Genomic DNA, 288358 nt, shown 5'->3' on the forward strand with positions numbered 1-288358 from the left:
GAAAGCACACAGAATATCAGGTATTATCAGTAGAGCAGGATGTGAAGAAATGAACAGCATTTAATCAGAGCTGAATTGGTTCACCAATTTCAAAACCTATCCACAAAGCATTTGCATGCATGTGTTTGGATCTCTCTGAATGGATGCATAAAACCAGGATAAACCTCACCTATAATTATCTACTGATTATGTATTGCAGTCAATGTTGTGGGCAACATTATCACACAGTGAAACACTACTATCTGTGACTTGTACAAAATACAGGACAAAGATTTCACTGAGACAGTACAGGAATGTTTCCAGTTCCTACCAAGCTCGTTTTATTCAAGTCTTTGGTATTGGCAGCGTTATATTACACATTATACAGTTATTAACTAACAAAGATTTTGATTTAACAGTAATGTTGTGGCATGGAATCAAGGCGAGTACAAATGCAGTGTGTATCAAGTTTGAATATTTGGGACTAAACATAAATGCTAACTCATAAAAAAAATAAAATAAGACAGAAACAGCACTGTGACTTAATTAACAAAGCATAAGTAAACATTTGAATTAAACTCTAGTCTATCACTGGTACAGTACGTATATCTATCAAATATGTATACTTTGTTAAATAAGACCCCAACTGTACAGGTGAATAGCTAGCTTCTGAGCAGCAAAGTTACAGAAAGGCATCATTGTACAATGCATTTAAAAATCTCAATAATGCTGGCAAAGGAGTGCTACTGCAGGTGATGTCACAGAAAACAGTGCTCTCAATCTCTGCAATTTCTAAATCAAATGAAGTTCAACTTCACTGCTATACACATATTTAAAATCACAATCAAAACATTTTAAAAGACCCATTTTGATCCAAAATATTTATTCCCCCAATTAAGCTGATCAATTCTTGATTTGTTTTGGTCATAGACACTACAATGATTTATTTATTATGACAATGAAGGAATGTCCTTCCTCCCCAGGACTCATTTTACAAAATTGAACATCATATTTCCCTCTTGAAACATGCTTCACAAAATACTTTCTTTTTAAAATCTACTTTTTATTTGAATCATAATTAATGTAAATGATAGTTTTGACAATGAACATCATTCTATGCTTTATTAAGTATTTTAAGGCAGTTGATTTTTTTCTCATTTCAAATGTGAATTCTATCATAATGACTATATAAAACTTGTAAAACAACAATTTACATACATTATTTCTGAGAATTAGAAATCCTTGCATTTTAGCAATTTATATTTGCAAGTAACACCTTGTATATCTGAAGGTTTACTGAGCAAAAAAAAAGTTTACTAATTGCAAAAGAGATGCTCATAAACTATAAGTTACACAAAATACCCTGGGGATTGATATATCTTGTAACATATTTGTATGTAACAGTATTAAATGTACCAGTCTAATGCATATTTTCATAATCAATTGGGGAAATAAGTCTGTTATTTAAAATGTAATATTCCATTTAATCCATACACTGGTTTTCATTCACACCTACAGCAAGGATTATCTTGTACAATCTATTTTAATCGGTTCTTTACTGAATGAAGTTACCTTCTCATATATTAGTCAAGAAATAATAGGCTAAATGGAACAAGACAATCAATTCTTAAAGTCTGCACAAGACGCTAAGAAAATGCAACTGTGAAAAATCTGTTCTTTGTGGGGATTAAATAAATTTTATATACAGCTAATATAAAATCCATGAGAGAAAAATGTTGACATTTTTGGTATGGGTGTACAGCTGGAAAATATTTCAACAATAAACCAAATGACAGTTTATTTTTGCAATAACGATCCCCCTTTTGATCCTTCACACAGCAAATTCCTGTCTACATTATAATTAATCCAGAATTTGAAAGGATAGATTTTTTTCAGTGTTGCTGTTCCTCAGCTTAGTAATTTTGCTAATAATTAAGAATTCTAAAATGTATAGACAGACAACACAGAATAAATAATGCAGTTACTATTTCTGTAAAACAAGTTACAAATACTACTACTGTATTTTTAAGTCAGCATGCATAGATATTTTAAGTCCCCCCCCATCTTGAAAGCAGATTACACAGACATATCGAAGAGCAAATTGTAAATAAGTGAGGTAAGTGATATTCAGAATTACACTGAACATAGTTTAAAAACAAGATTATACAAGTGAATAGGGACAAATATGATGCACTAGAGCACAGCTTTGTTCTATCACACTGGAAAATGGCGTTGAATAGCTAAGAAATGTAAGTTCCACTGCCATCTGTGAGCAATTAATTTAATACCATACTGAACAAATTTTATTGAGAAAATACTTTTCATATGTATGATTCATTATTAGATGGGCAGTTCTAAGGACATATTGAGTTAGTTACCATTTATTCCGGCCCAGGCCAAAGTCAATATTCTGAATTCATTATCAATTCAAGAATGGCATAACCTTTTGTGCATTTTTGATTTGTTACTGGTGTCAACAGATAGATGCATCCAGTGATGTGCTGATAATTACAGAAGAACATTCATCAAGAGCTCTTACATCTCTTAACAGAATGGGATTTTTTCATTAAAATGGAAATTGCTCACTTTAAAATTTAGTATCTGTCAGTCTCTTTTAATATGAATACACATCCAAAAGACTCAATAGAAGTGTGCACTCTTTGGTGTTGGTTTTGGGAGGCTAAGCATAAAGATGTACAGATTTAGAGCATTGTAATTTCATTTCCCATTTAACCTACTGAATAGCGTGTTTATCAGGCAACACCAGTAAAAGAAAGAACAATGCATATCAGCTTCTTTTAGTGATAACATAAACACACCCAAGCCTGGTCCCAAAGTAGCTCATGATTGACATGGGCTAATCTGAACTCTAGTGCAAACACTGACTGATACAATATGCCACCTGGATTTTCATCTTAAAAGTCACAATTTTAGCGAATAATGAAGATACACTTTTGCCAGAAAAGAAAGTCAAGAACTAATTTAGAAAATAAACTATATCTAATAACTATTAATTTTGAATTGTACATTATTAAGAAATACATTGGAAAGTGATTAAATGAACAAATGTCATTCTACCAAAACAGCCTGGACATCCTCCACATTATGCACAGTCTCTGACAGAGACTGATTTGTCTCTGTCACTTCACAAGCCTCTGAAGAGCCCTCCCCTTGCTCTGCAGGCTGGCCTTCCATCACAACAAACGTATCAGAGTTCTGGTTTTGGCAGGAATGCCGCACAGCTTCACTAGCTGTTGAGAAACTTTTGTCACAAAGACTGCACTTGTATGATTGGTTGGACTGATTTGTTGTTAGGTACACTGGATCCATTAGTGACTGGCTAGTTTCTTCCGATGAGCCTTCAGTGAGCATTGCTTGCTTATTATCTACCATCATAAAGGTATCAGAGTTCTGATTAAGGCACACATGCCTGGCAGCCTGGTTGGCCCTACAGAACGTTTTATCGCAGGTACTACATTTATATGGTTTGCCTGTGTGAATGTACATATGCTCTCTCCAGTGACTTTTCTGGATAAATTTACGTCCACAGATGGAGCACTCATACTTTCGCCTCTTAACCTCCCTATCTTGATCCCCTAACTCTAAGTTGTCAATGTCTGCAATGTCTGATGGGGGTGGTGTTTCTGCTTGCAGTTGGCTATCTGCCATTGGAGAATCATTCTTCTGTTGTAGTTCACCATCGCTAATTACTTCTGCTTCAGGTATTTCTTCAGCTTCTTTTGCTGGTTTCCCAGACTCTCCCAATTGCCCCAGCACATTCACTCCTGCTTGGCTGGTAACAGGAAGTGACATTCCTGTATGGAGCTGTAGGTGCTCTCGCAGACTGCTTCGCAAAGTAAACCTTCTGCCACAAAGGTGACAAACATAAAACTTTGGAAAACCACTATTCCTTTTCATAATACTGGGCTTAACATGAGCTACCGCATGTATTCCAGGCTGTCCATCTAATAGAGGAATATTCTCGTTTCGTTCTTCAGCTATTGTTGGACCGGCTGGGGAAATTAACCCTAAAGGTGTCCCAGATGACTGCCCGATATGTTGAGAAGGCTGGAGAACCTGTGCACTCTGGGGATGCTGTTGCCCAGCTTCCGCACCTCTTTCTTGTTCTAGCCGAGAAGGATGAGTATGTGACCTGGGCTCCCGACCACACTTTTCTCCAGTTGTTGATAACCTACTTTGTGATGTAGTTTGATTATCTGCAATCTGAATGCCATACAGTGAAGATGTCCAAGCAAAAACTTGATCAGGGCGAGGAATGGCTCCGTGGCTGGCTAAACTGGCTTCTTGAACTAGTGGATATGCATGCAAGAATTTAATTCCCTGCTCAAGGCGAACAGGGTCAATAATTTGGGGTGCCATCTTCCCTGTGTACATTAAATGCAGGAGGTAGCTAAAAATATCTGGCTGAATATCCGTTGGCTTCAATCGGACACAATCACTGTTAAAAAAAAAATCAAAAAATATATATAAATACTAAACTATCCACTGGTTTCTGCAGGTTTTCTTGTGAAGTGTAACATGCATCAGGATGTCAATACATAGCAAAACTCTTATTGTCTTTCAAAATGATAAACAGAGCTTGATGCATGGTCAAAAGCTTACACCAAAGCACAAGGCAATTGCAGCACGAAAGCAAGATTACTTGTTATGATGTGTGCAATTTAAAACACCGTTTACATAACTCCTTGAAACATTGAAAATCATGAGAATTTATCAAAATTATACCAGAGATGAGCATAACAAGTTAAGTGGCAAATTGAGATGCAGGCTATTTCCAACCAAAACAAGTAAAAGGAAATTAAAGTCTTACAAATTTCAAATAAAAGTACTAAACATTCAAATTACCTCTTCCACCCCCCCCCCCCCCACACCATTTCAGCAAGGAATATTAAGAATTTTTTTAGTGTATTTACAGGTCAGCAATTTAGGTTATTGAAATATGTAGCCACAGTATAGCAGAAAAAAAAGACAAAACATGCAAATGGGACAACCGAAAAATCATTTTAATACTACAGTAAATTACAAGAGAAAACAAAAGCAGCTTAGGTATAGCAGAACACATTTTATAAAACAAACTGCCACTGCTGGTCCCTCTCTCTCCAGGTGGCCCCGATTCTCCCCCCGCCCCACTGAGAGAGCAGGACAGTGAGACCAGTGTGGGGGCTGATGCTGGCTGTCGGGGTGTGGGGCGAGGGAGGAAGAGAGCGGGGGTTGGATCTGTGTGGGGGCTGGTGGCGGCCTGTTGCGGGGGAGGGAGAAGACGGGCAGTGGGATCAGTGTGGGGACCCACAGCGGGCCACCGAGAGTCTCCAGACAGTTCGCCACCAGCCCCACCACCCCCACACTGATCCCACTGCCTCGCTGACACCAGGCCTCAATGATTGATGCTAGTGAGCCAAGAAGCAACAATGATCACTGTCGGCATTACTTACTATTATCACCCTAATTTCAACTGCGCATACAAGACCCAGGGGATATTTTTGAGCCATTTTTTTGGGAATAAAAGTGGGTCTTATATGCCTTCAAATACAGTAATCTCTTTGTTCAGAGTGTAAGCAAATAATTTAATTTTCTGACATTAGAAATGTCTGAATTACAGAAGAATACATATTTTGAAGAAATTTAAAAAAAATACTTCAAGCAGAGGAGGGACAAGTGAAATGATTTCATAGCCTTAAGAACTAATGGGTATGGTCTTCAACACTTAGTTCCTCAGTTGAGCAGAAAATAAAGAAACATCAATTCATAACAAAGTAATTTTAAAGTAGAGTTAGAGTCTAAGGAGAATGCACCCTTCACACTGCAGTAATGAATGGATGTTATTTACTTGCTGACAATGTCAAAATATCAGAACATTGTATCTGTATCATTTACATGTTTGGAGCATTATTCTGCTAGAAAACCCCATTTGGATATAAAAGATAGGTTTGTGTAAATTATAACAAGCATAATATTCTTTATCTTCAATTTAACATCTTGATCTAAAGCATTACCTGGTTTGATGAATAAAAAGCATTTTGAAGTAATTAGAGAAAGAGGCAAGGACTGCTTTATGTGCCTTGAAATAAACATCACCTATAGCCACCGTGCAGTCACAAAGGAAGCCAAACTCTCGCTGGGCATTGAGTTGTTGTAACAGAATTAAACCATGGTTAGCTAGTTCCATGTTTAGACCCTAGGAGGAGGTAGAAGGAGACTACATTAGAGACCAAATAGAAGACAACTGAACATATAACCGAAACCTGAAAAAACCTTGTTCTAAATTAAAAAATTATTATTCAACTATTAATCATTTTAAACTAGAATGTGCAGCAATGAACAATTTTCACTTAAGAGAAAATATACATGTAGCTGAATGAGTTTTAAAAAAGGAGAAAAACTACCAACCCTGATCAAATGTTTCTAATTCTTTGAATTTACACACTCCTGCACAGACCATTTAAACCCAAGCAACTCTTAAAAATGTTCATTAGTTTTTCAGTTGATTGTCTAACTTTCTCACCAAATACCTTTAACAGAACATAAGCAAATAACTGAAGGACCACTTTAGTATTTGAGCAGAGAGAGAGAGAGAGAGAGAGAGAGAGAGAGAGAGAGAGAGAGAGAGAGAGAAAGAGAGAAAAAGAGAGAGAGAAAATGAGATTAAAATGCTGCAATTCCATTCAGTTGCTTTTTAAAAATGTGGTCATTGTGTAGTAACTAAAACATGTCAGCCAACAAATTATGTTGAAAAATCCCAAAAGTTGCAAAGCATATAATGACCAGATCATCAAGTAATATTTTGATTTTCAGGTGGCTTTTTGTAAGATACCACAAAAGACAACTGAGGATAGAAATTGAAATATCACTGAAAACAAAAAATGGGCAGTTTTGAGATATCTAAGCACTTGTTTGATTGGTAAAAAGATAAAACATAATATATTATTATTTTATCAGTAGTGAAGGACAAAAACTTTTGAAAATTTACTTAAATATTTTTGCTTTAATACCCAGGATGAATTAACCATATTTTAAAAAAATTTTTGTAGATATGTTTATTCTTCTTTAAAGATGATATTTTCATAATTATTTGTATGTTGTATGTTTACAAGATTTTTTTTGGTCCCTTTCTTATAAAATTAGATTTACAGTTCTTTCTCAAGCCTGGTCACCTTAATTCTGTCAGATCACAAGTGAAAGTCCTCAGAATTGGGTTTGAATTAGCCATGATTAGATTGGAGTTTAAATAATGGACCCTGTTGAGATCACACTTGAAATGGGGGTCTAATGAGTTCATTCATATTTGAATTTTAGTGCCAGTAAAGTATTTTGAATTTTAGTGCCAATAAAGTATTATGAATCTTACTCAATGCCATGACAAAAATATTTAGTGGTCTATTATAAAATTGGCATCTTTGACAGGCAGTCAAATGTACAGAATACATTAATTAAATGGAAACAAAATAAAATAGTGCTAAATTGGGAGGATGGAACTTTGAAGTAATGGATTCAATACAAAAATAGAGATCATGTATTTATGGGTACTTTCTCTGCTAGTGCCTGGTATTGGTTGAAGCAAATTCAAACTCATTGCATCAATAAATTCTAGCTCAACAGAATCCAATTATAAATGGTTTAAATAATGCAGCGCTAATAAATCATCAATCACATTGCTAAGGTACTTTGGGATGTCAAATTCTCTAATGTTTACTGCAGTTTGGTTGCAGCTTAGTCAAGCAGTATAACTGAACACTGAAAACAAAAAATGGGCAGTTTTGAGATATCTAAGCACTTGTTTGATTGGTAAAAAGATAAAACATAACATTATTATTTTATCAGTAGTGAAGGACAAAAACTTTTGAAAATTTACTTAAATATTTTTGCTTTAATACCCAGGATGAATTAACCATATTTAAAAAAAAAATTTGTAGATATGTTTATTCTTCTTTAAAGATGATATTTTCATAATTATTTGTATGTTTACAAGATTTTTTTGGTCCCTTTCTTATAAAATTAGATTTACAGTTCTTTCTCAAGCCTGGTCACCTTAATTCTGTCAGATCACAAGTGAAAGTCCTCAGAATTGGGTTTGAATTAGCCATGATTAGATTGGAGTTTAAATTTTACCAAAGCAGGTTTCTACTTCTTGCTGAATTAGAACCACAACTCTCACCAACATATTCTATTTTCTACAAACCAGCAGCTTTAACATTTTATTATTATCCACTTTAGCTGAAGCTCAGCTCCAGCTACAATTTCCAAAAGGATCATTCACAGTTATCCTGCCTCAAACTTGAACCAAAATTATCCCAAACACCACCATTATTGGAGTGGTTTGTTTTTATTGATTCAGAGTATAAAATGTGATAGAGATTTAATTTCAATTAAATAGACTGGAAATAAAAAGAAAATCAAAAAGGTGAACACAAAATTCACCTGGTTTGCTTATGCCCTTCAGTGGAGGGAATCTGCCACAATTGTCCTGCCTGAATTGGACATGGCTCAGGTGACCAGGATTAGTAAAGATTACAAATTTATTATTAGGAAAGGGAACAAAAACAATTCTTATAATCACATAAATAACTATATAAAAGATTAAAGCAGAGAGTAAATATCTAAAATGTTTTTCCTCAGATCCAATTAATGAACATGTAAGCAATTCCTGACTTTGTGCATAATGGTAGACCTTTAACAAGTCTGAAATGGTGCAGAAACCAATACATTTTTATCATAACCTCTACGTTAAAACAGAAAATTGATAAAGATGGACAGACAACCTTGAATTAAGATAGGCTCTGAATTCCAACATGGCAATTCCACTTGACACCCAAATTACCTTGGAAAAGTTCACTTCATTAACATTTTGGAATTTTGTCTAAATTGGCAGAGCAGTCCCTCAGATGAAGCAAGTTAAAGACCTGACAGAGGAATACACATTGAACCATACTTTACAGAAGTGAAAGCAGCTGTAGAGTGATAAAACTGTAGCAGCCATTCTCAACAGAGGGAGGGGGAGTACACTTGGAAAAAGGAATGCAAGTAGCAGCCACAGTCTGAGTGGGTGGCTTCAATGTCCATCACCAAGAACACCATGCTAGAACCATCAATAACTATGCAGGTCATGTCCTGAAGAAGATAGCTGTCAAAGCGAATCTGCAGCAAGTAGGCTGTGAACCAACACGAGTGCAAAATGTATCTGAACATATCCACACTCATCACAGATGCCCTGAGCCTTGAATGGAAAGGCTGACCACTACACTAATTATGGATTTATGAGCACAAGGACATCATATTATTTTGATTGATGTAACCATTCTTTTCAGTCAGTCTTTCCGGATAGAAGATGATTTGCTTCCTCTCAAGACCTGTGGGCTCTGACTATATGCAGACAGAAGGAGCATGCATCACCAGGTGATCCAACTTGCCAAAACGCAGTCTCAGGAAATAATGGTAGGTCTTTCTTATATTAGTGGTATAGCAGGATATGCCCTGGTGATGATTAGGCAGTGATTTCTTGAGACAGTCCTGATTAAAGTCACCATTTAAGATTTGGTGGGCCATCTCTAGTATACTGATTACATTATGCAGCTCCTGTTTGTAATCAGCATCATGAGGGATATAAACTCCAGTGAGAATCACTGATGAGAACTCTCAAGGAGGACAGAAGGGTCTACATTGAAATGATATTTGCTCTAAGGCAGTGAAGCAGGTTGACATAACCCCAACATCCATGCACCAACTGGCATCAACTAAAAAGCACACACCGTCTCCTCTCTTTGTTAGAATCCAAGTTCCAGTCTAGTCTGTGAATGAACCCTACCCATAATCCACCTATGACCTTTTATCTATTAGCCTGTGCTCCTCCCCTGCTCATAATTCCCTCCTCTCCTCATCCCCTCTCACTACCTCTTTATTCAGGCAACTGCCTGTTTTTTACTCAGATCTTGACAAAGGGGTTAGGTCCAAAATGTTGGTTGCCCATTACTATTTATCAATACTGCACTGGGGCACCCTCCAACCAGAAAACATTAATATGGACTTCTCTGGCTTTCGTTTAAACGCCCCCCCCCCCCCCCCACTTCTTCCCCTGTAGCAATCCCCCAGCTCAGTCTCTCCCTTCCCTGTCTCCTTTCGCACAGTCATTATAAACTCTCACCTCTCCCCTTATCATATCTAATGAACACCTTTTTTTTTGGGTCTGGATTCCTTTCCCAACCAACAAAGTCTGAATTCTGAGCTTTTCTGCTTATTCATAGAAGGGCTCAGGCTCAAAATATCGGCAATACATCTTTGCTTTTTTTGGACGCTGAAAGACCAGCTGAGTTCCTCCAGCATTTTGGTATGTTTTTACTCCAGACACATATTGGTGGATGCAGGTACGAAAATTCTCAACTACTCACTACTTTCTAATTTAATACAATACTCTAGAAATAAACACTAGTCCATTTTTTAAATAACTATCTTACTTTGCTGTATTGCAACTTGCAGTGATTTATGTATTATACTCCCAACCACTTCGCGCCTTAGAGAGGCTTCCAAACTTCATTAATTTCTGATATGTGGCCTTCATTGCCTATTCTAATTGTCTTTAATCAACCAGTGGTTGAGAAAGACCCATGAACTGCTACAATTAGGGTGGCCATTCCAAGAGGACATGGTCATAGATTACCATATATAGTGCCTCAAAAAGATTTTTAAAATTAAGATTTAAACTGTATTGCAAAGAACAATAATGCAAACACTGTATGTGTGTGTGTCTATATATTCATATATATATATATATGACCATGTCCTCTTTTTGGAATGGCCATCCTAGCTGCAATCATTCCAAAACACTTGCTCTTCTTAGCAAAATATTTTGCAAGCTTGGGAGCCATTGTTAGAAAGTTTAGGGAACAATTGCAGTGAATTTTGTAGAAGGCACAAAATGCAGCAATGCAGAATTGGCCAACACTAATTTCAAAGCTGGTGGAGACCCCCAGAAGGAAGGCAAGTCGCATCACCTGTGTCAGCACTACTGGTTTAACATGATTACAAACATTGCTGAGCACTTTCATCAGCTATTTTCCACCATAATTCACAACTAGACATGGCTGGACTTCAGATCTTTGAACTCACCTGTTGGTTATGGATGGGATTGCTTAGCTCTGTATATTGAATATTTGGCTTGCAGTTTATTATTCATTTGGCTCTATAATGCAGTTTTGCCAGGCTGGCACTTCACTTTTAGTATGCTTGGTGCTACTCATATGAACCCCTCTCATTGAATCATGCTAGACCTCCACTTGATTACAACAGTAACTAGATCTATATACAAGATCAGATTACAGATTGTGTTGGTGATGTCCAACAGTGTCTCAGTTTTGACCTGCAAGTTCTCTGTATAATCATTTAGCATTGTGGAAGTGTTTTGAAAGCCAAGATTTGAAGTCAGGGTTCATGCAATATGTCCTGTGCAATGATCTATTAATACTTTCTGAGTCGAATGTGAGACATTAATAAGGACAATGTCCAGTAGACTAATTTCTTATGCTCATTCACACCACCCACTGCAAAAAGTCTGGCAATTTTCTCCCCTAAATGCTGAAGTTTTATTGTTTATTAATAATTCAGTACACAATTACATGGGTATGTTCTATTTCCCCTTTTAATACAACTATGATATAAACTCAATCTGTTCAAACTGTCTTTTCTATAACAATTGCAGCTTTGGCTACCGGTTATGTCTTCCCCAAATTTTTAAAAAATCTGTCCAGACCAGCATTTTTCTCCTCATTGTTTTTATAAACAGCTGTTTAATATTGTTCCTCTTCAATATTTTAAATGAAGCTTTAATAAATTCTCAATTTCATATCTATCTGATATGTCCTTTTGTTAAATAGTGACACAAAAAGCTTTCAAATATATCCAATATTTTGCTAATTTCATGTGATTTTTGTCTCAGGAAAAGTTCATACAATTTTATTTTCCTAAAATGACGTTCATTAATTATACCAGAGGTAATAAGATTTTGTATTTCTTCCTTTATAATTTATTTTCCTCAAAAGTACCCTTTTTTCAGTTCTACCTTCTACTCCTTTTCATTCCCTTGCCCCACAGGTTAAAAATCTCTTGATTCTGTGGTTCAGGAACCCCTAAGCCCAGCATCTTTTATAGACCTGAACTATTTAATTAATTCTAACCAAGATCTAAAATTAACTAAGATCTGTACTATGCTATAGTTAATTAACTTACCAGTGCAACAATCTTAGCTGAGAGCGATCTTAACATTTAGAAACTAGAAAGATGCTGTCCTTGTAGCTAATACACAAAACTCAGCAGGTCCTGCAGCATTCATAACCAAAGTTTCATGCTCAAGCCCTTTGTCAAATAATGAGCAAAAAGCAGGCAGGCGCATGAATAAAATGGTGGGAAAGGATGGCTAAAGAGGCAGGGGAAGGAGCACAGGCCAACAACCAAAAGGCCATAGTGGAACATCAACAGAAAAGTAGGAGAGAAAAGCTGAGAATTGATTAAGGAAGAGGGTAATTTTGTGAATGCAGAGACAGAGGGACAGGGAAAAAGAGAGAGACATGGGGTGGGCAGCTGAAGGAAAGGAGACATTGGGGAAGAGAGAGATGAGAGGAGTGGAGTCTAACGGAAACTGATGAAGTGATGTTCATGCCATCTGGTTGGAAGGTGCCCAGACAGAATGAGGTGTTGTTCCTTCATTTTTCAGGTGGTCTCGATTTGGCAGTGCACGAGATCATAGATAGACACATCGGCATGTGAATGGGGCAGAAAATTTAAATGGGTGGCCACTGGGAGACAGCAGAGAGAAGGCACTCAACAAAACAATCTGCTTCTAGTCTCTCTGATGTAGAGGAGACCACAAAGGGAGCACCGCATACAGCAATGATCCCTGCAGATTTTTAAGTGGTGTTGCTTCACTTGAAAGGATTGCTTGGGGCCCTGAATGGTGGTGAACGAGGAGGTCTGGGAGCAAGTGTTAGGTTTGCACATCTCTTGGAACCCTTAATTAATATGGGGCAGGGGAGGGGGTGGGGTGGTGTCTAAAAGAACTGTTGAAAAACAGTTCTTTTGCTCAGAGTAAGACAATCAGGGGCAATTTCTGCAGTTCAGCACCAGTCAGGTTTGAAGGGAGCCATATTAGAGAGTTTCAAATTTAAAACTGCAAAATAATTTCCATTGTTCGGCCTTTCACAGATGAATTAAATTATCAGTGGAACTTTAAGAATTATACTACTATACATTAACCACCATCTCCTCCTCCACTATTTTCATTATTCCACAAGAACAACCCCATAATATTAAATTCAGAAAGATGATTTCTAATTTCTGGTGTCAATCAAGTAATGCTTCACTGTACCATTTTTGTGGTTCGTACACCTCCCATTTTAGATACCCAAAGCTGTACAAACCAATCTGTGGATATAAATTTTCTGAATAAATTTGATGTTTGCATTCACACTTCTTAAATGAGAAATATTGTTCTCATATCTGACATGTGCTCCATGTACTGAAGGCACAGTACACACAAATAATCCAAAACTTGGGCCACACTGTCTTTAGGCAGCAACGTAATATAACGTCATAAATGTTATCCTAACAAATACTTGCTGAAAGTCCAACGATCATCACACTTCATTTATATATCATTTTAAAAAAACAATAAAATTTGCTATGCTATTTACAAATTGATGCTAAACAGCCCAAGTTAATATGCATATTTCAACGTTCACTAATGACATCTACAATTATGGAAATTAGCTGCCTGTGTATGACCAGAAAATAAAAATATCGACCAGTGTTGAGTCATTTTCTTTACTGGCCTTATAACAAGCCAATAAAGAACCTGACTCCAATAACAGTCGATTTTTAAAATGTTCTTGGTGCTTGCAGGCTATATAAAATTTCAAGTTTAATGGTTTCAATTTTATACAAAATTTCCAACTCAATGCATCTAGTATGCTAACATTTATAATATGGAATGAGTTGATATTTATTTGGGTTTTGTGGCACAAAACAAAACAACCAGTTGGGGATACTGACAACTGAAAATAACTGACAATAACTACAATTTTCTTCACCTCTGATCAACTCAATAAGGAGAAAAGGAAGATCAGACACTTGCAGTGCATCTGTGGGAATTTTATATTATCTAACATTTCTGAGTGCCAAAGGAAAACAAAAATCAAATTCACCCATTACCTAAGCCAACAGGAAATATTCAAGTACTGTGTAAATTACGCAGTGCTTATATATTCCACAGTCGAGATGTGTATAATATTAAGATTTATTTACCTTTCTACCATTCATTCTCACCCCATAGAAAAAGGCAAAACATTGCCAACTGTACAGCCAACAATAATGGTGAAATATTAAATAATGGATGTTGCCTTTTGTAGCCCTTCATATTGGCAAACCGTTAAATTGGTGGTGAACAAATAGTTTTAAAATACCATTAGAGCCATTCACAATGGACCAACATTACATCAGTTCTCTGCTCCCTTTCACATTCACTACCCGGCACTGTAGAGTTAAGAGGTGCCTATCCTCCAGCAACGACGTCCTGCATACCCTGTCCCGTTCACACTGGGCGAATCAGTACACTGATTCAAAACAAATTGGTGATGACATTACCTCCATAGGCAGTTCATCCCCAGGGCGATTTGACTCCTACGTGCCAGTCGTGAGTGTTCACACTGTCATGTAAATTGGTAGATTGGCGGTTAATTACTGGGTTAAAGTGCCAGTGTGAAAGGGGCTTATGACGAAGGGAATTTTACAAGAAGTAAATTCATTGCAGAATAATTTCTTTAAAAATGTTCTGCAGCAATGGTCAAACATGATTTCTGAGCAACCAGAGCACATAATGAGATATCTGTCTACTGTGTTCAAATAACTACTGCATTTAAGATAAGGAGGGGAGGCTGCTCTCCTTGATGACACCGTGACAAGGGATTCTTCCGACTGCTTGCGGCTGGGAGACAGCGGCATGCAGTTTGAGAGGAAGAGTTGGGGAGAAACGTCAATAGGGGAAGGTAAGGAAAAAATGGAAAGAGAGAGGGGAGGGAGTTACCTGAAACAAGGACGACCGTCATTCTAATTTGAATAAATGAGGATTTCTGATTTGTTTCGGATAGCCTCATTTATCTGAAATATTTAAAAAATTTGGATAAATGAGGATTTCAGATAATCAGAGTTGTAATGTATATATAAATAAAACAAAATTATCTTTAAAAATTTCTCATCTTCATTTTGCAGGCTTGAATCAGTACTGCAATCAATTGGGTCTCATATATTGCAGTCAATTCTCTTCCCTTATCTTGACTAGACCCCGCCAATAGACTCCAGAGAATTTAGCAATAGAGTTCCAGAATTATACTACAATTTGTATGAAAATGTGTTTCCTGATTTCTCAAAGTGCAGATTCGTGTCTTTTTCTTCTTGATTCTCTGATTCAAGGAATTCATGGTAATGTGCCACATCAGCTCCATTACAGTCAGTACAGTATAAACATCTGTGATCTCATCAGGTCTCTTGTCCCTCACATTTCTTTTCCCTTTTTCAAAAAATGGGTGCTTCAGTGTGAATGCAGGGAAGCTTGCAGTACCTCATCTAAAAGACCACACAAAAGCCTTGAATAAGAAGCAGGATATCATTCAACCATTGAGGATATTACAATCTATCCTATTTAAACTTTTCTCACCTAGGACCACCTAAACGACTGCTAAGCTGGGCACTAGCAGCTATCAAATTAGAGATCCTAAATAATAACCATGCTTTAATTCCACAATAGATATTTTTGGCGCATAGAATCACTTATTAATCAGAATTTCACAGATGGTCTAAAGAAGAAAATCTACAGACACTTGACTCCAGGACAGTACATAAAAGTGCTGGAGAAACTCAGCAGGTCAAGCAGCACCAACAAGAAGTAAAAAGTAGTCAATGTTTCAGGCTGGAGTCCTTCGTCAAGAATGCTGAAAATCAGGCACACATCTGAAAAATAAGTTGGAGAAGGAGAGGAAGGAGCACAGGCACACAGCTAAGAGGTGGATGCAGGTGAGAGGGCAAAGGGCAAAGAAAGATAGCTCTTTGATAAGAGAGCTAAATGAAGGGGGTGGGGACCTAGAGGAAGGGAGATAGATGGATGAGTGAAGAGATAGATTGGGGGAACAGGTTAACAAAATTAAAGAAGTTGATGATGATGCCATTTAGTAGAAGACTGGAAAGATGAAATACAAGGTGCTATCCCTTCAATTTGTGGGTGATCTCAACTTGGCAGTACATTTAATAATGTTTTTTTCCCATTCTATAACTTAAACAATCCACAGAATAAGGTCATCCTTAAAATACAAGGTGTTTAATTTTCAGTGGACTGCTGCAATCTCAGTTTTCTCTTTAGTCTAGATCTCCAGTAAAACATTTAAGATAAATTTCTGGGTTCAGTAACTAAAGCAGTATCTAGTGACATTTCAAACAGAAGATGCATTCCACTTCTGTCTCAATGAGGACTGCACTCAAGAACATTAGAACAATTTGTCCCATTTCAGTCTTCTTTATATGTGGTTCATGCTAGATAGTGGAAGGTTTTTAAGAGTATAATAGGAGCAGGAGTCTGCCATCCGTCCTCTCAATCCTCCCTCATTTTTTATGACCAGTTTATCTGCGCCAACCTTCATCTCTTCTATACTAGTTCTCAATTCCCTGATTTTGTCAGTATTTGCTTCCATTCCTTTTAACACTTCTCAATGTTTTAATCTCCACTCTTTCAGGTAGAAAAATCTAGAGATTCACGACCTTTGAATTCATTAGGGATCATAGTAAGAGTTCAGAACAAAAGGCTCCTCAAAGCACCCAACTTTATACAAGTTAGACAAGAAAGTCTACAGATGCTTGAGTTATGTGCAATACGAATGTGCTGGAGAAACTCAGCAGGTCGTGGAAGTAAAGGGTAACTAATGTTTTGGGCTGGGCCCTTTGTCAGGTATATGCAAAAACAGGAAGCTCTCTGAATAAAAAGGTGGGGGGAGGAGTTAAGAAGAGGGAGGAAGGCGCAGGGGGCAGAGCACAGTCTAACAGGTGAGAGGTAATAGGCAGATGCATGTGGGAGATGCATGTAAAAGAGAAAAAAGCTGAAAAGGAATAAGAGGAGAGGGCCGAGGGTAATTCTCTGATTGGAGAAAGGGTGGAGATGGAGTATAGAGATAGGGAAAGAAAGAGGCACAGGGAAGGGGGGAATGTTCATGAAAATTGGAGAAGCTGATGTTAATGCTGGTCAGGTTGGAGAGTGCCAAGACAGAATATAAGGTAGTGTTCCTTATAAAAGACCCCCTCGACCAACACTCAGGAGACTTTTTGATTACAGAAACTTGTTGAGACTGTGTCAATAATTCAAACCTAGGTTCCACAACTAAAAGAGGGAAATCCAGCTGTAAGATCGAAACACGAATCTTCTAAGGACCATTCTTTCACCAAAAATTTATGATTGTAGAAATCCTTTACAGAAGCAGACTTGAGCTCTGAATTAAGTTTAACATTAATTTATCTTTTCATGAAAAAAAATCACACAGCTCTAACCTGCATGTCTGATTTCATCATGGTTTTTCCACATCTCAAATGCATTATTAAATAAGTTGAAGGAAGCTCAGTAAGTGCAATGTCAGGAACATATCCTACATGATAAAGACAAGGAGCTGCCCCCTGCTGGCTTGTTTAAAGTGGCAGCAGTCTCTGCATTTTCATACAAATTGTTTGCTTAATTATATTTCAACTTTATACGAGTTATTTTAATGACATCTGGTACTTGGTTTCATATTAATTATTTTATATTTTAATCATATATCATAACCTGCTATTTAAATTCATAACAGAATACAGTGAAAAGGCATATACTGAATCCGACCTGGGGCCGGGACCATCTGTCAGCTCCTCAAGTTAACTGGCGGACTGCTCTCGGGGTCACGTTGCAGATGAAAATCAGAGATCCTTAGCACAGTAGAGATAGGGTTCTCCTGGAAGAATGGTAGGACCTGCAGCATATATTACATGGATTAACAACAATGTACAATGGTTTTGTAACAAGTTCCAGTGTAGAATGATGGCCTTTATTTCAAAATGCATAGTATTAAAGTCAGTTGATTATCTTTACATGAACTATTCTAAGTGATACTAGTTTGTAATTTTATTTATACAAGTATTGTAGTCTCATCAGTCAAATCCAAGACCATGCTGAGAGTGCAAAATCTATGATTCTAGACAATGTGCATGTTTGCACAGGATCTGAATCAATTCAATTTCCATGAAAACAAAATGGTGCAGATACTGGAAATCAGAAAATATTTAATAGATCAAGTAGCATCGCATGAAAAAAAAATCAATTTTGCTTTAATCTTCTCATGAAAGATCAATTTTATACAATAAATACAGTTTCTTTCCAAAATTATTGTCCGATGTGCTAAGAAATTTTAGCATTTTCATTCAACATTTGAATTCTTGACAAGGTGAGGGAATTTTTCCTTCTTGTTGAGGACTGTATTTTGATTTCATTCTTTGATAAAACTGAAATCCAACGGACCCATAAACTCATGCCAGTATACAATGATTCTTTCTAATGTTGAATTTATAAACATTGTTCAACATTTGCTTTACATTTTGGTTGTACTTACTGGATGCATAATCTACAATTTACATTTTCCTCAAAATAAGCAATTGCGGCTAACTACTGAATGAGTTAAATATGGAAACACTCCCTGAATAGAGTTTGCCCTTGGGCGAAGAGAGATTTCATTTTGATCCATTTCTTGGGGGGGAAAAAAAAGGTACTCTGAAAACTGGGCATAGGAGGGAGGAGTTAAAGAATAAAGTCTGGAGACTTTAATACATAAAAGTGTTGAAGAAACTCAGTCAGTTTCTTTATGGCAAACTAACGATTCAATGGGAGAGGAAAATGCTGGCAGGCGCAGGAATAAAGCGGTGGGGGAGGGAGCAATGTTGGTCAAGGTATTTAGACAAGAGACGTTTTAGCAGATCACGGCACACTTGCATGAACGAAATAGGCCTTCATTTAAGATTTCGTGTGCAAATCGGGGGACTCACTCGCCCTGCCCAAACGGGGTAACATTGCAGGCTTCCATCGGCCGGGATGGAAAACCTGCTTTTATTTTGTTTTTTAAGCCGGGCTCGGGGCACCCAGTTTCGCGAAAGGGAAATCGGCAAAGCCCACTGTCCCAAGGACTCAGACACAAGAAGTGGAGTGAAATAGTGGATGGTGGAGGAGGAGCTGGCAGCGTCCGGAGGAGGGAAAGCTCCGGCCTGAGCCACTCTCACGCTGCAAGCAAAAATCAGGTGGGCGCCTCAGTCACAAGGGAGAGCCAACTCCCAAATGCAGACGTCAAAGACCAAGGCAGGGAAGCTGGCAGCCGAGTGCAAACGCGCACGCCAACGTGCCCATATTAAAAGAAGGAAGGAAGGAAGGAAGGAGGGAGGGAGGGAAGAGGAGGAGTGCGATGAGAGTGAGTCAGGAGGAGCGCCGCCCGCCCGCCCGCCCGGGGAGGTGTCCACTCACGAACAGGCGGCAAGGAGCGTGCGCGACGCCCCGTTTTGGCGGCGGCCTTTGCAGGTCAGAGCGGCCGAGGGGAGCGCCGGCCGCCCGCCTCACTCAGCCGGGGGTCCCGGAAGGCGCTGTCGCCCCCCTCCCGCCTGACCGAACCGGAGGAGTGCGGCGGCCCGCCCGACTTCCCTCGGCAGGCCGCACGTCCCGCAGCGTGGGTTAGATGATGATGGGGGGGGGGGACACACAAAGGGAGTCCCAACCCAACCTCCCCCCCCTCCCCAACCCACCCCCCGCGCGTGGCTCGGTCCCGAGTAAACGCCGCCGGTTCCGGCCCGAGAGCCTGGGCTGGGGCCTAGGCGGCCTGGGTCGGCCCCCGGCCGGCGTTCCTTGCCCTCTCACACATGCACACGCAGTCAAACACCCCGCGCTCTCCCCCCGTTACCGACCTCTTCCTGCTCCGTACCGTGACTGCTTTTATACCACCTTTCCCCCCCTCCCCCCCCCCAATTCGGTGCCCGCCGCCGCCGCCTCTTGTCCGCGGTGTGCGCCGTGCCGACCGGGACCGCTCCGCGCCGTCGCCGCCTTTCCTCGCCACCAAACTGCCAAACGGTTCCTGCACGTTCCGTTACGTTCGCCGTCACATGACCGGAGTGGGCTGAGAGCTCCCGGGGCGCTGAGGCGGCGCGAGGCGAGGCGGCGCCGGCTGGTGAGCAGCCAACCGAGTGCGGCCGCTGCGACCGACGGCTGGCCGCGTAGACCGGGGGAGTACCCCCTCCACCGCCGCCGCTGGAACCGGGGCATCTCCCGCACCCACTCGACAGAACGGCTGGGACAAATCCGGCGTTGACCGTCTCCTTGCATTGCATCCCCTCCCCTCCCCCCACGTTTTATTGTTCCATAGTTATGCAAACGCACCCTTTCCCAACCGGGTCACCCAACCCGGTGGTTTTTGTGTCCCATTCCTCTACCGGAGCCACATTCCTGCTGCAATGCACCGACCTGCTCTCCCCACCCTTTCCCTGCCGGTTCACCGAATGTCCCTTTTAATTTTTACCCAAACCTTTAACTTTTAAGCCAAACTTTTAAACGTGTTTTCTACAAGGGGGAAGGAAGGAAAAAAGTTAACTTCCTTCTGAGTTCTGCCTCTTTATACATGCAGCATTCTCTTTTGGAAAAGTAGAGCCCGCACTCCAGCCGGCAGCAGTAATCCAAGGTCATTCGGTAGTATGCTTCCCGAATATGGCAGCGAGGCGATCACATTTTAAGCATGGTAGGGGGAAAGGAGTAGAGTCAGGCACTTCAAATTGCTAAGTGTGTTGGGTGCATTGCATTCAGCACGAGTCGGTTACAGTTCACCCACCCCCTCCTTCTCTCTTTCAATTACGTTTAATTTATGGAGCGGAATTGATGTTGCAGAATTTTATGTTCTGGTCCTTTGAAATGGCTTCTTTTATTTTTCAGCGCAAGTAACACGTTGACAGGGAGTGAAGCACGAGTCTGCAGATGCTGTGATTGTGGCAAAAGCAAAAATGCTGGAGGAACTCAGCAGGCCTTGCAGCTTCGCAGGAGGTAAAGATGTATAACCAACATTTCTCACCTGAGCCCTTCGTTCTTCAAGGGCTGCAGGCAGGCACCTGAATAAAAAGGCTGGGGAGCAGGGAAGAAAGGACAGGCCAACAGACATAATTGGACATGGATAGGAGGAAAGGTGAGACTTGGTGGAAGGATGGGAGTGGCTCTGAATGAAGAGCTGGAGGAAAGGAGATAGGGGAAGGGGAGAAACTGGGAGGGGGGAATGAGGAAAGGGAGGGGTTGGCTCACAGAAACCTGGAGAAGTTGAAGTTAATGCCATCTGGTTGGAGGGTGCCCACACAGAATATATGGTCCCTCCAGTTTGTGGGTGGTCTCAGTCTGGAAGTGAATGGACAGACATCTCAGCATGGGATAAGGCTGGGAAATTGAAATGGGTTGCACTGAGAGATCCCTGCTATTGTGGTGGACAGAGGTAAGGTGCTGAATGAAGCGATCACCCAACTGCATCCATTCTTTCCAATGTAAGAGCACTGGATGCAGATAATGACCCCTGTCCCTGCAGATTCACAAGTGAAGTGATGCTTCAAGTGAAAGGACTGGGGCCCTGACTTGTTGTGAGGAAGGAGATGTGGGTACAAGTAGAGCATCTGCTATGGTCAAAGGGGAAGATGCCAAGGGGGCATTTTGGAAGGAAGGAGTGGGTGAGGGAGTCACAGAGAAGGCATTTTCTGCAGAAGGTGTAGAGGGGAAAGTCACTTTTTTAAGAAGGAGGTGATCGCAAATGATCTCACAGGGATGACCTTGGCCTGGGAGCAGATGCGATAGAGAAATTGCAAGAAAGGAATGGAATCCTTGCAGGGGGCAGGATGTGAAGAAATGTAATTGAGTATCTGGGAGTTGGTGGGTTTTTATAGAGAATGTCTAGAGAATTTGTCACCTGAGATGGAGACAGAGAATTTGAGGTTCGAATGGAAATTGACAGCAAAGTCGATAAAGTTGACAAGCTAATCATGGGTGCATGAGGCATCATCAAAGTAGATGTCAATAAAGTGGAGCAAGAGTTAAGGGGCCTTGCCTGTCCATGACCAATTATCACCTTTTTTATTGACCTGTCCCACTCTCCACATCAAACATACAACCCCCACCAGCTATTACATGATCCCACCAACGAACACACTACTTCTGTGACTCCCTCACCCACTCCTCTTCCCACCATCTGTCCCTTTGTTACATACCTGTTCCTGAGACCGCAAGAAGTGCTCCACTTATGCCTACACCTCCTCCCTCACCACCATTCGGACCCCAAATAGTCCTTTCCAGTGAAGCAACACTTCACTTGTGAATCAGCAGAGGTCATCTATGGCATCTAGTGCTCCTAGAAGCATAGGACATTACAGCACAGAAACAGGCTCCTTCGGCCCTTCTAGTCTGTGACAAACTATTTTATTTTTTTGCCTAGTTCCACTGACCTGCACCTAGTCCATAGCCCTCCATTCCTCTCCCATCATGTTCTTGTCCAAATTCTTCTAAATGTTAAAATTGAGCCATCATTCACCACTCTCACCATTCCACAATCCCTCCACTCACTGTGCAAAGAAGTTCTCCTCATGTTCCTCCTAATCTTTTCTCCTTTTGCCCTTAACCCATGTCCTCTGGTTTGTATCTCTTCTACCCTCCGTGGAAAAAGCCTCTCTACATTTACTCTGTCTATTCCTCTCATAATTTTAAATACCTCTATTAAATATCCCTTCATTCTTCTTCTGTAGTCTCCTCTGCATTGGATGCAGGCTGGCAGAACACTTCAGTCAGCACCTTTGCTCTGTCTGCCGCAATAGCAGGATCTCCCAGTGGTAACCCATTTCCATTTTAGTCCATGGTCTCGTGCACTGCCAAACTGAGACCACCTGCAAATTGAATGAGCAACACCCCGTATTCCGTCTGGCAAACTAACCAGTTATGATTAAGATTGACCTCTGGTTTCTGTTTAACACGCCCTCCCTCCCCCGTCTCTTCCCCTTCTATTATCCCTATTTCTCCTTTCCTCCAGATCTGTATTCACAAAGCAACCCCCTCCCCCAATCAATGCTTGCCTGCCTTTCCTGTCTTCCTATCCATGTCCAATTATTAACTTTTGTCTGCTGGCCTGTGTTCATCCTCATGCCTGATCTGCCCATCTCCCTCCCTGGCTGATCTGCCCATCTCACCCCCCCGGCTGATCTGCCCATCTCACCCCCCCGGCTGATCTGCCCATCTCACCCCCCCGGCTGATCTGCCCATCTCACCCCCCCGGCTGATCTGCCCATCTCACCCCCCCGGCTGATCTGCCCATCTCACCCCCCCGGCTGATCTGCCCATCTCACCCCCCCGGCTGATCTGCCCATCTCACCCCCCCGGCTGATCTGCCCATCTCACCCCCCCGGCTGATCTGCCCATCTCACCCCCCCGGCTGATCTGCCCATCTCACCCCCCCGGCTGATCTGCCCATCTCACCCCCCCGGCTGATCTGCCCATCTCACCCCCCCGGCTGATCTGCCCATCTCACCCCCCCGGCTGATCTGCCCATCTCACCCCCCCGGCTGATCTGCCCATCTCACCCCCCCGGCTGATCTGCCCATCTCACCCCCCCGGCTGATCTGCCCATCTCACCCCCCCGGCTGATCTGCCCATCTCACCCCCCCGGCTGATCTGCCCATCTCACCCCCCGGCTGATCTGCCCATCTCACCCCCCGGCTGATCTGCCCATCTCACCCCCCCGGCTGATCTGCCCATCTCACCCCCCGGCTGATCTGCCCATCTCACCCCCCCGGCTGATCTGCCCATCTCACCCCCCCGGCTGATCTGCCCATCTCACCCCCCCGGCTGATCTGCCCATCTCACCCCCCCGGCTGATCTGCCCATCTCACCCCCCCGGCTGATCTGCCCATCTCACCCCCCGGCTGATCTGCCCATCTCACCCCCCCGGCTGATCTGCCCATCTCACCCCCCCGGCTGATCTGCCCATCTCACCCCCCCGGCTGATCTGCCCATCTCACCCCCCCGGCTGATCTGCCCATCTCACCCCCCGGCTGATCTGCCCATCTCCCCCCTCCCCCCCCCCCCCCCCTCAGCCTTTTATTCTAGTGCCTGCCTGTGTTTTGCTCTTACCTTGGGTTCAGGTCTAAATGTTGGTCGTGTATCTTTATCTCCTATGGACATTACGAAAACTGTTGAGTTTGTGAAAATGCTGGAAGAACTTGGCGGGTCTTACAGTGTCCATATGAGGTAAAGATGTATAAAATTTTGGGGCTGAGCCCTTCTTCAAAGAGGTCTCTTCTTCAAAGAGATCAGCTTAGAAAACCTGCTTCCCTTTATGATGTGATCCAGCAATATTTAGTGTAAAGAGGTTGGCTGGTGGAGATCATCGTTGGAAAACGCAGATTCCCTTTGCTCGGCTTTGAGTGCTGTTCAAGGGGGTAGCAGGATGGAAACATTTTGTGATGTAGGTGTCGCAGAAATCTAATGTGCTGATCATAACACTCATCCCACTGCTCATGTCATTGAGGTCCATGCACAAAATATACATTTCATCAATGTGCCTTTGGCCAGTAGTTTGAAACCATATTAAAACACAGGCAGGCACTAGAGAGAAGTAGTGATATCACCTTGCTCCCTCTGGAGCTATTTCAGATAATTCACTGATGTAGGTATAATTTTTAAAGACAAGTGAATGTTGTGAGTTTCACTGTAAAATGCTGTATATTCTCCAACACAGTCAATACTTTCCTGCCCAGTGAGATTTAGGCAGTGGAGGGAAAATGGTGTTGGCCCCATTTGCAAATGTAATTAAAGTTCTTGTGGTTCTGCATTACTGACACAATAGTGTTCAACAGTGAGTGAGTAAATAATGACCTATGTGGGGCATGGCATGGAAGAGATGTTGACATGGGAAGAATTAACAGTGATGTTTTCTGTCACAAATTCTGTGCCTATGTTCATAATTAGAACTGCAACCTAAGCAAAGTTATACAAGCTGAATTGTCCATCACAAGTTTGACACAAGATCAGAACGATATTTGCCTCTCCACTGTTTCTTTACCCCAGTGTTTTATATTCCAAATAGGCTAAGGGCTATCCTAGGATTCATAAAGCAGGTGATAGACTTGCATATACACCAGTCTTAGTTGAGTTTTTATTGTACATGGGGAAAAAATGCCTTTTGAGACTAAGCTTTCAAATGAAAAAGCAAAAGCATTCCAGTGGAAGTTGCTTACCCCTATCGCTGTGGGAGTTGCACCCCATCACAGGAATTTACTCCCCTTTTTGCCTCTTTTATTTCCCTCCATCCTGTTCTGTCCCTGTAAAATGGAATATCCACATGAAAACCCACGTGTAATATTTTATTTATCATTTTAAATGTATTTAACAATCATACAAAACATCAAGAGAACCCCTTCCTTCACCCCTCCCCTCTATACGTCCTATTAAACAGAGAAAGAATGAAGAAAAATAAACAGTAAAACATGGAGACATGATAATACTACAGTTTAAAAATCTTTACAGATGTCTACTGGCGAGCCAGTAGTGATTGTAACCCTATATTGGCGCCAATGAAGTACCTATATGCTCGAAATAAGGCTGCCAGATTTTTAGGAAGAAGTTGTATCCATTCCTGAGATTGTATATGACCTTTTCATGTGGGATGCAGCTATCATCTCTAAAGACCACCTATCCATGATGGATAAAGGTCCCATTATTGTCAGGTAATATTTAGAATGTAACATACATGAAATTCAACTTTTGTCTACTGTAAGGCAGACAGAGAGTTGATGCTTTGCCCAGCGCCCCTCCAAATACTGACCAGTCATGAGCCTGCTTAGCTTCCAAGATCAGACAATCCCAGGCAACTTCAGGCTATTAGATACTGATGGGAGTCAGATTTCCATGTTACTGGTATGCATTTCCAGGCCACACATAAGGCAATTTCTATGAATTTAGTTTGAGAATTAGTCATCTACTGGCCACACATAAGGCAATTTCTGTGAATTTAGTTTGAAAATTAGTCATCTACCAACTATGATAAAGTTTCCCCAAGAGACAAAGCTTTGATCTACTGGGAAGGTGACTCCCATGATCTTGGTTAGGATGTCACAGAGGTCATACCAGATGGGCCTCACCTTTGTGCAAAGCCAGGTAGAATGTAAAAAGGAACCAACCTTTACACCACACATAAAATGTACCTGATAATTCAGGTTTATATTGGTGTAATTTCTGTGGGGTGAGGTAAAGTTGATGGCGAAAATTATAATGGACCAATCTATTCCTGGCATTGATAGTAGCCAACATACTTCCCTGATACAGATCTGACCAGAGTTGTTCGTCAATTGTTGTGTCTAGGTCTGACTCCCATCACACCCTAGACTTGCGCAAACCTATCTTTGGACTCTCACTCAATAAAAAGTACATTCTCGAAATAAACATGTATACATTTCCTTCATGGAGTACTTTCTTCTTTTCAGTGAGTCCCAGTAGAGTCATTTCAGGGTCCAAACTGGTCCTAAGGAAAGATTGCAACTGAAGGTAACAAAAAAAGATCTTATTGGACAAGTCATATTTCTTCCTTATCTGTTCAAATGAGATGAAAAGTCCTTTTTCATAACAATACCCCCAGCCCGAACCTGGCTGAGCGCGCTGGGGGGCACTGACGTCACCTGGGTGTCACATGGTCCCCCAGCGTGAGCTTCTGAGCCCTGTGCTAAGAAGGAAACCCCCGATGGTGCCATTTTGGCCGGCTGCCCCACCGCATGGATTAAAAGTGGGGCCGGTTTGCCTGCCTCGTTGTGTGCTGCCACAGTATCTCCTTATGATACCAGGTTTCCAAAATTTTATTGTTCAAAGTTATGGGTATGTTCATTTTGCCTTAAAGGTGTCTTCATTGACCATTCTCTTTTCAGTCCAGAGCCTCCACATGTCTTCCCCATATTTTAACCAAGTGTTTTTAAATGGGGTTGTCTGTTCTGCTGGCTAGAATTCTGGAAATTCCATTTATACATTAAATCATTCTATACCTCTTTTAGAGAGTGAAATACAATTTTTACCCTGGAGGGGTTATTGTCCCCCTCAAAAAAATGAAGAAATTAATCTCATTTGGGCTGCCAAATAATTCGTTTTGAAACTAGGCAACCGGATGCCTCCTAACCTAACTTTTCCTTGGATATTCTAGGTACCTTACCATCCCAAATAAATTTCCTAACATGCTTATTAAGGGTTTAACAAAAGGTTTGATGTAGTGGAATGGGCAAGGACTGGAAAAGGTACTCCAATCATGGCAATATATTAATCTTTACACAGTTGACCCTGCCAATTAGAATGATGGGCAAATTCATCCATCTACTCAAATCTTCAATTTTACTAAATAGCAGGAGGTAATTGAGTTTGTATAAATTCTGAAGATCATCTTTCACCATTATTGCAAGGTATGTGATGCCACCTGAGGGCCATTGAATGGATTTGTTCAGTGGTAGTGTGATCAAAATTTGTTAGTGGGAAGATTTAACTTTTTCCCCAGTTCACCTTGTATCCTGAAACTTCATAAGATTTTAATAGAATCTAATTTAGTGAGGAAATTGATCGGATCTGTTAAATATAGGATTATGTCGTCTGCCATAAGATTAATTTTGTGGCTTATCTGGCCCATCATAAAACCCTTTATCTCTGGGTCTTGACTAATTGCCTCTGCCAAGGGCTCAGTATCCAAGACAAAAAGTCCTAGAGATGAGGGGCAACCCTGTCGACTTGATCTGCTGAAAGGAAACTGCCGAGATCTCTCCATTAGTGGTGACCCTAGCTTTGGGTTTATAATAAAGAGTTTTAACTCAAATCTGAGCTTGGCCAAGACTCCAGATGAATACAGCTGTTCCAACCTGTCAAAGGCTTTCTCAGTATCCAGATCCACAGCAACACTCGGTTCAACCTTAGACTTTACATAGTGGATAATACTGAATAGCCTATGTAGGTTGTTGGCTGACCGATGTTTCAGAATAAAGCCGCGCTGGTCTAATTTATTTATTTTGGCAGGTATTGGCCAAGCCTGTTAGCCAGGGCCTTAGAAATCAATTTGTAATCTTGAGTTTAGTAATGAAATGGGTCCCTTTTTTTAAATAAATCAGTCATTATTGCAGTAGAAAATGATTCATGATGAGGGATTAAAAGTAGATCCTTAAATTCTCTATAAAATTCTGGCGGGAAACCAACTTCCCCTGGTGATTTCAATTTCTTTTGAAGAAAAGGGGAGGTCCAAAGTTGCTTGATCTTCTTGGTCAAGTTTGGGTTGTTCATCAATGGATAAAAAGTCATCAATTTTCGTCATGTCTTCTGGGGACTCTGATTTGTATTATAGAGTTCAAGAACAATAAATTCAATCCAGACTGAAATGGGCTGTTTCACATAACCCCTGTGTGATCTTGCTGCCACTTCGTGCACAGAATTTGTTCTGGATTCTTCCCTCTCTGCCACTGCATCGTATCCAATGCAACGTGTATGTAGAAAGACTGAAATAGAGTAGCTGTTTTCATCCTGGGAAGTATTATTAAAATATATCCTGGAATCCAAGAAACTCCCATTCATTGATTCCTCTTGCAAATCACTGCTATCAGTGGCATCAATCAGAACAATTTCTATTGACCAACCTCAGTATTGAAAAACAATGATACAGTAAAACCCCTGGTATCGGGCATCTTTGGAGATTGGTAGATGCCGATTTTCCGGTTGCTTGAGACTCACTATTACAATGCATTAAGAATAAACAGTTTAAAACTGCTGTACTTGAATAAACTTTACCTGCATGAATATATAAGCCTTCAAGCATTTGACTATATTTTCAGTCATGTTCCTTGGAAACATTTGGTCATTGCATGTGCAGGATCCTCCTCCTCCTCCATCATGGAGCTGCCTGAAAAACAAACAATAGCATTATAGATAATTAATGCCTCCCCCCCACCCCATCCTTTACAGATAAAGCCTCTGACCAGGGCAACTCTTATAAAACAGGGGTAAGGTGATACTTTTTAGAGAGTCACCCCAATGGCGAGCGGCATCAACCAGCTCTTCATCCTGGGTGACACCATTGCTGTTTCACACAACGTTATTAAACAGCTGCTACGAGCAAAGCACAACCAAGGCACTCTGCTGGCTGAATATTTATTTGCTCCCATCTTCATCAAAGGTTTATGTGCTACTTCAGAGAACATTTACAATTTTAAACACTTTTTAACCTATTAATTTCCTTTCATTTATCCTCAATTTTTTTGGGGTTGTTTGAGGCTGCAGGTTATTTGAATTGTGGATGCCAGGGGTTTCCTTAAAATGCAGGAAGAGTTAAATGGCGCATCAAATCTGTTCTGGCTCATGCACCAATCCCATTCCCTGTTCATTTTCCCTGTCACCTATTTTCTCCACATAACCATCAATTTTTGAATGAGTGCAGAGATTTACAAGGATGTCGTTAGGACCTGAACTGTTACAAGAAAGGTTAAACAGGTTAGATTTTATTCCCTGGAGTGTCAGAGAATGAGGGGAGATTTGGTAGAGGTGTACAAATTTATGAGGTATAGATGGCGTAAATATAAATGGGCTTTTCCCATTGAGGTAACAAAAACTAGAGGACCTGGGTTAAGGGTAAAAGGTGAGAATGTTTAGGGAGGACTTCTTCAAGCAAAGAATGTGAAATAAGCAGCCACTGAGGTGGTGAATGCAGGCTCAATTTTTCACATTTTAGAAAAATTTAGATGGGCGCATAGATGAGAGAGGCATGCAGGTCAATTGGACAAGATGGGCTGAAGGATCTCTGAGCTATAGTGTGTGGTTTCCCAGATTCTAGTATTCACCTCAACAATTTATGACAGCCAATTAACCTATCAACTCACATGACTATGGGGCATATGAGAGGAAACTGCTCTCAAGAAACTTCAAGACCTCAGCACCAGAGATCAGGAACTGAATCTGGGTCATTGGTAGTAGTTTCATCTGTGGCGCTACCCAACATGCTTCATGCTGCAAAAGAGCTAAGCATGTAAGCATGGGAAGGCCATCAATATAGAAAACTGGGAAGTTCATTGCTTCTGTGTGGTATTAGCAACATCAAGTTATTCAAGTATAGCAGGTTAATATTTGCTTCTACCCAAAATTTCAGTATTGCCTCTAGCATAAAATAATTTGACAAAAGTCATTAGTTATCCACACAATCTGCTTATTTTCCCTTTATTGCTTGGTTGTGTGGTTGAACCAGAGCAGATGGATTCTAACTAGTGCCAATATGTAAAAAGCTTATCACTGGAGTAAATTCTTCCATCTGTGATCTGATAACAAAATAAGTCTTGGTACACTTTCACTCCTGTGTGTTGAATTATCAAAGCTAGATCTGTCTCCTGGACTAGTATCAATTGCCTAGGGAAGATTATCCAAGACTTTGGCTAATTTGCCTAGTTTTTAAAATATTTTTGGCTTGCTCCAAAGGTCTTGTGGTTTTGAATGATTGTTTATATTATGAGGGTAGACAGAATTGACCAGAGCATCTTTTCCTGTTTAATGGTGTTATATTTGGGTACATTTTAAGACAAACCCATCTGATTTCTTTCTGTTGTCATGTGTCAATCATTTGTAAAATTCTGATCACAGACCATTTTCTTTCAATCCTCATATCCTGGTAGCTGACATCATAATTTGTATTGTAATCATTAGCTAAGTTTTTTGCGAAACACCTTCAATGTAGAATGAGGGGCTCTACCAGGAGCGGCCAGTTCACAGATCTAGGAACTATACTGACTACAAGTTATGCTGCCACTACTAATGGCTTAAACATACATTTGTGCTGATCAGTGGGGGTATCTATGACTTTAATGGATGGACATGTGGAGGAGAATGTAATACCCAACCCCCCACCCAGGACCAATATCCTTGTGGGCAGATTTGCTAGAGATGTTGCAGGAGGCAGGGGGATGGGAACCATAGTGTTGGGTCAAATATTGAAGCAGTTGGTGGAAAGGTAAATGTGTGCAATGACAAGGAAGGACAAGCAGTGGATTGAGCATAAATGCAGTAGGTTGGATAGATAGAAATGTGTGTACTTCAATGTGAGAAGTATTAAGAATAAAGGTGATGATCTTAGAGCATGGATCAGCATGGATATTGTGGTCATTACAGAAAATTGTTGCAAGGACAGGATTGGCTGATACAGTTACCAGAGTTCAGATGTTTCAAGAGGAATAGAGAGGGAGGCAAAAGGAAAAGGAAGGAGGTTGTGGCATTGCTAATCAGGGATAACATCACAGCTGCAGAAAGGGAGGATGTTGTGGAGGGATCGTCTACTGAATCATTGAGGGTAGAAGACGGAAAAAGGTTGATTGGCACCTACTTAGTGCAAAAAAAATTAGATGGACCAAAATTTGTCAGGTGTGACCAAGAAGAATTCCTGACACAACGTGTGGACAAGAAACTAGAGGAGAGGCCATACTGGATCTAGTACTGGTCAGTGAACCTGGTCAGGTGACAGACCTCTTGGTGGGTGAGTATTTTGGAGACAGTGTCCACAATTCCCTGAACTTTAGCATAGCTATGGAGAAGGATAAAAAGAGACTAAATGGGACAGTATTAAATTGGGGAAGGTCTAATTACAAAGGGACTTTGGAGTATAAATTGGGAACATGTTTTTAGGGGAAAAACAGAAGTAATTTGGAGGATGTTTAGGAACCACTTGCATGGTATCCTGGATAGATTTGTCCCACTGAGACAGCAAAAATATAGTTGGATAAAGGAACTGTGGTTTACCAGAGAGGTGGGACAACTAATAGTATACACAAGGCCATGGAAACAAAAGGCAGGAATGGCTCATCAGGATTATAATATAGACAAGAAGGAACCCAAGTCCTTATGAGAACTAGAAGGGGGCCAGGGATGGTTCTAAATGAATGTTTTAATGTTCACCAGGGAGAGGGACCTTGGTGAATATGATGTGCTGGAGCATGTCGAAGTTATGAAAGAGGAAGTGGTGAATCTTCTGAAAAACATTCAGATAGATAGATCCCCTGGACCATGTGGGATATACCCCAGAGTAGTGCCAGAAGTGGTGAGAGATTGCTGGGGGGATTTGCCAATGATCTTTGCACCCTCCTTGGCTGAGAGCTGAGCTTTGTCCACAACATTGGGAAGTTGTCTGATCTCCTCTTTCAAGTCATGGCAATGGATCTGTCCACCTTGAGATTGGTACTGGATGATGGTTTGACATGCTGCTTTGCCAAAAGCTGCTGATCCAGAGATGAATTTTCAACCAATCACTGCGCAACTGGACACTGAGTAGAACAATTAATGAGGTAAGAAGAGACATGCATGGAGCATCAACACCAGAAAAGAGTTGATGGCCTGAGTGGTCTCCAAATATTCTATAAATTATATAAATGCAACTCTTTAATCTCTTCCAAATCATCTCAATTACTGATTCTCTAATTAGTGGAAAAATCTGTTTGGATTAGTTCCAGCATCAAAAGACAAGTGATGCCATACATTTTGAACCAAACATTTTTTTTTGAAATTTCCCTCTAACATTTTTAATCGCATTAGTAAATTGCAGTGGGATTTCAGACAGTGGGTGCTCTTGTATCTGACTGTCATTTCAGGGCATTCACTAATGCAGTGGTTCTCAACCATTTTCTTTACACTCACATACCACTTTAAATAATCCCTATGCCATTGGTGCTCTGTGATTAGTAAGGGATTGCTTAAGGTGGTATGTGAGTGGGAAGGGAACGTTGAGAATCACTGCTCTAGACCCAATTGTTACTGAAATATTTTGCTTGAGAAAAATTGTCATTGGCCCATTTCCTTTGGAGTTACGAAACTGCACATACGTTTCCTTTCCACTCACATACCACCTTAAGCAACTAAGATATCAGTTGCACCTGGACCACTCTTGAGTTTGAAAACTTTCACTCCACAACTAGCTGTGTCCCTAAATTAATCATGTGTCCTGTAGCTAATTTAATGGTCAACATCAGGGGTTTCAAACTCAAATTCACGGAGGGCCAAAATTAAAAACTTGGACTAAGTCGAGGGCTGAACTAAATATTTATTGAAATTTTTCAACAACATCTGCATGTTTTCTCTTCTTTCAACATATGTAATGTTAAACTTTAGGATATAACTTTAGGAGGATAATGTTACAGGTCAGGAGTAGGTAGCTCAAGTTCACCCTTTGCTTGACCTGAGGGAAACCTATTTGGTCCCTGTGGAGATGTAGTCAGCATACACAGGCTGTGTCCATTTTGGCCTGCATCAGGACTCAGCATTTCCTGCTCACTCCTCAGGCTCTAGCCTCTATTCACCCTCGACCCACCATCCCTCTACCTGACCAGTCCTTTACCCAACCTCTACTCACCCCAAACTCCTCTCACTCTGCCTCTACCCACCCCATCCTATACACGCCCCTCTACTGCCTCTCCCCTCAACTTGTTCCTCCCTCTATCTGTCTCTCACCCTCTAATCACCCCTCCCCTACTCGCCCTGCCCCTCCCCTTTTACCTCTTCCTTATCCACCCCTCCTACTCATCCCTCCCTCTAACTGCCCCTCTCACCACCATAACTTCCCCTGCCCATTACTCCTCACCTACACCCTCTGCCCACCCTTGCTTACCCACCCACTCAGGCCCAGCGCGCTGCTGATCAGCCTTTGCAGACAGCCACCATCTCTCTCTTCACGTGCAGGGCCGAACCAGCCGTCCCTGGGGTCCGCGCGGGTGCAAGCGCTGAAGGCCGTGGCGACCGGGAGAAGTCCACTCGCACTGTGGAAGGGCCATCCGGTGCCAGTCGCGCGGAGCTCGCGCTGCCCGGGGGCCGTGCGCAGCCTGCCATGCCCATCGTGCCAACAGGAAACCACAGGTGCTCGCCAATCCGCCGCACCGCTCGACAGGTGGGAGAAGTGACTGGTTGTGCGGGGAGCCTTCCAACTGGCTTGCCGGCTGATGACATCGACAGACTTCTCGTGTTACAATTTCTCGTATTACAATGAGGAAGGATGTGCAATGAAGGGGGAGGATGGTGGGGGTGACATTACTCTCGCTGCAGAGTAGGCCACATCTGGGCCAGAGTTTGACATGTGTGGTCAACATCATTCTGGATGTGTAAAGAGCTTAAAAGCATAACTGCAGTTAATGTTTTTGACGATGTTCACTTGGGCTTCAAATTTACCATGCATATTAAGGAAAACAAGAAATAGGAGCAGGAGTCTACCATCTGACCAGTTGAGCTTGCTCCACCATTCAATTAGATCATGGATAATCTAGTCATGTACTCAGCTCCACTTATTTGTCTGTTCCCCATCACCCTTAATACCCCAATTTATCTGTCTTAAATAGGTTCAATGAGGTAGCCCCATCTGAGCGCACTGAGAATCTCTAGATTCTCTCCTCTCTGGGAGAAGCATTTCTTCCTCATCTCTGTCTTAAATCTACTCTCCTGGCTCTGTTCTCAAGTTTCGTTTCACCTGCCAGTGAGACAACCTCCCTACTTTATCTATTCCTTTCATAATTTCATGTTTCTATAAGATACCCTCATCCTTCTAAATTCCAATGAATTTAGTCCCAGGCTGCTCAATCTCTCATCATGGCCTAACACCTTCATCTCTGGAATCAACCTATTGATTCAACCAAAGTAAGGTGAATGCCCTGAAATGACAGTCAGATGCAAGAGCACCCACTGTCTGAAATCCCACTGCAATTTACTAATGGGATTAAAAATGTTAGAGGGAAATTTCAAAAAAAATGTTTGGTTCAAAATGTATGACATCACCGTCTCCAAAGCCAGAATGTTCCAAAGGAAGGAGACCAGAACTGCATGGAGATGTAGCCTCAACAGAACCCTGTACAGTAGCCAGAAAGGCCAGACTGTTCATTCTCCCACAGCAATAATTTTGAGGAGAACCAACATCTCACAGACTTTGGAAAAAAGCTCTCAACTTCAAAAAGGAAAAATGCTGCTTTGAAATGAGGGCTCCAAGAATATTTCCTAAATAGCTGGGTTTCCATGCTGCAAGCTGCTCATCTGAATCCCACTGGCCTTTCTTACCAGTTGAATTATTCTGTGGTGTACAGAATCAGTAATCATCTGCCAGGTTTCCTGGCCTCTTCCAAAAGATGGCCAATGCACCAGCGTAAGAAAATTTTCTTCAAAGTCCTGCTGCTGAATTGTGAACTCTGTAGGAATGAAATGTGGTGAAAATGGTTCAAATGTTACACTTCCAATGGAACTTCAGGTCCACAAATTGTACCCAGATTGTTATGACCTAATTCAAAGACATGAATGTTAATCAATTGTACATTTATTTTGGTACTAAACTAGAAATGTTGATCATATTAATCATGGGGTTGTTCTTTTTAACTTAGTGAGGGTTAAGAACATTTAAAAAAATGTTTTGCTTTGCGTGTTATCCAGTTAAGCCAACTCATACTTAAGTACAGCTGGCAGTACTGCTGAGGCTCCAATAGTTCAGTAGTTAGAGCACTGGTCTTGTAAACCAGGGGCTGTGAGTTAGTTCCTTGCTGGGGCCTCATTTCTGTGAGGGATGTTGGACAAAGTGGAGACTCTCTGTCTTCCTTATGGTAGACAAAGTTAAAGTATTTCATTAATGTTACATTCTAAATGTAGAATTACATGACAATAATGGAACCTTTACCAGTGCAATAAAAAAAATATAGAGTGTAGTGTTAGAGGAAGCAAGAGTGCAGGGTACATTGGTACAAAGATAAAAGTGCAGTTAAAACTGCATCTTTTACCAATGAGGTCCATTTACGAATCTGTTAACAGCAAAAAGAAACTGAACTTGAATCTAGAGGTTTGTGTTTTCAAGCTTGAGTATCTACCCAGTGGAAGTTGGGGTGGAGGGGGTATTGGATGAGGAAGAGAGCAACTTCCCCCCTCAAATTTGCCACACCATTCAATATGAGAATGGCAGATGTGCTCCCATTGTCTCTGTATCACCTCTCCATTGGACTTAATTCCCCAATATTTCAAAACCATATCCATCTCGATAAATACCTCCAATTGTCTAGCCCGTATGGCAGAGAATTCCAGAGATTCACCACCTGCTATAAGAAATTCTAGTTGTCTTCTTGTTTGAGATTCTCTCCAGTAGTGGAATCATCCCGAGATCTACCCTGTCAAGCCCCCTCAGGATCTTTATGTTCAAGTAAAATCACCCCTTACTCTTCTAAGCTGCATAGAATATAGATTAATTTCTTTAGCCATTCAAACATCTCAGGATCCTTGAGAATAATAGTGAATTAAGGTAATACTCCACATCTTATAAAAATTCACCCTTACATCTTTGACATTTTATCTGATTTTTTTTCTAAACATAGGAAGGACATGGCCTCCAGTAACCATTGAGTATGAGTACATGCACTACTGTCTTTCCATTTAATCAAAATTGCCCATCTAGCTATCAATGAGGTAAAATCTAAAATTTCCTTCTGAGATTAAGTCAATACTATTTCCTCTTGAAAAAAAACAATTTAACAAATTAGGGTGCTTGGATGTCCTGAACAGTGCTGTCTGGTCTCCGAGTGTCGTCCTTCATTTCCTATTTTTATTTGATGTGCAAGTTTGCCTTGTTTAGAGGGAGAGGTGTGATTATTAGGAGGGAGGGTGGGTTCTCTTTTTTTTGTTTTTTTTTCAATATTTTTGATATAGCATGTTTGATCTGAAAGGGTGCACACAATTTATATGATGTATAAACCAGGTTTTATTTGAAATGTTCAAATTTTTTGTCTTTTCTCATAATGTACTAGATCTATATGTGTGTATTTTTTTTAATAAACTAAGATATTAAAAAAGAATAATAGTGAATATTTATTATAAAATTTATTTATTGTCTCTTTTTAATGTCATTTTTATATATACTACAGTAGTATTTTTAAATTCCTGTTTGGCTGCAGCAAGTAATTTTGATTTATATTTACATTGTACTATGAATATGACAATAAACTCATTATTGTTTTTGATGTACAGGAGAACATAGAACATTTCAGCACAGTACATGCTCTATGGCCCACAATGTTGTGCTGACCTATACAAAACATACTCAACAATGTAACCCTTCTCTATCGCACACCCATAACCCTCTATTTTTCATGTAATCATGTTCCCAAGGGTCTTTTAAGTGCCCTTGTAGTACCAGCCTTTACCACCAACCTGGCAATGCATTCCAGATACCCACTATTCCTGTGTTTATCTAAAAAAAATTTGACATCACCCTTAAGCTTTTGTCCACTGTCCTTAAACTGATGTCCTCTGGTACTTGCTATTGTCACCCTGGGAAAATGGTGCTGGCTGTCCACCTGATCTATGCACCTTATCTATTAATGCATCTCTTATCCTTTGTCACTCCTAAGAGAAAAGCATCAGCTTGATTAACCTTGCTTCATGGATAATGTTCTCCAATCTAGGCAAGATCCTAGTAAATCTCCTCTGCACCTTGTCCAAAGCATCTTCATCTTTTGTGTAATGAGGTGACCAGAACTGAATATAGTGCTCAAAGTGTGGTACAACCAAATTTTCATAGAACTGCAACATTACCTGGAGGCTCTTGATCTCAATCTCCCAACTGCTGAATGTTCCATATGTCTTCTTAACCATCCTATCAACATAAATGGCATTTTTGAAGGATCTTGAGAAGGTTCAGTTGGTGAACAGTTCAGCTAGTCAATTCATACATAGTTCAGAAGTAAAAACAGTGCAGAGTTAGAGAGATTGGTTAGATTAAAGCAAAGTAACATTGTTTGTACCAAAGATAAAGGTACATTGCCAATGCTTCAAGCTTGAGCCCTTCATCAAGGTATGTACAAAATGTAGGCAGGTGGCTGAACAAAATGGAGGGGAGGACAGGGGGATGAGCATGGTCCCACAGGCAGGTTAATAGGTGGATTAGGGAGGAAAGGTACACCAGGAAACAAGGAAAAGTGGGATGATTGTGAATGGAGAGGGAAGGGGTGGATAGCTGGAAGAAAGACAGAAGGTTGGGGAAGAGATGGAGAACAGGGAGTAGGCTAGCAGAATCTGGAGCAGTCAATGCCATGAGTTTCCAGACTGCCCAAATGGAAAATTAGGTGTTACTCCTCCAATTTACAGGTGGTTTAGCTTTGAAAGTACATGAGGTCATGGACAGATATGTCAGCACGCAAGTAGGATGTAGAATTGAAATGGTTGGCCACTAGGAAATCCCTATCACTGATCTTGACAGAGCAAAGGTTCTCAGTGAAGCAATCTCCCAGTCTGTGTCCAGTCTCTCCAATGGAGAGAAGGTCACAATGGGAGCACCAAATGCAGTTGATGACTCCAGTGGATACACAAGTTAAGTGTTGCTTCACTTGGAAGGACAGTTTGGGGCCCTGAAATGTGGTGAAGGAGGAGGTGTGGGCACAAGTGTGACACTTCCTGTGGGCACAGGTGAAGGTGCCAAGGGGGCAATTAATTGGAAGGGAAGAATGGTCAGAGTGAGTCACAGAGGGAGCGGTCCCTAAGGAAAATGGGGAGTGAAAGATGTGTCTGGTGATGTAATCATGTAGGAGATGAAAATTATGGAGAATAATGTATTGGATGTGAAGGCTGATTAGATGGTAGGGAGGACGAGGGGAATCCTGTTTCGTGTCTGGGGGCAGATGAATGGGAAATGGAGGAGATGCTGATAAGCGCTGATGATGGTGGAGGGGAAGCCACGTTTTAGGAAGAAGGACATTTCAAATGTCCTTGACTGGTAGACTTCATCTTGGGAACAGAGGAATTGAGAGAAAGGAATAGAATCCTTGCAAGGGACTGGGTGAGAAGAAGTGTAGTCGAATTAGTTGTGGAAGTTAGTAGGTTTGTAAAATATGTCTTTGGAAAGCTTGTCTCCCAAGATGGAGGCAGAGAGATCAAGAAAAGGGAGAGTGTTGCTGGAGATGGAGCAGGTGAAATTCAGGATGAAAGTTGGCGAGCTCATCATAGGTGCATGAGGCAGCACCGATATGGTCAATGTAGCAGAGAAAAAATTGAGAGGCCTTGCCTGTGTAGGCTGGCAGCATGGATTGCTCCACAAAGGCCACAAACAGGCAGGTGTAGCTGGGAGCTATGCGGGTACCCATGGAAACTCCCGTGATTTGGTGAAAGTGGAATGATTGAAAGCAGGTTAGCGCAGGGTGCCATTGCTAGCATAACAGTTAGTGCAATTCTATTACAATGCCAATGACTGAGCGGGTGTCATGGTCAAGGGGCCTGTTTTTCTCTATGATTCTGACACAAAATTAACAGAAGTTGCCTGCTGGGATCGTTAAAACAAGCAGACCACAGAAATTGAACATTAAGTTCAAGTTCAAATTTATTGTCAAAGTACATGCATGACATCACATACAACCCTGAGATTCTTTTTTTCCTGTGGGACGGGCAGAATTTCTAAATACTGATAACTAAATTGTACTCAAGAAATTTTTTTTTTCAAAAGAAAGAAATGTAATCAAACCGACTACAAATTTAGAAAGAAAGTAAAAAATCAGTAATAAATAATGAGCAAAGTAAGAATCTTAAATGAGTCTCCAAATGAGTCTTCTTCAGGAGTCTGATGGCTGAGGGGGTTGCAGCTGTTCCTGAACCTAGAGGTACGAGTCTTGTGGCACCTATACCTCTTTGCTAATGGGAGCAGCAAGAACAGAGCATGTCCTTGTTGCTGTGAATCCTTGATGATAGCTGCTCCTCTCTGTAGATGTGACTAGGGGATCAGGGGGTATGGAGAGCTGGAACAGGGTACTGAGTGGATGATCAGCCATGATCAAAATGAATGGCGGTGTAGTAGGCTTGAAGGGCCAAATGGCCTACTTCTACACCTATTTTCTATGTTTCTATGTTCTCAATATTGGGGAGTGTCTTCCCTGTGATATACTGGGCTGTGACCATTACCTTATGCAAAGCCTTCCAATCAGAGGTATTGGTGCCCTCCTATGAGGCTGTGATGCAGCTGATCAGCACACTTTCCACAACACTAATGTGGAAGTTTTCGAGGTATCCAATGACATATCGAACTGTTGCAAACTCCTGAGGAACTAGAGACACTGAAATGTTTTCTTTAGGATGGCATCGATATGATGGGTCCAGGAAAGGTCCTCCGAGATGGTGACTCCCAGGAATTTAAATTTGCTCACCCTCTCCACCTCTGATCTCCCAATGATCACTAAATCATACACCTCTAGTTCTCCTTTCCTAAAGTTTAATTTTTTTAAAATGTAATTTTTAATTAAAAAAATTTAGACATGCAGCACTTAACAGGCCATTTTCTCCCATGAGCCTTTTGCCGACCAATTTCAGCCAATTAACTTGCAACCCATAATATGCTTCCAATGGTGGGAGGCAACTGGAACCCCCATGGAAAACCCACATAGAGATGGGAGAACGTACAAAACCCCAGTCCCGATCACTGCTGCTGTATCAGCGTGCTAACCACTACACTAACCATGCTGCCTGATCAGCTCCTTAATAACACTGAGTGTGAGGGTGTTGTTGGTGCACCATTCAGTCAATTTTCAATCTCCCTTCTGTATGCTGACTCATCACCCACTTTTTTATACAGTCCACTATGGTCATATCATTAGCATGGTGTTGTTGTTGTACCAAGCCTCATAGTCATAGGTATAAAGCAGGTTGAGCAGAGGGCTTAAGTATTGAACCCTGTGGTACTCCGGTGCTGATGGAGATTATGGAGGAGATGATCTTGTCAATCTGCACTGATTGGAATCTGGAGGTGAGGAAATCCAATTGCATAATGGGGCATTGAAGCACAGGTCTTGGAGTTTGCTGATTCATTTTGAGGGGATGGTGGTGTTGAATGCTGAACTGAAGTCAATAAAGAATATCCTGAGGTCTGCATCTTTGCTGTCCAGGTGTTCCAGGGTTTTGTGCAGTCAGTGAAATGGTATCGGCTGTGGGCTTGTTGCTGCAATAGGCAAATTAGGACAGATCCATGTTGCTGCTCAGGCAGGAACTAATATGCCTCAACACTAGCCTCTCAAATCACTTCATCACTGTGGATGGGAGTGCCACTGGTTAATAGACATTTAGGCAGATTACCACACTTCTTGAACCAGGACAATTGAAGCCTGTGTGAAACAGGTGGGTACCATCACCTATTGGAGGGGGATATTGAACTTATCCATGAATACATTGGCCAGTTGGTTGGCACAGATTTTCCATTCTTTGCCGGGTACTCCGTACAGATATGAATATGCTTTCCTTGGATTCACTCTCCTGAAGTGAGCCTGCGTGTCATCTTTGAATACTGATAGAAGAAGATCATAAGGGAATATATGGTGCGCAATGGCTCTTCATTGTTCTAGCAGTCAAATCGGACATAGAAGGCATTAAGCTCATCTGAGACTGAAGCTTTGCTGTCTCCTACTGCACCAGATTTGGTTTGGTAGCAGATTATGTCCTTTATGGTCTCTTGTTTCCATTCTCATCTGAAATCTCCACTTCACGTGGGAGATGGCTTTCCTTAGGTCGTACCTGCAGTATGTGTAGTGTTCTTGATCTGACTTAAATGTCTGCAGTCTGGCTTCAGCAGATACCATGACTGTTTCCGGTGATTATTCCCAGTACACTTCTTAATCTGGGTTTCTCCATTGGCTGTGGTTAAAGTATTATTCTGTAAAGGCTGTAATAAATATAAATGAAATCACATCAATATGTAAACCAGATTATCATATTGTTTTGGGGTTTGAGTGATTGTAATTTTTCTCACATGGAATATTGTTCTTTTAGAAAGCTAAAACAATTGTCACTCACTAGATCTGCATTCATTCTGCTCTCTGCCAATGTAACAGCTGGTAGATGTGGCTTTCCAAACATTACTACTAAATCCAGGCCCCTCTGCCCAGAACTGAGAGCTGAATGGGAACATCCAACAGAATGGTTTTTGCCATGTGATGTGCTGTGAGAGGAAATATGGCCATGGTATTGAATTATGAACCACAAAAAGGAGCAAGATTGAAATAAAGTCTCCTTGACCAGTGGATACTCTGCTCAATCCACATGGAAGAAATGCATCATAATTAGGGAACAATAGTGGCGTGACTTTGCGTTTATAGAGTCACGCAGCACAGAAAAGGCCCTTTGGCCTAACTCATCCTTGCCGACCAAATAGGCATTCAGGGCAGTCCCAATGTTTTCCATTTGCCCATATCCTTCTAAACCTTCCTATCCATAAATCTGCCCAAAAGCTTTTTGATTTTTTTTATTATACCCAGTTCTACACTTTCCTCTGGCAGCTCATTCTAGATACAGACCACCTCTGAATGAAAATGTTGCCCCTGAGGTCCCTCTTAAATCTCTTCCAGCTCAACTTAAACCCATGACCACTAGTTCTGGAATAATCTACTCTTGGAAAAAGACTTCCACTCACAATTCTGTAAACTTCTACAAGATCATCCCTCAGTCCTATTCCTTGGCTCTGGGGAATAAAAACCCAGCTGATTCATCCTCTTCTTAAAACTCAAACTCTTCAGTCCCAGCAATATCCTGTTGTATGTCCTCTGTACCCTTTCCAATATCTTTACATCCTTGCTATTGCTGGATGATCAGAACTGAACACACTACTCTCCCAGGTGTAGTCTCACCAATGCTTTGTACAGCTGAACCATGAGTTCCTAATCTTTGTACTCAATACCCCACCTAATGAAACCAAACATGTCTCCAACTATTTGATCAGCCGCCAATGCAGCCAGGTCCAGTCTGGCTACTTCTTCCCAGCTCTGGATCACTACACGCTGGAGGCAGAGCTTGTGCGCCTCGGCTCGGTGAGTGTGTTTGGGTGGGACAGAGCTTGTGTGTGGCCCATGGGGGGCATGCATGCTGAACACTGTCAGGCAAGGGTGGGATTGGGATCCACAGACCTCCCCCCCATTCCCCCTGAAGGACATCCCCCCTCTCCTCCTCCCCCTCCATTCTCCTCCCTCCCCTTCCCCTTTCTTGTCCACCTGAGTTGCCATTTTCAAGAAACTGTGAATCCCTGTACCCTCAGGTCTCTGTTCTACAATGCTCACCAGAGCCCTGGTTTATACTGTGTAAATTATAGTCTGGCTTGATTTGCTAAATTTCATTGGCAATAAGGGAAGTAGTTCTCTCTCACAGCAGTTCCTACATCTGATCACCAACCAGTCACCAGCAGTGAGGCTGGATGAGGATTTGGTGTTGAGGACACAGGATGGGGATTGGCATTGACCCCCAACCATTCCCATTCACTGACATGTCTAATCAGTAGTCACCAGCCAAAATCTGGAGGACAGGTGTCGAAAATATTCCAGCAAGGTGCCCTTAAATGATTCCTAGGCCCCACTTCAATTTTTCAAAAAAACATATGCCCCACCATTAGTGGAAAAAAGTTATATATTCAAAAGAAGTTTTAATTAAATCATTTACTACAAGTGTATTTCAATGCAATTAAGGTCGGGAATACACTGGAATGCTATTTCATATTCAACTACTACTTCAATATGTCAATCATCTCAAACACACATTCAATAATGGTCGTCACTTCAGTGGGAACCTTGCTCCTGATGCTGGCTTCCAATTTTTTTTTTGATTCAAGGGATTAATTTTCTTAGTTTCAACCTTAAATCTCCACGTTTTGTAATTTCCAGTCGGTTTCTCTTAGCTGTAGCAAATCACCAACAGCACTGCAGCCACATTCTACTAAATAAGATGATGGAAAATGTACCAATAGTCCCCTTGCTAAAGTAGTTGAGTTTGGGTATTTCTTTTCGATCTCGTTAGACAGCCACATCATGGTTCCTTTCACTTTGAACAGAGTTTTCACATATTCATCATGTTGCAACTCAGATAACTCCTCTTGGTATTGCACTGGAACTTCAGATAAGTCCACCAGCAATGGCTGAGTTAACCAAGAGAGAAAATTCATTGCCTTTAAATCATAAAATCTATAATTGAAGACAGTAACCAACATTTTCAAATGGTCAACAATGACATTTGTAGCAGCATTAGTTACCTCAGACTTATTCAACCAATAGAATTGACTGAAATTTCTTGCAGAAATATTCCTTCGGCATAATTTTAAAAGTGTCATGAATCCAAATATCTTTGTTTTTGCATCAACGAGTGTCATAATTGGTACTTGGAGTTGCTTGTTCAATTTACTTAGTTTCTCAAAAATGCCTGTCAAGTATAAGCTTAAGCTTCATTTCAGGTTTGTCCTTCAAAAACTCGTTGAGGAGATCAAACAGTTCCATCAACCTTTTGAAGCAGTTTCCCTTTGACAACTGCTTTACTTCTGTGTGCAGCAATAATCTCACATGTTTTGCATTTGTATCGACATAAAACTGCTTAAACAGACATTCACATTTGGCATTAGCTTTGATGGCATTGATGCACTTGATCACAGAATGCAGCATTTTGTATAGAATGGGAAAGATACAAAGTTTCCTTTTGGTATTTCATTTTCATTCAAATAATTTTTGAGCTTGCTCGAGATATCAATTGAAGTAGTGGTTGTTTCTGATCATTCACAAAACAACATTTCTTCTTGAAACTCTTCCTGATCAATACATCTCACATATACTAATAACAGAGCATCACTGTCCCATATGGTAGATTCTTCCAGTTGTATTGAGAACTTTCGTGATTTCAACTTCTCAATAGGCTGTTTTTCAACATCTTGACCCATGTCATCTACTCTGTTGCAGACAGTATTGTGATTCAGTGGCATTGCTTGGAAATCTTTCTCATCTTTTTGCAAAACTGTTTTGAGAAACAATGATATTGTGGGTTTAATCAGTTCCTCCCCAATCACATGATTCTTCCCGTTTTGCTATCAGGAGAGAAATTTCATAGCGAGCTTCAAGGGGACAATTCAGGGCTGTAGTTCGTGCAGTGAATAATGAAGTGATTTTTGATCTATTTTCAAACTTCTCTTTCAGTGATTTAAGATATTCCAATTTCAAATTGACATGGTTAGGATGTTTTAACCTCAAATGAGCTTCAAGAAGGCCTGCTTTCGTTGATTCATTTGTTAAAGTCTGTTGGCATAATAGGCAAAAAAGTGCATGTTCATTATGTACAGCAGGTAGAAACCCAAACTTCAAGAACTCCACTGAATATTGACAAACCTTTTCCTTGCTTGGTCTGCTCATTTTGAATATACAACAGTGTGAGCTCCATGAAACAGATTAATACAACAGTGCGAGCTCCCTGAAACAGATTAATCAATATTTTATTAAGTCTTAAAATTGAAAAATGTAATAAAAGTAATGATCGAATCAAAGGAAGAATACTGACCCTAAAAAAAAGATGAAAAATACTAGTGCAGTTTCTGACATTTTTTCTCACAGAGAGTCAGAGAGTGCATCAGAACTGCGTTAAGTCTTGTGCTTTACTTTCTGGGGTCCTTATTCCGATTTTGGCACCCACCTCAGGCTGGTGCCTGGGCCAGGAGGCCCCCCCACCCCACCACATCAATACGCTAGTGCACAGATACATACAGGTCTCACTCACTACTGAACTGAAAAAGTAAAGGAGTATAGACGGAGACATGATTGTTGAGATAGTTTGGAATGGATGATAATAAGACCGATCAGAAAAAATATGATTATAATGTTAACCAAGGATAACAACATTTAAAATGAAAGAAACAATGGAGAAAGATCAGAAGAGCAAAAATACATGTTATGAAAATAAAAAGAACAACGTGATTTTACTTGGAAGTTACCACAATTGTGTTGCCAAGTCACATCTTTCACACCAATTTAATGAGTTTATTTTTTTCAAACCAAATTTTTAATTATTTCCCAAAATATTCCTACGCCCCACTAAAATATTCTTAAGCCTCATGCCCCACCAAAATATTCCCACGTCCCACCTTGAGAATCTATGATTCAGGATTTACTTCCTAGTGATTTGACTAATGATCTGAATAGTATTCAATTTCTTGTCCCACCTCAGCAGAGTGTAGTAGCATTCCATACACAACCTTAAATTATGTAGACATCTTCCCTAAGGCATGGTCTAGAAGAATATATTAGCTACCCTGCTTTCAGAGCTATCACACATGCAGAAAATGCACTCCTTCCACTTACATTCCAAACATTTACTTCAGATTGAAATTTATTTAGCTTGGATTCAGCATGATTTTAAAGAAAAACAATAATTATAGCAGCTTTCCGCAATTTTCCCATTTTATATATATATATATGAATATTCTGCAATGAAATTACATCACATATACCACTAATTGAAAGTTAAAACCAATTATAAATGATGTACAGATGTGAGAATAAATATTACAGTTTGGATGAGAATTGAAGAGCACAAAATGCAGTCATTCCTCAACGATCTTGAGATGAGTACAGGAGCCCTTTGGATAAATTCTTCATGCCCCACTTGAAGTCACAGTCTCTGGCTACCGTTTTCCAAATTAGCTCCAATCAGTCTTAGAAAATAACACGTGCAAGTTCAAATAATACCTGGGAAAATTTAAAAAAAAACCAATTAGTTGCATTGATTAACTGAATAGCATTATATCTAATAAAATCATGTCACCTGTGCCATTCATTACATGAGGGATACTTTGGCCATCCTAACTTATTTATTTAGAAACATATCAGGGGCCTCCCATTATGGAGTTAATTTGTTTCTTCAATAATTCAAGTTCCAGTTTATTGCTACAAGATGCAGTGATAAATTGTTCTGAGAGCAGAGTAGTAGATATAATATAGAAATACAGAATTGTAGAGAGAGGTCAGTAGGTACAGAGCAAAGGTAACATAACTTTACTGCTGGATTGCTACAGTAATTTTTTGTTTGCTCAGTTAATTCAACAGTGGGAAAGAAACAGTCCTCAAGTCTGGGGGTACATGATCTCACACTCATGAATCTTCTTCCTGATGGGAGGAGTGTGAAAAGAGTGGCCAGCGTGGGATGAGTCTTTCAAGTATATTGGCTGCATTTCTAAGGCAGTGAGAGTTATCAGTGAAGTTGATGGTGGGTGTGTTGTAGTTTTGTTGCTGATACCCTACTTAGAAGCCCATTCCATGTGCTTCTTAACCACTGGATTAAGAATTCTTTAATTTCACTGTTTTGATTTTCAATAAATTTTGGATTCTGCGCTTATCATGGCTTAGTCTTTGTTTCTATATTCAAGGTTCCTCAATTATCATGTACTTACAAGCACGCAATCTTTTGTTTGCCAGTAAAGGGACCCAAAGAGGCATCATGAGTCCAGCTCCCCGACCAGGATGAGAAAGAAAAGAAAAACAGAATCCCTCCAGAGACACCAAGTGTCCAAGGATCTCACCATCTCCTCTGATGCCGCTGCCTCCTGCGCCCCTTATCCTCCATAGCCACACAGCCTCCTGTCTAGTCCAGTGGTGAACCCAAGCTCCAAGCATCCAAGTCACCTGCCCTTGGTTCCCATTCCCCGAGACCCTTTGGGAGCCCTACTTGCCATTGGACTCTCATGGATATCGGCCCCGATCCCTGGTTCCCACGAGCAGACTAATGAGAGTCCTTTGGCCGCCATGTTCTTGCTGGTCCACTTGATGCGTCCTATTCTGCAGAGTCTTCTCCTGGGCTTCTTCTTGGTAGTAGGAGGGGAAGTATTCCCTGTTCTGTTACTCCCCCTGACCCTGCAATCCTCGTGATCAAGCCAAGCATGGGTGCTGGAATCTTGGGCATGGACCCCTGTGCCTGTGGGTTCCCCAATGTAAAGGAAAATGCCATCAACCCCATTCTACAGGTAGTTTAAACCTCTATGGTTTAAATACCTTAAACAGCACCATTTTTCTTCCCCACTGTTTTCTCCCAAAGGCTGAGAAACTTAAGATTCTAAAGCACCTTTCATGTCTTCAGGATTTCCCCAGCACAATATATTAATGAGTGAAATCATTAAAAAGTGGCCAATGCTGTAGAACTTTCCACACAATTCATTACAGTGAAACTAGAGTGTGCCTTCAACTTGGAGAAGCTCAGTGGGTTGAGCAGAATGTGCTAAGGAATTGGGGTAATTTCAGGCTGAGACCCTGCATGAGGATCTTGAGCCGAAATAGACAATTCCTTCCCCCTCTTCCCCACCCACCCCAGCAATGCTGTTCCACCCAATGAGTTCCTCCAGCAGTTTAGAGACACACAAAGCTGCAGTTGTTGCAACCTGGAGCGAACACAGAGACATTAGAGAGACTTAGAAGGTTAGGCAGCATTCACGGAGAGAAATGGTCAGTCGACCACTTCTTGAGACTAAAGGGTCACGACCTGAAACACTGACTAAATCATTTCTCTCTGTGGATGGTACTGACCCGCTGAGTCTCTCCAGGTTCTCATTGTTTACTCCAGCGGTTTACTTTTTGCTCCAGATTTCAGCAACTGCAATCCCTTGTCTTCACATTGGCTTAAGTCTTTGCTTGACACAGGTTCTATATTTGAATGTCTTCCTTGTGCCCTGTTTATGCCTGCTGATGAAGAAAAGTGAAGAAAAATTAATGGAAATTTCAAAGAAGTCATTTTCTGATATAGAAAGGACTGTGATGCAGGTGTACATAGAATCCCTGATGGCACTCACAATGGTATATGATGCCCACAAAGGGTATTCCATCAAAGTGGGCCCAAATTTAAGAATTGGAACTTGTTCCACCTTTAGTTAAATGGGTCCAAACTTGGAAGGGATCTATCTGAAAGACTTGCCTTAGTTCTCTTTTCCACCTATGCTAATCCTTTCTGCTCTCCACTGCTTGAATTCCAACTCAACTGCCTACCAGAGACCCAACACTTAACTGCGTAACTCATCAATGAGATCCAAATTATTTCTGTAACCAACACTCAGACACCCAATTCTACCCCTTGAATTCCCATACTACTAAACCAATTCTCAGTTCTTCCAACCCTCTGACAGTATTGAACTAGCCCCTTCGACATCCTATCTCCCCTCTGACCCCACTCCTCCTACCCTCACCATACTCCAGGGCCCCCAAGTTAGCAGAAATTTTCTGGTAGCTCAGCAACAGACATGTCTCTGCTTAAGTTGCTTGGCTGGTTTTATTACATCTACTACACGGGAGTCTGAAGGAGGACTCCATGCAATGGCACTTTCATTCTTCACTTCAGGTACTGTAGAATTTCCAGATGAAAGAATTTCCATGCCTGACAAATTGATGGTGAAGATATTGCAAAGCTTCTTTTACATAAATTTCAAGTGTCATTTGCGAATTGGAATCCTCATAGCTTCAATTATTTTTGAATTGATGACTTCAATGTTTGTATTTATCTTCAACAACTCCAATGACCACATTACTTAACCATATAAATCTATATACTTTCCACCAAGGATACTAGAAACTGATACATTAACTTTGAATAGCTCATGGGAACAAAAATGATTTCCACTGACTTAGCAATAACTGAATGTACTCAAATCTTTCACAGGAATAAATTAATTTGAAAACAATATTATATTCAATAACTTGCTTATCAGTTTAGTCTATATTTATCACTATACCACTAAACTTTTAAATTGTATTGACAAACAATATTCAAGAGCATCAATTATATCCCACTCTATATTTATTCATGACCAGAAGTGAAATGCCCTCTTAAAGTCTTGCAAAATAAAGTGGGAAAGGGCCACAATGCTTGTCCCTGATTTTTGCTGACTGTGGCAATTTTATCCAATACCTACCAGATGATTGCAGTGATTTCCAACTATTAATTCCCAGTGGGAATGCCATATGTAAAGAGAGTACGGATATGACAATCCTGTTCTCTTCAATTGATTGACCACTGAGTAAATAAATCTTTGCTGGGATTTGAATCACTCTATTGCCTTCACTCTTCCACTGCAACATGCAAGAAAAGTTCAGCCCTGCATTAGTTTTGGAATTCCACATGACTAAGAAAATTAAAAAGATGCTTACATCAATTGAATTTAAATTGATGACATAGCCTGAAACATAAATTTTAGTTGCTGGAGAATCAATCAGTGCTTTGACTTCACATGTTCAAGTGAACTGCAATCCAGATGAGTCTTTGGCAGACCTATGCATCTTCTCTGGAACTAAATTATCTGTGGTTTGGTTCTGGATTTACCATTGCTTTTTTAAGGTTTTAGTGCCATTTTTCTGTTACCCACTAGGAAGCCTGCTATAAAGGTAGAAGTATTTAACATTTTCTTTTTGAAAATCACAGGTCAGAAGCAAAACCCATTATAAATGGAATTCAACGCGACATGTAAAAAGACCATTTGAAACAGCTTTGCACTTATTATTAGTCTGTATATTTGAGCAAATGACCGATTTGGAGGCACGACCTACTCTTGAAGATGGCGAGAGTTCTTTAAACAAATGCAAAAAATTAAACAACTTTCTATTGATGCTGTAAGCCACAGTGGTCAAATTTGACTGGAAAAGGGTGACATAAAATCTCATACAATTTCTGGATTTGCTTATAATTTGGCACTAATTCAAACTCCTGGAGAGGCCTGGAGAACAGCTGGACAGGAAACAGAACTCTCCCACTGCTGCAGTTGAGGGTGTGTCTTAAAATATGGTGCAAAGGTCCAGTAGAGATTTTCAGATTGAAGAGAACTCTGTTTGGCTTACGCTGCATCCTCAAAATGGGGATTGCCTGCTCAGGTCAAAAGTTTCCCATGGCTCAGTACTAAATGTCATCAGAGAAAGAGAAAAACAGCAAACTTAGCACTTTATTGCCAGTGGGGTTTAGATCTGGAATAAGTGAATCACTTTGGGCTGCTAAGCAATGAATATTTTATTCAGTGGAATAAAATGATTGACCCCAGTAGTTGTTTGACCTACTTCAATAGAAATGAGAGTCACAATCATCCACTCGAGGCGCAGTCCGTGCTTCTCACTCAGATGGTTTCGCATCAAGTCTGTCAGTTCTGTACAATGCTGTAGCTTTTCATTAATCACCTGCAGGATTCAGAACATTGTTATCTCAAAAATGATGGCAGATGCCTTGAAATCTAAAATAGATAGAAAATTAGGGAAAAAACAAATCAGGACGTCAGACAACACTGGGGGGAAGAGAAACAGTCATTGCTTCAGGTCAAAGGCCTTTCACCAGAGCAGTTCTCATTTCCCCTGATGTGCCCTAACCTCCAGAGTTTTCCCAACATGTTCTGTTTCTCTCTCAAAAATGTTGCATCTGAACAAAATCTTCAATTGTTCAAAATGCAATGCAGTTCCATTTCGGCACAATTGATACGCAAGTCTAATAGCAAGTTAGTCAGGCATTATTTCATTACATTGCACCAAATCTTAATTAAATGTAAACTGCCAACATTTACTTTTACAAATTATAATGAGTTATTTATCTTATACATTGCACAATATATATGTGCAGCAAAACTCATGCTGCAGCTGGACAGGTACTTCATTAAAAAAACAAGCGAAATAAGACACAGTTAATTAAATTGAGAGAATATAAACAAAACATAGATAATAGGTATTCTATTTTTTACTTCAGATCTTTGGTATAAATGTATTCAAACATGCTTGTCCCTAACTTACTGGAAGGTTCATAAGAGAGGGTCTAACAACATACTTCCCCACTGGACTCCAGCATTTGCACGAATCTACTGGAGGTACCAAATCTGTACTGGGTTAAGCAACTAGAAACTTTCACCAGGTAGTCTAACCTGGGACAGAATCCTCCAACATTTCTTTTCCAATAAAGTTTTAGTGTTGCATGTTTGGCCTAGAAATATGACTTAAACAATTAGCTGTAAGTTCATTAAAGTGACAATTTTTAAAAGATGTTTATTTGAATTTTAGGTGTTGAATAAAGCTTCTGTATATCAGGGATTCTGAATGTTGGTTTCTCAGGAGTTTTGGCAGTCTTGAGTGACTGTGATACTACACCTTGCACTACCTCCTGTACTTTTTTTCTAATTTTATTTTATTAGCACATGTAACAAAATTGCATACAGAACTAGAAAATCCTATATATCAAAATCAATACATGCTTTTTTATCATTTTCTCCCCCTCTCACATGGAAAAACCCCAAGAAGAAAGGAAAGAAAAAGGAAAAAAAGAAAAAGAGAAAGAATAGACTGATTTTTAAACAATACTGGATATTACCTTATGAATAAATTGTGACCTAATTATTCTAACACAACTACCATTATATCTTTTAAATATGAAGTATCTTCTTTGGCTTGGCTTCGCGGACGAAGATTTATGGAGGGGTATGTCCACGTCTGCTGCAGGCTCGTTGGTGACTGACAAGTCCGATGCGGGACAGGCAGGCACGGTTGCAGCAGTTGCAAGGGAAAATTGGTGGGTTGGGGTTGGGTGTTGGGTTTTTCCTCCTTTGTCTTTTGTCAGTGAGGTGGGCTCTGCGGTCTTCTTCAAAGGAGGTTGCTGCCCGCCGAACTGTGAGGTGCCAAGATGCACGGTTGGAGGCGAGATCAGCCCACTGGCAGTGGTTAATGTGGCAGGCACCAAGAGATTTCTTTAAGCAGTCCTTGTACCTCTTTGGTGCACCTCTGTCTCGGTAGCTAGTGGAGAGCTCGCCATAGAACACGATCTTGGGAAGGCGATGGTCCTCCATTCTGGAGACGTGACCCACCCAGCGCAGTTGGGTCTTCAGCAGCATGGATTCGATGCTTGCGGACTCTGCCAGCTCGAGTACTTCGATGTTGGTGATGAAGTCGCTCCAATGAATGTTGAGGATGGAGCGGAGACAGCACTGATGGAAGCATTCTAGGAGCCATAGGTGATGCCGGTAGACGACCCATGATTCGGAGCCGAACAGGAGCGTGGGTATGACAACGGCTCTGTATTTAGTACAATAAAACACTATTGTGCAATACATAACACAATCAAAATCTAAGTACATATATTAAACAAAACACACAAACGTCATCTAAAAGTGTAAAATTAAATAAAATTTTACCGGGGAGTGACGAAGTTCGTACCAAATTCTACCAATTGACGTATTATAATTACTTATAAAGCTATAAATACCAATCTTTTACCTCCTGTACTTAAGTACACAAAAAAAATGGCGCCAGCGATCAGCGGTGACTTTCTGCGACTCCAGAAACCTTTCCTTTTAAATACTTACCTTCTGACCTGCTTTCACTGCAATGGCCAGCATGCAGATCTTCTCAATAACCAGCTGCTAAACTGCATTAATGACTTTCAGATCTCCCAGACAATGGCTGAGTCAGGCTGGCTGGAATGTGGAAGCCTAGAAGGGCCAGGCCTCCACCAAGGTCAAGGGTAGAAATGTGGCAAGAGGGCAGGGATCCAAACTAGACTGAAGCACAGGGCTTTGAGTCCTCCCCTACCATCTATACTAGCGGCAAATGTTCAGCCATTAGAAAATAACATTGACAACCTCAAAGCAAGGCTGCTTTATCAGAGACAAGTGAGACAAATCTCTGTTATTTGCTGCACCAAGACTTAGCTCACAGAGAACACTCTGGACACCACAATCCAACCAGAGGATTTTATCATTTAAAGACTGAATTAGAACTTAGATTCTGGCAAAGAGAGAGCGGCCAGCATGTGCTTTTTAATTAATACTGACTGATGCACAGATTTTGGGTTTATGTTGGCCTCCTGCTCCACTGCCTTAGAGCAAATCTCGATTAAATGTAGACCCTTCTATCAACCTGAGATTTCTCATGTCATTCTCACCAGTTTACATCCCTACCGATGCAGTTAATGAACAAGAGATGTCCCTACCCGATGCACTACAAATAATAGCCAGTAACTTTAAACCCTGCCTGATTATCACCAACATATAAACTGCTGTACCACAGACCTAGCACATTTGATCATTGCTACACCAAGATAAGGAAGGCTCACCTTCTTCCCTGAAACTGAATTTTGTCAACTCAGATCACCTGGCTGTGCTCCTGCCTTATAGACAGAGCCTAAAAAAGAGAGGCTCCAGAGATCTGGACAGACAGAAGGTGGTCATAGGAGGTTGAAGAACAGTTTTCAGGACTGCCTTGAGTCAGTGGACTGGTTGGTGTTCAAGAACTCAGCTGAGAATCTGAATGATTACACCAGGGTTGTCACAGATTTTATCAAAACAGCTGTGGACGAGTGTGCCTCCACCAGAGTATTCATGGTTTTCCCCTGGATGAACAGTGAAATCCAGAACCTGCTGAGAGCCAGCTCACAGGCATTTAAGTTCAGGAAACCAGAACACTACACATGGAGCAAGTACGACCTACAGAAAGCCATTTCCCAGGCGAAGTGGAGATTTCAGACAAGAATGGAAACAACAAAGGATAACCGAAAGCTGTGGCAGGGTCTAAATGACATAACCACTAATATTAGGAAGGGTCATGGCTGTCACGTGATAGCACTGCCACTTACCTAGTCAGAGGACACACCAGCTGCCAATCAAGGTTTGGTTCCACCCCACCCATTAGTGCACACCTTGCTATTGGTTCCATGTAAATTACCTGGACTGGACCCTCAAGCCTGCCTGTACTTGGCTTTGGATTAACCCTCCTGGCACCGAGCCGTCAGTCTCTTCTAACAACCTGGGCTGGAACCTCCAGCACTATAAAGGTGCCATGTGTACTTTGTTCTTGCTCTTTTACAGCTTGGGACCACCCTGTTTCACTTCAGGTCTATAAATGTGGAAGGGTGCTGGAGAAACTGTTGGTAAGATGTGCACTGTTAAGATGGTTGGGAGTGTTTAATTAGTGTCCCTTGTAGCATAGAGCCGGGCCTGCACTGAGTCAAGGGGTGATGGGGCATCATAGTGATTTTTCTTTGTCTATTGTATGTACCAATTCATTTTGTGTGTGTGTGTATTTTGTTCCCACACTATTTTCTATTTTCCCCACATTCGTTATTGATTGTCTGCTATTTCTTTCCCACAGCTGTTGTAAACTCTGTGTGTGTGTGCATGCTGTATCAGTTACCATTTCCCACATTTGCCTTCTGTAAATAAAATCCTTCCCTACCAAAACTAAGTTCAGAGTCCTTGCCTTTGAGACCTACCAAACCTGTTTCCTCACTCACACCACCACTATAAAATTAAATCTGGTGCAGTAGGAGACAGCAAAGCTTCACTCCCAGATGAATTCAATGCCTTCTTTGCCCAATTTGACCACAAGAACAAAGAAGAACTACTGAACACTTCCATATCCCCTGATGATCCTCTACTGTCAGTATCCAAAGATGACATGCAGGCAGTCTTCAGGAGAGTGAATCCAAGGGAAGTATCTAGTCCGGACGGAGTACCTGGCTGAGTACTGAAAACCTGTGCTGATCAGCTGGCCAATATATTCACAGATAACTTCAATATCTCACTCCAGCAGGGCATGGTACCCATCTATTTCAAACAGGCCTCAATTGTACCAGTGCCCAAGAAGAGTGTGGTAACCTGCCTAAATGACTACTGACCAGTGGCACTCACATCCACAGTGATGGTGCTTTGAGAGGCTGGTGTTGAAGCATATCAGCTCCTGTCTGAGCGAAGACATGGATCTGTTCCAATTTGCCTACCATGGCAACAGATCCATGGCAGATCTCATCTCACTGACTCCACACAAAGCCCCGGAACACCAGGACAGCAAAAATGCATAAATCAGGATGCCCTTTATCAACTAGAGTTCGGGATTCAACACCATCACCATCCCCTCAAAGCTCCCTGACCTGGGCCTCAGTACACCACTCTGTAATTGAATCCTGGATTTCATCACCTCCAAACAACAATCAATCAGTCTGGATTGGTAAGAATATCGCCGTCAATTCTCTATCAGTACAGAGCATCACAGGCTGTGTTTTTAGCCCCCTGCTCTACTTGTTTACACCTATGACTGTGCAGCTTGGTATAACAACATCTACAAATTTGGTGACAATACCACACTAGTGGGTTGCATAAAAAGGGGCAGTGAGTCAGTATACAGGAGGGAGACTGAAAACTTGGCCAAATGGTTCACCAACAACAACCTTGCACTCAATATCACAAAATCCAAGAAGCTGATTGTTGACTTCAAAAGGGAAAATAGAAAATAGTGTGGGAACAAAATATACTCACACACACACACAAAATGAATTGGTACATACAATAGTCAAAGAAAGATCACTATGATGCCCCATCACCCCTTGACTCAGTGCAGGCACAGCTCTATGCTACAAGGGATACCATTAACCATCATCGTGGGGATCAGAGGTGGAAAGGGTGAGTAAATCTAAATTCCTAGGAGCACAATCTCAGAGGACCTTTCCTAAACTCAACTCACTAATGTCATTGTGAAGAAAGCATCAGCACCTCTACTATCTCAGGAGTTTGTGGAGGTTTGGTATGAAATCAAAAACCTTGACAAACTTCTACAGATGTGTAGTGGAATGTGTGCTGACTGGCTGCATTACGGCCTGGTGTAGGGGCACCAATATTTCTGATCGAAAAGCCCTACAAAGGTAGTGGACACAGTCCAGTACATCACAGGAAAAACATTTCCCCCTAGAATTGTCTATCTTGGGGAAAAGACCATGAGTATTCACTTTATCCATGCCCCTCATGATTTTATAACCCTCCATAAGGTCAGTCCTCAGACTTCTATGGAGCAGCAAGGAAAGGCAACATCCTAGTGAATCTGTAATCCAGAGGTCTGAATGCTAAAGGCTGATGTATATGCAACCATACTCAGCTAGAAATGCTGTGTGGAAGACTATTATCACAGAAGCCAGTCTTGACCAATTTAATTTACTCATGTGTAATCAAGTGATGGCTGAGAGCAATAGATTCAGAAAAGGCGTGTCCAGTCAGCAGCCCACTGTACCAGTCGCTCCACTGAACAATTCAGGAGGTTGTCCAACTATGCCCTATGAATGGCAGGAATAAATCACAAAACAACCAGTCTACTTTCAATCATCAGCTAATGGTAATTACTCTCCAAGAACCTGCTCACTGATGCCCAGTTTAAGTTTGGCCAAGACCACTCAGCTCCAGACCTCATCATGGCCTTGGCCCATACGTTCCTTTCTTTCTCTCCCACTGATGCTGCTCGACCGGCTGATCCTTCAGCAGTCTGCTTGGCTCCAGATTCCAGTATCTGTGATCTCCTGTGTGTAACCATGGTTCAATAAGCTGAATTGTGGAGGTCCACACATCAAGAGGGAAGCACACCAGTGGTTGGAGTCACATCTCACACGATGGTTTCTGGATGCCCAGTTCATTTGGCAGGAATTACTTAAAGTAGCGTCCTAGACCCAACCACCTTCAGCTTCTTCATGAATTATCTTCCTTCTATCAGCAAATGAAAGGAGATACCACTGGCAGAAATTGCCCTCCAAGTTACACACCCTTCTGACTCAAATACATCACAATTCCTTCATCGTCATTGGACTGGTTTGCACTGGTTCAAGGAGGTGGTTCAATGACGGATGAACTTTGTCAGCAATACCTGAATTCTGAAAAATGAACCTAGTAGTGATGTGGAGAAATTCCACCATTTCCCTTTATCATAAACCAAACAGACCCAATTAGGGCAGGTGCTATGCTTGTAAAATACCTGTAAGCTCAGATCACCAAACATTGTAGCCCTACATCTGATTTACCCTCTCTCTCTCAGTATAGCTTCTCATAGACACCATAGAGTTAAATATGTTCTTTCTACATAACTACTAAGAATGAGAGGAATTAACCTCTCATTTCTTGGGTCTGCACACACCTTGACACGCCGGTTGATGTTCAGAAACTGGCAGGTTTTGTCATAGAGTTGTTCTAGGTGCTCTCTGTCCCAGTAAAAGTCAGGCGTCATCAGGAGATCTGAACTCAAGTTGATACGATGTCTGCAAGGGGATAAATTTATGGTAATACCAGGCAGGTCAGAACTGAGAGTGCCAGTGCCATTAACTAATCCAGTAGTTAGCCACATCTATTAGTTAGATTAACTAATCCAGTAGTTAGCCAAAAGCAAATACAGTATGTTAAGGCAAATCTGAAATGAACAATGCTTCTCTTTCAAATAAAAAGTTCTTCATTTTTCTCAAGTCACACCTTTATATATTGTAGTTTGCTCCTATATGAAGGATATTTTTTGCACTGGGATTACTATGAATATTTATTATCTATCTACCTTAAGTATTTATTGTCTTTTTCTTTTTTTAATTTTTTTTATTTTTCACACTATGAACCATATTAATCAAAATACACACAAACATTTCCCTCTTGAATATACAGTGCCATTTTCTCCCCTTTTTTTCCCCCTACCTTCCCTCCCTCCTTCCCACCCCCTCCAAACCCATTAAATGTTCAACATATACAATACAATAAACCCATTAAACAATGTCATCACACAATTAAAACAAACAAGAAAATTGTGTCATCTATTTTTACACACTGGGTCAGTTCATTTTGTCTTCTCATTTCATTTTATAATTTTAGGGGGTGGAGGTCCGTGGTAGGCCCTCTCTGTTGTGTTCCATGTACGAAAACTGAGAAATGAAAATGGGGAAAAGGGGAAAGATGGTGGTGAGGAAGCAGAAATGAGATGTAAACAGAGTATGAGATGGCCATGTTGAACTATATGACTATAAATATTAACGGAATACATAACCAAATCAAATTTGTTCGGATACTGTGACTTTATTTTTTCCAATGGAATACATTTATTCATTTCCATGTACCATTGCTGTATTCTCAGGCTCCCTTCTGATTTCCAGGTTGACATTATACATTTTTTTGCTACTGCTAAGGCTATCATAATAAATCTTTTTTGTGCTTCATCCAGTTTAAGGCCTAATTCCTTACTTCTTACATTACTTAGAAAAAAGATCTCTGGATTTTTTGGTATGTTGCTTTTTGTGATTTTATTTAATATCTGATTTAGATCTTCCCAAACTTTTTTCACTTTCTCACGTGCTCAAATTGCATGTACTGATGTTCCTGTTTCCTTCTTACAGTGAAAACACCTATCTGATAATGTTGGATCCCATTTATTTAACTTTTGGGGCGTGATATATAGCCTGTGTAACCAATTATATTGTATCATGCGTAACCTCGTATTTATTATATTTCTTATAGTTCCAGAGCATAACTTTTCCCATATTTCATTTTTTATCTTTATGCTTAGATCTTTTTCCCACTTTTGTTTGGGTTTATACCTTATTTCATCATTTTCTTTCTCTTGCAGCTTGATGTACAATTCTCTTCTTTTTGTTGTATCTTCCCTTGTTGCAAATTCTTTATCTGTACTTACTATTTCCCTTTCCAACTGCTCTGTTTCCCGATTGTAGTCCTTTTTCATCTTAGTTACATAACTTATTATCTGCCCTCTGATGAAGGCTTTCATTGCATCCCATAATATAAATTTGTCTTTCACTGATTCCGTATTTATTTCAAAAAACATTTTAATTTGGCGCTCAATAAATTCTCTAAATTCCTGTCTTTTAAGTAGCATGGAGTTTTTTTTTTTTTTTTTAAATTTTTTATTTTTCACACCATAAATCACATTAGCCATGATATACACTTTTTCTTTTTCACACATTTACAGTGACTTTTTCTCCCCCCCCTCCTCCCAAGCCACCCCCCCACCCCCCCACTCTCATCCATTTTAGGTATACAATCTAGGTTGCATTAATTCAGTCAGACAATGTTGTCATTCAACAAAAATACACCAGAAATTCTACAGAGTCCATTCTTTTCTTTCCTTCTCCTTCCATCAACTTAGGTAATGTTTGTCCCCGGTAGGTTTTCGCTATTGTATTTAATGTAAGGCTCCCATACTTGTTCGAATATTTCAATATTATTTCTTAAACTATATGTTATTTTTTCTAATGGAATACATTTATTCATTTCTATATACCATTGTTGTATTTTCAAATTATCTTCCAATTTCCAGGTTGACATAATATATTTTTTTGCTACGGCTAGGGCTATCTTAACAAATCTTTTTTGTGCATCCTCCAAATCAATTCCAAATTCTTTGTTTTTTATGTTACTTAGGAGAAAGATCTCTGGATTCTTTGGTATATTGTTTTCTGTTATTTTATTTAATATCTGATTGAGATCATCCCAAAATTTTTCTACTCTCTCACATGTCCAGATTGCATGAATTGTTGTTCCCATTTCTTTTTTACATCGAAAACATCTATCAGATACTGTTGGGTCCCATTTATTTAACTTTTGCGGTGTAATGTATAGTCTGTGTAACCAATTATATTGTATCATACGTAGCCTCGTATTTATTGTATTTCTCATCGTTCCAGAACATAATTTCTCCCATGTTTCCTTTTTTATCTTTATATTTAAATCTTGTTCCCATTTTTGTTTAGTTTTACCATTTGTTTCCTCATCCTCCTTTTCTTGCAGTTTAATATACATATTTGTTATAAATCTTTTGATTAACATTGTATCTGTAATCACATATTCAAGGTTACTTCCCTCTGGTAAACTCAAATTGCTTCCTAATTTATCCTTCAAGTAGGATCTCAGTTGGTAATATGCCAGCGCTGTATCTCCAATTATATTGTACTTATCTCTCATTTGTTCAAAGGATAAGAATATACTTCCTGAAAAACAATTTTTTATTCTTTTAATCCCTTTTTTTTCCCATTCTCTAAAGGAAAGGTTGTCTATTGTAAAAGGGAGTAGCTTATTTTGCGTCAATATTAGTTTTGATAATTGATAATTTGTTTTATTTCTTTCTACATGGATCTTCTTCCAAATATTGAGGAGATGATGTAATACTGGAGAAGTTCTATGTTGTACCAATTTTTCGTCCCATTTATATAATATGTGTTCAGGTATCTTTTCCCCTATTTTATCTAATTCTAATCTCGTCCAGTCTGGTTTTTCCCTTGTTTGATAAAAATCTGATAGGTATCTTAATTGTGCGGCTCTATAATAATTTTTAAAGTTTGGCAATTGTAAGCCTCCTTGTTTATACCATTCTGTTAATTTATCTAGTGCTATCCTCGGTTTCCCCCTCTCCATAAAAATTTCCTTATTATTTTCTTTAACTCTTTGAAGAATTTTTCTGTCAGTTGTATTTTGCAATGCCTGAAATAAGTATAATATCCTTGGAAAAATGTTCATTTTAATACAGTTTATCCTTCCTATCAGTGTTAGTGGTAGATCTTTCCAATGCTCTAAATCGTCCTGTAATTTTTTCATTAGTGGATTATAATTGAGTTTATATAATTGGCCTAGATTTTTGTTTATTTGTATACCTAGGTATCTTATTGCCTGCATTTGCCATCTGAATGGAGATTCCTTCTTAAATTTTGAGAAATCCGCATGATTCATAGGCATTGCTTCACTTTTATTTACGTTTATCTTGTAACCCGACACTTCTCCATATTCCTTCAATTTCTTATATAATTCTTTTATTGATAGTTCTGGTTCTGTTAAGTACACTATAACATCATCCGCAGATAGACTGATTTTATATTCCCTGTCTTTTATTTTTATTCCTTTTATATTATTATCTATTCTTATCAATTCTGCTAGTGGTTCTATAGCTAGCGCAAACAATAAAGGTGATAGTGGGCATCCCTGCCGCATTGACCTGCTTAAGTTAAATTGCTTTGATACATGTCCATTTACTGTCACTTTCGCTAACGGTCCCTTATATAATGCTTTAATCCAATTAATATACTTCTCCGGTAAACTGAATTTTTGCAATACTTTGAACAAATAATTTCATTCTATTCTGTCGAAGGCCTTCTCTGCGTCTAAAGCAACTGCTACTGCAGGTGCTTTATTTTCTTCTACTGCATGAATTAAGTTAATAAATTTACAAATATTGTCTGTTGTGCGTCTTTTTTTGATAAATCCAGTTTGGTCTAAATTTACCATTTTCGGTACCTGTTCTGCTAATCTGTTTGCTAATAGTTTAGCTATTATCTTATAGTCTGTGTTTAGCAAAGATATTGGTCTATATGACGCTGGTAAGAGTGGATCTTTCCCTTGTTTTAGTATTACTGTAATTATTGTTGTTTTACATGAATCTGGTAAGCTTTGTGTTTCATCAATCTGGTTGATTACATCCAGGAGGGGCGGTATTAATAAGTCTTTAAATGTTTTGTAGAATTCTATTGGAAATCCATCCTCTCCTGGTGTCTTATTATTTGGTAATTTTTTTAATTATCTCTTGTATTTCTACTATTCCAAATGGTTCTGTTAATTTATTTTACTCCTCTATTTGTAGTTTTGGTAGTTCAATTTTAGTCAAAAATTCCTCTATTTTCCCTTCTTTCCCTTCGTTTTCAGTTCGGTATAATTGTTCATAGAATTCTCTAAAGTTTTCCTTAATTTCTTTTGGATTATATCTAATTTGTTTGTCTTTTTTCCTTGATGCCAATACCATTTTCTTAGCTTGTTCTGTCTTAAGCTGCCATGCTAGGATTTTGTGCGTTTTTTCCCCTAGTTCATAATATTTCTGTTTTGTCTTCATTATATTCTTCTCTACCTTATATGTTTGTAATGTTTCATATTTTATTTTTTTATCCGCCAATTCTCTTCTTTTAGTTGTATCTTCCTTCATTGCTAATTTTTTTTCTATGTTTACTATTTCCCTTTCCAACTGCTCTGTTTCCTGATTATAGTCCTTCTTCATCTTGGTTACATAGCTTATTATTTGCCCTCTAATGAATGCTTTCATTGCGTCCCATAGTATAAACTTATCTTCCACTGATTCCGTATTTACTTCAAAATACATTTTTAATTGTTTTTAAATAAATTCTCTAAAATCCTGTCTTTTAAATAGCATGGGGTTTAATCTCCATCTATACATTCTTGGAGGGATGTCCTCTAGCTTTACTGTCAATATTAAGGGTAAATGGTCCGATAGTATTCTCGCTTTATATTCTGTTTTTCTTACTCTATCCTGCATACTAGCTGATAACAAAAATAGGTCTATTCTTGAGTATGTTTTATGTCTAGCCGAGTAGTATGAGTATTCCTTTTCTTTTGGGTTTTGTTTCCTCCATATATCCAAAAGTTTCATTTCTTGCATTGATTTAATTATAAATTTGGTTACTTTGTTCTTCCTGTTAATTTTTTTCCCCGTTTTATCCATATTTGGATCCAAATTCAGGTTGAAATCCCCTCCTATTAGTATGTTCCCTTGCGTATTAGCTACCTTCAAAAAGATATCTTGCATAAACTTTTGATCTTCTTCGTTAGGTGAATATACATTAAGTAGATTCCAAAACTCCGAATATATCTGACATTTTATCATAACATATCTCCCTGCTGGATCTATTATTTCCTCTTCTATTTTAAATGGCACATTTTTACTAATTAATATAGCCACTCCTCTTGCTTTTGAATTATATGATGCTGCTGTTACATGTCCTACCCAATCTCTCTTTAATTTCTTGTGCTCCAATTCAGTTAAGTGTGTTTCTTGGACAAATGCTATATCAATTTTTTCCTTTTTCAGTAAATTTAGTAGTTTCTTCCTTTTAATTTGGTTATGTATTCCATTAATATTTAAAGTCACATAGTTCAGCGTAGCCATTTTATACTTTGTTTATCTTCTCCTTCCGTTTTTCCATCATTACCTTTCCTCCTTTTCCATTTCTGTTTTCTTATTTTCAACTCTTTATAAGACAACATTCCTACAACATCCAACATTTTTCTTATTCTCCTATTTATATCTTCTTTATCCCCAATCTCCCCTTCCCCTCCTGAGTTGTCCTTTATCCCTTGTCGGACAACCACATCTCCCCTCTCCATTTGGGTTTGCGAATTCACTCGCAAGCGTCAACTGATTTTGCAGTGACCGCTATTTCTCCCCACCCAGCCCTCCCCAGAAAAGATTTCACTTTTCATATGTAACAAAGGTCACTCTTTTAATTCCCTCCTTATTCTCTCTATTCCATTTCCTTCCCTTATTCATTCTTGTCTATACTATCTATATTTTCCTCTAAGTACAGATACCTTCACATATGCACATTTTATCTATTCACTCTTATACCTCTTTACCCACATACATATCAATCATGATCATTTTTACTCTCATTACCCGTCTTCATCACTCAGTCTATTTTTGTAATTGTTCTGCAAATTTTCGTGCTTCTCTGGGTCCGAGAATAGTCTGTTTTGTTGTCCTGGTATAAATATTTTCAATACCGCTGGATGCTTTAGTATAAATTTATACCCTTTCTTCCATAAAATCGCCTTTGCTGTATTGAACTCCTTTCTCTTCTTCAGGAGTTCAAAACTTATATCTGGATAAATGAAGATTTTTTGCCCTTTATACTCCAGTGGTTTGTTGCCCTCTCTTACTTTTTCCATTGTCTTCTCCAGTACCTTTTCTCTTGTAGTATATCTTAGGAATTTTACTACAATAGATCTTGGTTTTTGTTGTGGTTGTGGTTTAGGGGCCAATGCTCTATGTGCCCTTTCTATTTCCATTTCTTGCTGTAGTTCTGGACATCCTAGGGTCCTAGGGATCCAATCTTTTATAAACTCCCTCATATTCTTGCCTTCTTCATCTTCCTTAAGGCCCACTATCTTTATGTTATTTCTTCTGTTATAATTTTCCATTATATCTATTTTTTGAGCTAACAGTTCTTGTGTCTCTATCGCTTTTTTATTTGATTCCTCCAATTTCTTTTTTAAGTCTTCTACCTCCATTTCTGCTGCTACTGCCCGCTCTTCCATCTTGTCCATTTTCTTTCCCATTTCTGTTAAGGTCATATCTATTTTATTCATTTTCTCTTCTGTGTTGTTTATTCTTTTTCTTAAATCATTAAATTCCTGTGTTTGCCATTCTTTAAATGACTCCATGTATTCTTTAATAAGAGAAAGTACCTCCTTTATCTTGCCTTTCTCTTCTTCTTCTATTTCACTGTACTCTTCCTCTTCTTCTTCCTCTGGGTTGGCCATCTGTTGTTTCTTTGTTGCCCTTTTCTTCTCTTCTTTCTTGTTTCCATTGTCTTCTGTGGTCTCTTCTTGCTGCAGGTGTTCTGCAGCTGTCGTTGCTGGCTGTGGAGATCGACTCCCCAGCTGGTCCCCCCTCCCGTCGGTGTGTTTTTTTTCATGCGCATCGCGCATGCGCGAGGAGTTGCGCATGCACGGTTGCGCACTTTTTCTCGGCTCAGCAAGCCATTTTTGTAGTCCATTATCTACCGACCTGAGGGAGCGGGTTTCTCTCTCCACCGCAGGCCTCTTCGAACAGGTGAGGCCTTCACCTTCTTCCTCCGTTGTCTTCTCTTCCTCTCTTCTTACCGTTGCTTTCGATTTTTCTTTTTTTGTCGCCATCTTCTTTCCACCTTTATACTCACTTTTTTTTCACTTTTATTTCTGTGCCTTTGTGTTTTCCTTTGTTTTTCCCGACTTTTCTGGAGAGGGCTGGAGTTCACTGTCCGGCCACTACTCCATCACGTGACTCCTAAGTAGCATGGAGTTTAATCTCCATCTATATGTTCTTGGTGGGATATCCTCCAGTTCTATTGCTAATAACAGGGGTGAATGATCACATAACAATCTAGCTTTATATTCTGTTTTCCTAACTCTCCCTTGGAATGGGCTGACAACAGGAACAGGTCAATCCTTGAGTATTTTTTATGTCTACTCGAATAATATGAGTATTTCTTCTCCTTTGGGTGTTGTCTCCTCCATATATCCAAATGTTGCATTTCCTGCATTGATTTAACCATAAATGTGGCTACTTTGTTCTTTCTGCTAGTCTTTTGTCCAGTTTTATCCATCTTTGAATCCAAATTAAGGTTAAAGTCCCCTCCTATCAATATATTCCCCTGTGTATCTACAATCTTCAAAAAAATATCTTGCATAAACTTTTGATCCTTTTCATTAGGTGCATATATATTGACCAAATTCCAGAATTCTGAATATATCTGACTCTTTATCATTACATATCTCCCTGCTGGATCTATTATTTCCTCCTCTATTTTGATTGGTACATTTTTATTGATTAATGTAGCTACACCTCTGGCTTTTGAGTTATATGATGCTGCCGTTATGTGTCCTACCCAGTCTCTCCTTAATTTCTTGTGTTCCACTTCAGTTAGATCCCTTTCCTGCACGAATGCTACATCTATTTTTTCTTTTTTCAGTAAATTTAATAGCCTCTTCCTTTTGATTTGGTTATGTATTCCGTTAATATTTATAGTTATATAGTTCAACATGGCCATCTCATGCTCTGTTTACATCTCATGTCTGCTTCCTCACCACCATCTTTCCCCTTTTCCCCATTTTCATTTCTCAGTTTTCTTTTTTTGAACGCACTGTATGACAACACTTCTAAAACATAAAATACTTCAACCACTCCCACATCTAAAATTCCCTTAACCCCAAGTGTTCCCCCCCTCTCTGAGTCGCCCCTTGTCCCTTGCCGGGCAACCACAACTCCCCTCTCCATTCGGACTGCGAACCCGTTCGCAAGTGTCAACTGATTTCACAGTGATTGTTATTCTTTCCCACCAAACCCCCTCCAGAAAAGACTTTTATCTCACGTTACAACAAAGCTCCCCTCTTTTCTTCTCTTTTTCTTTTTTTAACCCCTCCTCTTTTCCCCCCTTCTCCCTTACTTCCCTCCTTTAGTTCTTACTTATACATTATTTTTACATCTTTATATATAATTTGTCATCGTTCTTTGTTCTTGTTACATCTCTTCAACTCTCTTTCTGTCTTGTAGACGTTCTGCAAATTCTCGTGCTTTCTCCGAATCCGAGAACAGTCTGTTTTGCTGCCCTGGGATAACTATTTTAAGCACCGCTGGATATCTTAACATAAATTTATAGCCTTTCTTCCATAGGATCAATTTTGTTGCGTTAAAGTCCTTTCTCTTTAGGAGCTCAAAACTTATGTCTGGGTAGAAATTTTTTTTTTGACCTTTGTACTCCAGTGGTTTTTTGTCTTCTCTAATTTTATTCATTGCCTTCTCCAATATATTTTCTCTTGTCGTGTATCTCAGAAATTTTACTAAAACAGATCTTGGTTTTTGTTGTGACTGTGGTTTCGGGGCTAATGTTCTGTGTGCCCTTTCTTTTTCCATTCCTTCCTGCATTTCTGGCATTCCCAGGACTTTTGGGCCCATTCTTTTATAAATTCTTTCATACCTTTGCCTTCTTCATCTTCCTTAAGGCCCACTATCTTTATATTGTTTCGCCTACTATAGTTTTCCTTTATATCCATCTTCTGAGCTAACAACTCTTGTGTTTCTTTAACTTTTTTGTCACTTTCTTCCAATTTTCTTTTTAAGTCATTCATTTCCATTTCTACCGCCATTACACGTTCTTCCACATTTTCTAATTCTGTCCCTATATCTGATATGACCAGCTCTATTCTACTCACTTTTTCTTCTATACTTTTCATTTTTATTTTCATTTCACTAAATTCTAGTGTCAACCATTCTCTTAATGCTTTCATTTGTTCTTGAAAATATTTTTAATCTATGTACTGTCCATTCATTTTACCTCCTATTCCTCTGTGCAGAACTTGTTGTTCTTCTTCTTCTGTCTCTGCTCTTGGGTTTGTGTCTTCTATTTCTCTTCCTTGTATCTGTGTCTCTTCTGACTTTGTTGTTGAGCTGCTTGTCTCAGTTTGTTGGTTTTTTTTAATGGTTCTTGATGTTGGCCCTCTTCTTCTGGGCTGGTTATCTGTTGTGTCTCATGCTTCCAGTTTTCTTTCTCACCCCTCCCTTTCCCGTTGCTTTCTTTACCTTTCACCTGGGAGTCCTGCTGTCGGGCACCTCAGGGTCTCCCTTCCCGTCGGTGTTCTCCTTGTCATGCGCAGTTGCGCACCCGTTTGGCTCAGTGAGCCATTTTTGCAGTTCCGCGGTCGGTGGGTTGCGACCCTGCGGGGTCTCCACTAACCTCGGGGAGCGGGCTCCTCTTTCCACAGTGGGTCCCTGCTTTTTCATGCAGGTAAGGCTTTCACCTTTCTCTTCTGGCGTCTTTCCTTCTTTTCTTCCCGTTATTTTTGGTTTTTCTTTCTTAGGTGCCATTTTCTCCACACCTTTATCTTTTATTTGTTGTGTTTTGTGTATCTGGGGCTTTGCTTTTTCTTCACTTCTTCCTTCTTTTCTGGAGAGGGCTGGTATTCTCCTACCGGCCACTACTCCATCACGTGACTCCTCCATTTATTGTCTTTTTCAATTCAATTCAGTTCACTATTTTAGTTTTTTTTACAACTACTTGTTTGACTGCAAAATGTATTTGACAATATACTCAATTCTATCAATTCTATTACTATGGTTCTCAAGTTTAGCTTAATGGCAGTTGTAATCAATAGTATGGAAGCCCACATTGTGATCCGTCCCAAAATCTGTGTTCCTCATGACATTTGGTTCAAAATCAAAACCAAAGGATTTGTCATTGTATTTGTTTAGGATGAAGAATAAGGCAGCACGGTTAGCGTGGAGATTAGCACAACCCAGTTACAGCTCCAGCAACTGGGGTTTAAATCCAGAGCTGTCTTTAAGGAGTTGGTACGTTTTCCCCTGCATGGGTTTCCTCCCATCCTTCAAAATATACTGAGTTGTAGGTCAATGTCAATTGGGTGACATGGCAAGCACAGATTCGAGGGTCGAAAAGGCCTGTTACCGTGCTGTATGTCTAAATTTAAAAATGTAAAAATAATGAGAATCTTGCTGCCCTGTGACAGTCAGCAGCCTGCTCTTCAGACTCATTGTTTTTTCCAAAGTGGTTCTGGGAGCAGTCTTCACTGGGATCCAGATACTCAGCTCATTGGTGTGGTATATATCAGGGGTTGGTCTTTCTCAGTGCAAGTCTCCAGATGCACTGGCAGATTTGATTGCACTACCACTGTGGTCATAGTCCCAGCCTCAACAATATTACTGACCGTTTGTGACAAACCTTAATAATTTATTAGACCAAGCTACATACAATACTATTTACAAACAGTCCAAAATAATTGATGAAATAAAAAGCTCTTCTGATCTTTCTCATGGCTCCAATCATTTCAAGAATCTACATCATTGGGCAGATTTCCAGGCCCAAGAGCTGGACACCTGAAGAAGTTCTTGGTGTCCCAATGGACTCCATGCAGAGTGGACTGTGACACGTCAGCAAAGCATAGTGCTGATTTAAGGCTGTGCCACGTCTGAACTTGGGCACCTCCTCAAGGAAACACTGGTAAATCCACTAGCACCAGGGCAAAAAATCTGCTGCAATATGAATATCGAGCGCAAGTGTGGAGACTCTCAATAAATTACTGAGTATCACATACAGGCAGGCATCCAGCTGTCAACTGCAGCTGTGCTAGTGGCATACCTCCCTGAATAAAAAGGTTGCAGATTTAAATCACAAAGAACTAGGCTGACTCTCCAGTGGAGTAAGTGAGAGAGGACATCAAAGATACAGTCTTTTTAACAAGAGGTAAACCTCTGTCAGCTCTCTCAAGTGAAAGTTAAAGATGCTACAGCACTCTTTCAAAGAAAGAATATCCTGGTCAGAATTTGTCTCTTGATTGTCTTTTTATTAAACAGATATCTGGCTATTATTATATTACCTTATTCATGGGAGCTTGCTGAATTCAAAATGTCTGATGCATTTGCAAAGTTACAACCACAGCTACCTTTCAAAGTATTTCAATAACTGTAATGCACAGGGTCCTCCAGAAACATTACATGAAATTATATTTTATATACTATTTCTATCTTTATAAACATACCATTGAAGTCATTCTGAATCTTGCAGTTAGAATTCTTATTTATCATATAACTACAGAATTCCTGCATTTAGAATAATTTGCAATGAACAGAAATACTAGGTTGAGGCACTCATGAAGATATTGCAGCAATCAATAATATCATTACGAATACAGTTAATTTTTCAATGAAAGAGTGCAAAGCTTCAATTCCTTCAAAAATGAACCCAGTTGTAGCTCAGTTTTTTCAGCTAGATGTAAGTTATATATGAAGGCAAAATCTTTAAGCGTTTGCTGTTGAGTTTCCACAAGACAGTTTCTATTTGAAAAGTATAAAAAAAGTTTGCAAAGAGCACTGGGAAATAAAAACAAAATTAAGAGTGTAATGGGAGTGATGGATAAGATGTCTTGGTGGCAGAGTGCATAAAAACTGTCCTCCAACAAGGGGCAATTTGGCTTTAGTCAATAGCCAAATAGTGTGTTAATGTTTATCGAATGGTGATCATAATACAATTGAATTCAACGTGACATCCTAAAGGAGAAAAATGAAGATGTTAATGGATTATAGGTTTAAAGAGAGGGCTGAGCACAACACAGCATGACAGCAACTGACCACAATAAATGGAGCAAATATTTGCTGCTCTTTGTATCCTTTTGCTGCAGCAGAAGGATCAGTCCAAAATGCTCCACAAGGGGACTTTGGGTGATAATGAATCAGTTCATACTGGAAGTATATTTTTCCAAAACAAATCTGCATTAGACTAAGGAAATAGAGAACCACAAAACTAAAGAGAAATTTTAAATAAATGCTAGCATCCACAAAAGATGCAAAGAACAGAAGGTGATAAAGCAAAGAATGAAAAGTTAAAAAAAAAACAAGGATACAAAGAAGGTAGACCAAAGTCATCACAAATCAATGATAACTTTATCAGAATGATGGCAATCAGGTTAAACGAGGACCCCTTCAAAAAATGAAAACTTTGATATTGCAAATAAATATGCTGATTTGTCATCTTGAGTTATTCAGACACAAAGAGGACAGCACATGTCATATATTCTCAGAACATTAAGCAGGATGGAGACTCAGTAAAAATTGAACATTTTTTAAAGAAATAAATAAATAACCACATGAAAGACAAATTCCTCCATACCAAAATTTTCCATTCTGGTGTGTTTAAGGAATGAGGAAAGAACACTACAAATAAAATCCTTCGAAATTCTGTCAGTTTCCAGGACACCCCGGTGAACTGCAAAAGAGGACAAGTGGTGAATCAGTTACCCCAAAATCTTTTGCTAGGAAGTTATGAGAACAATGAAGGATGGAGTGACTGAGTGAGCAGATGGCATCAGCAAGGCTCAAGTCACATTCGATGAACCAGATGAATTTCCTGGATAGGGCAATGCCAATTGCTGTCATTTATTTTGTCCTTTGAAAGACATGATAAAGTTCCCAATGAGAGACTATGACCTAATGTTGAAATTCGTAACATTGTAGATACATCTATTTGTGCAGTTAATTCCATATTTTTTGGAGCCTTCAATTATATACTGCCTAAAATAAACTAGATATTTTATTTTATGATTTTTACCTCAAGGCAAATAGTTCACCAATTTTCTGCATAACTTCTGATCGTGAAAGCTTCACGTGTTTTCCAGCTTTCAGCATCTAAAGAGTGGAATAAATGTAAAAATATCAAGACATCCTACAGCTCAGAAATTTTCTTAAAACTTTTCCACCTACGAGTATTATTATCCCAGGCAATAGCTCAACATTTAGCATTATGTTAATTTATGTTAATCTATGTTCTACTGCTTCCCAATCTTAAAAGAGAACTGATACATTACTCACCTCAGGAATAAACTGAATGGACTCAACAAAGTTATCCAATGATACTTCCCAAATGGCAAGCTTCACTACAAAAAATGAAGACATAACAAACTTTAAATAATGTAATTTTTTTCAGCAATTTACAAATAAATCCACTTTATCCTAAGGATTACCAATGGTGATCTGCATTTGTCATTGTTCTGTATCACCAGCAAAATGATACCATATTAAGCAGAATATATGCTTCTACTTGTAACACAGCAAAGTTTAAATATGCAAAACAGCAGGTGGTGAAAGCAAATTCATCAAATCTGTAAACTGTAGGTTAGCCCTAGAAAAAGGCCACAATGCTGCAAGAATTAAACAAGAAAATTCCAAGCACACTGTGACTGTGGTACATTTGTGAAAGTACTGGAGAAATTTAGCAGGTCCTGCAACATGCAGAGAAGGCAAAGAACCAACATTTTGGGCTTGAGCCCTTTGTCGAAGTATTTACTATGATGCTGCCTGAAGAAATCTCTTGGAGCCTGCCACATTGACCACCGCCAGTGGGCTGATATCGCCTCAAACCGTGCATCTTGGCGCCTCACAGTTTGGCGGGCAGCAACCTCCTTTGAAGAAGACCGCAGAGCCCACCTCACTGACAAAAGGCAAAGGAGGAAAAACCCAACACCCAACCCCAACCAACCAATTTTCCCCTGCAGCCGCTGCAACCGTGTCTGCCTGTCCCGCATCGGACTTGTCAGCCACAAACAAGCCTGCAGCTGACGTGGACTTTTACCCCCTCCATAAATCTTCGTCCGCGAAGCCAAGCCAAAGAAAAAGTCTACATAAAGGATCTCAGAATCAAAACAGCATGTGTCTCACCTGACAAGGAGAGTGCATTTGAAAATGCAAACTTTTCCAAAATCGATTCATCAGGGTCAAGATTGCTATTCAATAAAATCTCTCCTCGACGAAGTTTTGAATGCCCTCTATAGAAACAAATAAATAACTGTTGTGGGTAGTGTTAGGTCTGCTTTGTTCATGAATGAGTGAGACAAACACCAGGCTGAGTCGAAATCAGGGTTCTTTGTTCTTTATTACCGGATTGTAACACTTGCGACTAACCATGTTAGTCGGAGAATGCATTCTGCCGTTATCAGCAAAATGGTGATTTTTTATACCCTTGGATACATGCTTAGAACATCATCATATCATTACTTGTCCAATGACTAAAACTGTTGCTATCCTTTCCCTGCTAGCTTCCTGCCTCTCAATCCATCAATGTCTTTCTTATCTTGTAAGTACAAGGATGCATTCACATCTTGTTACAGCCCTGTACAGGGTAACTCCTTACACATTCCCATCTCATGATGTTTTACCTTACAGTAGTGATAATGTCGGACAGTTTCTTATTCCACATCTCTTGTCTACATTAGGTCATGCTCCACAAAAGCAGGCCCTTTGGCTGATCAAGTTCTTTTAGTTAAATTAACTATCAAGTAACTCTTCCTACTAATTCTATTTTATGGCACTTGATCAACAGCTTTCCCTGCTCGGTGATTCAAGTGCTCATCTAGATACAGTACTTATAATTGAATAGTGCTGCACAGTATGGGCCCTTTGGCTCATAATGTTGTATCAATCTATGTAAACCTACTCCACAACAGTCTAATCCTTCCCTACCCCACACCCAAAACACACTATTTTTTTACAGCTACGTGCCTGAGAGTCTCTTAAACATCCCTTTGTATCAGCCTCCACCACCACTCTGTGAAAAAAAATGATCTCTGACTTCTCCCCTCCATGCTTTTGCTTTATGTTATCAGAGTCTCTTCCTCCACCATCAACTCAGGCAGTGCATTCCAGATTCTATTCACTCTCTTGGTAAGAAAGTTATTCCTAAGATCCCCACTGAACGTTTTACTCATGATAAATATACACCCTTCAGTTTTAAACACTTGCTTAGTGGAAACGTTTTCCGCAGATCACCGAATTGATGGCCCTCGTAATTTTGCATTCTTCCATCAGGTCATCCTTCAGTCTTCAATACTCCAGGGATAATAAACCTGCCTATTCCATCTCTCCCAAAAGCTGAAACACTCTGGTGAATCTCATCTGCACTTTCTCTGTGCAATTTTGATCTTATGGTGTTAGGATCAAAATTGGGCACAGTAGTCCAGCTATAGCTGAACCAATATTTGATATACCATGCCCCAGCTAATACAGTGAATGTCCTGTATGCCTTCACCATCTACCTGTGCTGTCATCTTCAGGGATCCCTGGACTTGTACAGCTTAGCCCTTCTGATCCCCAGTACTCCCTAGGGCCCTATGTTATTTGTCCTTCCACATGCCACTGTCAATATTAAATTCTACGTGCTGTTTTTTGCCCATCTTATCAACTGATATACATCATCCTGTAACCCAAGACCATCCTTCTCAATATCAACATCCATCAATGTTCGCGTTATTTGCAATACATGCTAACATTTACAAATGTGCTTCTTTTTCCATGAGGTTTTGAAACTATTTTTCAACCAAAACAATCAGTTCTTTATATCTAGAGCAAAAAAAACCCCAAAGCCAATGCCACTTTTATAATGGAAGTAAGAACTATGAAGCAATGCAGAATGATAATGGTCTTCCTTTCAGTAAGATCATGCCAATCCTCTTTTTTCATAACATTCCAGCCCCGCCTGCATAATCTTTATACGATTCAAAATCTTATTGATAGCCTCAAATATGTTCAGATTCACAGCAGTCAAGGAGGGAATTTCCAAAGATTATTAATCCATTGAGTAAAAACATTTTTCATTTCAATGTGAAACAGCTGACCACTCATCCAGAGATCATTCTTACAGTCCTGGACTTCCCAGCCAGAGGAAACTGTCACTCAATATTTACCCTCTTAATCTCTCTCATAAAACTTTGTCTCAAGGAGAACACCTCTGATTTTTCTAAACTCTAGTGAGTGTAGACCAATCTCTCCTCATATGTCAACCTCTCATCCCTGATGCCAAGAATCAATCTATACGACACCACTTCCATTTCAAGTACAACCTTTCATAAATATGGAGACCAAAATAGCACACACATCCACAGTGTAGTCTCGCTAAGACCCTGCACATCAGAACTTTCTTACGCTTATACTCCAAAACCTTCTCAATAAAGGCCAAACATTACTTGTCTGCTTCATTGCTCACTTTATTTGTATGCAAGCTTCCAGCACCTTTAGAACCTGCACTCCCAGATCTCTTTGTACACCAACATTTATTAATTTCTCACTATTTAATAGATACTTTGGTACTTCTCCCATTAAGGTGAATATTCTTTATTTTCTTACACCATATTCTGTCTGCCATATTTCTGCCCACTTGTTCAACCTGGCTAGATTCCTTTGCAGATTTATCCTTCTCACTTTCCATCTGGCTCTGCACTATCAGCAAATTCAGATGGAAGGATAGACTGTAATATATCCACGTCATTAATACAGTTTGTAAACAGCTGAGGCCACCCTCTGATCCTTGTGGCATCCCCCAGAATCTTCCTGCCAAACTCCAATAAAGCCCATTTGTTCAACACTCGTTTCTGCCCTTTATCTAATACTCGAGAAAGTACTGATTTCTTAAACCCAACCCTGAGCTTTATTTTATAATGTGTTAACTGCATCTTTTAAACTATATATGCTGCAAGTACTACTTTTCTAGAGCTACTGAGTACATACATTCTCAAAAAACTTGTCAAAACCTTTTACAAACTACAGTGACTGCTTATCATATTATGATTCTAATGTAATACTTGCTACCTTCCAAATGGCAGAATACAGACAATTTTGTAAGATTGCTAATGCGAACATTATATCCATAGCCACCTTTATTTGAAGCTCTGAATCAGATACACTGGATTTATTTACAATATACTCCCTTGACTAATATTAATAAAGCTCCTCATTCTCGTTTGAACTTTAGCTGCCTGATACTTATGCTACTTTTATTGTGACCTTTACACTAGAGAAAATTAAGAAATGTTCGGTTATAGCGGTGGCCAACTTTTTAATTTTTAATTTAGAAATACAGCATGGTAACAGGCCATTTCAGCCCACAAGTATTGATGCACAATCAATTAACCAAAAGAGTGAAGTACAGGCTTTTATTAGCTAGAAATGGAGAGCATCCCTTGAGTTGCTGGTTCACACTAACCCGGACTCGAATTGGGAACAGGGTTGTGGCATGACAGACTCTATGGGGAATAAAGAGGAGGAGACATGAGCCGGCCAGTGAGAGCAGGGTTGAATATACACGGGTCAAGGTATTTACATATACAAGTGGTTTCACAACAAGTATCTACTGGGAGTGTAGGTTAATTGGGCAGCACAGATTCGTGGGTCAAAATGGCCTGTTACCATATTGTATGTTTAAATTAAAAATTAAAAGTTTGGCCACCTCTGAGTTAATGCCTTTCCCATTTCCATATTCTTAGGTTACATTTCTAGCCTCTGTCTTTAAGAGATCTCAGTTTACTTCTGCTACTTTCTTTCACTTTTACATAGTTGTAAAAGATCCTGTAATTTTTCTAGATTTTGAGACATTGTATTGGGAAGGGTCATGGCTATCATGTGAGAGCACTGTCCCCCTATCTAGTCAGAGGACACACCAGCTGCCAATCAAGGTTTGGTTCCACCCCACCCATTAGTGCACACCTTGCTGTTGGTTCCATGTAAATTACCTGGTCTGGACTCCCAGCCTGCCTGTACTTGGCCTTAGGCCATTGGCTGTTGCAATTGGATGAACCCTCCTGGCACTGAGCCATTGGTCTCTGCTAACAACCTGGGCTGGACCCTCCAGCACTTTTAAGGTGCCATGTGCTCTTTGTTCTCCCTCTTTTGCCATCTTCAAGGGACCACCCTGCTTCACTCCAGGCTGGGAATGTGGAACAGTGCTGGAGAAACTGTTGGTGAGCTGTACACTAAATAAGGTTGGGAGTGTTGATTATTGTCCCTCAATAGCATAAAGCCATGCCTGCACAGAGTCAAGGGGTAGTTGGTATTGTATTGATTTTTCTCTTGATTATTTGTGTGTAGATGCAGTTTGTACCTATGTTTGTTATTATTTGGTATTTGTGTTTAATCGCTTACTGACTTTCCCCACAATTGCTAATAAACTGTATGCATTGTTCAGTGTGTGTGTGTGCGTATGCGCACGCTGCATCTGCCACTATTTCCTACATTTGCCTTCTGTAAATATAATCCTTCACTACAAAAAAAAATGTGTCCAGAGTCCTTGACTTTGAGACCTACCAAACCTGTTTCCTCACTCACAACAGACTCTGCCTTTTCCTTTTCAACTTTTTTTTTTTAATTTTTTTATTTTTCACACCATAAATCACATTAACCATGGTACACACTTTTTCCTTTTCACACATATACAGTGCGATTTTCTCCCCCCCCCTCCCTCCTCCCATCCCACCCTCCCTACCTCCCCCCTCCCATCCATTTAAGGTATAAAATCTAGGATACATTAAACCAGCCAGACAATGTTGTCATTCAATAAAAATACACCAGAAATTCTACTGAGTCCATTCTTTTCATTTCCTTTTCCTTCCGTTAACTTAGGTAATGATTGTCCCCGGTAGGTTTTCGCTATTGTGTTTCATGTAAGGCTCCCATATTTGTTCAAATATTTCAATATTATTTCTTAAACTATATGTTATTTTTTCTAATGGAATACATTTATTCATTTCTATATACCATTGTTGTATTTTCAAATTATCTTCCAATTTCCAGGTTGACATAATACATTTTTTTGCTACGGCTAGAGCTATCTTAACAAATCTTTTTTGTGCATCCTCCAAATCAATTCCAAATTCTTTGTTTTTTATGTTACTTAGGAGGAAGATCTCTGGATTCTTTGGTATATTGTTTTCTGTTATTTTATTTAATATCTGATTTAGATCTTCCCAAAAATTTTCTACTTTATCACATGTCCAGATTGCATGAATTGTTGTTCCCATTTCTTTTTTACATCGAAAACATCTATCAGATACTGTTGGGTCCCATTTATTTAACTTTTGAGGTGTAATGTATAGCCTGTGTATCCAGTTATATTGTATCATACGTAACCTCGTATTTATTGTATTTCTCATCGTTCCGGAGCATAACTTCTCCCATGTTTCCTTTTTTATCTTTATATTTAAATCTTGTTCCCATTTTTGATTTTTTTTACATTTGTTTCCTCATTCTCCTTTTCTTGCAGTTTAATATACATATTTGTTATAAATCTTTTGATTATCATTGTATCTGTAATCACATATTCAAGGTTACTTCCCTCTGGCAAACTCAAACTGCTTCCTAATTTATCCTTCAAGTAGGATCTCAATTGGTAATATGCCAGCGCTGTATCTTGAGTTATATTGTACTTATCTTTCATTTGTTCAAAGGATAAGAATCTATTTCCTGAAAAACAATTTTCTATTCTTTTAATCCCTTTTTTTCCCATTCTCTAAAGGAAAGGTTATCTATTGTAAAAGGGAGTAACTTGTTTTGCGTCAATATTAGTTTTGGTAATTGATAATTTGTTTTATTTCTTTCTACATGAATCTTCTTCCAAATATTGAGGAGATGATGTAATACTGAAGAACTTCTATGTTTTACCAATTTTTCATCCCATTTATATAATATGTGTTCAGGTATCTTTTCCCCTATTTTATCTAATTCTAATCTCGTCCAATCTGGCTTTTCCCTTGTTTGATAAAAATCTGATAGGTATCTTAATTGTGCGGCTCTATAATAATTTTTAAATTTTGGCAGTTGTAAGCCTCCTTGTTTATACCATTCTGTTAATTTATCTAATGCTATCCTCGGTTTCCCCCCTCTCCATAAAAATTTCCTTATTATTTTCTTTAACTCCTTGAAGAATTTCTCTGTCAGTTGTCTTGGCAATGCCTGAAATAAGTATAATATCCTTGGAAAAATGTTCATTTTAATACAGTTTATCCTTCCTATTAGTGTTAGTGGTAAATCTTTCCAATACTCTAAATCGTCCTGTAATTTTTTCATTAGTGGATAATAATTGAGTTTGTATAGTTGGCTGAGATTTTTGTTTATTTGTACACCTAGGTATCTTATTGCTTGCATTTGCCATCTAAATGGTGATTCCTTCTTAAATTTTGAGAAATCCGCATTATTCATAGGCATTGCTTCACTTTTATTTACGTTTATCTTGTAACCCGACACTTCTCCATATTCCTTCAATTTCTTATATAATTCTTTTATTGATAGTTCTGGTTCTGTTAAGTACACTATAACATCATCCGCAAATAAACTGATTTTATATTCCTTGTCTTTTATTTTTATTCCTTTTATATTATTTTCTGTTCTTATCAATTCTGCTAGTGGTTCTATAGCTAACGCAAACAATAAAGGTGATAGTGGGCATCCCTGCCGTGTTGACCTGCTTAAGTTAAATTGCTTTGATACATGTCCATTTACTGTCACTTTCGCTAACGGTCCCTTATATAATGCTTTAATCCAATTAATTGTGTCTTGGTGTGAGCTTGCAGGCGCCTCAGATTGAAGAGACTGCCATCCGTGCGGTACCGGATGTAAACAGCGTCTTCATTGTTGGGGTCTTTCATGGCTTGGTTCAGCATCATGCTGAAGAAGATTGAAAAGAGGGTTGGTGCGAGAACACAGCCTTGCTTCACGCCATTGTTAATGGAGAAGGGTTCAGAGAGCTCATTGCTGTATCTGACCCGACCTTGTTGGTTTTCGTGCAGTTGGATAATCATGTTGAGGAACTTTGGGGGACATCCGATGCGCTCTAGTATTTGCCAAAGCCCTTTCCTGCTCACGGTGTCGAAGGCTTTGGTGAGGTCAACAAAGGTGATGTAGAGAAACTTGTCCGTGAACTACTCTTTGCAGATGATGCCGCTTTAGTTGCCCATTCAGAGCCAGCTCTTCAGCGCTTGACGTCCTGCTTTGCGGAAACTGCCAAAATGTTTGGCCTGGAAGTCAGCCTGAAAAAAACTGAGGTCCTCCATCAGCCAGCTCCCCACCATGACTACCAGCCCCCCCACATCTCCATCGGGCACACAAAACTCAAAACGGTCAACCAGTTTACCTATCTTGGCTGCACCATCTCATCAGATGCAAGGATCGACAATGAGATAGACAACAGACTCGCCAAGGCAAATAGCGCCTTTGGAAGACTACACAAAAGAGTCTGGAAAAACAACCAACTGAAATACCTCACAAAGATAAGCGTATACAGAGCCGTTGTCATACCCACACTCCTGTTCGGCTCCGAATCATGGGTCCTCTACCGGCACCACCTACGGCTCCTAGAACGCTTCCACCAGCGTTGTCTCCGCTCCATCCTCAACATCCATTGGAGCGCTCACACCCCTAACGTCGAGGTACTCGAGATGGCAGAGGTCGACAGCATCGAGTCCACGCTGCTGAAGATCCAGCTGCGCTGGATGGGTCACGTCTCCAGAATGGAGGACCATCGCCTTCCCAAGATCGTATTATATGGCGAGCTCTCCACTGGCCACCGTGACAGAGGTGCACCAAAGAAAAGGTACAAGGACTGCCTAAAGAAATCTCTTGGTGCCTGCCACATTGACCACCGCCAGTGGGCTGATAACGCCTCAAACCGTGCATCTTGGCGCCTCACAGTTTGGCGGGCAGCAGCCTCCTTTGAAGAAGACCGCAGAGCCCACCTCACTGACAAAATGCAAAGGAGGAAAAACCCAACACCCAACCCCAACCAACCAATTTTCCCTTGCAACCGCTGCAATCGTGTCTGCCTGTCCCGCATCGGACTGGTCAGCCACAAACGAGCCTGCAGCTGACGTGGACTTTTTTACCCCCTCCATAAATCTTCGTCCGCGAAGCCAAGCCAAAGAAAGAAAAAAAATCCAATTAATATACTTCTCCGGTAAACTGAATTTTTGCAATACTTTGAACAAATAATTCCATTCTACTCTGTCAAAGGCCTTCTCTGCGTCTAAAGCAACTGCTACTGTAGGTGCTTTATTCCCTTCTACTGCATGAATTAAGTTAATAAATTTACAAATATTGTCTGTTGTGCGTCTTTTTTTGATAAATCCAGTTTGGTCTAAATTTACCATTTTCGGTACATACTCTGCTAATCTGTTTGCTAATAGTTTAGCTATTATCTTATAATCTGTGTTAAGTAAAGATATTGGCCTATATGACGCTGGTGAGAGTGGATCTTTCCCTTGCTTTAGTATTACTGTAATTATTGATGTTTTATATGAATCTGGTAAACTTTGTGTTTTATCAATCTGGTTGATTACTTCCAGGAGGGGCGGAATTAATAAGTCTTTAAATGTTTCGTAGAATTCTATTGGGAATCCATCCTCTCCTGGTGTCTTATTATTTGGTAATTTTTTTATTATCTCTTGTATTTCTACTATTCCAAATGGCTCTGTTAATTTATTTTGTTCCTCTATTTGTAGTTTTGGTAGTTCAATTTTAGTCAGAAATTCGTCTATTTTCCCTTTTTTCCCTTCGTTTTCAGTTCGGTATAATTGTTCATAGAATTCTCTAAAGTTTTCCTTAATTTCTTTTGGATTATATGTAATTTGTTTGTCTTTTTTCCTTGATGCCAATACCATTTTCTTAGCTTGTTCTGTCTTAAGCTGCCATGCTAGGATTTTGTGCGTTTTTTCCCCTAGTTCATAATATTTCTGTTTTGTCTTCATTATATACTTCTCCACCTTATATGTTTGTAGTGTTTCATATTTTATTTTTTTATCTGCCAATTCTCTTCTTTTAGTTGTATCTTCCTTCATTGCTAATTCTTTTTCTATATTTACTATTTCCCTTTCCAACTGCTCTGTTTCCTGATTATAGTCCTTCTTCATCTTGGTTACATAACTTATTATTTGCCCTCTAATGAATGCTTTCATTGCATTCCATAGTATAAAATTATCTTCCACTGATTCCGTATTTATTTCAAAATACATTTTTATTTGTTTTTCAATATATTCTCTAAAATCCTGCCTTTTAAGTAACATGGGGTTTAATCTCCATCTCTACATTCTTGGAGGGATGTCCTCTAACTTTACTGTCAATATTAAGGGTGAATGGTCCAATAGTATTCTAGCTTTATATTCTGTTTTTCTTACTCTATCTTGCATACGAGCTGATAACAAAAATAGGTCTATTCTTGAGTATGTTTTATGTCTAGCCGAGTAATATGAAAATTCCTTTTCCTTTGGGTGTTGTTTCCTCCATATATCCAAAAGTTGCATTTCTTCCATCGATTTAATTATAAATTTGGTTACTTTGTTCTTTCTGTTAATTTTTTTCACCCAGTTTTGTCCATATTTGAATCCAAATTCAGGTTGAAATCCCCTCCTATTAATATGTTCCCTTGCGTATCTGCTACCTTCAAAAAGATATCTTGCATAAACTTTTGATCTTCTTCGTTAGGTGAATATACATTGAGTAGATTCCAAAACTCCGAATATATCTGACATTTTATCATTACATATCTCCCTGCTGGATCTATTATTTCCTCTTCTATTTTAAATGGCACTTTTTTACTAATTAATATAGCTACTCCTCTTGCTTTTGAATTATACGATGCTGCTGTTACGTATCCTACCCAATCTCTCTTTAATTTCTTGTGCTCCAATTCAGTTAAATGTGTTTCTTGCACAAATGCTATATCATTTTTTTCTTTTTTCAGTAAATTTAGCAGTTTCTTCCTTTTAATTTGGTTATGTATTCCATTAATATTTAAAGTCATATAGTTCAACGTAGCTATTTTATACTTTGTTTATCTTCCCTTTCCGTTCTCCATCATTACCTTTCCTCCTTATCCATTTCTGTTTTCTTGTTTTAAACCCTTTATAAGACAACATTCCTAAAACATCAAACATTTTCCTTATTTCCTTCTTTAGCCCCAATCTCCCCTTCCCCTCCTGAGTTGTCCTTTATCCCTTGTCGGACAACCACATCTCCCCTCTCCATTTGGATTTGCGAATTCACTCGCAAGCGTCAGCTGATTTTGCAGTGACCGCAACTCCTCCCCACCCAGCCCCCCCAGAAAAGATTTCACTTTTCATATGTAACAAAGGTCACTCTTTTAGTTCCCTCCTTATTCCCTCTATTCCATTTCCTTCCCTTATTAATTCTTGTCTATACTATCTATATTTTCCTCTAAATACGGATACATTCATGTATGCACATTATACATATACACACATATACCTCTTTACCCACATACATATAAATCGTGGTCATTTTTATTCTTATTACATATCTTCATCTCTCTGGTTGTTTTGCAGTTGTTCTGCAAATTTCCTTGCTTCCTCTGGATCTGAGAATAGTTTTTTTTCCATAAGATCTTTTTCGATGTATTGAACTCCTTTCTCTTCTTCAGGAGTTCAAAACTTATGTGTCTTTTTAGTTCGCAGTCTTTTGTACTCTCGTTACACGTCTTCATCCCTCAGTCTATTTTGTAATTATTCTGCAAATTTTCGTGCTTCCTCTGGATCCGAGAATAGTCTGTTTTGTTGTCCTGGAATAAATATTTTCAATACCGCTGGATGCTTTAGTATAAATTTATACCCTTTCTTCCATAAAATTGCCTTTGCTGTATTGAACTCCTTTCTCTTCTTCAGGAGTTCAAAACTTATATCTGGATAAATGAAGATTTTTTGCCCTTTGTACTCCAGTGGCTTGTTGCCCTCTCTTACTTTTTCCATTGTCTTCTCCAGTACCTTTTCTCTTGTAGTATTTTACTAAAATAGATCTTGGCTTTTGTTGTGGTTGTGGTTTAAAGGCCACTGCTCTATGTGCCCTTTCTATTTCCATTTCTTGCTGTAGTTCTGGACATCCTAGGATCCTGGGGATCCAATCTTTTATAAACTCTCTCATATTCTTGCCTTCTTCATCTTCCTTAAGGCCCACTATCTTTATGTTATTTCTTCTGTTATAATTTTCCATTATATCTATTTTCTGAGCTAACAGTTCTTGTGTCTCTATAACTTTTTTATTAGATTCCTCTAATTTCTTTTTTAAGTCCTCTACCTCCATTTCTACTGCTGCTTCCCGCTCTTCCATCTTGTCCATTCTCTTTCCCATTTCTGTTAAGGTCATATCTATTTTATTCATTTTCTCTTCTGTATTGTTTATTCTTCTTCTTAAATCATTAAATTCTTGCGCTTGCCATTCTTTAAATGACTCCATGTATTCTTTAATAAGAGAAAGTATATCCTTTATCTTGCCTTTCCCTTCTTCTTCTATTTCACTGTACTCTTCCTCTTCCTCTGGGTTGGCCATCTGTTGTTTCTTTGTTGCCCTTTTCTTCTCTTCTTTCTTGTTTTCGTTGTCTTCTATGTTCTTCTCTTGCTGCAGGTGTTCTGCAGCTGTCATTGCCGGCTGTGGAGATCGACTCCCCAGCTGGTCACCCCTCCCGTTGGTGTGTTTTTTTGCATGCGCATCGCACATGCGCGAGGAGTCGCGCATGCGCGGTTGCGCACTTTTACTCGGCTCAGCGAGCCATTTTTGTAGTCCACTTTCTACCGACCTGAGGGAGCGGGTTTCTCTCTCCACCGCGGGCCTCTTCGAACAGGTAAGGCCTTCTCCTTCTTCTTCCGTTGTCTTCTCTTCCTCTCTTCTTACCGTTGATTTCGATTTTTCTTTTTTCGTCGCCATATTCTTTCCACCTTTATACTCACTTTTCTTTAATTTTTATTTTTGTGCCTTTGTGTTTTCCTTTGTTTTTTCCGACTTTTCTGGAGAGGGCTGGAGTTCACCTTCCGGCCACTACTCCATCACGTGACTCCCCTCCTTTTCAACTTTTAGGATATTCTTTTCTGGTTTGTAAAACTACCAGGTCTTGGGCTTTCTATATTTTCTAACACAAGAAGCTTCTTTTAATCTATCACTGTTTAACCTTCTCATTTATTTCATTACCCTTCAATTCAATATATTGAAAAACGTGAAATCTTTTTATTTCAGAGTGTCTCACTCAAATTCAGGTTATTCATTACCCTTTTCTCATTGCACTTGACAAGATCCAAAAACAGTCATGATATAGTACTCCAGCAAACTGCTGCATCTGATTGGCAGATAATAAAGAGATGCATTTGTGTTTGTGCAAATGTAGGTCAGTGCTGTGGCTATAGAGACTGGATCAAGACTGGATCAACACTAAAAATGTTGTCAAGAGTGGGTAAATAGGCTATTTTTTCTGCATTAAATTCAAGGTATTGGTAAGTAAAAACAGATGAACTAATGGGTTAAATTGTGTATTCTTCATAATCAGTTGCTGAACAATCCTAAAGATGATTTTAACACCAGAAAATACAGTAGCTAAATGCTGAACGCAGCTTATAATGTTTGGTACATCAAACAGTAAGCATTTCAGGCAATGTTAGGGAAGTTTTGTCAGCAAGGATAGAGAACACTTGCATGCACTTTCCCAATTTCACAGAATCTGTGCTTTCGCTACCCCATAGTTTTGGCATTCTGTAGCAGAGGTATCAACAATCCCAAACAGCCTGTTCAACCTTAATCTTTTATTGTTCTTATGATATCCCATCTCAAAGAACATCTACGGCAATTTATTTAGCCAGAAGAAAACTGTTCTTTGATTTTAGGAAGAGGTAGTAAATTGGTTAAGGCATTGGCTTTGCAGGAGAAGCCAGAGAGTGGTTGCAGATAATTACCTCTCTGATTGGAGGCCTGTGACTAGTGTGCCTCAGGGATCAGGGCTGGGTCCATTGTTGTTTGTTATCTATATCAATGATCTGCATGATGATGTGGTAAATTGGATCATCAAATTTGTAGATGACACAAGGACTTGGGGGAGGAGGGGGTGCAGTGGCTTTCAAAGCTTAAAACGTGATTTGAACTAGCTGAAAAAATGGACTCCAAAATGGCAGATAGAATTTAATGCTGCACTTTGATTCAAGATTCAGTTTATTGTAGTAATAAAACAGTGTCATATTACGTGAAATTTATTTTTGCTTGCTGCAAGGCAGACCGATATGCCACCAGTTGGAACTGCCTAAGCGCCACTTGCAGTCAGACTTGCAGTCGGGGAGAGAGAAGCAAAAGAGAGCACCCCCCAGAGTCACCGGGTGTTCGTAGATTCGCCTCCAGCACTTCTGCAGCCCTCACAGCCACAAAGAGTTCAGTCCAAACCATTGGCAACCCGAGGTCCAGATCTGAACCCCCAACACAGTTAGGAACCCTTCAGCGCCCTCAGCACCTCCCCGTCTCCTGGTTTCGATACCTGGTACCCCTTCACCCAGTTTCTTTTTTTTAAATTTGTTTTTTAAATTTAAAACCACAAAACAATGCACTTATTTTACAATAATGTAAATCCATTACAAATACGTGTGGCATATGTAAGAAAAAATAAAAGAATGAGAAAGAACCCCCTATAGCCCCCCCCACCCTTCCCCCAGTACCCCTACAAAGCTAAGAAGAAAGTGGGACAAGAGATCCTCAACGGGAGCGCTCCTTACTATTCTTTCTTTGGCTTGGCTTCGCGGACGAAGATTTATGGAGGGGTAATGTCCACGTCAGCTGCAGGCTCGTTTGTGGCTGACAAGTCCGATGCGGGACAGGCAGACACGGTTGCAGCGGTTGCAAGGGAAAATTGGTTGGTTGGGGTTGGGTGTTGGGTTTTTCCTCCTTTGTCTTTTAACAGTGAGGTGGGCTCTGCAGTCTTCTTCAAAGGAGGTTGCTGCCTGCCGAACTGCACGGTTTGAGGCGATATCAGCCCACTGGCGATGGCCAATGAGGCAAGGCACCAAGAGCTTTTCCTTACTATAAGACTTACTACAAGACTTCATTTAATATACGGAGACCTTTTGGAGAAAGGGAATTCCTGAGATTCATTTAAATATTTATACTCACTGTTTGTAAATATGGGCACCATATTCTCCAAAACAAATATTTATCTCTTAAATGATGTAATTTTCTCAAGTGGTATACAATTCCGAACTCCGCATGTCATCTTTCCATTCCCAAGTCTGTATCAGATTTCCAAGTTATAGCAATACATTTTTTTAGCTATTCCTAAAGCAATTTTAACAAACTTCACTTGATACACCTTCAGCCAGTTTCAAGCCAGTCTTCCATCCATCCGCAGCCTGGTGTAAGTCTCCTGACAGTAGTCTCTTGCAGCCCACAGGTGCTTTGCCTCGATTCACCAGCAGTCCGCTGCATGCACTGGTCCCTCAGCCCCCTCACTGGTCCGCTGCCGTGGTCACCATCCCCACGGGTCATCTCCTCTGCTTCTCTTTCTCAGACAGTGCGTGATCTTCCTGTCCTCTGGTGCTGTGCTCCATTCCTCCACTTCCCTGGAGTTTGCAGCCCCTCATAGGTGCTGCCAATTAATAGATGTTGCCACCTTGGGTGCAGACCCGTGGTTGAGGGATTTCAACAAAAACCACCATTGGTTCCCTCAATGGGCTGTTCACAGCCTGTACGGAGCCAACACCAGCTGACCGGGCAGCTGCACCCCGCGGGAGCACTGCATCTCTGCTCCCTCGCTCCCCACGAGTCTGCACCAGACCTGGTAGGATTTGCACAGTAAATGGTAGGACGCTGCAGAGCGTGGTAAAACAAATACATAGTTCCCTGAAAGTAATGTCACAGATAGATAGGGCCATAAAGGGAGCTTTTGGCACATTGGCCTTCACCAATCAGGAGTTGGGATGTTATGGTGAAGTTATAGAAGACATTGGTATGACATTTGGATTATGATGTGTAATTTTGGTTACTAAACTACGGGAAACATATCAATATCATTGAAAGAGTGCTTAGAAAATTTACAAGGATGTTAACGGCACTTGAGCAGCTGAGTTATAGCAAAAGATTGAACAGGATTGGTCTGTACTACCTAGAGCAGGGGTCTCAAGCTTGCGGCCCGAGGGCCAACTGCGGCCCTCGGGACGATAGTTTGTGGCCCCGCCTTAATATGAAAGTTTAATGTTAGTGCGGCCCACGAGTTTGATATGATTGGCACTTTTCAGTGTTGTGTGCGGAGCTGAACGAACCTACCAATCACGGTGGGGTATATTGCTCTCGGGGGCGGGACATCGGCTGGGCTTATTGCGAATATAAGCATATTTGTGTGCATTTTCTATTTGGCATTATATGCATGCAGCACATGCGCAATTTCCGCGGCTGCTCCCGCTTCACACGCTTCGGCGCGTGAACTTCAATAAGTCCAAGTACAGGTCCAGACTTACTGACGAGCATCTTTAACTCCTACTGAGGGTCTCAACTGCCTCCTCCCTTAAGCCAAATGTGGCTCGGCTATGCGAGAGGAAGCGCTGCCAGATCTCTAGCAGTAAGAAGTAGGCAGAAGAAGACATGTTCATAACAGTTTACGTTCAATGTTCCATTCATGTTCAGAAAGTTAAAGGTTAAAGAACTGTTAATACAGACATTTGAATCTGAATAATAATAATTACATTTCTCCAGTCAGCAACTATGTGGTTTCTTTAGTCTTCTATATCTGCTGTATTATTATTATTTTCATTATTATTATTTTCATTTTATTTATTTATTACTGATTTATTTTATTTTTTTTCTTATGAATTGTTAATTAATTTATTTTTTCATCTTATTTTGTGTTTTAAAAAAAAATAAAATAAAAATAAAGACATTTGATAATATTGGAATGTTTTTGTAAGCGCTTTTCTTGTGGAAAACCTGATGCGGCCCAGCCTCACCCAGACTCTACCTCCAGCGGCCCCCGGGTAAATTGAGTTTGAGACCCCTGACCTAGAGCATTAGAGAATGAGGGAGATTTGATAGAGATATATAAAAAAAATTAGAGTAAATGTAAGCAAGATTTTTACACTGAGGTTGGATGAACCAAGAATTAAGAGGACAAAGGTTAAGGGTAAAAGGTGAAATGTTTAAGGGGAATTTTGACATTTAGAAGAATCCAGGACAGGTACACGAACAGTTCAGGTGCAGGACAATGGGACTAGGTGGAATTAATAGATCAGCATGGACAAGTTTCAGTGATTTAGTGCCTATGGGTCTACTAAATAATTTCAAACTGAGGACTATATCATTTGGAAATCATTCCTGCAAGAGCAAAGAATTGCTTGCTTGATATGGCCAGCATGTTCCTTCATCAATATAAACTGTCACACTCTCGAATCTCTAAAGACTTTGCATGATAATAGTGGAAAGATTAAAGGAAAGGAGCAATGCTAAGAGGATGAAGTGAGCTGTCATCAAGGTGAATAGTGTATTTGATGGGGGTGGGGGTGAGGAAGTGAACCACTTGCTCTGTAAAAATACCTATTTACAGTATTTGGGATTAGGATCTGTCAATGTGAAAAGAAGATAAAAATCCAGCAATTTCCCACCAACTTCAAACAGAGGCTTTTTTTGCAAAAGGAGCATATCTTGCCAACTGCTAGCAATCCAGAATTATAACTCTAATGGGACAACAATGAAAATGCCAAAAGCATCAAACTACAAAACCTATTTGTGAACAGAAACTATACCCTGCTGCTCTATTAAAACAGTCAGTAGCTTATCTGTAACCCAAAGGAATGAAGATTGCTCAAGTATGACTATACCATCTGTATCACTGACTTAATTTGTGTCACCCTGTGGTGCAAAAACATTGCCCAATGAATTCAGTAAAGGTACTGCATTTCTTTGAAGAGATGTAAACATTTGAATTATTTGTCCATTAGTGCAGAACTGTATTCCTAAATGTAAGATCAGTAAAGAATATCTTTCAGGCATGGTCATAACATTACTGATCTACGCAACAATTGTAAATGCTTGCAGCATTTGGCATGGTTTGAAAAATCCACCATGGCCTATTGATAGATCCAATTCTGTGGCCCATGGTGCAGGGTATCAAACAAAAATGCTCACAATATTTGGCTCGAAGAAATATGTCCCTCTTCGTCAACCTCAGGGGAGTTTCACACGCCTACATATTTAGAGAAAAAATTTGATTCCCACAATAATTTCCCATGCATTAGTTTTGTCCCACTGTGATGAAAACAGATTCACAATTTATACTACAGCAGTGAACAGCAATTGTGTATCACAAAGACTTGCTGTGTAGGTAGTGGTGAAGAAGGCAAAGTCATAGAGAATAATCTCACCAAGTTGACCAATGTCCTCAATTCTCTTACCCCTTCTCTTACACACTTCCTCTTTTGATTACCTGCCTATCAGGGACATCACGTCATGCCGTGAGGGACGACATGCAACCTCATGACTCCCATGAGGGTAGTTTAAAAAAAAAAGTACCTATTTAGAAAAGGTTTTTTTTTAAAAAAAGAAAAATATTTTAAAGTTAGTATAAAACATCAAACTAAAGTTTTAAGTTTAGAAGGAAAAAAAACTCCTAAAAAGTCAGAAGAGAGAAGAAAAAAGAAACTGGGCCTACCTTAGTGTCAAAGCAGGCCGCTAAGGTATTTTCTGGATCCGCTGGTGAAGACCCAGGAGAGGGACCTTCCTCCAGAGCCTTCTTCACGTCAAGTCATAAAGATGGTGCAAGAGGAAAACTTAAAACTGCATCGCGTATGTGTGAGAAGTTGGGCATGTGCAATGCAATAGAAAAGGTTGAGAAAAAAAAATTAAAGATCCCTTAAAGGGGCAATCCAGCAGGTCAACTTCAGAAGAGGAACAGACCAAAGGGATAAAAAAAAGACTTGGAAGAAAGAAATATGTAAGATTGAATCTAAAATTGATGAACTTCAAATTAAAATGAATTTGACTTTGGAAAATAACTTTAAATTGCTGTCAGAAGAATTGAAGCAAGTTAAAACAGATTTGACAGTTAAAGTGGATAAGGCATTGAAGGTGATGAATAACGTTTCACAGAGAATGGATAAGTTGGAAAATAAGGTTCAAGATGTTCGAGAGGACGGGCAGCATATTGTAACGATCTAATGTATCTGAAGATTCAATGATTAGTTTAATTTCGATGAATGAAAAATTGTTGGAGAAAGTCAATATTTTGGAAAATTATAGCAGAAGAAATGATGTTAAAATAGTGGGATTGTCCGAAGGTAAAGAAGGAAAAGACGTGATTCATTTTTTTCAAGAATGGATACCAAAGGTATTTGGAGAGGAACATTTTGAACATTTTGAAGACAAGATTTTAATTGAAAGAGACCAAAGCCAGGTCCAAGCAAGAGACCCCGATCTATCCTGGTTAGATTTTTGAATTACTAAGATAGAGAGAGGCTTCTAGGTTTAGCGACGAAAAGGGCTAAGGAGAGGAGTCATGTGATGGAGTAGTGGCCGGACGGTGAACTCCAGCCCTCTCCAGAAAAGTCGGAAAAAACAAAGGAAAACACAAAGGCACAAAAATAAAAATTAAAGAAAAGTGAGTATAAAGGTGGAAAGAAGATGGCGACGAAAAAAGAAAAATCGAAATCAACGGTAAGAAGAGAGGAAGAGAAGACAACGGAAGAAGGAGAAGGCCTTACCTGTTCGAAGAGGCCCGCGGTGGAGAGAGAAACCCGCTCCCTCAGGTCGGTAGAAAGTGGACTACAAAAATGGCTCGCTGAGCCGAGTAAAAGTGCGCAACCGCGCATGCGCGACTCCTCGTGCATGCGCGACGCGAGACTCCTCGTGCATGTGCGACGCGAGACTCCTCGTGCATGCGCGACGCGCGACTCCTCGTGCATGCGCATCGCGCATGCAAAAAAACACACCAACGGGAGGGGTGACCAGCTGGGGAGTCGATCTCCACAGCCGGCAATGACAGCTGCAGAACACCTGCAGCAAGAGGAGAACACAGAAGACAACGAAAACAAGAAAGAAGAGAAGAAAAGGGCAACAAAGAAACAACAGATGGCCAACCCAGAGGAAGAAGAAGAGGAAGAGGAAGAGTACAGTGAAATAGAAGAAGAAGGGAAAGGCAAGATAAAGGATATACTTTCTCTTATTAAAGAATACATGGAGTCATTTAAAGAATGGCAAGCGCAAGAATTTAATGATTTAAGAAGAAGAATAAACAATACAGAAGAGAAAATGAATAAAATAGATATGACCTTAACAGAAATGGGAAAGAGAATGGACAAGATGGAAGAGCGGGAAGCAGCAGTAGAAATGGAGGTAGAGGACTTAAAAAAGAAATTAGAGGAATCTAATAAAAAAGTTATAGAGACACAAGAACTGTTAGCTCAGAAAATAGATATAATGGAAAATTATAACAGAAGAAATAACATAAAGATAGTGGGCCTTAAGGAAGATGAAGAAGGCAAGAATATGAGAGAGTTTATAAAAGATTGGATCCCCAGGATCCTAGGATGTCCAGAACTACAGCAAGAAATGGAAATAGAAAGGGCACATAGAGCAGTGGCCTTTAAACCACAACCACAACAAAAGCCAAGATCTATTTTAGTAAAATTCCTAAGATATACTACAAGAGAAAAGGTACTGGAGAAGACAATGGAAAAAGTAAGAGAGGGCAACAAGCCACTGGAGTACAAAGGGCAAAAAATCTTCATTTATCCAGATATAAGTTTTGAACTCCTGAAGAAGAGAAAGGAGTTCAATACAGCAAAGGCGATTTTATGGAAGAAAGGGTATAAATTTATACTAAAGCATCCAGCGGTATTGAAAATATTTATTCCAGGACAACAAAACAGACTATTCTCGGATCCAGAGGAAGCACGAAAATTTGCAGAACAATTACAAAATAGACTGAGGGATGAAGACGTGTAACGAGAGTACAAAAGACTGAGAACTAAAAAGACATATAAGTTTTGAACTCCTGAAGAAGAGAAAGGAGTTCAATACATCGAAAACGATCTTATGGAAAAAAAACTATTCTCGGACCCAGAGGAAGCAAGGAAATTTGCAGAACAACTACAAAACAACCAGAGAGATGAAGACATAATAAGAGTAAAAATTACCAGGAATTATATGTATGTGGGTAAAGAGGTATATGTGTGTATATGTATAATGTGCATACATGAATGTATCCGTATTTAGAGGAAAATATAGATAATATAGACAAGAATTAATAAGGGAAGGAAATGGAATAGAGGGAATAAGGAGGGAACTAAAAGAGTGACCTTTGTTACATATGAAAAGTGAAACCTTTTCTGGGGGGGCTGGGTGGGGAGGAGTTACGGTCACTGCAAAATCAGCTGACGCTTGCGAGTGAATTCGCAAATCCAAATGGAGAGGGGAGATGTGGTTGTCCGACAAGGGATAAAGGACAACTCAGGAGGGGAAGGGGAGATTGGGGCTAAAGAAGTTTTAAATAGGAGAATAAGGAAAATGTTTGATGTTTTAGGAATGTTGTCTTATAAAGGGTTCAAAACAAGAAAACAGAAATGGATAAGAAGGAAAGGTAATGATGGAGAAATGGAAAGGGAAGATAAACAAAGTATAAAATGGCTACGTTGAACTATATGACTTTAAATATTAATGGAATACATAACCAAATTAAAAGGAAGAAACTGCTAAATTTACTGAAAAAAGAAAAAATTGATATAGCATTTGTGCAAGAAACACATTTAACTGAATTGGAGCACAAGAAATTAAAGAGAGATTGGGTAGGACACGTAACAGCAGCATCGTATAATTCAAAAGCAAGAGGAGTAGCTATATTAATTAGTAAAAATGTGCCATTTAAAATAGAAGAGGAAATAATAGATCCAGCAGGGAGATATGTAATGATAAAATGTCAGATATATTCGGAGTTTTGGAATCTACTCAATGTATATTCACCTAACGAAGAAGATCAAAAGTTTATGCAAGATATCTTTTTGAAGGTAGCAGATACGCAAGGGAACATATTAATAGGAGGGGATTTCAACCTGAATTTGGATTCAAATATGGACAAAACTGGGAGAAAAATTAACAGAAAGAACAAAGTAACCAAATTTATAATTAAATCGATGGAAGAAATGCAACTTTTGGATATATGGAGGAAATAACAACCAAAGGAAAAGGAATATTCATATTACTCGGCTAGACATAAAACATATTCAAGAATAGACCTATTTTTGTTATCAGCTCGTATGCAAGATAGAGTAAGAAAAACAGAATATAAGGCTAGAATACTATCGGACCATTCACCCTTAATATTGACAGTAAAGTTAGAGGACATCCCTCCAAGAATGTATAGATGGAGATTAAACCCCATGTTACTTAAAAGGCAGGATTTTAGAGAATATATTGAAAAACAAATAAAAATGTATTTTGAAATAAATACGGAATCAGTGGAAGATAAGTTTCTACTATGGGATGCAATGAAAGCATTCATTAGAGGGCAAATAATAAGTTATGTAACCAAAATGAAGAAGGACTATAATCAGGAAACAGAGCAGTTGGAAAGGGAAATAGTAAATATAGAAAAAGAATTAGCAATGAAGGAAGATACAACTAAAAGAAGAGAATTGGCGGATAAAAATATAAAATATGAAACAGTACAAACATATAAGGTGGAGAAGTATATAATGAAGACAAAACAGAAATATTATGAACTAGGGGAAAAAACGCACAAAATCCTAGCATGGCAGCTTAAGACAGAACAAGCTAAGAAAATGGTATTGGCATCAAGGAAAAAAGACAAATAAATTACATATAATCCAAAAAAAATTAAGGAAAACTTTAGAGAATTCTATGAACAATTATACCGAACTGAAAACGAAGGGAAAGAAGGGAAAATAGATGAATTTCTGACTAAAATTGAACTACCAAAACTACATATAGAGGAACAAAATAAATTAACAGAGCCATTTGGAATAGTAGAAATACAAGAGATAATAAAAAAATTACCAAATAATAAGACACCAGGAGAGGATGGATTCCCAATAGAATTCTACAAAACATTTAAAGATTTATTAATTCTGCCCCTCCTGGAAGTAATCAACCAGATTGATAAAACACAAAGTTTACCAGATTCATGTCTTTTTTGGCTTGGCTTCGCGGACGAAGATTTATGGAGGGGGTAAAAAGTCCACGTCAGCTGCAGGCTCGTTTGTGGCTGACAAGTCCGATGCGGGAAAGGCAGACACGATTGCAGCGGTTGCAAGGGAAAATTGGTTGGTTGGGGTTGGGTGTTGGGTTTTTCCTCCTTTGCCTTTTGTCAGTGAGGTGGGCTCTGCGGTCTTCTTCAAAGGAGGTTGCTGCCCGCCAAACTGTGAGGCGCCAAGATGCACGGTTTGAGGCATTATCTGCCCACTGGCGGTGGTCAATGTGGCAGGCACCAAGAGATTTCTTTAGGCAGTCCTTGTACCTTTTCTTTGGTGCACCTCTGTCACGGTGGCCAGTGGAGAGCTCGCCATATAACACGATCTTGGGAAGGCGATGGTCCTCCATTCTGGAGACGTGACCCATCCAGCGCAGCTGGATCTTCAGCAGCGTGGACTCGATGCTGTCGACCTCTGCCATCTCGAGTACTTCGACGTTAGGGGTGTAAGCGCTCCAATGGATGTTGAGGATGGAGCGGAGACAACGCTGGTGGAAGCGTTCTAGGAGCCGTAGGTGGTGCCGGTAGAGGACGCATGATTCGGAGCCGAACAGGAGTGTGGGTATGACAACGGCTCTGTATACGCTTATCTTTGTGAGGTTTTTCAGTTGGTTGTTTTTCCAGACTCTTTTGTGTAGTCTTCCAAAGGCGCTATTTGCCTTGGCGAGTCTGTTGTCTATCTCATTGTCGATCCTTGCATCTGATGAAATGGTGCAGCCGAGATAGGTAAACTGGTTGACCGTTTTGAGTTTTGTGTGCCCGATGGAGATGTGGGGGTGCTGGTAGTCATGGTGGGGAGCTGGCTGATGGAGGACCTCAGTTTTCTTCAGGCTGACTTCCAGGCCAAACATTTTGGCAGTTTCCGCAAAGCAGGACGTCAAGCGCTGAAGAGCTGGCTCTGAATGGGCAACTAAAGCGGCATCATCTGCAAAGAGTAGTTACCAGATTCATGTAAAACAGCAATAATTACAGTAATACTAAAGCAAGGGAAAGATCCACTCTCACCAGCGTCATATAGGCCAATATCTATACTTAACACTGATTATAAGATAATAGCTAAACTATTAGCAAACAGATTAGCAGAGTATGTACCGAAAATGGTAAATTTAGACCAAACTGGATTTATCAAAAAAAGACGCACAACAGACAATATTTGTAAATTTATTAACTTAATTCATGCAGTAGAAGAGAATAAAGCACCTACAGTAGCAGTTGCTTTAGACGCAGAGAAGGCCTTTGACAGAGTAGAATGGAATTATTTGTTCAAAGTATTGCAAAAATTCAGTTTACCGGAGAAGTATATTAATTGGATTAAAGCATTATATAAGGGACCGTTAGCGAAAGTGACAGTAAATGGACATGTATCAAAGCAATTTAACTTAAGCAGGTCAACACGGCAGGGATGCCCACTATCACCTTTATTGTTTGCGTTAGCTATAGAACCACTAGCAGAATTGATAAGAATAGATAATAATATAAAAGGAATAAAAATAAAAGACAAGGAATATAAAATCAGTTTATTTGCGGATGATGTTATAGTGTACTTAACAGAACCAGAACTATCAATAAAAGAATTATATAAGAAATTGAAGGAATATGGAGAAGTGTCGGGTTACAAGATAAACGTAAATAAAAGTGAAGCAATGCCTATGAATAATGCGGATTTCTCAAAATTTAAGAAGGAATCACCATTTAGATGGCAAATGCAAGCAATAAGATACCTAGGTGTACAAATAAACAAAAATCTCGGCCAACTATATAAACTCAATTATTATCCACTAATGAAAAAATTACAGGACGATTTAGAGTATTGGAAAGATTTACCACTAACACTAATAGGAAGGATAAACTGTATTAAAATGAACATTTTTCCAAGGATATTGTACTTATTTCAGGCATTGCCAATACAACTGACAGAGAAATTCTTCAAGGAGTTAAAGAAAATAATAAGGAAATTTTTATGGAGGGGGGAAACCGAGGATAGCACTAGATAAATTAACAGAATGGTATAAACAAGGAGGCTTATAACTGCCAAAATTTAAAAATTATTATAGAGCCGCACAATTAAGATACCTATCAGATTTTTATCAAACAAGGGAAAAGCCAGATTGGACGAGATTAGAATTGGATAAAATAGGGGAAAAGATACCTGAACACATATTATATAAATGGGATGAAAAATTGGTACAACATAGAAGTTCTCCAGTATTACATCATCTCCTCAATATTTGGAAGAAGATTCATGTAGAAAGAAATAAAACAAATTATCAATTACCAAAACTAATATTGACGCAAAACAAGTTACTCCCTTTTACAATAGATAACCTTTCCTTTAGAGAATGGGAAAAAAAAGGGATTAAAAGAATAGAAAATTGTTTTTCAGGAAATAGATTCTTATCCTTTGAACAAATGAAAGATAAGTACAATATAACTCAAGATCTTCTCTTTGGCTTGGCTTCGCGGACGAAGATTTATGGAGGGGGTAAAAGTCCATGTCAGCTGCAGGCTCGTTTGTGGCTGACAAGTCCGATGCGGGACAGGCAGACACGGTTGCAGCGGCTGCAGGGGAAAATTGGTTGGTTGGGGTTGGGTGTTGGGTTTTTCCTCCTTTGCCTTTTGTCAGTGAGGTGAGATACAGCGCTGGCATATTACCAATTGAGATCCTACTTGAAGGATAAATTAGGAAGCAGTTTGAGTTTGCCAGAGGGAAGTAACCTTGAATATGTGATTACAGATACAATGATAATCAAAAGATTTATAACAAATATGTATATTAAACTGCAAGAAAAGGAGAATGAGGAAACAAATGGTAAAACTAAACAAAAATGGGAACAAGATTTAAATATAAAGATAAAAAAGGAAACATGGGAGAAGTTATGCTCCGGAACGATGAGAAATACAATAAATACGAGGTTACGTATGATACAATATAACTGGATACACAGGCTATACATTACACCTCAAAAGTTAAATAAATGGGACCCAACAGTATCTGATAGATGTTTTCGATGTAAAAAAGAAATGGGAACAACAATTCATGCAATCTGGACATGTGAGAAAGTAAAAAAATTTTGGGAAGATCTAAATCAGATATTAAACAAAATAACAGAAAACAATATACCAAAGAATCCAGAGATCTTCCTCCTAAGTAACATAAAAAACAAAGAATTTGGAATTGATTTGGAGGATGCACAAAAAAGATTTGTTAAGATAGCTCTAGCCGTAGCAAAAAAATGTATTATGTCAACCTGGAAATTGGAAGATAATTTGAAAATACAACAATGGTATATAGAAATGAATAAATGTATTCCATTAGAAAAAATAACATATAGTTTAAGAAATAATATTGAAATATTCGAACAAATATGGGAGCCTTACATTAAATACAATAGCGAAAACCTATCGGGGACAATCATTACCTAAGTTAATGGAAGGAAAAGGAAATGAAAAGAATGGACTCAGTAGAATTTCTGGTGTATTTTTATTGAATGACAACATTGTCTGGCTGGTTTAATGTATCCTAGATTGTATACCTTAAATGGATGGGAGGGGGGAGGTAGGGAGGGTGGGTTGGGAGGAGGGTGGGGGGGGGGGGGAAGAAAATGGCACTGTATATGTGTGAAAAGGAAAAAGTGTGTACCATGGTTAATGTGATTTATGGTGTGAAAAAAAATGAAAAGGGCTAAGGAATAGACCTTTGAATTATGAAGGGGATAAAATTTTCTTTTATCCAGATTTGAATCAAACTTTGTTATAATCCAGTTAAAGTTTTGCGTGATGAAGGCTACAGATTTGTGTTGCATTATCCTGCCGACAGAATTTTTTTCCACAAATTTTGTTCATGCTGAAGAATATGCTCAAAATTTGTCTAAAGTTCAAGTAACTGAAGGCACTGACTTGTTGCAATTAATTTTTCTTTTTTGATCGATGAAGAATTGATATATTATCTGTTCTTATGTTTGATGGAATTTTTTTCACACGGGGGTCGGGGGATGTGTTAAGTTGGTTTCTGGCAGTTGCATGTGTTTTCGTGGCTTTGCCATGACCTGTAAAATGAAAGGAGATAGTGCTGGTTTTTATGGTACTTACTGGGTGGGGATTTTTGTTTTTTTTTTTCTTTTTATTTAATTTGAATTATTTTTTTGGATTGCAGATGATGATGATGCTCAGGACCAAATTATTTTATGGGAATTCTTCCTGGATGGGAGTGATGAAAAGGGATTTTAAAAATATGGAAAACGAATAAAGCAATTAAAATTATAAGTTTTAATATTAATTGGATTAATGGATATATAAAAAGAATTTTTTTGTCTTGTATTAAGAAATTAGGAGTGGATATTGCATTTTTACAAGAACCTCATTTAACTGACAAAGAACACCTAAAATTGAAAAGAGATTGGGTAGATCAAGTAGTTTTTTTCTTCACTTAATTTGACAGCCAGGGGAGTTTTTGACAAATATTTTCTGAGGAATGGATTTTATTAAATATATATGGACCAAATTTAGACAATGAAATATTTATACAATATACTTTTTTAAAATATGGCGGATGTTTATGAAAATATTTTAGGAGATTATTTTAATTTTTGTTTGGATCCTTTATTAACTAGATCTTCAAGAACAATAGTTAAATCTGAAGCAGGTTACCTGCCTGTCTCAATCTCCCTTGTGTCCTCTACTTTCTACTTGGCCAGCCAGACTTAACCCTGAAACCACTTGTTAAGGCACCAAGGAAAATGGTAAAAAAACACTAAAATGCTGGAGGAACTCAGTTGCTCTTTTCAGCATTCATAAAAAGCAAAAATATATTACTGATGTTTCGGGTCTGAGCCCTTCTTCAAGGAATAAACAGAATGAGCCAGAAGCAGGAAATCTCAAAGTCTCAGAATTCATACAAACCAGGCTGGGGGAGGAATCCAGAATATTCCTTGAAGAAGGGCTCAGGCCCAAAATGTCGGCAATATATCTTTCCTTTTAATGCATGCTGAAAAGACAGCATTTTGGTGTGTTTTTACTACAATCACAGTGTCTACACTTTCGTGTTTAACTGAGAGAAATGGGTTGTCTGGTGCTTTCTCCCATCTGCTGGTGCTCTAAAAAGCAGCCCTGTAGCTACCTGTAAATCCACAGAACCTATGTCTCTTGCTGATCCCCTAAAGCCAGTGCCCACCACACCCCTCCCATCTCCCACCCTGCCTGCCACAGGGCAGGTGTTGCCCATTCAGCCTCTGTTCCCCATGCTCCCTTTTGATCACAGTGTTAGTCTCTGCCTCCCAGCATAGTCTGATTATACTGCCTCTCTGGAGCCGACCAATGCCCTGTCACTAATCCAGTGTCACCATCATCAGGGCCAGAATGTGAAAGTGAGCATGTGGATTGGTCCGCAGTTGGGGGGCTGAGGTGAAAGGGGATGGAGAACAGACAGCCAGAGGAGAAAGGGAGAGGGGTTCCCACTACAGAGAAGGAGGGGGTCAAAAGGGTGAGGTGGGGACTGTGTGATTCAACAGAGCGATGGTGGGAGAAGCTTAGGTGTGGGTGGGACATCAAAGGATAACAAATTCAGAGACAATGATGACAAGTAATGATGGAGAGGAGAGAGGACTAAGCAATGGAGACTGATCTGCACCAACTACCCATGTGTTCATATAGACAGCTCAGGCTGGGAACATGAGACGGGTCTGCAACTTTTACTACTTAGTTCCATTATAAATATTTTCATATTCTTCTCCCTCGGAAACCTGAATCTTTTTTTTTACAAACTTTGCAGAAAGTCTTCCATCTTGTTCTTGGTCTTTTCAATCCTCAAAGTCGTGGGATAGACCATTGAGTATTTCAAGTTTTTGGCACGTAGTTGTCTTTTCACATCTTCACATTCTTTTCTTTGTTTAATCAAGGTCGGGCTAAAGTCTTGAAAAATAATAGTACCTTTTCATCATCAACCTCAGGTGGGCCAGTATCATATGCTGCTCCCAGAATTATCTCCCATTCTTGGTAGCTTAAAAGTCTCACCAAAACTGGTCTTGGTCTCTGGTTGCTGACTCTTCTGGGTCCAAGTGTTCGGTGAGCTCTCTGTTATGCAGTTTTTCTCTATAAATTTGTCTTCCCCCAACATCTGTGGGATCTATTTTTGAAAAATGTTCACCGGGTCTCTTCTCTCAATTCCTTCCTTTAGTCCAATAATTTGGACATTATTCTGTTGCCTAAAGTTCTCCATATGGTCAATTTTGTCAAGCAGTCCTTGTTTATCCGATTCCCATTCTTTGGCTTTTTTTTCTAAAGCCTCAAGTTTTTCATGCGTTTTCATCTATTCAATCTCTGCTCGATCCATTCTCTTCATCAGGTCTTCAACAATCTTTTATTTCAGTAATTTTCTCTGTCATCATCTCAACACTTATGAATCGGTTACTCAAATTCTCAATTTTTTCCAAGATGAAGGTCAAATCTTGACCTGACTCCACACCTTTACCTGGTTCTGCTGGTTCCGTCACCATTTTTGCATCACTGCCTTTTGGTCTTTCACATGATGTTCCTGGTAGAATAGGAGCTTCTTCAATCTATGTTCTCGGCTGCCTTGGCTTCTTCATGCTAATTTTCAAGTTTTGACCATCTATTTAGTGCTCTTCACAGAGAGCTCAACTAAAACACATACATGTCCTTCAAAGTTTTCTGATGCTGCACTGAAGGTCTTAGTGGAAAAGAAGATATGTTTCCATGAGAGGCCCAACAGTCACACAGATAACCAACTATTAAATTTAGCACCAGTACAACCCTCACATCTATGTCTCATAGCTTGTAGGTGTTGCTAGCTGTTCATCCAATGATAATTCATAGCATTCTTTGGCTGCTTGCTAGAGGGGGAACTACAAGTGGAGAACCAGATACACCAGGAGCTAACTAGAAGAAGGTGAGAGCACCTCCATGTCCTAATTCCCTTCAAAGGGATGATGTAATAATGTCGGCCATTATTGGAATGTCGGCCATTATTGGAATGTCGGCCATAATTGGAATGTCCAGTTTTAAGAGTTCTCTGTAGTGCCTACAAAGAGTGTTATACACAGGCTTCTCACATTCCACTTCTTTCCACAATTGCTTTTGACTCTTACGCTGAAGATACCATAAGGATGCACCTCTCACCCCCCCACCTCCAATTATTCTCTTGACCTCCCACCACAATCAACACCACTATATCCTTCCCTTACTAAGATCGTTGTAATACATGCCTGTGCCTTTCATCTTTCAGGTAAACCAGAAACTGCAAGCTGTTCAGACAATGGAGAGAGTGACGATGAAGACACATTGTCACTTGATTTCAAACACATTTCCCACCAGCTTTAACAATCACACTGTGCAGTTTAGAAGTGAAGTATGCACATGGCAAGACACCAGCCGAGGTAAGCTGGTCCAGGCAGATGCAAGGGTAGTGCAGGTGCCAGTTCACGGCAGGGCTATGGTTACACACAACTTGTGTGGCAGAAGAGTGAATGAAGACTCTGATGGAGCAGTTAGACATGGTGTACGGGGATGCCTGCTAGAAGGCCTATGTTGAATCTCATGGAAGAGTAAAGTATCAGCTTTGAGGATAGCAATGGGGAACAGGCCACCTGAAGACAAATGAACACTTGATGTATCCTTCCCAAACATCAGTACACAATCAGCATCTTGGGTGATTATAGATCGCACGTGAGAGCAGTTGAATCATTTCTGCATTTAATTAATGGATTGGGTCCTACTAACCAGAACTTGGGGATACAGCCTCAAAATTTGGGGGGAGCACATATGGGTCGGAGATAAGAAGGAAATGCATTTCCCGAGAGAACAGTGAATCTGTAGGATTCTCAGCCCAAGGAAGCAGTGGAGGCTGTCTCGTTATACTTAAGACAGAGTTGAACAGATTTTTGCATAGAAGGAGAATTAAGTGTTGTGGGTAAAAGGTGGGATCAGCCATGATCTTACTGGATGGTGGAGCAGGCTTGATGGACCTCTTCCTGCTCCTACTCCTAATGCTCTTAGAGCACTCTGAATTAGACACTTTAAAGAGTCGTCTTGTCTGGTTGAAGCAGCCTTTCCAAGGTCCTAATTGAAATAGCTGTAGACAAGAATGCAGGACATTGATTGAAAAGTTGATTTTTTTTTGTTTCAGAAGCATTTCCTTTCCAGGTATTGAAAACTGTCTAATTGATTAAAATGATAACCTGTCCTTACTCTGATATCCGGTAGTTAACTTCCTCATTTTCCCAATGAACTAAAGCAATTTCATATGGCTGGATCTCATGTGGCTCCAAGATTTGCATGATGCACTTCACCTACAGACAGAGAATTGGAGGCCATTTTAAATGAACGTCCTAGTAAAAATAATACATGTTCACTTTGATAAGAAGCCTTTGTGAAAATACTTCTGCATACAAAAACAACAGAAACGTAATAAAATATTATCTCTTAACAATTTTTATCTATAAAAGATGACTGGAATCAAGATTTTCCAACCAGTATAATTGTAATGCTTTCGGTAACCCACTACTGGTTCATTGTCCTCATTCAAGTTGAGTAATGAGATCATTTAAGTCTGTATACAGTCATTAAAGTCGGGAATACATCATTGTCACTTGTCACTCTTAAGAAATTACCAATGCCTGAAGAGGGCGCACAAAATCAGTGAACCGGTGCGGACTTGAAAGGCCAACATGGCCTGTTTCCCCTCCGTAAATGGTTATATGGTTAATCTCCACCTGATATCTTGACTGGGTGCACAGGTTCAGGGATTATTCAAATCAATTAAAAAAAAAAGTGTTTGGTTAACTTCCAGTGTTAGCTTTATTGATTTCCAATCCTTTTACTCCTGATGAAGCCACTTCTGGTGAAATTATGATTTGCATAATTGAAAAGCTTGTAAATGATTAAACCAAATGATGTAATAATGCATGTTTTAAATAAATAGTATTGAAAACTGCTGACAGTAAATACAATCGAGTTTATGTATTATAATAATTAACCGCATGATACCAAATGGGTGGCAGGTCCCCAGATTTTCCAAATTATGATTTAAAAAAAAAATGACAAATACACTCTATTGACTGGCAGAATCAGAGCTGACAGATTCAACAACAGATGGCATGTCTCAAAGATTTTATCCAACCGGTGGACAGTAGGTCTCATCAACTGAAAGGAAGATAAATATTTTCATACCAACTCATCTAAGAATGGGGGGCAAGGATAAACACTCAGATTAAAACAGACTAAAACTGAAGTTTGGATACATGCAGAAGGATTTCACTTACTGCTTTATCTTCCACATTCCAAAAGACAACAGAGCCCTCCCTGTATATGCAAGAAATAAAATTTGTTAGTGTTGCAGAAGATCCCAAGAGGAACATCTGTTACCTTTTAACAACCAGATAATAAACTAGATAAAATATACAGTTCGTGTGGTGATTCGCGCAACGCCTTTACAGCGCCAACAATTGGGACTGGGGTTTGAATCCCGCGCTGTCTTTAAGGAGTTTGTACATTTTCCCCATGTCTGCATGGGTTTTCCCCGGGGGGGGGCACTCTGGTTTCCTCCCACTGTTCAAAACGTGCTGGGGGTTGTTGGTCAATTGGGTGTACAGTGGGTGGCACGGACTTGTGGGCTGAAATGGCCTGTTATTATGCTCTATGTCTAAATTTAAATACATTTAAAATAATATCACAGCCTTAGGAACCCTTTGACTAAAACAATCTAAAAAAATGCAAAAAAGCAAATTAATTTTACGCATTATTAATATGTTAAGTATTGCAACTCATAGAATTCTTCATAAATTGCTTTTTTTTCCTTTTTTGAAACAAGAAACTGATTCCACATTTTAGAGAAGAGAAAAATCAAGCAGACCAGAGCTCAAATTGGGACATAGGATGACAGAAATGTTCTCGGGTAAGATAGGATGAATCTAAAATAGAAACTTGCAGAGGATTAGGGGTTTGAAGCTTTGGAGTCAGGGAGGAAATAGAGAACTAGTAGAGCTGGGGAACAAAGAATAATATGTATTGATTCACCAAGAGAGAAGCTTTAGATTAACTGAATTTTTAAAAGAAGAAGGAGACTTTTGTAATGAGTAGGGGATGTGAGAAAACAATTTGTAATAGAGCAGATTAGGATTTCTGCTGAAGTGGGGTATCTATGGATTTAGTCAGTCCATGGAATTTTAATTATTTTGGATCAATGCTGCTGCTTATAGTCAAACAAATGTATTCCGTCTTTTAAGATTTCTAAAAAGTCATACATGCACAAATTTGCTTAAGACTTATTAGCCTTTTCTAAAGTCTTAAAATCCAAAAGTTTGCAAATCCAAGGTTCTCTTCTCACTTTCTGTTGCGTGATCCACCCCACACTGCAATGAATCCTATCATCCTATCTGCTTTGCCTTGGCATCGAGATGCACACTTCCCTCCTCCACCTCCAACCCGCATTGAAATATTGCTTGAATCAGATGTACAATACAAATTGACTCAAAAATATCCCATTTCTGGTTCTTTCAGTTTCTATATCCCCAAATCAAAGCAGAGGACTGCTTTAAACTGTCTACCCCTTTGTAACCCAGCTTGATATAATTTTCTATTGAACTCTAAGGGGCAATAAATTGGAGGGTATGTATATCCAGTTGACCTAAAGAAACCCCAGAAATGATAAAATTAAAATAGGGATTTGTGGATCCTACTTATAAAGCTATTGAACTTGAAATTTAATTGTGCCTGGCACAGGAGAAATTCTGTTTTAACACAACTTTGTGCAAAGACGGTCCTTGGTGTCGTAAAGCTGACGTATCACATATTCAATGACCTAATAAGATCCCTGGCAGACTGAAATTAATTCTAATGGTCAAGTAATTGAAACATAAGCTTTTACTAAATCTCAGAACAGTTCACTGATTCACAACTGCCTCAAAATTTTCTTAAGGAAAACGAGAACTGAAATGCTGCGCACCTCTCGGAAGAGTGAATAGGCTGAGCTCTCTTCTACAGGGAAAAAAAAAGATCAAGTACAAAGTAATAGTTTTTAAATTGTTAAATAATTTGACAGGGTAAATGTAGAGAAGTTTTGAAGTGTGGGTATGACTAGAACCTGGATGTCAAAAATCAAAGATAATAGCTGGTAAGTCAAACAGAATTTAAAAAAAAAATCACTCATTGAGAGTGGCTGAATGTGGAAGAAAACATCCCCGGGGAATTAAGAAAAATAGTATAAAGGGAGGTTTGAGAAACATGCAATGGAGAAAGGAATACCAGGATACGACAGCGAGGTTAGTTGATGGGCGGAGGCAACTAACCTTCAGCATAAACGCTGGTGTGGATGTGATGGTCTGAGAACCCTGTTTCTCTTTTATAAATACTATGCAGGGGTAGCCAACCTTTTAATTTTTAGACATACAACATGGTAACAGGCCATTTCAGCCCATGAGTACATACCGGGGGGTGTAGGTTAATTGGCTGGCACGAACTCATGGGCCAAAATGACCTGTTACCATGCTATATGTCTAAATTTTAAAAATAAAAGGTTGGCCACCCCAGCTATAAAGGTAATTGTTGACTTGGGTTTAGCATTCTAGTTAGATCAAGAACAGGTTTCAGAGCTTAAAAAAAATGTATTTGATACTTAAATACATTTAAGATTAAAGAACCACTGTGAATTCTTGTATTGACTTGAATACTGAAAGCCTTTTTTAATTAAGGTTATTTGCTATATACTAAACACAATATACTTAACTAAAAGCTATCTGAAAGCACTTTTTTCATTTATTATTAGTTCAAAATTCACCTTATTCTCCCATTTTATAGTTGCAAATTATAGAATAGTGTAAATGACTGAAAAAATAGTCCTTTGAGAAATGGAACCTATTGAATGGTTACTAAAAAGCTGACGAGTTGTACTCTTGAGTTCTAGCCTGGGAACCATAAGATAGAAAAGGTGTGACCTATTATTAGAGTGGGCTCAACCATTATACCATCTTCAAATTACTTAAATCAGTACAGATAAAAACATACCTGAAAAAGAAAATTAGTCCATAATCATTTGGCTTGCCCAGCCTATCAATTCCAATTACTAAGACATTTGAGGCATCTAAGGAATAAACATAGGGGAAAAAAATATATAATTTGCAAAGAACTTCATGGCAACATGAAACAAAAAAAATCCATGTTTAAACATGATAATTTTACATTGAACAACTGAAAACACAGGCAGTTTCCTTAATAATGTGATCAAATTTCAGATGAGTGAATAGGAGTTGAACTATATAGATTATATGAATAATGGTTGATTTCCAGGATAAAAAAAAATCTTGATTACATTATCTTCATCTATGTGCATTTCACTCTCCATAGATACTGTGATACCTGCTGAATATCCTAAGCATTTTGGTTTTGTATTCAGATTTCAGACCTCATTTCCCATTTATCATTTCCAACCTGCCTGGAAAATAATCATTAGATGAGGAATGAAACTATTCAAAATATATTTTTTTGTATTTTCTTTGATAACAATCAAAACTGGGGAGATAACGATGCACGTTTTCTGAGTATGTTTAAAAATAAAATCAACAATTTCTGAGAAAGATTATACGAGATGCATATCAACACAAACTGTTCGACTTTGCTCAGCTACTTTGACAGCACCTCCTCCCACTTGATCTCCTGCAAGGACACTATCTCAGTTTCTCCATCTTGGCCTTCCATTTTTGGACCAGAAATATCCTTATTTTTAAGGGCCAATGTTCAAATTCAATGTCAAATTTTTTGGAACAGAACTCAAGAATATAAGAAACAAAGAGTTGCAAGCCATTTGACCCCTCATGCCTGTTCTATCCTGCAGTTACAAAGAATATAGAATCTACAACACAGTATGAGCCCTTTGGTCCACAGTGTTGTGCTGATATAATAACCAAGTATACCAGCTGCCTAGAATTTCCCTACTGGATAACCCTCCATTTTTATGCTCCTTGTACCTATGTAATAGTCTCTTAAAAGATTGCATTGTACCTGCCTCCACTAGCATTGTTGACAGCATATTCCATCATCCACCACTTTCTATGTGCAAAATGTATCTTTTACATTGCCTGTGTACTTATTACCAAGCACCTTAAAACTATGGCCCCTGGTGTTAGCCAGGTCATCCCTGGTTTTGAGGTGGGGGTGGGGTGGAGGTGAAACCTCTGGCCTTCCACACAATCAGTCCCTCTCATTGTACACCTCTATCAGGTCACCCTTATCCTCTTTTGGTCAAAGGAGAAAAGACCATTCATTCGCCTATCCTCAAAAGGCATGCTCTCAAATCCAAGAACATCCCTGTGAATAATCTCTGTCCCCTCTCTATAGCCTCCACATCTTTCCTGTAATGAGTTGACCAGAACTGAACATAATATTCCACGTGGGATCTATCAAAGGTCCTACATAGTGGCAACATTACCTCACGGCTTTTAACTTGATCCACGGTTAATGATGGCCAACACGCTATTATATGCTGCCTTAACAACACTATCAACCTGTACAGCAGCTTTGATTTATCCTATGGACATGGACCCTCGGATCTCTCAGTTTGTCCACACTGCTCAGATCCCATTAATATTGACTCTAATTTTTACTTCAATCACTGTTTGTAGAGTTTCATGTTTTACTTCCATTGATATTGACACTGATCTCTCCCTTCAGTATCACTTTCTATTCCTAAACCCATGATTCTCTCATTGAGCAAGTCAATTTATTTTCATCATGAACATATTGAGCAAATGAGTCTCTGCACTCCTCTTTGATAAACCATTTAAAAGATTTACGACCCTTTGGATGAAGAAATTTCTCATTTTAGATCAGAATGGCTGAACCTTATTTGGAACTGTGAACCTTGGTTGTAGATATCCAAGTCGATGTAACATCACATTTAAAAAAAAAGTATTTTTAAGCAAGATTGCTTCTTGTTATTCTTAACCCTCGTTCATGTAAATTTGGACCATGAAGCAACTCTGCTTGAGGGGATGGGAGGCCTACTGTTGCTCCTAGTTTCTTGTATAAAAATGGTGTGCAGCAGAAGTGATTTTTATAGGACCAGGATGCAACATCTGACATATTCTGTCTTTCAAGATTTTTATTAAACACATACTTTTTTCAATACCAATCACGTTCTTGAACCTCCCATTATTACCCTAATCATAAACTACTCTGATATCACAAAAAGATCAGTCTGCACTTACTGAAACACCACTAGTTTTTTTTACACTACTGTAATTGTAAATGTTCATTATCATTTATATTTCTTTCTATTAGACTTGTTTTTTTTTAACAAGGTACCTGTTTGGTTGCAGCAAATAAGAATTTCAGTACATATGTGCATTATATGTGTGGTATGACAACAAGCTCAGTATCATTTCCATCTAATGCACTGAAATACTTCAGCAATGGAACTTGGCCTTCATTATCCTGTCTATCTACTGGCGTCCTTGACTGTCCTAAGGGTGGACAAAAAGTGTCACCATTGCCAATAATGCCCATTCCATTACTCCTTGTGTGCACTTGGATTCCAGCAGTCATCTCTACTGCCTTTCTTGAACTCCCCATCACTACCCACTCAGTTGAATGCAATGTAATGCATTTTTTCCCAGTCATTTACAGTACATCTCCAATTATCCGAAATCGGATTCTCCGAAATCCTCAATTATCGGAAAGACTTTTAAAATTTTGAATAAATGAGGATATAACCATATAACCATCATTATTTTAATCCTTAAATTATTAATCCACCTATTGGTAATTTTTTTTGTCGGGGTGTGGCTACGGTTGTGGTCCTTTTTAATTCAAATATGGCTGCCATATTTTAACAAAGTTGTTATGTTGGTTTCTAAGACTGAAAACTGACGAGTTCTCTATACAATCAATTTATTTGAAATAGGCCCGGACGCGACCATTTTGGATAATCGGAGTTGTACTGTACCTTCACTCACTCACTTACTTATAGGTTTACTTGGATTCAATAGTTGCAGTTTGCTTAATCTCCCTCATATGATAAAACTGGAATTAATCATGTCATACCTCACTGCATCCCTGTACTCAGTATTAAGGAATGTCCTACCTCAAATAAGAAGACCAGGCTACATACAATATTATTGACCTAATCTCAGCTATACATAATTGAGCAAGATAATTTCACTCTTTTATTCAAATCCTCTTGGAATAAAGGGCCTTATATATTTTCTGTACTTGTAAGTTAGTTTTCAAGTTCAATAATGTAACTTTTCAACTCCAGCTACTTTCACTGACCATTTTAAAAGAAAAGGCCAATGTACATTTTTTATTGAAGTAGGTGAACAGGAGGAAGAAATTGGTTCTTACTCAGGAGACATGATCAGCTATATAAACACCATAACTAAAAGGCATGGTTGGTGATTTGGAACCAAGTGCCACACCACCTAACAAAGGCCTTTTCACCAGCTATGGGAGACAAAATCGGAGCATGATAGGACATTCTCCTCTTATCTAGATTAGTGCAACATTAACAACTTTTAAGAACTATCTCAAGGATAATTAGGAATGGGAGATAAATGATAATGAGTTTATTGTCATATAAATTGTACAATGTACATATCCAACAAAATTCTTACTGGGTGTAGCTGAACAGGTACCTGGTGAAAAAAAATTAACTTAGAAAGACAATAAATACAAAATAGATTATAGTGAGGTCACTATGGCTACATCTAGGTTATAGCCCTTGGTTATAGCCCTAAGGCTGTAGCTTGAATCCGCAGAAGAAAGGCACATACACCAGCAGAATGTATTCAACATTGAGCTTATTCAGTGGCAGCTCTGCCTTTTATAGTCAGCTCGGCCATGTCACCACCAGGGCGTAGCTTGAGTGGGTCAGCTGCTGATTGGTTACCTCAAATGGCCAGGCCCCAATTAGGTCCCCTACGATCCACCAGTGGTGATTGGGCAGTTTCGCCACTCTGCCGGCGGCCAATGGAAACAGGTATTTCAGCTGCACTTGTTTTGCTGGTCGCCACATTCGATGCCCATTTCCTGTGTGAGCCGCTACACGACCCCCCCTCTCAGAACCAGTGATCACGGCACTGTTTTAGGAGGCTGAACCCTGTGCTGTGGGGTCAGGTGAGTGATGGGCTGATGAAAGCCCAAGTAGGCCAATTTCAAACAATCAAGTGAAAGTCTCTTCCCTGCCGCCAATGTCCAAAACACAGATGGAGCCGTTGTGTCTGAGGACACGGTATGGCCCCTCATAAGGCCACTGTAGATGTGGCCGGTGAGCCCCAAGCCAAACAAACACGTATTTACAGTCAGTAAAGTTCTTTGGGACACAAGTGCAAGGTTGGCTGTGGGGTCTAGGTTTAGCGGGGGCCAGGGTGCCTAGGCGCTTGCATAGTCGGGACAATGTGGCCACTGGGGGCTCCCCTAAGCACTCAGGGGTTGTCATCAATTCGCCCAGTATAACTAGGGGTGTGCCATAGACTAACTCAGCAGAGGATACTTCAAGGTCCTCCTTGGATGTGGTGCGGATGCCTAACAGGACTCAAGGGTGTTCAGTGGCCCAGTTAGATCTGGTAAGCCGTGCCATTAAGGTTGCCTTAGTGTCTGTGGAACCTCTTCACCAACCCGTTGGCTTGTGGGCGATTCAACATGGTGTGGTGGAGTTGAGTCCACAGGGCGTGGGCTAAGAAAGTGAATTGGGCCCACCTGTCCGATGTAACGCGCTAGCCAAGTGTTGAGTAAAGCCCATGTGCATGCTTCTGTGGAAGCCTCTGATAGTGGCACTGCCTCTGGTCATCTGGTTGACCACTGTGAGAAGGTAATGTGCACCTCTGGATATGGGTAGGGGACCCTCAATGTCAATGTGCTTGTGGCTGAAGCGGTGACATGCTGGCTCGAATGTCTGTGGTGGAGCTTTGATAAGAGTCTGGAGTTTGGATGACTGGCACTAAGTACAAATTCTGGCCCATAGGGTGATCTCTTTGCGGAGGCCATGCTAGATCTACCTGTTTGTCACCATTTTGACCGTAGTCCTGATGGTTGGGTAAGCCAAGTTGTGGACAGAGTTGAAAACCTGCCTATTCCATGCAGCTAGAATGACAGGGCGAGGTTTATCCATCGTGGTGTCACAGAGCAGCGTGCAATTGCCAAGGGCAATCTGGATGTCCTCCAGTTGTAAGCCTGTGAGTACTGCCCGTTATGCCGGAATGTCAGGGTCTGTTTGCTGCACATCAACCAGGGCCGCGTAATCAATGCCAGGGGTAGGGTCCGTGCATCACCAAGATAGTTGGACGGGATAGAGCGTTGGCCACCACGTTGGATTTGCCGGCTATGTGTTCAATGTCTGTTGTAAATTCAGAAATGTAGGACAGGTACTGCTGTTGCCTGGCTGACCATGGATCTGACACCTTATTGAAGGCAAAGGTAAGGGGTCTGTGGTCCGTGTAAATTTTGAACTTCCTGCCCTCCTGGAAGTAACGAAAGTGCTGAATTACCAGGTACAAGGCTAACAATTCTCTATCAAAGGCACTGTACTTGAGCTCTGGTGGTCTGAGGGGTTGACTGAAAAAGGTCAGCAGTTGCCATTGACCATTCACCAGTTGCTCAAATACACCCACAACCGCCTTCTGGAGGCATCCATCATGAGGGTGGTCAGGGCGTCTGTCCGCAGGTGCATGAGGAGGGTGGCATTTGCTAGGACATTTTTGGTGGCCTAGAAGGCCTCGGTCGCCTCCTGGGTCCATTGTATGCTTTTACTGGGTCCTGCCATGTGGGGAAAGTGTGGGCTCATGATGTGGTCCACTGCAGGTATGAAGTGGCAATAAAAGTTGACCATACCTGCAAACTCTTGTAGTCCTTTCACCGTTAATGGCATAGGGAAAGAGCGAATAGCATCCACCTTAGTGGTAACGGTCTGGTTCTCGGCCAAAATGGCACTTTGCCGGGTTGATGGTTAGGCCGAAATCACTCAGCCTGGAGAATAATTGTTTTAAGTGGGTTGCGTGCTTGGCGCAGGTGTGGCTGGCGATTAAAATGTCATTGAGGAAGATGAAGGCAAAATGTAGATCCTAGCCCACTGCATCCATCAGCCTCTGGAAAGTGTGAGTTGTGTTTTTTTAACCCATAGGGCATGTGGAGAAATTCAAACAATCCAAAGGGGTTATGATGGTGGTTTTTGGGATGTCTTCGGGGTGTCTCGGGATCTGGTGATAGCTCCTGATGAGGTCCACCTTTGAGAATATCTGTGCCACTTGCAGGTTTGCGGTGAAGTCTTGGATATGGGGCACAGGATATCTGTCCGGTATGGTGGTCTCGTTGAGGGACCAGTAGTCTCTGCACAGCCTCCAACCACACATTGCCTTGGGGACCATGTGGAGAGGAGAGGCCCAAGGACTATTGGAGCCGCACAATGCCGAGTTCCTCCATCTTTTTGAACTCGTCCACAGTTAGGCTGAGTTTCTTGGGGTAGATGCTGCACCATGGCATGGAGGGGAGGGCCCTCTGTAACGATTTGATGCCTCACCCCATGTTTGGGTTCAGCCGAATGGAATTGAGGTGTGGTGATGGAGGGGAATTCTACTACGACCCGAGTGAATTCATTGTTGGCAATACTCACTGAGTGCAGGTGGGGGCTGGTAAGTTCAGTGCCCTTGAGCGAGAGTGACTGAAATGTCTGGGCGTGCACCAGCTGGCATCCATTGATATCCACCAGGAGTGAGTTGGCCCACAGGAAATCTGCACCCAGTAATGGTTGTTGCACGGTTGCCACTGTGAACTTCCAAGTGAATTGTCTGTCCCTGAAGCATAGGGAATGCTACGGGTGCCAAATGTCTGGATATTGGAGCCTTTGCCGCTCAGAGCTCACGGACCATTTTGCCGCAGTGGCCTCCAGCCTAGCTGGGGGTATTACGCTGTATTGTGCCCCAGTGTCCACTAAGAAATGTCAGCCTGACAGTGAGTCTTGAATGTGTAGCAGGTTATGCAGTTGGCTGGTCATTGCAGCCATTCATGATGGCCAGCCTGGGCGTTTCCGTGGAATGCCCAATGGGAGCGGCATCGCCGTGCCTCGGAACTCCACCATCGGTGATGGACACAATTCTGCTCACCGGTGAAGAGTTCAGCTGGTCGGACGGCCAGTCAGTCAGTGGTCTATCTATCTGTCCCCCAAAACCATCACTATGGAGCAGTCAGGCAGCATGCTCACGCTCTGAGAGCCCAGAGGTGCGGGTTAACAGCTCTTTGATGGCCACATACCTTCCTTGTTCCAGGAGTTACTGCAGGAAATCAATGATGCGGGCTGTGGTGTCCTGATTGAAGGCACTGTCCACTTGGTAGTAATGCGTGTCATCGATGGAGATCCATTGAATGGTGAACTGTGCTTCAGCTTGCTGGAACCACACCCATAGTTGTGATGTCCAGAGGCCGGGCATCTTTAATGCTACAGTGTTGATCGCAGATTGCTCTTCCATCTTCAGGTCCAAAGTGCAGTTTGGACCAGTCGGGGTCACCAAACTAAAGAAAACCATGTATAGGCAATCATTTCAAATCATAGTTTCTTCACAATTTTTAAAGAATCCATTGGAATTTGCAGAAAAGATTGCACTTTGCCTGAAAACTGACATCAGCTCAAGTAATGCATCAAGCCGATAAGATAGCAAATGGCTATAACCTATGGCTACAGCTAGGTTATAGATCTTGGTTACAGCCCTATAACTGTAGCTCAAATCCGCAAAAAGAAAGACACACACACCAGTAGAGTTTATTCGACACTGAGTTTATTCAGTGGCAGCTCTGCCTTTTATAGTCAGCTCGGCCACGTCACTACTGGGGCGAGGCTTGAACAGGCCGACTGCCGATTAGTTACCTCAGATGCCTGGGCCCCCTGCGATCCACTGGTGGTGATTGGCCAGTTTCACCACTCTGTTGGTGGCCTAAGGGAATGGGCGTTTCAGCCCGCATGAAGTTTTGCTGGTCGCCACATTTGACACCCATTTTCTGTTTCGGCTCGAGGTGCGGGCTGCTACACAATAATGAATTCACAGTCATTCTTGTGCACCAAAATGTGACAGCAATTGTGCCAACAGTCCTTTTGTGGTGTCAGTGCAGACCATGATTAGTGTAACAAGGGAAGTTTCAAGAGCCTAACAGCTGTTGAAAAGAAACTGCTGACCTCAAATTTTTAAGCAGGGTGGGAAAGTTGGTAGCACTATAGCGCTCAATTTATATAGCGTGGGAAAGTTTGTAGCGCTATCGCGTATATTTTAGAAAGTGTGGGAAGATGGTAGCACTATTGCGCATAATTTATAAATACCATGGGAAAAAATGATGGCGGACCTGCCCTCCCAGAATTCCATGTGGCAGAGAAAGGGCTGTATGCCTGGCTGGGAAGTCAGATCCACCATTGCTTTTTTCCCACGGTCTTTATAAATTGTGCACTATAGCGTTACCAATTTTCCCACTCTGTTTAAAAACTGTCTGCTATTGCTATTTATTTCCCCTCTCTCTCTCTCCCCCCCCACCCCCCCGCGACTTTTCCATTGCAAAGTTTATACCTTAATTTTAATCTTTTTCTGTACTCACGCAAAAACTTGGAATATTTCAATCCCTCAATGCAATTACCCGTTTCTCAATTGCCAGATTGCAAAGCTGACATCTGTAGACGCCGGGGATTGTACTAGGCGTTGAGGCTGTCAATCCCTGGAGTGAGATAACGTCATCTGATGCCGGTGTTGAGCTGATTTTGCTTTCACATTTGTCACTTTAAAGGCTGATTGGCGTTTGATTCCTGGGATCACTTGCAAGTGTGAAAGGGGCTTATGACTGGAGATGAATTTCCGGTGTAGATGTTCCAGAAGGAATCTGTAGATACCTGCCACCGCCTGACGTGACAACTTCTAATTGTAAACCCTGGGACTTGGGTAGCCTTTCTTCTGTTCACTTACACATGTCAATCCCTTCAAAACAGGTCACTGCTCCTGGGTATGTTAATAATTTTCCTTTTCTGACAAACTCATCCAATATGCCTTCTAATGCTGATATTGTAACTTTGCAAGCTGCAAAAATACAAGTACTGCCTGCTAAACACCTGTCAAAAGGAACTGAGATAACTGCTGTAAATAAAACTGTCCTTACTTTTGACTCAGGAATGACAGATTACAAGTTTAAAAACCCCCACCTTAACCTGAAATCATCCATATTCCTGTCCAAGGAACCTAGTGTTACACAAGCTAAATATGGAGCCAATTTAAATGTGACGTGAAGAGATCTCATTACTATCTCCAAAGGATATAACTCACAAGAAGATCTCATTCAGCTACAATTATATCACTGACTTCAGCAAACAACTACTTTGTTGGCACCAAAAGAACTCCATGAAACCCAGAAGTTCAAGATTCTTTTTATTATCACATAATAAAGTACATTAAAAGTGTAACATACATGATTAACGTTTGCCTGCCAAGGGCAGAGAAAGTGTTGTCATTTGCACTGCCTGGCACCCTTACACTTAAATATATTGCACTCTCACTGAAAATGTTGAAAACCTTAACCTCAACCCACTTACCCATAGGCCTAAGCATACCTTGATTAAGGCCTCAGGCGCAAAACATTGGTTACCCTTTGCTTCCTATATGCTACATGAACTGCTGAGATTCTCTAGCACTTTTGTGTATTGCACATAAAACAGAAGTAGAAGCATACAGGAGCGAGATAGATCAGCTAGTGGTGTCACAACAACAACCTTGCAGTCAACATTAGCAAAGCTAACGTACTGATGGTGGACTTCAGCAAGGGGAAACCATGAGAACACAACTTTGTCCTCATTGAGGGGTCAGCAGTGGAGAAGGTAAGGAACTTCAAATCCCTGATCTATCCTGGGGCCTTCATGTCGATGCAATCATGAAGAAAGCTCCTTTGTGAGGAGCTTGGAGATTTGGTACATCACCAAAGGCTTGCAAATTTCTACAGGTGCACCGTGGAGTCCATTCAGACTGGTTGCATCACTGTCTAGAATGAAGGTACCAATGCATAGGTCAGGAACAAGCAACAGAGGGCTGTGAATTCAGCCAGCGCCATCATGGGCATTAGTTTTCACTTCATTATGGACATCTTTAAGAGGTGGTATCTCAGGAAATCAGGCTCTGTCATCAAGGACCCTCACCATCCAGGCCATGGCCTTTTCTCACTATTACCATCAGGAAGGAGGAACAGAAACCTGAAGGCACACAGCCAATGTTACACAAACAGCTTCTTCCTCTCCACAATAAATTTCTGAATGGACAATGATTCTGTGGACATTATCTCACTTTTTCTCTTTCTCTTTTATTGAACCTTTTTTTAAATCTTGAATTTAGGCAATTGTAATTTACAGTCATTTTGCTTCTTGTTCTGCACAATACTGTTCCCACAAAACAACAAATTTCATGACATGTTCACGACAATAAACCTGATTCTGAATCTGACTGGTTTTGAAAATATTCTGCATCCTCCAGGCCAAGACCACAATTGAAATAAATGGGGAATTCAGGCTTTGGAAATCCCAGCAAGACTGGGAAGTGGCACTGAAAGTGCAGCCTCTATTTTTGGTAAACCCTGGGCTTGCAGCCATTTACTGGCGTATTCAATAAGATCAAACCTCGGTCATTACAATGTAATGAAATTGCAAAGCAGGAGATTTACAATTTGTGTATTTTAACAACAATTAAAATCTCTGATAAATGGTATTGTTCATTCTCACCTCTGGGTAAGTCTGTGATTTCATGGTAACCACTTGATATCAGATCACTGCAAAGATTCTCCAGATGATACTCATCAGCTGTGGCAAAGGCTGTACATTTCATTAGATCCTATACAATCAGACAGTGATACAGAGATAAAACAGTAGTATGCATAGTCTGACAAAATAATCAAATAAAACTTTCTCTGCTATAGTAAAGAAAATGTAGTTCTACTTTAAAGCAAATTAAGAATTCAATTTTATCCAACAGTTAACCACTAATAGAAAGAAATTAAAACCTGATTATATAGTCCTGCACATGCTAGGGCATGGGCCAATTAGGGAATTCTGGGAGAGTTCAGCAACTGAGGGTGAAATCAAGGGTCAGGACATTGTGGGTAGTGATTAGTGAGTAGGAGGAATTTGTGAGTGGTGTGTGGTTTTGTGGGGTAGGTAGAGAATTGAAGGGGTAAGAGATATCATTTTCTACAATATAAAACAAAAATGGAAAATGCAAACATTCAGCAAATCAGGCCACATCTGTGCAAAGAGAAGTAGTTAATAGAAGTACAGTTAATAGAACATGGAATAGGACAGCACAGGAACACGCCCTTCAACCCATGTGTCTGTGTTGAACACGTTGCCCAAAATTAAGCTAAAATTCTGCTACTTGCACCTGATATCCTTCATATTCATGTTTCTAACTAGAAGCCTCTTGAACCCTACTATTGTATCTTCTTTCAACCCGTACTCCCAGCAGCCGGTTCCAGGTACCCACTACTCTCTAAGTAAAATTTTTGCCCCATACATCCAGCTTAAACATGTGTGCTCCAGTTTGTGATGTTTTTACCTTGGGGGCAACGATTTTGACTATCCACCCTGTTAATGCCTCTTGTGAGTTAATATACCTCTCCTTATCCTCCTACACTCCAGAGAAAACAACCCAAGACTATCCTAATTCTCCCCACAACTCAAACCCTCTAAACCAGGCAACATCCTGGTAAACCTTTCTGTACAGTCTCTGGCCCAGGCCCCTTCAGGTCCACTCTTACGCTTTGCAATGAAGAACACATCACACCTTTTTTTCTATTCCCAAAGAACTAAGTATGATGTGTAATTTCCTCTACTCTGGATAAAAATTGTTGAATTATTTTAAATTCATTTATTCGATTCCTAAATCCATGGAAATATTCCAATTTTTCCTTTTCTACTTTAAAACGTTTAAACAAAATTGGTGCCTTTTACTTCCCACTTTGCAATGAGATCTCAACGATCTGCCTACTTATGCTGGGTGTTGCAGGTTTCCTATTGGTGATGCCTGAAAGAAAATTTGCAAGTGTAGAAATAATCCATGGCATGGGACCCATTTAATCCGAAGGGGAAGTCTCATCAAAGCCCTATTCCTTTGCAACTGACTGAATACTTGGGATTTAAAAATATTATTTTATCTCTTTATACTAAATTGGATTAAATAAAATTTTGTACTTTATTCTGTTGCTTGCGGTACTTTTTGCACCTCAGAGGAAATCTAATGGCTCCACAGGGCCAAGGGAATCCTGATCAAGCAATTTTCTGCTTACTTCAGGCATTACAGATGGGGTTAGACAACCAGGGAACACAGCAAATGACCATCTGTTCAATTGCTCGTCCAAAATATCAAATAAGAGCTACAACGTTAGCTGCAAATCCATTACAGGAAATTAAAGAAAGGCAAACATTTATTTTCTGGAAGAAATGGAGAATGATTTTTGGAAGGATGAAATAAAGAAAATGTATATGCATCTAAATCAACGACTAGAAACAAAGTCAAACTATCTATTATAATGAAGAGAAAAATTAATTGCCTATACAGATTGCAGTAAATCTATCTGATAATAGAATCACAAACAAGTAACGAAGAAGGTGTGGGGAGGATTGGCGACAGTGTTATCTGGTCCTCAGTGAAAAACACGCAGTCCCACAACCAGATATAACACAAATACAGATAAATAATAAATATACAGGACAAACATTCATATATTGCTTCATGAATATGAGTCTCAGATGGTTAGTGTGAGCAGTTCCTTTGGTTGTTCAGCATTCTCACTGTCCGTAGGAAGAAGCTATTCCTCAGTCTGGTGGTGTTGGCTCTTTTACTCCCATATCTCCTTCTCGAAGGGAGTAGCTGCAAGATGCTGTGTGCAAGGTGGAAGAGGTTCTCAAATGATGATGGGGGTAGGACACTCTAGTGATCCTCTCTGCCACTATTATGGTCCTGTGGATTAACCTCCGATCCATTTCTCTGCAGTAACCACCTCCTCAAGCTTGCTGATAACTGATGATAACCACCTGAATTAGCAACCACTGTCACTCACTACCATCACCAGTACTAATGAATTTCCAGTCCAATTTTTAAAATGTGTATGTATCTAATAAGTCATGAAAGTTTGCTTCACTGCTGCTGGAGATATTTAGAAAATAAATGAACTAAATAAAAGTAGTTTGGAAGACTGGACAATGACAGAGATACTGGAGTTATGTGACCCAAATAAAAAAGTTGCATGTCGGTATAAGCCCAAATCATTCACTTTATTTATTCGTTCAAAAAACAAATAAAATATGACATATACAGCAATTAAACATGAACATTTTTCTAATATATATATATATATATATATATATATATATAAAGAACACCCCCCCCCTTCAGCCAAATCTCCTAAGGAGAGCCATAAAAAAAAGAAAAAAGAAAGAATATTAAAAAAATTAAATATACATATTAAAATCTAATCAATATAAATTGAAATGTAAATATTCCAAGTATAACAGCTACTTATTAAGCCCAAATTGTTCACATCAGAGAAAAAGATTTAGATTCGACACCTAGGGATTGGTTGAAAGGATAGTGATTTAAAAAAAGAATGGTTTCAATAGTTATCTTTATACCAAGGCACTATATCATGTAAAAGTAAAGACACAATGCTAGAGAAATATGCATACATGAAAAAGGTCCATTACTTTCTGCCCCTATCATGACAAACAATAGGCTAAGAAAGTCAACTGAGCCATTTTACGAAAAAGAAACCAGAACATTTCTCTTTTAATCCCCAGATGCAAAACAAACAGGAGGTTGCCACAACATTGATAAAATCTGTTCAGAGATGCCTTTTTTCAGTACTTTTCAATTTATTACTGATGGTTATCACCAAATCTGTTTCTATTGCTCTTTTATTATCCTGGATCACCAGAATTCACTGCATTGGTACACCTCACCTCACCTTACGTGAACTTGAACTTGTTCCCTGGTTGCTAATGTTTCTGCCACTGGATTCAGATTCTCCATTTTAAACCTTTTTCAAGATTTTATATCTGCGTGACTCTCTTGTTTTGGTAACCTAACTACAGGAAAGATGAAAGAGTGCAGAGAAGAATATTCACATTCAAATTTATTAACATCTGACTTTATGGATACAACCAGACGAAACAGCATTTCTCAGGACCACAGAACAGTAAAATACCAATTATCCAGAATTAAAGCAATTGGCAGGCCTCAAGCAACTAGTAATAACATTGCAGAAAATAAATAGGAAAAAGTATGAAAGTCTAAAATTAATGCAGCGTGTTTGTGTGTGTCTGTTTTGCTTACAAGGTTCCATACTGTACCTTCTATTTTTCATGGCTCCAAAATGCATAAAAACCAGTGCCCGTGATAGCAGCAGCAAGAGGCAAAGGAGAAATATCGATTTGGAAGTGAAACAAAAGGCTATTAAACAACACAAAGGTGGAAAAATAGTGAATGCCCTTGCTTGTGACTTAGGCAGGTCTCAGTCAACAATCACAACAATCCTCAAAAGCAAAGAAAACGTTCTCCAAGCTGTTGAAGGATCGGCTCCACTGAAAGCTTCATGGGCCCTAATGAAAATCCGAGAGGGACCTACATCAGGTATCGAGAAATTGCTAAGGATGTAGATTGAGGAGCAAACGCAGAAGCGAGACCCTCTCAGCACATTGATGATCACTGATAAGGCATGAAGCTTGACCCAAATGCTTTTTAAAACATTTTTTAAAATTTTTCACACTATGAACCATACTAACCAAAATACACACAAACATTTCCCTCTTGAATATACACAGTGTCATTTCTCCCCTTTTCTCCCCTCCCTTCCCTCCCCCCTCCCTACCCACTAAACGTTTAACATATACAACACAATAAACCCATTAAACAATGTCATCACACAATGAAAATAAACAAGAAAATTGTGTCATCTACTTTTACACACTGCGTCAGTTCATTTCGTCTTCTTCTCATTCTGTCATTTTAGGGGGTGGAGGTCCGCGGTAGGCCCTCCCTGTTGTGTTCCATGTACGATTCCCAAATTTGTTCGAATACTGTGACGTTATTTCTTAAATGATATGTTATTTTTTCATATGGAATACATTTATTCATTTCTATGTACCATTGCTGTACTCTCAGGCTCTCTTCTGATTTCCAGGTTGACATTATACATTTTTTTGCTACAGCTAAAGCTATCATCATAAATCTTTTTTGTGCTTCATCCAAATCGAGGCCAAGTATTTTACTTCTTATATTACTTAGAAGAAAGATCTCTGGATTTTTTGGTATGTTGCTTTTTGTGATTTTATTTAATACCTGACTTAGATCTTCCCAAAACTTTTCTACTTTCTCACATGCATGGACTGTTGTTCCCGTTTCCTTCTTACAGTGAAAACATCTATCTGATACTGTTGGGTCCCATTTATTTAACTTTTGGGGCGTGGTGTATAGCCTGTGCAACCAATTATATTGTATCATGCGTAACCTCATGTTTATTATATTTCTCATAGTTCTGGAGCATAGCTTTTCCCATTTTTCATTTTTTTATATTTATGTTTAGATCTTGTTCCCACTTTTGTTTGGGTTTACAGCTTATTTCATCGTTCTCTTTTGCTTACAGCTTGATCTACATGTTTGTTATAAATCTTTTAATTATCATTGTGTCTGTAATCACATATTCAAAGCTGCTTCCTTCTGGTAACCTCAGACTGTTTCCCAATTTGTCCTTCAAGTAGGTTTTCAGTTGGTGGTATGCAAACATTGTACCGTGAGTTATACCATATTTGTACTTTATTTGTTCAAAAGATAATAAATTATTTCCCAAAAAACAATTTTCTATTCTTTTGATCCCTTTTCTCTCCCATTCTCTAAAGGAAAGGTTAACTATTGTGAAAGGGATTAGTTGATTTTGCGTCAATAATAATTTTGGTAGTTGGTAATTTGCTTTTTTTTCTTTCTACGTGAATCTTCTTCCGAATTTTGAACAGATGGTGCAGTACTGGTGAATTTCTATGTTGCACCAGCTTTTCATCCCACTTATAAAGTATATGTTCTGGTACCTTTTCCCCTATTTTATCTAGCTCTAATCTGGTCCATTCTTGTTTTTCCCTTGTTTGATAAAAATTCTGATAGATATCTTAATTGTGCTGCTCTATAATAATTCTTAAAGTTTGGTAGCTGTAAGCCCTCTTATTTGTACCATTCTGTTAATTTATCTAGCGCTATCCTCGTTTCCCCCCTTTCCATAATAATTTCCTTATTATTCTCTTTAGTTCAGTGAAGAATTTCTCTGTTAAGGGAAATGGTAACGATTGAAATAGGTATTGTATTCTTGGGAAGATATTAATTTTAATGCAATTTACCTTTCCTATCAGTGTTAGTGGCAAATCTTTCCAATGTTCTAAGTTATCTTGTAATTTCTTCATTAATGGCTGATAATTTAATTTGTATAGATGGCCCAGATTATTATCTAGTCGAATACCTAGATATCGGATTGCTTGTGTTTGTCATTTAAATGCTGATTCTTTATTAAACTTTGTGAAATCCGCATTATTCATTGGCATCACTTCACTTTTATTTGCGTTGATCTTGTACCCCGATACTTCTCCATATTCCTTCAATTTCTTATGTAATTCTTTTATTGATAATTCTGGTTCTGTTAAGTATACTATGACATCATCTGCAAACAGACTGATTTTATATTCCTTCTCTTTTATTTTTATCCCTTTTATTTTATTTTCTGTTCTTATCAATTCTGTCAAGGATTCTATAGCTAACGATAACAGTGAGGGAGATAGTGGACATCCCTGCCTAGTTGAGCTGCTTAATTTAAATTGGTTCGATATATATCCATTTACTGTCACCTTCGCCAATGGTCCCTTATATAATGCTTTAATCCAATTAATATATTTCTCTGGTACGTTGAACCTCTGTACTACTTGGAATAAATAATTCCATTCTACCCTGTCAAAGGCTTTCTCTGCGTCTAAAGCAACCACCACTGTTGGCGTCTTATTTCCTTGTACTGCATGGATTAAGTTGATGAACTTACAGACATTGTCCGTTGTTCGTCTTTTCTTAATAAATCCAGTTTGATCTAGTTTTATTATTTTTAGTACACAGTCGTCCAATCTGTTTGCTAATAGTTTTGCTATTATCTTATAATCTGAGTTAAGTAGAGATATTAGTCTATACGATGCTGGTGTTAGTGGATCTTTCCCCGTCTTTGGTATTACTGTAATGATTGCTGTTTTACATGAATCTGGCATGTTTTGTGTTTCTTCAATCTGGTTCATTTCTTCCAGGAGAGGAGGAATTAATAAGTCTTTAAATGTTTTATAGAATTCTATTGGGAGGCCGTCCTCTCCAGGCGTTTATTGTTACGTAGCTTTTTTAATATATCTTGTATTTCCTCTATTTCAAATGGTTTTATCAATTTGTTTTGCTCCTCTTCTTGCAATTTCAGTAGTTCAATTTTAGCTAGAAACTCATCTATTTTGCCTTCTTTCCTTTTGTTCTCAGTTCGATATAATTGCTCGTAAAATTCCTTGAAGTTTTCATTGATCTCTGTTGGGTTATATGTAATTTGTTTGTCCTTTTTCCTTGATGCCAATACCGTTCTTTTAGCTTGTTCTGTTTTAAGCTGCCAAGCTAGTACTTTGTGCATTTTTTCTCTTAGCTCATAATACTTCTGCTTTGTCTTCATTATGTTCTTCTCCACCTTGTACATTTGTAGTGTTTCGTATTTTATTTTTTTGTCTGCCAATCTCTTCTTTTTGTTATATCTTCCCTTGTTGCTAGTTCTTTTTCTGTACTTACTATTTCCCTTTTCAGCTGTTCTATTTCCTGATTGTAGTCCTTCTTCATCTTAGTTACATATCTGCCCTCTGATGAAAGCTTTCATTGCATCCCATAATATAAATTTATCTTTCACTGATTCCGTATTTATTTCAAAGCTTGTACCGGATGCTTAAAGAAAAAGCAGGACCAGACTATGATATCGAGTTCAGTGCTATCATCTTAGTTACATATCTGCCCTCTGATGAAAGCTTTCATTGCATCCCATAATATAAATTTATCTTTCACTGATTCCGTATTTATTTCAAAGCTTGTACCGGATGCTTAAAGAAAAAGCAGGACCAGACTATGATATCGAGTTCAGTGCTATCTCTGGGTGGTTCAGGCGCTTCAATGCTTTTCACTGCATAATGTGAAAGTGAGTGGTGAGCCTGCGAGTGCTGAAGAGAAGGCAGCTGAAGAATTTGTTGAAACCTTAGAGAAACTAATTGTAGAGGGAGGCTATTTGCCCCAGCAAATTTTTAATATGGATGAAACCTCCTTATTCTGGAAGCGAATGCCTGAAAGGACCTTCAACCATAAGGAGACCAAGTAAATGCCAGGCTTTAAAAGACAGAGTGACAGTGTTGTTTGGAGGCAATGTTGCTGACTACAAGTTAAAGCCATTTCTTATTTGGCATAGTGTAAACCCCAGGGCTTTCAGAAACACTAACAAACACACTGTACCGGTTTATTCATGGCTTTTCTTCGCAAATGATTTAGGAAGGATCATAGACATGGGCATGTCCTTTGGGCCTGCAGTGGAGTGCAGTGTGCACAATACTAGCCCTACTCTTTACACCTGTGGTTTATCTGCCACAGACTACCATGTCGTAAGATCCTCAGGTCGTAAGTGTTATATTGGACAGTCCTGATGGATGGCCTGATGAGGCAAATGAGCCCCACCTGCCCAGGTTTAAAATCAGTTTTCCTTCTCTTAGGCTGGCTGTCAACCAAGGCTAACAAGCCCAGCCCACCCATCCAGTTACACTGCCAGACACTTGGTCACACCATGATGTAGAAAACTCAGTGAAAATGGGGGAGAACAATGAGAAGGTGTTGCTATGGATGAAGTAATGTAGGAGAGGCCATTTGCAGTGATCTCCTGTCTGGCAAGCCAGACAGTGGTCATGTGGCAGTCACTACACTGAGAGAGGCGAGGTATTATGTGCTCACTTTCCCTGGGTGAGCAGGACATCAGGCCTAGACCTCACCCGCGCCCCCCCCCCCACTGCAGGAGCAGTCCTGGATGACGCAATTGCTGTTCCCAATACCCTTCTCGATTGCTATGCCAGTGAAATGGAGAAGTACTGCTTCAAAGAAGGCATATCTTTCAAGATTTGCTAATTGTAGACAATGCTCCAGGACATCCCCCTTTCATTGGTGACCTCCACCCCAGCACCAAAGTGGTGTTCCTCCCACCAAACACCACCTCTTTAATCCAGCCAATGGACCAAGGGGTCCAGCAGTCAAGGCCTACTGAAGAGATGGACCCAAATACTGAACACTTTTCCCTGATAGAGAGGAATGAATGCTCATGCAGTGTTTGCTGCATATAAATAATTTTATGAAGAAAAATAAAAGTGAACTAGGCAAACACCACTGGACATATTCCTGAAGAAGCCAACACCTCCGTTTTATACAGCCCACTACATTGGAGTCATTAGCAAACTTGTAAATCGTGTTGTTGTAGTCACAGATGTAACGTAGGGATCTCAGTACACAGCCCTGTGGTGCCCATTGGTGGTGGAGATTGTAGAGGAGATGTTCTTGCCATTTCTCACTGATTGTGGAATGGAGGTGAGGAAATCCAGGATCCAGGGTATTGAGGCCCAGGAGCTTGTTGAATGCTGAACTGTAGTCAATAAAGACCATTCTGAAGTCTGCATCTTTGGGTCTCAGTGTTCCGGGGTTTTGTGAGGAGCTAGTGAGATAACATCTGCCATCGACCTGTTACTGTGGAAGGTAAATTAAAGCTGATATGCTTTAACACGTCATGGCTGTGGATGTGAGGGCCACTGGTCGGTCGTCATTTATGCAGATTACCACACTCTTCTTGGGCAATGGTACAATTAAGGCTTGTTTGAAACAGGTGCGTACCACACCCTGTTGGAGCAAGATCAAGGCCTATATTTCTTCCAAAGGCTATGGAAAGTTGCCATGTCCGCACTGAATGCTACGATCTGCAGATTTTATTACTTTTCTTCTTAAGGTGGTGAAAAAGGTGAGAACCACTAGTCTAAGGAAGAGAACAGCAGGATCAGGCTTGTTACCTGGAACAAAATGGTCCTCCACTAACTTCCCTACTGCTGGTCGTGTTAGTATCTGGTCTTTCCTAGTTAATATTGTGGGAACACTGTCACAATATGTAGCTGTGTAATGTGGCACACAATTACCTTCCAGGCCTAGAACCTCCCTCAGGCTTTATCAAAAACAAAATCACTAAATGAGATTGGAGACATGAGAGACTGCAGACAGTGCAATTTGGAGCAAAAAAACAATCTGCTGGGGGAATTATCAGGTTGGGTAGCATCAATGGGAGAAAAAGAAAGGTCAATAAATCTAGATGAAGGGGTCTGACCCAAAGTGTTGACCATTCTTTTTTTCCCGTTGACTGCTCGACCCATTGAGTTCTTCCAGCATATTTTTTTTGCATTAAATGAGATTGGCTGTTTTGTGCCAATTCAGGACACCTATCTGACAGCATATATTGTATGACTAACATCAGAACAAAAAAATTCCACTGTATATACATGGCTCACCAGCAGTGCAGGCCACACAATTAAATGCATCTTAAATGGAAGATTAAATCTGCTTTGTTGTTTATTAAAGAGCATATCTTGTTTGGGCCACCGATGAACATTTCTAGATGTAAATCACCCTAGAGACCACCCTTTAAAGTGCATCCTTAGTGAATGCCCATAGTGCAACCTTTGTCATTACCCAGACCTCAATCCCAATCTTGAGTTCAGCATTCTCCCCACCAATCTCCTTGGCATAAATGCCCATGATTCATTTCCATGGAAGTGCTCCAACCAAATCAATCTTACTGATATGGCCCTCAACAATCCCCTCCAACACAATCTTACCCTCCAATCTTCTCTCCAACAGCCATTCCCTATTAATCATTCTTCCCCTTGTCATCCCTTACCCCAACACCCAAAATCTTCCTGTATTCCTTGGCTTAGGTGTAGAATCTATATTTAAACATACAGTATAGGACCAATTCAAGATCAACTGCAATCAATGCCTTGGGCTTCATGCATTGTGGAATAAGAGGTTCAGGACTTTGCCTAAAAGTGGCAAATACTATCTGCACTACATCTCTTCAACAATATTTATAAGCAAATAAATCTAGTATTGTTCAAACATCCAGTGAATACATAAAAATCAAAATTGTATAATGTTTGGAATTTATGCAAATGCAAAAGCTAAGCTGTTTGAACAATAGAAAATAGCTCTGACCTGATCTCAGTGCATGCATGACAGGAATCAATGAGCAACAACTCCAACATATGGAAATTCTACTTGAAAATCAAACCTGAGAGAAGTTCAAGGATTTTTTTTTTCTTAAGGACATAATTAAAAGTAATTTAATCTACAAATTTACAAATGCTTTTAAAGATTTAAATAGGTTTATTATTGTTCATGAGTAATTTGTGTTGTTTAATTTGATAAATCTTATAGTTTAGTATTAATTACAATTACAAACATGAAGATGTCAAATGATATTAAGATTTGCATGTTAGTTTTTAACCATAATAATAATTTTCAAATGTTTTCTACCAGTGTAGGGAATTCCCCTTTTTAAAAAAAATCTAAATGAGCCTGATAAATTTATAAAACCGTTGTTACAGTTCAGTTGATCTTATCCAGATGTTCATGAATTTGTAGAATTACAATGCTTATTTGTTTCATTATTTGCATTCTGTGCAAACTGATATGCACAATGGTCACGAAAAAGATTTGTCAGGTATGGGGATTGACTTCCGATTTATTCTACAGCTGATTTAACTGTAGTTTTTTTTCTTCCTTTATTTGACCAATTCTAAATTAGGAAAACAACAAAGAAGCAAGATAAAACATTCCTTGTTTGCATAATTTGCATTCCAGCACACAGTATTTTTGATCCATTACTATCAAGAAGGATATACAGGAGCATCAAAATCAGGACTGTCAGTCTGGGAAATAGCTTCTTCCCACAGGCTGTCAGATTGATGAAAGGTATCCCGTAACCGAGTAAATAATTCAAAAATATTTATATATTTATTTTAAAATTATATTTTTATCTCTATATGTGATTATCATCTGCTGTGTATTTGTAAGCCTGTGTGTGTGCACTGTGGTCCAGAGAAAGCCTGTTTCGTCTGGTCGTATATGTACAATCAGATGATAATGAACTTGAATTTGATTCCAGTGCTGTATCACAATTTCATTGGATGTTCCACCCCACAATTGACCAAGCAGCTGCTTGGTTTTCAGCTGGGTATCCAGATTTTCCCAAAGAATAATCACATTGGATGCATCAGGCCATACTGCTGCCCTTGACCTTAATACAAGTGGCACTCAAAAGATCTTTCTTTTTTTAAATATTTTTTATTTAATATGTCACAATATAACTAATCTCTAAAATTTACACAAACTTTGTATGTATAAATAGTGAATTTTTTCATTTCCTCCCCAACCCCCTCCCTTCCACCCCCCTCCCCCCAATAACTATAGAAAGAGAAAACAGAACCGAAAGAAAAGAGAAAATAAAAAAACAAGAAGAGGGAGCAGGTCATTTAAATATTCTGTGATCCACTTTTTCCCTTACGTATACTATTTCTGTTAAGAGTTAAGAGCTGGAGGCCCGAGGTTGCAGTTATTATTAAATTTTATATATGGGTCCCAAATTTGTTCATATTGTGCATAATTGTCTCTTGAACTATAAGTGATTTTCTCTAATGGAATACATTTGTTCATTTCTGTGAGCCACCATTGTATTTTCAGGGGTGTTTCCATTTTCCAAGTTATCATTATGCATTTTTTAGCTGGTGCTAATGCAATCTTGATAAATTGTTTTTGGAATCTGTTTAAATTTAATTTTAACTCTGTTTTTTATATTGCTTAACAGAAAACTTTTTGGGTCTTTTGGTATCTTGTTTTTTGTAATTTGTTCTAGTATTGAAATTTGAATAACTTTCAACATCTCTGTTTTGGTGTTAATGCAGAGGTGTTGACCAATAAGATATTCATTACTGAGACAGGGAATTCTTTTTTTTTGTTGCACTCTTTGCCAAATAGCTTTGGTTTTGGTAGTGGGATTAGATTATTTTTTAAAAATATAAAATATTACTATATTTTGTTTAAGAATACAGGGTACCATGGATGAAACAGTATGATCTGAGTGTAGTGCACTCTGTACTTTCCTATTTTTTAATATGTATGCTTATGTACTCTGTATTTTTTTGATGTGGAATTCCAATTTCAATAAAAATATTGAAAAAGAAAAAAAAACTTATACAGGTAAACAAATAATGAAATGTGAACAAACTATCTGCAATACTGAGTTTTGTTGCTGAGGGGTCTGATAGTGCGATAGTGATGGGGTAGCAGCTATTCCTGAACCTAGTGGTGTGATCCTTGTGGCACCTCTACCTCTTTGCTGATGGTAGTAGTGAGAACAGAGCGTGTGCTGGGTACTGTGGATCTTTGATGATTGTTGCTTCACTCCAACAGCAGCGTTCCCTGAAGATGTTTTTAATTGTGGGGATGGTTTTGCTTGTGATGTCCTGGGCTGCGTCCTCCAACACTTGCAGGGCTTTACACTCTGGGGTATTGGTATCCCCATGCCAGACCATGATGCAGCCGGTCAGCACATTTTCCACCACACCTCTATAGAAATTTGCCAGGGTTTCCGATGTCACACCAAACCTCCACAAACTCCTGAGGAAGCAGAGACATTGATATGCTATCTCAACGATGCCATTAGTGTATTAAGTCCAGGAAAGATCCTCCAAGATAGCGATTCCCAAAAAATTAAATTTGCTTATCCTCTCCACCTCTGATACCCCAAAGATCATTGGATTGTACACCTCTGGTTTTCCTTCCTGAAGTCAACAATCAGCTCCTTGGTTTTGGTGAAATTGAGTGTAAGGTTATTGTTGGTGCACCGTTCAGCCAAGTTTTCAATCTCCCTCCTGTATGCAGACGCATCACTCTTTTTTAAACAACCCACTACGGTGGTATCGTCAGTGAATTTGTAAATGGTGTTGTTGTCGTACTGAGCCACACAGTAATGGGTGTAAAGTGAGTAGAGCAAGTGGCTAAGAATGCAGCCCTGTACTGATGGAGATTGTGGAGGAGAAGTTCTTATCAAATCTCATTGATTATGGTCTGTAGGTGAGGAAATCCAGGATCCAATTATGCAGTGGGGTGTTAACTCCCAAGTCTTGGAGTTTGCTGATCAATTTTGAGGGGATGATGGTAATGAATGCTGAACTCTAGTTGATAAAGAGTATCTTTGCTATCCAGGTGTTCAAGGTATCTGTGTAGATCCATTGAGATTGCATCCGCCGTAGACCTTTTGCTACAGTAGGCATATTGGAAGGGATCCATGTCATCATTCAGACAGGAGCTGATACGTTTTAACAACAGCCTTTCAAAAAAAAATTTCATCACTGTTGATGTGAGTCCCAGTGGTTGACGGTCTTCTTGGACACTCGTACGATTGACTCCTGCTTGATCCTGCCAGAGTGAGATGTTGAAGATATCCCTGAATATATTGACATGTTGGTCAGCACAGGTTTTTAATACTTGGCTGGGTACTCTGTCCAGTCCAGATACTTTCCTGAAGGAAGCCTGCATGTCATCCTCAGTTGGGGTCAAGAGTGGATTATCTTGTTCTTGTGGTAGAAGACATTGAGTTCATCTGGGAGTGAAGCTTTGCCATCTCCTACTGCACAGGATTTGGTTATGTCATTTTGGCCGCCATAGCTGTCAATCAGCTTGCTATATCAATCTTTAATTTCATAATATAATTTGACACAAAACTCCTGCTTTTGAAATACTCTGACAAAAATAACCTTTTCCCACGAAAAAAGAAAATGATTTAAAGAAATATTTGTGGCATAATAAATGCTGGAGGATTTATTTATCTACAGTTAACTATGAATTTGTCTTGTGTGTTATTGCATACCTCACGGTAAAGGTTATATTAAGCCTAAATCCATCTCAAAACTTGAAGCTTGCATAGATATTCAGGCCTATCATACTCTGAAAGATATATCCAAATTAAGGTTAAAATCCCCCCCCATGAATATATTTTCTTGTGTATCTACAATCTTCAAAAAAAATCCTGCATAAACTTTTGATCCTCCTCATTAGGTGCATATATATTGATCAAATTCCAGAATTCTGAATATATCTGACACTTTATCATTACATACCTCCCTGCTGGATCTATTATTTCCTCCTCTATTTTGATTGGTACATTTTTATTAATTTAGCTACACCTCTAGCTTTTGAATTAGGTGATGCTGCCACTACGTGTCCTACCCAGTCTCTCTTTAATTTGTTATGTTCCACTTGCGCTTCCTGCACAAATGCTATATCTATTTTTTCTTTTTTCAGTAAATTGAATAGCCTCTTCCTTTTAATTTGGTTATGTATTCCATTAATGTTTATAATCATATAGTTCAACGTGGCCATCTCATATCTTGTTTACACCTCATTTCCGCTTCCTCAACACACCCACCACCCACCTTTTCCCCATTTTCATCTGTTTTCCCTTTTTAAACTTAACGTATGACAACACATTTAAAACATAAAATACTCCAACAACTCCCACATCCAATATTACCTTAACCCCAAATGCCCCCTCCCCCTCTTCGAGTTGCCCCTTATCCCTTGCCGGGCAACCACTACTCCCCTTTCCATTTGGATTGCGATCCTGTTCACAAGCGTCAACTGATTTCCCAGTGACGGTTATTCTCTCCCCCCAACCCCCCCCCCCAAAAAAAAACTTTTTTTTTTTTTTTTTTACACACATATAACAAAATATGCACACTTTGTTTGGCTCAGAGAGCCATTTTTGCAGTCCACCGGTCAGGGGGTCGCGACTCCGCAGGGCCAGCACCAACCTCAAAGAACGGGCGTTCTTCGGCACCACGGCTCCCTGTTCCTTCGTGCAGGTAAGGCCTTCTTCTTTCTTTTTCGGTGACTTTTTCTTTTTTCCCCGTTTTTACTTTTTTCTTCTTGGGTCCATCTTTCTCTTCTCTGTATCTTTTATTTCTTATATTTTATATTTGTTGAACTTTGTCTTTTCTTGACTTTTTTTCTGGAGAAGGCTGGTTTTACCCTACTGGCCACTACTCCTCCCCTGATTTTATTTCCTGATGTACTTTCAAACACATAGTCAGCACTTACAAATAGGGTGACATCAGTCTGAATCATCAAAGGGTTAAAATGCCAGACCCATATATTATTCTCTGCAAAATTCAGGGGAAACTGAGACCGGGACTGCAATGGAACATTTAATTCCCCCCCCCCCCACCAGAATCAATTAAATACTTTAACCATCTCAAATGCTGCTTGAACTCTGATGGATTTCCTCAGTCAGTTGTTTGAGCCCAATGAAATGCATATGTTTCAGTTAAATTTGAAGCCAAGCTAAAAAATAATTGAAAATACTTCATTTAGGTCTCCTAAAGATATTTTGCAAATATCTATCTACCTGTATCCACTTAGGAAATCACCAAGAGCTTTCTTGCTAGCATCATTGCGAAACTCAAAAGTGGATGCATTTGGAGCCAGTTTCTACTTCTGCACTAACATTCAGGATTTTACTCTCTACCACCCGACTTCTTTCTTAAGATTAAATATCCATAATTTCTCACCAGTATTTTTATTTATGATTTTTTTTCTACATCAGGGCCTAAATACTATCACTTGTCACTCTAATTACACGAGCAAAATATCTTGATGAGCCATTGTTTGCATGGAAGCAATTGACTGAATAGTCTCTTTCAGTGTAATATATTTCTACAATTCTGTGGACCTATTTATATGTACATTGAATATCTGAGCAGTTATTGCCATTTTTAAAGCAGTACCATTCTCTTTGTAGTAATGAATACCATTGAAAAGAGGGTTGGTGCGAGAACACAGCCTTGCTTCACGCCATTGTTAATGGAGAAGGGTTCAGAGAGCTCATTGCTGTATCTGACCCGACCTTGTTGGTTTTCGTGCAGTTGGATAATCATGTTGAGGAACTTTGGGGGACATCCGATGCGCTCTAGTATTTGCCAAAGCCCTTTCCTCTTTTCAATCTTCTTCAGCATGATGCTGAACCAAGCCATGAAAGACCCCAACAATGAAGACGCTGTTTACATCCGGTACCGCACGGATGGCAGTCTCTTCAATCTGAGGCGCCTGCAAGCTCACACCAAGACACAAGAGAAACTTGTCCGTGAACTACTCTTTGCAGATGATGCCGCTTTAGTTGCCCATTCAGAGCCAGCTCTTCAGCGCTTGACGTCCTGCTTTGCGGAAACTGCCAAAATGTTTGGCCTGGAAGTCAGCCTGAAGAAAACTGAGGTCCTCCATCAGCCAGCTCCCCACCATGACTACCAGCCCCCCCACATCTCCATCGGGCACACAAAACTCAAAACGGTCAACCAGTTTACCTATCTCGGCTGCACCATTTCATCAGATGCAAGGATCGACAATGAGATAGACAACAGACTCGCCAAGGCAAATAGCGCCTTTGGAAGACTACACAAAAGAGTCTGGAAAAACAACCAACTGAAAAACCTCACAAAGATAAGCGTATACAGAGCCGTTGTCATACCCACACTCCTGTTCGGCTCCGAATCATGGGTCCTCTACCGGCACCACCTACGGCTCCTAGAACGCTTCCACCAGCGTTGTCTCCGCTCCATCCTCAACATCCATTGGAGCGCTCACACCCCTAACGTCGAGGTACTCGAGATGGCAGAGGTCGACAGCATCGAGTCCACGCTGCTGAAGATCCAGCTGCGCTGGATGGGTCACGTCTCCAGAATGGAGGACCATCGCCTTCCCAAGATCGTATTATATGGCGAGCTCTCCACTGGCCACCGTGACAGAGGTGCACCAAAGAAAAGGTACAAGGACTGCCTAAAGAAATCTCTTGGTGCCTGCCACATTGACCACCGCCAGTGGGCTGATAACGCCTCAAACCGTGCATCTTGGCGCCTCACAGTTTGGCGGGCAGCAGCCTCCTTTGAAGAAGACCGCAGAGCCCACCTCACTGACAAAAGGCAAAGGAGGAAAAACCCAACACCCAACCCCAACCAACCAATTTTCCCTTGCAACCGCTGCAATCGTGTCTGCCTGTCCCGCATCGGACTGGTCAGCCACAAACGAGCCTGCAGCTGACGTGGACTTTTTACCCCCTCCATAAATCTTCGTCCGCGAAGCCAAGCCAAAGAAAGAAGAATGAATACCATACAGAGGAAGACTCCATCTTGTGGCTTAACTAAGAATTGATGACAAACTTCCATGTATAGAAAAGTTACAATGTAAACTCAGATGAAAAATCAAATGACTTATATTATAGTGTTTTACGGATCATATGGCAGACCAAATGTTAAAGTGCAGTCTGAAGAATATGAAAGCCTAAAGTAATTTGTTTACCTGTACATTTGCGATTCCTGGCAGATTGGTCCTTGATGGCTGTTTGGTCCGAGGTCCCTTGAGTGGCCTTTTGGCTGATATATCTTTCTGTTTCAGAGCCACTTTACTTTTGCCTGTTGCAGTAGAATAAACCCGTCTATTTTTGCTTGCAAACCATGTAGAGTACAAAAATTGATGATGTGCCACTTGTGCAGAAATGACCTCTTTTCTTATTTTGTGGCATATTACTGAATAATAATCTGGTGATGGTCTGGCTTTGTTTTTCAATGGGCTGCACACCGAATCTGTCAGATAGTTCCCAAAATGTTTGATCCTTCGATGCTGAACATAGCCAAAAGGGGAATTCAAACTGCAAATTCTTCTTATGAAGGATTGAGATTGTTTCAAGGGTTTAACTAACTTTACAGCCATTGTTGATGGATGAGCAATCTGAAAATAGAAGAACAATTATTTTGATAATTTCCATTCATCACATTAGACCTCTTTCATCACATACTTGTTAATCACTTCAAAATGCTCGTGAGCCAGAAGGGCCTTTTCCGTGCAGTATCTCAAAATTAAAATTAAAATTGAGTAGTTTTTTTTCTTCAAGTTAGGAGACAAATTCCACAGTGAACTGACAGTTTTGTAATTGACACAAATCAATACATTCCTTCAAATAGCAGAGAACAAAGTAATCACAAGATCTGATCTTAAAAAAAACCCTGAATTGCTTTGTTTATATTTTTATTTGATTAAAAAAAAAATTGGATTTGGATTTTTTTTGCAGTCATTAAAAAGGAAAATTCTGTTGTTTAAATGTTTTAAATTTAAAGTTAAAATTTTAAAATGATGGTAACATGCTGTTTCAGCCCTTGAACCAATGATGGCCAATTACACCCAATTGACTTAAACCCCATGTATGTTTCAAATGGTGGGACAAAACCAGAGCTCCAGGGAAAACCCATGCAGACAGATATAGATAGCGCAGGATTCGAACAACAGTCAAGATTGCTGGCACTGTAAAGGCATTGCGCTAGCCACTATGCCAACCATGCAGCCCTGAAATGTCTTGAATAAAATCTTTATTCTCAATGGGTCTACATTATAATCAAGAAATCTAAACTTCAATGGCTACTTCATGAAATCCCAGAATTTCATCATTTCATCCTTTTCTCACATTTTTCTCATTCATCATAAAAAAAATCATTACTACAACTTCTGCCACATCCAATTTTAAAGCATCTTTACAACTTTTCAACACACAAAACTCAAGTACTTGCAAAAAGTAAAATTCAGAGTTATAAAGGAAGGGAATAGGATAGATAAATCAGACAAAAAAGTGTAGTTTGGAACTACAGTAGTTTCACAAGAAACTGAAAAATAGAAAATACTGATGAACTTTATTGACCTGAAATGTTAATTCTGTTCCTTTATATTGTTTCTTCTATTATAATTTTCCATTATATCTATCTTCTGAGCTAACAGCTCTTGTGTCTCTTTAACTTTTTTATCAGATTCTTCTAATTTCTTTTTTAAGTCATCTACTTCCATTTCTACGGCTGTTTCTCGTTCTTCCACTTTGTCCACTCTTTTTCATATATCTGTCATGATCATCTCTAATCTATTCACTTTTTATTCTGCACTTTTTATTCTTCTTTTTATTTCACTGAATTCTTGTGACTGCCATTCTTTTATTGATTCCATATATTCTTTAAAAAAATATATATCCATGTACTTGCCCTTCCCTTCTTCTTCCATTTCTCTGTGTTCTTCCTCTTCTTCTTCTGAGTCCACTCCAGGATCTGTGTCCTTTACCTCTGTCTCTTCTGGTTTTCTTGTTGGGTTGTTTGTTTTATTTTGTTGGGTATTTTTGGTCTTCTTATTTTTATTAGAAGTGTCTTGGTGTTGGTCTTCTTCCTCTGAGTTGGTCATCTGTTGTTTCTTTGATTTCTTATTTTTACTCTCTTCTTTCTTGCTCTCGTTATTTTCTATGTTTTCCTCTTGCTGTTGTGTTGTAGTTGTCTGTTTCAGCTGTGGAGATCTACTCCTCAGCTGGTCCCCCCTCCCGTCAGTATTATTTTTGTCTTACGCATGCGCGGTTGCGCACTTTTGTTTGGCTCCGTGAGCCATTTTTGTAGTCCCAAGTTCAGGGCTTCGACTGACCTCAGGGAACGGGCTTCTCTCTCCACGGCGGGCCTCCTCGTACAGGTAAGGCCTTCACCTTCTTCTTCCGACGTCTTTCCTTCTTTTCTTCCCGTTGTTTTTGGTTTTTCTTTCTTCGCTGCCATTTTCTCCACATTTTTACTTTCACTTTGTTTTGGTTTTTATGTTTGTGCCTTTGCTTTTTCTCTATCTTTTTTTTACTTTTCTGGAGAGGGCTGGAGTTCCCCTACCGGCCACTACTCCATCACGTGACTCCTCTAATTCTGTTCCTTTAGGACAAATAATGCCTAACCAGGGTTTACAGCATTTTCTGGCTTTATTTAAGATTTTCAGCATCAACCATATTTTATTTTTGGATCAGTAGAAATTGGTACTAGTTAAACCTAAAGACTGTAGTAGTTACTTAATTTTTTCATTGAAAGCATTTTAATAAAATATTACAAAGCATGGCAATTTGTGCATACCAGAAAGACATAATTTCATTCTATGTGACTGATATTTATTGGAACTAAATGTCTTCTGTTACTTGGTAAGGTCACTGGAAGGAGCATCAGAATAAATATAAATACAGAGAAGGAAATCCGCCTCTTGGCAGGAGGCTGCTGAAGGGTGCGGGGAGACGGGTGGCAGTCACGCTGGAGGCGGGGAAAAAAAAAAGAATAATAAATATTCATATTTATTGTCAGAAGAAATCAATTCTGGCATTCATTTTAATTCTGCCTCATTACCTGACTGGTACAAAGGCTGCAGCAATGCAATTGATAATGGGATAGATCACCCTGTCTCATTAACTGAATGGAAAGGGGAAAATTAATGTTATATTCTCATTTTTAGGTGATCATGTTTTTATAAACTTTAACAATGGAGAGTGAGATTCCAAAAATAATAACTTTTAAACACTGTAATCTAAAATAAAGTTCAGTAACAAACACTAAAAACAAGTTTATTTGTGATTAAAATAAAGATGAAATAATTTCAATTTTGTGCTTGGAATGAATTAAGCGAAGGAGAAAAGTTGCTTATGGAGAGAAAATAAAAGACGGTGATTTATTGGAACACCTGCACCAATAAGAGGCATTTCAGTTATATCTTTATTTCCTAAGGATAGCAGAAACCAGTTGAGTTCCTTCAGCATTTTGGTGTGTTTTTATTACAATCACAGTGTTTGCAGACTTTCGTGTTTCACGGAATAAGTTGGTCCACTGGGATAAATTCTAATAAACAATGCTGGGATAAAAGTCAGATTGAATTGAATAATAAAGGCAGTTGATAGGCCTTTAATATTGGCAGCATTCAAAAACACTTACATTTGTGTCTGAAGAAACATTCTGTTGTAATCTAAGAGTGAAGTAGTGAATAATGTTACAACAAAACAACAGCAATTGCATTAGTGATCGACACCACATCAGAGGTCATTGGAATTTTCTTTGGCAATAAAGAAGATTTGGAACTAAAGATACCAGGTTATTTAAATTATACAATATTTGGCTACGATGTAACATAAGAGTTTTGATAATAAAGGATGTGATAAAGGTTGAACTAAGGAAACATCTTAACACAAAAAACCAAAATGTAAGAGGTGCAGCTAAGAAATAACAAAGTCAGTAATTCTAGTGGAACTAATTTGTAGGCCCTGATAGAAGGGATATAAAACAGAAGACAATGATCATGGAGTAACTTTCATTTTCAAATCAGTGAGTAAAGCAAAGCAAATATGCCAATAAACCATCTACTGAACAGGCCAATTCATAATATGCAATGAGCAAGGGTTAAATATTAATTCCGTGGGTAAACATACTTTGGGGGAAAAGTGCTAATAATATTTTGAAAGTGATATGTTTAAGTACAAAACTAGAATCTTAAATTTGAAGATGCTTCTCAGAGATTACAGGGAAGAGTTAGCAAAAGTAAAAATAGAAAATTAAAGGAAATAACGACGCATGCAATAAATCACATTTTAAAAAGTTAGTAATTCTCAATAAGAATATATTATTATATGAAAATCACTGGAGAACTTCATGCGACTAAAGGTCAAAAAATCGACTCAGCTATACTACCATTTTAACGAGACTACATATTTTGTAGATGGATTGGTTTTGATGCTCCAGAATTCTCTTGATCTTGAATAGCTATCTAGAACTACAGAAAGCAGAAAATAGGGAATCATAAGCTGATTGCAAGCAGTAGGGGAAACTCAATAAAAATATTTTAAAAAGAAAATAATCTACTTGAAATACGTTAACACTCATTAAAAAAACATTTGATTTGGTTTGATGAAAGCAAAACTGTGTTTGGCATATCTACAGGTATGAAATCTGTGATCCAAAATTCTAAAAACTGAACATTTTTTCCACAGATGTCGTCTGCACATCAAAGCTCACATGAGGCACCAAACATGACCCACACTCAACTCATGCTTGAATATCCCGTTCAATCTGTGTCATTGATAGTGAAACCCTAATTAGTGGAGTCTAGCACCTCTGATTTACCGTATATGAATGCCTGATTCATCGTAGACAGCCCAATGCCCAATGTTCCCCACCCCGCCCAGCACCACTGCCATTTCCCAGCACCCTCCAGAGCAAAAGTAATAATTTCAGATCTTGATCGTGGTGTGTCTATGCGGCATCTTACTGAAGATTATGATGCAGCTAAACTTTAAATCAATGAATTTGCTGAGATGTTATCTGATCAAAACCTTAGTCCAAAGCAAATTTACAGTGCTCATGAAACAGCTCTCTACTGGCGCTACGTCTCTAGAAAAACATTAACAACGGCAGATGAAAGAGGACAACACTCCCCTCACCCTGTCCAGCACCACCACTAACACACTCCCCCCTGTCCAGAGACCCTTCTAGTTGGAGTATGTCTTTGTTTTGTGTGAATCTGAAATCAACACAATTACTTAACGTACCACCATTACTATTATTCTATTTTTTTGGAAAATTTTATTTAAAGATTTTATAAAACATTAAACATAACAAAAAAAACCAACAATTAAAAAAAAAACCCTTTACTTTCCCCCCCCCCCTCCCATTTCCCATCTAAACTATCCCATCCCATTCGCCTCCCCTCGGAGCTGTAAAAAAAAGATTATTTCCGGGTATTCAATATTAACTGTTTGGTGTGCCAACTCTGTACACATGATTTTCTTAACATCTATAGCCCTATGATCTAAATATAAACTCCACATCTTAACAAAAAAATAATTATTTTGTAGGTTATAAGTTATTTTTTCCAGATATAAACACGATTGTAATTCATTATGCCATCTTTGTATATTCAACTCCACATCATTTTTCCACGTAATGGCTATACAATTTCTTGCTACGGCTAACCCTAATCGTATAAATGCTAATTGTGGTTTGTCCATCCACAACCCTAACATTAATGTATTCATATAACTCAATAAATACATCATCGGATCCAATTGCAAATCCACCTTAAATAAATCTCTCAAAAATTTTAACATTTTCCCAAAAAGGTTTAACTTTTCCACATACCCAAAGAGAATGCAAAATGTACCATCTGTTCCCCACATCTAAAACACAAGTCTGATGAAGTAAAACCATATTTCTTCATCTTTTCAGGTGTTAAATACAATTGATATATAAAATTATAATTAACCATACTAAATCTCACATTGAGTAATTTCACAATACTGTCAACACACTTGTTTTTAGACAAAGTAATATCCAAATCCTTCTTCCACTTCTCCTTCATTTTATATACATCAATTTTATCCATTTTTTCTTGCAACAGCATATACATTTTCAAAATAAACCCCTTAATTTTCTTTATCAGCAATTAACATCTCAAATTTCGGTTGACCTGGTAATACCAATTTTTGTCCAAAATTTGTTTGAAATAAATCTTGAACTTGATAATAACTATATAAATCTTGATATTCTTTGTTCACTATAACTCCTAAATATTTAATTTTGTTAGACCATCTAAATTTAGTAATTTGTCTATAGTCTGTATAATCTTCATCTGATATAGGTAATATCTCACTTTTATCCCAATTAACTTTATAACCTGAAAGCATACCATATCAATTTAACAAATTTTGTAATGGTTCTAAAGAGTCTTTGGTATATGACAAATATATCAACACATCATCTGCAAACAAATTAATTTTGGTAAAAAATTAGCTAATCTATTAGCTAATACCTTTGCCACAATTTTATAATCCACATTTAATAAAGATATTGGTCTATATGAAGCCACTTTTAAAGGATCCATATTCTTCTTTGGAATAACTGTTATCAATGCCCTTGAAAAAGACTCCGGGAATGAAACTGCTTCTGTTGTATGTTTCAATACTTCTGTATATACAGGAAACAACAAATCATTAAATTCTTTATAAAACTCCGTTGTAAATTCGACATCTCCGGGAGATATCCCACCAGGCATAGATTGCAGTGCTTCTTTAAGTTCCAAATCAGTACATGAACTATCTAAATCCTTAATATCCATCTCCAGAGGAATCTGAGGGAAGGTCAACCGTCACAAAAGATGCCGCCGACGCAATTGTCCTGGCGGTGGGCCAGGACGTCTGTGGGCGCGATGAGACCTGCGTGGCTGAGGGTGGTGAGCTCCGCGGGGCCGCGTCGGGGCACGAGCGGGAGAACGCAATCTGCAGCGTGTTGATGCGCAGCAATGTGCCAACTGACGTTCGTGACCGTGCGACGGGCCCTTCGGGTATGCGCGCGACCTCGTGCTTCCACAAAGTCCTGGATTGCTTCCGAGCTGCGGGGGAACCCGTAGAAACGTCGTGCTGACGAGGTCGACCCAACGTGGACTGGAGTGCAAACTCACAGCAGGGCCGCCGGGGAGGAAGTTTTAGTACCGGAGGAAGAAGAAGAATGTAGAATATTTAGACGAAGATGATCAAGGATTGTCACTGATAGCAGTAGAAGCAATAGAAGGTAGGCCCAGAACTACAAAAATGGCTTCCCCTTTTAAATCAGTTACTTCACCTACTTTAACAAATCCTTAGCCTGGACCTGATGTGGTTACAACGTTTGAAGAGTTAACAAAGCAAAATGAAAATATTATAACTTATATGACTACTAGCTTTCATAATATAGATGTACAATTTACTGAGGTAAAAGAGAGAATGTCTGATATGTGTGGAGAAATTGCAGCTATGAAAGTGGATCTTAATAAGTGCAGTTGAAGAAGTACAAGAGAGATGTAAGAAGGTTGAAGATAGAATGGATTAGATTGAAGAATCAGTAACAGGATGGGACACTCAGAAGAACGTTTTTCTGCAAAAAATTTATTCATTGGAAAGTCAAAGTTGACAAAATAATGTAAAAATAGTTGGACTTCCAGAAGACATTGAAGGACAGGATCATATGAATTTTTTTTGTAAATGGATTCCAGAAATATTGGGGATAGAATCATTTCCAGAAGGATTAGAATTGGATAGAGCTCATCGAGTGTTAAGAAGAAAACCTTTTGCGGGGCAGCCTCCACGAGCAGTTTTAATTAGGATCGGGAGACAATTTTAAGTCTTGCCGTACAGAAAGCCTGTGTCGATCAGAATCCAATAATTGTTCAGGGTAGAAGGGTTTTCTTTTATGCTGATTTAAGTCAGGAGGTTATACAGAGACATAAGGAGTTTAATCAGATTAAGACAGTGCTGTGGAAGAAAGGCTATAAATCAGCATTTAGATATCCAGCAGTGTTGAAAGTGTTTTATGGGAAATACCAATATTATTTTTTGAGAAAGCTCAGGATGCATTGACCTCTGCTAATTCTTTGCCAGATAATAAAATGAGCCACAATTTGTCAATGAAACCTTTGGTAAACATTGTCAAGATTAAGAATGGAAATGGGACGAAGAAGCTGGAAACGGCACAACTGGTTGAAGTGCTGGAAGATACTCAAACAAAGATTGGACAATAAGATAATGGACGATATTTTTTGAAGGTCTGATCGGAGAGCGGTAGATGAACCTGCTGAATTCGAAATCATCTGCCGCTGGTGGTATTGACCACACCCGGTCAAACGAGGGGGGTACTGCTTTGCAGTTTTTTTTGGAGGGGGGGGTTTCTTTGTGTATTAATCTTAAGTTTTGTTTTTGTGTATTTTTAATTTTCTTTTTATAAGATTTAGGGTTTTTTTTTGAAGGAGCTGTAACTTAGTGTAAGGGTTGGCTGTATTGGGTGCCACTATAAAGAACAATGAATAATTTAAATTTTGCGACATTTAATGTTAAAAGGCTAAATCATCTAATAAAACGGAAACGTATATTGGATTATACTAATAAGATGAAGGTGGATATTACATTTTTACAAGAAACTCATTTGACAGAGAAAGAGCATTTGAAATTGAAGTGAGATTGGGTAGGCCATGTGATTGCATCCTCTTTTAATTCGAAAGCCAGAGGGGTTGCAATTTTGATAAATAAAAATGTACCTTTTGCTTTGGATTCCTTTTCTGCCAATGCTGGTAGAGCGTTGACGGTTAATTGTAAAATATTTTCAGAAACTTGGATGTTGATGAATATTTATGCACCAAATGAAGACAATGAAGGTAGAAATATGGAGAAGATTGAATCCAACTGAAAAAGATTTTTCTTTTTATTCTGCCTGACATAATTTGTTTCCTAGAATTGGTTTATTTTTGGTTTTGGCACAATTGCAGGGTAGATTTACTTCTGCTGAATATAAGAGTAGAATATTGTCTTGTGTGGGTCCTGAGGTGGTAGAAACTGCTTATCACTGGAGATTCAATGAAATGTTGTTTAAAAAAAAAACCTGACTTTGTTAAGTATAGAAGAGATTAAATTGTTTTCTATCTGCAAATGAATGAGGGTTCGGTACAGAGTAAATTTGTTTTTATGGGATGCTTTGAAAGCATATTTAAGAGGTCAGATTATTAGTTATACAGCAAGAGTGAAAAAACAGTATTTGTTAGAGTTTAAATTTGGAAAAAGAAATTGCAATGTTAGAGAAAAAATTTCAGAAGAATTCTACTGAAGACAATAAGATATAATTATCTAAATTAAAACTTTGCTATCATACTTTGCAAACTTATAAATATGAAAAAATGATTCAACGATAAAAGCAATGTTATTATGAATTAGGAGAGAGAGCGCACAAAGTTTTAGCTTTGCAGTTGAAAACTGAACAGGTATCAAGAATGATTAATGCAATTAGTAAAAATTCAGAGACTACATATAAACCACAGGAAATTAATGAGGAGTATTTTAAGTTTTACCAAAATTTATATACGTCTGAAGGTACTCAAGATATGGATCAGATTGAATCTTTTTTATCTAATTTAAATTTACCATTAGTATTATCTGAAAAATTCCAGATTCCAAAAAGTGTCTGGTCCCAAGGATTTCGGATAAAAGATTATGTAACTGTATTAAGATTTTTGCCAGGATTGATATGATGAAGATTCACCCTTTTGAATACCGAATGTATTTTTGAATCCACACGAGCTATATTTTGTTTTCAGGATATAGATGTGAAAGCAGCAAATATGGGTTATTTGAATTTTCAAAAACGTTCAATAAATTGTTCAACAAGATGTCATTAGACAAACTTAGGATTTGTGGGTTGGAGACTTGGTTCCCCCCCACCCCCCACAAATAAAGATGGATAAACAGGTCAGATCCACTGAGTCGGTATGGGTGGAAGTCAGAAATAGGAAAAGACCTATCACTGTGCTGGGAGCAGTCTATAGACCCCCAAATATTCCTCAGGACACCAAAGATCAGATAAGGAGGCAGATTTTGGAATGGTGCGGGAAATACAGGATTCTACATCACCTTTGTTGACCTCACCAAAGCCTTCGACACCGTGAGTAGGAAAGGGCTTTGGCAAATAGATCGTGTTCTATGGCGAGCTCTCCACTGGCCACCGAGACAGAGGTGCACCAAAGAAGAGGTACAAGGACTGCCTAAAGAAATCTCTTGGTGCCTGCCACATTGACCACCGCCAGTGGGCTGATCTCGCCTCAAACCGTGCATCTTGGCGCCTCACAGTTCGGCGGGCAGCAACCTCCTTTGAAGAAGACCGCAGAGCCCACCTCCCTGACAAAAGGCAAAGGAGGAAAAACCCAACACCCAACCCCAACCCACCAATTTTCCCCTGCAACCGCTGCAACCGTGTCTGCCTGTCCCGCATCAGACTTGTCAGCTACAAACGAGCCTGCAGCTGACGTGGACATTACCCCTCCATGAATCTTCGTCCGCGAAGCCAAGCCAAAAAAAGAATATTGACTGGCAATTCCTGACTGCAAGAGGGATAGATGAGGCTGAGTTTGTTAGGTGTGTTCAAGAAGGATTCCTGACACTGTATATAGATAGGCCAATGAGAGGAGAGGCCATATTGGATGTAGTTCTGGGTCAAGTGGCGGACTTCTTGGTGGGGGACCATTTTGGAGAGAGTGATCACAACTCCCTTAACTTCAACATAGCTATGGAAAAGGATAAAAACAGATAAGATGGGAAAATGCTTAACTAGGAAAGGGCTAGTTATGAAGGGATGAGACAGGAACTAGCAAGAGTAATTTGGAAACAGATGTTCAAGGGTAAAAGTACAGAAGTAATATGGAAGAAGTTTAGGGATCACTTGTGCTGGATTCAGGATAGGTTTGTCCTACTGGGATAAGAAAAAGACGGTAGGAAAAGGGAATCATGGCTGACGAAACAGGTGAGCTAACTAGTCAACGAAGAAGGAAGCATATATTAGATTTAGGAAGCAGGAAACAGGAAGGGCTCGTGACAATAGACAATAGGAGCTGGAGTAGGCCATTTGGCCCGTCGGGCCAGTACTGCCATTTTAGATCATGGCTGATCATTACCATCAGTACCCCTTTCCAGCCTTATCCCCATAACCCTTAACTCCGTTACCCACAAGAGTCTTATCTAACTCTCTTTTGAACATAGTCAGCGAATCCGCCTCTACCACCCTCTGTGGCAGAGCATTCCACAGATTCACACTTCTCTGGGTAAAAAAATGCTTTCTCATCTCCGTCCTAAAGGGCCTACCCTGTATTCTTAAACTATGCCCTCTAGTCCTCGTCTCCCCCATCATTGGGAACAAGTAATCAGACTTCACCTTGTCTATCCCCCTGATGATTTTATATACCTCAATCATGTCCCCCCTCATCCTTCTAAACTCCAATGGATACAAGTCCATTTTTTCTAGCCTTGCTGCATATGACAACCCTGCCATCCCTGGAACTAACCTTGTAAATCTGCGCTGCACACCCTCTATAGCTAGTATGTCCTTCCTCAAGTTTGGAGACCAGAACTGGACGCAATACTCCAGGTGGGGTCTCAAGAATATGGTAGTCAGGAAGGAGCTTAAGAAAGGACTTAGGAGGGGGGAGTCACGTGATGGAGTAGTGGCTGGTCGAGTGGAACCAGCCCTCTCCAGAGAAAAGAAAAAAAAGTTTGAAAAAACAGAGCTCAATAAACATAAAATACAGGAAGAGAAAGATAAAATTACAGAGAAGAGACAGAAGGTGGCACCCAAAAGAGAAAAAGTAAGAATAACAGAGAAAGGGGAAGAAGGAAAATCACTGGAGAAGAAAGAAGGCCTTACCTGCATGTCGAAGAAGAGAGTCACCATGGAGAGGAGCGGCCGATCTCCGATGTTGGTGAGTCCCCAGAGAAGCGGTGTCCTCCCGACCGACACCAATGTGTATATGTGCGTGAAGGGTTGCGCATGCGCAGTCCGCAAGTAAAAGAAAAAGTTAACGCCGGTGGGAGGGGGACTCAGCTGAGGAGCGGCCAGCTGAGAGACGCCCAGTATTGGGGCGTGCGGCTGGGGGAAGTAAGCAAGAAAGAAGAGTGGTGAGAAAGAGAATGAAGGGTTGGAAGAGGGTGAGCAGCAGGGGGATGACCTGCAGCAGGGAGCCCAGCAGCGGGTCGACCTGCAGCGGGAGGCCCAACAACAGATCAACCTGCAGCAGGAGGCCCAACAGCAGGAGACACAGCAGCTGGAGGCCCAGCAAGGATACAAAAGCAGCTCACCAGAGAAGGATGAAGGTACACAGATTCAGAGAAGAGAAGATGACACAGACATAGATACAGACACAGAAGAAGAGGAGGAAGACCAAGAATTCCAAAGGAAAGAAAAGGTAAAATAGAAGGACAAAATTTAGATAAAGCCTTTTTTGAAGAACAAATGAGGTCATTAAAAGAATGGCTATCATTAGAATTTAGTTCAATCAAAAGAAAAATGAAAAGAGCTGAAGACAGAATGCAAAGCTTACAGTTGGTCCTGTCTGAAATAGGGAAAAGAGTAGAAAATGGGGAGGAACGAGAAGCTGTTGTAGAAATGGAGATAAATGATTTAAGAGGGAAGTTGGAAGAGAGCGAAAAAAAAATTAAAGAGACACAAGATTCATTGTCACAAAAAATTAACATATGGAAAACTACAGTAGGCAAAACAACATAAAAATAGTGGGCCTGAAAGAAGGCAAAGAAGGGTCAGATAAGAAGGAATTTATGAAAGGATGGATCACGAAGGTGCTGGGAATGACAGATTCACATAAAGAAATGGAAATCGAAAGGGCACATAGAGCATTAGTACCGAAACCACCACCATATCAAAAACCGAGATCCATATTGGTAAAACTTCTAAGATATACGACAAGAGAAAACATACTGGAGCAGGCAAGAAAGAAGGTTAGAGAAGACAATAAGCCATTGGAATATAAGGGACAAAAAATATTTTTTTTACCTGGACATAAGCTTCGAACTTTTAAAGAAGAGGAAGGAATTTAACATGGAGAAAACAATCTTATAAATTTACATTAAGACATCCAGCAGTACTCAAAGTATTTATTCCTGTGGAACGGAATAGACTATTCTTGGACCCAAAGAAAGGCCAAGAATTTGCTGAACATTTGCAGGACAGGAGAAGCGAGGAGGAAGAGTGACAAGAAGGAAATATACATAAATATGTAAAAATATAAAGTAAAGATAATGTATATATAAAGATTTAAAGATGGATAAGGGGAAGAAGGGGGAAAAAGAGAGCTTTGTTATATGTATAGGAAAATAGCGTTCTCTGGGGGGGGGCCTGGGGGGGAGAATAATGGTCACTGCGAAATCTGTTGACACTCGCGAGTAAGTTCACAAAGCGAATGGAAAGGGTAGTTGTGGTTGTCGTCAAGGGACAAGGGGCAATCCAAGGAGGGGAGGTTCATTTGGGGTTAAAGGGTTATTGCTTGTGGGGATTGTTGGGGTATTTCATGTCTTAAGTGCATTGTCATATATTGAGATTAAAGAGGAAAACTTAAAAAACAGTCATGGAAAAAAAGGGGATGGAGATGGTGAAGAGGCAGAAAAGAAGTGAAAATATATACCCAAGTTTAAGTGTATCCCATTGGAAAAAAAACATCACATGTGGTTTGAGAGACAGAGTTACAGTGTTTGGAAGAACCTAGGAGTCATGCATGGAGCATAATGGAGAGGGTAGGCCTCGGACCACCACCACCTAAAATGATAAGAAGATAAACACGATCAGATTTAATGTGTATAAGTAGATGATGCGTCTTTTTTGTTTGAATTCCTTTTGTATAAAGATATTATTTTATTGTATTTTATATGTTCAATATTTACTGTTTTTGGAGGGGGGTGGGAAGGGGGAAGGGAGGGATGGGGGAAAAAAAAGAGAAAATGTCACTGTGAATATTTAAAGAGATGCATCTGTAAATATATTGGTTGATATGGTTCATAGTGCGATAAATAACGAATTACAAAAAAAAGGACAGGAGAGCTCAAAGGGGGCAAGAGAAGGCCTTAGCATGTAGGATTAAGGAGAACCTAAGTAGTTCTATGCAAATGTGAAGAACAGAAGAATGATGAGAATTAAGGTGGGGCCACTAAAGGATAAAGGAGACTACATGTGCGTGGAGGCAGAGGAGGTTGAGGAGGTTCTAAATTAATACTTTGCTTCAGTATTCACAAGAGAAAAGGACCTTGATCAGGGTGAGGTCGGAATAGAACTGGCTTGTGTGCTGGACAAAGTTAAGATTAAGGAAGAGGAAGTGTTGGATCTTAAAAACATTGACTGATGCAATATAACTCAGGTTGCTGTGGGAAGTGAGGGAGGAGAAAGCTGGAGCAGTGGCTATGATATATTTGAGTCCTCTTTGGCCGCAGGGGAGGTGCCGGAAGATTGGAGGATGGCAAATGTAGACCCCTTTTTCAAAAGAGGTAATAGGGAGAATCCTGGGAATTATAGACTGGCAAGTCTTACATCAGTGATGTGCACACTATAGGAGAGGATTCTTAAGGATAGGATCTATGAGCATTTGGAGAAGTACAGACTACTCAAGTAATAGTCAGGATGCCTTTGTGAAGGGAAGGTCATACCTCACAAGCCTAATTAAGTTTTTAGAGAAAGTTACAAAAGAAACTGATGTGGGTAGGGCGGTAGATGTGGTCTACATGGATTTTAGCAAGGCATTTGACAAGGTTCCCAGAGAGACTCATCCAGAAAGTCATGTGGCACAGGATCAGTGGAACCTTGGCTGTGTGGAAGTAGTAGTGGACAGAAAGTATTCTGCCTGGATGTCAGTAACTAGTGGATCTGTTCTGGAACCATTGCTCTTTGTGATTTTTATAAATGACCTGGATGAAGAGGCAGAAGGATGGGTCAGTAAGTTTGCAGATGACATGAAGGTTAAAGAGGTTGTGAATGGAGCTGAAGGTTGTAGAAGGTTACAAGAGGATATAGACAGGATGCAGCATTGGGCAGAAAAGTGGCAGATGGAGTTCAGTCTGGAAAGTCTGAGGTGATACATTTTGGAAGGACAAACCAGAAGTCCGAGTATGGGGTTAATGGTCGGTTACTTAGGAATGTGGATGAACAGAGGGACCTTGGAGTTCAAATCCACACATCCCTCAAGGTCGCCACACAAGTTGATAAGATATTTAAGAAGGCCTGTGGGTTGCTGGGCTTCATTAATAGGGGATGGAATTCAGATGAAAAGAGGTCATGTTGAAACTCTACAAATCTCTGGTAAGGCCACACTTTACTGAATATTGTGTCACCTCATTATAGGAAGGATGTGGAAGCTATGGAGAGGGTGCAGAGGAGATCTACCAGGATGTTGCCTGGTTTAAAAAACAAATCTTATGAGGCAAGGTTAACAGAGCTGGAACTTTTCTCTTTGGAGTGTAGAAGGATGAGAGGAGACTTGATAGAGATCTACAAGATTATGAGAGGCATAGATAGGGTGGACAGCCAGCACCTGTTTCCCTGGGCAGGAATAACAAACACCAGAGGACATATGTAAAAAGCTAAGGGAGGGAAGTTTAGTGGAGATATCAGGGATACATTTTTCTTTTTTACACAGAGAGTTGTGGGTGCCTGGAATGCCTTGCCAGGGATGGTGGTGGAGGCTGAAACAGGGGCATTTAAGAGATTCTTAGACAGGCACATGGATGAAAGAAAAATAGAGGGTTATGGGGTAGGGAGGGTTTAGTACCTTTTTTAAAGCAGAGTATGGGTCAACACAACATGGAGGCTGAAGGACCTGTATTGTGCTGTAGAGTTCTACGTTGTTCTATATGGGATACTACAGTTGCAGTACCTGGGCATCAGTTGTGTTCAACAACACATACTAAGTATATTATATACAAGTTTTTGGACTATATAAAAATAGTTGACAAACAAGCTGTGAAGAGACTTGAACAGGCAGAAAAATAATACAGCCCAGTAGAATGATTGGGCAAAGTGGAGGCTGATGTGGAGGGAGTGTGAATTTATTTATTTCCACAGGAAGACTAGTAATGCTGGATGGTTTTGTAAAGGCAAAAGATTAGAAAACACTGTACATCAATATAAAATTAACAATGAAGAAGAAAATGGTGCATTAGTTTTTTAAAATTATCAATAGTATAGTGTACAAATCCAAGAAAATCAAGCAGTTATCCGATTATTGGAAAAAAAAACCACACATAGAATTCCATGTACAGATCTGGACATCTTACCTTTGAAAGTATATACTTTACTCAGGGATTTCAATGAAAACTCTTAAAATTTATTCCTTTGCTGCAAGGGCAATTCCATGAGAAGAAATTAAGTTGAATGGTTCCAAATGATCTGAAATAGAGAATTAAAGATACATTCATTCCAATGGGTAGAACAGTAAGAAGACAATAAACAGTATATTAATAAGAGGCTAGAGTTCAAATATATGGAAGCCTGATGTGACTAAAGCAATGTTTGATGAGGTCACACCTGTAGTATTGTGGTTAGTTTTCTTCTCCATACTCAAAGAATATGCTTCAGACTCAGTGCAGTGCCGATTCATTCAAGTTGAAGAAGATTGCACTTTGAGGAGAATATGAGTGAGATTGGAATATGGAAGGTTTAAAAGCAATTTAATTGTTTCAGGCAAGATTCCAAAAGAGATTAATAGAGGAAAGAGTCTAGAATCAGGTGAGAGTGTTTCAGGATAAGGCAGCAGTCATTTGCGACTGGGATGAGGAGAAATTTCTTCACTCTAATAACTTGTTTCAGAATTATTACAATGTATAATCAAGGCTGAGATGGATCCATTTTAAGCATTATATAGGAATCAAGGGATACGAGGATTGTGCAGGCAAGTGGACTTTAAGTATGATTTTGAAAGGCACAGCAGACTTGATAAGTCATTTGACAAATTAAACATGGAACAGTACAGCACAAGTACAGCCCTTTGGCTCACATATCTGCACCAAACGTTGCGCCAAAATAAGCTTCCATATGATAAATAGCCCTCTATTCCCTGCATATTCACATTGATATTTTTTGTAATCTTATGCAAGTAGTTAGAAATTCACAGTATATCAATTAGATTTATGACAAATTTTGAATAGGGTAAAGATCATTAAGTGAACCACAATTATCATGGTTTGTATTCCTCCATGAAAAATAGTTTAAATTTCTTGTATTTATGTGCTACTGTTTAAGTACATGTTCAACTGTTGGAACAATGGTAGACTACAAATTGTCAGCTGTAATTAAACATTATTAAAAATTACATTTATATAGTGTCTTTTACAACCTCTGGGCACCCATCATGTACTTCTGATGTATGGAAAAATTAAATCAAACAATCCCACAAACAGAAATGAATGATTAGAATCAGCTAATCTTCATTTGGTCACATTAAGGTGAGTTGAATGCAGGGCCGGTGCTAGGAATTGCGGGGCCCAATTAGAAAATTGATAGTGGGGCCTCTACTCTACAAAAGTCGAAATTGATGTTTTATATTTCATGTAGTATGCCAGTCATCTCGAGATGGCAGAGGTCGACAGCATCGAGTCCACGCTGCTGAAGATCCAGCTGCGCTGGATGGGTCACGTCTCCAGAATGGAGGACCATCGCCTTCCCAAGATCCTGTTATATGGCGAGCTCTCCACTGGCCACCGTGACAGAGGTGCACCAAAGAAAAGGTACAAGGACTGCCTAAAGAAATCTCTTGGTGCCTGCCACATTGACCACCGCCAGTGGGCTGATAACGCCTCAAACCGTGCATCTTGGCGCCTCACAGTTTGGCGGGCAGCAACCTCCTTTGAAGAAGACCGCAGAGCCCACCTCACTGACAAAAGGCAAAGGAGGAAAAACCCAACACCCAACCCCAACCAACCAATTTTCCCTTGCAACCGCTGCAATCGTGTCTGCCTGTCCCGCATCGGACTGGTCAGCCACAAACGAGCCTGCAGCTGACGTGGACTTTTTACCCCCTCCATAAATCTTCGTCCGCGAAGCCAAGCCAAAGAGTATGCCAGTCTTAGCCAAAAAGCATTTAATGCTTGATATACTAAATATTGAAAGACAATAAGAAAGTTTTAATTTTTTAATACAAGTTAAGACAATTACAGACCTACTGTTCATGCAGGTCTTTTAGAAACAGACTTTTCTGGCTTTTTTATTTGTAAAATCTTTCAAAATAGTTTCAAAGTCAATAGTTTTAGTAATGTTATTTTCTATAGATAGCATCGCCAAATTGTTTAGTCTCTCTTGTGAAACTGTTGACTGTAAGTATGTTTTAATCAGTTTTAGTTTTGAAAAATTTCTTTCCCCCGATGTGTCTGTTACGGGCATTGTTAAGTAAATCCTCAAAGCAATAAAAACATTAGGAAATGCTGTGAATTGATTGTTTACTACCAGGTATTCAAACAGAGCTTGAGGCTTAAAGACACTGAAGGGAAGAAAAGTTTTCAGTGCTTCAAGTTCTTTGGCCAACAGATAACCATCCACGTCTTTAGTTGTTTCAGTAACTACCCCTCCATCAGTGCTCTGTTTTAGTATGGAATCAGTTAAAGCTGCTTCAGGGTCTGCTGTGTGTTTCCTTATTTCCGCCTTTTGTAAGCTCTGAAAGTTATTTAAAAATCCTAATAATTTTACATGGCTTTTAAGCTGCTTAAATCTAGACTCTAAAGATTGAATAGCTTTGTCTAGCACTAAGCTGAAGCACTGAACTCTGTGCTTCTTTTGGATCATCTAAAGCTTGATCTTTTGCCTCATATGAAAACATTCTCTTCCTTCTACATAGTTTTTTTTCTTGAAATTGTCTAAACTCCAATGGTAATTCAACAGCTTCAGCCAATTCATTTGCGTCTATTAGGACATCATTAAAACCGCCCTCTCTATAAATTCTTAGCCATAATAGTTTTTCAAATGACTCCATTAGGAGTGATGGTAAATAGTACCCTCAAGGCTGATACTCAGGTAGATAGATGGTGTGGTGAAGAAGGCATTTGGAATGTTGGCCTTCATAAATCGGAGTATTGAATTCAAGAGTAAGGAGGTTATGATGAAATTGTTCAAGGCATTGGTGAGGCCAAATTTGGAGTACTGTGTACAGTTTTGGTCACCAAATTATAGGAAAGATATAAACAAAATAGAGAGAGTGCAGAGAAGGTTCACGAGAATGTTGACAGGATTTCAGGGTCTGAGTTACAGGGAAAGGTTGTGCAGACTGGGGCTTTTTTCTCTGGAGCGTAGAAGATTCAGAGGGGACTTGATAGAGGTGTTTAAGATTTTAAAAGGGACAGACAGAGTAAATGTGGATAGGCTTTTTCAATTAAGAAAGGGGGAGATTCAAACTAGAGGACATGGTTTAAGATTGAAGGGGGAAAATTATAAGGGGAACATGAGGGGAAATTTCTTTACGCAGAGGGTGGTGGGGATGTGGAATGAGCTTCCGGCAGACGTGGTCGAGGCGGGATCATTGGTTACATTTAAGGAAAGACTGGATCGTTACATGGATAGGAGGGGACTAGAGGGGTATGGACCGGGTGCTGGTCAGTGGGACTAGGAGGGTAGGGATTTGCTACGGCATGGACTAGTAGGGCCGAACTGGCCTGTTCTGTGCTGTAAGTGGTTATATGGTTATATGCCTTCATCAATGTCCTTTGTTTCACCTTGTAGTTCCTTGCTTACATAGTTAACTTTAAAAAGTACTTCATGCCAAAATATCAAAGAAACTAAAAATTTGTAGTCTTTTATCTGGTTTGTTAAAGATTCAGCTTCTGCTTTTACCTTGGGCTCATCTGTTATCTCTGATATTTCCACGTGCATCATATACTTCTCCAACCTGATAACGAATAGCTTTAACACTATCAATCCAACACTCCCACCTTGTGTTGCTCAAGGGTTTCACTGATAACCCGGGTACATGTTTGTTAAAAACTGCTCACCTCTTAGTTGATGCTGAGAACAATATGTAGATCCTTGGCAAGATCCCAAAAAATGTAATAGCATCTGGACAACACTTGGCTACATCTCTGAGTAAAAGGTCATAATTGTGACATGCACAGAGTACAAAGAAAGCTCTTGAATTATCCTTCAACAGTCGTGCTTGTACTCTAGATGTGTGATCTTTCATGTTGCTGCCGTTGTCATGGCCTTGGCCTCGAATATCTTTCACCTCTAAATTTAATTCCTTCGGTGTGTTTAATAATGTTTTATATAAATCTTCTCCTGTGCTACTTTCAACCTGCATAAACTTTATGAAATGTTCATAAACACCTGATGGAGCCAAGTTACCATCAGACACATACCTGATCGTTAGAGACATTTGCTCTTGTTGACTTATATCCGGTGTTCAGTCTAAAATTACGCATTTCAGTATCTCATTCAAAACAACTGTAGCCATAATGTCTAGAACTTCATTCTGAGTATCTTTTCCTAAATAGTGATTATGAATTTTGTGGTTTTTGACTTTTTGCAAATGTTCTTCAAGAACAGGGTCAAACTTTCCAAACAGCTCAACAAGACCTAAAGAGCTTCAATTCTGTACACTCTAATTACCAACTTTTTCCTCTGTTCCTCTAAATGCTAGATTTCTCTCAGCAAGAAACTGTGCTATTGCTACTAGCCTTTTGAATACTTGCTGCCAGTACTTTGCACATTCATTGACAATTATTTCAAGTTCTTTGTCAATTGTCTGTCCACTACAAAGTCTTTGGTGTAACTCCCAGAAACTCCATGTGGCTTCCAAACGGTTTTTAGAATTTTCATGCTCACACAATCTTGTATGAAGATTAGACCAGTTGTTGAATCCACTTGTTGATAATGCACTGGTTGTGTTCTTACTTAAAAGTTTACAATAAAAACAATAAATTCTATCAGCAGACTGAGAGTATATAATCCAAGGTCTTTCAACACACTCCCCATTTGAAAGTTTCCTCTTACAGTGAAACTTTGAAAATCACAATCATTTTCATTTCGTGGAAAGTTGTTCACTGGAATAGGAGGACCTTTCATTGTTAAATAATCTCTTACATTTTGATTTATGTATGTTGGCCAGTTGACTGGGTCATCATAAATGTTAATTACAACTGTACTCATGGATGATCCATCATTGCGTGATGTTTGGGCTTGGTCTTTTTCAGCTTTAAGTGGACTTCCCACTTTGACATTGTCTTCTGGTGCATTGAGATCGCCTTCAATTTGATTCACAGCTGCGTCATCCTTTTCTAACTTGTTATCAATTTCATCATTGTGTTCATCAACTGTAATTGTACTCAAGGCTGTATTGTCATTTTCTGAATTGTTTTTGTTTTCTTCATCCTCAATACATGGGCGCTTCAAAGATGGAGTGACAAGGAATTTTGTGATGGCACCTCTATGTTTTTCATTTTCAGCTACCTTAGCCTTGGCCAGTGCTCGTTTCTGGTTGCCGCTTAAATACTTACACCCTTTGTCTCTATCTCTGCTTGTGCTTGCCATGTAAAATGACATATAAATTTTAAGCTGCTAATTCTCTGGGCTATATTTTTAAGGTAAAAAAAGGTAAAAGTATATTTTAAAATGTTTAGACTTAAAATTACACAAAAAACTTGACGTTAGCAATTTGTTATAAAATTGGACTCGACATCTCTGATAACATGTCTACGTTGTTCCAACAGTGGAAGAATGTTGTCATCGTCGTTGGGACAACGCAAGAAACCAAGGTCAATCCCTTGTCATTTTGCTCATTAGCTTTTCGTTGTTCCAACGTCAGCTGCTGACCTTGGAACAACGCACCCAACTCTCAACTTGTGAACGTCACTGAACAGCAAAACATGCGACCAATTCTGGATTTGTTGAATGACAACTTCGAATAAGGTAAGAATTGCCTTTTTTTTAGTAATAGTTAGGTTAGGTTATGTTAGTTAAGGTTACATTCCAGAACGGGGGGGGCGACGCACTTTAATTTTGCCATTTTTTTAGCTGATTTTCTAGTCAAATGTCTAGCATTAGTTTGTCGCTAGATATTTGGCTAGAGAATTGGTGGAAAAACTGATGCGTGTAATGGATGAAATTCGCTCCCGAAGAAAACAATTTCCGCATGGTCAAGCTAAACTGCACCTGTTCCAAATCACCAAAAACATGCTTTTGGTGATTTGGAACAGGTGCAGTTTAGCTTGACCATGCGGAAATTGTTTTCTTCGGGAGCGAATTTCATCCATTACACGCATCAGTTTTTCCAAAAGCCCTGGCAGTGCAATAGCATAGTTAATAACAGTTGCCTAGTACTATTTTGATACTAAATCAAACCACTGCAAAATTATGTAACAATGACAGAGACAGCCTTGCTAAGAATATCTAGATCTTGTAAAGATGAATAACCCCAAGATGTACAGTACATGCCCCAATAGCTGAATAACCTTGTAAACCAGCTTGTAAAAATGTTGACTATAACCCCCACAGTGACCTAGCCTAGTAAAGATCAACTTAAACTAACCTAACTTCAGGCTTATTCATCTTTACAAGGCCCGAATATCCTCACCAATTCCATCTACAATTACTAACATTGTCAGAAATCCTACGCTTTGGCCTAGGCTATTTACATTCAGGGTAACTGCTTAAGCCCATATTAAAGTATAAGTTCTCTTATTGATGAGCCTATAGCCTGTTTTGATCTTGATAATAATAAGAGATGCTTCATCAGCTACGGAATACATCTATCTTACTGGGTCAAATGAATACGAAACATGAAATTTTTGGCTAGGGAGACAAAAGAGACCTATAGCCAGTTGTTTAATCGAAGACATATTTCCTAAAAGTATTTCACTGAGATAATACGATCAATTAAGGGCAATAACTTCACAATTTCACTGACAAATCCCTCAGTTTATAAGGCCTATAGTGTTATTTTCTTACCAGTTTAAATGAAGTCCGTCACAGTGTTCTCTGCTCAAGGCCTGGGCTCAAACATGGCGCGGGGCCCAATTTGATCAAATCGGTCAAATAGGCTTAAAACCGGCCCTGTTTTGATTGTTGGCCAGAAGTTAAATGAGTCAGTGTATAAGATCTCTGTGAAATTCCACCAAGCAGTGTTGCACTCAGCAAAATGTAATAAAGTAGCATTCCCACAGTATTGGACTGAGGAATTTGACAATACAGTAATTCTGCATTACAGCACCAAAGAGATTAAAAGTACATTTCTGTAACCCTGAACTACAGCCTGAGTGTAAAGCATTCTCATAACCTATGCCATCTACAAGTTTGTCAACACTACAGTTGTTGGCAGAATCACAGATGTAATAAAGTAGCATTCCCACAGTATTGGACTGAGGAATTTGACAGTGCAGTAATTCTGCATTACAGCACCAAAGAGATTAAAAGTACATTTCTGTAACCCTGAACCTACAGCCTGAGTGTAAAGCATTCTCATAACCTATGTCATCTACAAGTTTGTCAACACCACAGTTCAATCAACCTATGCTGATTATCAATGCAACTGTGAAGAGATATTGCACTTGACAGCAAGCCATCCCTGTAGTGCTGCACTGGAGAGTGACGATGCAGCACTCCCAAACTGTTGCTAATTCCGAGATGTTGCTGAAACCAAAAAGGGGAATCCTGGAAATGCTCAGCGCATCAGGCAGTGTCTGTGGAGATCATTAACATTATATTCAGATCATCTTGCAATAGAACCAGACAGTTCTGTCACCAACGGAAATAGCAAGATGCTCAAGATTCTAAATTTATTACCAAGTCCTATGGATGCTGTGTGACCCGCTGAGTTTATCCAGTATATGCATTTCACCAAATGTTGCAGGGGGCCTATGATTCATTGTCTGAAAGAATAGTAGAGGCAGAACCTCTCATCGGATTTAATGACTATTTGAAGAACTAGGACAACAGGGTTAGAGCCCTGCAGCACGAATGTCAAATAGGATTAGAGAGGAGAGCCCATTTCCAAATTACAGACACAGGAAGGACGAATGGCTACCTCCTACATTACAAACTTTGTTAAATTCTCGAATCTTTTAATGTAGTAGTGCGTCTATAGATTATGTCACTACATTGGACTTTGCCACCCTCCTGTTGGCGTTGGACTGCAGTGTTAGCAGTGGGGCCAATCCCGCCGCATGACACTGAATGACGAGAAGGCGACAGCTTTCCTGCATTGCATGCGGTGGACAATCCGGCACTCCCACCGTGCTGCAGGGATTAACGGAGCGGCACGACCCTTCTGCGAGTGCACACTGGACAGAGGGGTCAGAGGTGAAGGAACCCCGTGGGGCTTCAATGCAAGTTATCCCGGACCGTCGCGCGAGTTCGCGGCCGGGCCTCGCGGATTTCACACACCTTAAAAACAGGACCGTGCCTCGCGACCTCTCATTCCCCCGCGCGCACCTGGCGCCTCCGCACGCACGCACGCACGCACGCCCGCCAAACGGCGGCTGGCTGGCACCTTCCTGGGCGTCGTCACTTCCTGCGTCTCGGCCCACCCATTACGCCGTGCGGAAGATGGCGCTGAGGAGAATCGCGGGAGAAGCGCCCTCGGCAGAAACAGAGGAGGGGGAGGATGAAGAGAGAGGGGTTCGGTCGGAGGTACCCGACTCACTCTCGGGAAAGTACACTGGGTGTGTAAGGGAGAGTGCACGGGACAAGAGTTGACGGCGGGTTCTGTACTGCAATGAGCATGCGCGCTGTTGCAACAGGTCTCAGAGACCATCCGAAAAATTAATCTCAGCATGAAAGTAGCAGTAGCACATTCCCGATTAATTCCCATAGAAAATTAATTTTCACACTAGCAAATTGTATTGTCAGGCTCTTCGGCCTGCCATGTCCATGCTGACCATCAAGCTGGAGGGACTCGGTGGGTCAGGCAGCAGTCTGGTCAGTCAATATTTCGAAACTGAACCCTTTATCACGAAGATCTGTAGGCACCGTGGTTGAAGTGTTAAAAAAAATAACTGCTGGAGAAATTCAGCTGGTCAAACAGTGTCCTTTGCAATCAGAATTTATTGTCATGAAATTCGGTGCTTTGCGGCAGCATCACAGTTCTACATTCATTTTATACCATCTTACTACATCACTATAAGAAAAAAAATAATAATAGTGCTTGAGGGTAAGACAGTGTCTTTGGTTCATAAAATAATTGATTATTCAAGAATCTGATGGCAGCGTGGAAGAAGTTGTCCTTGTGCCGTATTTGGGCTCTTGTATCTTTTTCCCGATGGTAGCAAATTGAAGAGGACATGACCTGGGTCGTGGGGGTCTTTGAAGATAGAGGCTGCTTTCTAAAGACACTCCTGTAGATGTGTTTGATGGAGTGAGGTCTGGTGCCTGTGATGTCACAGTCTGAGTTAACAACCCTCTGGTTTATTCTTGTCTTGAGAGTTGACGCCTCCATACCAGGCTGTGATGCAACCGGTCAGAATACTCACCATGGTACACCTGTAGAAGTTCACAAGAGTCTCCAGTGACACACAAATGCCTAACAAAGTATACCCACTGGTATGCCTTTTTTGTGATTGCATCAACATGATGCCTCCAGAACAGATCCTCGGAGATATTGACACCCAGAAATTTGAAGCTCTTGAACCTTTCAGTTACTGAGCCCTCAATGAGGACTGGGTCTGTCTCCCTCCTTTACACCGCCTCATTGCCATCTGTGATTCTGCCAACAATTGTGGTGTTGACAAACTTGTAGATGGCATTTTGGAATTGTGCCTGGCGACACAGTGATGGGTTTATAGCGAGTAAAGCAGTAAGTTGAGCACTCATCCTTGGGGTGCGCCTATGTTGATAATCAGTGAGGATGAGACATTGTTTCCAATTTGTACTGACTGGTCTTCCGATGAGAAAGTCAAGGATCCAGATTCAGTGGGGGGGGGAGGGTGGGGGGGGGAGGGTGGGAGGGGGGCTACAGAGGCCTAGAGTTTGTAGCTTTTCGATCAATACTGAGGGAATAATGGTATTGAATGGTGAGCTGTAGTTGATGAAGAGCAATCTTATGTATGAATTATTGTTCTCGAGCTGCGTGGCGGGCCAATGATATTGCATCTGCTGTGGAGCGATTGTGACGATAGGTGAACTTCAGTAGGTCAAGATCTTTATTTAGGTACATGTTAATTCTGGTCATGACCAGTCTCTTGAAGCATTTCATCACAGTAGAAGTTAGTTCTACTGGGTGGAAGTTGTTGAGGCAACTTGGATACTGGGATGATTGATATCGCCAATGAGATTCTTTGTGATTGAGAAAAGTAATTTATCTCTCCTTGTACTTTTTAACCCGTACCACCTTTGATATAGTTGACCAAATCCTCTCATCTGTTAATTAGCTTAATGGTACTGTAATGGATTGGTTGTATTTGCTATATAATCGTGACCAGAAATTCATTTGCAATGATTTTTCAGTAGCTCTCTGATGGGATCCTGCTGGGTCTTGCTCTGTGCTTTTAGACGGGCCAGATTAAAGAGCTTTCCATCGCTTCTTGTGTGCCGATGTGCTCCATCCTCTGAATCCTGAAATGCACGTGACAGCAGCAGGAAGAAGAAGATGGAAAATAGTGTTGGCACTAAGAATCTTAAATGGTTCAGAGGTGGATCCATCGAAGCTGACTGTGCCTTTCATGTTGATGTGAAAAGAAGCGATAATGCTGAGCAGCTTTGGAGGGCAGACGATCTTCCCAAGCAGCTGGAACAGTCCATACCTGCTCATGTGGTCGAAAGCCTTGGTGAGGTCTATGAAGCTGATGTATAAGGGCATCTGCTGTTCCCGGCATTTCTCGTGGATTTGGTGGACTGCGAAGCTTATCACCCTGAAGCCGCACTGAGATTAGGGGTAGATGCAATCAGTGAAGGTTTATGGTCAGACTAGGACCTTTCCCATGCATATCCTGAGGTACCTTGGCCTCTTTCCAGCACAGAGCGACTCCAGCAACAATGGGTTCCTGCACTTGACGTCTGGGGGTATGGAACCTTCACCGGGCGCTTTCCTGCTCTCCAAAGCGTCGATTGCTTTGCTCAATTCTTCCACGGTGGGTTGTGCATCTAGTTCCACCAATACTGGCAAGTCTTCATTGGTGTCCAGGGCTTCTTGAGAAATGGTGTTTTCTCTGGAGTAGAGTTCTAGGTAGTGTTCAACCCATGTCCCATCTACTTTTCCTGATTAATGATGATTTCCCCTGTCTTGGTCTTCAGTGGGGCTGACTGCTTCGTTGGTACTCCAGTGGCTTGCTTGATGTGCTCATACGTGCCTCTGGTGTTTTGGTGTTGTGTGCAGTTATAGCTAGTAGTCGTTGGCACAGCTGTTTGCTAGGCCTTGCTGTCAGCAGCTCTTAATGCCCGCAGATTCCTCTGGCTGGGGTTGTGCTTTTAATTGGTCAGCACAGTCTTTTTTGCTTCAGTCACTGGCTCCAACTCAGTGATGCTTGCCTCAACCAGTCAGTGTTCTGCTCCTTCTTACCATAAGTTGTTACTGCAAAGGGAGGTCCTGATTTGGTTCCTGGGATGAGTAGCTCAATAAATTCTAAATTTTTTCTCAGGATACGTTGGTGCTGACTTTTGGCCACGGCCCTTCTGTTTGGGCAATGGTGGAGCTGCTTAGCCTTGAACTTCACTCTGGAGATGATCAAGGAGTGATCTGTGCCACAGTCAGCATTGTGGTCTGCTCTGGTGTTGGCGATGCTGTTCAGTGAATCAGGTCTGATGATGACCAGGTCCAGCTGGTGTCAGTGTTTTGACCTGGGGTGTCCCCATGATGCTTTGTGGCACGCCTTTTTCCGGAAGAAGGTGTTGGTGACACGTTGACGTAGCAGCAAAACTCCAGGAATCTCTGTCCATTTTCATTCATCTCCATGCCTTGATGGCCAAGATTCATGGTCTGCACTGACTCTTGCATTCATGTCACTCAGGAGGGAATGCTATTGACCTTGACACCAAATGACTTGTAGAATTGGTCCTTGGCTTCGGCTACTGAGGAGAGTGTGAGGGCGTAGACACAGGTGATGTTTACAGGTCCCCGTGTGGTGGAGAGACGCAGACTGATGATTTGCTCTGTATCATTTGCTGGAGGCTCGACCATATGGAGCAGTGCATTTCTTACAGCGAAGGCTAGAATGTGTGCTCTCTGGACTCAGTACTCTTTCCTTGCCAAAGGAAAATTTCATCTTTTACGGTATGTTGTCTGGGAGTCTGGTCTCCTGCAAGGCTGCTGTGTCCACTTTTAGACTGTGTAGTTCAAGGTCAATAACCACTGTCTTACGGACATCATCGGTGCTTTGAGGTCATCCATCAATCCTAGGTGCATAGTTCTCACGTTCCAGCTTGTGATTTGAAGAGCTGGAGTCTTCATTTTCTTTTGTGGTTTGGTGTAAGTTTGGTAATCTAATTGTCAAGCCCTGAGACTCTTAAGCTCCAGACACCCACTGAAGCCAGCAGATCATGGTGGGTCAGCACCTTATTGGTCGAAGGCTTCTTGGCTTAAGGCAGACGGTAGCTGATCAGTGGGATGCAGTGGCCCCTCCCACCAATGAAGACAACCCGTGGGTCCAACTCTATGCCTGTTGACTCAGGATTTATAACTCGTAATTGCAGTCTTCTGTGTTGTACTCTTACTGCATAGTGAGACTGGAGTGACCACTCTAGGGCACATGTCAGGGCAAAGTGTAAGGAGGCCTTGAGCTGCCCAGACAACATGACCCCCCTCTCAACCTCATCGTCAGAGTCCAAAGGAGTGCAGGGCATCACATTTGGGGATGACTTGATTGCAGCAGCTGCCAGAAGGATGACCAACTAGGCAATGGCCTATTGTTCCATAGCTGGTGGTTGAGAGCTTGCAGTATATGGTATATATAATATCTATCTGCATTTCTATCCATTCAAAAACACTTAAAAACACTCAAATCCATTTGTAAACACTCTAGTACTGCAGCCTCGCAGCTGACAACCCTCTCTCCCAGCGCCACCACTGCAATCTTCTCTCACTGTAGCTGCAACCCTCTCTCCTCCACCACAACCGCTGGTAACCGTCACCACCCAGACACTGCCGCAACTCCTTCTCCTCCAGTCTCGCTGCTGGCAATCCCCTCCCCTCCAGTCTCACTGCTGGGAAACCCCCCCCCCCATCCAGTCTCACCGCAACCCCCTCCCCTCCAGTCTTGCCGCCGGCAAACCCCTCTCCCAGTCTCATTGCAACCCCAACTCCTCCAATCATGCTGCTGGCAACCCCCCCCCCCCCTCCACTGATGCCGCAATCCCCTCTTCAGTCTTGCCGCTGGCAACCCCCTCTCTTCCAGTCTTTCTGCCAGCATCCCCCTCCCTTCCAGTGACACTGCAACCCACTCTCCTCCAACTCCGTGCAACCCCCTCCCTTCCAGTGACACTGAAACCCACTCTCCTCCAACTCCGTGCAACCCCCTCCCTTCCAGTGACACTGCAACCCACTCTCCTCCAACTCCGTGCAACCCCCTCCCCTCCAGTGACACTGCAACCCACTCTCCTCCAACTCCGTGCAACCCCCTCCCTTCCAGTGACACTGCAACCCACTCTCCTCCAACTCCGTGCAACCCCCTCCCTTCCAGTGACACTGCAACCCACTCTCCAACTCCGTGCAACCCCCTCCCTTCCAGTGACACTGCAACCCACTCTCCTCCAACTCCGTGCAACCCCCTCCCTTCCAGTGAAACTGCAACCCACTCTCCTCCAACTCTGTGCAACCCCCTCCCTTCGAGTCTTGCCTCCGCAGCCCCCTCGCCTCCAGACTTACCGCCAGCAACCCCTTCCCCTCCAGCGCCGTCGCTGCAACACCTCCAGTCTCGCCGCTGCAACCCCCATCCCCTGCAGCCTCACTGCCACAGCCCCACCCCTGCAGCCTTGCCACCGGCTGATTTAATAAAGGTGTACAAAATTATGACAGCAGTTCCAGCAGTGCCACCATTTTTTTAAAAGACTATTTTAAAGAATTTTGTTCATCTTTACAACTTCAGCAGGGATGATTTTGGTGCCAACTGTACAAATTGAATTCTCAAATTCATCTGAGGAAAGAAAAAAAAGAAAACAGTTATTTTTGAAAAAAAGATTTGTAGGTGGAATTCTTGGAAAATGTCCATCATTATGAGAAATAATGGATTTGCCTGCTTCTTACAAAGAAAATTTGTGACCTTCCATTATTGTATTCTGTATTTGCGTTCTCAGTTGACATCCAGCTAAATGTCATCATATGCTTCCAATACATTTGTGTTCTCTCATTTTTAAGACTGACCAAGTTAAAAATGCATCTTGTAATTGTCATTGGGAACCCTGTCTTTAGATTTTCTATTGACTATTTTCCTGTACAGCAAAAACATTTTTTTTGCAAATTTTTTCTGTCGTACTTTGCTACTGACAGTTTTGTGAATAAAAACAATTAGGCACCAAAGTGGTAAGCACAACACCTTTACAGCGTCTGGGATTGGGGTTCGAATCCTGCGCTGTCCATAAGGAGTTTGTATGTTCTCCCTGTGTCTGCATGGTTTTTCCCCAGGAGCTTCAGTTTCCTCCCACTGTTTGAAACATGCCGGGTGCTTGGGTTCATTGGGTGCAAATTGGGCAGCATGGTCTCATGGGCCAAAATGGCCTGTTAACGTGCTGTATGTCTAAATTAAAATTTAAAAAAAAGATTTTTTTCACCTATTGCCTATTAATGCAATGAAATTTAATCCCAATTTTAATAAGTCTTTTCCTGTTGGAATTTACTCATCCCTTTGGTGTTAGACTGATCAAGAACATTCAAGTATTGGCCAAGTATTGGACCCTTGTTTTAAAGATGCAGCTTTTTAATGGGAAATCATAATGAAAATTGCTATTGAATTGTTTTATTTGGGTTATATTATTAGTTTCAGACCATTTGATGAAATATGTATCCAGCAAGAGAAACTCATTCTAGCACAGGTTTATTTTGAAATTATTCACAGTAACATTTGCACATTAATTAATTGGATAATTAATTAGCTTTTTAACATGATTAATGAGATTTTAACATCATTAATGTTGATACCTTAACTGTGTCTCCCTGAACTTTGGATCAATCTATGCATTAACATCTACTTAAGGTGCAGCATTTGTTATGTATTATCAAAGAAAATCTTGCAAGGAAGAATAATTTGATTCATTGTTGTTGATTTAGAGGAGAATGTTTTTCAGGCCATGGTGAAATCTGTGTAATTATATTTTGCTGAACTGCAATCTTTGCTGATCATCTATCACAGATCATCTATACACTGGACAACAAATTTTTTTCAAAGGATTTGCTTCCTGAAAAAAAGAGGATTTGAAAGATAACTCCAAGATGAACAGGAATATATTTGCTGTATCACATAGGAGGTTGGAGAAACATTAAATTAACTTTTACTGAATTTAGCATGTTTAATTTCTTAATGATGCTGACACATTGCATTAGTTCAACTGACCGAAAAATGTGTTGATGCTGATGTTTGTTTGTACTCAGCAGCTGATATCTCTTGTGTCAGTGTCCAGCAATAGTGAACCAGCATTGATGGATTCCATTTGCCCTGATACTGCTTTTCCATGGTCGCAATGTCCTTTTGAAATCTTTCACCATGTTCGTCACTAACTGCACCAGGATAAGCAGGGAGGATGTCCAAGTGCAAACGTAGAAAATTAATTTTCAATGACATGTTGCACTTCATGGTTTTGTCTGCTAAAATATGACAGGAAATCACAGAAATAGATTATATTGAAAAATGGTGCATGATAAAAAAAATCCATAAAATACACCCAAGAGTGTTCAGGAAGAAAAATGTTTGTTGACCAATGATATGTGGTACTCCCATTCTGAAATCGTGAGATTTCTGCAGTGAAGCAATCGTTTAAGACAAAGGCATGAATGATACCATCTAAGAGTAATTGGCATTCTAATACAAAATAAAAATTGGAAGTGCTGAAAATAATCAGTTCAGGCAAGAACTATAGAGTGAGAAACAGGGTTAACATATAGTTTAACGATTTTGTTGGAACAGGTTTTGATTTTAAAAAGAATTGGAAAGACTGAAATTGTTAATTTCACTTTTGAGCCCAGAGGTTGTAAGAAAATAGGGCATACAGATAGTGTAACATTATTACAGCACCAGCTGTCTGTAATTAGTTGTGTGTCTTTTCTCCATATCTGTATGGGTCTCCTCTGATCACTTTGGTTTCTTCCTACTTCCAAAGATGTAATGGGTTAGTAGGGTAATTGGTCACATGGATGCATGTGGGCAGCACAGGCTCGTGGAAAAGAAGGACCTGTAACTGTGTCTCGAAATCAATTTTAAATTCAGATGATATGTTGTTCCTACATTCTTAAACAAACATTCTTTCTTTCTTTCTTTGGCTTGGCTTCGCGGACGAAGATTTATAGAGGGGTAATGTCCACATCAGCTGCAGGCTCGTTTGTGGCTGACAAGTCCGATGCGGGACAGGCGGACACGGTTGCAGCGGTTGCAGGGGAAAATTGGTTGGTGGGGTTGGGTGTTGGGTTTTTCCTCCTTTGTCTTTTGTCAGTGAGGTGGGCTCTGCGGTCTTCTTCAAAGGAGGTTGCTGCCCGCCGAACTGTGAGGCGCCAAGATGCACGGTTTGAGGCGATATCAGCCCACTGGCGGTGGTCAATGTGGCAGGCACCAAGAGATTTCTTTAGGCAGTCCTTGTACCTTGTACATATATTCAATAAATAACACTATAATCCTGCATAAAACTAGAATTTTCTGAAAGTTAATTGATCTGAAATGTTAACTGAATGGTATTCTTAATTGAAATGAATGATTTGATTGAAGAGACCAATGGCTTAATTCCAAGCTTGTTGATGACCTAATATTTGGTGGGATTAAGACCAGGATGGAGGATGTAAAGAGCTTCAAGAGGCCAAAAATTACCTGAGCAAATGGATGGGAACATAATTGATGGAATATATTATGAAAACATGAGGACATCTACAAAACGGAAGCCTCTATATCAAATAAATTGAACTTAGTACAGGTACAGGCCCTTCAGCCCACAATGTTATGGTGACCGATATCAACCTAGTTCTTTGAAAGTGGATTCTCATGTAGATAGGGTGGTGAAGAAAGCGTTTGGTATGCTGGCCTTTATAAATCAAAGCATAGAATATAGGAGCTGGAAGGTAATGTTGAGACTGTTCAAGGCATTGGTGTGGCCAAGTTTGGAATATTGTGTGCAGTTCTGGTCACCAAATTATAAGAAGGATTTCAAGGTAGAGAGGGTGCAGAAAAGATTTACTAAATTGCTGCCAGGATTGCAGGATCTAGAATACAAAGAAAGATTGAGTAGACTGGGTCTTTATTCATTAGAGCATCAATGGTTGAGGGGGGATTTGATAGAGGTATTTATAATTATGAGAATGGATGTGATTAGACTCTTCCCCTTGAGGGTAGATGAGATTAGTTCGAGGGGTCATAAGTTAAGGGTTAGGGGGCAGAACTTTAAAAGTAACATAAGGGGAAGCTCTTCACTCAGAGAGTGGTGGCTGTGTGGAATGACCTTCCTGAAGAGGTGGATGCAGCAGGGTCAATTTTGTCATTTAAGAGAAGGTTGGATGAGTACATGGATGTGAGGGGATTAGAGGGTTATTGTCAGGGAGCAGGTAGATGTGACTAGTGGAGTTTCACTTAAATCATTGAGGACTAGAGGGCCGAGATGGCCTGTTTCCATACTGTAATTGTTGTAACCTACTCCCCAACTCTTCCCTACCTCACAGCCATAAACCTTTTATTTCTTTTATATCCATGTGCCTATTTTACCAGCCTTCAGCACCATCCCCAGCAAGGCATTCCAGGAATCCACTACTCTCTGTAGACATACCTCCCCTAAATTTTCCTACACTCATCTTAAATAGATGTTTAATTATTGGAATGTTTTCATGATTATAATATAGTGTTATTTTTGGTTTTCACATCAGGTGGTCTTTGATGTACACCAGTATTCAGTAATGTAATGACGTATTAATGTTTTAGTATAACATGGCCATCTTGCAATCCTAAAGTCGCCATATTTTAATTACATAAGGTTTTCAATCCTGAAAACTGACTGTAAATGGAATTTTCCAAAAGTCTGAAACAAACAATTTCTCCCAAAGCTATAAAGTGAAATCTTTAGTCATGGCAACCATTAGGGACTGATTTTCATAGAGTAGATTGGGTAGATGAATGTATTAGGATTTGTCACCAGTAAGCAGACTGACAAATGCTTGACTGAATATAGCCTAGGTGGAATGACAGTGGGGAGATGATCTCTCATCAGCAACAAAAATGTCAACAGCTTCATGAAAGAAAATCTGCACAAGTGGAAGGTGGCTCAGGTTTTGGGACATTTGATCTTACCTGAAGAAGTGTTTGGAGTTGAAGAAATATGGATTTAGTGATTCAGAGGTGTGTTTTAGATGAGGACAATGTATAGAAACTTTTTTACATTCAGTTTGGTTTTGTGATAAGGTTCAACCATTTTGGGAAAGAATTAGAGAATTTCTTCAAAAATTGCTTAAGATTACATTTTTATTAGATCCAAAAGTTTTTTTGTTGGGTTACACTGTTTTATTTAATGATTTGGGGTTGGATAAGTTTCAGATTGCTTTTCCTCATCGAGCATTGGCTATTGCGCATAAATGTATGGCAATTTCTTGGAAGGATGATGTTGAAATGAATATAGATCTTTGGCAAATAATGAGTTGAGATCCTGTATTTATATGGAAAAAATAACATATAGTTTGTTATGATCATTATAATTTTTTTGTTCAGACCCTTATTAGAAATGTATGGGTTTAATAATATCTTAACTTTTTTTTGCTCCCCTTGCGGGGGTTGGGCTTAGTTGTAGTTTATTTTGATTTTCTATTTTATGTATTGTTTGATAATATTTTGAAAATTTTAAATAAAGTTTCAAAAAAAAAGTGTTTGGAGTTGGACTTGGGTATAACAATCAATGAAGAATGGAGGCAGGACCTGTGTCTGGACAGCATGACTGGAGTCATTAATCCCAGATACAGGATGGTGCCATGCAATACTAGTTGTACCTCACATTACAAAAATCTTATAAATCAAAGCCAAAAATTTCAGAAATGTGCTTTAGGTGTGGTGTGGAACTTTTTTTCCACTCCACCTGGTTATGTTCAAAGGTAAGATTTTTCTGGAAGACCTGGGGGACATTCTTTAAAAAATTACAAAAGTAGATTTTCCACAGGATCCAGAAGTGTGCCTTCTGGGACACATTGTGGGTCATGAGTTTTAGACTGTCCAAATATCAAATTTTGTTCGTGAAGGTTGCCTTGGTGGTAACCAGGAAGTGTATAGCGGTTTCGTGGAAGTCCAATTTCCAACTGAATACCACATGATGGAATGTGAAAATGCAGAGTTGTATTCCCCTGGAGAAAATCTGTACAATCTAAGGAAGAAGCACAACACATTCGTTAAGATGTGGCAACCTTACTTGAAATATATGGCACTCAGATAGGTTAGTTCCCCAGCGCCCCCCCCCCCACCCCCAAAATAGGGGTACTGTAGCATTCCATCCCAGAAGGGAAAAGAATGTGATCAAAGAAGTGGGCCATGGCGCAAGTGATGTGTTTCTTTCAGTTTCGTTTTGAGTTTCTTTACTTGGTACTTTCACTTGTACAAAGGTGTGGAGTTGGGAGGGGGGGGGGATAAATATAGACTCAGTATGTTACATAAATGTTAAAAAAAATTATATGGTTTGAATTTTATGAGTATGAAAATTAAAATATTTTTAAAAAAAGGATTTGGAATTTGTTAGCTTTTTGATTTCCTGGTAAAGAGATGAAGAAGAGTCTGGAGAATTTATGTATTCTTGGATCTTGCGTCAGGTCTCGCGCAAGTTAAGACTCCAGAAGGCCTTCTCTGCAAGTCTTATTCTTGAACAAAATGGAGGGCTTTATTATGTTTAAAAAAAAAATCATCCTAACACACTGTGCTTTTCTTTCAGGTCATTTGCATACTTAACCATTAAAGACCGGTTGCCACAGATACTGACTAAGGCTGTTGATACAGTACATCGGCATAGGGATAAATTTTTTGCTCAACATGGACAGGTGAGTTGAAAATGACAGATGTGGAGCTGTAACTATTAGTTCAGATGTAATTTTGGGAAGAGTAGAGAATCACTTTGCTAGAATGGCAACAAGGATGAAGGATTATAGTTATCTGGATAGATTAGAGATGCTTCAATTATTCTTCCATAAGAGGGTGGGTTCAGGACAAGAAGAAGACTGCAGATTAATCGATGGAGAGATTTGACAATCAAAAATAATGATTTTTTAAAATCTCTAGAGAGTGGGACATCTGTTTCTGATGGGAGGAAAATACTGTAAGGAACCAGTAAATAGGACTTAAACCAATTTACATCAAATCAAGATTGGATATTGGGATTTTTAGCAGCAATTTGCAAGGGTCTGACGAGAATTGTTTTGAAAATGGGAGTAGAAAATTTAATTGTAACTTTCAGGTGGTGATTTGAAAATATCTTGCAGAAATTCCTTGATCGATGGAGCAAAAATGAGAGTAGAATTAATTGACTAACTTTCCTAATTTGTGGTTGGAGCACCTTTCCTGTTGTGTTTTTGAATATATGTTACAATTTATTAATTTTACTTGGTAGTCATTGCCCACCATGACTATTGCACCATTTTCTCTTCTTTTAGTGGTTATTTTACAGCAAGAATATTGATTAAGCCTTCCTCATTACATTTTACATGATCTAAAGCAGCTGGTTACCTCATTTGTTCCTCCTCATGTTGATCTAGAAATTTATCTCGTATACATTGCAAGAAGTCATTTTCAATATTGAGCTGAGAGATTTCAACGTGGGATTTTAAAAGAAGCAATCAGTTAATTTTCAAGACTTGCATGAATTTGGAGAAGATTCAATTTGATTAGAAAATAGCAAATATGACACCTATTTACAAAAATGGAGGGAGACAGCAAACAGGAAACTTTTATTAAATATGTTCATTAAGAAAAGAGGTTGGTGATCAGGTAAAAATCAATATAGTTCTGTGAAAGGAATTCATTTTTTTACCAAATTATTAGTATCCTTTGGTGAAATAATATGTGCTGTGACAATATAAGATTGGCTGACTATCCAGAATCAAAACGTAGGCACAAATTGGTCTTTTTCTGGTTGGCACATTGTAATGAGTATGTGGTCTTCAACTTTTTATCTATACATATCTTGGCTGCTAAATTTGCGGATGATGCAAAGCTAGGTAAGAAAGTTAAGGAAAGAACAAAAGGATGCAACAAAGGAATATAGATTGGTAAATCTTCGTCCGCGAAGCCAAGCCAAAGAAGAAAGAAGTGATTATGCAAAGGTCAGGCAAATGGATTTTAATGGAAAAATTTTAGTTGTCCATTTTAGCATGAAAAATATAAAGAATATTTATCTAAATGGTGTGAGACAGCAAAGCGCTGTCCAGATGACCTTGTCTTGATTTGAAAGAGGCTAGTATGCAGATACAAGTAATTAGAAAGTTACAGTTTGCAACTGCGATCTTATTAAATGGAAGAACAGTCTGGCTGTCTTCCACTCTCAACTCAATTGTTCATATTGTTAGTACTATATTGATTTGCAGAGTCTATATCTAAATCCTTCCTGTTTACTGTACTTTATACCTTCTATATTTATATTGTGGCTTATATCTGTTATTATTGGGTCTCCTTTAAACAATGCCCGCCAATGTTTTCTTACTGTTCCTGTTTGGCTCCACCCAGTTTATTCAATTCTGTACCATAATTTATCCAACCAAAACCTTTAACTGGAGTACTGATGTCATCCAATCATTAACAGACCTACACCGCTGACATTCTTTTGCTTACCCTTTCTGAATGTTGTGTCCCATGGAATATATAGTTCCCAGCTTCGGTCAGTTTGCAGCCGCATTTCTATTATGGCAAATAAATCATACCAGCTTATGACTACTCGTGTTATTTATTCATCCATCGTTACACAGATGCAATGTGCATTTGGATTCATCATGGCTAATATGGCTGTTTAATGTTTTTTTCTGTCCTCTGACCTTATTTACTGTTCACCTTTATTTCTGCTGCCTATTTATTTTGTTTATAACATTTCTAAATTTTGCTTCCATTTTTTCAATTGCTCTTGGCTATCTTCTTAAAAACCTATCACCCCCAGCTAAATTGCTTCAAACCTTCCCCAAAAACTCTATTAAACGTCCTGCAAGGATATTGGTTTTGTAAACTCTATAGTCACCCCTGCACCCAAAACGTTCCCAAAGTTTAACTTGTCTAAAGCCGTCCTCCTTTATCATCTCTCCAGCCATCCATTCATTTGCTCTATTCTTCTCATTGCGAAGATGTGACATTGGGACTCGTCCTTGGGATTTCAGATCCTGTTTTTTTAAAGTAATTCTTTGCTCCCTGAAGCTTGCACGCAACATCTTATTCCTTCTTCCTTCTATGTCATTGATACCAGTATTCTAGTGTGGACTTTTCCCCTTATGGATGCTCGGCAGCCATTTAGCAGCATCCTTGATCTGACACCAGGGAAGGAATATGCCAGAGGTACAGCTGTAAGCACCTGTATGACCCCTTACTATTGAATCCCCAATCATTATTGCTCTCTCACTCTTTTTTTTCCCCTGTGTACATGCTGCTCTAAACTTCTGGCTGTGCATCTATATCAATAAAGGAAAATCTGTTAGTGATTGAGTTGGATTCAGGGATTTCTGAATGTCTCCCTGCTGCTCCTATATAAATAGTCCAGCTGTTAATTCAGCTCTGAAACTAGAGCTCAAGCTGTTGTTGCTGGGGAAACTTCCTGCCCTCGCAACTTCCAGTCTGGAGTACTGAATTTGTTTTGTCGCATTGATCCTGAGAAATGCATATTCAGTCCAAGACCGTCCGACCTAAAAGACATGGCAACCACATCAGCTGCAGAAAAACTTGCCTTGGAGATAAGGGAAATACGAGGAAGAAGCCAAACAGCAATCTCCACTGCTGATGCCGCTGCCAACCTTTCCTCAGTCACAAAAACATTAAAACATATAAATACAGAGTGGTCATCAACATTTTCCATAATGAGTAATGTTATACCATTTAACATACTCAACTTTTGTTCATTTTCAAACTAAACATGAATTGAGTCCCATGAGTAGCTTCATGAATATTGCAAGGTACAGTCTGATTGGTTTGGGAGAAATTACATCATTTTGTACAGGTGGATAATATAAAAGGCTGTGATCTGCAAGGGAACATGCAAATGTCTTGAACTTGAAAATTGAGTCTGCCAGAAGTTGTTGGTAGTAAAAAGCATCTCTTTCACATTGAAAATTAGTCTTTGTCTCTTTGCCAATCTGCTGCTGGCTTTATTGTGTTTAATAAATGAAGGTCATGAAATAATGCACCAATTTAGTTTGGTAATTATAGAAATAGCCTCTGTGATTATATCATTCCAGGTAAGCACCAAATGAGTTCAGGACAAATTGTTGTCAGAGAAGCCGGGGCAGTTTCAGAAAGGATGAGAGAAACAAAAACAGCAGATTCTTTAATTTCATTTGTCATTTTCTGACACCATAAGACTGAGGAGCAGAATTAGACCATTTGGCCCATCAAGCCTGCTCTGCCATTGAATCATGGCTGATGTATTTTTCCTTTCAACTCCCATTTTCCTGTCTTCTCTCCAAAACCTTTGATACCCATGCTAATCAAGAACCTTATCAACCTCAGCTTTAAGTATATCCAATCTCTTTGCCTTCATAGTTTCATTACCCACTGTCTGAAGAAACATTTCCTCATCTGTTCTAAAGGGACATCCTTTTATTCTCAGGCTTTGTCTCTGAACCTGGACTCTCACACAACTGGAAGCATTTCCTGATAGCCCTTTCACTATTCAGTATGTTTTGATGAGATATCCCCTCATTCTTCTAAACTCCAACAAGTACAGCCCCGGAACCATCAAACGCTTCTCATCCGTTAACCCTCATCCCTGGGATCATTCTCATAAATCTCCTCCAATGCCAGCACTTATGAACTTAGTTATGGGGCCTAAAACCTTTCTCACAATACTCCAAATGTGGCCTGAACACCAGTAGTTGTTGGCAAGCAGCCATAAAATGACCCCTTTAATTCTACTCTAGGCCTTGAACCAGTCAGCTAATCTTTTATCCATGCTTGTATCATTCCTGTAATGTCTTCTGAAACTCCAAGTAAACAACATCCACTGATTTTCCTTTGGTAAAACACAAAAATCTACATGGTTGAGGTAAAAACACAATGGTGGAGAAACTCAGCAGGTCAAACAGTTTACTTTATATAACAAAGATAAAGATACATAACCAATGTTGCAGGCTTGAGCCTTTCTTAAATGTATGATCCACTGACTCTCCTTTGGCTGTTCTGCGTGTTATTTCCTTAATGAACTCCAACAGACTTTTCCCTGAAGGAAACCATAATGATATTGACCTGTTTTATCTTGTGCTTTCAAGTACCCCTAAACCTCACTCTTAATAATAGACCCTCGAAACTTACCACTGATGTTAGGCTAACTGGCCTATCATTTTGGGTCATTTGCCTCTCTCCCTTCTAAAAGAGTGGAATTTCATTTGCAATTTTCCAATTCCCAATTCATGTGATTCATGAAAGATTACTACTAATGTGTTCTCAATCTCTTCAGTTACCTCTTTCTGAAACCTAGGGTATAGTCCATCTGGTTCAGGTAACTTATCCACCTTCAGCCCATTCAGCTTCTCAAGCACCTTCTGAGAAATAGCAACTACTATCCCTTGACTCTTGAATTTCTAGCACGTCTCTGGTGTCTTCCGTTGTGAAGATTAATGTAAGATACCTATTCAGTTCATCTGCCATTTCTTTGTCCCCTTTTACTACTTGCCAGCATCATTTTCCAGCAGTCCAAAGTCATTTCTTCCTTTTACTTTTTATATATCTGCAAAAAATTTTGAATCTGTTTTTTATGCTATTGTCCATCTTACCATCATATTTTCTCCCCTTCTTTTGGTTTTTAAAAGTTACCTAAAACTTAATTTCCTGCTAAATTTTGCTAAACTGTATGTTTTCTCTTTTACTTCTATGCTGCCTTATCTTGACTTCCCTCATCAGTCCCGGTTGCCTCACTCTCCCTTTAGAATTCTGCTGCTTCTTCTTTGGGATAAAATGATCCTGCATCTTTTTAATTATTCCCTGAATATCCTGTGATTGCTGCTCCACCGTCTTCCTTGCTGGGGATCCCTTCTAATCAACTTTGGCAAGCTCCTCTCCATTGCTCTGTAGTTACCTTTACTCATCTGTAATACTGACAACATCAGACTTTAGCCTCTCCCTCTCAAGCTGCAGAATGAATTCTATCATATTGGAAACAAATCCATGGACACTCTGTGGGGACTCTCTTTTACTTCTCTTTCTTTAACTGTAAAGGGGGCTGGAAAATTTCTGCTAATGGCAAATCTTTGTCTGCCTTAAATTAGACTAAAGGAAATGTTGTGTAATATATTTTTTTGTTTTATTACATGACAATAAAATAATCTTGAATTATTGAATTGAGATCATTGCCTTTTAAGGGTTCCTTTACCTTAAACTTCCTAATCAAATTCGGTTCGTTTCACCACACCAAATCCAGAATTGCCTTTTTGCTCATGGGCTTGACCACACACCTGCTCCTTAAAGCCATCTTGTAGGCATTCCACAAATTCCTTCTTTTGAGATCCAGCAGCAGTGTCTACCGACATGTTGAAGTTACCCATTTCACTGTAACATTGTCTTTCTTACATGCCTTCTCTAACTCCTGTTGTTAATTGCACCCCACCTCCTGGCTGCTCTTTGGAGGCCTGTGTGTAACTCCCATCAAGGTATTTTTACCCTTGCAGTTTCTAAACCAAACCCATAAGCATTCTCCAACCTCATATCCTTTTTCCCTTCTTGCTCAGGATTTTATTTCATTTTTCTCTAATAGAGCCATCCCATCCTCTCTGCTTATTTGCCTGTCTTTTTGATGTTCAGCACCCAGCCGTGACCCTCCTTCAGCTATGTCTCCTTTGCATCCTACAGTATCGTACCTGCTCCTTTCTAACTGTGCTTTAAGCTCATCTACCTTGTTTTATACACTGTGTACATTTAAATACAGCACCTTCAGTCCCACCACGCTTCTCACATTTGTCTCCATGATGCCCAAATTTAAATTCTTAACCATTTCCCAACTTACTGTCCTATTTTTTTTATTCTGGAAACTTCAATTACCTCTCTTTTCCATACATTTCCATACATTTCCAGTCTGTTGAACCCACCCATTGCTATTTAGTTTAAAGCCCTGTCTACAGCCAAAGTTATTGATTCACCATGATCATGGTCCCAGCATAGAATAGCCCACTCCTTGTTGTCCCATGAATCTAAACTCGCGTCTTCCACGCCAGTCTTTGAGCTGCGTGTTTAAATCCCTAATCTATCAACCCTAAGCAATTTGCATGTGACTCGGAGCAATCCAGAGATAATTTTTTGATTCTGCTTTTTAGTTTAGTCCCAGGCTGCTCAAAACCCTCAGTAGAACCTCTTTCCCAGTTCTACCTATCTAACTGGACTTAGCTCTCCCACTCCAACTCCCTCTGCAGGTTAGATGAGATGTACTGAGCTCAGGCACCGGGCAGGCAATATTGCCTTCGGGACTTTTGATTCTCACTATTCCACATTCGCCTGCATGGTGTAAGAATCTCTGATCTGTTGGACGATCTCAAGGGATGAGGATCCTACAGCACAACCTCTAGAATTCCTCATCTGCTTTACCAGCAGTCATGCCCTCTTGTGCCTGACCATAGACTGAATATGAAGCTGTACAGCGAGTAGTGTTCTACTGCAAATAGACTAACAGGTTCTCTAACATTCATTCAACCATGTAAAGAGTTCAATTAACAGTACAGAATTACAATGAAAGGATAGTCAATAAATCCCAATCAAGGACAGCATGATAGCATGGTGGCAGGGTTCATTCAGGAGCTTATTGGCTGCAAGGAAGAAACTTTTTAAGCTTATTCTTGCCCGGTTTTACACTCTTGAGCTTTGTTTCCAAAGGGGGATGGAGACGAGAATGTGCCTGAGGAGTGATGGGTCCTTCAGTATGTCGGCTGCCTTTCTTAGGTAACAGGAGATTTAGCTACATTCCATGGAGGGGAGGGAAATTTATGTTACGTTTTGAGATGTATTCACTACCTTCTGCTGCTTCTTCTGCTCAGCAGGTCAGGCAGCATCCATGGGTAAAAATGGTCTGTTAATGTTTTGGGTGTTTATCGAGATTAAAATACTGTATAAAGGTGGAAAAAAATTATTACTTGCTGACTTGACTATAGAAAAATCCTTTGATACACAAGGATTTACATGCTAATCTTCAAACTGAAAGCACCCAATACTGTTATTTTTTTTCAGGAAGGCGTTGAGGCAGAAAAAAGAGCCATTGGTCTCTTGTCAAAGTTACGAAATGAACTGCAAACTGACAAGCCAGCACTACCTCTTACAGATGGATTACCAGATGTTGCCCACTGGAATAAATACCTTGAACAGCAGCAGGCTCGACTGGGGTCTGAGGGAAACACCAGCTGGTTTAATGCGCCCTGGTTGTACATGGAGTGTTACATGTACCGTAGGATCCATGAAGCACTGCAGCTCAAGTGCGTGAAGCAATTTTTAAAATTAAAAACTTTCAAAAATCTAATCGAGTAATAGGTTTGTATTGAATTAAATTGTAACTAGAATACAGATATTGAATTAACTTTCATAGAGTTATACAGCACAGAAACAGGCCTTTTGGCCCACAATGTCCACTTCATGTCCTCCTACACTAAACCCAGTTGTCCACATTAGAACTGAATTCTTCCAGGCCATGCCTATTTAAGTGTCTTTAACTTTAAGCCTCGTAAATGAAGTAATTGTGTCTGATTACATTTCCTCTGACAACTTGCTCCAGGATATCTGTCAAAGACACGGTTTTTGGAGCTTTCCAGATTTTAGATTTCCAGATAAAGGATTGTGTACCTGTAAATGATATATTTGCAATACACTTTTATAATTTGTGCATTCTACAATGTTTCTTATTTGCCCTTGGATGTCCTGTTCCATCCTCTGCACATGCTTCTGTGGTGTGACATTGGAATTTTCCTAAAATCCACTCTAATTCCTTGTTTAAAAATATCTTTGACATGTTCTGAATAACTAATGCAGTGGTTCTCAACCTAAGTCTTTCCAATCACATACAACTTTAAGTAACCCCTACGGCATTGGTGCCGTAGTAAGGGATTGCTTAAGGTGGTACGTGAGTGGGAAGGAAAGGTTGAGAATCACTGCTCTACACCCAATTGTTACTCAAATATATTGCTTGAGAAAAATTGTCATTGGTCCATTTTCTTTAGAGTTATGAAACTGTGTTCATAACAAGTCAATTAGGTACCATTAAAACTGGTTTTCAAACTTTTTCTTTCCACCCATATAACTCCTTCAGCAAACCCTTAATAATCACAGAACACCTATGGCATAGGGAATACTTAAAGTGGTTTGTGAGTGAAAAGAAAAAGGTTGAGAATCACGGAACTAATGGGTAACATATGAATCTGATTCTTTGTGAGCAGTGCCACAGCATATCCTCCAATTTGAATGTTCACCATGTTAACATTCCTTTTAAGACCTTTTTTTTCTGAAATCTCCAGTTTTACAGCCATGAGAGAATTCTGAATTTTTTGCATTCCCAACATACCTTGTTGAAAGGAACCTTAAAAGGAAACAAACAAGATCATTGAATTCTGCATCTTTAATTTGCCAGGCTCCAAGTTCTGAAAATACCTTTAAGAGTTAAACATCTAAACCTGACAACACTGAGACTCTCCTTGCAACCTTTTTTCCTTATTTTTAATCACCTGTCCTATATTTACTCCTTTAGCAGAGTACTGTTATTTTCGTATTCTTCATAAACTGCCTTGGAAAGTTTTTTATTGCTAAAATTTATACTTGTGTGAACAACATGATGGTGATATTAAATACCAAGAGCTCTTTCAAATTTTGACTAATTTAATTTTGTCATTTAACACTGCAGTCCTCCCATGTGTGATTTTGATGTATTTAATGAAGCAAAGACTCAAGGTTTCCTGGAGTCACAGCAAGCTATTATTGCTATCTCCACCCATCTTCAGGAAGTAAATAAAAAAGTAGAAGGCTTTCAGGAAACCCACCTTAAAGCTGAGCTAATGCAGCTCCTACAGGTAACCTTAAAAATATTCATTTTCTTTATAAGTACATTTGTTATAAGGTTTTGCACAATTTTGAGAAAATGCTGATACAATCAATTGTACTTCATTGGCCTTCTGTCCCTTTATTGTTATTGAGTGCTATGTGAGAAAAGTAAAATAAAATATTGGAGTGTTTTCTTATTTTCATTGTACATCCATTGTATGGTTTTAATATGAAATTCCAACCTAAACCAGCTTCTGAATTTTACTTAGACCAAACTCCAATAACTAGGGGAATGGATATTTCACAAGTGAAACTTGTGAGTTATTGTTGCTCTTAGTAACATAAATCGAAACAGAATAACAAAAGTTTAATGCAGCTTGTATTTAAAGTTTAAAAAATTTTACCCTGTTTTTTAGATGAGAATCATCACTAGTTTGGGTGACACGGACTCGTGGGCCGAAATGGCCTGTTATCCTACTGTATGTAAATTTTAAAAAAATTGTTAGTTTTAAATGTGTAGACTGGCCCTCAACCGTTACATTGGACAAGGAAGATATTGCTTCCTGAACACTTTGGATGTGTTTTATTGATTTTGAGCTGCCGATCTTGAAAATATCCTTATAATTTTTCTATGATATACTTTTTTTTTAGATATACCCTATTTTTGTGACTTTCTGTCATATTTTAAGTCTACTTCAAGCAGACAAAACCATGAAGTGCAACATCATTAAAAAATTCAAGAAGAATTTGGACAGATACATGAATGGGGGGTATATGGAGGGCTATAGACCTGGTGCAGGTCAGTGGGGCCAGGAAAGGCAGAAAAATAGTTCAGCACAGATTATCAAGGCCGAAGGGGCCGTTTCTGTGCTGTAATATTCTATAATTTTATTAAAATTCATTTTCTGCATTCACACTTGGACGTCTTCCTTGCTGATCTTGGTGCAGTCACTGATGAACATGGTGAACAGTTTCACCAGGACATTGTGACCATGGAAAGGCAGTATCAGGGTAACTAGAATCCTTCAATGCTGGCCGACTATTGTTGGACACTGAGGCATTAGATGTTGAGTATAAATGAAATTCAGCAGTAAAACATTTCTAGAACAGTTGAACTGATGCAACACGTCAGCATCATTATGCAATTAAACATGCTAAATTCAATCAAAGTTAACTTAATGTTTCTCCAACTCCCTATATAATACTGCAAATCTGAAATTATCTTTATTTTCAGATTGAAGTGTCCTTTCACAATCCCCATTTTTTTACAGCAAGCAAACTTTTTGAAATAAATTATTGTCCAGTGTTATTTCTATCACTAATGTTTCTGGAGTTAAACTTTATATTGTCAAATTACAGGAAATTTCCACACAAAATGTCAGCTTTCAAATTATATATTAAATATGTACATTTATATCATCTTTATTTTGGAGGATATACTGTATGTGTAAATTAGCATCTTTTGACTTTAACTGAATATAACTTAATTCCTTTAAAATGCTGCATGAATAACACATTTAGAAGTTGGATTTAAAGCCATGTAAATTATTATACAGTAAAAAGTGAGTACTCTGATACATGATTTGAATTGGTACATTAAATTTCCCTTTAATATATATAGGTATATCCCGCTATATAAAACTAGAGCGTTCCTATGAAGCCTGTCATAGGCCGAAATGGCAAAAAGCGAAGACCCATTCACTACCATTGAAGGCTATTTTTATTAAAGTGAAAACCCATTCAAATCCTTTTGTAAAAGCGAACACAGGTTTCTTTGTAAAAGTGAATTTTAATAAAGCAAGTATTCATAAAACAGGGTATACCTGTACCAATATACTTTGAGTCTTTGTTATTCTGAGTTAGCATTTATACCAGCATAGAAAATTTAAATAGGACTAACCAACAAATAAGAAATCTGAACAAAGGAACAAGAGTGAACAATTTACCTCATTCTCCTCAAATATGCCATCAGCCCATAAATATGCATTTGCAGTGTTCTTTTGATATCTTTAACTAAGTTTTATTAATATATTTAAATTTAATAATTGCTCTTTGTGTAAGAGAGTTCCAAATTTCTTTCATCTTTTTGAACAGATGTTCCCGATTTCAAACGTATAAAGCCAAGTTCTAGTTTGTAAACTATGTCTCCAATTCCTATGCTCCACAACCAAGTTTCTGGAGATGAAGAGACAACAGGAAATTTCCCTTCTATCTATGTATCAATTCCGCTAAATATCTTTGAAACTTCAATCCAATTCCTTCACCCAATTTCTTTGTGATTTAGAACAAAAACAGAAAATGCTGTTCTGAATTTATACTCATAATCCAATATTTGTATCCATGAGTCCAGATTCTGTTATATCTCCTTTGCACTCTGTCCGAAATCAATATAACATTCCTAAGGTGTGGAGCCAAAATTACCCTTGGTACAATAGGTGTGGTCTAAGCAAGGCTTTTTACTGTTTTTATCTCAATATATTCCTGACCAGAAAATATAAAGGGCACTATTATTTTAATTCTCATTCATAGTTTAATAATTTTGTGGTTAGACACCCTGAGTTTCTTTAAACATTTAATTGTTTCCAGCTTTACACCATTTAGAAAATTTTCTCTATTAAAATCCAAAGTAGAAGATCTCACATTTGCTTACATTGAAATTCTTTTACCCATTTGTTTATTCAATTAATATCTTTTGTAAGTCTACTCCATTTACAAAATTGTTGGTCTTTATGTTATCAGCAAATGTGGAAATGTGACATTTTATTGAATCAATTGTGGTAATTTTAAAATCATTGGACTCTAAAAATCCTTGATGTATAGCACCACTCATATCATAACAACTTGGTTATCTGACTATTATCATTACTTTATTTCCTGCTCAGCCATTTCCTTCACCAAGACTCAAATTTACCTTCAGTTCCATGGGTTACAGCTTTATGTAGCAGGCACTTTTGAATGATTTTATCTAATGTTTTCTGGAAATGTAAGTCACATGCCTGTTCATTAATTCACTTAAAACATTCATTCAGGTTCATAAAGCATGCCATTTACAATCCATGCTGGTTTTCTCTGATTAACACAGTGAATGGTTGAGCAGGCTGGGACTTTATTCCCTGGAGTATAGAAGGTTGAGGGGTGATTTGATAGAGTTATTCAAAATTATAAGGGGGACGGATAGAGTCAATGTGGATAGGCTTTTTCCACTGAGAGTGGGGGAGACTCAAAACAAGAAGGCATGGATTGAGAGTAAAAGGGGAAAAGTTTTTAAAGGAAACATAGGGGAAATTTCTTCACGCAGAGGATGGTGGGGGTGTGGAATGAACTTCAGGCAGTGGTAGTAGAAGTGAGATCAATGTTAATATTCAAGGAAAGGTTGAATAGGTATATGGATGGGAGAGGTGTGGAGAGTTATGGGCCAAATGCGGGTCAGTGGGACTAGGTGGGAGATGATGTTTGGCACGGACTAGAAGGGCCAAACTGGCCTGTTTCTGTGCTGTAAATGGTTATATGGTAAACTGAAAATGTTCAAGTATTCAATCTATTGTTAATTATAGGCAGATATAATTTACTGGCATTAGATGCTGCATTACTGCTGTAAATCTTCCAGGTTTCCCACTCTCACATGTGTGAAATAATATGGTGCCTTCACAACCAAGAGAGTTTCTGAAAAAAAGCATCATATATTCTCATTTCAAAGTTTTCACCTCGATCCTTCAATAATGCTTAAGCATAATCTAGCAAACAGGAAAAGGGTGTGATTTACTTCAAGTTCAGGAGTCATGTTGTTGAAGTTTGGAGCCACGTGTGATCCATGGAATGCTTTGGCTTCTGTATCACTTGGGGATTTTGGGGTGGTGGTGGAGATGTTTCAATAAATATTACTTTCAGGTCACTAAATCCATGACAATAGTTTTCTTTTTTTTTAAACTTTATTTAAGATTTTATAACATGAATAACATATAGAATTACATTAAAAAAAAATTAAGAACAAAATAATAAAATTACAATACAGTATCAGTATTCTAAATAAACTATACCCTCCCCAATAATTATTACACATTAATAACCCAACTCAAATTAGTCCAACCCCCCCCTTTCCCCCAAAATAAAGAGTGAAGAATTAATAAAGTTAATAATATATGTGAGGAAAAAAAACCCACTTACAAAAAAAACAAAAACATAACCGATTTAAAATACTAACAAAAAGAAAAGTAGTTAATACTAAGATATCAGACTTAAAAAACATATTTAAATCAAACTTAAAAGCATATATTTAACAGAGTTAAGACGAAACATATATTTAACTCAAACTTAATATAAAAAATTAGTAAAGTTAGTAACATTGTCTATCAAAAATTCTTAAACAATAATCAATTCTTTAAAAAAAATTGTAGCATGAGAAAAAAAAAGATGAAAAAAAAACTTTCTCTATAGAGATAAACCTTCACCAAATATCAACTAACTAAGTTAGTTGAAGTTAGACAAGAGTTTTCTTTTGAAAAGATTGGTGAAATGTCTGTTGGAAGTCCGTATGATTCACAGGCTAATGGTTTATACATTTAGAAGGAATCACATTAGTCAGCCTGCACCAAAATTAATTACTGTTAAATGTTAATTAATTAGAACATTCAAAATTAAGAAAAAAATTGGTGATATTGGTACTTTTTATTTAAATTGTACCACACTTCAAAAATTTGCTGCTGGAGAATCTGTAGATTGGGTGACACGTCCGCTGAACACTGTGGGTTTAAACTTGAACTCCCAGTAACAAAGATATTGATTCCCAATACCATTCCCACATTCTCAGCTTCTTGCATTGTCAGGGTGAGGATAAACTTGAAGAATAGCACACAATATTCTTCCTGAACAACTTAAACCGAATGCCAGAAACAAGTTTAAGTAACTCTACTTCTTTCTGGTTCCACTGTTGCCATCTCTTCTTTACCTACTGCTCTTTCTCTAATTCCTCCCCCACTCACCCACCAAATGGTCTCTCCCACCTTTCTAGTACCCTATCACCTTTTGGAGCCTCCCCAGCATCTTTCCCCCATTATTTATGTAAAATCACCCCCTTATTACCATGCCTTGATGAAGAGTCCTGCCCTGAAATTTCCATTTGAACTCATGGATGCTGCCTGACCAGCTGAGTTCCTCTAGCATTGTGTACTTGAGATTTCACCATCTGCAGCTTTTGTGTACCATACTTCAAATCAGAGAATATCATAAAAACACTATCTTGTATATAATTTCTGTTCTCATAATCTTTCTTTTTCTTAATGTGGAAAATATGGGTTTTTTATGTAATTTCCTGTGATGCAAAAAGATAATATCAGACCTTATGATTTTTTTTTAAATGTAGGTTGCACTGTGGGGAAACAGATGTGACCTTTCCATTTCTGCCGGGGTGACCAACTCTCAAACATTCAACCCATTAACTGCTCTCGAATCTTTAAAGCCTTTCATTTTGATCAATGACTTTGAATTTGTTTGGCGCCTCCTCATCAATAATAAGAAAAATAAAATTTCAGGAACAGCTCACACCCGAATAGACATTGTCCTTGACAACTCTGGATTTGAGCTAGTGGCTGATTTGGTATTGGCGGATTTCCTCATCACTTCTCAACTCGTTCATGAAATTCACTTTCATGGGAAGAGCATACCTTGGTTTGTTTCTGATACAACAAAGAAAGATTTTGACTGGACACTGAATCAAATGAAGACATCCAGCCACCCACAGATGTCCAAGTGTGGAGCTGCATGGGAAAACAATGTGAAAAGAGGGGTTTGGAATTATCAGGACCACGTATTCTGGACTCTCCCCAATGAGTTTTATGACATGTCCCTCATTGCCAATGATCTGCATGCTGAACTGCAGAAGTCACACTTAATATTTTTTAAGGGAGACTTAAATTATAGGAAGCTAACAGGAGACAGGAAGTGGAGCTATACAGTTCCGTTTGAAACTGCTCTCCGCGGGTTTCAGCCAGCACCACTATGTAGCTTGCGGACACTGAAAGCTGATATTCAGGTTGGCTTAAAGACGGGGCTAGGTGAGCAGCTGGCGGCCTCTGATCCTGACTGGTTGACCAGTGGGCATTATGCAATTATTCAATTTAGCAACTCTTTCAGGAAATAACATTGTTACCTGGCATATCTCTAAGCCATCTTTCTGGATTGATGGGAAAATTATAATGCTGTTTCATTGTTTACCAAATACTTCATAATCTTAAGCATGTTTGGCTCAAACTTCCTATAATTTAATGTTTTCATTGGAAATAATCTTAGGGATATTTGTTGTAAAATGCACTAAAAAATTAATTTTCAGAATTGCAATTTAAATCTTTCTGTATGGGAAATGTTGCTCTGGTGTTGATACAATAAGAACAACAAAGGCTCACTGATATGTGAGTGGCCAGTCACTTAAATTACCAAATACATGTTCATTCATAATTAAAATTGTTGCTACCCGTAGAATCTTTTTTGATTTATCATTTAGCTTTTTGATCATAATTTATTTTATCAGATATAATTTCAACATGAGGAATTTTACAAATATAATGATACAAACTGCCAACTATTTCAGTTTTCTGCCCCACTCCTGCACCAACATGTCTGTCCACGGCCTAAGGCACAGCCAAACCAACACCTAATATTCCATCTTGGACTCTCTGTCCGGATGGCATTAACATCAACTTCTCCGGTTTCTGCAACACCACTCCCTATTCTCCTGCTCTTCCTTTTCCTCTGTCTCCTTTCCTCCAGCTCTGCTCCCCTTTCCCTATCCATTCTGTTGTGCCCTCCCTTGCTCCCTTATCCACCAGTTTGCTGTTGTGCCCTGCTTCCCTTATCCACTAGTTTGTCTCAATATAAACAGGGAAACTGGCAATAATCACTGTGCAGAATGGCACTCATAGAGAAGCATCTATTGCATTCAATATCCTCTGTTAACCCATTAAAATTTGAAAGATTGTTAAATAGGGTTTAATAAATCCATGCAGATAACTTTTTATTAACTCAAGCTTCTCCAAGTGCACATTTCCCCTGATGATTATTTCTAAAAACCTTCCTCACAACTCAGGTCAAACTGATTGACCTGTAATTGGCATTTATTGCACTGTTTTCAGTATTATGGAGTCACTTACAGGATTACGTCTTAAGGGTTATGCATATGTATGATACTTCACAACAAAATGTGGTGCATAAAGTTACCAATATAGTTACAAAAGATTTGCTAGTCCCTTGAACAACCCTCTCACTTAGCAAGTGGATAAAAAGCACATTTTCCCCTTGAGCACGGAACCTCTAGTTACATTTTCTGTTGGGCTCTTTAGCAAACAAATGGGTCTGATCAAGCTTTTGGAAGTATTCGGGAAACTATCAAGTGGTTTGTAATCCTTCCTAATCTACTACATTAAAAAGGGATATTTAGAGTTGGTGGAATAGAGTTTGAGGCAACCACCTTGTGAAGCGAAGTTTACATTTACATACAAGATTCTAGAGCCAGCTATTAGCTACTGGATTATTTGCTTGTACTGAAGCTGACAGAACGATGCATATTGACTGGGTACTGGGAAAAGATTAGACCTTCAGTAAATCAACTACTATCAAAGGAAATACTGGAATCAGGTACAATTGTAACATTTAAAAGAAAATGAGTCAATTCTCCATCCCATTCGTTTGGTGACATGTCTGACAATGGTCTCATGCACTGACAGACTGAGACCACTCATAAATTGGAGAAACAGCACCTCTTCTTCTGGCTGGGCACCTCCAACCGGATGGCATTAATATCGACTTCTCTGGCTTTTGTTAACTCCCACCCCTCTTTCCCCCTGTTGCCTTTCCCCATCTCTGTCCCTCCATTCCATTTCCTTTTGCACAAACATGATAAATTCTTACCTCATCCTATATCATATCCAATTAACACCTTTTGTTGGTCTGGATTCCTCCCCCAGCCAGCATTGTTTGAATACTGAGACTTCCTGATTCTGGCTTATTCCTTGAAGAAGGACTCAGGCCCAAAACAACGGCAATATATCTTTGTCTCCTATAGACTCTGAAGAGACTAGTTGAGTTCCTCCAGGATTTTGGTGTTTTTACTACAATCACAGCACCTGCAGACTTTAGTGTTTCATTTAATGAGTCATGACAGGATTGATGTACGAAACGATTGATTCAATTTGTTTTATGTTCTTTAGAGTTTCGATTACATTGTAACAGAATTGGATGGACTTGGGAAGAATGTGCATGATGGACAGTGCAATGGGTCACAATCTAAGCATAAAGAGATAAGCTATTTAAGACCAAGATGAGGAGAAATATTTCTGCCAGAGGATGGTGAACTGGTGGGATTCTCTACCAAGTTAGAGTTTATTGTCATATGAAAGGTTAAGCGAGGAAGAGTTTTTTTTCTTTAGAGTGACAGGAGAAATGACTTAATGGAGGTTTATAAGATTATGGCGGGGGGGGGGGGGGGGCATGGCCAATACCAAAGGACATCAGTTTAAGGTGAAGGGAGGAAGGTTTAGGCTAGATGTCAGAGGTGGTTTTCTACAGAGGGTGGTGGGTACCCGGAAGGCATTGCTGGACTTAGTGGTTTAGGTAGGTACGATAGGAACATTTAAAAGACACTTAAGCCCCTTTTCCCACAAGCACCCTGTCCCAGGAATTTACTGGGACAGGGTCCAGTGGAAAAGAAACACTGTCCAAATGCCGGCGTCAAATGATGACATTTCACACTGGGGATTAAATACTTCTACCCCTACTCATATCCCTGGCGTTTGTTGATGCTGGTGTGATAAAACCAGTGGAAAAGAGATACCAGAAAGTCACCTGTTTCCAGTTAAAGGTAGAACACTCCAATCCCTGGAGTCGAATGTGATCAATGGAAAAGCAATTATTGTCCCAGTTAAGGGTGGTCCAGTGGAAATGGCACAAAGGGCTTCCTATGCCTGGACACTGCACATCGAATTAACTGGGATGCCAGTGGAAAAAGGGCTATTGATAGACACATGGATCTAAGGAAAATACCGTGTTATGGCCTGTGTGTGAGGGAAGTGTTTGATTCGTTGTGGAGTAGGTTTATATATAGGTTGGCACAACATTATGGGCTGTAGGGCCTGTACTGTGCTGCTCTATGTATTGAAATGCAGTGATAGAGATTGTTTTGTGAGTGGGCCAGTAGATAGTGTGCAATAATAGTACAAGTAAAACACAGTACAAGAGTACAAAGTGCAGGGTTACAGGGAAAGATCAGCTGGCAAAGAGGAATGGTGACATTATTTTACTACGTTGAGGTCCATCCAGGAGTCTGATAATGATCTCTCACTGAATCTTTTTCTGGACCAGATATGTTTTTTAATGTTGTAAAACACGAAAGTTTTCAGACGCAGTGATTGAAGTAAAAACACAATGCTGGAGAAATTCAGCAGGTCAAATAGCACACGTTGTAAAACAAAGATAAGATACTGTACATCACCAATGTTTCGGGCTTGAGCCCTTCATGAAGATATGAGAAAAATATAGGTAGGTGTCTGAATAAAATGACGGGGGCGGGACGGGCAGGGGAAGAGTTCAAGTCCACAGGCAAGAGATGGATAAGGGAGGGAGGGCACACAGAGAGGTGAATGGAGAGGAAGGGTGTAGAGAGCAGGAGGAAAGGAGACAAGGCGATAATAGGGAGAGAGGGAGAATGAGGAGCGGTCTAGCAGAAACCAGAGTAGGTGATGTTAATGCCTTCCAGTTGGAGAGTGCCCAGATGTAATATTAGGTGTTGCCCCTCCAATTTATGGATGGCCTTCATTTGGCAGTGCATGAGGCCATGGACAGACATACATTAGTTGAGATACATACATTGGATACTTAGATTTATTAAGTGGGAAACTGGAAGGGATCATGAGAATTATATGGTAGCCAGGAAGGAACTTAAGAAAGAAGTTAGGAGAGCTCGGTGGGCATGAGAAAACTTTGGCATGTAGGATTAAAGAGAACCCCCACGGTGTTCTCCATGTACGTGAACGACAGAATGATGACGAGAATGAAGGTGGGGCTGCTAAAGGATAAAGAAGGTAGCGTGCCTAGAGGCAGAGGAGGTTGGGGAGGTCCTAAATTAATACTTTGCTTCAGTATTCACAAGTACCTGGATCAGGGTGAGGTCGGAATAGAACTGGCTTGTGTGCTGGACAATGTTAAAATTAAGGAAGAGGAAGTGTTGGATCTTAAAAACATAAAGATTGATAAGTCCCTGGGGCCTGATGCAATATACCTCAGGTTGCTGTGGGAAGTGATGGAGGAGAAGGCTGGGGCAGTGGCTATGATATTTGAGTCCTCTTTGGCCGCAGGGGAAATGCCGGAGGATTGAAGAATGGCAAATGTGGTCCCCTTGTTTAAAAAAGGTTATAGGGAGAATCCTGGGAATTTTGACTGGTGAATCTTATGTCAGTAGTGTACAAACTATAGGAGAGGATTCTTAAGGATTGGATTCATGAGCATTTGGAGTAGTAGTCTTCTCTTGGATAGTCGGCCTTGCTTTGTGAAGGGAAAGTTGTGCTTCATCAGCCTAATTGAAGTTCTTTGAGGAGTTAACAAAAGAAATTGATGAAGGTAGGGCAGTAGATGTGGTCAATATAGATTTTAGCAAGACATTCAGAATGTCATGAGGCATGGGACCCACAGAACCTTGACTGTATGGATTAAAAATTGGCTTGCATGGAGAAAGTTGAGAATAGTAGTAAATCGAAAGTATTTTGCCTGGAGGTCAGTGACTAGTGGAATCCTGCGGGGATCAGTTCTGGGACCCCAGTTATTTGTGATTTTTATAAGTGACCAAGATGATGAAGCAGAAGGATGGGTCAGTCAGTTTGATGATGGTATGAAGGCTGGAAGAGTTGTGGACAATGCTGAAAGTTGTTGTAGGTTACAAAAGGATATAGACTGGATGAAGAGTTAGGTGGAAAAGTGACAGATGGAGTTCAATCTGAAAAGTGTGAGGAGATGCATTTTGGAAGGTCAAACCAGAAAATTGAGTACAGGGTTAATTGTTGTATACTTAACAGTGTGGAGTAGCAAAGGGACCTTGGGGTCCAAATCCATACATATCTCAAGGTTGCCACACAGATTGATAGGACAGTTCAGGAGCGTGAATTCGAGGAAAGTATCCGGTTCAGACGGATATTAAAAACCTGTGCTGATCAACTTACCAATGTATTCACAGATATCTTCAATATCTCACTCCAGCAGGGCTTGGTACCCACCTGTTTCAAACAGGCATCAATCTTACCAGTGCCCAAGAAGAGTACAGTAATGGTGGGTCATGTGATGCAAAGGTAGCAGAAGGAAGTGTCCCCAAGAGCTCCTGGACCAGGACGAAGATCAAAACACCCAGAAATTGAAGTTGGAAGGGACCAAAAGTATAAAAGTGAAGAATAAAGTTCTTACCAGAAGAGGATGGGAAGGAAGAAGATGATGGCTAGCTGGGTAGCATTGAGCTGCAAGGTTAGAACCAGCCCACCTCGATAACTGCAAAATAGTGCTGGGAGCACTGAAGGTAGTAGGCTCGGAGCCCCAATGGGCTGGTCATTGGCAGAAGTGGCCTGACTTGGGGGGGGGGGAAGCTCGCCTGGCAGAGTGACAAGGGAGGAGGCTATCAACCACAAGAAAACCTGTGGTGCAGCCAGGGACTGGTCACCGGGGTGTGTTGGGCAGTGGAGGGGCTGGAACAAAGCCATTTGCCCTGATGTGAATAGCAGGTGTCAGGAGTGCAGGTTCGGACCTCGACGATGGGTAAGGTGATGCATGGGAAGGTGCAGGAGGCCTCGACCCCATGAGGGACGACGCGACAAGCATCTTGGCCAGCTTGTTTAGCGATGAGAAAGGAAACCTCTCCCCCCACAAAACAATGAGCTCCAGCAGGCAACAGGCAGAGAAAGAGGGGAGCATGGGAAGCAGCAGCCCCGAGGTGATAAAGATGGGTGAGACCACAACAGATTTATTTGGGGATGCCAGATGTTACGGGAGCGACATGGAGGCCGATACTGTCAAGAAGGATGATGGTGTTAGACTTCTCGTAGTGGCCAAGATGTCAGTGATAGGAAGGTGGGGGGGCTCGGAGCTCTCACTGGATGATTCTAGAAGCAATGGAGAAAAGACTCTCATTGGACTTGGGCAGGACAATGGGCCAGTTAAATACCAAACTGGACAAATGTCACTCAGTATTGAATATTTTGCAAGGGAGCGGGACAGAACTGGAAGAAAGAACAGGGGACAATGAGGACAGGATAGGGCAATTGTAAAAAGAGGTTACAGTGGGGGTGGGGGCAGAACAGGGTGCTTATGGCAGAAAATTTACATTCTCGAAAATTATAGTTGATGCAATACAATTTAAATTGTGGAGTTAAAGGAAGGGATAGAGGGGAGAAGCCCTGTAGCTTTCTTTCACTGTTGGCTCCCAGAGACCCTGGGGAAGGAAAGTCTGGGGGAATTGGTAGAGGATGAGAGACTCAATTGGTCCTTCTTTGCACGCCTGGGTACCGGACAAAGACCACGCTCATTACTGGTGGAGCAATTGCAACAGCAGGACCAGAAAAAATGGTAAGTGCTGCGGTTGTCGGGGCGAAAACGAGGGGAGAACTGCTGGAGCTTGGGATAATAAAGTATTCTTTTATCCCTATATGTTGGATCCTCCTGCACTAAAGGAATTGAAGTCTCTGAAAAGGGTGGCAAAGGAAAAGGGCTATGAGCGTGTAATTAGATACCCGGCAAACTTTAAGATAATAATGCTGGGGGGAGTCACGTGATGGAGTAGTGGCCGGTCGGGGAACTCCAGCCCTCTCCGGAAAAGTTTTAAAAAAACACACAAAACACAAAAGCACAAACATAAAAATTAAAATAAAGTGAAAGTAAAGGTGGGAAGAAAATGGCAGCGAAGAAAGAAAAGTCGAAAGCAACGGGAAGAAGAGAAGAAGAAAGAACGTCGGAAGAAGAAGGTGAAGGCCTTACCTGTCCGAGGAGGCCCGCCGCGGAGAGAGAAGCCTGCTCCCTAAGGTCAGTTGAAGTCCCGAGCTCGGGACTACAAAAATGGCTCGCGGAGCCAAGTAAAAGTGCGCAACCGTGCATGCGCATGACAAAAAAAACACTGACGGGAGGGGAGACCAGATGAGGAGTCGATCTCCACAGCTGAGAATGACAACTACAGCACAACAACAGGAAGAGAACATAGAAAACAACGAGAACAAGAAAGAAGAGAGTAAAAAGAAAACAAGGAAACAACAGATGACCAACCCAGAGGAAGAAGAAGAAGAAGAACATAGAGAAATGGAAGAAGAAGGGAAAGGCAAGACAATGGATATATTTTTTTTTCAAGAATATATGGAATCAGTAAAAGAATGGCAATCACAAGAATTTAGTGAAATAAAAAGAAGAATTAAAAGTACAGAAGAAAAAATGAATAGATTAGAGATGGTCATGTCAGATATAGGAAAAAGAGTGAACAAGGTGGAAGAACGAGAAACAGCTGTAGAAATGGAAGTAGAGGACTTAAAAAAGAAATTAGAAGAATCTAATAAAAAAAGGTAGAGACACAAGAGCTGTTAGCTCAGAAGATAGATATAATGGAAAATTATAGTAGAAGAAATAATATAAAGATAGTGGGCCTTAAGGAAGATGAAGAAGGCAAGAATATGAGAGAATTTATAAAAGATTGGATCCCCAGGGTCCGAGGAAGACCAGAATTACAGGAAGAAATGGAAAAAGAAAGGGCACATAGAACATTAGCCCCAAAACCACAGCCACAACAAAAACCAAGATCCATTTTAGTAAAATTCCTAAGATATACAACAAGAGAAAATATATTGGAGAAAGCAATGAAGAAAATAAGAGAAGACAAAAAGCCACTGGAATATAAAGGTCAAAAATTTTTTTTCTATCCAGACATAAGTTTTGAACTCCTGAAGAAAAGAAAGGAGTTTAATACAGCAAAAGCGATCCTATGGAAAAAAAGGATATAAATTTATGCTAAAGTACCCAGCGGTACTTAAAATAGTTATTCCAGGGCAGCAAAACAGACTATTCTCGGATCCGGAGGAAGCAAGAAAATTTGCAGAACAACTACAAAACAGACAGAGAGATGAAGACATGTAACGAGAGTAAAAATGACCCTGAACTATATGTATGTGTATCAGCCAGCTCCCCACCATGACTACCAGCACCCCCACATCTCCATCGGGCACACAAAACTCAAAACGGTCAACGAGTTTACCTATCTCGGCTGCACCATTTCATCAGATGCAAGGATCGACAACGAGATAGACAACAGACTCGCCAAGGCAAATAGCGCCTTTGGAAGACTACACAAAAGAGTCTGGAAAAACAACCAACTGAAAAACCTCACAAAGATAAGCATATACAGAGCTGTTGTCATACCCACACTCCTGTTCGGCTCCGAATCATGGGTCCTCTACCGGCATCACCTACGGCTCCTAGAACGGTTCCACCAGCGTTGTCTCCGCTCCATCCTCAACATTCATTGGAGCGACTTCATCCCTAACATCGAAGTACTCGAGATGGCAGAGGCCGATAGCATCGAGTCCACGCTGCTGAAGATTCAGCTGCGCTGGGTGGGTCATGTCTCCAGAATGGAGGACCATCGCCTTCCCAAGATCGTGTTATATGGCGAGCTCTCCACTGGCCACCGTGACAGAGGTGCACCAAAGAAGAGGTACAAGGACTACCTAAAGAAATCTCTTGGTGCCTGCCACATTGACCACCGCTAGTGGGCTGATATCGCCTCAAACCGTGCATCCTGGCGCCTCACAGTTCGGCGGGCAGCAACCTCCTTTGAAGAAGACCGCAGAGCCCACCTCACTGACAAAAGACAAAGGAGGAAAAACCCAACACCCAACCAACCAATTTTCCCCTGCAACCGCTGCAACCGTGTCTGCCTGTCCCGCATCGGACTTGTCAGCCAAAAATCGAGCCTGCAGCTGACGTGGACATTTACCCCCTCCATAAATCTTCGTCCGCGAAGCCAAGCCAAAGATATATATATATAGGTGTGTATGTGTGTGTATATATGTGTGTACATGAGTGTATCCGTATTTAAAGGAAAAAATATAGAGTATAGATAAGAATTAATAAGGGAAAGAAAGGGAAGAGAGGAAGTAAGGAAGGAATTAAGAGAGTGACCTTTGTTATATATGAAAATTAAAATCTTTTCGGGGGGGGCTGGGTGGGGAGGAGTTACGGTCACTGCGAAATCAGTTGACGCTTGCGAGTGAATTCGCAAATCCTAATGGAGAGGGGAGATGTGGTTGCCCGACAAGGGATAAAGGGCAACTCAGGAAGGCGAGGGGATAGTGGGTTTAAGAAATTTTAGATAGTAGAATAAGGGAAATGTTTGATGTTTTAGAAATGTTGTCTTATAAAGTGTTCAAAACAAGAAAGCAGAAATGGATAAGAAGGAAAGGTGATGATGAGGAAACGGAAAGGAAAGATAAACAAAGTATGAAATGGCTACGTTGAACTATATGACTTTAAATATTAACGGAATACATAACCAAATCAAAAGGAAGAAACTGCTAAATTTACTGAAAAAAGAAAAAAATGATATAGCATTCGTGCAAGAAACACATTTAATTGAAATGGAGCACAAAAAATTAAAGGGAGATTGGGTAGGACATGTAACAGCAGCGTCATATAATTCAAAAGCTAGAGGAGTAGCTATATTAATCAGTAAAAATGTACCAATTAAAATAGAAGAGAAAATAATAGATCCAGCAGGGAGATATGTAATGATAAAATGTCAGATATATTCGGACTTTTGGAATTTACTCAATGTATATTCACCTAACGAAGAAGATCAAAAATTTATGCAAGATATTTTTTTGATGATAGCAGACACGCAAGGGAACATAGTAATAGGAGGGGATTTCAACCTTAATTTGGATTCAAACATGGATAAAACTGGGAAAAAAAATTAACAGAAAGAACAAAGTAACCAAATTTATAATTAAATCGATGCAAGAAATGCAACTTTTGGATATATGGAGGAAACAACACCCAAAGGAAAAGGAATATTCATATTATTCGGGTAGACATAAAACATACTCAAGAATAGACCTATTCCTGTTATCAGCTCGTATGCAAGACAGAGTAAGAAAAACAGAATATAAAGCTAGAATATTATCGGACCACTCACCCCTGATATTGACAATAGAGATAGAGGACATCCCTCCAAGAATGTATAGATGGAGATTAAACTCCATGCTACTTAAAAGGCAAGATTTTAGAGAATTAATTGAAAGACAAATTAAAATGTACTTTGAAATAAATACGGAATCAGTGAAAGATAAGTTTATACTATGGGACGCAATGAAAGCGTTCATCAGAGGGCAAATAATAAGTTATGTAACCAAGATGAAGAAGGACTACAATCAGGAAACAGAGCAGTTGGAAAGGGAAATAGTAAATATAGAAAAAGAAGTAGCAATGAAGGAAGATACAACTAAAAGAAGAGAATTGGCAGATAAAAAAATAAAATATGAAACACTACAAACATATAAGGTGGAGAAGAACATAATGAAGACAAAACAGAAATATTATGAACTAGGAGAAAAATCGCACAAAATTCTAGCATGGCAGCTTAAGACAGAACAAACTAAGAGAATGGTATTGGCATCAAGGAAAAAGACAAACAAATCACATATAATCCAACGGAGATTAATGAACACTTCAGAGAATTCTACGAACAATTATACCAAACTGAAAACAAAGGGAAAGAAGACAAAATAGACGAATTTTTAACTAAAATTGAACTATCAAAATTACAAATAGAGAACAAAATAAATTAACAGAACCATTTGAAATAGTAGAAATAAAAGAGATAATAAAAAAAACTACCAAATAATAAAACACCAGGAGAGGATGGATTCCCAATAGAATTCTATAAAACATTTAAAGATTTATTAATTCCTCCCCTCCTGGAAGTAATCAACCAGATTGATAAAACACAAAGCTTACCAGATTCATGCAAAACAGCAATAATTACAGTAATACCAAAGACAGGGAAAGATCCACTCGCACCAGCGTCATATAGACCAATATCTTTACTTAACACAGATTATAAGATAATAGCTAAACTATTAGCAAACAGATTAGCCGACTATGTACCAAAAATAGTAAATCTAGACCAAACCGGACTAATTAAAAAAAGACGAACAACAGACAATATTTGTAAATTTATTAACTTAATTCATGCAGTAGAAGGAAATAAAGCTCCAACAGTAGCAGTTGCTTTAGACACAGAGAAGGCCTTTGACAGAGTAGAATGGAATTATTTATTCAAAGTACTACAAAAATTCAGCTTACCAGAGAAATATATTAATTGGATTAAAGCATTATATAAGGGGCCACTGGTGAAAGTGACAGTAAATGGATATATATCAAAACAATTTAACTTAAGCAGATGAACAAGGCAGGGATGCCCACTATCTCCCTTATTGTTCGCGTTAGCCATAGAACCACTAGCAGAACTGATAAGAACAGAAAATAAAATAAATGGGATAAAAATAAAAGACAAGGAATATAAAATCAGTCTATTTGCAGATGACGTTATAATATACTTGGCAGAACCAGAAATATCAATAAAAGAATTACATAAGAAATTGAAGGAATATGGATAAGTGTCGGGATACAAGATTAACGCAAATAAAAGTGAAGCAATGCCAATGAATAATGCGGATTTCTCAAAATTTAAGAAAGAATCACCATTCAGATGGCAAATGCAAGCAATACGATACCTAGGTATACAAATAAATAAAAACCTCAGCCATCTATATAAACTCAATTAATATCCACTAATGAAAAAATTACAGGACGACTTAGAGCATTGGAAAGACTTACCACTAACACTAATAGGAAGGATAAACTGTATTAAAATGAACATTTTCCCAAGGATACAATACTTATTTCAGGCATTGCCAATACACTTGACGGAGAAATTCTTCAAGGAGTTAAAGAAAATAATAAGGAAATTTTTATGGAAAGGGGGGAAACCGAGGATAGCACTAGATAAATTAACAGAATGGTATAAACAAGGAGGCTTACAACTGCCAAACTTTAAAAATTATTATAGAGCCGCACATTAAGATACCTATCAGATTTTTATCAAACAAGTGAAAAGCCAGATTGGACTAGATTAGAACTAGATAAAATAGGGGAGAAGATACCTGAACATATATTATATAAATGGGATGAAAAATTGGTACAACGTAGGAATTCTCCAGTATTACATCATCTGCTCAATATTTGGAAGAAGATTCATGTAGAAAGGAATAAAACAAATTACCAATTACCAAAGCCAATACTGACGCAAAATCAGCTAATCCCTTTTACAATAGATAACCTTTCCTTTAGAGAATGGGAGAAAAAAGGGATCAAAAGAATAGAAAATTGCTTTTCAGGAAATAAATTATTATCTTTTGAACAAATGAAGGATAAATATAATATAACTCACGATACAGTGTTGGCATACTACCAACTGAAATCCTACTTGAAGGACAAATTGGGAAGCAGTCGTTACCAGAGGGAAGTAATTTTGAATATGTGATTATAGACACAATGATAATCAAAAAATTTATAACAAATATGTATATTAAACTGCAAGAAAAGGAGAATGAGGAAACAAATGGTAAAATTAAACAAAAATGGGAACAAGATTTAAACATAAAGATAAAGGAGGAAACATGGGAGAAGTTATGCTCTGGAACTATGAGAAATACAATAAACACGAGGTTACTTATGATACAATATAACTGGATACACAGGCTATACATTACACCTCAAAAGTTAAATAATTGGGACCCAACAATATCTGACAGATGTTTTCGCTGTAAAAAGGAAATGGGAACAACAATTCATGCAATCTGGACATGTGAGAAAGAGAAAAAATTTTGGGAAGATCTATACCAGATATTAAATAAAATCACAGAAAGCAATATACCAAAAACCCCAGAGATCGTCCTCCTAAGTAACATAAAAAACAAAGAATTTGGACTTGATTTGGATGGTGCACAAAAAAGATTTGTTAGGATAGCCCTAACTGTAGCAAAAAAATGTATTATGTCAGCCTGTAAATTAGAAGATAACTTTAGAATACAACAATGGTATATAGAAATGAATAAATGTATTCCATTAGAAAAAATAACATATAATTTAAGAAATAATATTGAAATATTTGAACAAATATGGGAGCCATACATGAAACACAATAGAGAAAACCTACCGAGGACATCTACCACCTAAAATGACAGAAGGAGAAGGAAATGAAAAGAATTGACTCAGTGGAATTTCTTGTTTATTTTTATTGAGTGACAACATTGTTTGATGGGTTTAATGTATCTTAGAGTTTGTAGTTTAAATGAATGGGAGGGGAGGTAGGGAGGGTGGGATGGGAAGAGGAGGGGGAGAAAACGACACTGTATATATTTGAAAAGTAAAATGTATGTATCTTGATCAATGTGGTTTATAGTGTGAAAAATAAAAAATAAAAAAAAAGATAGTAATGCTGGGGAGTTTTGTAACAATTAAGAATGTAAATATTGTTTATGAAATAATAACTGGGTGTAAAAGTAAAAAGGGGAAGAAAGGGAAGGTGGGTGGAGAGGAGAGGGAGGTAGATAAGTGTGAAAGGCACAACCTTTAATATAGAGGGGGGTGGTGACAATGCAAGGGATTCAGTCACCAATGGGGGTGAGTGGGGGAGGTTTGCAAAAAGCTGGAAGGGAGGAAATGTGTGGGGTTGATCAGTTGTTTCAATGTCTGGTGTTATATGTTGTTTCCTTTTTGGTTTTATTTGTCCTTTTGCCTTTGTTGACCCTGATTTTCCTGGGATTTGTTACACCGCTGGGTGAGCTGCAGTGGTCAGCTGGAAGGAGAAAATTGGGTGGAACTACTGAGGTATAGGGGTACGAACTTTGTGGAAATCCCTGGGGCAATGCTTAATAGTATAAAATATATTATTCTCAATGTAAATGGTTTGAATGGGCCTGTGAGGAGGAAAAGGGCCTTGGCATACATCAAGTAAATGGAGGCAGATCTACTTTCCACCAAGAAACACATTTAACAGAATGGGAACACCAAAAATTAAAAAAGTGGGTGGGTGGGTCAGGTGATAGCCTCCTCATTTGGCTCAAAGGCAAGGGTGGGGGGGTGCGGGTGTGGTAGCAAAACTGATAGGAAAGAGTGTCCAGTGAGGGTGCAAATTGTGGTCACAGACAAACCAGGGAGGTTCGTATTGGTGCACTCAGATATATTCAGAGTCCTGGATCTTGATGAATGTGTACTCCCGCAACTTTATTGATGAGAAGTTTTTAAAAGACACCTTCCTGAAATTGACAGAGCGAAAGGAGAAGAATTTGGTTAGGGGAGACTTTAACTTTTGCCTGGATCCTGTCTTGGACAAGACAACAAAAAAGATAACCAAAACAAAGGCTGTTTGAGGGACCTGAATTTGATAGACGTGTGGAGATGGAAACATCCAAGGGAGAGGGATTATTCTTTCTATTCAAAACAACATGACTCCTACTCTAGAATTGGCATTTTATTGGCTTTGGCACATGTAGAGGCTAGGATCATGGAGACTAAATATGCAGCAAGATTTCTTTCAGATGTAATGGGAATGGTGTCCAAATCATAGAGGACTGTTATGAACAGGGGCAGCTAATGTCATTTGAGCAACTTAGAAATAATTATGCTTTATCAAATAAGACATTCCATTGCTATCTACAAATAAGATATTTTCTAAGGGACAAATTAGGTTCAACTATGGCTCAGCCAGAGTACAGTAACATAGAAACCCTGATTCAAAAGGGGAACACACGGAGTGTATTTCTTATTTCAGGCAAGGGAAGGTGGGGTGGGGGGCCCTAAACTAGGCCTTCACAAGTCGAGGCACAGGTGGGAGTTGGACTTAGGAATAACGGTTGTCGCGTGGTGCTGGTCAGACTTGTGTCAGATCAGGCTGGTGCAGTACAACTTTCTTCACCAGCTATATCAGGCACCACAAAAACTGAACAGATCAAAATCAGAAGTCTCAGATCAATGCTTTAGATGTGGCATTGCAACAGGAACTTCAGTGCACACAACCTGGACATGTACCAAGGTGAGGCCCTTGTGGGTGGACCTGGGCAAAGACCTGGGGAAAATCATAGGTAAAGAATTCCCACAGGACCCAGAGTTGTTCCTGCTGGAAAATATGATGAACATAAGACTTGCAATGAAGCTGTCCAAATTTCAAATCCAATTTGTAATGGTTGTATTTGCAGTGGCTAGGAATGCATAAGCAGCTACCTGGAAGTCTGACTCCAGCTTGAGCATTGCATGCTGGAATGCAGAAATGCAGAGCTGTGTTCCCTTGGAGAAGGTAAAATCTCAGGAAAAAGTACAGTACCTTCCTTAAAATTTGGAAACCGTATCTAAAATTCACAGGTGCACAGCTATAGTGTGGTCCGTCCTGCCTCACAACCTAGCTCCATCCCATCCCAATCCAGGAAAAAAAATGCCATGGATAGGATATCAGCTGGGTCACGGGCTGCATATCCGCACATCCCTGATTTATGTTTTCAATCTTTGTTGTGAGCGTCTTGAATGTCGTATGTTATGTAGTCCGTGGTGTGTGACAAGGGGAAGGTAGGGGTAGAAAAAGGGCTTGGACTCAATGGTGAACCTTGTTCAGAAATGATGAATGTAAGTTTTGATGAATGAGTTTGAGCTTGAAAACTGATAAATAAAATATTCAAAAAAAGAAGTGTGTAGTAACCTGCCTTAATGATTATCAACCAGAAGCACTTACATCAAGGTGTTGAAACATATCAGCTCCAGTCAGAATGGTGAATTGAATATATTCCAGTTTGCCTATTGTAGCAACAGGTCTAAGGCAGATGCCATCTCACTGGCTCTACATTAATGGTTTTCAAACTTTTTATTTCCACTCACATACCACTTTAAGTAATCCCTATGCCATGGGTGCTGAGTAATTAGTAAGGGATTACTTAAAGTGATATGTGAGTGGCAAAAAAAAAGTTGAGAACCACTTCTCTGGACCCAATTGTTACTGAAATATTTTGCTTGAAAAAAATTGTCATTGGCCCATTTCCTTTGGAGTTATGAAACTGTGATTTTTCAAATCTTTTTCTTTCTACTCACATACCACTTTAAGCAATCCCTTACTAATCACAGAGCACCTATGGCATAGGGAATACTTAAGGTGGTATATGAGCAGAAAGAAAAAAAATTGAAAACCACAAAGCTCTGGAACACCTGGACAGTAAAGATGCATTCATAAGGATGTTCTTTAATGACTACAGTTTGACATTTACCACCATCATCCCTTCAAAGATGATCAGCAAATTCCAAAACTTGGAACTCAACACCCCACTGTGTAATTGGATCATGGATTCCCTCATGTCCAGACCACAATCAGAGAGGATTGGTAAGAACATCTCCTCCTCAATTTCCATCAGTATGGAACACCACAGGGCCGCGTTCTTAGCCCCCCTGCTTTACTCACTTTACACCTACGACTGTGTGACTCGGTATGACAATAATGCCATCTACAAATTTGCCGATGATACCACTGCAGTGGGGTGTATAAAGAAAGGTGATGAGCCAGCATGCAGGAGGGAGGTTGAAAAATTGGCTGAATGTCCTGGGCTGTGACCAGGACATCACAGGCAAAATCCTCCCCACTATCCAGAAAATCTACAGGAAATGCTGCCATCGGAGAGCAGCAGCAAACATCAAGAATCTACACCACCCAGCACACGCTCTGTTCTCGCTGCTGCCATCAGGAAAGAGGTATAGGTACCACAAGACTTGTACCACCAGGTTCAGGAACAGTTGCTACCCCTCCATCATCAGACTTCTAAACACCAAACTCAATCAGGTACTTATTTAAGGACTCTTACTTGTGCACTTTATAGATTTTTTTCTCTGTTTTGTACAGTTTGTTTACATGCATTATCTGTTTACAGTTCTTTATTTGTTTACATGTATACGCTGTGTAGAGTTTTATTTTTCATCATCAATAAGTGGTAATTCTCCTGCACCCACAGAAAGAGAATCTCAGGGTTGTATGTGATGTCATGTATGTGCTCTGACAATTCTTAAATCTGATAGTTAAGAAGGCCTATGGAATGTTGGGTTTCATTAATAGGGGGATTGAGTTCAGGAGTTGAGAGGTCATGTTCCAACTCTCCAAATCTCTGGTTACCTCGTTAGAGGAAGTGTGAGAAACCCAGCTCACTGATGAAAAAATTTCTCAGAGTCAATTGGTGAAGCGATATAACCTTTTATTCAACGTTCTTGCAAGAGCGGGTCTCCTTCAGAGAAGGCACACTCACTAATATTCAACAACCTTCTTTATACATTCTTTTGTGTTAATAACCACTCCTTTGTTAGTTAACTGAGTAATTGATAGGTTAGTTTAATTTATCAAAAGCTGTTCCGCTCCTCGTCTTAAAGCCCGGCCTTGTTTACTTCTCCCATTCCCATGACTTTTGCGACCCCAATTCTTATTTATTTTTATCCTTATTTGGTATGATGCTTTGTCATATGTTCCAGTTCTTAAGCAGTTTTGTTAAATATATCAAGTTGGCCTTGCCTGCAATCTCTTGCAGGAACTGACCTTCCTTTGCATTCTAGCAGACCCCCCAACCCCCTTCTCTCACGTCTCATCTCTGTCCAGCCATTGTTAACACTGATGATTACATTTTGCTGAAGCCGCTCTTTGGATCCTTCACACAGTAGGATGTGGAGGCAATGGAGAGGGTGCAGAGGAGATTTACCAGGATGTAGCCTGGATTGGAAAATAAGTCTTACGAGGCAAAGTTTAGTAGAGCTGGGACTTTTCGCTTTGGAGTGAGGAAGGATGAGAGGAAACTTGCTAGAGATCTACAAGATTCTGAGAGGCATGGAATGTTTTGCCAAGGATTGTGGTGGAGCTGAAACATTAGGGGCATTTAAGAGACTCTTGGAATGGTACATGGATGAAAGAAAAATAGAGGGTTACAAGGTAGGGAAGGTTTCGGATTTGTTTTTGGTAGGAATACATAGGTCAGCACAACATCGAGGGCTGAAGGGCCTGTACTGTGCTGTAATGTTCTATACTGGCGTGGGAGTGGGGTGCAGAATTGAAATGTTCGAACATTGGGAGATCTCTTTGATTGATGCGGACAGAGCGAAGGTGCTCAGCAAATTGATCTCCCAGTCTAGGCCCAGTCTCTCTAATGTAGAGAAGGCCACAACAGGAGCACTGGATGCAGTAGATGACTTTTAGTCTCTCTGATATGTTGTCTGATTTTCAGAGACAGGGGCCAATGGATAGAAAGGGGTGTATGATGAACGTTCACATCCCTCTGCAGTTTCTTGCAGTGGGACAGTTCCTATCCCAAGTGATGTTGCTCCCTAATAAGGATCAGTGGAAGAAGTCAAAGCCAAATCATTAAAAAAAACCTCACTCACTAGTCAGATATTTTCTGTAAGGTTAAAAGGACATAGGGAGATAGCTGGAGCAGAGTTCATTTTTCCTATGGATTCTGCATAACATGAAGAGTTTCTCCAGTACATTTGTGCCTGAATTTGGATGATCAGCTACAATCATATTGATGGCGAAGTTCCTGCTCCTTTAAGTCCTACAGCGTACTTCCAATATTTTCCATCAGCCTCAGTTAAACAGAAAAGTCTGCAGATGTGATTGTAAGTCAACACGCAAGGGCTGGTGAAACTCAGCAAGCCCGCAGCGTTCTTTATGTGGCAAAGATATGGAATTAATGTTTCGGGCCTGCCGCTGAGTGGAGCGATCTCCCAATCTGCGACTGTCTCTCCCATGTAGAGAATGCTGCAAAGGGTGCACCAGATGCAGTGAGGTGTTGCAATGTTTGGGGCTTTAGCCTTTCGTCAAGGCCTCATATTGGTTACATTATCGTTGCTACCCGAGGAACTTGCTGAGTTTTTCCAGCACCGTTGTCCTAAAGCATAGGCTCTCCAGCAACTTCCCAGTTCTCTTGAATGAACCCCAGCTTCTGGCCCCTCCTCCAGCTCCTGTCGCAAAAGGTTACGCCGGGAAACCCTGGTAACAGTGCAGCTGGGGGCTGGATCAGCGTCCTGGCAACAGTGCGACTGGAGGGAGGGATCGTCGCCTTGGGTGCAAGTCTTGAACCTGCTGGCTCCCGGGGCGCTTGAAGGAGCGCAGCTCCAGCACCATGTCCAGCTGCAGAGGGGCGGATTCGGGTTCCCCGCTGCCGGAGCGGATCGATGTCTACAGTAACCGTGCCCTGCGCTCACTCGCCTGGACGGGCTCCCCGGCAGCCGGCCGCCCGGCGCAGGAGGTGGGTGAGCCAAACCAGCTGGCACTCTCTTGGCCCCAGAGTTGCTGTCGGGCAGCCGCGCCGGGGCACAGGAAAACTTCTTACAAAATGACCTGAAGCTTGAGCTTACCTCCCGTTCCTTAAAGTAGAACTTTAACAATCATTTACTGGGGACTTGCGAGTTCATTTACATTTGTTATTTGGTCGATTACATTTCCCAGAACAGTCAAGGGTTCAGTGTGTGTCTGGAGTTACATGCACCCTGGGGCAGGTCAGATTTCCTTCCACAGTGAAGTTTGAACTCCTGATTTCAGGCTCTTAATTCATTTTGTTGACCAGTAATATAACCACCCTGTCACCTTTGGGTGCAGGACTAATCCAAAGAATCTGAGTTCAGGTTCCACCAAGGATTGTGTCTGGATTGAGGAATAGGAGTAAATTATCAGAGATTCTTTATAGAATCTCCACTTGGGTGGCCCTATAATGTAGATGGTGGAACTGCTACCTCACCGCTCCAGTGACCCTGGTTCAATCCTGTCCTCTGTATGTTCTTGCTGTGGCTGCATAGGTTTCCTTCAGGCCTTCCAGTTTCTTCCTCACCCCAAAGACTTGCACTTTGGCTGCTTAATTGATCACTGTAAGTTGGCCCGTGTTTCTGTGTTAGATGACTTTTTGAAATGGATAAAACTATGTACACAAATTAGAGAAAATTGGAGAAACCACAAACTTGGAGGTGGATGATTTAAATGAGACAGAGGTGGACTTCTCTGTGGAAAAAGTAAGCATCAAAGACTGCTTGTACAGATTGGTCTGAGAAGAGTATGTAATGAAACAGGTTCCGGTCCTGGAGAGGGACAAGTTGTGATCGTGGGATTTGGGAAACAATAGAAAGCAGTGGCATCAATGTGATTAGGTTTGATATGAAAATCAAAAAGGGAAAGGCAATGAAATTGAGGCAGAGATAAAATGAATGCTCATTGTCTAGTTATGATGTTATATCTTTTTAAACTTAAACTTTGGCTTGGCTTCGCGGACGAAGATTTATGGAGGGGGTAAAAAGTCCACGTCAGCTGCAGGCTCGTTTGTGGCTGACCAGTCCAATGCGGGACAGGCAGACACGATTGCAGCGGTTGCAAGGGAAAATTGGTTGGTTGGGGTTGGGTGTTGGGTTTTTCCTCCTTTGCCTTTTGTCAGTGAGGTGGGCTCTGCGGTCTTCTTCAAAGGAGGCTGCTGCCCGCCAAACTGTGAGGCGCCAAGATGCACGGTTTGAGGCGTTATCAGCCCACTGGCGGTGGTCAATGTGGCAGGCACCAAGAGATTTCTTTAGGCAGTCCTTGTACCTTTTCGTTGGTGCACCTCTGTCACGGTGGCCAGTGGAGAGCTCGCCATATAATACGATCTTGGGAAGGCGATGGTCCTCCATTCTGGAGACGTGACCCATCCAGCGCAGCTGGATCTTCAGCAGCGTGGACTCGATGCTGTCGACCTCTGCCATCTCGAGTACCTCGACGTTAGGGGTGTGAGCGCTCCAATGGATGTTGAGGATGGAGCGGAGACAACGCTGGTGGAAGCGTTCTAGGAGCCGTAGGTGGTGCCGGTAGAGGACCCATGATTCGGAGCCGAACAGGAGTGTGGGTATGACAACGGCTCTGTATACGCTTATCTTTGTGAGGTTTTTCAGTTGGTTGTTTTTCCAGACTCTTTTGTGTAGTCTTCCAAAGGCGCTATTTGCCTTGGCGAGTCTGTTGTCTATCTCATTGTCGATCCTTGCATCTGATGAAATGGTGCAGCCGAGATAGGTAAACTGGTTGACCGTTTTGAGTTTTGTGTGCCCGATGGAGATGTGGGGGGGCTGGTAGTCATGGTGGGGAGTTGGCTGATGGAGGACCTCAGTTTTCTTCAGGCTGACTTACAGGCCAAACATTTTGGCAGTTTCCGCAAAGCAGGACGTCAAGCGCTGAAGAGCTGGCTCTGAATGGGCAACTAAAGCGGCATCATCTGCAAAGAGTAGTTCACGGACAAGTTTCTCTTGTGTCTTGGTGTGAGCTTGCAGGCGCCTCAGATTGAAGAGACTGCCATCCGTGCGGTACCGGATGTAAACAGCGTCTTCATTGTTGGGGTCTTTCATGGCTTGGTTCAGCATCATGCTGAAGAAGATTGAAAAGAGGGTTGGTGCGAGAACACAGCCTTGCTTCACGCCATTGTTAATGGAGAAGGGTTCAGAGAGCTCATTGCTGTATCTGACCCGACCTTGTTGGTTTTCGTGCAGTTGGATAATCATGTTGAGGAACTTTGGGGGACATCCGATGCGCTCTAGTATTTGCCAAAGCCCTTTCCTGCTCACGGTGTCGAAGGCTTTGGTGAGGTCAACAAAGGTGATGTAGAGTCCTTTGTTTTGTTCTCTGCACTTTTCTTGGAGCTGTCTGAGGGCAAAGACCATGTCAGTGGTTCCTCTGTTTGCGCGAAAGCCGCACTGTGATTCTGGGAGAATATTCTCGGCGACACTAGGTATTATTCTATTTAGTAGAATCCTAGCGAAGATTTTGCCTGCAATGGAGAGCAACGTGATTCCCCTGTAGTTTGAGCAGTCTGATTTCTCGCCTTTGTTTTTGTACAGGGTGATGATGGTGGCATCACGAAGATCCTGAGGCAGTTTACCTTGGTCCCAACAAAGCTTGAAAAACTCATGCAGTTTGGCATGCAGAGTTTTGCCGCCAGCCTTCCAGACTTCTGGGGGGATTCCATCCATACCTGCTGCTTTGCCACTTTTCAGTTGTTCGATTGCCTTATATGTCTCATCCAGGGTGGGAACCTCATCCAGCTCTAGCCTTAGGGGCTGTTGAGGGAGCTGGAGCAGGGCGGAATCTTGGACTGAGCGGTTGGTACTGAAAAGAGATTGGAAGTGTTCTGACCATCGGTTGAGGATGGAGATCTTGTCGCTGAGGAGGACTTTGCCGTCTGAGCTGCGCAGCGGGCTTTGGACTTGGGGTGAGGGGCCGTACACAGCCTTTAGAGCCTCGTAGAAACCCCTGAAGTCGCCAATGTCCGCGCTGAGCTGTGTTCGTTTGGCGAGGCTAGTCCACCACTCATTTTGGATCTCCCGGAGTTTGCGCTGAAGATGGCTGCATGCGCGACGGAAGGCTTGTTTTTTCTCTGGACAGGACGGCTTTGTAAGGTGAGCCTGGTGGGCAGCTCGCTTCTTTGCCAGCAGCTCCTGGATTTCCTGGCTGTTATTGTCGAACCAGTCCTTGTTTTTCCTGGAGGAGAAGCCCAGTACCTCTTCATTGGATTGCAGTATGGTAGTCTTCAACTAATCCCAGAGGGTTTCAGGGGACGGGTCCGTGAGGCGGGTTGCATCGTCGAGCTTTGCTTTGAGGTTTGCCTGGAAGTTTCCTCTCGCTTCGTCTGACTGCAGTTTTCCAACATTGAACCTCTTTCTGGGGGCTTTATTGTTCCTGGGCTTTGGCTTGAAGTGAAGGTTGAGCTTGCAGCGAACCAGCCGGTGGTCAGTGTGGCCTTCCGCGCTAGGCATGACCCTGGTGTGGAGCACATCTTGTTTGTCACTTTCTCGCACCAGGATGTAGTCCAGGAGGTGCCAGTGTTTGGATCGGGGATGCATCCAGGTGGTCTTAAGGCTGTCCCTCTGCTGAAAAAGGGTGTTTGTAATGACAAGCCGCTGTTCTGCGCAGAGCTCCAACAGGAGGCGCCCATTGTCGTTGCACTTGCCGACGCCATGCTTGCCCAGGATTCCTGGCCAGGTTTCTGAGTCTTTGCCGACGCGAGCGTTGAAGTCGCCCAGGATGACAACCTTGTCGGCTGTAGGGGTACGTTGGATGAGGTTGCGCAGGTCGGTGTAGAACTTGTTCTTTTCTGCTGGTTCCGCCTGGAGGGTTGGAGCATAGACACTGATGAGGGTGATGTGATGCTTGTTTTGAAGTGGGAGTCGCATGGACATGATTCGGTCCGAGAGGCCTGTCGGAAGGTTTTCGAGTTTGGAGGCAATGAAGCTCTTGACCATGAAGCCTACACCAGATAGGCGTCGTTCATCCGAAGGCTTGCCAGACCAGTAGAGTGTGTAGCCCGCGCCGCGTTCTTGGAGGCTGCCTACATCTGCCAGGCGGACTTCACTGAGAGCGGCTATGTCGATGTCAAGTCTGAGGAGTTCATGTGCAATGAGGGCAGACCGACGTTCAGGTCGGTGGCTGTCAGTCTTGTCTAGCATGGTTCTGATGTTCCAGCATGCTAGCTTGAGTTTGTGAGCATCTTTTGAGGGGGAGGACGTGGAGGGGGAGGACGTGGAGGGGGAGGACGTGGAGGGGGAGGACGTGGAGGGGGAGGACGTGGAGGGGGAGGACGTTGAGGGGGAGGACGTGGACCTGTCCTCGGGCCTGCGCAAAGGAGCAAAGTGGCATCAATGTGATTAGGTTTGATATGAAAATCAAAAAGGGAAAGGCAATGAAATTGAGGCAGAGATAAAATGAATGCTCATTGTCTAGTTATGATGTTATATGATCTTTAACTAAAGGGTGTAAGTTTAAAGTGAGACGGGTGAGATTTAAAAGGGGCCAGGGTTATCTTTTTCACTCAGAGGATAGTGTATATCTACCCGAGGAAGCTGTAGAAAGGTTTACAATTACAATGTTCGAAAGGCATTTGGACAGAGGAAAGGCTTAGAGGAATATGGACCAAAAGCAGGCCATACCCTAGCCCAGATTATCATTTTGGTTGGCATGGATGAGTTTGGCCGCAGGGCCTGTCTGTAATGTTTGGCTCAATGAATCTAAATGTAAATGCTTAATTAGGAGAAGCAGTCTCAGCGAAATAAAAGGGAATTGGCGTAGTTTAATTTGAAAGTGTCGCTGACAGACAAGGACCAAGAAATATGTTGAGTTTGTGCTGTGATGTAAAATGAGTCCTTGATAGTAGGCAGTTTTTATTACATTCCTCTCTCACAGGATATTAATACAATTAGTTGAAAAACCTATGAGTTCATTGGTCACGATCTTTCAAAACTCAAACAACTCGATTTTTCCCTTGTACAGAAAAAGTGATAACATCACTAGTAAAAACACAATGCTGGATAAACTCAGCAAGTCAAACAATGTACATTGGTTACGTATCTTTATTTTCATATAATATATATATATATATATATTATATGAAAATAAAGATACGTAACCAATGTTTCAGGCTTGAGCTCTTCATCATGGTATAAAGTCACTACACTATTTAATAAGGATATGAGATTAGTAAGATACGAATGAGGGAATTATAAATTAACTTGTCAAAAATCAGTTTTAGGAAAGTTACTGGAATTTGTTGTTAGCAGCTGAACATTTAGTCAAATATAAACTAGACAGGTGGAGGATAGTGAATTTGTCAGAGATTAGTTATGGTCTGAGGCGCCTGCAAGCTCACACCAAGACGCAAGAGAAACTTGTCCGTGAACTACTCTTTGCAGATGATGCCGCTTTAGTTGCCCATTCAGAGCCAGCTCTTCAGCGCTTGACGTCCTGCTTTGCGGAAACTGCCAAAATGTTTGGCCTGGAAGTCAGCCTGAAGAAAACTGAGGTCCTCCATCAGCCAGCTCCCCACCATGACTACCAGCCCCCCCACATCTCCATCGGGCACACAAAACTCAAAACGGTCAACCAGTTTACCTATCTCGGCTGCGCCATTTCATCAGATGCAAGGATCGACAATGAGATAGACTACAGACTCGCCAAGGCAAATAGCGCCTTTGGAAGACTACACAAAAGAGTCTGGAAAAACAACCAACTGAAAAACCTCACAAAGATAAGCGTATACAGAGCCGTTGTCATACCCACACTCCTGTTCGGCTCCGAATCATGGGTCCTCTACCGGCACCACCTACGGCTCCTAGAACGCTTCCACCAGCGTTGTCTCCGCTCCATCCTCAACATCCATTGGAGCGCTTACACCCCTAACGTCGAAGTACTCGAGATGGCATAGGTCGACAGCATCGAGTCCACGCTGCTGAAGATCCAGCTGCGCTGGATGGGTCACGTCTCCAGAATGGAGGACCATCGCCTTCCCAAGATCGTGTTATATGGCGAGCTCTCCACTGGCCACCGTGACAGAGGTGCACCAAAGAAAAGGTACAAGGACTGCCTAAAGAAATCTCTTGGTGCCTGCCACATTGACCACCGCCAGTGGGCTGATAACGCCTCAAACCGTGCATCTTGGCGCCTCACAGTTTGGCGGGCAGCAACCTCCTTTGAAGAAGACCGCAGAGCCCACCTCACTGACAAAAGGCAAAGGAGGAAAAACCCAACACCCAACCCCAACCAACCAATTTTCCCTTGCAACCGCTGCAATCGTGTCTGCCTGTCCCGCATCGGACTTGTCAGCCACAAACGAGCCTGCAGCTGACGTGGACTTTTTACCCCCTCCATAAATCTTCGTCCGCGAAGCCAAGCCAAAGAAAAGAAGTTATGGTCACTGAGCATGTCGCATGTTTTGAGAAAGTCACAAGCCTTGTAGTTAAAATTGGATCTACTGGTATTATTTATATCTAATGTAAGTTCCAAATAAGATGCTGATAACAAAAATGAGAGGATAAAGAATTGAGGGCCACATATTTTCTTGGGACCGTGTAAACCATGATCTGGCCACACGTATTATTCAAGAGTCTGTATTGGAATTTCAGCTCTTCATGGCTTAAATGAAAGATTTGAGAACCATATATTCTGACAACATTATCTGGCCAGTAAATAATGCCAGAACTTTGAATAATGAATAGAAATAATGAATAATTTTGCAGGTGCATTGTTGTTAAAGTAGCTGGGCTAATCTGAAGCTGAATTTGAGCAAGTGAGGACTGGACCCTGAAAAGTTGAAGTATTTTATGAATGGCAAAGTGCTAATAAATGTGAATGTGCAGATAGATCTGGAGATCCATGTGTAGAAATGAATAAAATGCTGTAAAAATACAAAAGTAATTTAGTAGGCTAATAAAAAAATGGGCTTTTAGGTCATAAATGTTTCAATAAAGTGCATTGCAAGTTCAGGTTTAGCTGCACTGCTCTCAGTTTGATCCCTTCTGAATTGATGATTTAGGGCTGGTGGATCTATCAGAAGAGGGTGTATAGGCTTGTATTCATTCCACAGTGAATAGAAGATTAATGACCAACCTAATTGAGATCATTAAAGGTTTCGATGAAGCAGATGGATCTTTTTCCCACTGGTATGAAACAAACTTAAAATTTAAATGGGATTATTCAGTGTGAGATCTGAAAGACCTTTTCTTTCAACAAAACAATAACAGGAATCTAGATCGATCTTCCCCCAGAACCATTTGAGACTAGATCGATTGTAGATTGTGTCAAAGGGTGTGGAAGTGGAGGTGTTGGATGGTATTAGGAAGGGACATGCACAAGAGTTTACGTTTGCCAGTTCTTGGAGAGCCATAAATGTTCATCCTCAGCATTGTGGGGCAACAATTTTGTGAGAATGATAAATAAAAGTCAGTATATCATGAGATTATGTGATGGGAGAGATGCCCCACTTCTTTTTGCTCTTACTTCCATTACAGATTAGTCATGTATTAAGGAAGCTGGCTCCAAGATGTGAATAAGTTACTTAATTCTTGTGTTCCTATACTTTTAAGTTTCTTTAGACTTTTTTCTGTAAAGTCAAAACTTGAAATGTATAAAAGATAGCTAATCTAGAAATAACATTTCATACTAATTCACGGTCACATTTTTTTAAATGTTGCCGTGAAATAGCAGATAAACATGGCAGATAGTCATAGACTCCCAATGAGTCTGTGACTGATGCTAAAATTAAAATGACCCCAGAGAAGGGAACCATTCACCCAGGAGCTGATTGAACTCAGATGTGAAGGCAGTCAATCCTGTGATGGTTGGATAATTTGAAGCATTAAAATCAAACTCAAATCCATGGCTAATGCATTGGAAAACATTATGTGGGGTGTAGAAATTATGCAGAAAAGCTCAATGCAGTGATGTAGCAAGTTTGTAAGTGAAACAGGAAAAGATTTTATAAATGCATAAAAGATAAATGAATCCTTAAATAAAATATAAAAAAAATATTTGGCATGTTGTTAAAATGTGCATTTGTGTTTAACCAGTTCAAGCTCTTTGGACACTTAGGATTCATATTAAAGCATAATAATTTTTTTTAGGTGTTTGTAGAATGAGGGGATATTTGATAGAGGTATACATAATTATGATGGGAATAACAATGTAAATAGTAGACGAGTTGTGATAGTAGATGAGTTTAACTTTCCACATATTCACTGGGACTCCCATACTGAAAAAGGGCTGGTGGGGTTGACTTTGTCAAATGTGTTCAGGAAAGTTTTCTAAATCAATATATAGAAGTACCAACTAGAGAGAGTGCAATACTGGATCTCCTATTATGAAATGAGACATATGGAATGGGAAACTAATGCCATTAGTTTCAAGATAATTCTGGATAAGGATAGGTCTGGTCCTAGGGTTGTGATTCTAAATTGGAGAAAGGCCAATTGTGATGAAATGAGAAAGGATCAAAAAGTGTGTATTCGGATAAGTTGTTTTCTCGCAAGGAAGTGCTTGGTAAGTGGGAGGCCTTCAAAGGTGAAATTTTGAGAGTAGAGAATTTATATGTTCCCATCACGATTAAAGGTAAAATTAACAGCCTTAGGGAACATTAGATTTTGGGGTTTATTGGGGATCTAGTTAAGAAGAAGAGAGAGGTGTATTGCCAGTATACTCAAAAAGGAGCAAATGGGATATTTAAGAAATATAAAAAATGCAAGAGAAAATAAGGAAGAAATTAGGAGAGTTAAAAGAAATGATGAGGTTGTTATAGCAGACAAGTTGAGGGGAAAGTTCTAAGGGCTTTTATAGGTAATTAAGAGCAAAAGGATAGTGAGGGACAAAATTGGTCCTCTTGAAGATCAGAGTGGTTGCCTATGTATGGATCCTAAAGAGTTGGGGAGATCTTAAATGATTTTTTTGCACCTGTGTTTACTCAGAATCTGGCACAGAGTCTATGAAAGTGAGGTCATGGAACTTATACAGATTAAAGAAGAGGAGATGCTTGCTGTCTTGACAATTGAAAGTGGATAAATCTCCAGGACCTGACAAGGTATTCCCTCAGACCTTGAAGGAGGCTAGTGTAGAAATTGCAGGGGCCCTGGCAGATATATTTAATATGTCCCTCACCATGGGTGAGGTTTTGAAGGATTGAAGGATAGCTTATGTTGTTCTATTGTTTAAAAAATGCTTTGAAAATAATCCAGGATTATTTAGTATGTCACTAGTGGGTAAATTATTGGAAGAAGTTCTAAGAGATGGGATATATAAGTGTTTGGATAGCCAGGGACTGATTAAGGATAGTCAAAATGACTGTGTGGTAGGTTGTATTTAATCTTGTAGAGTTTTCGAGGAATGTACCAGGAAAATTGATGAAGGAAAGGTCATGATGTTTTCTACTTGACTTTAGTAAGGCCTTTGACAATATCCTGCATGGAAGATTATTCAGGAAAGTTTGGTCTTCATGGTGATGTAATAAATTTGAATAGACATTGGCTATATGGGAGAAGCCAGAATGGGAGTGGATGATTGCCTCTCTGACTGGAGGCTTCTGATTAGTAGTGTAACTCAAGGATCATTCTTGAGTCCATTGTTGTTTGTCATCTATATCAATGATCAGGATGATGTGGAAAATTAGATCAGCAAGTTTGCAAATGATGCATATTGGAGGCGTTGTGGACAGTGAGGAAGATTTTCAAAGCTTGTAGAGGTATCTGGACCAGCTGGAAAAATGGGCTGCAAAATGGCAGATGGAATTTAATATAGACAAATGTAAGGTGTTCCACTGACAATCCAAAGTAGGACATACACAGTAAATGGTGAGACACTGAGGAGTAGAGTATGTTACAGAGTTCTGTGTTGTGTATTGACCTATGTGTTGTGTGGTTTTATGTTAAAAAGTAACAGTTTGCCTTTAAGAGCCAAGGTGGAGATGGACTGGGCATGTGCAGAAAATTATCTAAAAATTTCTGGACTTGGAGGACAAACCACCACTGGGTGTGGCTGTGGAATGGAAGGAGGCCCAAAACGTGTCATTGTCTGGAAGACAGTTTAGAATGTTGGACATTTTAAAAGGGATGAACATTCTGAAGGTAGCCAGAAGGATCCGGACCAAGCCATTGTTCCTCTCTCTGCAAGCAACACAAGAAGACTTCAAATTTTGTGCTCTCTCTCTCTCTCTCTCTCTCTCTCTCTCTCTCTCTCTCTCTCTCTCTCTCTCTCTCTCTCTCTCTCTCTCTCTCAAAGATCTTTTGGCTTCAGTTTACCAAACAAACTGAATTTTGTTTATGATCTTTGCTTCGGTTGAGATCGAAGTTTTGTGAGTCTTGTGTGTTTTTCTGTGGGCTGGTTGGAAATATAACTTGGACTTTAATTACATATGTTATATTTAGGCTGGGGAATTTATTAGTTTTAGACTGTTATAGAAATTTGCATAGTAACCAGTGGGCATTGTTATAAAAGAAGGGTTTTTGATTTAAAGTTTGAAGGTGAATTTTTGTTAATAAAGTAATTGTTCATCTTTATCCCTGTGTGATATGCCTTCTTTATGGTTGCTGGTTTGATCTTGTAACATAGTTTGGGGACCATCGTCCGGGATCAAACCAATTTGGAAGCTTTAGGGGCTATTGACTTGGATTTAGTTATCAGTCGTCTGAGTTTGACTCAACCTCCAGCTTGAAATTAAAAATAAACTGTGAGTGTATAAATCACCAGCAGAAAAACCAGCAACTATGAATATTGACCAGTTTCATTGCTAACCCTTCAGTGGTTAATTTAAAAATGGCTAAAAAATCAGAACTGATGGTTATAGTTGGCAAGTTAAAACTTCATAGAGTAAGAACTGGGATAAAAAAAAGGAAATTTTGTTAAAGATTGTTAAGCACTATGTAGGAAAGGGGATATTTGAAGAAGCTGCATTAGAACAGTTTCCAAAGGAGAAAACTTCAGAGGAAGTCAAGTTGGCTTTGAGAAAGCTAGAGTTTGAGGAGAGAGAGAAAGAATGGAAGCATGAGCTAGAACGAGGTAAATTAAAGCTGACTCTAACGCAAGGAGAGGGAGAAGCCCAAAACCCATGTGCTGGTCAGGAGGAGAGGTTTCTGGTCAGTGGAGAAGTGAGGTTAGTTCTTCCATTTGAGGAAGCTGAAATAGACCAGTATTTTCAACATTTTGTGAAAGTAGCTGTAAATTTAAAATGGCCACCAGACCACTGGTCACTCCTGCTACAAAGTGTTCTTAAAGGGAAAGCCCAACAGGTGTATTCGTGTCTCATGGAACAACAAGCAGGTGATTACAAATTTGTAAAGCAGGCTATACTCCGATCTTATGAACTAGTCTCAGCGGCTTATAGAGAAAAGTTCAGGAGTTTAAATAAAGCAGCAACCCAATCTTACCTGGATTTTGCTTATAGGAATGTTGTGTGTTTTGATCGGTTGTGTGCCACAATGAAAGTAGAAAATAACTTTGATTTATTGAGGGAAATCATTCTGATTGAGGAGATTAAAAATTGTGTTCCTGACGATATTCAAGAGTACTTGGCAGAGAAAAATATAAAAACTTGGCAAGAATTGGCTAAATTCGCAGAGGAATATGCTTTAATCTTCGAGTCTAATTAGACACCTGGAAAAACCTTTCAAAGGAATACTGCTGATAATCCAAGTAGAGTAGAAAGAAAATCTAGAAGTGAGGTTAAAGGAAGAGAGAAAGAGAAATGGGTGAAGGAAAAATTTTTGACTATTATTTGCCACTATTGTAAGAAGCCAGGGCACATAATAGCAAATTGTCCTGTACTGAAAAGGAAGGAAGAGAAAGAGGTGGTACTAACTGCCTGTGTTCAGAGTGAGAAAGTTAGGGATATTTTTAAACCATTCATGACTGAAGGTTTCATTTCGGTTAAAGAAGGATCCAATCAAGTGCCAGTTAAAATCCTGCGGGATACTGGAGCAGCCCAATCGCTTGTATTAAGCAATGTTTTGAATTTTGATGAGGATACTGATACTGGAGATGTGAATTTAATTAAAGGCATTGGTGGTGAAGCAGAGCCATTACCTTTGCATAGAATAGTGATGAAATCAGACTTAGTTAATGGCCCAGTTACGATAGGGATAAGATCAAGTCTGCTGGTGGATGGAGTTTCTCTTTTGTTAGGGAATGATTTAGCAGAGGGTAAAGTCATACCTGTGGTGAAACTCACAAGTAAGCCATTGGCTTATGAGTCTGAAAAGGATTTGGAAATCTACCCTGTGTGTGCCATTACTAGAGCCATGTCTAGAAAAAAGATAGAGGTAGAGCAAGTCTGTTATGATCTTGGAGGATAGTGATAGTGGAGGCAAGCATTGAGGACAAACCTAAGGATCCAGCTTTGCTGTTGTCAAGAGAAGAATTAATAGCTAGACAAAAGCATGAGCCTGATCTTGCTGGGATAAGAGATAAGATTCTGTCTAACCAGGAAATTGAAACTGTGCCAGTAGATTACTTTATTCAAGATGGAATATTGATAAGAAAGTGGAAACCACAAGTGATACCTGCCAGTGAAAACTGGGTGGTAATAAGGCAAGTTGTAATTCCCAAAACTTACAGGAATGAAATATTAAAGTTGGCTCATTGTACACCTTTAGGTCATCTTGGAGTGAAGAAGATGGTAGAAAAGATAAGGAAACAATTTTATTGGCCGAAATTAAGAAAGGATGTTGTGAACTTTTGTAGAACCTGTCACACTTGTCAACTGGTCAGCAAGCCTAATCAAGAACCACCAGTGGGACCTTTACAACCCATCCCTGCTTTCAGGGAGCCCTTCTCAAAAGTGATGGTGGATTGTGTTGGCCCATTGCCAAAAACCAAAGCAGGAAATGAATATTTGTTAACACTCATGTGCACAGCTTTAAGGTTTCCAGAGGCTATTCCCCTGAGAAACATTAAAGCAAAGACGATTGTGAAGGCTATGCTAAAATTTTTCACAGTTTGGCCCACCAAGGGGAATTCAATCGGACCAAGGGAGTAATTTGATGTCTGGAATATTTCAACAGGTGGTGTATGAATTGGGAGCCCATCAAATTGTGTCTTCTGCCTATCATCCTGAAAGTCAAGGGGCCTTGGAAAGGTTCCATTTAACTGTGAAAGATATGATGAGGGCTTATTGCGTGAAAAATAAAAAGGATTGGGATGAAGGAATCCATTTGTTTTTGTTTGCTGTTAGAGAGGCAACTCAGGAGTCTCTTGGCTTTAGTCTATTTGAGTTGGTATTTGGTCATGAAGTCAGGGGTCCATTACTATTGTTGAAGGAACAGTGGATATACAATCAAATCTGTTGGATTATGTTTTCAAATTTAAAAACCGATTACACCAGGCTTGCGAGATGGCAAGGAAAAATTTAAAAACTGCTCAGGGAAAAATGAAAATTCGGTATGATCAAAAAGCAAAAATTAGGGACATTAAACCTGGCGACAAAGTATTGGTTTTGTTTCCAATGCAGTCAAACCCTTTGAGAGCTGAGTTTTTAGAACCATATAAGGTGAAATTAAAAAATTAACTAGGTCACCTATGTCATTGAGACACCTGATTGTCGAAGAGAGACACAGGTCTGTCACGTGAACATGCTTAAACCTGACTTTGAGAAAATGACTGAGGAGGAGACTAGGATTCCATCCAAGGTACTAGTTATAGAGGTAAGTAAGGAGGAGATAAGTTTCGTGGAAGGTCAAGGAGCCCAGAAAGTGACAGGCCCCAGGCTGGAAAATTCTATAGTTTTCCAAACTTTAGACACCAAGTTAATGCATTTGACTAAATCAGAAAGGGAAGAAATGAAGACATTACTTATGAAATTTAATGATATATTCCCAGATGTTCCAAGAGGAATTACTGTGGCTTGTCATGATGTGGAGGTCAGTGATGCTAAGCCTATTAAGCAGCATCCTTACCGTGTTAATCAGGAAAAGAGGAGATTGTTGAATCAAGAGGTGGATTATCTGCTCAAAAATGACATAATCTGAAAATCAAGTTCAAATTGGAGTTCACCCTGTGTTCTGGTGTCTAAGCTCAATTAGGTTTTGTACAGATTATCGAAAGGTAAACATGGTGACAAAGACTGATGTGCTCCCTATTCCCAGAATAGATGATTGTATAGATAAGGTGGGGAAGGCTAAGTTTCTTACAAAGATTGATCTCTTAAAAGGATACTGGTGTGTTCCTTTGACAGAGAAAGGCAGGGAGATTTCTGTATTTGTTATACCTTCGGGATTGTATGAGTATAATGTTATGCCTTTTGGGATGAAAAATGGACCTGGCACATTTCAGAGAATGATTAATGCAGTAATTCAGGGTTTAGAGCACACAGGAGCCTATATCGATGATTTAGTAATTAGTATGGATACATGGGAAAAACACATGCTTGAATTAGAGCAGTTATTTCAGAGACTGATGGAAACACACCTCACAGTGAATTTGCACAAGAGTGAGTTTGGACATGCCACTGTAATTTATCTGGGTAATGTGGTAGGACAGGGACAGGTGGCACTGTTTGGAGTGAAAGTATTGGCTATCACTGTGTTCCCTAATAAGAAAGCTCTTTGGAGATTTCTAGGTATGATTGGCTACTATCATAGATTTTGTAAAAACTGCAGAAATTGCACTCCCATTAACAAAACTACTTGGAAAGAAAGAAAAAATTTATCTGGTCAGATGCATGCCAGGAAGTGTTTCTGAAGTTAAAGGCCATTTTATGCCATCAGCCTGTACTAATTATTACACACATAAAGGGGACGGATAACATAATAGCAGATTGTTTGTCATGATGTTAATCTGGGTAGATATGAATCTAATCACATACTTACTGTAAAAAAATGGAGTGTTTATTTAATTTTAGTTTAATTAACTTCCATTAATTGTTAAAAATTTGTTCTTGTGGACCAAATTTTTTTTTAGCGGGGAGGTGTTACAGAGATCTGTGTTGTGTATTGACCTATGTGTTGTGTGGTTTTATGTTAAAAAGTGACAGATTGCCTTTAAGAGCCAAGGTGAAGGTGGACTGCTGAGAGAGTGGGAGACGGACTGGGCATGTGCAGAAAATGATCTAAAAAATTTCTGGACTTGGAAGACAAACCACCTCTGGGTGTGCTGTGGAGTGGAAGGAGGCCCAAAACATGAGTCATTGTCTGGAAGACAGTTTAGAATGTTGGACATTTTAAAAGGGATGAACATTCTGAAGGCAGCCAGAAGGATCCGGACCAAGCCATTGTTCCTCTCTCTGCAAGCAACACAACAAGACAACTTCAAATTTTGTGCTCTCTCTCTCTCTCTCTCTCTCTCTCTCTCTTTCTCTCTCTCTCTCTCTCTCTCTCTCTCAAAGATCTTTTGGCTTCAGTTTACCAAACAAACTGAATTTTGTTTATGATCTTGATTTGGTTGAGATTGAAGTTTTGTGAGTCTTGTGTGTTTTGTGTCTAAGTTTTTCTGTGGTCTGGTTGGAAATATAACTTAGACTTTAATTACATATGCTATATTTAGGCTGGGGAATTTATTAGTTTTAGACTGTTATAGAAATTTAGATAGTAACCAGTGGGCATTGTTATAAAAGGGGGATTTTTGATTTAAAGTTTGAAGGTGAATTTTTGTTAATAAAGTAATTCTTCATCTTTACCATGGTGTGATATGCCTTCTTTGTGGTTGTTGGTCTGATCTTGTAAAAAGTAGAACAGACAGATCTAGGAATACAGATACATAATTCTCTGAAAGCGATTTCACAGGTAGATAGGGTTGTAAAGAGAACTTCTGGAATATTGGCCTTCATAAATCAAAGTATTGAGTATGGAAGTTGAGATGTTATGGTAAAGTTGTTTAAGACATTGGTGAGGTCAAATTTGGAGTATTGTATCAATAAGTGAAAGAATGCAGAGGAGATTTACAAGGATGTAACCAGGAAATGAAGAACTGAGGTACAGGGAAAGGAAAGGCAGGTTAGGACTTTATTCCATAGAGCAGGGGTGTCAAACTCAAATTCACGGAGGGCCAAAATTAAAAACTTGGACTAAGTCGAGGGCCGAACTAAATATTTATTGAAAATTTTCAACAACATCTGCATGTTTTCTCTTCTTTCAACATATGTAATATTAAACTTTTTCTTATTAAAATAAATGTTTAATTATAGTTTTGGATAAACTCTTTCCAGAAGCATTAACAAATGAGAAATAAAATATTCAATAAATAATATTTCTCTATAGAGGATTTGTCAAATGTTGCTAGTGGGCTGTCGAATAGTAAAATCTGAGGGCTATTGAGAATGTGGGAGAATAACATGATTCCTGAAACAATCAAATGGGTGACTGATTGTGGACATGAACTCTAGCAGGGTTAATTGCAATGCCCTTTTTCCATTGATACGGATATCCTTTGATTTACACACTTTTCAAGTTTTATGCCTAATGAGCTTGTATCCAGGTGCAGGACCATTTTTAACCAGGAATATATTTATCACTGTGACATGAAACTATTGGAAGATCGTTTTATCCTGAGATTAAAGTTCATAATACTTACTCAGGCCTGTGTGCGGGAGGGCGGGGTTTGCAGGCGATCGGGTTGGACAACGACAATGCGGGGGCATCGGCTCTCGCTGCAGGGCGGCATCTCGGCGGATCAGCGGCCCCGTCACTGTGAGTCGCGGATCGGCCTGCGGCAGGGAGGGGGAGTGGGCAACGGTCCTGGCGAGGTCAGGCCCGAGGCCTCTGGTTCCGGGCGCTGGGAAGCGGCCTTGGCTTCCCCTGACACCCGCCAGGCCCCAAAATCAGAGTCCACGGTGAGACCCTGCAACGTAAACAGAGGAGGTGGGGGCGATTAGCAGGCTGACGCCAATGCATTCTGGGATTTGTTGTATTACTGTGCATGCGCTATACTGGCGCGGCAGCCAGCGGGCCACCTCTAATACATTTTTGAAATGATCTTGCCGGCCAAATATAATTATATCGCAGGCCAAATTTGGCCCGCGGGCCAGAGTTTGACATGTGTGCCATAGAGCATAGAAGAATGATAGAAGATTTGATAGAGGTATACATATTTCTGATGGGAATAAATGCAAGCAGGCTTTTTCCACTGATGAGACAAAAACTAGAAGACATAGGTTAAGGGTGAAAGGGGAAAAGTTTAAAGGGAACATTGGTGAGAAATTCTTTATGCAAAGAGTGGTGGAAGGGTGGAACAAACTGCTATATGAATTGGTAAATGCAGGCTCAATTTTGAAATTTAAGAAAAAAATTGGACTGGTTCATGGATGGGAGGGGAATGGAGGGATATGGTTCAGCTTCAGGTCAGTGGTACTAGGCAGAATAATTGTTAAGACTAGAAGGGCCAATGGGCCTGTTTATGTTCTGTAATGTCTATGGTTCTAAGAAGTTATCAAAGTCTATTTTCTTTGCGAATCAAACCGTATAATTTTCTCTCCAAATTAAACCTTATCAGTGCATGGGTATCTTGTTACTATTTAAAGGATATTAAATATAGAAGACAATTGTACTATTACTTATTGAATGCTGTTCCTGCCTTGTTCTAGAATATCATGATAATCTTTGTTTAAGAGAGATTTGGCTCCAAATTGGATCAGGAATGTCCCACCCCCTGGGGTTTCCACCATTCCATGCACAGTTGGTAATACAAAAATCAAACTCACTTAGCTTTAGAGTTATAGTTGTTATCTATTATTGCAACTGATTTAACCTGGGATTACGCGTGTTTTTTTATAATCATGAAACAGGAAGGATGTCAGTAAGTTGGAAAGGGTGCAGAAGAGATTCAGTACAATGTGACTAGGGCTTGAGGGCATGGATTATGAAGAGAAACGGGATAGGCTAGGTCTTTTGTCCCTGAAATGCAGGGGTGACCTTATGGAGGTTTGTAAAATCATGAGTTGCATGGATAAAATGAACACTCACAGTATTTTTCCCCAGGGTACACAAATCCAGAACTAGAGGGCATAGGTTTGTGAGAGGGGTGAGATTTAAGAGGGATCCGAGGGGCAACTTTTTCACTCAGTGTATTTGTATTTGCAGAGGAGACTGTAGAAGTAGGTATGATTTTGACATTCAAAAGACATTTGGACAGGTTATATGGATAGGAAAGGCTTACAAGGATATGGACTGAATTCAAGCAAATGGGACTAGCCCAGAATTCTGACTGGGTCTGTTCTATGCAAAATGGTTCAATGACTTTGTAACAGGAGTTTTTTATTAAGCTCAGAAAGATGAGCTTGCCCACATTAATAATTACCCTATTAATGTTTCAGCTTCAAGAGAAACTTAACACACTGAAGAAGCAACTGACTGAAAAGGAAGAGTTGATTGCCACCCTGACTGCTGGGAGGTACGTGTATAGCACCTAGCGGCACATTATGATGTACATTTACTTGACTGACCACATTTATATATTTTTAGGATAGCCTAAATTAAAGGTAAATCCACAGTGTTGTGGGTTTCACAATTTCAGGTTATCTTGTGACATTTCACAGCCAGTGAAGTGATTGTTAATGCAGAAGGCAAATTCAGATTGGATAGTTCCTTTGCGGGACATTTATTTTCAGTCTGCAGAGGTTACCCTTAGTTTCTAGTTACTTATCTCCATCCCATCCTGATCTGTGTGTCTATGGCTACTTGGGTTGTTCCTATGAGGCTCAATGTATGCTTCAAGTACAGTGTCTCATCTTCTATCAAGAACATTATCTTATAATCTGAGTTAAGTAGAGATATTGGTCTTTACGATGCTGGTGTTAGTGGATCTTTCCCCTTCCACCAGCGTTGTCTCCGCTCCATCCCTAACATTGAGCTCCCAATGGAGCGTCTTCATCCCTAACATCGAAGTACTCGAGATGGCAGAGGCCGACATCTTCAGCCACTTTGCTGAAGATCCAACTGCGCTGGGTAGGTCACGTCTCCAGAATGGAGGACCATCGCCTTCCCAAGATCGTGTTATATGACGAGCTCTCCACTGGCCACCGTGACAGAGGTGCACCAAAGAAGAAGTACAAGGACTGCCTAAAGAAATCTCTTGGTGCCTGCCACATTGACCACCACCAGTGGGCTGATATCGCCTCAAACCATGCATCTTGGCGCCTCACAGTTCGGTGGGCAGCAACCTCCTTTAAAGAAGACCGCAGAGCCCACCTCACTGACAAAAGACAAAGGAGGAAAAACCCAACACCCAACCCCAACCAACCAATTTTCCCTTGCAACCGCTGCAACCGTATCTGCCTGTCCCGCATTGGACTTGTCAGCCACAAAGGAGCCTGCAGCTGACGTGGACATTACCCCTCCATAAATCTTCGTCTGCGAAGCCAAGCCAAAGAAGAAGACATGAATCTGGTAAGTTTTGTATTTCTTCTATCTGGTTCATTACTTCCAGGAGAGGAGGAATTAATAACTCTTTAAATGTTTTATATAATTCTATTGGGAGTCTGTCGTCTCCAGGCGTTTATTGTTTGGTAGCTTTTTTAATATATCCTGTATTTCCTCTATTTCAAATGGTTTTATCAATTTGTTTTGCTCCTCTTCTTGCAATTTCGGTAGTTCAATTTTAGCTAGAAACTCATCTATTTTGTCTTCTTTTCCTTCGTTCTCAGATCGGTATAATTGCTCGTAGAATTCCTTGAAATTTTCATTGATCTCTGTTGGGTTATATGTAATTTGTTTGTCCTTTTTCCTTGATGCCAATACCGTTCTTTTAGCTTGTTCTGTTTTAAGCTGCCAAGCTAGTATTTCATGCGTTTTTTTCTCCAAGCTCATAATACTTCTGCTTTATTTTCATTATGTTCTTCTCCACCTTATACGTTTGTAGTGTTTCGTATTTTATTTTTTTGTCTGCCAATTCTCTTCTTTTTGTTGTATCTTCCCTTGTTGCTAGTTCTTTTCCTGTACTTATTATTTCCCTTTCCAGCTGTTCTATTTCCTGATTGTAGTCCTTTTTCCTCTTAGTTACATAACTTATTATCTGCCCTCTGATGAAGGCTTTCATTGCATTGCATAATATAAATTTGTCTTTCACTGATTCTGTATTTATTTCAAAGAACATTTTAATTTGGTGATCAATAAATTCTCTAAATTCCTGTTTTTTAAATAGCATAGAGTTTAATCTCCATCTATATGTTCTTAGTGGGATGTCCTCCAGTTCTATTGCTAATAACAGGGGTGAGTGATCAGATAACAATCTAGCTTTATATTCTGTTTTCCTAACTCTCCCTTGGATATGGGTTGACAACAGGAACAGGTCAATTCTTGAGTATGTTTTATGTCTACTCGAATAATATGAGTATTCCTTCTCCTTTGGGTGTTGTCTCCTCCATATATCCAAAAGTTGCATTTCCTGCATTGATTTAACCATATATTTGGCTACTTTGTTCTTTTTGCTAGACTTTTGTTCAGTTTTATCCATCTTTGAATCCAAATTAAGGTTAATGTCCCCTCCTATCAATATATTCCCCTGCGTATCTACAATCTTCAAAAAAATATCTTGCATAAACTTTTAATCCTCTTCATTAGGTGCATATATATTGACCAAATTCCAGAATTCTGAATATATCTGACACTTTTTCATTACATACCTCCCTGCTGGATCTATTATTTCCTCTTCTATTTTGATTGGTAATTTTTATTGATTAATATAGCTACACCTCTGGCTTTTGAATTATATGATGCTGCCCAGTCTTTCCTTAATTTATTGCGTTCCACTTCAGTTAGAAGTGTTTCCTGCACGAATGCTATATCTATTTTTTCTTTTATCAGTAAATTTAATTGCCTCTTCCTTTTGATTTGGTTATGTATTCCATTAATATTTAGTCATATAGTTTTTTCAACATGGCCATCTAGTGATTGAACCTTTAGCACAGCTGATAAGACAAAATACACAGATACAAGGTATGAAAGTTTTAGACGAGGAGTATAAAATTAATTTATTTTCTGATGATGTATTGGTGTATTTAATAAACCCAGCTCAGTCACTTTTGCACTTGAAGGAGTGTTTCATACAATATGGATGTCTTTCTGGATATAAAGTTAATTGGGAAAAAAGTGAAATATTACCGGTAAGTGAAGGAGATTATTCAGTTTATAAGAATATTATTAATTTGAAATGGACTGATTGAATTAAACATTTGGGTATAATTTTGAATGTTAATGATCAATCTTTATATAAATTAAATTATGTTCCATTAATGAAAAAAATTAAAACTGATTTGATTAAATGGAAAGATTTATCTATTAATTTAATTGGTAGGATAAATACAATTAAGATGAATATTTTTCCGCGTATACAATATTTGTTTCAATCTATTCCGCATTTACTTAATAATTTTTTTTCAAGACTTGACTAAAATGGTTAGGGAGTTTTTATGGAGAGGTAAATTTTCGAGAGTAGCTTTGAATAAATTAACTTGGAAATATGAGTTGGGGGATTACATTTACCACATGTTCAAAATTATTATGAAGCAGCCCAACTTAAATTTATTAGTTCATTGATGGATTTGGTACAGCCTCCTAGTTTGGCCAAAATTGAGATGGCAAATTTTTCTGAATTTGAAATACATCAATTTTTGTTTAGATGGAATATAAATTTGTTACAACAATATAATGTGCCTATACTAAAACATTTAATGAAGTTATGGATAAAGAAAAATAAATTGATAGGCTCTAGGGGTAAATTATCGGCTTTGACTCTGTTGTATAATAATCAACTTATTTCTTTTTCAATACATAATTGAAGTTTATTGCATTGGAGATTTAAAAGTGTGAAAAATTTGGGAGATTGTTTTAAAGAGGGTAATTTTTTATCTTTTAATCAGATGAGGGAAAATTTTGGTATTGATAAGAACTCTTTGTTTCTCTATTATCAAATTCGATCTTTGGTAAAATGTATATTTGGTAGAGATATGATTTTACCTGAAATGACTAAATTTGAGACTTTTCTTGTGAAGGTACCAGAGAAGGGTTATATTTCATTTATGTATCAAATATTTCAGGATGGTATGGATAAAAAGGGTTGGGATAGATCTAAAAGTAAATGGGAAGCGGATACTGGGTTTATTTTTTCCGAAGATGATTGGTTAGATATCTGTTAGATAGATTGATAAATGCATGTTATGCAATGATTAACTATAATTTTTTACATCAATTATACTTAACACCTGAAAAATTAAAAAAGTATGGTTTTTATGAATCAGATTTGTGTATTAGATATGGTGATACGGTTGGAACTTTTTTTCATGCTGTTTGGTCATGTATACATACACAATCTTTTTGGAAGAAAATTCAATCATTTTTAGAATACCTGTATAAGATTAAAATACTTTTAGATCCGACAGTATTTTTATTGGGTAGTTTGCAACCTCTGAAAGGCTTGGGATTAGATAAGTTTCAGCTTGCTTTTGTATATTTAGCTTTATCTGTAGCGAAAAAATGTATTGCTAGTATGTGAAAAGATACACATATGATTGATATTAATAGATGCCACAATGAGATGAGATATTGTTTAATAATGGAAAAAATTACGTATGTTTCGTGTGATAATTATAATTTTTTAAATTAAGTGGTTATATTCAGAATATTTATGTTTCAATTTACATTGATTAGATCTTAATATGTATATTTAATTTTTTAAAATATTTTTTTTCTTTTTTCTTTCTTTTTGGCTCTCAGGAGAGTAGGCTGAAGGTGGGGGGGTTCCTTTTTTTCTTTTTTTTCTATATATATAAAAAATAATGTTCATGTTTATGGTTAATTGTTGTATATGTCATATATTATTATTTTTTTGAACGAATAAATAAAGTTTAAAAAAAAACATGGCCATCTCATACTCTGTTTACATCTAATTTCCGCTTCCTCACCACCACCTTTCCACTTTTCCCCATTTTCATTTCTCAGTTTTCCTTTTTTGAACTCAATGTATGACAACACTTCGAAAACATAAAATACTTCAACCACTCCCACATCTAAAATTCCCTTAAACCCAAGTTTCCCCCCTCTCTGATTTTCCCATTGTCCCTTGCCGGGCAACCACAACTCCCCCCTCCATTCGGACTGCGAACCCATTCGCAAGTGTCAACTGATTTTGCAGTGACTGTTATTCTCTCCCACCCAACCCCCTCCAGAAAAGACTTTTATCTTCACATTAAAACAAAGCTCCCCCTCTTTTCTTCTCTCTTTCTTTTTGTTTAAACCCCCTCCTCTTTTTCTCCCTTCTCCCTTACTTCCCTTTACTTCCCTCTTTAGTTCTTTCTTATACATTATTTTTACATCTTTATATGTAGTTTGCCGTTGTTATTCATTCTTATTACATCTCTTCATGTCTGTTTCTGTCTTGCAGGCATTCTGCAAATTCTCGTGCTTTTTCCGGATCCGAGAACAGTCTGTTTTGCTCCCCCGGGAAAACTATTTTAAGCACCGCTGGATATCTTAACATAAATTTATAGCCTTTTTTTACATAGGATCGATTTTGCTGAGTTAAACTCCTTCCACTTCCTTAGGAGCTCAAAACTTTTATCTAGGTAGTAATTTTTTTTTTGACCTTTGTACTCCAGTGGTTTTTTTGTCTTCTCTAATTTTATTCATTGCCTTCTCCAATATATTTTCTCTTGTCGTGTATCTCAGAAATTTTACTAAAATGGATCTTGGTTTTTGTTGTGACTGTGGTTTCGGGGCTAGTGTTCTGTGTGCCCTTTCTATTTCCATTCCTTCCTGGATTTCTGGCATTCCCAGGACTTTTGGATCCATTCTTTTATAAATTCTTTCATATCTTTGCCTTCTTCATCTTCCTTTAGGCCCACTATCTTTATATTATTTCGCCTACTATAGTTTTCCATTATATCCATCTTCTGAGCTAACAACTCTTGTGTTTCTTTAACTTTTTTGTCAAAATTTCTTTTTAAGTCATTCACTTCCATTTCTACTGCCATTACACGTTCTTCCACATTTTCTAATCCTTTCCCTACATCTGTTATGACCAGCTCTATTCTACTCATTTTTTCTTCTATACTTTTCATTTCACTAAATTCTAGTGACAACCATTCTTTTAATGCTTTCATTTGTTCTTGAAATTTTTTTTATCTATGTACTGTCCATTTATTTTACCTTCTATTCCTCTGTGCAGAGCTTGGTGTTCTTCTTCTTCTGTGTCTGCTCTTGGGTTTGTGTCTTCTACTTCTCTTCCTTGTATCTGTGTCTCTTCTGACTTTCTTGTTGAACTGCTTGTCTCAGTTTGTTGGGTATTTTTTTTTCATAGCTTCTTGATGTTGGTCCTCTTCTTCTGGACTGGTTATCTGTTGGGCCTCCTGCTTCTGCTTTTGTTTCTCATCCCTCCTTTTCCTGTTGCTTTCTTTTTCTTCCAGCTGGGAGTCCTGCTTTTGGGCATCTCTCAGCTGTTCATGCTGTGTAGTTTCACTCCACAGCTGGTCCCCCCTCCCATCGGTTTTCTCCTTGTCCTTGTTGTAGTTTTTTTCTATTTTGTGGGGGATGCGCATCCAATTTGCACATAGCACTGCCATACACATGGCATAGTAATGAGACAATCTGCTGAATGACATTGGTTGCCAGAGAAATCTTGGCCAAGATCTGGAGTGAATTTCTATTCTTTCTCATCAAATCAAACTGTCTTACCCATCCGGTGTCACTGGATTATCAAGATAGATTAGGTATTGTTATAGGGTGGGGCTTGTACCCACAAGTCCTTGGACTCATGGGGCCAGTGTACTGCCTCTGAACCACGACTAACACCTTGTATTCAGATCACACAAGTAATTCCTCAACGTAATCACTGAATCAAGGTTTGTATCCTCATTGGGCCACGGAATCGCTCGTGCCTTAAAAATGAGAGTGTAGGGCATTGTTAGATTATATGTATTTCTTTGATTACATTTCATCAGGACACTCCACATAGTGGTGAGTTGGGGTGTGGGTGCACGCAGTGCTAGAACATTTTCTCTTGCCTTTACAAGCCATTCCATATTAGAATTGGGTAAGAATGTGACACATTTGAATAAGATGGTGTAAATTCCATATTGATGTACAGAGGTTTGGAGAATATTTACAAATGAAAATATTCCTCAGGCAGAACTTAGTTGCATTTGATAGATGTGTGGTGGATCCCTGTTGCATGTATTTGTCTGGTCGGGCAAACCCATTGGCTAGCTGTACCTGTAGCTCCTCCGATAGGCTCCTGTATAAAGGTGACTGTTCCACAGCCCCCTCCTCAGTGCAGGACAGTCGAGCAGTATGGATGTGCTTTGTTCTTGAGTGAATAAAAGCCTATTGGTTTCTCAACCTCCGTCTTTGAGTAATTGATGGTGCATCAAGAAAGAAAAACTCCATCATGAAATCATAGCCTATTGCCATTTTAAAATTCACCTCTTAGATCAGACTTTTGCCATCCCTTCTAATACCTCCTACATTTTGATATTAACTTTTGTGGTATTTTGGAATTCTATGCATCAAAGGCATTTCAATAACTATGAGCTGCTTTCCTTTAATGTAATGCAGAAAACTCAAACTGATTGAAAAGGGTTCCTTGGTTTATTTGCTTCTATAGTTTTTGTATATAAAATTGCATATATTAATATTTTTCTGATTCCAGAATTGAAATGTGCATGAAATATTTGCATTATGACTGATCAAACATAGTTTTTGAAGGTAATGTTCTTTTCAATCTACGTGAATACGTGAAACGTTTACAAAGAATTTGTATATCATGCTGTATCTTAAAGCTCTTCACAGGTTATTGCACTGCTTGAATGCAAACTGTTGCTAGAGTTACTTTTGAAATGTGCTCCCTGTTGCTATATATGTAAACAGCAACCATTCACACAAAGTCCCACAAGCAGAGTATGAAATGAATGATACATTAAACCATTTCAGATGACGACAGCTTTGCTTGCCGTTATTTAAATCATGTTGCTGCATCAACCTAAATAAGCAGATCAGAGCTTTGTTAACACAAATCTGAAAACAGCATTCCATCATTCATGTACAGAAGTGGCCTGAGTGTCCAGATTGGAGAATGAACCTGTTTTTTGATTCTAGATGATACCTAATATAATTGATAATGCAAGTTTTGTAAATAGAACACTTCGGGGAGATGCATGTATTTGTTCTCATTAGATTTTTTTGATGGAGCGATTAAGTGCTTCTCCATCTAGTATGCATGGAATAAAATTGATATTATTTTTAAGGAAGGGATGCTGTAATATCTTGGATAGACACAGTACCTCAGATATATTGTGTGTAACTTTGTACATACAGTGGACTTTAATCATTCATATTAACATTTAATTTTAGAAAGATTTTGTAGTAATATAAAAGTTTAATACAAGTTTCAGGTTTGGATAATCAAAGTCGTCATCCCCATAAGCAAAACATAAATCTCCATCCAGGAGTTTACCTTCAGCACTGAATAATTCTGGATAATGGTCGTAGTGTGACCTAATGGCTGCAGTAATCACACATTCTTTTAACATAGCACCTAACATTACATACAGTACAGGCGCTTCAACTCACAATGTTGTGCTGACCTATAAAAACCCATTCCATTACAATCTAATCCATCCCTACCTCACACCCATAACCCTCTATTTTTCTTACATTCAATTGCCTATCTGCGAGTCTTTTGATAGTCCCCATTGTACCAGTTTCCACCACCACCCAGGCAATGAATTCCAGACACCCACCACTCTCTGTGTAAAAGACACATCCCTGTAATCTCCCCTGAATTTTTTCCATTCACCTGAAACAGATGTACTGTGGTAGTTTGCTATCATCACCCCCAGGAAAAAGGTGTTGTCTGCCCACCCTATTTAAGCACCTCACAATTTTATATACCTTTATTGAGTCACCTTTCTTTTGGAAGGTGGTTTGATTGTCTAGTGAGGCAAGGCCAAACCCACAATTTATACGACCGGGAACGCTATTACCTTAAGTTCCTCTTAATTCACATGCCATCAAAAGGATTATATTTCACTGTGCTTGTTGACCCAAGATTGTGGAACTCTATGATGAATAGCAATATGGTAATACATTCACAAGTCTGAAGTAAATTGAAGAAGCCAATTTAATTTTTAATTTTAACAATACAGTGCAGTAGAAGCCCCTTTCAACCCATGAAACCCAATTAACCTACCAACCCGGTACGTTTTTGGAGGATGGGAGGAACACAGAGCACCCAGGGAAAACCCACGCTGGTCACATGGAGAACATGCAAACTCTTTTCAGAAAGCACTGGATTCGTTGCACTAGCCACTCTGCTAACTGTGCTACCACAATTGATCACCTTCAAGGGCAGGCTAGCATAGACAATCAATGTTGAGTAATAAATGATGCTAATATACACCAATGAATAATTAAACAAAAGAATAGTTTAATTTAAAGAACAAGAAAATAGAAATAGGAGTAGGCCAATTGGCTTCTTTGAGCCTGTCCCACCATTCAATAAGATCAAGGCTGCTCTGCCCCAGATCTTATCTCCTCTTCTCTTACAGTTTCCCTTGATTTCCCCAATTTTTATAAATTTATCAACTTCCTCTTTAAATACCCCTGATGATCTTGATGCCACAACCCTCTCAGGTAAATACGGGTTTCTCCAGGACCAAAGAGCATATTTACATACATACAAGTTAGAATAGAAGTTAAACACATATTAAGTCGTATACAGTAAAAGTCCACGGTACACTAACCACATATATAAGTAAACTATAACAAAATAAGCAGTTTAAGCACAATGATCTATTTCCTCCCCTTGTAGCATGCAAAATATTACAGGGTTTAAATGTTGCTGGAATAAGGTCTTGAACAAATGCTATTCAACTTCCACAGTTTTGTTACCTACTTCATGTCTTTGCACCCAATGCATCTAATCTTAGTCCCATCCTGGATATAATCCTTCATCATTTGAACTTAACTTCAAATAAATTTAAAAAAATGATATCCCCTCCTTTGTTGTAGATAAAATAAAAGATGGAAAGTTGTTTCCACTGGTGGGTGAGGCTGGAACTAGGGGATTTGGGGGAGTAGATTTAGGACCGAGATTAGGGGAAACTGCATCTCTCAGAGAGTGGTGACCCTGTGGAATTCTCTGCCCAAGGAAGCAGTGAAGGATGCCTCATTAAAAAAATATTTAAGGCACAGTTAGATTTTTTTGGATAGTAGGTGAAAAAAGGGTTGTTGGGAAAAGGTGGGCAGGTGGAGCTAAGTCCACAATCAGATCAGATCAGCATGATCGTATTGAATGGAGAAGCAGGTTCGACAGGGCAGATGGTGTCCTCTTGCTCCCTATTGAAAGGAGAAGCAGGTTCGACAGGGCAGATGGTGCCCTCTTGCTCCTTGTTCATATGTTCTTACTTATTTAGAATTTTGTATTGTAAGTGGGGTCTTGCACATTAATTATTTTCACCAGATGTCATCATCTTAAACCTTTGGGATAAAGAACTGTTTTGAAAACAAGCTGATAGATGAACGCCCTCGGAGATTACTTGCTGCACTACATTGTCTGACCCACCACTCACTGCATAGTCACGACTTTATTGTGTGGCACTCCGTCATGACTAATGAGCTCACTGACCCCACTCACCCACTCCACCAGCCCTCCTAATTGGGTGTGACTGGTCAGTTCTGTTGGTACACCCCAAGCCATTCGCTGATCTTTGGCATGGCTTGTAAACTTATTTTAGTCTGGTTCCATTACTGCAATCATTTTATTACTTAACAACTTTCAGGGATCTATTTTTTTAAAAAATCCCTCAATTGATTGAACAAAGAATCCATTGCACAAAATGCCTTGATCCAAAATTGTTATCTTAGCGTGATTAAGTCAAAATCAGATGGACGACTGTTGCTAATGGACTGGTCCAGAGCCAACAACATGTATCCGAATGTTAATAAGCAAAGGAGATGGTTGTCGACTTCAAGAAAGCCCGGGGAACCAGCTCCATAGCCAAGAAAGCCCAGCAGTGCCTCTACTTCCTGCAAAGGCTGAGGAAAGTTCATCTCCCACCCTCCATCTTCACTACATTCTACAGAGGATGTATCGAGAGCATCCTGTGCAATGGTATCACCGCTTGGTTCAGAAGCTGTTCTACTTTGGATCGCAAGACCCTGAAGAGGACATTGAAGTCAGCGGAAAAGATCATTGAGGGCTTTCTTCCTACCGTGAAGGACATCTACAAAACTCAATGCAGGCGAAACACATAAACCTTTTGAAGGACTCCACAGACCCCTCATGTAAACTGTTCTCCCTTCTGCCATCTGGTTGGAGGTCCCATCGCACTCAGACACTAACGTCCAGATTGGCAAGTTTTTTACCCCAAGCCATCAGGCTCCTGAATTCCCAGAACAAATGTGGTTAGTGTACCATGGACTTATACTGTATACATCTTAATATTTTAATGTGTTTAACTTCTATTCTAACTTGTATTAATGTAAATATGCACTGTGGTCCTGGAGAAAAGCTATCTCGTCTTTATCTTGTGAGCATGGTATGAATGATAAATAAAAGTGAGTTGACTTGAAGTGATTTTATTGCACAGGATGGTTCACAGTCAAGCATTTGCACGTTGAGATTTGTAGGATCGTAGTAAATGGCATGTTTCCAATGAAGCATATGTTTCCAATCTTATGAGCACGTATCCAGAACCAAGATAAATTTCTGACTCCTGCTCTCCCCCAGCCCTGTATGATCTTTCTGATCTGTTCAATTGCATTGCGCTCAAAATATGTATGAACTTTTTTCTGAAAATAAATTCCTCAATAATCATAACACAATGAAGGACTCCATGGAAAGTAGAAATCATTCTGGAATAAAGCTGGATAAAAGAGGCCAGATGCAAAAGCAGCATAACTTTGTTCAGCAATTTCTGAAGTGAATTCTTTTCTTGATAATTTTTAGGTTTAGCCAGTTTTGCTGGGGCTGATACACGATTTATGAATTAACTACTGCAAGTTTAATATTGTGTGCTTTTGTTGCTTGGCCAGGGCAGTTTATAAAAATGTAGCCGGAAGCCAATGAGGCTATTGGGTGCAGGGGATGATTATTCAAATAATGTAAAAGCTTCATAGTTGATTACAATGACCTCGTCACACACTATAAATTCATAGAGGATTAAAAAAAGGCATGTCATTAAAAGATAAAGGGGGTTAAACAGGAAAATCTGGAGTTGCTGGGGTTGATTGCAATACGCAAATGTGTTGGAGAAACTCAGCAGGTTATGCAGCATCCATAGGAAGTAAAGGTTTGTGGCGGCTCACAGCAGTGGCGATTGAGCACTGGCCCCAACATGCGAACCGGCGGGTCAATGGCAAGGGCAGCTTAAAGACCAGCGGCCCCAAAATGGCGCTGGCCTTTGTGTGCAGCCAACAGACAGGGACAATGCACAGGGAAGAAGGGCATTGTTATGTAGGAAAGTACTCGGGTGCAGGAAACCCGCTTTTGTTATGCATGTTGTGATGTCAGCCAAGGAGAACCAAGGCGGGAACAGTGCAATTATAAAAGTCAGCGCTGAGCCCTAATAATAAAACTCAGACCTTAACCTGACTACACTACGTGTAGTGTGTCTGAATAAAAAGGTGGGGGAAAGGGGAGGAGTGCAGGCTAATAGGTAATAGATGGATATGGGTGGGAAGGTAGAAGAGAAAAATGCTGAGAAGTGATGGGGAAGAGGTAACTCTTGGAATGGAGGGAAGGGGAGGGGGTGGGAAGCTGAAGGATAGGAGACAGAGGAATAGGGAAAGAGAGAGACTGGGGGAGGTGTTTAATTAAAACTGGAAAAGTTGATGTTAATGCCGTCTGGTTAAAAGATAAACTTTGCTTGGAACCGATACTCCAGGGCACCTGGACCAGCAGGTTACAGGTTCAAGAGGTATTTCTTCTTGCAACAGCCAAAAGGTGAGGTGGAAGTGAGGGCACTGGTCTTACTTAAAATATTTCTCTTTTGATTTTAGTCTGAAATCAAATAATGCAGATATTGGAAATTTGAAATAAAAAAATAGAAAATTGAAAATATGCATCTGGTTATGTAGTACCTGTGGAGTGAGAAACAGTTGGACCTTCAGCTTTCATCAGAACTGGAAAAAGTTAGAACTGAAACAAGTTAGGTTGTAGATAGTAATGAAGTAGAGGTAAAAAAGGAGGGTCCGTGATACAGTGGGAGCATTGTGTAAGGCTGCTATTTCTCCTCCAGTGACCTGAGTTTGACCCTGTTCTACACGTTCTCCCTGTGGGTTTCCCCCAATTGCTATGGTGGCCACCCACATCCAAAAGACTGCGGTTGGTCAATCGATTGGCTGCTGTTAATTGCCTTTCCTGTGAGGGAGTGCTAGAATTTAGAGAGGGTGGCAATGTGGGGGAAATAGAACAAGGGGACTGGTGTAAATAGCTGCTTGATGGTGGTACAGATTCAGTGGGCTGAAGAGCCCTGTTTCCCTGCTATGTCACAGGGATACTGAGTGCTCTGGCTTTCAATTTTGCAGCCCAGCTCTTAAATTAAGCTCATAAACACGAGGATTCAGTTCTGACTATCTTTATATGTGTAGTATTACCCCCTTTTCTCTTCAATCCTGGTAAGGGGTGCTGATCTGAAAGGTCGACTAACCATTTCTACTCATGGATGCTATCTGACCTGCTGATTTGTTTTTCAATATCTTATTGATGCTCAAGATTCCTTTATGGTTTAGGATCTCTTCACCCAAATGACCTTCTGCAATAGCAGTCTTTTAAGCTGTGATTTTGACATTTGTGAGTTGTTTGTGCTCTGTGCTATTGATGCAGCCTGTATTCACACCCTTTCTTGTCTCACTGCAGGAGTCGAAGCCGAATGGAAACTCACAAGGTGTGTATTGTGGTTGCTGAGGTTATGTTGGTGGCAGAATATCTTTTAATGGAATAGTATATAAATGCTCTTCAGTTTTAGCAAAGATATTACTCCCATCAAAAGAAGCACTGAGAAGAAAATAAAATGGACACCCCATGTGTTTGTCTGCTAATAACAGTAACAATATTTAGGGTTGCACGTGTACTTGGTTTGTGGAAAAACTGAACTTGAGATGCATTTGTACTATTCTAGCATTCTTGTGCTTTTTGATACTCAAATAGAAAGAAATTGCACCATCAGCAATTGCCACCCTATTCAAAGATTAATGCCGCCAAAGAGACTTTTCCACCTGACTTCATCCACTCTTGTCAGCACAGTGAGCTGCTGGACAGACTCAGGCAGCATCCATGGGGGGAAATGGTCAGTCAATGGATCGTGTCAAACCTCTTTATTGAGACTGGAGTGGAAAGGGAAGATATCAACTCTATCAAGGGGTTGAAGCTGGGGAGGGGACAAGAGAGCACTATGGTGGGGGGAATCAAAGAGAAATGTAAGAACGGCAGTAGGTTAAGAAGAGATGGAAACAAATGGGGATAGGAATTAGGAAAATCACTGTTTATGCTGTTAGGTTTATGGCCGTCTAGGAGGAATATATCACCCTGGCAGTGGATGAGGCCGATATTTATTTCTGCCTCAGACTTATCCAGATTTAAAGCAGGTATCCCAAAAAATGGTCCATTCCTTCTGGACAAATCACCTGCACTTGCTGTTCCCCTGCCTGTACTGACTTGGTCTTGAAACTAGCTCCTGAATGGTGAGAGCCTATGCAGTGTTGTACCTATCCGTGGAAAATGTCCGTCTTGCCCCATCCCTGCTCTGAGGCTTGGGGTGAGATAAAATGAAAGTTTATTGTCATGTACATGAGTTCAAGATACAGAGGCATGGAATTGTTTGCTTGCTGCCCCTACACAGGTATCGTTTGCCAGCTATCAAAAGTCTTTAAATATCTCTGACATATACAAACATTAAATATTTTTTTAAAAATGAGTTAAAACACTATTAATAATCTTACAAACAATTTCAAATCAAAAACATTTTAAATGCCAAATGACAATAAAATATATTTATATTATCAATTCAAAAAAATCTTAGTTGCCTCAAACTTTTTGGAGCCGATTTGTTTCATTGAAGTGATGGAGTTCCTGAACCCATGTCTCATCCAACTGGCGGTGTTTCAGGGAGTAGACTTCCCAGAGAAATCTCTGGGGGAAAAAAAAAAGGAATTTGGCCCCTGTCGTTGACTCCATGAGGAATGAAAATGATGAGGACCTCACAGGAAGCCTAAGCTAGTGGTTCTTGAAGCTCTTATTTACCACAACATAGTATGAGGCCACAGCCCATCAGATCCATACAGCGTCCCAGCAGAGCAGTTCCATCAGTCCCATTCCTCCTTTTATTTTCTTGTATATTGTTTTGCCACTCGCACTGGTTCTTTTACAGCTTACCTAAATTTTGGGATAATTTACACAAGCCAAATCAGAGGAAGTGAGAAGACCTTATGGAACTGACACAATTACAGAGAGAGCATGTATATTGTGTACAGACAACACCCAAGGTCAGGGTTGTACCTGGGTCGTTGGAATTGTGTGACAGTGGCACTAAGTGCTGCCCATGTGGTGTCTGTTTGGGTCTCCCTGTTAATGGCTGAGTGATTCATCGCAGCCACTTCATCACGTCCTGAATAAATAAGTTTCTCCTAAATTCTTTCTGGAATGGAGAAAAGCAATTTAATATTTGTAGCTCCTGCTTTTTGTATTTCATGATGAAAGTTTAAAAAAGCCTTTAGGGTGACACGGTTAGCGTAGCAGTTAACACAATGCCTTTGCAGTGCCAGCAATTGTGACTGGGGTTTGAATATTCTCCCCATGCCTGTGTGCATTTTCCCCAGAGGCTCCAGTTTCCTCCCACCATTTGAAACATACCGGGGGGACTCATGTGCCAAAATTGCCCGTTGCCACGCTGTATGTCTAAATTAAAAAGCCACCTCGCAGTCATTGCTGTTTTATGGTTGGGATCCATGAACAGTCGGTGCCTCTGAAGGGACTCCTTTTTGCTTCTCTTTCTCATTGGCAGCGGTACCAGACTACTGATGCCTCTTTGTGGCAAAGGACAACGGCCTGTAAATATTTATGCCCTACAAACAACTTGAAAAGTGTCTTACCTTTCAAATTTTCCATTATGTTTTAAACTAGCGAAACTATTTGTTATCTGGTACAAGTAATAGTTGACCGTGATGATTGAAAAAGCCTACCCAATTCACCAAACGATTCACTCACTTGGCTTGGCATATGCCTATATGCGACCATAGGTCCACTGCAGAGTGGTTCATTCTTCCCTGCCTTATGAAATGGCCTACAAGCCAATCAGTTTCCAGATCAGTGGGGATGAACAATAAGCATTGGCCCATATCCCATGAATGAATTAAAAAGAAGCGACTCTATTGATTAGTATAAATATTTGCTAGAGTAAGTTTTTGCCCCAGGAGCTAAGTGGCATTGAACTTGAGTTTTGTGAGGTCAGAACACATGGAGATTCTGTTCATCCCCTGGCCCAAAGGTTGAGAGAGCAAAGCTCATCAGGAACTGCTGTCACCATTGCTGTGGTAGTCTTGTGATGCTCTAATCCCCCCTCCCCCCAACCCCACCAGCTTCTGATGTGCTCAACAAAAGGAGTATTCACACCCACCTCCATGAAAGGACAGGAATGCCAAGACAGTCTCCTGACTCCAGGCCAGGGCAAAATGTGTTGGAAACAAACACAATGTCTGTGCACAAAATAGGCCTGTTCCCGTTGGCTATAACCAGTGGTGCACTATTGGGTGGCTGGAAATAAGCTGAGAGCCTGTTGAGGAACAGATGCATCCTTGGACCAGAACAGTGTCCAGCACCATGCACCATGCTGGAGGCTGCAGAACAGGGAGTCTAGAGGCACAGCCCAGTAAGTGGCCAGGAAGCAACACTAGGGCTGTAACAGAACTGCAGGATTAAATCTGGTGGAGTTAGAATTCAACTGCTATTTGGAACTGAACATTTACTGCACTAAAGGATACTCATCAGTGTGTTTTCATTTGTTTAGGGGACCTTTGAACCATGGGTGGAAACTCCTGTGTCACGTGAACAGCTAAAGTATCATCGAGTAGCTTCTGAAATGGCTCGTGGTGAGCTGGCTGCCTTGCAGGTCAAATATAAGAGTAGTCAAGCTGAGGTAATCAGAAGTGAAACACAATACTCTGTTGACATGGTGATTGTAGTTAAAAACACAGAAATGCTGGAGGAACTCATCCAATCTCACAATGCCCATAGAAGATAAAGATATATAACCGACGTTTTGGTCCTTAAACTTTTCACAAGGAATACCTTGCAAAACATCAGTAATATATCTTTACCCCCTTTAGACATTGTGAGGGCGGCTGAGTTCCTCCAGGATGTCTGTTTATACTGAGGTAATCAGAAACTCGAGAGATGCTGAGGCTTTCTCCTGATGTTTGTGGAGTTAGATGATTAAATACCAACAATTGACTATCTATTTTCTTTTATAAAAATACTGCTCAAGCAGCACTCATGCGTTAAATATGCTTCTTTCCCTTTTCCTTCATAGAACCATGGATTACAGTACAGAAACAGGTACTTCGGCCCTTTGAGTGTGTGCCGAACTATTATTCTGCCTAGTCCCAAATGTTAAAATTGAGCCCAGCAGCTTGTTCCTCACCCCCACCACTCTCTGTATTAGAAGTTCCCCCTAATATTTCCCTTAAACTTTTCCCCGTTCACCTTTAGTCCATGTCCTTTGGTTTGTACCTAACCTACCTTCAGTGGAGAAAGTTTGCCTACATTTACTCAGTCTACATACGTCATAATTTTAAATACCTCTGTCAAATCTCTCCTTATTCTTCTATGCTCAGGGAATAAAATCTTTACCTGTTCAACCTTTTTCTGTAACTCATGTTCCTGAAATCCAGGCAACATCCTAGTAAATCTTCTGTACACTCTTTCACTCTTACTGATATCGTTCCTGTAGTGAGGTGACCAAAACCCTACACAACACTCCAAATTTGGCCTCACTAATGTCTTATGCAACTTTATCATAACAACCCAACTGTGATACTCAATACTTTGATTTATGAAGGGCAATATGCCGAAAGCTCTCTTTATAACCCTATCCACCTGTGACTCCACTTTCAGGGAATTATGTATCTGTATTCCCAGATCCCTCTGTTCTACCACGCCCCTCAGTGCCCTACCATGTATGTCCTTTCAAAATGCAACTCCTCACACTTGTCTGCATTAAATTCCATCTGCCATTTTTCCAGCTGGTGTAGATACCTCTGCCAGCTTTGAAAACCTTCCTCATTGTCCATGCCTCCAATCTTTGTGTCATGTGTAAACTTGCTGATCTAATTTACCACATTATCCTCCAGATCATTGATATAGATGGCAAACAACAATGGTCCCATCACTGATCTTTGGGCTTATGATCCTCTTCCATTGTAAAGCCCTTCATCAATTAAGACTGAACTCGCTTGACGCAAATCCCACCTATTATTCTTTTGAAAGCAATTCTTTCTTATCTGCAACCTTGTCTAACTAGAATGTGAATCCACCCTGCATAATTGGGAAGACAGGGAAGTCAGGATTAATTTTACTGTATCTGACATTTTTATATTTAATTGGATATTCAGGGAGTTACTGATTTAAACATGATCTTGCCTGGTATGTAAGGCTATCACTGTTGAGGTACGATTTTTAACCCAAAATAAATAATTAACTTTTTGTCACTGTGTGTGTTGACATGTCTTCTCTATAGCTCACAGATACGTGCATGAGGCTTGCGTCCTGTGAGGCCTCTAACCAGGAGTTGAGGGCAGAAATTGAAAGCTACAAGGCAGACGACACAAGGCAGGCATCTCTTATCAGTTGCTTGAGGGAAAGGATCCTGGAATCTGAGGAGCAAAGTGGAGCACTTCTCAAGTCAAGGACTCAAGTAGAAATAACTCTGCAGGGCTTACAGAATGAGAACCAGGATCTTCAACAGTTGAACACAGAGTTGGAGAACAAACTCAGGTTAGCACCTTGAAACTTTAAAAAAGCATCTCTCACTGACTACACAACTTCTGTCCTATTCAGAATTGCATCCACACATATCACAAGATATAGGATCAGAAGTAGGCCCATTGGCCCATAGTGTCTGCTCTGCTATTCTAATCATGAGCTGATGCATCATCCCACTCAGCCCCACTCTCTGGCTTTCTCCCCGTAACCTTTGATGTCCTGACTCATCATTACCTGTCAATCTCTGTCTAAAATACACCCAATGACCTCACTTCCACAGCAGCCTGTGGCAACAGGTTCCACAAAGCCTCTGTCTACAGAAATTTTCCTTATCTCTCATTTAAATTGGTGCCTTTTTATCCTGAAGATATACCCTCTTGTCCAAGAATCCCCTACATTGGAGATATCCTTGCCACATCTACTCTGTCCAAACCTTTCAACATTTGAAATGCCTTTATGAGGTCCCCCTTATCCATCTGTTCTCCAACAAGTCCAGTCCAAGAGCCAACAATCATTCCTCATATGCTAACCCTTTCATTTCTGGTATCATTCTAGTAAATCTTATCTGTACCCTCTCCAAATAAGGCACCCAAATGTTACACAGTACTCCAAGTGAGATCTCACCAGTGCTTTATAGAGTCTCAAAGTTACATCCCTGCTCTAATATGTTATTCCTCTAGAAATAAATGCCGACATTGCATTCACCTTCTTCACTACCGACTCAACCTGGAGGTTAACCTTTAAGGTATCCTGCACAAAGACTCCCAAGTCCTTTTGCACCTTGGAATTTTCTCCCCATCTCAATAATAGTTTGCCCGTCTATTTCGACTATCAAAGTGCATGTCTGTACATTTTCCAACATTGTATTTCAACTGCCACCTCTTTGCCCATTCTAATCTATCCAAGTCTCTCTGCACTCTTTCAGTATCCTCAGCGCCACCTGCCCTACCCCAGATATTGGTACCTTCTGCAAATTTAGCTACAAACCAATCTATTCCATTATTCCAAATAATTTATGTACAATGACCCCTATGGACCACCACTGCGTAGCCCAACCCCAACCAGAATATCCAGCACAAACTTCATTTTAATTTATTTTTATAAATTTAGAGGTTGGTAACAGGCTCTTCCAGCCCAAAAGCCTATGCTACCCAAATACACCCATGTTATCAATGACTACTAATCCCGTAAATATTTGGAACGTGGGAGGAATCCAGAGGACCTGGAGAAAACCCTCTGATCTAATCTGGTGTAACTAAACTCTTTATATACAGTACCTGCTATAAATAGGGCCATTACTTGAACTTTTCTCCTCCCCTTGGTGGCCTGCCTAATGGGAATACGGAACTAAGGATTTATATTAGATTTTTTAAAAACTGAATTATTAAAAAAATAGATAACTTTTATCTTTTGTGGAAATCAATAAAAACTGGATGCTTGAAACAGAAAGAACTGGGAATAACTCAGTAGTTCAGCTGGGATCTGTGGAAAGAGAAGCAGAGTTAATGTTTTCAGGTCAAAATAGAATGTTAACTCTGTTTCCTTTACCACAGATGCTTCCTGAATTGCTGAGTGTTTTAGGTATTTGCTATTTTTCCCCTTTTACATTCTAAGCAGTGAAAAATGTAGGTTAAATGGAAAGAATGAGAGAGTTGTACATATTTGTACTCATTCTGATTTTAGTTCAATAAAAAAGCAATACTCTAACAATATTGAAGAAAACTTGGGTTCTCTAATTGTGTTGACTTTGTTTGCCTGACAAAATGTGAAGACTAGTGTAAATGGGCAAAAAGATCAGCTTGGATGTGGTTGGTAAAGGGCTCTGTAACTAAATGGAACATAGAATATTGCAGCTCAGTACAGGCCCTTTGGCTCACAATATTATGCCGACCCATATAAACCCACTCCACAACAAACAAATCCTTCCCGCTTTGTTCCAAAGAGAAAAGCCCCAGCTCATTTAACCTTGTTTCATGAGATATCTTTTCCAATCCAGGCTACTTCCTGGTAAAGCTTTGCAGCCTCTCTCTAAGGCTTCTGCATCCTTCCTGTAATGAGGTGACCAGAACTGAATGCAATACCCTGTGCAGTCTCACCAAATTTTATAGAGCCGTAATATCATCTCATGCTTCTTGAACACAATCCCCTGCCGAATGAAGGCCAGCACACCATATGCCTTCTTAACCACCTGTCAACCTGGGTGGTTAAGAAGATGCATATTTTTGGGGTTCAAGTCCATAGATAGCTTGAGGGATTTATGGACTTGATCGCCAAGAGCCCTCTGTTTCTCCACACTGCTAAGAATCCAGCCATTGACCACATACTGCGCCTTCTAAAAAATCTGATAACTTTCAACTGTGAAGCAGAGAGGCAGGCAACATGGTTTTTTTCAATAAAAACATTTTTTAAAGAAGCCTGATGGAGTATTATGAAATCTAATCATAGGATGCAAGACGGAGAACATGTGGGAATAAAATAGATGTATGATTAGATAAGGTCAGAGTCACATGTCACACATCACAGCAACTGACTGCATCAAGCTTCCACTTATGCCAATCATATGCTAAGACCATTTTATTCCATTTGCCTACACTAAGACTATTTTATTCCACCCAGATTCAATCCTACACGAAGTCCATGCTATTCGCCGCTCATTCCCATCACTTTCAAATTTCCTCTCACAATATGCAGTGACCAGTGAACTTCCCAACCCACACATTTTGGGATGTGGGAGGAAGTTGGACCCCTCAAATGAACACCCTGCTGTTGCAAGCAAGAATGCTGGAAGTCAGCATTGAACAGAGGTTACAGGAGCAGTGGGGCAGCAGCTTTAGTTGCTGCACCACTCGGCTGCTCTTTGTTTCTATCTGAAATTTGAAAAGTCCACTTTGTTAGAGAATGACAACAAGCAAGGGGTGAGCAGAACATTGAAAGGGAAAGAGGTTGGGAAAGTAGTGAGAGTGAACAGTAAAGAGAATAATAGTTTAAGTGAAAGGGTAGATAATAAAACACGCAAAGGTTGAAAGTAGGAGAAAACATAAAGAACAGAGGATAGGAATGATTAGTGAAGGACTGCCTGCCCTTGTACCTTATGCTGCCCAGTGCCACCCAGAAAAATAGCCATATTCTCTTTCTTTATAGTTGGTTGTTTTAAAGAGATAATGATGACTGTTTGACGTGGTGTGTGTGTGTGTGAGATCTAAAGCTGAATGGTATGTGATAGTCAATCAAATTTTTAATAAGCTGTAGAATTGTGTACACAGGCATAATTTAAGTACTCAACAAATTAATTGGAAACATTAAGATGCCTCATGTTTCACTTTTGCACTTCCTGACAAGACAAACATTGAAAGAGCACAATGAGATCAAGCAACAAGACAACAGAAGGGAGAAACAGTACGATGAATTTCTGGTGAAACTCACCCGGGCCATCAATATGGATTGTAAAGAAGCAGATCTGGATTTTCTTGTGTCACAGGTATCTCAATCAGATTTTTAAACATACTTCAATTAATAGTTAATTAAATTATTTTTTATGTAGTGAAACACAAAAGTCTGCAGATGCTGTGATTGTAGTAAAATCACAAAAATGTGGAGAGAGTCAGCAGGTCTTGCAGTATCCATAGAAGGTAAAGATTGCAGACATTTAACCAACATTTTGGGCTTGAGTGAAGGCTCCTCAATAAAAAGACTTGGGGAGAAGACCACAATATATAGGAGCAGAAGTAGGCCCGTTGGCCCCTTGAGTCTGTTCTGCCATTTTAATCATAGACTGATCCATCTTCCCACTCAGCCCAACTCCCCGTAACCCTTGATGTCCTGCCTAATCAAATATCTGTCAATTTCTACCTTAAATACACTCAACAACCTCACTTCCACAGCTGCCTGTGGCAACAATCACAACCCTCTGACTAAAGAAATTTTTCCACACCTCTGTTTTAAATTGATGCCCTTTCATCCTGAAGTTATGCCCTTTTGTCCTAGACTCCCCTTTTGCTTCACTTTTATTTGCGTTGATCTTGTACCCCGATATTTCTCCATATTCTTTCAATTTCTTTATGTAATTCTTTTATTTATAATTCTGGTTCTGTTAAGTATACAATGATGTCATCTGCAAATAGACTGATTTTATATTCCTTCTCTTTTATTTTTATCCTTTTTATTTTATTTTCTGTTCTTATCAGTTCTGCCAGTGGTTCTATAGCTAAAGCGAACAGTGAAGGAGTTAGTGGACATCCCTGCCTAGTTGACCTACTTAATTTAAATTGGTTCGATATATATCCATTTACTGTCACCTTTGCCAATTGTCTCTTATATAATGCTTTAATCCAATTAATGTGAGCATCTTTTGAGGGGGAGGACGTGGAGGGGGAGGACATGGAGGGGGAGGTCGTGGACCTGTCCTCGGGCCTGCGCAAAGGAGCTTTTAGGTGGAGTGCAGTGCGCGCAGTACTGGCCCCACCCTTTACACCAATGGTTCGTGTGCCGTGGCCAAGCAAGCTGGGACATGGCAGCGAGGTCCTTGGGACGTAGGTTTTATAACGGAGTGGCCTTCTCCTATGCAGGTTTCTTACCCGGGCTGGAGGGGTCTGCCTCCCCTCCTAGGTCGGTCCATACTTCTCGGACCGGGGCTGAGGCCGCCGCCTTACCAATGACTCCTCCAGCGATGTTCACAGTTTGTGACCTGGCAAAGAGCAGTATTTGTAGTCAGAATCTAGGAGCAGAGAGGGAGAGCATGCTGCAGAACCATGCTAGACAAGGCTGACAGCCACCGACCTGAACGTCGGTCTGCCCTCATTGCACATGAACTCCTCAGACTTGACATCGACATAGCCGCTCTCAGTGAAGTCCGCCTGGCAGATGTAGGCAGCCTCCAAGAACGTGGCGCGGGCTACACACTCTACTGGTCTGGAAGCCTTTGGATGAACGACGCCTATCTGGTGTAGGCTTCATGGTCAAGAACTCCATTGCCTTCAAACTCGAAAACCTCCCAACAGGCCACTCAGACCGGATCATGTCCATGCGACTCCCCCTTCAAAACAAGCGTCGCATCACCCTCATCAGTGTCTATGCTCCAACCCTCCAGGCGGATCCAGCAGAAAAGGACAAGTTCTACACTGACCTGCGCAACCTCATTCAACGCACCCCTACAGCCGACAAGGTTGTCATCCTTGGCGACTTCAATGCTCGCGTCGGCAAAGACTCAGAAACCTGGCCAGGAATCCTGGGCAAGCATGATGTCGGCAAGTGCAACGACAATGGGCGCCTCCTGTTGGAGCTCTGCGCAGAACAGCGGCTTGTCATTACAAACACCCTTTTTCAGCAGAGGGACAGCCTGAAAACTACCTGGATGCATCCCCGATCCAAACACTGGCACCTCCTGGACTACGTCCTGGTGCGAGAAAGAGACAAATGAGATGTGCTCCACACCAGGGTCATGCCCAGCGCGGAATGCCACACTGACCACCGGCTGGTTCGCTGCAAGCTCAACCTTCACTTCAAGCCAAAGCCCAGGAACAGTAAAGCCCCCAGAAAGAGGTTCAATGTTGGAAACCTGCAGTCAGACGAAGTGAGAGGAAACTTCCAGGCAAACCTCAAAGCAAAGCTCGATGATGCTATCCGCCTCACGGACTCGTCCCCAGAAACCCTCTGGGATCAGCTGAAGACTACCATACTGCAATCCACTGAAGAGGTACTGGGCTTCTCCTCCAGGAAAAACAAGGACTGGTTCGACAATAACAGCCAGGAAATCCAGGAGCTGCTGGCAAAGAAGCGAGCTGCCCACCAGGCTCACCTTATAAAGCCGTCCTGTCCAGAGAAGAAACAAGCCTTCCGTCGCGCATGCAGCCATCTTCAGCACAAACTCCGGGAGATCCAAAATGAGTGGTGGACTAGCCTCGCCAAGCAAACCCAGTTCAGCGCGGACATTGGCGACTTCAGGGGTTTTTACGAGGCTCTAATGGCTGTGTACGGCCCCTCACCCCAAGTCCAAAGCCTGCTGCGCAGCTCAGACGGCAAAGTCCTCCTCAGCGACAAGATCTCCATCCTCAACCGATGGTCAGAACACTTCCAATCTCTTTTCAGTGCCAACCTCTCAGTCCAAGATTCCGCCCTGCTCCAGCTCCCTCAACAGCCCCTAAGGCTAGAGCTAGATGAGGTCCTCACCCGGGATGAGACATATAAGGCAATTGAACAACTGAAAAGTGGCAAAGCAGCAGGTATGGATGGAATCCCCCCCCAGAGGTCTGGAAGGCTGGCTGCATGAGTTTTTCAAGCTTTGTTGGGACCAAGTAAAACTGCCTCAGGACCTTCGTGATGCCATCATCATCACCCTGTACAAAAACAAAGGCAAGAAATCAGACTGCTCAAACTACAGGGGAATCACGCTGCTCTCCATTGCAGGCAAAATCTTCGCTAGGATTCTCCTAAATAGAATAATACCTAGTGTCGCCGAGAATATTCTCCCAGAATCACAATGCGGCTTTCGCGCAAACAGAGGAACCACTGACATGGTCTTTGCCCTCAGACAGCTCCAAGAAAAGTGCAGAGAACAAAACAAAGGACTCTACATCACCTTTGTTGACCTCACCAAAGCCTTCGACACCGTGAGCAGGAAAGGGTTTTGGCAAATACTAAAGTGCATCGGATGCCCCCCAAAGTTCCTCAACATGGTTATCGAACTGCATGAAAACCAACAAGGTCGGGTCAGATACAGCAATGAGCTCTCTGAACCCTTCTCCATTAACAATGGCGTGAAGCAAGGCTGCGTTCTCGCACCAACCCTCTTTTCAATCTTCTTCAGCATGATGCTGAAACAAGCCATGAAAGACCTCAACAATGAAGACGCTGTTTACACCCGGTACCGCACGGATGGCAGTCTCTTCAATCTGAGGCGCCTGCAAGCTCACACCAAGACACAAGAGCAACTTGTCCGTGAACTACTCTTTGCAGACGATGCCGCTTTAGTTGCCCATTCAGAGCCAGCTCTTCAGCGCTTGACGTCCTGTTTTGCGGAAACTGCCAAAATGTTTGGCCTGGAAGTCAGCCTGAAGAAAACGGAGGTCCTCCATCAGCCAGCTCCCCACCATGACTACCAGCCCCCCCACATCTCCATCGGGCACACAAAACTCAAAACGGTCAACCAGTTTACCTATCTCGGCTGCACCATTTCATCAGATGCAAGGATCGACAACGAGATAGACAACAGACTCGCCAAGGCAAATAGCGCCTTTGGAAGACTACACAAAAGAGTCTGGAAAAACAACCAACTGAAAAACCTCACAAAGATAAGTGTATACAGAGCCGTTGTCATACCCACACTCCTGTTCAGCTTCGAATCATGGGTCCTCTACCGGCATCACCTACGGCTCCTAGAACGGTTCCACCAGCGTTGTCTCCGCTCCATCCTCAACATTCATTGGAGCGACTTCATCCCTAACATCGAAGTACTCGAGATGGCAGAGGCCGACAGCATCGAGTCCACACTGCTGAAGATCCAGCTGCGCTGGGTGGGTCACGTCTCCAGAATGGAGGACCATCGCCTTCCCAAGATCGTGTTATATGGCGAGCTCTCCACTGGCCACCGTGACAGAGGTGCACCAAAGAAGAGGTACAAGGACTACCTAAAGAAATCTCTTGGTGCCTGCCACATTGACCACCACCAGTGGGCTGATATCGCCTCAAACCGTGCATCTTGGCGCCTCACAGTTTCTACACTGTCAAAGGCTTTCTCTATGTCTAAAGCAACCGCCACTGTTGGCGTCTTATTTCCTTGTACTGCATGGATTAAGTTAATGAACTTACAGATATTGTCCGTTGTTCTCCTTTTCTTAATAAATCCAGTTTGATCTAGTTTTACTATCTTTGGTACACAGTTAGCCAATCTGTTTGCTAATAGTTTTGCTATGATCTTATAATCTGAGTTAAGTAGAGATATTGGTCTATACGATGCTGGTGTTAGTGGTTCTTTCCCTGTCTTTGGTATTACTGTAATTATTGCTATTTTACATGAATCTGGCATGTTTTTTATTTCTTCAATCTGGTTGATTACTTCCAGGAGAGGAGGAATTAATAACTCTTTAAATGTTTTATAGAATTCTATTGGGAGTCCGTCCTCTCCAGGTGTTTTATTGTTCGGTAGCTTTTTTAATATATCCTGTATTTCCTCTATTTCAAATGGTTTTATCAATTTGTTTTGCTCCTCTTCTTGCAATTTTCTTAGTTCAATTCTAGCTAGAAACTCATCTATTTTGTCTTATTTCCCTTCGTTCTCAGTTTGGTACAACTGCTCGTAGAATTCCTTGAAGTTTTCATTGATCTCTGTTGGGTTATATGTAATTTGTTTGTCCTTTTTCCTTGATGCCAATACTGTTCTTTTAGCTTGTTCTGTTTTAAGCTGCCAACCTCGTATTTTGTGCATTTTTTTCACCTAGGTCATAATACTTCTGCTTTATCTTCATTATGTTCTTCTCCATCTTATACGTTTGTAGTGTTTCGTATTTTTTTTTGTCCGCCAATTCTCTTCTTTTTGTTGTATCTTCCCTTGTTGCTAGTTCTTTTTCTGTAATTACTATTTCCCTTTCCAACTGTTCTGTTTCCCAATTGTAGTCCTTTTTCATCTTAGTTACATAACTTATTATCTGGCTTCTGATGAAGGCTTTCATTGCATCCCATAATATAAATTTATATTTCACTGATTCTGTATTTATTTCAAAGTACATTTTAATTTGGCGCTCAATAAATTCTCTAAAATCCTGTCTTTTAAGTAGCATGGAGTTTAATCTCCATCTATACGTTCTTGGTGGGATGTCCTCCAGCTCTATTGCTAATATCAGGGGTGAGTGATCTGATAACAATCTAGCTTTATATTCCATTTTCCTATCTCTCTGTTGGATATGGGCTGACAACAGGAACAGGTCAATCCTTGAGTATGTTTTATGTCTACACGAACAATATGAGTATTCCTTCTCCTTTGGGTGTTGTTTCCTCCATATATCCAAAAGTTGCATTTCCTGCATTGATTTAACCATAAATTTGGCTACTTTGTTCTTTCTGCTAGTCTTTTGTCCAGTTTTATCCATCTTTGAATCCAAATTAAGGTTAAAGTCCTCTCCTATCAATATATTCCCCTGCATATCTACAATCTTCAAAAAAATATCTTGCATAAATTTTTGATCCTCTTCATTAGGTGCATGTATATTGACCAAATTCCAAAATTCTGAATATATCTTGACACTTTATCATTACATTCCTCCCTGTTGGATCTATTATTTCCTCTTCTATTTTGATTGGTACATTTTTATTGATTAATATAGCCACACCTCTGGCTTTTGAGTTATGTGATGCTGCCGCTACATGTCCTACCCAGTCTCTTCTTAATTTCGTGTTCCACTTCATTAGATGCGTTTCCTGCACAAATGCTATATCTATGTTTTGATGTTTATCTCGTCATGTTCAAGAGCATTTGGTGAGTGTCTTTTGAATGTCCACCCTCTATCAGTTGGTGGATCATGCCGACCTCATTATGTCCATGACCTCTCCATTAAAGATTGAAGGATTGGCTTCTTCCCCTAGTCAACAGGAGCAAATGGAACTGGAACGACTACTTACTGCTCCTTGTGAAATGCCAGCATCTTCTCAATAAGGGATAACTGAGTTGGAGCATCAAATGGCAGCACTGACTACGCAGGTCCAGGCTTTGGGCACACAACAGGGTCCTTTCCGTCGACCTGGTTGGAATTGTGGTGGTCGAGGACGTGGTAGAGAAGATGGGTGGTGCATTTGTTGGAAGCATCGGAGATTTGTTGCTGCTGCCTGGTCCTGTCAGCCACTTTGTGACTTCTACAAATGTCAGCCGGAAAATGACCCTGGCCCAGCAGTAGAGGCAAATGCTGCCCATGGGCTCGTCAGCCGCTACCTTTTCCTCAAAGATCTTCTCACGGGTATTCAATTTCTTGTCGATTCCAGTGCAGAGATTTCTCTGATCCCTCCATGCATGGAGGAACCCAAACATCCCAATATGTCATGTGGTCTTTCAGCCTTGAATGATTCTCGTATTCAAACATGTCTCCAGATATCACTCATGTTGGATTTCGGTCTCAAGAAACCTCTTTGGTGGGTTTTCACAGTTGTAAATGTGGCAAATTCCATTTTAGGAGATTTCTTGTCACATTTTTCTTTGTTGGTGGATTTGAAAAATTGCTGCAACGTGGCCCACAGCTCTTGTATGCAAGTGAGTTGCATCTGTCATCCCTCCAATTTTGTCAGCCATGTGATGAGCCTTCAACATGGCACCTGCCCTTTCTGAACCTTGTTCAAGTGTTTCCTTTCCTTAGTGACCCCATCGTATTGTCATTCAGATATTAATCATACAGTAACCCAATATATAGAGATTTGGGATCCTTCGATGGTAGTGCGGGCTCATAGATTACCTCTAGACCATCTTAAAATCATGAAGTCAGAATTTGACCACATGCAAGAGTTGGGCATGTTCCGCAGATATGACAGTTGCTGGACTTCAATGTTGTGTGTGGTTCCATAAAATAATCTGGGGATTGGTGGCCTTGTGGTGATCATCGTATACTTAACAATTCTACCCTGCTTGACCAATACAACATGCACAATTTACAAGACTTTATAGCAAACCTTCATGGCAAACATGTATTTGTGAAAATAGATCTAGTACATGATTACTATCAGATTCCAGTTGAGCCTTCTGATATCACCAAGACGGCAGTAATTACCCCTTTGAGTTTCTGTGAATACCATTCGGTCTTTTAAATGTAGCTCAGACATTCCAGTGTTTTATGGACCTTGTAGTCACTGGCCTCAATTTTGTGTTTGTTTACATCGACGATATCCAGGACTCAAGTGTGGATGACATGGGGCACAAGCGCCACCTTGATGAGCTTGGCATTGATCAATCCCAGTAAATGCATTTTTGGTGCTGATCTTATCTTTTTAGGACATTGAGTTACACAACATGGTATTTTGCCTGATGAGTTGAAAGTGCAAGAGATTCGAGAACTTCTTACACCCGTTATGTTTGGCCAAATGTTTTTTAGGCATGATCAATTTTTATCTCTGATTCCTGCCAAATGCTGCAGCATCTCTATTAGCCCCTGACTGACTGAACTACGAAAAGGATCCGATATGTCAGTGTCCAAAAGACCATTAACTTTGGCAGACCATGCTTCTAATGATGTGAAGATTGTGCTTGCAAATGCCATGATGCTTGTTCATCAAAAGTCCAACACCTTGCTCTCTCTTACCATAGATGCATCTGTCAGTGCTGTGGGAGCAGCGTTAGAATGAGTCTGTGGGCATTTGGAACCTCTGGCATTTTTTGCAGTCAAACTGTCACTGGCTCAGGCAAAGTATAATATGTTTGATCGAGAACTCTTGGCCATCTATCTCGCAGTGAAACATTCCTGCTTTTTATTGGAAGGTCATCCTTTCATCATTTATACAGACCACCAGCCTCTTAATGCATAGTGGAAGTACAAGAACACATCTCTACTCACCCAGAAAGATTTGGCACTTGGACTTCATCCTACAATTTAATCAGACATAACGGCACAACTGAGCAAAAGCGAAAACCGTGGCTGACGCCCTGTCGAGGAGCAACATTGATGCCTTACATCAGCATCCTAGGGGAGTGCGGACCATACTCGGTGACCCCATCAAAGGGGTGACTCCAAAATGACTGTCTATAAATTTTTTGTGCAGTGTTTCAGCAGAAATGTATTATTTTTTATAAAAATATCCTTGTAGTTAGTTATAACAATAAAAATATTTTTTTATGCTTACATGCATCAATATACCTACAAGGTATACAAACTCAGGCTAATTTACTTTTTGAACCTTCTGATGTGGTCCGAGCCACTCCCCCGCTCAGCACTGCTGCCTGCACCACATATATACAAGGAACACGCACCTGTTTCTTCTACACTCAGTCCATGGGGGGGTGGGGGGGGTGTGAATCCATGAGTTACTGCATCAGGTGACACAAACCCTAATGATACCTTACAGACAACTACTGCCATCGATTTCACCGCCATGGCTCATGTATAGCACACTAATCCCGATCTCATCTGGTATCGCCAGATCAACTTTGGTCTCCCTCTTCAAGATGTGACCCTGGATGAATCAAGTGAAATGTTAGTCTGCGATTTTTCCACAGGGAGGTCTAGGCCTTTTGTACCAGCAGCTATGAGGTGGGAGATTTCACAATCTGTTGTATCCTGGTAGAAGAGCATCACTCAAACTAGTTATGGAACGTTTTACCTGGCCTTATGTTAATCAGGATGTTGGATTATGAACAAGGATCTGCTTGCGTGTCAATGCTCTAAAATCTCCAGACACACAAAATCAAAGATGGGGGATTTTGTTGTTCAGGATTTCCATTTCCAGTACATGCACCTATACTTGTAGGCCTGTTGCCGCCATCTCAGAGACAGTTGCTAGGGCTTTTGTGGATCTTTTGATTCCATCTTTCAGTGTTCCAATCACTTTTACAATGGACTAAAGGTCTCAGTTCGAGTTGGCGTTGTTCCGAGCTCTCACTGATCTGGACAATACCTATATTTGCACTATGGCTACCATCTGCAGGCCAATGGCCTCAATGAGCATTTTCATCAATAATTAACAGCAGGTGGTGATGCATCTCCCTGGAGCAAGTGTTTGCCTGTGGTTCTCCATGGAGTGCATATGCTGTTAAGGCAGATCTTGGATGTTCAGCAGCAGAGCTAGTATATGGCACTTTGTTAACCTTGCCAGGTGAGTTAGTGAATCTGAGTCCAAGCACAGCACTCGATTGTCTTAGGGGAAAACATGACATTACTCTGACCTATTCCTATGCAGCAGGTGTCACCTGCAGTGTATGTGCCGAATGATTTACCACGCTGTTCTCATGCGTTCCTCCGGCATGATGCTGTTCACAAACCACGTCAGCCAGTCCTTAATATCAAATGGTCCTTTTCAGGTCTTGCGATGCCACCCAAAGACTTTTGTGATTGACAGGAATGGAAAAGCTGATACGGTTTCCATTGAAGCGAGCATATATCTCCGGCCCATGTTCAGTGCCAGAGCCAGGGTCGGAGGACTGGTCGCACTATTGCCAGTCGGACCATGGACCGCCTGTCTTGCACTATTGTATGAGGTCAGGCTGAACTGTCAACCCTCCAGACCATTACGTAGTGGAATAGTTCCAATCCGTCATCTCCTTGTGAGGCTTGGAGGCTGGGTTGGGTGGCTGTCACCATTGCATACTTACTTTCTTTGGAAGGAAGAGAGTGAGAGTGTCAGGATCCAATGAGTGTCAGGAATGTGGCAGTGATCCAATGAGAAAGTCAGACAAATTTGGCTGGGTGGTGTTTGGGGAGTTGAAGAATGTGATGTGTCTAGGGCAGTGGTTCTCAACCTTTTTCTTTCCACTCACGTACCACTTTAAATAATCCTTATGCCATCAGTGCTCTGTAATTAGTAAAGGATTGCTTAAGGTGGTATGTGAGTGGAAAGGGAAGGTTGAGAATCACTGCTCTAGACCTAATTATTACTGAAATATTTTGCTTGAAAAAATTTGTCATTGGCCCACTTCCTTTGAAAACCACTCTTTTAATCATCCCTAATTGACTCGTTATGTGCACCGTTTCTTTCCACCCACATGCCACCTTAAGCAATCCTTTACTAATGGCATAAGGAATATTTAAAGTGGAATGTGAGTGGCAAGAAAAAAGTTTAGAAACACCGGACTTCATGCTTTGCTGAAAGAAATGAGTGAGTATATTCTTTATTTGTAAGCTATGGTAAATCAGTGCCGTTACAGTGGACAGGATAGGAAAGGTGAGAATTGATCGGGGGAGGGGATGGCTCTATGAATGCAGAGCTGGAGGAAAGGAGAGAGACAGAGAAGGAGGAGAGGAGAAATAGAGATAAGGAAAGGGGAGAGATGATGAATGGGCTAATGGAAACCAGAGGAGTCCATGTTAATGCTATCTGGATGGATCGTGACCAGATGAAATAGGAGGTGGTATTCCTCCAATTTTTGTGGGTGGTCTCAGTCTGGCAGTGCATGGATAGGCATGTTAGCATAGGAATGGAGCGGGGAATTGAAATGGTTGGCCACTGGGAAATCCCCACTGTTACAGCAGACAGAACTAAGGTGTTGAAAGAAGCGATCTCTCAGTCTATGTCCAGTGTGTCTGTGGTAGAGGAGGCCACAATGGGGGCATCAGATGCAGTAGATGACTTCTGCAGATTCACAAGCAAACTGTTGGTTCACTTGGAAGGACTGGGCCCCAAATTGTGGTGAGGGAGGAGGTGTGGACACAAGCATCACACGCTCCAATCACAGGAGTAATTTATTTCATGAATCAGAATTCTTATTTGCTTGTGCAAGTCAAGAATGAAGATTCCTTTATTGTCGGGTGCACAAAATTTGTATTCCTTTGTTTGCCCTGGGAAGATACAAAGAGGTGCCACTAGTTCAGCGCCATCATCAAGATTAGAAGCAGAAGATCCCACTTCATATCCTCTGCAGCTGCACAGCCTCCTGTCTGGTCCAGCGCCGTGAACCCAAGCTCCAGGCATCCGGCCCATGGCTCCCAAATCCTTGATATGATCAGGAAGCTGTCAGTGCCAAGGTCCTACGGGAGCCATGCTCACACTCTCACGGATCCTGGTCCCTGTACCTGGTTCCCATTAGCTGGCCTACAGCATCTCTCGGACTAGTGTGAGTCCTCCATCCACTGAGCTCCTTTCTGGTCATCTGCTGTGGTCCCCTCCCTGAGGCTGCTTCCTCTCGACAGTCAGGGGAGGAAGGAGGGTTAAATAAATGGGAACAATTAAAAAATGTCTTAACTTGTAACTCTTTAACAGCTATTGAAGTTTATTTTAGAAGATTATTAATATCCAAACCTGGTAAACAATAGTGAACAATCAAAGCTGAGATCAAACATTTGGAACATTGTCATTTGCCCTACTCACTGAAGGGTCAGAGATTCTCATTCCAAAAATAGAAAGTTCTAGAAATATTCAGGACTTGGTGAGATAAACGTTAGCAGTTCAGTTTGGGGGTCGGGAGATGTTTGATGATATTAACTTGCTATGGCATCACTGTGTACGGAGTATGCAGGAAGAGGTTAATTCTTCAGAAAGTGGAGGCCAGTTCACTGAACCTCTTGAACAACACCCTGTTGTTTGGTTTAAAGGCCTTTTAAGGACTGATCAGAGTTAAGGAAGGAATTCCAGAGCCTGCAACCTGACCAGGTAAGCTAAAGGTCTCCATTCATGCAATAGTTAAAATCCTATATAATGGCTGCACCATTTCATCAGATGCAAGGATCGACAACGAGATAGACAACAGACTCACCAAGGCAAATAGCGCCTTTGGAAGACTACACAAAAGAGTCTGGAAAAACAACCAACTGAAAAACCTCACAAAGATAAGCGTATACAGAGCCGTTGTCATACCCACACTCCTGTTCGGCTCCGAATCATGGGTCCTCTACCGGCATCACCTACGGCTCCTAGAACGGTTCCACCAGCGTTGTCTCCGCTCCATCCTCAACATTCATTGGAGCGCTTTCATCCCTAACATCGAAGTACTCGAGATGGCAGAGGTCGACAGCATCGAGTCCACGCTGCTGAAGATCCAGCTGCGCTGGGTGGGTCACGTCTCCAGAATGGAGGACCATCGCCTTCCCAAGATCGTGTTATATGGCGAGCTCTCCACTGGCCACCGTGACAGAGGTGCACCAAAGAAAAGGTACAAGGACTGCCTAAAGAAATCTCTTGGTGCCTGCCACATTGACCACCGCCAGTGGGCTGATATCGCCTCAAACCGTGCATCTTGGCGCCTCACAGTTTGGCGGGCAGCAACCTCCTTTGAAGAAGACCGCAGAGCCCACCTCACTGACAAAAGGCAAAGGAGGAAAAACCCAACACCCAACCCCAACCAACCAATTTTCCCCTGCAACCGCTGCAACCATGTCTGCCTGTCCCGCATCGGACTTGTCAGCCACAAACGAGCCTGCAGCTGACGTGGACATTTACCCCCTCCATAAATCTTCGTCCGCGAAGCCAAGCCAAAGAATATCTAAGAGGACAAGATTGGTTAAACAAGATAAAAGAGTAAAATTCTTCAAGAAAACAGATGTGGTGTTTCCAAAGCATTCCTCTTCATTTTAATGTCTTTCAATATAATTGCCCAGCTAAACATATTTTAACACTACATTGGTTTATTTAAATTATTAACCAACTTTTAACACTCTCAGAAATGGATGATTCTTCATCGAAGTGAAAGTAGATGACCTTGTATATATTTAATATTTACTAAAAGTAAAGAGAAGCTGGAGGGTCTGAAGGGCCAGTTGATGAAGTAGACAAAGACGATGTGGTCAAACAATAATTGAAACTCATGGTACAATAATGAAAGACAATAGGTGCATATACAGTTATATCCAAGGGGAGTGTCCTTAACAGTAGAGATAATGCACAGCCAATGTTAGTACAGCAAGGCTCGCCAGAGGGGAGACAGACAGCTTGGCAGACATTCACCACAGTCTCCCCCCGGCAGAAGAAGGGTTAAAATCAAAAGGACAGCTGCTCGGAAAGACTGAAGCAAGCAATACATGGATACCATGTTTGGCCTTGAGATACTCTAACAGCCAAAATACACCAGTATTTAGCAAGCAATTGAAATATAATGAGATGTTCTATGAATATGTCAGCCTATCAGGTTGTTTACGAATTTTGGTTCTTCGTCTCAAAACAGGAGGGTCCTTTGCAACCTTGGGAACTGATACAGTTCCTGGGTCTGTAGTGTGGGAAGGACTGATTTCTGGACCCGCTCCAGAATCGCCAGCGTGAGGCAGTGGAGCCTCAGCATGGCCGTCTGAAAGCTGACTAGGGGTCACAGGCTGGGGGGGTGAGTCCAACCTCTCAAGCTCACTCTGAGTAGGGGTGCGAGGAAGGGGCGAAGCAGGCAAGACCAGATCTCTTAGGTGTACAGTATCAGTACTCTCGTCTGGAAATCTAACATGAGCGTAGTTGGGGTTAGTTGGACTCGGGGGTCTGTTTTATGCGCCCGAACGTGGCTCTTCAGCAGCACTGCCCAAGGCTCAGATAAACAGGCTGGCCAGTCCATCACAGTTCCTGATTTCCTAGGAAAGGCAAACATATGTTCATGAGGTGTTTGATTTGTTGCAGTACACAATAAAGACCAAATAGAATGTAGTGCCTCAGGCAGCACCTCCTGCCACCAGGTTACAGGGTAACCATGTGTTTTTAAAGCAAGATTAACAGTCTTCCAGACTGTAGCATTAGCCCTTTCAACCTGCCCATTGCCCTGCGGGTTGTAGCTCATGGTACGGCTGGTGGCAATCCCCTCTCGTAGCAGGGCTCTCCGCAGTTCAGTGCTCATGAATGCTGAGCCTCTATCAGTATGAATGTAATTGGGAAAACCAAAAATGCTGAAAATTCTGTCAAGTGATTTAATGACAGACGCTGACGAGACGTCAGGGCAGGGTATTGCAAAGGGAAACCTGGAATATTCGTCAATTACAGTAAGAAAATATACATTTTTGTTGTTGGAAAGTAATCCTCTCAAAAGGTTGGGTTGCCTTGATGAGAGTGGCCTCTGGCGCTTTGAAGTATTGCAGTTTGCATTCTGTGCAAACAGGACAGCTTTTAGTCAGTTTCCTGACTTCTTCCAGAGAGTAAGGAAGGTTGTTAGCCCTTATGTAGTGGAAGAATCTCGTGACTCCTGGGTGGCACAATCTGCTATGGATCTCTTTTAGCCCCTCCAGCTGAGCACCAGAGGGATCATTTAACCTGCCCGGTCTGTACTGGATCTCATAATTATAAGTTGAGAGTTCTATTCGCCAGCGTGCCATCTTATCGTTCTTGATTTTACTTTTGTGTTTAGAACTGAACATGTAGGCTACAGATTTCTGATCAGTGACAAGAGTAAATTTTCTGCCGGGTAGAAAGTGTCTCCAGTAGCGAACAGCTTCAATAATAGCCTGGACTTCTTTTTCAATGGCAGGATGTTTAAGTTCAGGTCCGCGTAACGTGCGGGAGAAGAATGGCACAGATCTGCCCTTTTGATTAAGGGTTCCTGCCAAGGCACAATCTGAGGCATCAGTTTCCACTTGGAATGGGACATCCTCGTCAATGGACGAGAGTGCAGCTTTGGCAATATCAGCTTTAATTCTCTCGAAAGCCTTCAGGCCATTGGAGAGAGAGGAAAAGATTTAGTGTCAAACAGAGGGTGTGCCTTCGTGCGTAGTCCCGAACCCATTTGCAACAGTAGGAAAAGAATCCCATACACCTTTTAAGGGCTTTTGCTGAGTTTGGGGGTGGCAACTTCTTAAGGGGGGCCATTCTTTACGGGTCGGGGCAGATTTCACTCTTGCGTACAATGTAGCCCAGAATGGGTAGCTCTGTTGCATTGAACACACATTTGCCCTCATTAAATGTAAGGTTGAGTTCTTTAGCTGTTGCTAAAAATTTCTTTAAGTTGTTGTCGTGCTCAGCCTGTGTTTTCCCACAGATAGTGACATTATCCAGATAGGGAAATGTACCCTGTAACTCATACGTCCTAACAATCTTATCCATTTCCCTCTGAAACACTGACACACCATTAGTGACTCGAAAAGGTACCCTTTTAAACTGGTATAACCCCCCATCAGCCTCAAAGGTTGTATAGGGTCGTTCCTTTTTTTAAAATGGGGATTTGGTGGTAAGCTGCTTTGAGGTCAATAGTGGAGTGCACTTTGAATTGCGCTATCTGATTAACCATTTCATTGATGCGTGGCAGGGGGTAGGCATCCAGGTTAGTGTAACGGTTGATTGTCTGGCTGTAGTCAAAAGCCAGTCGTTTCTTAGTGTGATTTTTCACAACTACCACCTGGGCTCGCCACGGACTCTTACTGGGTTCAATTACTCCCTCTTTAAGCAATCTCTGGGTCTCAGCTTTGATAAACTCACGATCCTCTTTGCTGTAAGAACGGCTCTTGGTGGGAATCGGCCAAAACTCAGGGGATAAATCACTGAAAGCACTTTTAGCAGAATCCATAGGGAGAAATGGTAGGTCAATGTTTTGTGTCAGGACCTCTCTTTCGAGTTCAGGTAGGAAGGCAACATAGCAAGTGTAAAGGAGTGGGGAAGTGCTGGGGAGAGAGCCAGTGACAACAGGATACTGGATGGATGAAGGTGGGAGAGGTGGTGGGGAGTAGGGTTGTGGGTGAATGGAAAGAAAATTGACCAGGATAATGGGAACACACAAAGGACAGATAGAAAGGGTGGAACTGGATTGGAGTGGGAAGCCTGGGAGTTACCTGAAATTGGAAAATTCATTGCTCATACTGTTGCACTGTAAGCCACCGAAGAAGAATACAATATTCTGTTCCTCAAGAAACAAACGATATGCTGGAGGAACTCAGTGGGTCGAGCAGAACCAGTGGGAGATTAAGAATGGTCAGAGTAACAGGTCTTTTGATGAAGACTCAGACTTCATGAACAGTTCCGGCCCAAAAGGCCAAGCATTTTTTTCTCCCACTGATGCTTTTCAACCTGCTGCATTCCTCCAGCAAAATGTATATTGCTCTAATTCCAGCATCCCTAGCCTCTCATATGTCTGCTTGTTCTTCGAGTTTGTGTTTGCCCTCAGCATGACAAAGGGTGAAGCCAAGGAAAGACCGGTCTGAATGGGATGGGGAATTAAAATGGCTGGGGTCTGGGAGTCACATGAGGACAGAGCGCAGATGCTTGACAAAATGGTCACCAACCTGGACCTGGTCTAACCAATGCAGAGGAGGCCACACTGGGAGCATGGGATGCAGTAGACCAGGTCGGAGGAAGTGTGTGGAACTCTGCCTCATCTCAAGAGCTGTTAATGTCCTTGAATAGAGATGATAGGAAATCACCATAAGAAGTGAAACAACTACTACGACTGCAGTGGGAAGTGTCTTGGAAGATGTGTGGGGAGGGAAGCATAAACCAGGGAGTAACAAAGACTGATGCACCATCAATAACTTAAAAGACTAGAAGTTGTGGAGAAACTGATAGGCTTTTATTCACAACAGACTGGATGCCCGTCCATGCTGGTGGACTGTTGTGGTCTGAGGAGGGGACTGTGGCACAGGGGCCAGGGGAGAAGCCTCAGGCACATTCAGCAATGGGCATGTCCTAGCATATCCAAACATATATACAGCACATTCAAACATACATTCAGTGGTTTACCTCAAAGATAGAGGGTGTTTGGTATACTGTCCTTTTCCTGGTGGCCGAGGGCCCCGACAAGTCATTTCAGGACAACAATGTCAAGGTCAGGTGTAGGATAATGTGAAGAGGACTGAAACCGTATTAAGGGATGCAAAACCATCTGGGATAATTCATTCTCCCATAGTTTTAAAGTTTGCTTTATCTTACTTGCCAGGTTTTCATCTCTAAACTTGATACTTATTTTCCTGAGGTCAGTGTGTTCATCTTTCTCTGATATCTTGCCAGATTTTCTGTTTCCCACTTTTTAGCCTTTGCAGCCCTGACTCAAATGATGCAACTTGGTCCAGATTGTAGGAATGCAAGAAATGGAGATGATTTCACCTTCTGCCATCCTCTTAGTTACCTAACACAGACATCATGTTTACCAGGCATGCTAAATACCACTAATATCCCCCAATTAAAGTAGTGGCATCTAAAGCCCATGGCTCAAACTTTGGAAACCATGGGCCAAAGTTACCAGGTCTTGCTACAAAGATTACACTTTGCCTCGTACCAAGTTTCAAATTACTCAACTATTTATCCCAACATGTGAAGTCCTCATTTTTTATTGTAGAGTCAGAGCAATACAGCACATAAACAGGCCCTTCAGCCCAAATTGTTTATGATGACCAAGTTATCTGCCAGACCCATTTGCCTGCATTTGACCCACATCTCTCCAGGCCTTTCCTATCTATGTACTTGTTGAAACACTTTTTTGAAATGTTTTTTAAATCTATCCAGTTTTCAGAATTAGGATTTCATGGCTAAAACTGTCCCTCCTTTCCCTGAACTGAGAGCCTTCCAAGACTATTTCAGAGCCAACCATCTTGGCGGATCCAGTCACAGATGGGGGAGAGTGGTAGGTTTTTTCCTATGAATTACATTTGTGAATCAGAAAGGTTTTAATAAGTATTTTAATTTTGTGGTCATTATTATTAATGACTACTTTTTATTTCAAAATTCCAGCTTATTAACTGAAGTCGAATTCCATGCTGCTGTGGTGGAACTTGAACCTGGGGTTTCTGGATTGTAGGTCCAGGTCTTCACTTTGCTCAATGATAGATACATCTCTCAAATTTATATTTGGCTGATTCTTTCACCATCTTCTGATTAAATGTTCTCAAGGCATATTAGATGCTACTGAAGTATGCACTTCACAAAGTCAACCTTGAAGGTGGAGCATATGGTTAATGGCACAATTCTCAGTAGAGTGGATGAACAGTGGGATCTTGGGTTCCAGGTCCATAGATCCCTCAAGGTTGTTGTGAAAGTTGATAGAGTGGTTAAGAACACATATGGTGTACTGGACTTCATGAATTGGAGGATTAAATTCAAGAGCTGTGTGGTAAAGTTGCAGCTCTATAAAATTCTGGTTAGACCACACTTGGAGTATTGCATGCAATTGTGGTTGCCTCATTATAGGAAGGATGGAGAAGTTTTAAAGAAGGTGCAGAGGGGATTTATGAAGCAAGGTTGACAGAGTTAGGGCTTTTCTCTTTGGTTAATGAAAGATGTGGTTGTTTTTCCAGACTCTTTTGTGTAGTCTTCCAAAGGCGCTATTTGCAAATAGTGCCTTTGGAAGACTACACAAAAGAGTCTGGAAAAACAACCAACTGAAAAACCTCACAAAGATAAGCGTATACAGAGCCGTTGTCATACCCACACTCCTGTTCGGCTCCGAATCATGGGTCCTCTACCGGCATCACCTACGGCTCTTAGAACGGTTCCACCAGCGTTGTCTCCGCTCCATCCTCAACATCCATTGGAGCGCTTTCATCCCTAACGTCGAAGTACTCGAGATGGCAGAGGTCGACAGCATCGAGTCCACGCTGCTGAATATCCAGCTGCGCTGGATGGGTCACGTCTCCAGAATGGAGGACCATCGCCTTCCCAAGATCATGTTATATGGCGAGCTCTCCACTGGCCACCGTGACAGAGGTGCACCAAAGAAAAGGTACAAGGACTGCCTAAAGAAATCTCTTGGTGCCTGCCACATTGACCACCGCCAGTGGGCTGATATCGCCTCAAACCGTGCATCTTGGCGCCTCACAGTTTGGCGGGCAGCAACCTCCTTTGAAGAAGACCGCAGAGCCCACCTCACTGACAAAAGGCAAAGGAGGAAAAACCCAACACCCAACCCCAACCAACCAATTTTCCCCTGCAGCCGCTGCAACCGTGTCTGCCTGTCCCGCATCGGACTTGTCAGCCACAAACGACCCTGCAGCTGACGTGGACTTTTACCCCCTCCTTAAATCTTCGTCCGCGAAGCCAAGCCAAAGAAGAGAATGAAAGATGTGAGCTGGCTTTATGGAGGTACCATAAAACCCCTGTTTTCCGGAATTCAAGCAACTGGCAAAAAAATTGTATAAGATAAATAGTTTAAAAAATGGAAGTTTATAATTGGCGCGCCATGTCATTAGTTCGCCAATCACACAACGTGCAATCTCACGCAAACTTATCTTGCAGCTACCAATCTCCAAATGTGCTGGATACCAGGGGGTTTACTGTATATAAAATTATGAGGGGCTCAGATAGAGTGGACAGCCAGCTCCTTTTCCTGGGGTGACAATTGCCAATATCAAAGGTCCGCTGTTTAAGTTGAGTAGAGAAAAGTTTATGGGAGATGTCAAAGGTAGGATTTTTTTTTAACTCAGAGAGTGGTGGGTGCCTGGAATGTATGGTGATGGTGGAAGCTGGTACAAAACAGACATTCACAAGATTCCGAGCGAAGCAGATAGATGTAAGAAGAATAGAGGGTTATTGGTGTGAGGTAGGGAAGAGTCAGTGGAATAAGATTACAGAAGGCGACACAACCTTATGAGACAAAGGGCCTGTACAATGCTATATTCTATGTTCTAAATATTTTGACTGGATTTCAATTTCTCAATATGTTGGAAGCTGAGATGAGAGGCTGCTGGAGAAGGGGCCTCCAAGCTACCTGGCGACAGGCAGCCCCATGTCGTAGAACTCATACATATGCTCTAGTTTGTAACCATCACCTGAACCTTTCTTGACTGTAGGATTCCATGTATAGTCCCTTGATGTTGTGCCAACCTATATATTCCTACCAATGAAAAAATGAAATCCTTCCTACCTCGTAACCCTCTGTTTTTCTTTCATCTATGTGCCTGTTTTAGAGTCTTTTAAATGCCTCTTATGTTTCAGCCTCCTCCACCACCACCAGCAAGGCATTCCAGATACCCACAACTCTCTGTGTAAAAAAAAAACTACCCCTGATGTCTCCCCTAAATTTTACTCCCTTCACTTTGTACAGATGTCCTCCAATGTTTAATATTCCTGCCCTAGGAAAAAGGTGCTGGTTGTCCACCTTTTCTGGATCTACAGTTGCAGTAGAACCTCCCTGCTCTTAAGTTCAATGCTTCTGACAATGAAGGGCAACATCCCATTTCCCATTTTGATTACCTGCTGCGCCTGCAAACTAACTTGTTGCGATTCACAAACCATTTTGGGTTTGAAGAGGAAGGTTCCTCATTGGGACACAGGTGGTTCAGGCATGATGGTTTATATTCACATACTGGATCAGTGAGAGCTGTTAAAGGAGGAACAGAATGCTGGAGGGATTATCCAAAAGTGCTGTAGAATCTCAGCAGGTCCTGCAGCATCAATAGGAGGCAAAGATATATAACCAATGTTTTGGCCCTGAGCCCTTCGTCAAGATTGTAGGTATTACCAAGTCGGGCATAAATGACCAAATGGCCCTGAAGTTTCAATCCATAACATAAATTATTCTTTTCCTCCACTGATCTTGCATTTTTTTGCTCTAGATTCCAATGCCTGCAGTCTCTTGCATCTCCACTGAGTCTTTAAGGGGCTGGATTATGTAGCTCCTGCATTATAATAAAGGTGTTTGGACTCTGATCCAACCAGACGACTGAAATCAACCTCCAATTTCCATTAGCTCACTCCCCTGGTCTCTCTCTTTCCCTCATCCCACTGCCTCCAACTCCCCACCCCTTCCCTTCCTTCTATCACAGAGCTATTTCTCTCATCACTTTGCTCTCTCCCTCCTCACTCCTGTCTCCTCTTCCCACCTCTTACCTGCATCCACCTATCACCTGCTAGCCTGTGATCCTCCCCTTTCCCCTCCCCCCCCCAACTTCTTATTCAGGCATCTGCCCAGTTCTCAGCACTCCTGACGAAGGGTTCAGGCCCAAAACATCGCCTCCCCTTTGCTTTCTATGACTGCTTTATGACCTGCTGAATTCCTGTAGCACTTTGACTCTGTAAACCTTGCTGAGAGATTGGGAGCTTCTGCACAAAAGTGGTAGCTTTTCATTGATGGTAATAATGATATCATTTCTTGTCATTTAATAAAAAAGAAATGTAATATTACATGAAATAGCCTTTAATCTCCCATAAGGCAAAGATTCAGCATTAACATTGCCCAGCGCTCTAGAAGGAAAAGAGTCCCTCAGAGTCGCTTGGTGTCCATGGGTTTGTCTCCTGTGTTCCCGCAGCCTCTGCAGTCATTTAGTTTAGTTCGAACCATCGGCAACCTAGCCCAGATCCAAACCTTCGACACGTGAGGAAGGCTTCAGCACCCAGGGCCCTTCGAGAGACCCTCTTGTCCTTAGCACCCTCTTAAATCCTGGTTCCGATACCTTGTTCTCATGAACCAGTCTCCCGCAGCCTGCAGCCTTGATGAAATCCTTTGACCTCAAGTCGCCAGCAGCCCGCGGCCTGTGTGGGTTGCTCACCTGCAAGTTGCCAACAGCTTGTTGCCTATATGTGTCCTTCAGCCACAGAGCCCCTCGCTGGTCTGCCACTGTGGTCACCGTCTTTGGGGTAATCTCCTCCACTTCTCCTTCTCAATGGAGTGTGTTCACCCTGTAACTGGTGTCTTGTGCTTGTGCCCGAAGTCTGCAACCCCTTGTGGCACTTTGACGCCCGACGCCACCATCTTGGGCCCGGACTCCGCAGTCACAGAACTTTATATAAAACATCCTCAGCACCTTTAACAGACTGTTTAAAGCCTGTGCAGAGCTGTCAGCAGTCAGGATGGGTGGTCTGACCATGCGGGGGAGTTCTGTATCTCCGCTTCCCACTCTCCCAGATCCACTTCAGAGGCAGTGCTGCCATTACAACTGTCTGGCACCGCTGCCATTTTTTAAAATCATGATTGGCTACTCAGTGGACCAATCTGTAGTCACCAAGAAAAGAGAACGGAGTATTTTATTTTTGTCCTATCCATTCTCACCTGGGAGAGCTAGCCTGAAAGGGCTAGAGGGAAGGAAGAACCCAAACTCAAAGAAAAGTTTTCTTGTGCAATAGCTGGTCTGCCCAGCATCTCTACACCCAACCTTCTCCCTGCAAATCAAAATTCAAGATTCCATTTTGTGTGTACAAAATACACATTTTTTTCCTTTGTAAAGGCCTACAAAGAGGCGCCACTAGTCCAGCGCCACTGTCAAGATAAGAAGCAAAAGAGAGTCCCTGAATCCCACCTCCTCCTCTACTGTCACTAGACGGCCTCCTGACTGGTCTAGCAGTGGACCTGACATCCAGCCATCCAAGTCACCCCTCTGATTCCTAAGCCCCCAATATGATCAGAAAGCTGTCAGCACCCTCGGCACCCTCATGGATTTCAGTCCTGATGCCTGGTTCCCATGAGCCCACCACCAGCAGCCTGCGACCTGGGATGAGTTCTTTGGCTGCTGAGTCAATCACAGGTCTGCTGCTGTGGTGCCTAACCCAGGAGGGCCCTTTCCTTAGGCTTCACCTCCTTGGGGTTGAGAGGTGTTCTCCCACTCTGGTGTCTGGTGCTGGTCAATTCTGGACTGCTTAGCAAGACGTGGACCTCTGAGAATCATTGATAGAGGACCTCCCACTGGCCCCATTCTACGGACAATTTAAAACCTGTGTAGGGGCCATTGAGCAGGTTGTCTGAGCAGGTGGATTCCGCGGAGGAGTGCTGGAAGACCACATCTATGTCTCCGGATCCTCTTGGGTCCGCACCAGCGACAGTGCTGCTGTTACACCAACTTCGGCAATGAATATTCTATTTATTATTTTCCAAACTTAAAATTAGTTATCAACATTATCAGTGTCAACGTTAACAGTATCAACCTTGACTACAGTTAACAATTATCCACTTTATACAGTTTTCTGCAGAGTTCAAGCTCTTTTTACATCCCTCCCTCCCTAACCCCCACATTTAACACTAACATACACGGTATTCAAGACACTCAAAACAAAGGTATTAGACATATATCAGGGTTTTATGGGTTTGTCATGACACAGTGGCCAGTGCTCAGGCTGTTTTGTTCTCTTGACTTTTCCTGGTTGGGATTGGATGGAGCCCACCTCCACTGATTGAGGGAAAGACGGGGAAGATAGGGCAATAAGGCACGATAGTCTGCACTATAATCATGCTCCTGTGGAATTTAAATATGGTTGCCAAATTTTTAAAAAAGTGTTATACTTTGTCCTTAAGTTGTAAATAATTTTCTCCAGGGGAGCACAGCTTTGCATTTCTGTTCTAGTGAGTAATGCTCAGGCAGGAGACTAATCTCCAGATAACCGCTATGCATTTCCTGGCCACTGCCAATATGATCATTATGAATTGGATTTGAAATTTGGACAGATTAATTGTAAATCTCATGTCCATTATGTTTCCCATCGGGAACAACTCTGGGTCCTGTGGGAATTCTTCACCTATGATTATTTCTAGGACTTGGCCTAGTTCCACCCAGAAGGGTCTCACCTTAGTACATGTCCAGGTTGCATGCACAAAGGTTCCTGTCTCAATGTCACATCTAAAGCACTGGTCTGACATTTAGATCTGATTTAGATCTGTTCAATTTTTGCAGCATCAGGTACAGCTGGTGTAGAAAGTTGTATTGTACCAGCCTGTACCGCGCATTAATGTTTGCAGTCATGCTGGTCTAACACAGGTCAGAACAGCACCGCTCATCAATTGATATTCCTTGGTCTGATTCCCATCTCTGCCTTGATTTGTGAGGGCCTGGTTTAGGTTGTCCCGCTTGGAACAAGAAATACATTGCCAAGATGAACTTCCATGTGTTCCCCCTTTGAATCAGGGATTCTATGTCACTATATGTTGGTAGGGCCATTGTTGGACATAATTTGTCCTGCAGAAAGATCTTATCTGAAGGTAGCAGTGGAACGTCTTATTTGATAAATCATACTTAATGCCTGAGTTTTTCTAATGATATTAGATGTCCCCGCTCGTAATAGTTCTTTTTACGCCTGATGCCATTACAATGCCAGATGTCTAGGATCTTGTTACCTACCATCAAAGGTATTAATCTATTTGGAGTCGGGGGTGTTTTTGGGGACAGCTCTCCTTTGGTTCTGAGATACTGGTTAATTTTATTCCAAATGAAGATCATTTATTTTAGAATAGGGCTGCCTGTTTTCCCAAATAACAATTTAGTGCTCCATTTATACATGAAGTCCTCTGCTACCTTCTCACCTACCCTGTGCAGGTCAATTTGTGCGCAGGATGGTACATCTCCCCCCTCAAAGAGTGAGTTGATGGATCTTGACTGGGCTGCCCGATAGTATTTCTTGAAATCTGGCATTCATAATCTGCCCAGACTGTAATCCCAGGTCAATTTTTCCATAGAGACCCTGGCTACCTTTCCATTCAATAAAAATGTTCTTATTCAAGAGAGCAAATTTTGGAAGAATCCCCGGGGTAATGCCTCAGGCATTGTCTGGAAAAGGTACTGAAGTCTCGGCAACACATTTATTTTGACATGGTTAACTCTGGCCACTATGGTTATGGGCTTAAGTCCTCCTCGATTCTGCCAAACCCCTCTCATTTCTAGTTTGCACCAGATGCATTATATTCAGCAGTCTGTCAGTGTTATCCGCTGCCTGTCTTTTTTGCACAAAGCCCGCTTGGTCTTTATTTATTAGTTTTAGCAGATGTTTCGCCAATCTATTTGCCAGGACTTTGGCCAGTATCTTATAGTCTGTGTTTAACAGTGAAATGGGTCTATAAGAAGATGACGTTAGTGGATCTTTGTCTTTTTTTAAGCATCATCGTATTAATTGCTGTCAAAAAAGATTCCGGGAGGGTATGGGTCTTCATGGCCTGGTCTACCTCCTCCATATAGAGAGGCATTAATAAATCATTAAATTTCTTATAAAACTCAGGTGGAAACCCATCTTCACTGGAGACTTGTTAGTCTGCAGTGAATTCAGTGCTTTTCCTATCTTTCCTTCCATGAAGGGAAGATCTAGCCCTTCCTGTTCTTCTGGGTTTAAATTTGTAACTCTAATTTAGACAGGAACTCACTGGCTTTATCAGACCTCCTTGTCAATTCTGATTTATATAAACCCTTGTGGCGTACGTGCTAAGCGAACATGGAGAAGAACGACACGCACATCAAAGCCTTGGAAAATGAAACTGATTTATTGCTCTGGCTGTCGTGCTTATATGGGCCCTTCATGCTGATGTCAGGGCCCTGTGTCATCGGAGTGTGCAGGCTGCTACATGACCCCTTTCCGGAACCAGCGACCAGGCCATTTTCCATAGCCTTAGGTGGCCTGCCCCTGTGTCGCGGGGGAGGAGTGGAGACTGGCTCGTTACAGTCCAGATATGCCGGTTTCAGGCAGTTGACAGTAAAAGTCTCCTCCATACTGCCAATGTTGAGGACAAAGGTGGAACCATTGTCTCTAATGACCTTGTAGGCCCCCATATAGGGTCGTTGTAAGGGTGGTCTGTGTGGTATGTTTGGGCTGGCCATGCGGTGAAGGTTTCTGTGGGACCAAGGACCCCAGTTTTTCTGCAAGTTCTCGAGAGTTGCTGTTGTGTCATCAGGGCATTTGTCAGGGACCAGCAACTCCCCCGGAATGAGGAAAGGTGTGCCGTATACCAGTGGTTCTCAACCTTTTTCTTTCCACTCACATGCCACTTTAAGTGGGAAGGGAAGGTTGAGAATCACTGTTCTAGACCCATTGAGAAAAATTGTCATTGGCCCATTTCCTTTGGAGTTATGAAATTGTGCACATAACGAGTCAATTAAGGACGATTAAAACAGTAGTTTTCAAACTTTTTCTTTCCACCCACATACCACCTTAAGCAATCCCATACTAACCACAGAGCACCCATGGAATACTGACAGTGGTATGTGAGTGGAAAGAAAAAGGTTGAGAACCACTGGATTATACAGTTATACTCCTTTTGCTTTGCCGGCTTTTTCAGTGGTACCAATTCCACTGATATCAGGATTAAAAAATCATTTTATTGCCCTCCAGCTCCCAGGTCCTTCCCCTTGCTTTTGACCCAGCAACTGCTGCTCTTAAAAAATTTTCTCGGTCCTGATGGCACCGAGCATGGCCTTTGTTCGGGGCCCGCATGTGCAAAGAATGACTGACGGGCCCTTTCAATCTCCACCGATTTCCTCCAAGTTTACCTTCCACAAAGTCTCCGGAAGCCAGCGTTTGAAAGAAGGGTACAGGTTTCCCCCCCTCCATTCTTTTCTTTAGTCCCACTATTTTAGCATGTTCCACTGGCTATAATTTTCAAGAATATCAGTTCTTTACAATACACACCCTTGTTCCGCCCCCCCAAGCTGTAGCTTCATTTTCCAATTGCCCTGTCCTGTCTTCATTTATTTCTTGTTCTTTCTTCCAATTCTGTTACCTCCCTTGCAAAGCATTTAATACTGAATGGCACTTGTCCAACTTAACATTTAACTGTCTCATTTTCCTACGCAAGTCCAATGAGAGTCTCTTTTCCATCCTGCCTGGCAGCCAACATGGAAGGAGAGAAGGTGGTAGGAAAGACCCTCAGTTCAATTTCAGCAGCAAGTCTACTCCATCATCTCCTTGTTCCAAATAAAGGAGGCAGGTAGACCATATAGTCAGCTGGAGGGAGATGTACATAGAATTAACACGCAACGAGTCTCTGGCACACTGAGCTGTACAACTGTGTGTCGGGCAATCTTCCACCATCAGACTTTGTAGATAATTCATCCAACCCAAGTGACTGCATGTCCAGACTGCAGTTATACTTTAAGTGATTTACAAAACCCTGACCAGCCAAGACTGGAACTTGCACACTGAATATTTTTCAATCCTGGATCCTGTTTCTTCAGTCTAAGCCACTTGATTCCTTAAAACAATTCTGGTTTTGCTGAAATTTCAAATGAGCATTTTATTTTCTCAGATCAGAGACTTATATCAGGGGAGTGCCAGGAAGAACTCACAGATCGCAAGTCTCGAGGAGACCAATAGTGCACATGACATGGAGTCGAAGGCGAGCCGCGAGACCATCATGAGACTCGTGTCTGAGCTGGGAAGAGAACAGAAAGCTGTTGCATCTTACATGCAGGAATTGGAGATTGTTCGTAAGGTAGGCATGTGCCTTGATTAATGAAGTCAATATGACAAGGGATCATTGACCACTGTTCCCATCAATGGCACCAAAGTTGAAAGAGTAGATAGCTTCAAGTTCTCAGGAATAAACATCTCCAATAATTGACCTAGGTCAAGCACATTGACCAATGGTCAAGAAAGCACACCAACACCTCTACTTTTTCCGAAGACTACAGAAGGAACTAAGGGTATGTCCCCAACAACTTCTACAAATGTACCCTTGAAAGCAGACTTCCAGGATGCAGTGTGGGAAGGGTTTGCTCTGCTCATAATTGGAAGAAGCTACAGAAAGTGGTGAATGCAGATCAAAACATCAAGCAAACCTGCTCCCTTCCATGTACTCCATCTACATCATTGGTTTTCAAACTTTTTCTGACGACTCACCTATCACCGTAAGTCATCTCTACCCCATTGGTGCTCTGTGATTAGTAAGGGATTACTTAAAGTGGGACGTGAGTGGGAAGGGAAGGTTGAGAATCACTGCTCCAGACCCAATTGTCACTGAAATATTTTGCTTGAGAAAAATTGTCATTGGCCCATTTCCTTTGGAGTTCTGAAACCGTGCACATAACAACTCAGTTAGGGACCATTAAAACAGTGGTTTTCAAACTTTTTCTTTCCACCCACATACCACCTTAAGCAATCCCTTACTAATCACAGAGCACCTATGGCATAGGGAATACTTAAGATGGTATGTGAATGATGAGAAAAAGTTTGAAAACCACTGATCTACATCTCCTGCTGCCTAGGAAAGGCAGCCAACACAACGAAGGACAAATCAAACCCAGGCAAAGCTTCTTCTCACTCCTCCCAGCAGAGAGAAGGCTCAAAATTGTGTAAGTGCACACTAACAGGCTTAGACAGTTTTTTCCCCATAGCCATCAGGTTCCTAAATGAACCCCATGTCAGTACTATCATTCTCCCCTTGCTTGATGTTAACTGATCTTTTTTGTCATTGCAATCCTATATTCTGTAAATTGTTCTCTTTACACAGGTGTACGAATGTTAGTGATAACCTGCCAGTCTGCTTGCAGAAGAAACCTTCTCACTGTACTGGGTATTTTGTGACAAATATGCTGAAAGTTAAGTGTGGGTAAATGAAACATGAAAAGCAGCACATGAGGAGGAGTCATTGAGTTCTCTAGCATGGAAATAGGCCCTTGGCCAAACTTTCTTGTGCCAAACAATCAAGCCCCATTTCCATGCATTCAGCCCATATCCCTTTAAACCTTTCCTATCTAATGTCTTTTAAACATTACCATTTTCCCTGCTTGTCCCACTCCTGGCAGCTCACCCCACATACCCTTCACCCTCTATGAAGAAGGTGCCTCTCAGGCCTCTTTTAAGTCCTCTTTCACTGTAAGTTAATGCCCTCTAGGTTTAAATTTCCCCATTCCTGGGTAAAAGACTGTGACTGTTTATCTTATTAAAAATGTTTATAATTTTATAAACCTCTATAAGATCCCCTCATAGCTTCCTAGTCCCTGCGTATCTCCTTTAATTCAAGCCAAGCAGTTCCAGTAACATTCTTCTGACCCTTTTCTGTATCCTTTCCAGCTTAATATCTTTTGTATAATGGGTTGACTAGAACTGCACACAATACTCAAGGATGCTCTCCTGTCTTGTACAGTTATAGCATGACCACCCAGCTCCTGTATTCAGCTCAGTGACAAGTGTGCCAAATGCCTTCTTCACCACCCTGTCTATTTTTGAAGCTGCGGATCCTTATGGTGTTCTCAAGAGAATGTAAAAGCACAGCTTCTTTATTCCTTTTTTCTCCCCCACCACATGGGATGGATCTTAACCACAGTTTTGTGAAGTATATACTGGTATTCCCTTTCTGAAAAGAGAAGCTATATTATGTCAGTCCTCCTCCCACATTCACTTTCTACAGCCATTTGGTTTTATCCACATTATTTGTGTTCAGCGATGCAGGCCAGGTTTCATTCAGTCACACTGCTTTTTCAACCTTGAAGTCCCATGGTCAGTGCTCATTGCACTTGAGGGTAAGTTTTCTCACCATGGATCCATGCATTAGATTTTATTTGTAGTGAAGCTGACTGAGGAGTTGCACAACAATATTCCAAGGGGTTTCTATTAAACAACAGAGAAACCACAAGAAAATAGGACGAGGAGGTCATTCAGCCTTTTGGGCCTGTTATGCTGTTCAAAACAATCCTAGCTGATCCTCTCTTTCTATACTATATTTATTTGTTTATTTTTTTTAAATTTAGAGCTAGAGCCTGGTAAATGATCATTATGACCCATGAGCCCACATTGACCAAGGACATTCCTGTAACTAATTAACCGACTAACCCTGTATGTCTTTAGAATGTAGGAGGAAACCCACACGCTCACAAAGAAAGGACGTACAAACTTTTTACAGACAGTGCCAGATTTGAACCCAGGTTGCTGGCGCTGTAACCACTATGTTAACTGTGCTGGCCTTTTTCCACCTTCTCTCCATCCCCTCGATGCCTTTTAAGTTTAGAAATCTGTCAATCTTTTTAAATCTATTCTGTGATATGACATCTGTGGTAATAAATTCCAGTGGTTCATCAACTTATACGTGAAGATATTTCTCCTCATCTCAAGTCAATAATGTTTATTCTGAGACTGTGATCCCAGGTTCTCAAATCTCCAGCCAGTGCAGAACACAGAAGTGCTGGAGAAACACAGCTGGACACGCAGCATCCATAAGAATTAAAGGGTAAACAATGTTTCAGGCCTGCGTCATTCATCAAGGTATGAGCAAAAAGCAGGCAGGCACCGGAATAAAAAGGTGGGGAGAGGAGCATGGAGGAGGGAGGCAGGGAGAGGAGCATAGGCTAACAGGTAAGAAAGACACCATAGGTGGATATAGGTGGGAGGGTAGAAGTCCCTCGGCTGCACCATTTCATCTGATGCAAGGATCGACAAAGGACAAGATAGACAACAGACTCACCAAGGCAAATAGCGCGTTTGGAAGACTACACAAAAGAGTCTGGAAAAACAACCACCTGAAGAAATACACAAAGATCAGCGTGTACAGAGCCGTTGTCATACCCACGCTCCTGTTCGGCTCCGAATCATGGGTCCTCTACTGGCATCACCTATGGCTCCTAGAACGCTTCCATCAGCGCTGTCTCCGCTCCATCCTCAACATTCATTGGAATGAGTTCATCATCAATATCGAAGTACTTGAGCTGGCAGAGTCCGCAAGCATCGAATCCATGCTGCTGAAGACCCAACTGCGCTGGGTGAGTCACGTCTCCAGAATGGAGGACCATCGGCTTCCCAAGATCGTGTTATATGGCGAGCTCTCCACTGGCCACCGAGACAGAGGTGCACCAAAGAAGAGGTACAAGGACTGCTTAAAGAAATCTCTTGGTGCCTGCCACATTGACCACCGCCAGTGGGCTGATATCGCCTCCAACCGTGCATCTTGGTGCCTCACAGTTCGGCGGGCAGCAACCTCCTTTGAAGAAGACCGCAGAGTCCACCTCACTGACAAAAGACAAAGGAGGAAAAACCCAATCCCAACCAACCAATTTTCCCTTGCAACCACTGCAACCGTGTCTGCCTGTCCCGCATTGGACTTGTCAGTCACCAATGAGCCTGCAGCTGACGTGGACATACCCCTCTATAAATCTTCATCCGCGAAGCCAAGCCAAAGAAAAGAAAGAAAGAAGAGAATAAAACTTAACTTATTACCATTAACTTAACCTAACTTAACCCCTTTCTAATTCTAAGTATATGTGTATGTGTTCAGGAAAGTTCTTTTTCACTGTCCAATCATTCACTTTTCACTTCTCCAAGTTCACTGTTATCAGGAAATTTTCATACTGTGCACAGAATTGAATAGATATTATATTCACCAGGTGCTTGTGCTTTAACTTAAGTTGTTACCACTTAGGAAGGTCTTTGTTGGTTTCAGAGAGCTACTTGTTGTTCATTGGACATCTACCCCTTGCACATCTCTTGCATGGCAAATGAGATTTTTGTTTGTGAAATGTGACCTGTTAACTATATTTTATCATAATTTTATTAACATTCCATAACAATAGACATGTCGGTGTGGGAATATGTATGGAATTGAAATATTAGGCCATTGGGAGGTCCCTGTTATTGTAGCAGACTGAGCGTCAGAGCTGAACAAAATAATCTCCTGGTCTGTGTCCAGTTTCTCTGATGTAGAGGAGGCCACAGTGGGAGCACTGGATACAGTAGACCCATGCAGGTTCACAAGTGAAGTGTTACGTCACTTGGAAGGACAGTTTGGGGCCACAAATTATGGTGAGGGAGGAGCTGTTGGCACAAGTGTAGCATTTCTTGTGGTCACAGGGGTAAGTCCTGATGGGGTGATTAATGGATGAGTGGTCGAAGGAGTCCCTGAGAGAGTAGTCCCTGCTGGAAAATGGAGAGGGGACACTTGTATATTGTTTTCAAGTCTCTCGTCCAAATCATTAAGATATATTTTAAATTGCATGAGCCCAAGCACTGATCCCTGAGGTGTCTCACTTGGCAATAACTGCCACCCTCACACAGTCCTTTTCCAGGATAGAAAATTCTAGAACTAAAAGGTATAGGTTTAAGCTCAGAGGGGAATAGTTTAAAAGGGATATGAGAGGCAAGTTTTTCCACTCAGATGGTAGTTGGTATGTGGATCAAGCTGCCAGAGGAAAGTGTTGGTACATGCACAATTATAGCATTCAAAAGACTTTTGAACAAATCTATGGATTGGAGGGACTTAGATAGATACAGACTAGGCAAGGATGTCTAGTCCATATCTGTCTACTCCAACCTGAATGAGTTGAGCTGAAGAGCGTGTTCTATGCTGCATGACTTGATAGCACCTTGAGGATGTCTAATTTATTCTTTCTGTCTACTTTCTGTTGCTCAACCAATTTTCTATCTATGCAGTATATTTAAACCACTATTCCATTTACCTCTTTGACCTCCTATGTACCACTTTATCAAAGGCATGAAAATCCAAATAGAGAGTCATATTTACTGATTCTCCCTTAACTCTTCTATCAGTTTTATCCTCAAAAGACAGTTTTTCTCAGATGTGATTTCCCTTTCAATTTACTTAGTCAACTTACTGCTCATGCCTTCAAAGTTTCCTTTGTTTAAATTTAGGGTCTAGATTGAACTATTTAATTTTGCATCTTTATGAAGATCTCTAATGTATTGCAGTCTGTAAATGGGATGGGAGCTTCACGATGGGCCAAAGGACTTGTTTCTGTGATGAATGATGCAATAACTAGGACTCTTCCCTCAAGGACTCCACAGAACAAGATGATTAATGAACTACTTCTCATTGCACACTAAAATTGGCTAGCAAGAGCACAGTTAGCGTAGCGGTCAGCGCAACACTATTACAGCGCCAGCAACTCAAGTTCGAATCCACCACTGCCCGTGAGGAACTTCTCCAGATGCTCTGGTTTCCTCCAACCATCCAAAGACGAATGGTATTGGCAGGTTAATTGGTCTCATGGGTGTATTTGGGCAGTGCAATTTTCCTCACTGGAAGCACCTGTTACCGATTTGTGTCCAAATCTTCGTCCGCGAAGCCAAGCCAAAGAAAATGATGTCCAGGGCACCACACGAGAAAACCAACTTTCTTGCATGAAAGTTGCGACTGAACATCGGATTTACCTGATCCAACAATGAGAAGCTGGAGGTACTTAGCAGGTCAAGCAGTAACTGTGGAGAGAAATGGTCAGTCAACATTTCAGGTTGGGACCCTTTATCAAGACTAAAGTAGGTTGGTGGGGGGGGAGGGGTCACTGACCTGTTTAGTTCAGGACCATCCCAGGCAGTACATTTACATAATGAACCATCAGATGAGGAAAAATTGGATCTGGTTAAATTTAACCTTAAAGGCTACGTGGACCAGAGGTGGAACTAGAATGCTGTAATTCATGCATGGTAATTAGCAGGGTTATTGATAATATTTTTTCCCTGTGACCTCTTTCAAAGCCAATTTTAGGTCTGTAGATGTTGTCAGCACTTATTGATCATGTCCAGCCAGCTGTACACCCTTGGTGGGCTTCCTTATTGAGTTGCTGCAACTTCTGAGGTGAAAGTTGCTGCTTGGCAAGACAGTGTAATATTTGGAACCAGAGACAGTGAAGGGGGGAACTCAGAGATGAAGATGTTCAAAAAAGTCAGTTGCCCCTGTCTTTTAATTTTGTGGAACTTGCAAGCTTTGTTGTAACGTGAAGATAAAAGTCTTTTCTGGAGGGGGTTGGGTGGGAGAGAATAACAGTTACTGCGAAATCAGTTGACATGCGAACGGGTTCGCAGTCCGAATGGAGAGGGGAGTTGTGGTTGCCCGGCAAGGGACAAGGGGCGACTCAGAGAGCGGGGTGAACACTTGGGGTTAAGGGAATTTTAGATGTGGGAGTGGTTGAAGTTTTAGAAGTGTTGTCATACATTGAGTTCAAAAAAGGAAATCTGAGAGATGAAAATGGGGAAAAGGGGAAAGGTGGTGGTGAGGAAGTGGAAGTGAGGTGTAAACAGAGTATAAGATGGCCATGTTGAACTATTTGACTATAAATATTAATGGAATACATAACCAAATCAAAAGGAAGAGGCTATTAAATTTACTGAAAAAAGAAAAAATAGATATAGCATTCATGCAGGAAATGCATCTAACTGAAGTGGAACATAATAAATTAAGGAGAGACTGGATAGGGGACATAACAGCAGCATGATATAATTCAAAAGTCAGAGATGTAGATATATTAATCAATAAAAATATACGAATCAAAATAGAGGAGGAAATAATAGATCCAGCAGGAAGATATGTAATGAAGTGTCAGATATATTCAGAATTCTGGAATTTGGTCAATGTATATGCACCTAATGAAGAGGATCAAAAGTTTATGCAAGATATTTTTTTGAAGATTGTGGATACGCAGGGGAATACATTGATAGGAGGGGACTTTAACCTTAATTTGCATCCAAAGATGGATAAAACTGGACAAAAGACTAGCAAAAAGAACAAAGTAGCCAAATTTATGGTTAAATCAATGCAGGAAATGCAACTTTTGGATATATGGAGGAGACAACACCCAAAGGAGAAGGAATACTCATATTATTTGAGTAGACATAAAACATTCCCAAGGATTGACCTGTTCCTGTTGTCAGTCCATATCCAACAGAGAGTTAGGAAAATGGAATATAAAGCTAGATTGTTATCTGATCACTCACCCCTGTTATTAGAAATAGAACTGGAGGACATCCCACCAAGAACATATAGATGGAGATTAAACTCTATGCTACTTAAAAGACAGGAATTTAGAGAATTTATTGAGTGCCAAGTTAAAATGTACTTTGAAATAAATACGGAATCAGTGAAATAAAAATTTATATTATGGGATGCAATGAAAACCTTCATCAGAGGGCAGATAATAAGTTATGTAGCTAAGATGAAAATGGACGACAATCAGGAAATAGAATAGCTGGAAAGGGAAATGGTAAGTACAGAAAAAGAACTAGCAACAAGGGAAGATACAACAAAAAGAAGAGAATTGGCAGACAAAAACAATAAAATACGAAACACTACAAACGTATAAGATGGAGAAGAACATAATGAAAATAAAGCAGAAGTATTATGAGCTAGGAGAAAAAACACATAAAATACTAGCTTGGCAGCTTAAAACAGAACAAGCTAAAAGAACGGTATTGGCATCAAGGAAAAAGGAGAAACAAATTACATATAACCCAACAGAGATCAATGAAAACTTCAAAGAATTCTATGAGCGATTATACTGAACTGAGAAAGAAGGGAAAGAAGACAAAATAGATGAGTTTCTAGCTAGAATTGAACTACCGAAATTGCAAGAAGAGGAGCAAAACAAATTGACAAAACCATTTGAAATAGAGGAAATACAGGATATATTAAAAAAGCTACCGAACAATAAACGCCTGGAGAGGATGGACTCCCAATAGAATTATATAAAACATTTAAAGAGTTATTAATTCCTCCTCTCCTGGAAGTAATTAACCAGATAGAAGAAACACAAAACTTGCCAGATTCATGTAAACCAGCAATAATTACAGTAATACCAAAGACTGGGAAAGATCCACTAATACCAGCATCGTATAGATCAATATCTCTACTTAACTCAGATTATAAGATAATAACAAAACTATTAGCAAACAGATTGGCCGACTGTGTACCAAAAATAGTAAAACTAGATCAAACTGGATTTATTAAGAAAAGACGAACAACGGACAATATCTGTAAGTTCATTAACTTAATCCATGCAGTACAAGGAAATAAGACGCCAACAGTGGCGGTTGCTTTAGACATAGAGAAAGCCTTTGACAGGGTAGAATAGAATTATTTATTCAAAGTATTACAGAGGTTCAACCTACCAGAGAAATATATTAATTGGATTAAAGCATAATATAAGGGACCATTGGCGAAGGTGACAATAAATGGATTTATATCGAACCAATTAAGCAGGTCAACCTGGCAGGGATGTCCACTATCTCCCTCACTGTTTGCTTTAGCAATAGAACCATTGGCAGAACTGATAAGAACAGAAAATAAAATAAAAAGGATAAAAATAGAAGAGAAGGAATATAAAATCAGTCTATTTGCAGATGACATCATAGTATACTTAACAGAACCAGAAATATCAATAAAAGAATCACGTAAGAAATTGAAAGAATATGGAGAAATATCGGGGTACAAGATCAACACAAATAAAAGTGAAGCAATGCCAATGAATAATGCGGATTACACAGAGTTTAGAAAATAATCACCATTTAAATGGCAAACACAAGCAATCCAATACCTAGGTTTTAGATTAGATAATTTAGGCCACCTATACAAATTAAATGATCAGCCATTAGTGAAGAGATTACAGGATGACTTAGAACATTGGAAAGAATTACCACTAACACTGATAGGAAGGGTAAATATCATTAAAATAAATATCTTCCCAAGGATACAATACCTATTTCAATCGTTACCAATTCCCTTAACACAGAAATTATTCACTGAACTAAAGAGAATAATAAGGAAATTCTTATGGAAAGGGATATCGCTAGATAAATTAACAGAATGGTATAAACAAGGTGGTTTGCAACTACCAAATTTTAAAAATTATTATAGAGCAGCACAATTAAGATATCTATCAGATTTTTATCAAACAAGGGAAAAACCGATTGGACCAAGATAGAGCTAGATAAAATAGGGGAGAAGATACCAGAACATATACTTTATAAGTGGGATGAAAAACTGGTGCAATATAGAAGTTCATCAATACTGCACCATTTACTTAACATTTGGAAGAAGATTCACGTAGAAAAGAAAAAAACAAATTACCAACTACAAAAATTATTATTGACACAAAATCAACTAATCCCTTTCACAATAGATAACCTTTCCTTTAGAGAATGGGAGAGAAAAGAGATTAAAAGAATAGAAAATTGTTGTTTTGGGAAATAATTTATTATTATTTGAACAAATGAAGTACAAATATGAAGTAACTCACAGTACAATGTTTCCATACCACCAACTGAAAACCTACTTAAAGGACAAATTGGGAAGCAGACTGAGATTACCAGAAGGAAGCAGCTTTGAATATGTGATTACAGACACAATGATAATTAAAAGATTTATAACGAACATGTACATCAAACTGCAAGAGAAAAAAAAAAGATGAAATAAGCTATAAACCCAAACAAAAGTGGGAAAAAGATCTAAACATAAAGATAAAAAATGAAATATGGGAAAAGTTATGCTCCGGAACTATGAGAAATATAATAAATATGAGGTTTCGCATGATACAATACAATTGGTTACACAGGCTATATATCACGCCCCAAAAGTTAAATAAATCGGACCCAACAGTATCAGATAGATGTTTTCGCTGTAAGAAGGAAACGGGAACAACAGTACATGCAATCTGGGCATGTGAAAAAATGAAAATGTTTTGGGAAGATCTAAATCAGGTATTAAATAAAATCACAAAAAGCAACATACCAAAAAATCCAGAGATCTTTCTTCTAAGTAATAGAAGAAGTAAGGAATTAGGCTTCAAACTGGATGAAGCGCAAAAAAGATTTATTATGATAACCTTAGCAGTAGCAAAAAAATGTATAATGTCAACTTGGAAATCAGAAGAGAGCCTGAGAGTATAGCAATGGTACATGGAAATGAATACATGTATTCCATTGGAAAAAATATAATATAAAAAATAAAGTCACATTATTTGAACAAATTTGGGAACCAAACATTGGAACACAACAGAGAGGGCCTACTGTGGACCTCCACCCCCTAAAATGATGGAATGAGAAGAAGGCGAAATGAACTGATCCAGTGTGTAAAAGTAGATGACATAATTTTCTTGGTTATTTTCATTGTGTTATGACATTATTTAATGGGTTTATTCAAGAGGGAAATGTTTGTGTGTATTTTGGTTAATATGGTTCATAGTGTGAAAAACAAAAAAAAACGTCTGTGCTGATCATATGTCCAACTCAAACTAAAATTCTGTTGTTTGCACCTGATAGATAACCCTCTGTCCTGATAGATATCGCTCCATCCCCTTCAGATTCATGGGCCACTCTAGAAACCACTTGAATGCTGCTATTGTATCTGATTCCACCACTACACCTGGCTGTTTGTTTCATCCACACACCACTGAAAATTTGCCCCACACATCTCTTATAAATTTCCCTCACCCACCTTAAATGCGTCCTCTGGTATTTGATGCTTTTACCCTGCAAGAAATATTCCGATGGTCCATCTTATTAATGCCTTTCATTATTGATTAAACCTCCATCAGGTCTCCTATGTTGCTTCTGAGAAAGCAACTTCTCCCCAGAACTGATCTACTAGATCACTAGATCGGGTGATCTGCTTGATATGGGAGATCCAATTTATTGATTATTTGATGATGATATTGCCATTAACTGTAATGGGGAGATGGTTACATTTCATCTTGATGCCTGTAATGGGCCTAGGTCTTGATGCAGGTTGGAATAGATTATTCCATTAACTATGAAACTCATCTATGTTCACGTTGTCATCGCTAGGGTTGCTACCTGCTGCGTTGCCACTCCAGTGTCATGAACATTCATGTTTTTGTTCATTATCACCCAGGAATTAGACCACTCTAGGATTGACAAGCAACAGGTCGAAAGAGGGCACAGGATCCTGCAGGACAGGCTGGATGCAACCCAGCGAGCTTGTGAATCTTCAGAGCTGGAGATAGGAAGGTTGAAGGAACGCTGCAAGGAGCTGGATGGAAGTTTGATCACCAGCAAGTCTGATGCGAAAGCTGTTAAAGGCCATTTGGAGTCATTCAAACATCAGCTGGCATCTCTGCTCAGCAAAGCAAATGTAATGGTTCAGCTCAATGAAGAAGCTATTCTGGAAAGAATCTGTGAAATTTGCAACAGTGAAGAAAATAAGAAAAAGGTAAGATTTCTGAAGGGTGCTGAGAATGATTGAAGGATTCACAAAGGTGGGATTAAAAATACTATTTTTTGATCAAAGATGGAAATTGCCTTACTCTGCATCTTGGGATGTTGTGGCTGAGTATTTGATGGAGGGAATTCAATGCTATAAACTCACCCCTCACCATCTTCCCTCTTTCTGCTCTGATAACTGGATTCCAGGTTTGCAGTCTCCCAACCTCAGTTGAAATGTTCCGGCACCATGGCATATTGCACACGACAGGTGAGGCAGGTAGTATTGCAACATTTGGACAGATACAAAGATAGGATAGGTTTTTACAGATTAGGGCTGAATGTAGGCAGAGGGACTTATAAGGGTGGGATATTTTGGTCGGCGAGGGCAAGTTGAGCTGAAGAACCTGTCTCTGTGCTTGATGACTGCATCTTGTTTATCCCTCCGTCTTCTCATTTGGCTCCAACTCTGTCAAGTGCCTCAAATTTAGTATTCTTGTCTGATCTATAAACAGAGTATGGCAGAAATGCTCAGATGGAAAGCGGCACAGAATTAATCTTTGTGGTTGATGATTTTGTATCAAATCAAAGAAAATTTGGGAATTTAATTATTATCCAAGTTGCAGAGAAGGCTGGAGAGAACAAAAGAAATGTCCATGATAGGAGAAAGAGGAGAGATTGAATGATACAAGTCATGGTGGTGCTGAGAGAAGACAGCGAAGGCTTGTTAATCACAGCTGATCTGTCTGAAGGAGGTGATAATAGGGAAAGATAATACAGAAAATAATAGTACTGGAACTGTCAGTTGTAAATTGATGGTGTCAAGTGATGGAAGTCGATAACATCATGAGAGGTATTGAAAGGTTATAGAATCAGAATCTTTTCCTCAGAGTGAAAGGGTCCCACACTGGAGGATAGGTAATAAAGGTGAGGGGGGAAGAGATCTGGCAACCTGGTTTTCTTCAGTCATACAGCATGGTTACAGGCCCTTCTGGCCCATGAGCCCATGCCACCCAATGGACTCAATTAACCTGGACATTTTTGAAGGGTGAGAGGAAATCGGAAACTCACACAGACATGGGGAGAATGTACAAACTCCTTACAGACAGCACGAGATTCGAACCTGGATCACTGATACTGTAAAATGTCATGCCCTGGGCACCCACCACACTCTGTGTTTAAAAAAAAGTGTCCCCCCCCTTAATTAATCTTTTAGTTAATTAAGGGGTTAATACTGGGCAAAGTAACAATGAGAATTATCCTGTTTCCTATTTAAAAAAAATAGCGTTTCTGGGTCCTAGTGATTCAGCCCGGATTTTGTTCTGAGTGTTAGCCATGAATCAGTGTTTCTCCAGATGTGTGTGTGGGTTCAGCATAATGCTGCAGGAGCTGCCATCTTTAATGTTACACATCAACGTTATCCTTTCATGAATGGATATTAGAGCACCTGTGGCCAAAATTAGAAATAGAAAATCTGTTGACTGATTGTTTTTTTTATATAAAATTTGTTGTGCACTTCTTGGCTGCTGCATTTCCTTCTTTAATGGAAGATGGAGAAGTTGTAAAGGGGTCTGTATGCATCCAAGTGTTGGGGGACTGGATTTGTCTGTGGAATGCTGATCTTGTGGTGGCACACCACTAGGCAGGTGAACCGGCCCTGCTTGTAATCCACGCGGCGGGGCAGCCGGCCAAAATGGCGCCATAGGGGGGTTTCCCCTTCTTCTCAGTACAGGGCTCAGAAGCCTGCGCTAGGGGACCACGTGACGCCCGGGTGACGTCAACGCCCCCCCCAGCACAGTTTTCAGCCAGGTCCGGGCTGGGAGTATAAGTCCAGCACAGCAGCCTGCAATAAATCAATTCTGCTCACTGAGCTCAACCCGTCTGGTTGTGTGTGTTCTTGCACTAGCAGTGTAGCTGCCGGAACAATTGGTGACCCTGACTGGTTCAAACGTCTTTGAACCCATCATGAGCGAACCTGGGATCAGTGCTATAGCCATGAAGCTGCCTGACTTCTGGGTTCAGGAGCCGGAGACCTGGTTCGGCCATGTGGAGGCTCAGTTTCACCTCTGCCAGATTTCATCCGACACGATCAAATTCTACCATGTGGTCGCCGCCCTGGACCAGGCCACGGCCAAACGAGTGCTGCACCTCATTCAGCACCCACCTGCCAAAGACATATATGAGACCATCAAGCGAGTGCTCACCGGATCCCTCGGACTATCCAGGCGCCAGTGTACCGCTCGGATGCTGCACCTCGACGCCTTGGGGGATAGGTCCCCAATGGAGCTGATGGACGAGATGCTCGTGCTCATGGGTGATCACACCAACTACCCACTCTTCAAGTGCATTTTTCTCAACCATCTGCCCAAGGATATCCTGCCGTTACTGGCCCAAGAAAGCTTTACCGACCCGAGGAAGGTCACTCAGAAGGCCCAAGAGCTATGGCTCGAGCGATTCTGGAAGGCTTGGTGGTCCAGCAGGTCACAGAGGCATGACCACACCAAGCCCGCCCCTAGCGCTGCGGTAGAGCATCCGGCCCTTGCAGGGGCCACCAAGAGCATAACCAGGGGCACGGCATCCACTCCAGGCGTCTGCTTCTACCACCAGCGCTGGGGAGCCAAGGTTCGGAAGTGTCGTCAGCCTTGCTCGTTTCAGGGAAACGAGCAGGCCGGCTGCTGTTAATGGCTGCGGTGGCTGGCCAAGGACATAGCCTCCTCTACCTGCGGGACTCAGTCAACGGCCAGCGGTTCCACGTCGACACTGGGGCCCAGATCAGCGTCGTCCCTGCCATGACCGTTGAGTCCAGGAACCTACCTCGAGGACCTCGCCTCCGTGCGGCCAATGCAACAGAGATCTGGACGTATGGAGACAAGACAGTCCACTTCCAGATCGGCCAACGAAAGTTCTCGTGGAGGTTCACCGTCTTGTCTCTTCTGATTTCCATCCTGGGTGCCGACTTCCTCTTCGCCCACAGGCTTCTGGTGGACATTCGGGGTAGGCGTCTGGTGGATGCCCATACTTTCCAAGCCGTTTGCTTCAACGCCTCCTGCACAGAGCAGCCACAGATGGCCACAGTCAGCACACCCAGAGACGAGTTCCAGCGAATCCTGGACTAGTTTCCGACCCTCCTCAAGCCACAGTTCTTTGCTGCCTTGCCACGCCATGGGGTGTTCCACCACATCCCCACCCAGGGCCCACCGGTTCACACCAAGGCATGCCGGCTCCCGCCTGACAAGCTCCAGGTGGCGAAGGAGGAGTTTTCACATCTTTTGGAGCTGGGGATCTTCGGCGGTCCAACGGCCCATGGGCATCGCCACTCCACCTGGTCCCGAAAGCCTCCGGTGGCTGGCGCCCCTGTGGAGACTATCGACAGCTCAACGAGGCAATAGTTGCTGACCGTTACCCCATCGCTCATATCCAGAACTTTACGGCCAACCTGCATGGAGCAAGGGTTTTCTCCAAGGTTGACCTGGTGCGCGGGTATCACAAATCCCAGTGCACTCTGAGGACATACCCAAGACGGCCATCATCAGCCCCCTTCGGCTTGTTCAAGTTCCTTCGCATGCCGTTTGGGCTCAAGAACGCTGCTCAGACCTTCCAGCGCCTCATGGACTCAGTGGGCAGGGACCTGGATTTCGTCTTCATTTACTTGGATGACATCCTCGATGCTAGCAGGGATCGGGCACAACACAAGGCCCACCCGCGCACCGTCTTCTCCCAGCTGGCCGACTTCGGCCTCACCATCAACCCATCCAAGTGCCAGTTTGGGAAAAAATCCATGCAATCCATGCAGTTCCTGGGCCATACCATCACGGCCAAGGGAGCCACGCCCGCCGCTACGAAGGTCACCGCTATCAAGGATTTCCCAC

General features: G+C 40.5%; 4 protein-coding genes across 30 annotated transcripts in view; 2 read left to right on the forward strand and 2 right to left on the reverse strand.

The window, feature by feature from the left end:
* Positions 1-296: 296 nt before the first annotated feature.
* zbtb2b (zinc finger and BTB domain containing 2b) lies at positions 297-20363 on the reverse strand. 5 transcript variants are annotated; one of them, XM_069932278.1, is made up of 5 exons: positions 19987-20363; positions 17891-18017; positions 15062-15135; positions 5994-6175; positions 297-4438 (listed from the first exon to the last, which is right to left on the reverse strand). In XM_069932278.1, the coding sequence occupies exons 4-5, from the start codon at positions 6164-6166 to the stop codon at positions 3049-3051; spliced, it is 1563 nt and encodes a 520-aa protein (XP_069788379.1). In that variant the 5' UTR covers positions 6167-6175; positions 15062-15135; positions 17891-18017; positions 19987-20363; the 3' UTR covers positions 297-3048. The 5 variants fall into 5 exon arrangements, with proteins under 5 accessions (XP_069788379.1, XP_069788377.1, XP_069788374.1 ...); XM_069932276.1 differs by lacking the exon at positions 15062-15135 and having other exon boundaries at positions 20004-20363; XM_069932273.1 differs by lacking the exon at positions 15062-15135.
* Positions 19504-186571, forward strand: armt1 (acidic residue methyltransferase 1). Of its 11 annotated transcripts, none has more exons than XM_069932289.1 (11): positions 19504-19606; positions 21002-21109; positions 26569-26629; positions 132409-132518; positions 156542-156740; positions 166103-166217; positions 170844-170949; positions 178304-178545; positions 179961-180126; positions 180514-180576; positions 185457-186571. In XM_069932289.1, exons 6-11 carry the CDS (start codon positions 166183-166185, stop codon positions 186231-186233), a joined length of 1389 nt encoding a protein of 462 aa, XP_069788390.1. In that variant the 5' UTR covers positions 19504-19606; positions 21002-21109; positions 26569-26629; positions 132409-132518; positions 156542-156740; positions 166103-166182; the 3' UTR covers positions 186234-186571. The 11 variants fall into 11 exon arrangements, with proteins under 11 accessions (XP_069788390.1, XP_069788391.1, XP_069788392.1 ...); XM_069932291.1 differs by having other exon boundaries at positions 19557-19751; XM_069932292.1 differs by lacking the exon at positions 19504-19606 and adding an exon at positions 20113-20246.
* On the reverse strand, positions 43495-159449 carry rmnd1 (required for meiotic nuclear division 1 homolog). 9 transcript variants are annotated; one of them, XM_069932280.1, is made up of 16 exons: positions 159213-159449; positions 151130-151241; positions 141322-141476; positions 139206-139287; positions 135004-135432; positions 117216-117324; positions 106502-106577; positions 103762-103801; positions 102689-102789; positions 72391-72497; positions 71545-71609; positions 71285-71361; positions 57781-57901; positions 50923-51039; positions 49791-49947; positions 46282-46587 (listed from the first exon to the last, which is right to left on the reverse strand). In XM_069932280.1, exons 4-16 carry the CDS (start codon positions 139206-139208, stop codon positions 46577-46579), a joined length of 1413 nt encoding a protein of 470 aa, XP_069788381.1. In that variant the 5' UTR covers positions 139209-139287; positions 141322-141476; positions 151130-151241; positions 159213-159449; the 3' UTR covers positions 46282-46576. The 9 variants fall into 9 exon arrangements, 7 of the variants coding, with proteins under 7 accessions (XP_069788381.1, XP_069788383.1, XP_069788382.1 ...); XM_069932282.1 differs by lacking the exon at positions 159213-159449 and adding an exon at positions 157779-157874; XR_011355974.1 differs by lacking the exons at positions 139206-139287; positions 141322-141476; positions 151130-151241; positions 159213-159449 and adding exons at positions 43495-45144; positions 45235-45316; positions 138456-138539 and having other exon boundaries at positions 46409-46587.
* Positions 186572-205281: 18710 nt separating the features above from the next.
* Positions 205282-288358, forward strand: part of ccdc170 (coiled-coil domain containing 170) — a 120709-nt gene continuing 37632 nt past the window's right edge. For 3 of the 5 annotated variants that reach the window (XM_069932320.1, XM_069932323.1, XM_069932324.1), the window contains exons 1-8: positions 205282-205476; positions 223783-223859; positions 237318-237345; positions 240463-240591; positions 242191-242447; positions 245775-245913; positions 272863-273048; positions 284182-284499. In XM_069932320.1, coding sequence (XP_069788421.1) covers positions 205351-205476; positions 223783-223859; positions 237318-237345; positions 240463-240591; positions 242191-242447; positions 245775-245913; positions 272863-273048; positions 284182-284499 — 1260 coding nt within the window. In that variant the 5' untranslated portion in view covers positions 205282-205350. Of the gene's footprint in view, positions 205477-215662; positions 215839-223782; positions 223860-231107; positions 231164-237317; positions 237346-240462; positions 240592-242190; positions 242448-245774; positions 245914-272862; positions 273049-284181; positions 284500-288358 lie in introns of those variants that run through there. The other 2 variants (XM_069932322.1, XM_069932321.1) reach the window with 2 other exon arrangements.

The sequence above is a fragment of the Narcine bancroftii genome, chromosome 4 (assembly GCF_036971445.1).
Source record: "Narcine bancroftii isolate sNarBan1 chromosome 4, sNarBan1.hap1, whole genome shotgun sequence".
In the NCBI taxonomy this organism is placed as follows: Eukaryota; Metazoa; Chordata; class Chondrichthyes; order Torpediniformes; family Narcinidae; genus Narcine; species Narcine bancroftii.

Bases quoted from the DNA above. Each gene is read 5' to 3' on its own strand.
- zbtb2b (XM_069932276.1), bottom strand. From the start codon at position 6,166: ATGGAACTAGCTAACCATGGTTTAATTCTGTTACAACAACTCAATGCC. The intron at 4,439-5,993 runs GTAATGCTTTAG...TTTTTTTAACAG, and splicing joins CTTTTTATTCATCAAACCAG to TGATTGTGTCCGATTGAAGC.
- rmnd1 (XM_069932279.1), bottom strand. From the start codon at position 138,536: ATGCAATTGCTGTTGTTTTGTTGTAACATTATTCACTACTTCACTCTT. The intron at 106,578-117,215 runs GTGAGAATGAAC...TTTATTCCTTAG, and splicing joins AATCACAGACTTACCCAGAG to ATGCCTCAAATGTCTTAGTA. The intron at 51,040-57,780 runs GTGTGTGCAGAC...TGAATCCTGCAG, and splicing joins ACATCAACCGGCGTGTCAAG to GTGATTAATGAAAAGCTACA.
- armt1 (XM_069932287.1), top strand. From the start codon at position 159,375: ATGGCGCTGAGGAGAATCGCGGGAGAAGCGCCCTCGGCAGAAACAGAG. The intron at 170,950-178,303 runs GTGAGTTGAAAA...ATTTTTTTTCAG, and splicing joins TTTTTGCTCAACATGGACAG to GAAGGCGTTGAGGCAGAAAA. The intron at 178,546-179,960 runs GTGCGTGAAGCA...TTAACACTGCAG, and splicing joins CATGAAGCACTGCAGCTCAA to TCCTCCCATGTGTGATTTTG.